The 224033-nt window shown below is 37.9% G+C and overlaps 1 protein-coding gene and 1 long non-coding RNA gene across 3 annotated transcripts; both read right to left on the minus strand.

Moving 5' to 3' along the window:
* Positions 1–558: 558 nt before the first annotated feature.
* On the minus strand, positions 559–137704 carry VCAN (versican). 2 transcript variants are annotated; one of them, XM_021007938.2, is made up of 15 exons: positions 137247–137704; positions 124625–124700; positions 117007–117384; positions 112237–112411; positions 110008–110135; positions 88350–88643; positions 78692–81685; positions 50129–55435; positions 46595–46708; positions 44170–44283; positions 34116–34274; positions 32500–32582; positions 5865–6009; positions 2745–2927; positions 559–2602 (listed from the first exon to the last, which is right to left on the minus strand). In XM_021007938.2, the coding sequence occupies exons 2-15, from the start codon at positions 124692–124694 to the stop codon at positions 2475–2477; spliced, it is 10272 nt and encodes a 3423-aa protein (XP_020863597.1). In that variant the 5' UTR covers positions 124695–124700; positions 137247–137704; the 3' UTR covers positions 559–2474. The 2 variants fall into 2 exon arrangements, with proteins under 2 accessions (XP_020863597.1, XP_020863605.1); XM_021007946.2 differs by lacking the exon at positions 78692–81685 and having other exon boundaries at positions 137247–137682.
* Positions 137705–181727: 44023 nt separating this feature from the next.
* Positions 181728–187149, minus strand: LOC144456670 (uncharacterized). The gene is made up of 4 exons (XR_013485685.1): positions 186790–187149; positions 185700–186008; positions 184216–184328; positions 181728–184079 (listed from the first exon to the last, which is right to left on the minus strand). It is a non-coding gene; the product is annotated as an uncharacterized LOC144456670 (long non-coding RNA).
* Positions 187150–224033: the final 36884 nt, after the last annotated feature.

Raw genomic sequence — 224033 nt, forward strand, 5'->3', positions numbered from 1 at the left:
GATTTTTTTTAAATCACCTGTAAAGTATATTCTTGATTATATTTCCCTGTTGATAAATAATGATACTGAGTCAAAAGAAACCCAGAAACAAACCCTCTAGATGATAATTTGTTTCTTCCTCTCAAGTTGACCTATATCATAGACTACTGAATACCTTCACACTAATTGGTCAGCCAGGATATTCAGTACTGTATTGTCTCAGCTTGACAGTGAAAATGTCATGTACTGTAAAATCCAAACATAGCGAACATTAAGATTGTCATACTGTGTGTATCTATTGCTGGCCCTTTGTGAAACTGAGACAAATGTGTGCTGAGGGAGAAGAGGAAGGATGTCAGAGAAAGTTCTAAAAATATCTGCATAAGAATTTCAGCTCTTCACTGTGCTTTGTATTATCAAAGATATAGCTGCAATCACCCCCTTTCCCAACTCCCTGCATAAGGGAATTTAATTAATCTCTTTCAATTAATCAGTACCTTCTAGAAATGATTTAATGGCGATGCATTGTGAAGGTATTGGCACCCAACTGGATTCAGAGTCATGAAAGAACAAGACAAATCACAGTATAGCAAAACAAGATTTTTAGGTTTCTTTGGTGAAACAAAAGTAGATATAAAAGTTACAAAGATTTTAGATTTTCATTCACAAAAAAAAACCAGACATTCACATTATACACTATACAAGTTATAATATAAATATAGGAAAGTATTATGTGCATTGTAATGGAAGAGAAAAGAAAACATACAGGTCAACACTGGTCGTATTGCCTTCTAGAACACCCAAAGGTGTGATTACATTGACTGCAGCAGCCAGTGGGAGTTCCTTAAAGACGATGTATCATTGTAGCCACTGTACCTTCTTGTAAGCCATGGCAGGTGTACATGAATGAGAGGTCATCTGTTTGAATTACTGTCCTACTTCAACTTTGCATTTGTTCTCTATTCTTCTCACAGTCTTTGTACCCTAAAGGAGCGGAAGATCCCATTGCCTTCTTTACATTACAGGGTGATTTTTTTTAAAGGTTACATTTAGTGGGTGATGTTTCTAAGTCACCTTCAGCAGTTAACTACCCAGATTAAAGGGAGTGGACTGAAAGGGGAAGGATAAGGTAGGGAGTCCTATGCTGACTCCATCTAACATGAAGAATTGCCTATGCTATTTCCGAGTATACTCTTCTTGCCTAGACTGGGACAATACCATCTTCTGTAAGCTATACACATTTTTCACTCTTTTCATAATAAACAAATGATGCACTTTATTTGTCACATTATTTTGTCAGGGACAAAGCACGTACATTACACGGAACCAAACAGGATGAGGGAAAATGTGGGGACTAACACTGAAAAGTAACCACTAAACTAGGTCAATTTTCTGATCATGGGGGAAAATAACATCCAATAAATTAAATCCGTATGGCTTACTTCATTTATTTATGTATGTGTCACAGCTGCAGCATTCATACATAAACATTCATAACTTTATAAAAGATTAAAAATGGTTATATATACAAAATTATTTTCTCTGTGTGTGTATCATTGTTGCTGTTGTTGTTGCTATCGTTTTTAACCTTAAAAAAAAAAAGCCTCAGGTCTATATCCATTTGAAATGCAGAAATCGGTAACTGAAAACTAGTTAGCGTTGTGAAAACCATTAGAAAGTGAACCTGGTTGAGTTAATAATTAGCACTTTGACCCCTAAAGATGCTCTTGGCCATAGGAAAGTCCTTTCTGTAATCCTTTCTTGTTGAGTAATGAAGATAGAATGCAGTCCAAAAATGTTCCATGTTGCAGTCCAAAAATGTTCCATGTTGCAGTCCCTAGTTGAGCCTTGATTCCTCTTCACGTGCTACTGTCCCTAGCTTCATAGGGAAGCAGGCTGCACCCATGGCAGAGAGTGGTGCAGCGTCCTACAGGCTTGCTTAGCTGTGTCCAGTAAGAGCCATTCTCAGGCTTGTTGACATATACAGAGTAATTGAAACCATTTCCAGCCTAAACAAACTACATAAAAGCAGCTGAGTCAATGATTAAAGACCTCTGAGGCCATATAATCATCATTAAATATGCCTGAACTTAGTGTGACTTTTCATTTTATATACAAGATTAAAAACAACATTAAATCATCTTATTTACATTGTCATTGGTGCTGAAATTGAGCTGTTTAAATAGTACAGTAGGCTGGTATACATTATAAAATGGTCCCCACTGGAGGCATATAGAAAACTAAAGAAATTGAATAGGCTGGAAATAGCTTTTTTTTTCCTTACCTCATTTTTCTTTTTTCCCTTTTTTCAAACTTTCCTGTTAAATTCCAATACTTTCATTTGAAATGTTTTGTGAGCACCATGGCCCAAAGTTACTGGATGCTGATCCAAAATTTCAGAACAATCTGATAATACTTCTAAAAGTGATAGGAAAGGCACAGTAAGTTAGGACTTTGGCTGAAATGATGAAAATCCATGTTCACCATTTGAGGGATCAGCGCCTTGAGTCCTGCCACCTCCTGCTCCAGCGATGATAGTGTTTCGGTGAATTTATCGAATTGTCCTTGGTTGATGAGGAATTTTTTAAATGTTTCTTAGAATAAGTCCTTTGGTATGTGGATGCTATATGAAAGGAAAAAAAGAAAGAGAACATAACAATATTACTTGCTCCGTACCTGAAACTACCGATACCGTAGGTGGAATATTGTGGGTGGTTAATAGTTGTTAAAGCAGGGCTGTCCGTTCTTTCTAAATGACCACTTACGGTTCTGGCAGGTAATTTTAGGCAAAGCCCATCTTCCATTTCCTAGACACCGGATAGTTGGAAGGTGGCGTTGAATGAAACCATCTTTGCAGTGGTATCTAATCAGAGAGTTGATTTCATAACGAGGTTTCATCTTTCCAAAGGTCTTGGCATTTTCTACAACAGGGGGTTGGCCGCAAGCAACTAAAGAAAAATAAGAGTCATTTTCAAATAAATCCTAAATACTATACTTCATATGATTTAATCTCAGGATTTAAGGCATCAAATCGAATCATCTGTAACTAAAGGAACCATTTAGAATTCAGAAATCTATGCCACAAGACTAGTTTGAATCGAATTATAAAATTTTTCATTCTGTTTTTGTTATGAGACCATAGGGCTCCATGTTAATATAAGTTCATTTCATCCTCTAGGTAGGAATACTCTGAAAACATTTCCAGTAAACAAGTATTGGTCCTGTACTTATATTGTAGACTGTTCCTAATGGAAGAGGAGGGAAAAAAATGGCAGAGGTCAACATACTGCTGCCCTACAGAACAACCAAAGGTGGGATTCCACAAACTCATATTTGTGCAGTGCTGGAGGATTTCCAGAGCACTTTTCTCACAACTACCTTGTGACCTAGGTAGGGCCAGTATTTTCACTTCCATATTTTAAATGAGGAAATGGAGATTCAGGTATGCTCACATGGATAGGATTTGAACCCTGCTCTCTTGATTCCAGGCCCAGTAGTTTTTCCACTACACTACGATACCACATTTCTGAGCAGAGCTACTGTTTTTCTTGACAGACCACAGAAGTTTTCCTTTAAAGAGTAATCAGTTCCAGGCTAATCACTGTCTCTCATCATCGTCAAAGACAGAAAGTTCCTTATTTAATACCCACTTCCATATGATACTAGACAAAGAAGTTTCCACTGTAACAGCCCTCACCCTCAAGGAACTTAGAATATAAAACAAGCCCACAGCTTCACAATCTGGAAGCCCTCTTTCATTTCTGATCAATATCCTTTCTGCTCCAACTTAATTCCCCATTTCCTCTTGTTCTGTCCTTAGTGGAGAGAGTGAACACGGGTCATCATAATAAATAGCAATCCCCAAACGAAGAGTTTTCAACTTCTGAGCCAACCAAAAGGAAAAAAAGTGGACAGGGAAGCCTATAAACATTGGTTATGATTTCTCTTTTTTCCTAGGAAATTCTACCCACCACCATCCTATATTAGCCAATACTAGCACACAACAAAGAACCCTTATTAATTTGAAACTCAAGGGACTGGAAAAGAAAAACAAAATAAAACAATTATTAAACTAACAGGATTTGTATTATCCAGTGAAAACTAATTGAACACTTAGCTTGAAAATAAGTTTAAGTACTTTTGAATTAACTTTTGTTAAATTAATCAGGTTTTCCTGTTGTTGTTCAGTCATTCAGTTACGTCCAATTCTTTGTGCCCCTGTATGGGGTTTTCTTGGCAAAGATACTCGAGTGGTTTGTCATTTCCTTCTCCAGTGGATTAAGGCAAACAAGGGTAAACAACTTGCCCAGGGTCACACAGTTAGTGAGTGTCTGAGGCTGGACTCTGAACTCAGGTCTTCCTGACTCCAAGCCCAAAAGTTAATTTACTACTCTCTACTATCTCTACACACATACATATACACATATATACACATACACAAATGGACGTAGCCCTGCATAGCTGCTGATGAGGAGTATAATTTTTCCCAGTTGGAAGGAGGTACTGAAGGATCATAGGATATGAGAATTAAGGGTAGCTTTGACAAGAACTTTGGAATACCAGAGGGAAGGGATGGAAGCTAGCTACGGCTTGTAAGGGAAGAGTGCTACTACCCTGAACTGAGTGATAAACATGAGAAGGTGGAGCTTTGTCTGGCTTGTTGTTGCACTTAAGGAGTGATTTGCCTCACCACTGCCTGGAGAACTGGCATCTCTTGCCATTTTGCTGTTGTTTAGTCATTTTCACTCGTGTCTGACTCTTTGTGACCCCATTTGGGGTTTTCTTGGCAAAGATACTGGAGTGATTTGCCATTTCCTTCTCCAGCTCATTTCAAAGATGAGGAAACTGAGGCAGACAGGGTTAAGTGACTTGCCCAGGGTCACACAGTTGGTAAGCTTCTGAGGCCAGATTCAAACCCAGGAAGATGAGTCGTCCTGATTCCAGGCCCAGCATTCTATCCACTATGTCACAGAGCTGCCCCTTGCCATTAAATCTTATTTGTTACCTGTACTTTCATAATGTGTCTATCTCCAGACAAAAATAGCTTATTTTCATTGCACTTTGATTGAACGTTTGCTAGAAATGAGTCTATCAAACAAAGAAGAGAGAACAAGTGAAAAGGAGTAAATTTCCTCAGTCCCAGTGTGGCAGTGGTTCCCTTGTATTCACTTCTGGCTTCTACAACAGCCCCTAACACCTCCCTTCCCTAAAGGGACACACATATACATACACACCTATACATATACATGGTATAAATTGCTTAGCAAAAAAGTGAGTAGAAGAACAATTTATCAGAAAGGAAAGCCTTGTAACACTTTCTTATCTGCTGCATGAAACTTCTAATGGAAGCTTGAACAACAGAAGTCCAAGCATCAAAGTAGCTGTATCCTTGCCCTCCTCAATTGCATAATCACTGCACTACAATATTCGGAAGGAATATCTAGCTGCCATATTTGTATGACAGACTAAAACTGTACTTAACTAAAAAGTTTAGTTGGTCTAATTTTTTCCATCCTTCATAGAAGGGCTAAGACTAATTCTAGTCCCACCATGATAAAAACCACAATGATAGCAAGTTTAATGAATGCTTTACAATATGCTCCCAAAGGTTTTTACGAAAAATAAATATGGTTGGGCAGCATTTGTATTATGGATTCAGAATAAACTTGAGAATTAAAGAAGCCAGAGTGACAAATGAGTTTAGAAGTAAGCTCTGCCCAAGTATCAGAAGAGTGAAGTAAAGGATATGAGGATGGAGTAGTTTCCCAGCTATTATGCAATTTTTGTGGGGCCCTGAAAAAGTGGTTAATTTTCTCTCCAGATGCATGACAATTCAAATACACATTAATTCAAAATATATATTTTTTTCATGTTGAGAGAATTACCTGTTCCTTTCTTGCATGTATAAGTGAGATGGTAATTGCACGGGACATCATTCCACTGACCATTCTCATGCCAAATTATTACTACACAGTCTTCTCCAGAAGAAAAAAAGCTGTCTGGCTGATTTGGCCTCCAATTCTCATATTGCTGTAAAAGTAGAGAAAAAAAGTGACTTAACAGCCTAAGGATACTTAACTCTTTTAAGAAACTTGAACACATCTGAAATAGAATGTATTTATACATTCAATAGAACATGTAAGAGTAATTGCTTATATTTCTGTAGCACTTTGTGACTACAATATGTTTTCATGTACATTTGTTCATCAGATCCTTACAATAACCCTACAGGAAAAATGGTACAAGAATTATTAAACCCACTTCACAGATGTTAAAGTTGAGGCTCAGAGGAGTTAAAAGATTTGCCCTAGATCACATAGCTGGTAGGTAGCAGAGTCAGGGCTGGAACCCACTTCTTCTGATGTCAAGTCCAGCACTGTTTCCACTACGTCATGCTGCCTCTAACGGCCTATTCATCATAAATTGATGTAGGAGTGTTGAAGAAAAAGAGCTTTGGATATTTAATGGAAAATATACATAATATCCCCCAAATTGCCTGTTCACCAAGTTTATGTGCTCCTGTAATAAAATTCCTTGTCTTTAGGGATATTTGTTATTATATGTGGAATTTCTTTAGAATCTATAATTATTGCTGCTCATGCACATGTTATGTCTCGTTTCCTGGAGACCTGGTTGAAGTTGATTCCCAGTTGCCTGAAAGTGCCATGTTCAATCTTTTCTCACCTTTTGATTTTAACTCAGAATATTTTTGATTCTTGTTCTTCTAGAAGCATTATAGAGCCATACGCCATTTGTTTTTATGGGAAGCATTGCTGATAGACATATGAATTCAGTTTAATTTTCTGTATGCCTTCATCAAAGGAAGGTTGTTGCATTGATGTTACAAAAGGAAGTTTCACTAACAAGTAACCACTATAAATGATGCAGTAATCATCAATTTTAAGAAAAATTGGCAATGATCAGTGCATCCAAGTGAAAATCTTGATTCTGGCTGTTGACATGATGCCACACATCTTGATGACAACTGAAAAATTCAATAATTCATCCAGCTTTTTATCTATATAATACCAAACATTTGGCCACTAATAAATATCCTAAAGTCAATTTTTTTTACCTTTCAATTTGATGGTCAGCATTGTATACCACAGCTTCCATACAACTTAAAAGCATGATTCCTTTATATTTAAATTGTATTTATTTGTATTACATTTTTAGTTCTGAACTGTTTCTCTCCCTCCCTCCCTACCCTGCACTATAGAAAGTCACCATTTGACACAGATAGATATAGATATAGAGAGAGAAGTATAAAAGATAATATAAGTAAATATTTATATATAAATGGAAGTATGCATAGTATAGTATAGTATGGCTTGACATATATATGTATACATATGTAAAATCATACCAAATAGTTCTATTTATCAGTACTCCTTTATAATGCAAGAGGTGTGGTCACTTAGGTGACCTGGTTTCTTGTTGCTGCTCTGCAAGTAACTAATTGTATGACCTTAGACAAAGACCGTTTCTCTCTCCTTCAAGTTTCTTGCTTTAAACAGAAGGATGCTTGATTTGATTGAAATGTCCTCAGAGATCTATTCCCAGCTCTAAAATTCTGATTCAGTGCAAGTTTATACACACATTTATTTTTGGTCTGAAAATGTGATATCATTAGTGTAGAGAATTGCCAGGAAGGAAACTCCCTCTTGAGAGTCTGAGAGGTGCCAAGGGACACTGAGAGTTAAGTGACTTGCTCAGTATCACAATCATTATTTGTCAAAAATAGAATTCAAACCCAGGTCTTCCTGACTTTGAGGCCGGTTCTATATCCATACCACCATGCTGCCTTTCTCACATATACATAAGTTATAAGAAAATATGAATTTTGGTTTAATTTTCTTTGTGCCTTCATCAAAGGAAGGTTGTTGCATTGGACACTCAACTCACCCAAATTATTTATAAAATGGGATACAGAGAAAGGCTTACTTTTTTGATAACCATCCTTGCCTACCACCTCATACCATGTTAGTAATGCTTTTGCTTTCTTATATAAACACTATCCATGTGTGTCAATGTGTGGTTTAGACTAAATACTGAATCAAAGGCAACTGTCAGCTTAAAAATGTCACTCTTTGAAAATGATGAATGCATAAATACTATTTGGATTTTTTAAAAAGTTATGTAATTGGTTGTGTTAGTGAGAGCAGACTGACTCTTTAAGGGAAAAGATTGGATCAGAATTCAAAAAATATTGGCTCCTGTGACTTCTTTTGCTAATATGCCCAATTTGCATCACAAAACAAGTCGGCCATTTGAAATTGCTTATTACTCCTCTTAGAGGAATAAGGAACTCAAGGTATTCAGGAACTCATCCCCTACCACTGCCTCCCAAAAGACTGTGCATCTTTCTTTCTGTCTTTCTGTCTCTCTCCTCTTCTCTCTTCTTCTCTCCTCTCTCCTTTGTTTTTAATGCAGCAAAAGAACTTCACTCAAATCATACAGTCAAGCCAGAGACAAGTGATTCCCAATATTGTGAAGACAGCCTTCAAAGGATTATATAAATGTACAGAAGCAAGAAGGAATATCTTTAGAAGCCCAGGTTTGGGCAATTATGCCAGGAACAAAGAGGGTTTTGTTCTCCTCTGTAGGCAGTCCTTCCACTCCATCCTCCCCACTTCCCCAAGGCCTGGGAATATTTAAGCCTAGCATCACACTACCACTACAGAACTCTGTTGTCCCCTCCCTCTCACTCCTTGTAATGGCAGATGTTAGGGAACCCCTGTCTTACCTCCCAGACTGCCACAAAGAAAGGACCAAGAGAAGTAATCTCTGATCAGCATCTTTTCATTCAGCAGAAACCAATGTTCACATTAACCTTAGTTACCTTTTAATTCTATTTTCTTTTGCTGTGCTTACCCTTCTTCCCTCAATCCCAACCACAACCCTCAGCCTTTGCTTTTAGTTTTTCTCCTTTAAAAAAAGTTGAGAAAAATAATGACAAATATTTTAAAGGTAGGGAAAACTATATATAACTATTTCCTGGTATGTTACCATCTTATCATTAGCAAAAGAAGTTAGAGCAATATAAAAGTAAAGACCAAATCAGAACGAGTTTATATAAAGACTGAGTATAAAACCCATTATTAATCCATTCTCTGGTCAAAGACTTATCATTCCCACAATATTTATATTTTATTTGAAAACTCAAAGCCTATTGCAGACTAGTGAATTACTTTTTAAGTTGAGCACTTCTCTATCAGCATAAAACTACCTCCTAGTGGACTTTGTATACACACTCTAGAAGAAATGAACCACAAAATCTTGGGTTTTTCCTCCCTGATCATCGATGAAACTATTAGGAAGACTACAGCTATATATATACATATACATACACACATACATATACATATACATATATATGTATATATATGTACATATATATGTATATATATATATACACACACACAGATACACACACACACACACACACACATTTCCCTTATGACCTTTTCTTAGAACATGCACTCAGTGGATGTGGCATCTAGTTATCAAACTCAATTAACTGTCATGTTTTGGGCAGAATAAATTTCCTATCAATCTTGAACCACAAAGATCTCATTTTCATGGTAAAATGAACTGAGTCACATCACTCCTCCATTGCTTGATTTTCAAGAATAAAGCAGGTCCAGTTTAAGCCTCTGGCTAAAGATTTAATAGCCTTTGGTGGGAATTGTTCTTGGCACTGAGAGCTGATTTAAAACTTGTGTTCTGGGTTGTTATTTAACAGAACTGTGGACTAGTGGTGCAAGACCAAATCTCAGCTTTGTGGTTTTTACAAGAATGCCTGATATCCACAGGCATGTCACACTGTTGTTGCTTCCTATCACATAGCAACATCACTGCACGGATTTATCTTGGCTAGGTTGCTCTGACTTTTCTCAGCAGTACTGCCAAACTTGGAGCCTTGGAAGTCCTGGGTTTCTAAGCAAATGAGTGCCTTTGTCTCCACCCAATTAATGCTTCATTAATGCTACTTATGAAGAGAATATATATCTACATATAATATATACATGTATATATATATATATATATGTAATATTACAGTGTGTCTTAGAATCATAGAACCTATTTTTATGATTAAAATGAGTCTACTGCTAAAATTCTGCCCTGATGGTATGCTAGTAGTCTTGAGCTCTAAAAGACTGTACTAGCATTATGGAATCTCTGAAAGAATCTACCAAATTAAGAGGTCTAGGATAGAATGGATGACATGCCTATTGTATGAAGATGAGAGAAGCTTATCACAGGGAAGGGTATAGGCAATCTTTGGCCATGGCATTAAACCATCTGCCTCAGCATGGAAGGATTATGATCTATCTCAGTGAAGGAAGAACCCACACAAATTGAAACATGACCATTTATGTATACAAGTACCAAAATAAAATTAATTCACATCAGAAACTAGACTAAAATAGGGATCATAAAATCTGTACCACCTACAACACAGAGTTTGTTTGAGGAAAGAACCAATGATCATTGTCTGAGCCAGCACACTAACTCATTATCTACAAATTACATTATTTTTGCCCTTTGTTTCAAGGAACATGTGTTTCTTGGACTGAGTAGACCAGAACTCCTCCACCACCTTGTTGTATTTGTCTCTTCCCTTGGTAGAGAAATGATTGACTGGAGACAATCAGCAGTTCTCCAAGAAGAATCTCTACTCCCATGGGAACAAAGCCAAAAGTTTTCTCCAGAGGGTATTATATGGATCCACTCCCTCTTCTCAAGCTTCATGTACGTGTTCATAATAATTCCAAAGCATTTATACATGCTGTATGTTGTGGGGTGTAGAGTCCTGATAAAAGTAGCAATGGTCATTCCTTCTGTTTAACCAGGTGCTTGCTGGCCCTGCCTGGTGTATATAAGGCAACTCAAGCTTCTCCTCCCAAAGGGAAAGTGAAGACTAGATTTATAATAATATGTACAAAATGAAACCTAAAATATACAGTTAATTCTGTTATCTGTTTTGGTCAGAGATGGAGGAAAGAATGTTCCCTTTAATCCCAAATCAACAAAAAATACAACATAAATACAAATAATTTCAGTTCCATCCATTCTTTGGATGGGGGAGTAATCCCCAAAATGTTTAATAGGAGACAAATTTAGATTAAAAATTTGGTAAAAACAATCAGACTAAATGCATGCATGCAAATTATCAAGAATTGACTTGTGTGTATATGTTTGTGTGTGTGTAAATGTAAAATGTGTTTGTAACTGCTGATTTTTATCTAACAAAGTATATTTTATTTTATCATCATTAAGCCTATATATCACTGGATTAATCATCCTTATTCATTGCTCAGGTCTCATCTCTTTCTGCTTTAAAACTTCAGGTATTCATTATACTCTACTAAGTGATCAAATTCCTTTTCCTGATTTCCCAAGACTTCCACGATCTGACATAACACTCCCTTTCCTGCCTTGTCTCACTGCCACTTGCTTTAGCTTTTAGCCAAACTAAACTCTATACTACCCTCCCAAACACTCTGTGCTTTCTCACTTCCACGCCTGAAAAAAAAGGCATACATCTGGCCATGTCTTTTCTCTGCTGTAAAGAACTTCATTGCCTCCCTATTGCCTCTAGGATAATATAAAACCTAGGCTACACAACACAAAACCTTGGATTCCTCCAAGGCTTAGGTCAGGCACCAACATTCTCCATGAAATCCTTCATAGTACCCATTAGCACCATCTCTCCCCTCTAATATTCTGCTTAACAAATTCTTCTTGATTGAGACATCTTCCCATTCTCTTTTCCCCATTGAACTCTTATCCATCTTTCTTATGTCCAACCCAAGTTTTATCTCCTTCACAGAGCCTTACCTGATCCCTCCATCTACCCTAGTGTGTCATAATCTTCCCCTCAGACCTCACGTGTCACTTTTTTTCTATATCTCTCTAATATGTATGTCATGTATAATTATGTACTAAAGCTATGGATCTATGTCTCGTTCCCCTACCCATCCACTCCATTAGACTGTAAATTCCATGAAGAAAAGAACTGTCTTATCTAAACTTTGCGTCTCCTCTAGTGTCTAGCACAGTGCCCTGTACATGGTAAGTTATAAATGTTGGTTAAACTGAATTCAATTTAAGTAAAAATATTTTATTTATTTATCTAGGAGTATAATTTTATCAGTATAGGGAAATTTTCTCTATTCTGACTCATCTGTAGTTTGTAGCCTTAGAGAATTGTCTGGGGCACCAATAGGCAAATGACTTGCCTATAATCCTACAGCTAGTGTATGTAAGATGTAGAATGTGAACCCAGGTCTTTGAAATTCAAACATAGCCCTCTATCAACTACATCTTGTATCTCTGCAAAAAATATACTAATCCCACTAAGATGATTATTTCAGCTAAATTGGTTTCAGGCACTATTCATTTCCACCACTCTGCTCCCTTACCCACGTCCATCCAAAAAGATCAGTTGCCAAATCCATAAAGGCATCCAAGAAACAGTGGCCCAAATCCAATAGCTCTGCTCCATAGTTATATCTTCATTTGAATGCTCCCTGTCTCTGTAAACCAGGGAAATTATTACCGATTCTCATTCTGAAAAACTCAAACCAGACTCAAGTTAGCTATCACCAACTTGACAAATGTTTCCACTCTCTTCTTCCACTGGACCTGTTGTTTGCTTCAAAGAAAACAAAAATAATACACTTGAGTTTCCTATTAACATAAAAGACAACAATAATCAAGAAGGTCCATCCACTACAGAAAGCATCTTTATACCAAATAATACTGTTCAAGGGATACTTTGAAGAGAACTCTTCTCTGAGAAAGATCGGATGCCAAGAAAAATATATAACCCTCATAAGAGAAATGACAGCTAATTCTCCTCACACAGAAGTTCCATCTCTGATAAAGGATATTTCTACTTCTCCTTTGGAGTATCTACATGCAATCAATATGTGAGCTCTACTCCTAAAGGTAATGAATAACCTGCGAAAGCCAGACTGTGTTTGTATTCTATCAAGGTGAATTTGTGCTTGCCCAGCTTCCCGGATATCTGTTGTCATTCAGTTACTAGTCATCCTTTTATCTCTGAAATACACACCAAGTGGACTGGTGAGATAAATGGCTGGGATTTTAAAATTCCAACATTGTCAAAAGACAACCTGTAGGATGAACTTCAACAAAACAAACTGAAGTCGAAAGAGAATTTAACCAGGTGACCTTTTCATTGTGCAAAGGCCCATGACTCTACTATTAAGACAAAGAAATGGTCCACCACAAATAAGATTAGCAGCTAGCCTTAACTTTTTTATTTAAAAACTTACTGAAAGAAGATCATTTAACACAGGGAGCAAGCATTTTTTGCTAATGCAAGACTAAGGGAAACCGTGTTCTTTTTTTTTGCCTTTCTAAATGCAAGTCAGTATGAAAACCCATTTGGCTCAGATAATACCTTATGTAAAAGTAATTATGGGAGAAATGGGGCAGTTAGGTGGTGTCAGGACTGGAGTCAGGAAGATTCATCTTCCTGAGTTCAAATCCAGCCTTGGATACTCACTAGCTATTTGATCCTGGTGAAGTCACTTAACTCTGTTTGCTTTAATTCACATCTGTAAAATGAGCTGCAGAAAATGGTAAACCATTCCAAGTATCTTTGCCAAGAAACCCCTAAAGATACACAAAAGAGGTAGACACAATGGGAAAAAAAAACCCAAACAACAAAAATGTGGTAAATAGCTTTTTATGGGATGCAGTGTCTGCGATAGGTAGAGGACAAATGAAAAAGGCTACTACTGAGAGACATCGTCTTTTAGGAGCTTGTCAGAAAACTTGAAAACTTTGTGTTAAAAAGCACTTGCCACATTTTTCATTACTTTGATGGATCTGTCATCTCACCAATGTAGCTCCTTTCACCAGGGATATAGGCCCTAACCCATCCCTAGTCTCTCATCTGTCACAGCTTTTGATCATATCTTCCTAAACATCCTCTATGGGGGACCGACCCAACATGTTCTCAGGCTTTCTAGACATCTCCTGACATTTCATGGATACTAACACATGCTCCATTGCATACCTTGCACATAGCAGGCATTTAATAAATGTTTGCTGAAGTGAATTAAGTGGAATATATGTATATGTCTCTCTCTACACATAGACATATGTGTGTACGAAGGTATGTGCATATATATACACATACACAAGTACATATATTGATAGATACAAATATATAGAGACAGATTTATGTATACTTATACACAGATAAATACATGCATGTATATATGTGGGTATGTATTGAGGGTATGTATGTATGCACGGTTCTATATCTATCCAGGGCATCTAGGCGTTACAGTGGATAGAGATATAGGCCTGAAATTAGGAAGACTCATCTTCTTGAGTTTAAATCTGGCCTCAGGTACTTCCTAGCTGTGTGACCTTGGGCAAGTCACTTAACCCTGTTTGCCTCAGTTTCCTCATCTATAAAATAGCTGGAGAAGGAAACATCAAACCACTCCAGTTTCTTTGCCAAGAAGACCCCAAATGGGGTCACGAAGAGTCAGACATGACTGAACAATAACAAATATCTATATCCATTCAATTCTAAGTCTCCTTGATAACAGGAAGAGTTTTTTCCCTTATTTTATGTCCTTATCATTTAGCACAGTTGGAGAAGGAAATGGCACACTGCTCCAATATCTTTGCCAAGAAAACCCCAAATGGGGTCATGAAGAGTGAGACACAAGTGAAAATGACTTAACAACAACAATTGGCACATAGTAGGTGCTTAATAAATGTTTGTTGACTCCATCTAGATAGAAATAAGGATAAGAGATAGGGGTAGGGATGTTAGATTTGGAGATATATAAAATCAGTGATATTCACCCTAACCCAGAGAGGAGAAATACTTTAAGAGGAAATCTAACACACTCTTACGAACTTATATACTTTCTCCAAAGTACGGTGAAGGGATGGAATTGCTACCACATCAATTAAATAAACATATTTAGAGTTCCAAAGAGAAGGGTTTACCATTCTCCAGTGGTATAAAATATGTCTGAGGGCCAGCTGGCTAAATGAACTTCCACAAACAACAAATGCCTTCAAAAATAAATAAATAAATAAATGAAGCACTGAATATGAGAAATAATGATAGAGTGCTTGGCAATAGAAGACCACCAGTGTTGATACATGGCAGATCTGTGCTCTTGATGGAAAGTAACCCAAAAGGATTGAAATGAGATGCAGATTTGAATTCCAGCAAAATAATCTTTGGGAGATTTTTTTGGTTTGTTTTTTAAAGAAAGCTATAGGTGCCCATCATATGTACGCATTAACATGGCATTTTCCTTGAATGGCTAGCTAAGCACCGTATATTTTAGAATTAAGAAAAGATTTCATTAAATAGTTAATCATGACAAATGGTAGGATATTAATATAGCAGCAAATAGGATCAGCATAAGTGCATAAGCCTAGAACTGGAAGGGGCTTCAGAAGAAATCTAGAACAAGACACAAGTTTTACAGATGAGGAAACTGAGACCCTGATGTGACTTCTCTGATATCATATAGGTAGTTAGTACATGTATCTGGTAAAATAAGCATATTGTATATATTATTAATAATATTTATATAATCAGCTAGGGGATGAAGTGGACAGAGCCTCAGACTTGGAGTCAGGAAGAACTGACACTAAAATTCTATGTGACTCTAGGCAAGTCGCTTGACCTCTCCTAAGTAGGGTCAGTTTCCACATCTCTAAAATCGGGATAATACAAACATCTACCTCCTAGGGTTGTTAGAGGATCAAATGAGATAATATGTGCAAAGCTCCTGGAAATTCTAGCCATTATTAGCTGATTTTGAGCCATAGTTTAAATTCTATCTGTTGTTTTCCTTTGAACAGAATGGCCCAGTTATTGACGTTTTCCCTTGTTTCTCCCATCGTTTCATAGCTCTGTTCATTTATAACACTCTGAACAACCTTCACGATAAAACCACCAAGCCCTCCAGGTTCACCTAGCCTGTCAAGGAATCTAGCCAAGGAAAACTTTTCACTGTATCCTATTACAGTGTCTGTGTTCAAGGGATAAGAAAGTTATAGCTTAAATTTTCCTCACTTGCTGAGGTTTTGTCAAACAATTGACAACACTCGTTGGTTTCAACACATATTCGATAAATCTTCTGATTCATACCAAATATTTAGATTTATAATGATGTACAGAATCCACATGGAGATTTCATAACCTGATTCAAAAGCAGCTTAACTCATGAGAATTTTCTCCAAAACAATATGAAACAGACAGATCAGGCAGCAAAAAGGCAATATATATAACAAGCAGTTAAAATTTGCAGGCACAGTGAATTGTGGTATGGCCACTAGGTGGTGATGTCTATCCGTCATTAGGATCAAGCTGCCACCCAGCCTCTGAATCACCTTGTTAGTTACGAAGAAATTAGGACAAAGAGAAAATATTAAGATATTGATCAGTGCCCACAGCCAAAGTGGATGAACAAAAGAGTTCCATATTACCTATAGCATGGAGCCTTCAACTGGTGACTGGTAAAGTGTGAGGAAGTACACAGATGGATTATACGCAAAACAATTTAGCAAAAATTGTGGTCACATGAAATTTAGTATATGGAGTCATGGTATAATTCTCCTTTATTTCTGATTAAAATGTTAATGAATTTCCTCAACAACTTACTTCTTTATTTCTATCTTGTTAAAAAGTCAAACTTTTTTTTTCAATTGAAATAGCCTTAGAAGCAAAGCTGAAGTCTAACTTGCGGCTAGTTTTCCTTCTATGTAAATCTCGATCAATTTGTCCAAGAAACTATTCAAAATGATACATAAGTAAAAGATAGGAACCCTCGATTTCAAAATGACAGCTTTGAGTGCTATTATATAATATCAATTTTGCCATTTTTATATGATGAGTGTTTGAGTCTAAATCCAAACAGAATAGAACCCCAAAGTAATGAGACAACCTCTACAACAGAAAAGTAAAATGTAAGCAGAATGGTTTTTTTTCCTAACACTTTTTTCTATCTTGAAACATCCTGTGATAAGACCATACCTCTACCATTAAACAAGGTAGTTTGAATAATAACTCTGGGCTACCTCCAGGATTCTGAATGTAACACAGGTCAAATGGTTATCTTCAAGGGGGTTATAATGACTACTTATTGCTGAAATCAAAATATTTAGTGAGTTTTAATTCCCTTTCTCCCAAGAGGGCTGTAACCATTGCACAATAGGCATGTTGTTTGCAGTCGGCCTATGGTACTTTTTGGTTTGTTTTATTTAGCTTGCACAGACAACTGGCCTCCCCATGAGGCAGCTCTAGTCTCTTCTGATCCCTGTGTTCATTGAAAAAGATTATTTTTTTTTCTTTAAGGGAGGTTATAGTTTTTCTGTTGTCTTTTAGTCGAACACTCTGATTCACTAACAGCCAAAGGGAAAAAGAGAGCACTTTCTTGGAAAGGAGAAAGAAACTTTTGTTTGGAGGTCACCACCTAACACTAGCAACCCAAAGTCCAGTATTACAAACATGAAGCAAAACAGCTCCAAGCTGAAAGGAAGAAAAACTATCTTGGGGTCTCCTGACGGTTGTTAAAGTGGCAATATGCCATTATTTTCCTAGCTGGCAGCCCCCTGTGCAGGACAGACAATCTGGCCACAGACACTAGCCAGCTCTTTAGTACAGCACTAATCTTGTGTAATAGAGTGAGCTCACTGCCATACAAAGCACTAATTATCAACAGCATTTTCCAAAGGATATGAATAACTCCCACGGTGAGATGGAGGCCTCAGGCACAGCCCGAAGTAGCTCTATGCACTTAATCTATAACATGAAGGATTCTAGCGGACCCCTCTTTACTGCTGTGCTTGTTTGCACAAGTTGGAATGGTGAAATGCTAGTGGGCCAAATACAATGAAAACTTGCCAAGGGCAACACCACATTTTCTGGCCTTTCCCAAGGTTATGCTTTATACCAAACTAATTGCAGTATTTCAATCCTGTGATAATTGAAAGTCCATAGATCAGTCTTGGAAAGCCACTGTGGTACCCACAGCTGGTTCAAGATGATTTTTGAAGAGTATCTCAATTATAAAATTCCCCTTTTCTAGATTAGTTCTTAGCAGCTACCTTACTTATCACCGGCCAAACTGTAATAAAAAGCTCTTACAGATATATGCTCTCATAAACTCATACTTGGAACATTTAGAGATATAGGATCATTTGTTGTGCCTTTTTTTTTCTTTTGCAATTTTTTAGATAACTCCTGCAACATCTTTGCATATATGTATAGAGAGAGCAGGGAGAGAGGAAGAAAGGAGAAGGGAGGGGGAGAGACAGAGAAAGGAAGGGGGAAAGAGTGAGAAAGAGAAAAAAGGAGAAAGGGAGAGGGAGAAGGAAGGAGGGGTAAAGAGAGAGGGAGAGAGAAAAAGCAAGAGGTATACATACATACATGCATACACACATACATATACAAGACAGATGTTGGATAACTCCTATAACACCTATATAAGTATATCTATGTATGTGTGTGTGTATATATATATATATATATATGTGTGTGTGTGTGTGTGTGTGTGTGTGTGTGTGTATGTATATATGTATACATGCATAAATATATATATATGTATATTTAGGTTTATATATATGTATGCATGAACTCATCCTTCACAGCTCAGACAGTGTGGTTGACATCAGTACAGAATGGAAGACCTAGATTCAAGTCCTGACCCTAGTGCTTCTTGTGACTCAGGCCAGGCTAGTTTACCTTTCTGAGCCTCAGTTTCCTCTTTTATAAAAATGAAGGAATCAGACTAGATTACACATATGATCTCCTCCAACTCAAAAATGCTTTTCATTTCATTGGACTTGATCAGAAAGGAATCAGCAAAAACTCTATTATTATGTTTTGTCAAATTCTTGTTAAAGGCTTATTGCCTCTTAGTATGACTATTATTGGACATAATGTCCAATAATTGAATTAGCTTTCATTTACAGTGAAATTAATTTACAGAGATTAGGACAGAACTTGAGAAGGACTGGAACCACATGGTGCAGCATGTAACAGAGTCTGCATCATCTGACTGCAAATATACTGAAAAAAATCGGGAATTTTTAGGTAAGGCATAGTAAGGAAAATGCCAAACTCTGAATCTTTGGCCAGATAATATGAAATTATATCATTTTTTCAAAATAATAGAAGCTGATGGGTGTGGTGACCCAGGCCTGCAATCCCTGCTACTGAGTAGGCTGAGGTTGGCCCATCTCTTGAGTTCTATGCTGTTGTTGGTTAAGCTGGGTGTCTACATTAAGTTTGATATTAATATTGTGAGCCCCCCAGAGTGAGAGGTCATCAGGTCTCCTAAGGAGGGTCAATCTGGCCCAGATGGGAAACAGAGTAGATCAAAGCTCCCAGGCTAGGAATGGTCATATGACTGAATCCTGCACTGTTAGCCTAGGTGAGATGGTGAGACCCAATCTTAAAAAAATAATAATAACAATAGCCTACCTAAAGAGAAACATAACTCCAAAAACTTGACTCAAATTTAAAATATTCCACAACCTAATATCAAGAACCAGAATGAATACTGCTTCCATTTCTCTTATTAGATATATTTAAACAATGATTATCTTAAAAAGAGATTGTGGAGGGAAGGGGTGAGGACTAGAAGGTAAAGTCAGAACCTTCGTGTTGTTTTTTTTTTTAATAGAAAGAGAATGATAATACACTCTTGAATGAAGAGTAAAGGCTTATGTTTAGGGTGTTTCCTTCCCTCCCTTTCTACTATCTTCATCCTGTACTAGATTATTTCTTCACTGCCTCTAATCAAGCTATTTTTCTTACTAAACTTTCTTTGGCAAACAAATCAGTTTATCTCAGGAGCAGTAAAGGGAATCTCTGGGTGACAGCAGATAGTCCAACTACTCTGTTTCCCCACATGCCTACCAGACTCTGAGCAAAGAAAGCGATTCTCTGACTTTGATTTATGTAAGCTTGCCAATGCCAAATAATTTTTACTGAAGAATGAAACTCCTGTCATCCTCCAAGAATATTACTTTAACTATAGGGCTGTGTTACTTACTTGGTCATTCTTCATCTACATGATTGCTGGGAAGTAACAGAAACAGGACTCCGTTAGTATCACAAAGGAAGATATGCATTGATGCTGATTTCTAGCACTTTGAGTCTACTACTAACAGCAAAAATAGCAGCAGTAGGGTAGTAGGAGTAAGAGCAGAGGAGGAATAGAGTAGTAGGAATAGAGTAGAAGTAGAGTAGAGTAGTAGTAAAGGAAGAAGAGGAAGAAGAAGAGAAGGAGGAGTAATAGCTCACTTTTATATAAAGCTTTAAGTTTCCAGAAGTGTTTTGGTCACAAAAAACCTGAGCAGCCAGTAGTGCAAATGAAATTATCTGTATTTTACCAATGAGAATATTGAGGTTCAGAGAGGTAAAGAAATTTGTTGTCCAGAGTCACATAACTAGTTAGCACCAATGCTGGCATTTGAATACAGGCCTGTGAATTATATTCCAGTGTCTTTCCCAGTGCTGACTTTATAACGACATACTAAGAGAAAAGCCTTTTTTTTTTTTGCGTTTTTGATTATAAGAAACTAGAAGCATCATGTGGTCCATCAGAAAAGAAGCATAGGCTTGTCTGTCTACTGCCAAGTTTCCTGTAGTACTGAACTGCCAAAGTCAATGTGGGCTGGCTCTGACCACTTTCTGATAGAGCACACATGTAACTGCCTAGCAGAGGGGCTGCATCAAGTTCTTAGACAGTTAAGGAGGCTCTTATGAACAGTTGCTGTTGAAGGAGAAAAAAAATCAGTTAAGGATAGAATTCTTTATTTGGCCAATACACCAACCCTTCCAATGGCCTCTATAAATCTTAAAAGTAAACTTAGGTTTTCAATTAAATTATTGAGTCCTAGTCTTCTATAGCAAGAGTTCCTGATCTACTTTGATTTCCCTAAAGTCTTAAGATCAATCCATAAGGAATATGTACAAAGATTTTAGGGAAACATGGAAAGACAGTATGAACAAATATAGAACGAAGAAAGCCAAACAAAGAGAACAATACAATAATAAAAACAATTATGATTATAGTCATGACTAGCATTTATATAGTGCTTTAAGGTTTGCAAAACTCTTTATAAGGGGCAGCTAGGTGGCACCGTGGATAGAGTGCTATGCCTGGAATCAAGAAGACCAAGTTCAAATCTGGCTTCTGACACTTACTAACCATGTGACCCTGGGCAAGTCATTTAACCCTGTTTGCCTCAGTTCCTCATCTGTAAAATGAGCTAGAGAAGGAAATGGCAAACCACTGCAGTATCTTGGCCAAGAAAACCCCAAATGAGTTCACAGAGTCAGACACAACTGAAAAAGGAGTAAACAACAAACACTTCACATGTATTTTGTATCCTCTTTATCTTCACACTTATGCATTTTATCCTCACAGAAACTTTGGGAGGCAGGTGCTATTATTACTCCCATTTTATAAGTGAGAAAACAGAGGTTAAATGACTTTCTGAGGTAGTCCTTTGGACTCTAGCTCCAGCACTCTATCCACCACCCTACCTAATAAAACAACATCAGACATTATAATTTAGATTAATTGAAATGACCAGTCATTTTTCCAAAAGACCAAAGATGAAATGGGTTTCTCTCTTGTTGGCAGAGAGGCAGTGGGCTATGAGTACAAAATGTTGCACTGCATGTGTTCTCCAGACAATTGATAGATTTTGTTAACTATTTTTCTTTGTTATAAGAAAGAATTATTTTGTTAGGATGTTGGGAAATTAACTGGGAACTTAGGATGTTGGGAAATTAGGTTGAGGAATTTTTTTAAATGGTTTTAATGAAACTTTTCTTTAAAAAAAGAAAGCTTTATGATTATTTTAGAGTTGGGCTGTGGTTTGTTCTTCGTTCTCAAAGAGGACCAATGACATCAGGAGAGTGATATCTTGACTTGTGAGTGAATTATGGGAGACGGAGTTGTGCAAAGTGATCAGACTCACTCTGTCCTCCAGAGTCATCAGAATGCAGTGGCAAGACATAAATGAAGATGACTGGCAATGGCCCAAGATGTGGTGGGAGACCGTGGCTTTTTAAGCTAAGGCTTTTCCCAGGTCTCAGTCTGTCTGAGGCAAAGCGTATTTATTGATTATGGGCTAGGTAAGAATTAAGACAAAAAGTGTTCTAGTTTGCCATCACAAAAGAGTGAGGGGGAAATACTGACAGCAAACCTTCTGAGTCCTGCTGAAATCACCAGTTACCAAGAAGAAAAATGACAGCAACATCTGGCTGAGAGTTGAAAACTACTGGTGGATTGTGACTGAGCTTGTTGGGAGGTCTGACTCATGCAAAAACATGATGAAGGCCCCTGGTACTTGCAGGTCCCTGCTTATCATGGCATTATGTAGGATGGGCTTTCCTTCTAACAAAGAAAAATAGTTAAGCAAAACCAGCAAACAGTATGAGAATCTATCCGATTAAAATTTGTTAGCATGATTCTGGCATCAGACTCACCCACATGGGCTTAAAAATGGCCCTGTTGTAAAAACCTGGAAAGACTTACGTGAACTGATGCTGAGGGAAGTGAGCAGAGCCAGGAGAACATTGTACACAGTAAGAGCAACATTGTGCGATGATAAACTATAATAGTCTTAGCTCTTCTCAGGAATACAATGATCCAGGACAATTCCAAAAGACTCATGATGGAAAATACTATCCACATCCAGAGAAAGAACTACGGAGTCTGAATGCAGAGCAAAGTATGCTATTTGTTTTCTTTTTTGTGTGTTTTTTTTTGTTGTTGTTGTTTTCTTTCTCATGGTTTTTCTGGTTCTTCTTTCACAACATGATTAATGTGGAAGTATGTTTAATATGATCATACATGTATAACATACATCAGATTGTTTGCTGTCTTGGGGAGAAGGGAGGAAGAAAGATTTGTAATTCAAAATCTTATAAAAGTGAATGCTGAAAACCATATGTAATTGGAAAAAATAAAATACTATTAAATGGAGTGGGGGGAGAGGAGGAGGGCCTTATTGATACCTTTGCTGCCTGGTACTGTCCATGGAAGAAGAACCATGGGAACAAATGTTATGATACTCTGAGACTGTCAAGTAGGCAGCAGCCCACAGCTCTATCTTAACTGGCATTCAAAAAGGAAACTATCTATGGGCTGAACAATCTAGAAAGAAAACAAAGAACTGGAAACATTTAGAAATGACTATTTTCTTTATTTCACTCTATTTGGCACACAAATGGAAAAAAAAAAAGTCTGATTGCTAACAGAATATGTGCCTGCTCTTGGTAAAATTGCCAAAGAGGGAAAAATCTTCCTTCAGCATACTGAGTAGTTAAGTTAAATGTTTCCTACACTCCCCCCAAAAATTGTACCCAAGTAACCCAAACACGGAAACAGCTAAGATTTAACATTTTCTATCTTCTATTTTTCCTACTGGAAATAAAAGTACAATTGAGGATAGTCTCATGATAATGTAGTCCACATGGTTTCTAACAGTGGTGCTCCTGGGACAGCTATTGATAAAACTGTGGCATCATTTCCATGATGACTACTTTTTTCTGGTGGAGGAGTGGGAGAGGGTGTTAAAAGCTTCAGAGGTAAACAGTTATGCTGAGCAAAAGCATTCTGTTTCAAGAAGTACATTTTCATTCTTTCCAGTAAATTTGAAAATACACTGTATTTTTACATTTAAGGCTGGTTTGCAATGGTATACACCTTTGGAAATTTTGGAATCTCAATATTTTCTCTACAATTAAAAGCAAAAAGAAATCCTTCATTGTGATGAACTAAAGATGTCAGGAAGAAAATTGACCGAAGGATGACTGTTGTAACTGAAAAAATATCAGTAAGCTAAACAATTCTATGAAAATTGAATGGTCAAAAATATATTTAGCTATCAAAGATATGCTATCAAAGTTCCAAACTCTCAAAAAAGTGGTTCCTTCCTTAGAATGCCAGTGGTAGGCAAAAGCAAAATATAGATATGTTTTTAAAAACTATCAGGATTGCTAAGTATCAAACAGGAATGATAGAAGAAGTAGCCCTCATCTGGCACCCTGTCTCAACTTGCCATGACCCCCTTAAGCTGGAAACAAATCTACAAAACGTACTTAGTTCTGTGCTGCTAAGCAATACAAAAGAATCCATGGAAGAGATAAAGCAATATTAATATGAGATAATAAGAGTTTGCTACTTTTTATTGCAAAGCATTTACATATATTTTGTGCTATTGTTTTAATCTGAATGACACTGTAATGTCTTACAGATAAAAGAAACGAGAAGCAAGGGAAGTTGAGACCTTATTAATAAGTCAGAGGCAAAAAGAGAGTATGCATTAGAAGGGAAGGACTTGAGATAAGGTTGAAAAAACTCAATAGCTGACTGAGTTGTTTTGTTATTTGTTGTTATCTGTTGGAAACAGGTTGCTATCATAACGGGTGAAATCAGGGGTGGGGAACCTGCGGCCTTGAGGCCCCATGTGGCCTGCTAGGCCCTCTGGTGAAGCCTTTTGACAGAGTCCAAGTTTTATAAAACAAATCCTTTTGTTAAGGGGATTTGTTCTATGAAGTTTGGATTCAGTCAAACAGCTGCTCTTGAGGACCTAGAAGGCCACAGGTTTCCCACCCCTGGCTAAAATGATCACTGACAATAATTGCATTCATGTTTGTGAAGTAAAATTGTACAAATGGCTACAGAAAGCAGCTTTCCATTTCTGCTTGTGACAGGGTAGAGAAGATGAAAAACTGTTGTATGAAGCACTAGACAGAGTCAAGGTGAGTGGTTCAACACTGAGTTCTTCTACCGACATCGGAAATGTCCCTTAAACTCTCTGTATTTCAGATTATTTATATGTAAAATGAGGATAATAATAATTGGCCTCCTCAGCAGAAAGTGGTGGCTCTGCTCCCTACATCAGCCATTTAATACAGAAACCCCTAGTGTTCCTTCTGGGGCTTCCTTAGCTGTCCTTCTTCCAAGTCAGTGTCAGGGAAACATTGGTAGATACCCCCTCATCTCAACAGCAGGAGAGGCTGGGATCGATGTCATTCTGTACTGCCTCCAATCCCTGAGAATGCCAACCAAGCCAAATGATGGATAGCTCCCTCTCAGCTACCTGTGGCTCACCAAGGTTTCTCCTTTTTCCAGGATCACATGGCTTCAATGTTCTGCACTACTGGCCTTCAAACGATCCCTTCCTCTCCTCCAGTCCCTACAGAACTCCATACCCACAGTTGTGCATGGGGAATGAGTTCTGTTTCCAACAGATGCATCTCTGCTCTGTAGAAGATACAGCCAGGTCCTTGGTTGATGTCGCCCTGGTTAACCCTGCTCTTTCCTTGCTTCGCCCCCTTCTTTCCCCTCCCATGTCCTTTCAGAATAGGTGTAGTTCATTCTTATGTCCAATTTCTAGATTGTCTTCTTGCTAGTATGATACTGTGTATGTATTTCAAATCTGCTCTGGAAAAGTATATTGTGTTGAAAGGAAAAAAAATAAAAGTTTGTATTGCTTTTCTCTGGTAATGATAATAAAATAAGAATAATTGGCTGGCATCTTCCTACCTCAAAGTAATATTGTAAGAAAAAAATGAAATGAAATATATATTTGAGCTCTTATGAAGAAAGATACAATATAAATCCAATACAGGAGGCAACATGGGAGCATTGATGCTTACTACATGTGTGATAAGCTAGATAAGCTTGCTTCCAGGCCTCTTCTAGAGGAGAGAGTTGTTGTTGTTGAGTTGTGTCAGTTCTGTCTGACTCTTCATGACTCCATTTGTAGTTTTCTTGGCAAGATCACTGGAATGGCTTGCTATTTCCTTCTCCAGCTAATTTTACAGTTGAGGAACTGAGGCAAACAGGGTTAAGTGACTTGCCCAGGGTCACACAGCTAGTAAGTTTCTGAGGCCAGATTTGAATTCAGGAAAGTGAGCCTTCCTGATTCCAAACCCAGTGCTTTATCCACTGTGCACCTAGCTGCCCAGAGCAGAGAGTCAACTACTGTATCACTCCAAAAATAGGTTTACCTAGAGTCCACATGTAAGATTGCATCAGGCAAAATGCTGTGCATGCTTACGTGATGGGGTTGCCATTAGACAACTCCCTCCCCCCACTTAGTATTACTAGGAAACATTTCTTGCTCAAAAAAGTCATAAAGTTTTATGTCATGATATCAAATAGGTGAGAAGAACTTCCTATTAAGCTATTTAAAAAAAGTAGTAATTAACTTTTTAGGATCATTTTAGTTTAAGTCCTGCTCTCAGGAGGATGCAAAGTACCAGGTAATAACCAGAGCTAGGATTTTACAAATCCTTATCTCTTATTTCTCAAATTCTTTAATCTACTTATGCTTTCTATTTTGTAAATAATGCTGGATTTTAAGACATAACATTTTGGTTGGAGATACCAGCTAGATGGTATAGAGCGCTGGTCCTGGAGTTGAGAAAACTGAGTTCAAATCTGTCCTCAGACTTCCTAGCTGTGACCTTGCCAATTCCCTTAAGCTATATCTGCCTCAATTTTCCTGTCTGTAAATCATGGATTATTAATAGCAACTACTGTCTGTGGTTGTTATGAAGATGAAAATGAGATAATACTTACTAAGCACTTTGTATAACTTAAAGTGCTATATAAATGCTAGCTATGCCAAAATAATCTCTACAGTCAATTATGCCAATATATATTTCGTTAAGAGGGGTCAGGGAATGAGTATTTATATAATGCCTACTATGTGCCAGGCACTGTGCTGAGCTAAGCTCTTTTTACAAATATTATCTCATTAAATAAGGCTTTTCTTATGTCTGTTATAAAATAAATATGATTGACATTTTTCAAATTCAGTGACTTTAGAAAAGGCAAAGTCTTCTTTAGATAAGGATCACAAAAGAGTTCAAACTGAAGAATTTTAACTAAAAAAAATAGAACAAGAGGCAAACTTTAGAGTAGTCATTCATTTAGCAATAAAAAGAGAGAGTAAAAGCCACCTGATAGAACAAAAGCCAGATAAGTCAAGTGTGGTTAGGTTAGTCAATAAGAATCCAAATTTGACTTGGCTAATTTAGCTTGGAAGAATTCTTTGAAGACATTATTATCTTGATAACAAGTTAAGGCAACTCATTGTGGACATTGTAGAAGTTATTTGTTAGAGTTTACAATAAAGTATTAGCTAAGTTTCCCTGTTGGAGATTAATGGCCTAGTTAAAGGATAACAAGTTAAAAGAAAAAGTGACAGAAAATGAAAATGCTGTAAGAAAGAATAACCCAGGGTTGGCATGTTCTCATTTTAATATTAATTACAAGGGTAAGCCTGGAACTAATTTTATTCATGAGTGCTCTTTTGTGAAACGCCTGATGTGATCTCCACCCCTCCAAGGAAAATAATTGGAAAGTTCCTTAAAAGTATAACAATAACAGGTATATGGTCTCTAAGTAATTTGAATGACACTGCCAGTGATCAGACTTTAGAATTTGTCGATGATAATTTAAGGGCCAAAATAACCAAAAATGAGGAATAAGGCAATAAAAAACAGAAGACTATGACCCATTTAGACAACTTAGCCAGATGCTAGCAGATAGCTTAACACATACAAATATGATTTAATTAATATGGAAATGAAGCACAGTTATTTATAGCAAACAAGATATCATCACTCAGTATGCTTATCAGAAATGCAATTCGAAGATTTCTTTGGTTACTGAAATTATGAATCCCTAACACAGCTGCATATAGAGATAAACAAGGTTGTAACAAGAGTGAATACCACAAATATGCCATGGTTAATATGAACGATACTCATTATACTTTCCTCAGAAAAACAGTGATGCCTTACCTCCCAGAGAGGATGTCAGAGTAATTATCCTACATTAATAAATAGGGGGGGGAAATCCAAAACACATTAGGAATGCTGCGAAGAACACAATGAAGTTAACTCATTCTAATAAAAAGCATATACTATTTTTTCGAGCAAAAGATTAACTTAAAGAGAGAAAGAGACTGAGACAGAGATAGAGACAGAGACAAAGAGAAGGAAGGAAGGAAGGAAGGAAGGAAGGAAGGAAGGAAGGAAGGAAGGAAGGAAGGAAGGAAGGAAGGAAGGGAGGAAGGAAGGGAGGGAGGGAGGGAGGAAGGGAGGGAGGGAGGGAGGAAGAGAGGAAGGAAGGAAGGAAGGAAGGAAGGAAGGAAGGAAGGAAGGAAGGAAGGAAGGAAGGAAGGAAGGAAGGGAGGGAAAGATAACGAAAGGAGTACTATTTGATACAAAGACAGACACACATATGGAATAAGTTACAAGGAATAGTAGCTGTAGAAACAGCTACAAATAAGTTCAAGAGACACCTAGAGTACCTCCAAAGGAAGGAGACTGGGGGAGGGGACAATAGTGATGAAAAAACAGGAAAGTGGGACTGAGATCAGTCAAAAAGGTTTGGGGAGGCGAGAACAGTCTGTTGGGCAGATGGTCTTTTCCTGCTCCAAAATGTTCAAAGTTAAGGGAAATTTCTTAATGCACTTTTTTTTTTCACAAAGGAAGAATTAAGAGGAAAGTAAATGTCTGTCAACTTTAACTTTTCTGGATAAACTTGTAGGGTTTATTTGGGGGACTTTGTTTTTGTACTCATTCCATTTGATGTTTCAGGGATAGATTGGCATAAATGGCTTGGAGAAGTTGACAGAGATTCCATCTTTCACCAGAGTTCACTTTTTTGCTTTTCTACCAGTTCTAGAGCCATCCCTATTTAAAGAAATATTCATAAGTTGTTTACTTCACAGTAATTTTTTCTCTTTAATTAATAAAGAGAAATAAGAACAAAACATTATTGAGCTTATGCCTGCATAAGTTAATTAGATTGTAGCAAAACCAAACGTTTCAAGTTAATCCAGTTATCCTGTCTCACCTGCACCCTATCTCATATTCTTATCTGACATGAAGAGAATTTCCAATTACCCATGAAACCGAAAATTGTGCTTTGATCCAGTCATCTTGAGTAGAAAGTGCATGTATGTGTGTATGTGTATATTTATATTAAAGTATCTATATACACATATATACTATATGTTTTATGTATGCACATGCTTATGAATATTACTGAATACACACTTGAATGAATTATGAGTGTATAAAAATGTAGATATCTATATGTACATACATAGAGATAAAGATTCTCTCTCTATTCCTTATAGATAATGAAGTACTGCTGATGCTCCTAGAGATCATGGATCACAGCCCTCTCAGAAAAATTACAAGTAAAAGTGATGGTAGGCCACAGGAAGGTGTGTGGTGGGAGAAAGCAAACTGCAATAAATGAGCAATAATGACTTGCCTGTGAGAGAAGGCAGAGACAACATAAAAGACATGTATGACTGGAACATGAGGTGTCCAATCATGGTGCAAGAGTTAGGTATGACAAACGAATAGCTCCAATGTTGAAATAAACCATGATATGACTAAAAGAACTAAAAGAAAGTCTCCATTGCACTGGGTAGATCTTCTACTTAAGGTAGCTTTGTGGCACAATAGATAGAACCCTAGACTTAGAACAAGGAAGACCTGAGTTCAAATTCTGACTAAGACACTTATTAGCTGTGTGACCTTGGGCAAGTCTGCTTCAGTTTCCTTATCTTCAAAAATGGGAATGATGATAATAATACTTACTTCTCAGAGTTGTTGTGAGGGTCAAATGTGATAACATTTGTAATGTACTTTGCAAACATTAATGCAAATTATCATTATTAATGAAAATGAGTTGCCCAAAATAAGAGGCCAGGACTGGGTTGTGACCTATAACACTACAGGTACAGTTTTGAGATTGTAAGTTCATTGAAATAGTAGTCCTGCCTGCTTAGAAACCTCCAAAATATATATACTTATTCAAGTATACAGTCACTTAAAATAGTCTTTTCCTCCATTCAGCTATTTCTTATGAATCCCAAAAATTTGTCTACCTGACAGTAAAAGTTTTTGTTCACCCCTCCCTTCATCAAAATATATTTCTGTTGTTTTATTGTCTCATAATTCCATCTTTGTCCTGGCATTGGTGCCCCAGATTCTAGAGAAGCAAACTCAGGGAATTCAGGTGAGTGGAGACATTACTTTGGCCCAAAAATTTAAGCAAAAGATTGGTATTCTAAATAGTATGTACAGAATGAATGGGGACTGCCATAGGGATTGCCAGACTGCCACTCTCCTTAGCTGAGTATTTCTCTCCCCCATCAGTCATAGCAAGAGACCTAAGAAAGCCACCTCTCCCTCTCTTAGCTCAAGACCAGTCCTGCTTAGAGTATAATCATAGGCTACCAACTACTTTTTTAGAGTTTATAGCAATAGTAAATAACAATCTAACCACTGCTGTTTACAAGCTAGGTGACTAGGTGGCGCAGTCATAGAACATTGGACCTGAAGCCAGGGAGATCTGAGTTCAAATACTTAGTGTAACCTGAGTGAGTCACTTAATCTTTGTTTGCCTCAATTTCCTCAATTTGCTGTGAAGATCAAATGAATTAATATTTGAAAGCATTAAGCACAATGCCTGGCACACAGCAGGTACTTAATAAATGTTTGTTTCCTTCCTTACTTGACCCTATTCACCAGAAGGCCTGAAGTTCAGATACTTAGATACATCCCCTTCTTCAAGCAAATATCATCTCCTCCCCAAAATGATATAATTCAATACATTATTTTCCAACACTTGAAAATTTTCTAGTAACAGTCAGTCCATGTGATTAACATAGTACATACTGTTTGACAAGGTCCTATTTTCTGCAAAGAAAGAAAAAGAATAGTCCCTACCTTTGAGAGACTTTCAAACTACTAACAAAACCAGAATAAATATAATAATATATCATGACTATAACTGACAAACCATACATATTAACTACACATATAACTGAGCAGAGAGGAGTAGATATACATATAGGTACCAGTTGCTGAAGAAGTGCCATTTAGTGTTAAAAAGTGGTGGCCTTAGAGTCAGAAGAAACTAGATTCAGTCTCACCTGCAAGTTTTACTAGTTTTATGACCTTGGGCAAGTCCTTTAAATTCTCTGAGGATCAGTTTCCACATCTGTAAAATATGGTGACTACCTCTAATGTCCCTTCCAGTTTGAAATCAGTTGGAATCTATGAGTTAATCAAAACTTCTTCATTTTATAAATCTGTATTGCATATTTCACAGTGTTTTAAGGATTAAAAGTGGTTTGTAAACTTGTTGTTTTCCTAAGTATATTGGTTGAAGTGCCTTTGATAGGTAGACATCACTTCAGCATCAGGAAATGACCACATTTCCCCAAACTCATGGAATTCACATAGGTGGCACCGTTGTATTGGGTCAATCATTTAAACATAGGAAACTTGGAATAGAAAATGTAAAGAATCCAAGTAATTCACAAGAATGACCTCAAAATCAAGTTGATATTTGGCCTTTATTTCTTTTTTCTAAACAAAGAATTTTACTTGTACCATTCTGACTACCTTATCATACCATAAATTTCTAAAAGCATTTACTGGCAGTAAGTCATCGAGTTTGCCCCTGATTTATTTAGAGAAACTAAATTCAGTTAGTGTAGCCAGGGCATGCTAAGGGCAAGACATTCACTTTTTTAAGACAAAATGCAACATAGATGGTAAACAAGAAAAATAAATTTAAAAGTAGTATTACACAGCCAACATATTTTGATTGATGGAAATTCACACTACCATATACCAGACAATTTTTGAATGGTAGAAAGAATATTTCTTGCCTAGACAAAACTGAGCCATGCCTAAAAGTAGGTGTCTCTTTAAAATGTTTCAGGTGGAAAGGAGAAAATATTCCCCTCTCATGCACTTTTTCTTTCTTTTCACTTTTACTTTTATGCTTAAAAAGAAAAGGTGACCCATCTGAAAGTCAGACTCATGGCAAGTCTTGCAATTACCTGTGAAAGTACATAATTAACTACTATATAATTCCTGAGTTTTGGTCTTATTTTCCATTTTTCTGGGAACCTGATTTGATACACTGTGCTCTTAAACAGAACAGAATGTAGTAATGATTAGAAAACCAGAGTGATAATAGCAGTGGTGGTGCTGCTGCTGGGATGTGTGTGTGTGTGTGTGTGTGTGTGAGAGTGTGTGTGTATGCATGTGTATGTGTTTGTGTGTGTGTATATATATATGTATGTATAGGTTGCAGTGAGTCAGTTCTAGGGTCTGATTCTTATTGTTCTACAACAACTTGGACAAGTCTGTGTGACCCTGCCCAAGTAATCTGATTTCTCTCCAGTCTGGTTTCTTCATATTTAATAGTAGAAAAACTTTCAGCACCAATTTTACAGCTGGGGTGCTTGAAGAGTTATCCAGCAGAATGTAAGCCTCTTGAGGGCAGGGAGTCTCTGGTTTTTGTCTTTGTATGTCCCCCCAGAGGCTAGTACAGCACCTAGACTATAGTGGTTGCTTAATGGATGCTTATTTAATTGAAATAAATTGAATTAGCCTTTCTATTAGTGTCTTACCAGTGTGCTGCCATCTGTCCAACGGAAGTCATGCTCAAACATCTTATCGTTGAGGCCTATCCACTGATAATCATGGCCCACACCTAAGGGACAGGAAACACCACAGATATATATATATATTTTTTTTAACTGACTTTCCCATATATGGAAGAAAATTTATCAAAAGAAAATTATTTTTGGAATGAATCACATTTCCTCTTCTCTGGCTGGAACTATTTTAAGGGCTCATAAAAAGCACTCATGGGCTACCATCCAATACTCCTGGTTATCTTTTTTTCCTCAGCAATAGTACTGGTTATCTTTTTTCTTCAGCCCCATATGCTTTAAACTGGCAGGCTAGCTTACAAACTCATTGTAGAACTCTAAAATGTCAGGTGGTAGCAATTAGTTGGGAGAAATCATTTCAACAGCTGACTGAAAATAAATAAGTATGTTCTCTCTGTTACATTAGACATTTTTCCAGTATTTTTAGTTAACATAAACAGACCAGACAAAACAGCAAAAATTTCAGCGACCCAAAGTTGTATTCCAGATTCCATAGCAACATAGTCTGAGGAAGTGATACATTTGTTCTCACTCCAAATCAGAAAATGAACACTTAGACATTTTTCTGCCAATCAAAAACGCAATGATCAAACTTTTAACAAAGACCTCCTGGTCATCTGGAAGAAGAGTAGATGGATTTTGTGTCAACATGCAAGATCTGTCTGAACAGCTTGTAAAATATAATTAGAGTATCTCCGACTAAGAGCTTGAAGGGGCCTTGCAGGCCATTGACTCCAGCTTCCTCATTTTACACAGGAGGAAACTAAGGACCAGAGAGACCAATTAATTTGTCCAAAGTCACACAGGTCAAAAACAGCAAAGCCTGGTTTCAAATCCAGATTCTTTGACTCCAAATCCAGGACTTTTGCCACTGTTATCATGCCATAAGGTTTCTGAGTGATGTTAGATATCTCTGGGAAATTGGTAAATAGAGCACGGAATCACGTTGCAACCAAAAGCTTCACCCATGATCTACCTAAAAATTGTTCTTTTTTCTCTCTCTTTTAATGAATTGACCTGATGTTCATTTGATTTTCATGACTTTAAATTTGAGGGACATGAAACATGTCTAGAACATAATTTCATGCCCTTTGAGCTCCAAGTATTTGTTTGATTTATGCAGAGAGCACTCTCTCTAGTTTAAAGATGTTAATAATTAATTCAGGAAGGTGTAGAGTAGAGGTTCTTAACCTTCTTTCATGGTCCGGACTCCCTTGGCAGGCTGGAAAAATCCAGGGATCCCTTATCAGATTTTTGGTTTTAAATAAATAAAATGCATATTACAAAGGACCACCAAAGTGGTGTCAAAATAAAGCTATCCAATTTTTTAAGTTAAAAAAAGTTAATAAAAAAATAAGGTTAAGAAACCCTGAAATAGAGAATAAAAGCAAGATGTTTGCTTTTCTTCCTTTCAATTGGGTCTTAATCAGTGGAATAAGTGAGATAATAAACACATACTAAATGGAAAAATTAAAGACATTTAAAAGGAATGTCATCAATGAGCATATAGCACCATATTTTGATATATATTGAATCAAGGTGCTCCCTTTAAGGATCTAGCTGGTACGTACGATTCACAAATAGCTGTTCTTCATGGGACAGGATACTGGTCAGATGGGCACCCTGCAGTCGACACTCCCTTTCGGCAGCATCCCATGTTCGACGATGGGCAAAATATTTGTAGCACTGACCTTGGAATTTGTGCCAGCCATAATCACACGTCTCTGTGTCTGGGGTAAAAAAAAACAACAACAACAAAGCAAGGGTTTATAAATCTCATCTCAGACATTCTCAACTGTGTTCACATACTGCAACTCTCACAGTAAAACTGTCTCTTGAAGATTCAAGCTGTGTCTATAAAGTGTCACTGACTCAAAGAGATTGAAAAGGTTCAGTCAGCATCCTCATGTACAGTGGTGAATATCCAGATGATTTGGGGCAAAGTTGCTACTGAATTGAGAGCACTGCTGATTGACGGAGGCTTTCAATACCTTCATGCACATCCCCAAACACACACACGCACACGCACACGCACACACATACACACAAGCAGGGCATTTCTCCAAGTTGGACAAGTGTCAGGTTGGAGCTACTTTTCCCAAAATAAATTATGATTTCGGATTCATTTATATGACAGAACAACAGTCAATGTTTGTAGTGGATAGAGAGCCAATTTCAGTGCCTACAACCTGCATTTGAGCCCCAGCTCTGACGCATGCTGACTGAGTGACCCTAGGCAAATCCCTTAACTTTTCAGCATCCCAGACAGGTAACCTTCTAGGCCTTCAAGTTGGAGAGCAGGTGCCAACTTGCCTTGATGGAGAGAATTTCCTCACAGAGAGTGCTAGACACCAATGAAATCAAAAGGCCAGCACCCAGCTCCCCACCACAAAGGAGAACTCTAATATAACGTGGGAGCACTAGCCAATGGGGATCCTATCCTTCAAGAATGATCATTGTTTTGTCTTCTGTAATCCTCCGTGCAGAGGCTTGTTATACCTGATGATAGCCATGAACTTCAGAGAATGCACAGGTATACTGTAACTGTTTCCTGTCTGCTTAGTCTATGGTGAAGAAAGGCTTTTTGATTAGATTCTTTTTCTCCCTGGCTGCATTCAAGTGAGAAAGGTGAGATTCTGTGAGCCTGTGAGTGGGGAGAGAGGCCTCAGGCTGTTAGGCCTCGGTCAGGAGGACACCTTGACCTTCATATAGTATGAGTTCATGGCCCTGCCATTGCTTCAGTTTCTACCCCATCTGAGACTAAGCTGAGTACACCAGTGCACCTCTGATGAATGCTTGACTCACACCTGTAATAGGTCAACCTGTTGGCTGAAATACCATGCTCTTCAACAAAGAGATGACTCCTCCAGGAGGTATGCTGAATGTGGAAGTGAGCTCTATAGCAAATGCGTGAAGTTTAAACGCTTTCTCCCCAGGGATCTAGGAGACAATGAGTGGGTCCCCAATTTAGGAGATGTTTGTGTACTTTGGGTCTTGCAATCTTTCCAGTAAATATCTTTTTGTAAAACTAATTGATGTTGAGGCGATCTCATTAGAAAGACAACAGCAACCCCTCAGGGGAATTTGAACACTGCAGGGGAGATGTTGCTAGCAAGCCTTCAGTACAAGTAGGAGTTAGGATAAGCATCTTAACATAAATCATTCAAAGAAAAAAACTACGTAGTTATGTCAGTATTAGTTACTCACAAAAATACCTCAAGGGTCTAATTAAACCCTCTTTTTTTAAACTAACCTAGTATGAGATCACTGTTCCAAAGAGAAAAACTCTTCTCTTGAGTGAGAGGAATCTGGAACATTGCTACAGTATTTTGTCCTTCTTTCTAAACCAGAGGATGTGAAAAAGATGGATCTTCCCAAGATACTTCCAAGTTTTCATTCACTGAGACCAATAAGAAGAAAGTAACTGATTTGCCCCAGATGAAATTGCCAGTTTTTATGCTAATCAATTAAGAAACTTTGTATAATGCATTAAAGTTTATGAAAATGTAGCCTCCAAGGAAAGGGGGAGAGTCATGAACAGAATGAAAAGACAAATAGAGCTGAATGCCTGCCCTTCAGACATTTCTGAAAACCTGGTGAAGAAATTAATTCAATGAAATCAGATCAACATGTTTAATCGCCCAGAAATTGTTCAGAATGAATAAAAACTACTCTTAATTTGTTTAGTTAGGTCAAGGCTGAACTTAAATTTGACCACAGTGGTAAAATCATGGTCAATATTAAGACAACACACTCTTGTACCAATTCAGCTGAATATTTCAATGTTATCCTAATTTTTGGCTTTTAATACAGTCTAAGAAAGATATTTTCAAAGTAGAATTACTAAATAAGTACTAAAAAAATTACCTGAATAAATGAATGAAAATTAGTAAAGATAAAGGAACTCTGAAAGAATATTTTTATGGTTATTTTATATATTGTATCTATATTTATATTTTATTTATTTTACATTTATCATATTTATATTATATGTGTTATATATAATATATTTATATATAAATATATTTATATACTTTCATATAAATACATTTTATATTTATAAAATATATGTATGCATGTTACATTTATCATATTTATATTTAACATATTTTTAATTTATATTTTAGTTATACTTAAAAAAACAGGCATTAAGAAAATGATCAGATGACTACTATAAAAACTTGATTTTTATAATCCTCCTTATGGGATAACATGGGCCAATAGGGACAAGAATCCTCAATGTGGGGATGAGAAGACATGGATGGCTGTAAATTTTTAATACAAAATGAAAAAAGAATGAAATATCACTTATTGATAAGCTCTAGTGCAATTTTACTACTTTATTGAGTGAAAAATCCAATTCACATGTGAGTCAAGACATCATCCTATCATGTCATTGGTCCTCCTCAAAAATGGAGTCTGAAGAACCACAAAAATAGCCACATACTAATTAAGTTTCAAAAGTAATCAAATAGGATAATCATAGAATGAGAAGGAACCTTAAGGATTATATTTCCCAATCTTTTAACTATATAGATGAGAGAACCAAGGCCCATCGAGGTTATTCATGCCTGACATCATATCAACTTTTTAGTGGCAAAAATGCATGTGAATCTCAGACTCTGGACTCCCAGTTCAATGTTCTTTCCATGACTGTGTGAAAACATGGATCCTGAGGGATTTTGCTTTCCATGTTAGTGATTCACACTCTAATCATGGAGCAGATGTAGCTTGTCTTTGTAGGATGACCTTTTTTTTTTTCAGTTTAGTCCATCGTGTTATTGTTTGGTTACAGGGACTAACTGTTCTGAGGACTGTGTGGTAGACATTTTGGCTTTCATTATAACTCTTGCTTGGAGACCACCAAGTCTCACAGAAAAGGAGTCAAAAAATGACAAGCAGATTTAGTATGGAAACAATAGGCAGTGTGTAAGAATGCAGCAGGAATTTAGCGGCTCTAATCCTTTAACTGCCCACTAGGGAAGTATATGTGGAAGCTCTCAGAAGAAAAAAAAGTCTTATGTATGTGGGGGGTAGGTTGTATGGGAGGAGAACAAGTTTTAGAAATTTGGATTCAATCACATAAAGCACAGAGCCAAGCCAATAGCATACAAATTAATATTCTACTTTAACCTTAGAATTATGATTAATTTTGTAGAAAACAGGGACTTATTTTTTAAAACAGAAGATCAATATGTATTGTCATACATTCCTACTTCTTTGCTCCACAAATAGCCCCAAATGCTTTTTTTTTTCTAATTTGATTCTCTTTTACCTATTGTTCAGTTGTTTCAATTGTGTCTGACTCTTCATGACCCCATTTGGAGTTTTCTTGGCAAAGATACTGGAGTAGTTCACTATTTCCTTTTCCAGCTCATTTTACAGATGAAGTAACTGAGGCAAACAGAGTTAAGTGACTTGCCCAGGGTCACACAGCTAGTAAGTGTCTAAGGCTAGATTTTTTTTTTTATTTTGCTTTTAGGCAATTGGGGTCAAGTGACTTGCCCAGGCTCACACAGCTAGGAAATGTCAAGTGTTCGTTCTGAGGCCGAATTTGAACTCAGGTTCTCCTGACTTCAGGCCTGGTGCTCTATCCACTGCGCCACCTAACTGCCCCCTAGGGCTAGATTTGAACTCAGGAAGAGTGGTCTTCCCGACTCCAAGCCTGGCACTTTATACATTGTGCCACCTAGCTTCTCTTGTTCTTCTGCCAATCACCATGTTATTTTGTATCACCAGGAGACTCTTTCACAAAGAAAACAAGTAATCTTAAATTTAATATCTTATGGCAGTGGTATTAAATTAAACTCAAAAGGAAGGCCACTTAGCTATACATAAGCTTCCCTAATGGCTGCATACTAACATAGGAAAGCTCATATTAACATTAGCTATATTCTATTGTGCTTTCATTTATTTTATTACCTATTTCCCAGTTACATTTTAATCTGGTTCCAGAATGTTGCAGGAATGTTTGGCACCTCTGGCTTCCAGGATTTGATTAACAACCTCCACCCCCACCCCCATGGTCAATGAAAATTATATCTCTAAATCCAACTAAAAATAGATTTAAAAGAAGAAAAAGGTCCTATTAAAACAAGATGTGATATCCAGTTTTTCTTGGCACACTGTCTACTTGCATTTGTCTATATTTGGTAATTTAAAATAAATAGTTAAAGCCCAGTATGACTGGAATGCTTGCAGTAGGTACCATGGCTATAATCATTTTGAAAAATTGGTACTGATTCTGCAACCTTCATCCTAAACCCAGAGTTCCAGTTTGACATGAGTTAAAGCGAAAAATGATGTTCATTCTTTTTGCTAACCAGGGGAGAACTGAAATCTGTATCATTTGACTGAAAGGCAGCTGCTTTGGTTATGAATTTCTTATAGCCTATTGGAAATATGGAAAAGTTTTCTGCTCTTTAAACCCAATCTGTGAGGCTTTAATGGTGTCTCGATTGATTGCTATACTGGGCCTCACATTTAGGTATATGTATGGATTTGACAGAGCCAGCTCCTGCTCATGATAAGAGCTACAGACACAGCTCTCTAAAAATGTTTCCCCTAGGTCCAGGAGAATGGCAGACTTAGCTTCTTCAGTACCTTTACATCATGCATACTTTATTCCCATTAGAATCTATAAGGAGCAGAATCAAAGAAAGGAGAGAATTGCATTGTCTCTAGAATGTAAAGGAAGCACTCACTACTCAGGGGTCAAACATATCTTGCACTTTGGCTCCAAATAACTCCCAATTTCCAAAGTCCCAAGAGAATACATTTGAATATGAAATTGTCTCTTCTCTAAGTATTCTGAGAAATTATTCAAGTCCATGAGGTTCTTTCTACCTTGCCATTATTATTGCACTCATGTGTGCTTCCATTCCTGAGCTTCTCAGAGTTGAGTATATACCGATGCCAACAATTGCCATCAAAAAAATAGAGACACATTCATCATAAAGAGAGGAGAGGAAGGGAGGAGAGAAGAGAGATCACCTAAGAACACCTTTAAAATCTCTGTTTATATGTCCTGAAGTTTTGTGTGCATATGCATAAATAAAAAATTGCCTGTGCTCCTTTCATTTCTTATTCCTCATATTTCATATTCTTTGGTCAACCACGCACATAAATTCTTCTCCCCTTTAAAACCTTCCATATATTCTTCCCTGGTAGACTACTTACTATTCTCCTTATTATATGCCTCGTACTTTCCAACCTCACACATGATGGTCCTTATGACCAGAAATAGATGTTCTTTCTGCACCTGTTGAATACCTAACCATTGCTCAAGGCCTTATTCCAAAGTCACCACCACTGAAAATTCCTTGTTAATTCCCTCCATTAAGTAATAGTCTTTTACCCTTTGGGCCTCTTAAAATATTTTGCTTGCTCTGCTAACACATTTCTTATGCATGTTGTTTTTCAGTGTCATTTTTCAACCATATCTGACTCTTCATGAACTCATTTGGAGTTTTCTTGGCAAAGATACTGGAGCGGTTTGCCATTTCCTTCTCCAACTCCTTTTACAGATGAGGAAACTGAGGCAAACAGGGTTAAGTGACTTGCCCAGGGTCACACAGCTGAGGCTGGATTTAAGTTCAGGAAGATGAATTTTCCTGATTCCAAGCCCACTGCTCTACACACTGCATCACCGAGCTGCCCTTGTCGTGCATAGCCTTAATGGAGTGGAAGACTTGGAGTCATGATGACCTGGGTTCAATCTCTGCATCTAATACTTCCAAACTATATGAACTTGGGTAAGTCATGTAATCTCCTAAAGCCTCTGACAGCTTCCTAGGACTTTTCTCCTAAGCCATAGATCAGTTACAATACACTTTACTACATAGATGAAATCATAAATCTTTCTAATATTCATACTTTGTAACTAACTACAGTTATCTGCATTATGTGCTATTTCTCCTTATTAGACTATAAGCTCCATGAGGACAAGGGCTAGTCTCTCATCTAGTTTTTGTATTCCATACAATACCTGAGCCCAGTGCTCTATCCACTTTAAGTCAGCTGTGGAATTGAACTGAATATGATATGCTGAATCATCATCATCACTTGGGGTAAATAAAAGCCAGAATCCTGAGGGTGATATGATTTCAATGCCTCACCCCTTGGTAATCCTCAACTAATGGCATCTTTCCCTAATTCTTTCTCCCAAGAGGAAGATCCTATATCAGCCATAATTATACTTATGGTTTATTTTTCTAGAATGAATAGTACATGCCATGCATTGAAACAAAACAAGACACATACTCATCCCAGAAGTACATGCCTTACTGTTGGGCTGCCCCTTAACTGTGCTGAAGTCAGGACTGATGCTGGGAAAGAAAAAATCTTGCCAGATAGCTTTGTCTGAATCTCTAATACATTTTCATTTTGTCTGGAATGGAAATTTGGCAGGTGATACTTTTCTCAGGTCCCAAAGCACTCTGTGACTTTACGTGGCTGAAATTTAATTCTAAAGCTGAGTGTGCAGAGAATGTAATCTGTTTCTGATTGATGAATGAAAACATGTTACCATTAACCACCTAACATTCACTCTCAAGTTGGCCATAAAATGCAAATAATAGTGCATCAGGTGCTAAAGCCATTTGAACTTAGATTTTCTGAAAGGAAACACAGACGTTTCTTCTACATGTAAAATATCATTGTGAGGGCATTCCGGGTGTTTTTTATGCTGCACCCCAAGCCCACACTAATGAAATGATGAATTATGATAATATTGTGGCAGGTTGTTCTTCAGAAATTGTAACTAAAAAACAATCTATCTTTTAGCCTTCCTCCCTTGTGAAAACAAAACAAAAATATAACAATAAGCCCAGTTCTCTCAAGTGCCCAAACCATACTCTGATATTAAGGTAGCTTTTACTTAAAATAATATAAATTGTAGCTATAATACTATCTTATTAGCTGGTTGTCTTTCAATACGCCTCAGTGTAAGTGTCTTAGTTCTTGTCTATCAGGTAAGAAGTGATGAACAGGGCAAATGTCTTCATGAGGTTCTGAAAATGAATCACTCTATCTCCTCAACATGTTAGCTGTTTCATTTCCAAGTACAGTGCTCTTATTTGGGTGGGGGGGGAATGGCATTTTGTAAACCGCTATTAGGGAGCCAGGTGGTACACTGGGTAAGGTTGCTAGATCCTGAGTCAGGAAGAATTGAGTTCATATCCTGCCCCAGACATTTATTAGCTGTGTGACTCTGCACAAGTTACTTAACCTTTCTCATCCTCAGTTTCTTCATTTGTAAAATGAAGATAATACTAGCAACTCATAGGGCTGTTGTATCAAATGAGATGATAATATGTATAGCACTTCACAAATCTTTAAGTGCCGTGTAAATGCTAGCTATTTAGTATTATTTTGGTTAGTATGTCATCTTCATTTATCATCAATCAATAAGTGACCATTTATCATGCATGTACTATGTGACAGGCACTATGAAATTTAGGGGCTTGTTTTGTTTTATTTTGTTTTCAGTAGTGAACCTAGATTCTAGTAAGTCATTGTTCTAGGCAGCTGAAGATTATCCATAACTTGGCAATGTTAGAGCAGCAAAATGGTTGGAGCTAACAGCTGGGCCAGGAACAGGTGTCCACAGTTTATGGGCCCCAAGGGGAATGTCAATCATTTCATTTCTACCAGCTAGATGAAAGCAAAGAGAGATCCACATAAGGTCTCTGGAAAAGAAGAAAGGAAATTCAGTCTAAGAAGAACGTAGGGAAACCAAGTTGACAGAATGAGATCAAACACAATAAGGAAATGAGGCCTAGTGTGTTCCTGAAGCACACAGCCTCCAGAGAGAAGGAAGACTTCATATTAGGACAACTTCACCACAAAGGGCAGGACAAGCCATTATCATCTAGATTTGCCTCAGGTGACTCACTGAAAGAGAGAGAGACAGAGATACAGAAACGGAGACAGAGATAGAAAGAGACAGAGAGGCATAGAGACCGAGAGAGAGAGAGGGTCCGAGGGTAGAGAAAGAGAATTTCCAGGGCTAGAACATCAAGATCTATAGGAGATGGTATGACTACAAGATTAAGGACTGGCTAAAAAGCTCAAGCGGAGAAATCATGAGAAAATAATTGTAGCCAAAGGGAGAAATCTTGAGAAAACAATTAAAGTCAAGTCTTTCTCACCTAGGTAAAAACAACAACAAAACAAAAACTGAATGTTCTTAGCCAGAGAGTTGTACATGAAGGACTTTGCTGTAAACCAAGTGTTATGCAGAAGTGTGGCATGATCCCTTATTAGGCAGGGGGTTAAGGGAAGAAAAGGATGTACCCATCACAGACAATGGCCTTTACATCCAGAACAAGGGTTAAGGAAGACTTGGCTAGAAAAGCTTAGACATGTAACAGTCCTATCAAACTAAATCTGCCAAGACAAAAAAAAAAAATTAAAATAAAACACTTGGCACTATTTTCCCAGCAAGGAAAGGAAACTTCAGCCCAGAGAGGAGTAGGCTGGACGTCAGGAGGAGGGTATTTGTCAGAAAGGAAGAGGGAACTAAGGAATCAAACAATCAAACATTTATTAAGGGCCTACTATGTGCCAGGTACTGTGCAAAAGATTGTCCCTGCCCTCAAGGAACCCTCAATCTAATAAGGAGAGACATGCCAACAAATACACATAAAGCAAGCTATATACACAATCAATAGGAACTAATTAACAAAGGGAAGGCACTACAATTAAGAAAGATTAGGGATGGCTTCTAGTGAGTAAGGGGATTTTAGCTGAGAATTAAAGTAAGCCAGAAAGGTCAGTAGATGGAACAGAGGAAAGAGAGTATCTTGGGCATTGGGGAGATCCAGAGCAAATGTTTGGAGCCAAGAGATGAAGTGTCTTGTTCATGGAACAGCCAGGAGGCCAGTGTCACTGAATTAAAAAATACATGTCAAGGAGTAAGGTGTAAGAAGACTGGAAAGGTAGAAGAGGATTAGGTAGTGTAGGGCTTTGAGCTCCAAACAGAGCATTATATATTTGGTCCTGGAAGCAATAGGGAGCTATTAAAGTTTATTGAGTATAGGGGGTGACATGAGGGGCTTGCCTTCTATAGTTTACATAGAGATTCAAAATTAATAAGATCTTTGGAACTTATAAATTCCTCCCTCCACATTTGAAAAATTATCATAATCTCCTTGTATGTTTTTGTGTGGTGCATACTTTACTGAAAATCTTTAAGATACCTGAAAGGAGATTATATGTTACTCACAGTGAGTAAGGTAAGGGAGAAAGAGAAATGTCAATATCCTCTCTCATAGGCACACAGGGGTATTGGTGGGGAATATAGTTGATAAAGAAGAGGTGAGAGCAGCAAAAAACCATGCTAACATCTGGGGATTGCTGATGGAAGAAAAGAATACACAGCGCCTGACACATAATAGGTGCTTAATAAATATTGATTGATTATTGATTAACATAGGTCATGTGGTACCACAGCAAACGAGGAAACTGAGGTACTCTGATGACCTGTGATTTTATTATTGAAAAGAGTATGTGAAATAAGGGTAATATTGCCGAAAATACTCACTTTCTTCTAATATAACATAACAAAACTTTAAAATGTAATAATGAAAATGATCATTATTAAAACACTGTAGTAGGACTTACCTTGTTCACAAAGAGCACCAACATAGCTTGGAAGGCAGAGACATGTGAATGTATTGAAACCATCAACACAGGTGGCTCCGTTCCGGCAGGGATTGGACTGGCACTCATCAAAATCTACAGGAAAATCACATAAGCCCTCAAGAGCACATTTACAAAATGGGGTACTGAGCAGGGGAGCTGGCAAAAATCATTTCTATTTAGTTAGAAAGGAGATCATTAAATACCGGAGAGTAGAATCCACTTCTTCCTTGGTGAGTCGTCTGAGCACTAATTGACTTGCAGTCTGATTCTTAACTGAGAATCAGTTACCATAAAGAACCTGCATTGTAGGGAGCCCATGAATATATGAAGGCCCTTTTCTGGTGAGGAATCTCTTTATCTAGCAAGTAACAAAGGCTTCAGGTATCTTCTATGAAATAGTTACTTAAGGATCCAGAGTTAAATATGCCATCTATTCAAAGTATAATTTGAATATGTATTTTATGTATAATTTATATCCTTGGCCCTAACCTCCATGGGACATGTAAGGATGTGTGTGTGTGTGTGTGTGTGTGTGTGTGTGTGTACGCGCGCGAATCTCCAAGGAAGCGCATTACTATCCTTCAATGAATAGCAAAAATAAGATGTCAAAAATTTCATCACAATTCTATACTGACTTTCTAATCATTAGGCTGCTCTTTTCAAAACTAAATTTTAGGTCTATGCCTTTCTCTTTGTTTTCAAACTTCTCCTCTCAACATATACAACCACTTACTAGCATCCATTCTTATTTTTAATAGACAATCATTATTGACTTCATGAATATTACCATGGCTGTTTCTTAATGAATATATGTTGAGTATTCTAAATTTGAAGTGGAGGCTATATCTAGATGGATTGATAGAACCAACACATGTCAAGTCAGTTTATCTTTAGGTTAGATTTGTTTGTTTTGCTAATTACTGCATCTGGATATTTTAGGGTCAAATTAATGTCTTTTAAGATGGCTGAAATAACTACAAAAACTTTCATACATTTTTTAAAAAATCACCCCAAAGTAATAGTTTCAGTAATGAATATAAATACGACAGCCTAAAGTTAAAAAAAATCTGTTAAAACTTTAAATTTCTCTTATTTAACATAACTTCAAACTAAACCTGTCAATATGCTTTTTTCCATATATGTCTGTATGTCTCTATATAGGCATTGATTTATTTCTTTTACAAAATGCAATGCATCTTTGTATAAAAATGAATTAGAATGAGAATATCCCTTTCTTAAGAGACATCATATTTTATAGACACAATTCAAAATACAAAAAAAGAATCACTTTTTTAACTATATACCACATGATAGTAGAAGACAATCTCAGCACGCTTTTAATCTTCAGCCATGAGATTCTTTCTAACCATTCTTCAGAATTTTATGAGTTAGAAATTGGATTTCTTTTTAACTCTATAAATATGATTAACCCCATTAAAAATGTCATTAAAAAAGAAAGAAAACAATTCTCTGCCCTCAGAATAATACCTTTTCAATCCCCACCACAATCTTGTTCTCAATGGTCCCCAAACAAAGTTGGGGGCTGTATAGGGTATCAGTGAGATCAATTAAGAATGAAACAGCCAACAAGATGAAAACTACTTTGCAGTGATACAAGCTGAATAATATACTGTGGGCTAATTCTTAGAGGGGCTAATGGAGGAATATAGTATTGCCAAACTCCATGGGTCTCTGAACTCTTTAAAGAGAAAGTAAGGTAGGGGCAGCTAGGTAGCACAGTGGATAGAGCACTGGCCCTGGAGTTAGAAGGACCTGAGTTCAAATCCAACCTTAGATACGTAACATTTACTAGCTGTGTGACCCTGGGCAAGTCACTTAACCCCATTGCCTAGCCAAAAAAAAGAGAGAAAGTGAGGTGGAGGAGGGTAGGGAATACCTCCTGGGATTTTTACACCTAAGACAAAAGTTCCAAAGGAAAACAAATGGTTTTTCTCTTTGTATATACCTGGACAGGACCTCAGGAAAGAGCAAGAGTCTCCTCACTCCTTCTTTACAAGTTTGAAACATATGATCCTGATCAAAGTATCATTTTAATATGGTATTTTGAGGGGGGAAAAGTATAACTCATGATTTGCTGGCACATAAATGAATCTGAAAAATACCTATGTGTAAAATACACGTAAAAATATTTTATTTAATCAACACCATGGTTTAATCTTCACTAGCAAAGTGAAATATTTGAACAATTCTACCATAATTCAAGTAAATACACACAAAAGTGATGTTGTACCAGTTATGAAATTATGGCCCAACTTCTGTACTTTACTTTGCTAGTATAAATATGACCTCTATATATTATGATCTCTGGTTCTCAGAAATCCTAATATTAAATGCCGACTTGTGTCTGGTTTTAGGAAAATACTTGTAGCCAATGGCATCTTACCAAATTCACACTGGTCACCACTGTATCCTGGTACACAGGTGCATACATAAGTAGTATCTCTGGTATAACAAGTGCCTCCATTAAGGCATGGGTTAGTTTTGCAGAGATCACGCCCTATGGTGTTCAGGGGAGGAAGACAAATAAATAATTAGTCTTATCCTTGATATATTTACATTTTTTAGCATTCAAATATCACAATATTCCTAAAATAATATAAATTTTGTGATAGCAATTAGGAGATACTGCACAAGTAATGTTACTTTCTGGAGTGGTTTTTTTTTTTACAATTTTGTATTTGTTACAAATTATAATAAATTTTCTAAATAATTTTTTCACTATTATTTTAAATTAAATTTTGCACTATCTCTGGAAACTGAAGTAGTCTATGGCAGATTTAGTCGGCATGATATGGCAATTGATTTTAGTCAAAAACGATTAAACATGTGCACAGTGAATGGAAATGTATTCTTTTAAACAGGGTTAGTTCATGTGGAATGGCTGGGTACACAGAACATGCATTCTTTTTAGCAGATTGGCTTGTTACCATCATTTGAATTATTATTGCCTTTTACCACTTAATGCCCAGAAACTGTATTTCTTCAAAAGTGTGCACTTCGAAAGTCTCTTCTGCTACATTAATATGCTTTTCCCAAAACACGTTCCAAATGTATTCCTTTAAACTATACTTGAAGAAAAGCAACATATGGATTAAACTCTAATGCAGGTGATTAAACCAAAATACAAAAACCTCACCTAAAAATGAAACCTCAACTTTTCAAATTATAAATACAATATCTTCCTCACTTAAAAGCAAAACAAAACATGATTGACATACGTTGCCCAGAATTCAACTTTTAGCAGATAGATAAAACACAGAACCAAATGGGTACTTATGAAGAGACATCTTTTCTAAAGACCATCAGCTTTTACTACACTTTAACCATACATTTTGTTCGGTTAAAATAATTGGGCAAACAGTTTATTTTAGTAACTTAGATTTATTTTTAGTGTGGACTTGTATGTACTTCACCACAGCTATTTAAGTTCAAAATGTTCACGTGTCTAGATAGGAGATGCAATAGTTGCTGAAAATATTTAAATAATAAGCCAATACATATGAAATAAAAATATAATCCAAGTATTTATCAATTTGAAAATGCTGGAGTAATTGTACCTGAAATGAAAAGGTTAAAATATTTGTAAAGCTGTAAAGAAAGGAATACATTAGGATTGAAAAAACACCACTATAGATGACACTAAGCCATATCCACAAAGGAAAATTGGTCAAAACTAAACTCAAACTTTCTGAGTGTTAATTACATTCAGAAACCCGGGGGGAAATTAAGAGACATTGCATTATTTGGGGGTCATAAGATTTATTGAGAGGCATACTTGAACTTTTCCTAAATTACTCTAGTTTTACTGAGATTCTTTGTTTTACATTCCCTAGAACTTTTTAAAATCCCATTTAGACCTTGTCTGTTCCATTTATCTCTGCATTTCTGCAGACTCAAGGGGGAAAACAGGGCCATAAAGGCCAGGCTCACAGTTTGAGGCTGGGTGATGGAATGTGCGGTCTAAGATTCAGCAGGGATGAGTGCCTTTCTTCGAAGGTGAAGCAGGTGAAGCTCAGGTCAAGGACAAAAGTTTATCTTAAGAAATATTAGCCTACAAAGTCTATTTTGCATGAGCTCAGCTAGCCAATTCAGTCTAAGAATCAATTAAACCTATTTTTAAAAAACTCAATAGATCAAGATGATAAGCTATTTTGGTGCCATATAGACTTAGCCTCTAATCCTTGGTAAATGTTGTGGAATGAATAACTTAACCTATTTGTAAAGCAAAAATACTTTCTCATCATATCAAGCATAATCATTTATAAAGCTCTGCTCCTATTGTTTATATCTTGATCTTTTTCTCTAACTTAAATTCTAATTCTAGTCAAATAGAAGGAAATCAGTACTAGTCAACTGAATTATTTGATGGCGAATTATTAGTCATAACCAAAAGAAAATAAAATGCAACATTCAACTATCTTTGATCTAATTTATTCACAGAATATTATAAGAAATTTTTAGGCTTCTGTTTTTGCTCTTGGACCTGTGATTTCATTGGTGTAAGGAATTTCCAGTGAGTAAATTCCCTCTACCAATGCAAATAGCAACTGTTTTAAAATGAACAGTCTTGGCAAGCTCCCTGGGGCATTGAGGAGTGGGATTTGTCCAAGGTCACACAGCCAGCATGTCTTAGAGGCTGAACTTGAAAGTAGCTCTTCCTGACTCCAAAGACAGCTCTCTATTCATTATGCCACACTGCCTATAAAACTATTTAATAAAAAAAAAAAAGTTTCCCTCTGAATGAAGCAAATAATAAGTCTGATTTTCAAGGTCATACTTAAAAGGCAATATCATTTATTAGAACAATCAGAATGTACAAAAGACAATATAACACTACTGAAAAATCATCAGATAAGTAAACTTGACTAGAGCAATCAGTGTTAATATTTATTTCAAAGGAACACTGTGTTTACAGGTGTTACTCTGGAAGAATATTAGATTGTTCTTCTAATATGCCAATTACAACTGGAGATAATACTCTGTTCTGCCATCATTATTTAAATAACTACCTTTACTGATAAGTATTAGAAATATATATATATATTATATATATATTATATATGTATATATATATACACACACACACACCACACATATATATATATATACATATATATATATATAATCCTCAAAATGCAAATCACCTGATCATGTGAATAGTTGTTTCGTTCATTTGTTTGTTAGTGAACTAATTAGTGAACTAATGTTCGGTTTGTCCATTACTCACGAGAACCTAAATTTGACATTGTGGACACCATGATTATCTATGGTTTAATAAGTATTAAGCCTTCTTTTAATACAGTAATGGGCGGTACTTATTGTTTTGGTGATTTTTTTTCACATATGTATCTCTAAGGAAAAACATGACCTAGAAACTTTTAACAAACAACTTCAATACACACAACAGCTATAAAGCAGAGCCCATTAAAGCTGGAGTCTGCAATGTAGAAACTGAGTGATTTCCCATGGTATCTAGGTAGCCATCGTGAAAAACATAATTTTATTCAAGATAAGATGGTTCCACAGTAGAATCTACAATAGGAAATAAAATGACAGGAAATATTTCTCCACCTTTAAAATGAATGTGTAATTACAACATATAAAATAAAGGGGTTTTTAGTTGAGAATGAAAACCAGTTGAATTCTGTGAATTACTGTTATTATGGAATTCTCATCTATGTTTTATAAAGCCTTTTATTTTTATTGCCCAAATTTAGGTGATAGCATTACTTTCACTACATTTCATTATGAATCATGACCTGAACTAGCATAAGAAACACACATCCTTCATCTTTAAAACTACAGTATTTCAATATTATGAGGAAAATATACACATAGACATATATATGTATGTTATTGGATCAAAATGAATGTTCCTAGGTTTTTTGGAACAAATCTACAAGTGTTGTGATCTTACCTGATAAATATACGGCTGTGCCTTCCACTGAATCTTCATTAGTGCCAATCAGGAAATCCGTTCCATTAGAAGTTTCCGGAAGGAGAAATGATGAAGTTATATGCTCAGTATTTAATTCCTCAGTGCTTATCATTGCCTGATCATCAGAATCAGGAGTTCTCACAGGTATTTGGTTGTTTGCTACTCCATTGTCAACTGATTGGGTTTCAGTGTTTATTTCTATGGAAGCGAAGGGTGTAGTTGGGTTTTCAGTGGCCTGTGGGCCAGATTGAACTAGTACACCTCCCACAAAACCATTGCTGGCAGGAGTGGGAACAGAAAGCACTCCCTGCAAAGCATCTTCTAAATTACTTTCACCTGTAGCTTCTAAAGATGTCCCACCTTTGGGTAAGTTAATACCTGGAGGTGTGTTAGTTGTTTCTCCAGAAAATATCGGATCAGTAAAGATTTGGGAATATTCAGGAGCCTTAGTTTCTTCCTCAGCAATTAAAACCTCTGTGGCAGATGTTTCTGTCTCCTCTACTGTTAACCCAGTAGCAGGGGAAGTCAAAAACGGAAAATCAATTCTGTGAGATGATACTTCAACTGGTGGCTTGAAAGTTGCTTCAGCAATTGAATTAACTTCTTTAAATGTCTGCTCAGGTGAAATTCGGTATGCATCTGAATCTGTAGTTGAGGCAGAACTTGGGACAATTACTTTAGGGTATTCAGATGCACTATTAACTAAGTGGACAGTTGCTCCAGATGCTGAATCTGATGTTGTTTCAAGGTACTCTGGGGGATTTGATCCTTCAATCACCTTGGGAGTTTCAGTCAAACTCTGAGAAATAAATTTGATGGTAGCAATATTTCCATCTACTGTGTCATTGAACAATTCCTCTTCTGCCCCAGAAGATAACTCTGGCTTGAAAGAAGGATTCATGAATTTCTTCCCATAATCCTCAGACTGTGTCCCTTCCAAATAACTCAAAGTGGAGATTTCTTCACTTTGATCAGCAATTGGTTGTCCATCTGACAATGTGCTTGATTCAAAGAGATCATCCAGGGTACTTTCAGTAGCAACATATTTTGCTTCAAATTGCGGTCCTTTTATGTCTTGACTGGTTGTAGGAGACGTACTAGGAATGGCCAAAGATGATGCTGTGGGGAGTAAAACACCTAATTCAGCTGTCATGCTAGAAATGGGGATTCCAGTTGTGAGGTGTATGCCGTTCTTTGAGACATAGTTCTGACTTAATCTGATTCCATCTTCAGAAGCTGCTGATTCATTGCTTATTGCCTGAGTGGGGCCAGCCCAAAGATTATCACCTGATCCCTCTGTTTTTTCTTCAGTAAAAGAAAGATTAAAAGCCACATCTTCTTTCTCTTCAACTTGCACATTTTCTTCATTACTGCTATGTGGGACTGATTGTAGCTCCGGATCGGTTTCTGTTTGTATTCTTAATATGTCTTCATACATTGTTTTAGTGTGATCTATATCTATGATAGTGTTTTTATCAGATGTAATTTCAGGTAATACTTCAAAAGTTGTGCTCTTGGTAGTGGGTAATATTAAATCACTGTCTTCTTTGTCAAGATCTAAAATAATGTTTTCTGTAAATTTTCTTGTTTCAGGTGTCAATGTGATGTCTTCAAACTCCTTGGAACCATCTGGGGAGTGGATTGTGGAACTCTCAAATGTCATTAGATTAGGCTGGGTGACAGGTAAGTTTTGGGAACTTTTATTTTGCTCTGTATTAGCTGGTAATGCCCTTGTTGGCAATTCATTTGTAGCCAAAGCTTCTATACTTGGAAATTCAGAATATGCTCCCTCATGGCTATTTGGAAGCACTGTGGGGACTGCTACTGTTGTCTGAGTGATCTTGCTAGCATGAACTGAGTCTTCCCCATATAACCACCCAGATCCTTCCCCAGAATTTTCATAAGACTGATCAGGAATCTGGGGTGCTGAAGTTCCAAATACTTTAGCAGTTTCAAGACTAGAAGGTTTAGTGAAAAGTATAGTAGAAGAAGTTACTCCTCTAGTTTCTGACTGGGAAGAATTCTCTTGAGATAATTTTTCAGTGATGGTTTGTTGCTTAGGGGTCTGAGTTTCTTCTACCCCACCAAAAGACTGGTTTTCAGAATCTTCCATTTGTAAGGAGTGAGTGACTGGTGACAAGATAGGTTCTTCATCACCATTTTCCCTAGAACTTTCAAATAATAATGTATTGGGTACTGTATGACTTATTTCTGAGGCATTATCTATTTGAGAACCATGATATCTAACTTCTTCATGTGTTCCACTGAGCTCTTTTTCATGCTCTTCAGTTTTTTCAGGTTCTAAACTTGGTTCTGAACTTTCACGCTGATGTGTGTCAGGAGTTAAAATACTGGTGTTTTCTTCTGTTCCACTGAAACTGAATGGAAGTGTAGACTGACTAGGAAAAACTTCATCCCCTGACCCCTCTCCAGAAAATACTGCCTCAGTATGGAACTCTTGAACAGTTGGCCTTGGACCTTCGTCACTGTTGTTTTTTATATGATCATTTTCAGCGAGGAAAATACTTTGTTCTGTATTTTCTTCCTCTTTGATTACTTGCTCTGTACTTGCATCTTCAGATATTTGGGATTCAGTCACTGGGATACCATCAAAGGAAGAGGGTGATTCTTTGGTAGCCTCTGGAAGAGGAACAAAGATACCCGAAGCCTTCTCTTCTAAATCTGGAATAATTGTGCTAACAAAAGAAATGTCTCGTTCTGTGGGCCTTGGTTCCTTGCTTCCAATAAAAGTCTCCTTGGTTTTTATAATGGAGTAGTCTGTGGTTTTTGGTTCACTTTCAGCAAATAGTTCTGTATCAGAAATTACTCTTGTTGCAATGGTGCTTTTTTCTGATTCAAAAGGTTTTTGTCCTGCCATCTTTTCTTCTATGGATACTTTACTTTCAATTCCTAATCCACCTGTGTTGACTTCATGCCCGGCACTTACTGCTAAATTGACAGGTGGCACAGTGAGAGAATAAGTCATAGAGACTGTACTGTTAACCTCTTCTTCAGCTTTCCTTACTGGTGCTTCAGTACCTTCAGGAACTAACTGTGGGAAGGGACTATGTCCTACTTCAGATTGGGTGATAAAGTCCACATCTCCAGAACCTGAGTAAGCAAATGGGAAATCAGTACTGAAAGCTTTTTCTGTGGTACTTGAAGGTATGTGGTCAATAGAACTGTTCGTTTTAGTTGGTTCTTCTCCTGAGCCCTCATTCATAAATGGGAATTTTCCTGGAAGGTGGGCTGGAAAGCTAAACATTGTGCTCCCAGGCCCTTCAGAATCAGTTCCTGACTGTAAGCTAGCTAAAGTAGTTGTCGCAAAAGGTATTATTATTTCAGACTCCATGAACGTTTTTTCCCCAGAACCCTCTACTACAGTTGTTTCCTCTTCAGTTATAAGATGAGTTGCCATTGAATAGTTTCTAGATTCAGGAGTCACAACTTCTTTTAAAGGAAAGTCTGTGGGGATGTCACTTACTTCTGTGCCAAAATTTGGTTCTTGTGACTTCTCTGTGCTTAAATTTCCCCTGGCCACTTGACTTACAGTTCCAACATCTGATACATCTGTGACAGAATTTGGAAATGAATCCGTTGGCTCAAAAGTCACAGCATGTGCTACATGGGATGGTAGAGTGCCAGGCATTGCCTTTGCTTCATATTCAGTTTGTACTTCATTACCTTTTGTCACCTTCAAAATTAATGAAAATAAAGGTTCAGTTGTAGGTTCCATGGCAGAACCAATTTCTCCAGAACCTTCCTCAAGAAAGAAGGCACCAGAGCTAACTCCCACGGGAGTAGAACTTTCTGGAACTTTGTTTTGAATGGTGCTACTCTTATCTTTATATTCTTCCTCAGACTTCTTTGAGAACAGGGATTCTGTGGGCATAGGGTCAGATTTAACTACATCCCTCTCGAACTCTGTGGATCTGTTTTCAATGGTAGTAGAATCAGGATTTGTAGACTTAGATTCATCAGGATTGCTTGATTCAGAAGTGAAAATTAACTGCTCCCCTGTGGGCTGTGTGGATGATTCTTCCGCAGATGTAGCCAGAACAATTGTGCTCTCCCTTTCACCATCTAGATTCTTGTCATCAGCAGATGTGCTAATGCTGTTTGTTGACGATGCTGATGTTGATTTGGGAACCTGAGTTTGACTTTCAAATTTGGTAGTCAGTATTTCTACAGAACTTTCTTCCCAAACTGGATAATTGGCACTTGTAGAAACACCAAAAATACTTTCTGTGGGAATGGCCTTACTGGCATCTAAGGGAACACTTTTTAATGGCATCTCAGCTGTGGGTGTATGCTGTAATAGGCTGACCACTGTGGAAGTTTTATTACTATCTTCTTCTACAAATCCAGAACCTTCTGGAATGGAACCAAAAGGACGATTTCCTAAAAACTCAACAGTGTACCCAGAGCTTGTGTCTTCCCAGCTTTCTGCTGTGGAGATTGGGTCAGCCTGCTGATGTCCTGTAAGAACAGATGATCTCTCTTCTGGTAAGATGTCTACTGGTACTGAATCAGGAACAGTCATTGGAGCAGATGTGACCATAGAATCATGTTCAACCACTTCTTTTAAAGCCACTTCTGTAGTCCCTGCAAAGTCTGCTCCCTGAATCTCCTGGTGAACAAGAGCATCCCCTGAAGACTCTTCAGGAAATGAAGGTGTTGTTTCATTGTTTTCATGTGAATGGTTGAGAAGTTCAAGACCATTCTGCAACACTGACTCAGTCACTTCCAATGACCCTCTCCTACGTAAAGCAGTTGCCCCACTCTGTGGGTCAGTAGGAAAAACATCTGACTCACCACCTGAAAAAGGTTCTGGGGTTTCAGGATATGTGTCTGGCTTCCATGTAATTTCAAAAGACTCAAGAGTTTCTTTGGATTCACTTGGTTGCAATACAGTAGAAGACTCCATTTCAGACAATTCAAAATGGTTAGTTTCACTGCCATGAGAAAAATTTGGAGAGGGTGCAACGCTTTCAAACTGTCCCCTCCTGGCTTCTGCAGTTTCTGGGTCTTTGGGAACAGTAGTGACAAGATGTTTTCCATTTATATACTTCACAGATGGGGTCGTGGTCACCTCAGTTGTTGTCACCTCAGTAGAATTGTCACAGTCATCATCTTCTTCGTCTACAAAATAGGGTTCTAGTTCAATGATTTCAGGTAAAAGTGTAAGAAAGTCAGACTGATCATCAGTTTCTTCACTGCAAGGTTCATCTTCTTTTGAGTTTGAATCTATTGGATGACCAATTATACTCAAATCACTCATTCGACCTGAAAAAAACAAAGAGTTTTTCACAATACTTACATAGAAGAGATGGCAGTGCACTACAGTGAACATGGCTAGCATTGATCACAAAAAAAAGAAAAGAAAGAATTCAAAACCAAATAATTTCAGATCAAGTCTAGTTACCATTGAACATATGTTGGTCTTGGTCTTCAATAGTTTTCCTTTTGTGTCAGCCAGAAGAAAAACAAGTTCAGTTCTAGTTTGATAATAACAGCTTCTAGATCATGGCAACTATGAATAAATAACATTTTCAATGGACCAATCTATGTTTCACTAGCATGATTAATTCTTTTAAAAATAAAATTTGAAGTCAGACATTACATAACCTAAACTAAAAATACACAACAATCAACTCTACCTTCTCTTGTTAGAAAACAATCACAAGTAAGACTATTTTCTAGAGCTAAATTAAATGGCTATCTTATTCTCTTTTAAAATAGGGCAACACCAGGAAAACACACATGGAAAGAAAATATTATCCATACACAGATGACTTACTCTAAGAAAGTTAAACGCCCAACAACCAGAAGCTATCAAAGAGAAAATTTGGACATCAACAAGTTCTACCAGTGAATTCAGAAGCAATGGGTTCACATCTGGCAGAACCACTTATCCATGAACCATTCCTTATGGACTAAAAGCATACCACCTGTGTAGGAGCATTCCAGTGCTGAGAGAAGGGACAGGTGTGGGAATCTCTCCATGTATTTACAACTTTAACACCTACTCTGCCTTTTGAGGGATGGAGTGAGACTGAGTCAAGATCATAATTGTAGTTCTTAATGTAATGGAATACTATTGCGCTATAAGAAATGATGAACAGGCTGACTTCAGAAAAAACTGGAAAGACTTATATGGTCTGATGCTGAGTGAAGTGAGCAGAACCAAGTGGACTTTGTACACAATAATAGCCACATTATGCAATGACTAATATTGTTAAACTGAACCCTTCTCAGCATTACAAGGATCTAAGACACCTCCAGAGGCCTCGGGATGGAAAATGCTGTCCACATCTAAAGAAAGAACTATGGAAGTCAGATTGCTATCACTTATTTTTACCTTCTGTTGAGTTTTGTTTTGTCTTTCTGATGGTTCCTCCTATTGGTTTTAATTTTTGCTTACAGCTTCACTAATGTGAAAATATGTTTGATAGGAATGTAAGTATGGAGCCTATGTCAGACTGTGCGCCATCTTGGGGAGGGTGGTGGGAGGAAGGGGGAGAAAAATTTTCAACTCGAAAGCATATGGAGGTGATTGTTGATAAATCAAAATAAATTAATAAATTTTAAAAAATTAAAAAATAGATTTTGGGCAGGGGGAAAAAATAATTGTAGTTCTTATCATGATGTTTACTGACTTCCAGTTATTTATCTAACCCATTTCACAAAGTTCAGGAATTACAACCGAATGATTTTGCAAGCATATTTCAAATAGTAAATGTTACCCAGAGATTTCTGAGATTATCAAAGTATTATGGGACATTGAACATGGGGTGAAACGGCCTTTCTTGTAGCCAGAATGGTTCTGGCAGTACACCTCCTCACTGCCTAGAGCCCTTCCTGCTTCCCTCTCTGCTGACCCAGAGAACAATCTCCCCTCTCCTCTCAGGTTGAAGCTGCCCTTCCAGCTACACACTAGTAGAGGGTTGAGGGGGTGGGGAGTCTATTTCAGGCTATATGTGGGAAGCGAAATACTCAAACTGGGAAACAAGACGGCAGCTCTTGTGGTGTAGTAGCTGCAACTCTGTCTAACTGAGAAGCCACAACTACCATGAGACATTGAGGGCCTTGCCCCAAGTGTTTAGTGGGTTTGTACCAAATCCTCCCTTTCCTTGAGAGCATAGAGGATCATAGGATTATAGATTTAGAGCTAAAATGACCCCTGCAAGCTATCATATCCAACTCCTTAATTTTACATCTAAGGAAAGTAAAGGACAGAGAGGTTAACAGATTTGACCAAATATTTAGTAAATGTATGATTTCAACCGGGTCTTCCTAACTTCAAATCCAGTGCCTCTTCCTCTGTCCCATGCTTCCTTTATTGGGAGTATCAGTAAAGGGTCCAGAAGTGATGGCAGAAGAAAAAGCCTGCCAACACTGATTGTTCATCTTCCACAAATCTGACCCTGCCACAAGACATTACCACCTCTCCGCTAGGGCCTAGTGAAGTCGTCTCCTCTTCTTCTAGGCTACCTTGGCCCTAATACCCTGGTAGACATCCATCAGTTTCATGGCTTGAAGATGAGATTTGGAGATGTGAATAGCAGATGATCCCTAGTCTTTAAACCCCATATGAGACATACTAGGTACCTGAGTGGGAAGAAAGGGTGGGATTTACTCATTCCCAAGCGCTAAGCTTGAGCAGATTGATCCTAGGTCCCCTGTTATCCTTCCCATCCTGGCCTCAGGGGATGGCCCCATGAGAAAGATGAAAAAGAGGTCTGGACTACACTGGTGGGGAGCAAAACCAGAAGATTCAGGAAAAGAAGCCTCAGCTCATAGATGGTTTGCCTGGCTAAGTTCCTCAATCACTACACATCCCTAACTTTTCTTCCCCTTCTTTGAACCAGTGTCTCGGGTCCTCTCTGCCCCCCCCCCAACTGAAGGATTTCACTGCTTCATGCTCCAGAAATAACTGATTAGAGTGACAAACAGAGCACTGGACTTGGTGTCAGGAAGAACTGAGTTCAAATCCTGCCTCAGATAGTTACTTCCTATGTGAAAGTTATTTAATCACCAAGGAAAGTTACTTAATACTCCCAGCCTCATTTTTCTTATCTGTAAAAAAGTAATAAACATAGTAGCTGCCATAGTTGCTAACTCTAAACTACAGTATCTAATTCTTTTGCCTGAGATGGCCTCACCCAATTAAAACATCTAAAAATTAGAACCTAGTTGAATCTATCAAATTCTATTACAAGGAATCCACAATTTAAAACAGGGTTGATCTTCTAAAAGTCTAAAGACCTCTGAATAAATTTATCTTTTAAAAAAATAATTAAAAATTGGGGGTTCAATTAGAGTTCAACAACATCTAATTTATTGAAGGGAGAAGCAAAGTCATTTTTGTAGATAATAAACACAAGACTTTGAGGAAGGATTATGAAGAGGAAAACCGGCGTACTGCAATGGCAGTCAAGTTTGTTCAACACCTGGTTGCCTGAGGAAAAAAAATAAACTAACAGTGGTTGGTTTCTGCTCAATCGATGTGGCAAGTCAAACACAAGGCACCGATTAAAAACCATAATTTTTATATGTGTGGACTAATGCTTACATTAGAAAAGAAACTTTATGATTCACATTTTGGGTCAGTAGATATACGCCTATGAACTAATAAATTGTTCTTACATTTTTCACAACTGGTTGTAGTTAAATGGTAGTTGAAAATATTTTTATTTCTATATTTAACTCTACCAAAATAATTGGATGTTCACATCATTTTCCCTTTTATACTCATGTGTGATAAATAGTCTAAAAAGTGTTTTCCATTAAATACTATAAAAATAAGTACCTTTTATACCATATAAAATTATATTTAGCATGGATGAATTTTAAAATCATCACATTCTGGTTTTGGCTCACAAATAAGGGAAATAAGAATAATCATAGCTGAAATATGCATAGAGTTTTAAAGTATGAAAAGCTATTTACACAAACTGCCACAGTCGATCTTCATACCAACCCTATATACTTGGCATCATAGCTATTTTTACTGACATTTTACAGATAAGGAAACTAAGGCATAGAGATTAAATGGTTTGACTATGGTCCATAGGCAGAAGTGTGATTCCAGCCAGCTCTCTCCTGACTTCAGGTTCAGTACTCTTTCTACTAAATCATTTTAAATCTGTGGTAGCACATTTTCTTGGGCTTACATAATAAATAGGTATATCATCTTTTCCCTGAACTCTAATAGGCAATAGGCGAATCTAAGTCAAAACATACAGCTCAGAAGATGACCATGGCTGGGTTGAGACCAAGAAAGAAGTCATGAAAGCGAATTCTCAATCACAGAAAGGAATCATTCTTTTTTTTTTTCCTTTTACTTAATGTTCTATGTAAAGCAATATGGATAGGCAGCAAAAGAAAAACTGACCTTATGAATCACGCCAAAATTTCCTTTCATTAAAAAAAAAAGTTATGACTTCCCAGGTTTGGAGTTCAGAATTGATAGTCCCTCAGAGCCTGTCCAATCCAATCCAAACTTGCAAAAGGATCTCCACTATGATATCACCTTTCAAGGAGTCAATTTAGTCTTTGCTTGATGCCCCCAAGTGGTGGTGGTATGGGGGCCAGCTACTATATTCCTGAGCAATTCCTTACATCAAGCCCAAATTTTGTCACTTGGCAACTTCCACCCTTTGCTTTTCTAGCTCTGTCCTCTAGGACTGAGCAAAACAAGCATGATCCCTCTTCCATGAGGTAACCCTTCAAATATTTGAAGACAGTTATCATGTCTCCCTAAAGTCTTCTCCAGAAGAGCTTTGAGCACACAAATACTTGCCAGTCCTTTTTGTCAATCACTTCCCTGTCTATATGAAGATATTTATACTGATGAGAAAAAAACCCTAACTATATAATTGTGCCTGAAATCAACCATCATGCCAAAAAATAGATTTCATTCAATTAACATTATAGTATAAAAACAAATAAACAAAATGCTAATGACTATGAAGCTGCACACGATTATACCAGACTGTTTCATGTTTTCTACACAAGTATGTTGAAGAACAAGTTGGAGCAAAATCTTTTAAATTATTCTACCCCTCATTGAGCTTTGTGACCTATGGTAACCTTTGTTATTTCTGCATCTTCCACTCTAAATATAGGATTTTTGCAATGTTACCATCAGTAGATAGATAAATGATAAAGTAGATTTGCTTTCAATTCTCCTAAAAACATATGAAAGGCATTATATTCATGATTTGTCAAGACTATGACCAAAAATATGTCTTTGATTACTCACTCCAAATATCATCAATTAACTTCAGCACGGAAATTCATAATAAGAGAAAATTTGGTATATATTTACTCATTTCTATTGCAGTTCTAATTCCACGTTTGCAAGAGATATATCATGATCTGTACATCTGAAGTTCATTGAGGACACTTTCAACCAGAATAAGGAATGACTTAACCACAGACCCCATTGAGAAAACCAACAAAAATATGCATAATCTTTCTAATTCTCCCGTTCTAGCTTAGAAGGATATTAGTATACTTTTTAAAGCCAAATATTGAAGACAATTCTCATTTTTCTATTCCTCAGAGGAAAAAATTAAGCCCACCCATAACAATCACGGAATTCAGACTGAAAGGGACCTTCAAAGTCTTCTAATCAAGCCTCTTTATTTTAGAGACAAAGAAACTAATTCTTCAAAGCGTCCGAAGAAAAGTGTGCAAGGCCACACAACAAAGAATTCATCAAATTGGAATTAGAACCCAGATCTTTGCAGGATGGTGCTTTTAGTACTACACCATTTTGCATCAAACAGATGGATAAAGACCTCTTCTCTACAGTTTTATGCTATCTGGGGGAACTACTTCACCAAAAACTAAATTGTCAAATGCTAGTTGTTGAACATGCTTTCTAATTTGAATACATATTAAGGTGCTGCAATCACAATAATGTCACACCTGAAGAAAAAGACCTTTTTTTAGAATCCTTTTTCAATGCATTTATTAGTTGTTCACCTGTCTGTATTTTTTTTTTTTGCTTTTTGGTGAGGCAATCTGGATTAAGTGACTTGCCCAGAGTCACACAGTTAGTAAGTAAGGGTTATGTTTCTGAGGCCGGAACTCAGATCTTCCTGACTCCAAGGCCAGAGCTCTATACACTGCGCCACCTAGCTGACCCACACCCATCTGGATTTTTTTAACACAAGGTAGAAAAAACAGTTATGGGTGCTATCCTATCATCATATCCCCTTCCTCCACACTCCACAGAATTAGATTAGCAGCTCTAATTTTAATTTAGGACAATTGATATTCATCAGCCCTTAAGTATATATTGATCCCTATACCTGACAAACAGATTTAAGAATTGGACTCAGAAACTTCATTCTGCCATTATTTTAGAAAATCTATAAATTCAGCTTTGCTAATCTGTACAACAAAAAGTCTGAATAACAGAGGATTTTCAGACCAGTTTACTTTCATAGAATACTGGGAAAGGCCTCTAATACTCAGTCAGCCAATTATTAGGAGGCGTCCTCCAGTCTATGAAACCTGGTCATTACTGGTGACTGTCTCCCCTCTATGAGATGTGCCCTCTTATATGTTCCTAGATAAAGAGTTAGCTGTAAGTTTGATTGGAATATTCATCAAATCCACCAGAGACTCAGGTGATCACTTGCCCACCGTAGTAAGTCGCAGCTCCCTACTCCACCTATCCTCTTTTCCACTCCCACTCCCACATACAATTCTGGTTTATAACTCCATACCATTACACCTAACTGACTATACTAATCATCAGACTGTGAACTCTTTGAGGGCAAGGACCCTTCTTTTGCCTTTCTTTATATTCCCAGCCCTCAACACAGTACCTGGCACATAGTAGGTGCTTAAAAAATTCTTATTGCCTTGACTTGACTTGTCTTCCGAACAATATGAGAATTATCAGTCAGTCAACAAGGTTTTATGAAGCCCTTACTATGGGCCAGACACTCAGCTGAATACTGGAATTTCTTTCTTCACGCATAGTTTTAGCTCAGACTCCATTCATTTATTAGCATTTACAATTTCAAAATTCACAACCCAAAAAACTGTGACAATGCTACCTAACAAATAGTGAGTAAAGCTGTTTACGCACCAGTAATGCCTAGGAAGGAAATATAGGGCAAAGGAACAGGTTAATTAGGCAAAAGCATATTTCTTGAGGTTGCTGCTAGAATCGGGTACTCTGTCCCCACCAAATGGTACTCCACTCCTGTCTTCGTGCCTTTGCTCACATCAACCTCCAGAACTTCCATGAATGCCACACCCCATCCACCCAGCTCTGGCTATTGAAGTCCCTCCTGCCCTTCAGAGTTCAAGTCAGCTGCTCTTTTTTATCATCTCACCCTAAAAATAAAAGTATCATCTCTCTCCTTGTTATTCTTATAGCATTTTGCTTGAACTGACGCACATTTCTCTCACTCTCCCTCATATAAGTTGTTTTTGTTCTTGTCTTACTACATTCCCACCCATTAGACTGTATGCTTCCTGAGAACAGGTCGTGTATCATATTTTCTTCACCCACCTTGCCTAGTAAGTAGTTTAATCAATGTGTTGAATTGTACAACCGAGATAATCAAATGGAAGAAAAGATGCAAAACACAAGGGGAAAAAAAAGAACTTTGCCTTTTCTGGGGCAGCTAGGTGACAAAATGGATACAGTGCCAGGCCTGAAGTCAGGAAGACTCTTCCAGAGTTCAAATACTAGCTGTGTGACCCTGGACAAGTCACTTCACCCTGTTTGCCTCAGTTTCTTCATCTGTAAAATGAGCTGGAGAAGGAAATGACAAACCGCTCCAATATCTTTGCTGAGAAAACCCCAAGTGGGGTCATAAAGTGTCAGACATAACTGAAACAACTGAACAGCAACACCCTTTTCTATTTCCAGAATCTTCTTGGAACACAGTAAATGACACTATATTTAAATAAATGGTCTGGTCCTTGATGTGTTTAATTTAACTTCTTAATGTTTTGACAAAAGGAAAAAGAATCATGCATTGACTTTGAAGAAAATTTACCTATCAAAAGAGGATGGTGGGTCTGTTTCTATACTGAGCAAATTCTATGTGTGAAATATACTTTCTATAGATAAAAGAACCCTATGTAGTCAAATAGTAGCATGCACAGTCATCTCACAGAAGAAACATTAAATCCCCTAAGATAAATTGCCGCTTTTTTTTTTCATTACATGGTTAATGCCAGTCACTTAGTCACTCCAACTCCTTCACCTGTGCATATTATTTATGTAACAACAATAGACAACTGTTGCAATCATGGATGCTACAAATCAGGTTGAGGCACTTAGGTGGTCCAGTGGATAGAGTGCTGGGCCTGGAATCAGGAAGATCTGAGTTCAAATCCAGCCTCAGATACTTCCTAGGTGTGTGACCCTGAGCAAGTCACTAAAAAATCTGTCTGCCTCAGATTCCTCATCTATAAAATGGGGATAATAATACCTACTTTCTAGGTTTGTTGTGAGGATCAAATGAGATAATAATTGTAAAGTATTTTGTACAGTGCCTGGCACATAGTAAGCACTATACAAATGTTAACTACTACTACTATTATTCTTGTTATATCAGTAGGGGATGAGGAGGATACCACTGTACTGGTATGGAAACCTGTATTTTACTATTTGTCTCAAAACAAAAGAGTCAATTCTATAGATGTTTGCTGGAGGCAGCATGGTTTAATGGAAAGAGTACTGGTCTTGGACTTAAGAGATCAAGTCTCAGTTCTGATACTTCAACTAATTTTGTGGCTGGATAATTTACTAAATTTCTATTATTCCCACTAAGTGATGGTTAAGTCTAGTTGCTAACTATAGCCTATGGCTTTCAAATGAAAAGACCACAATTGTGAATACATATGCACATCCTACATTTTTAGCCCAGGTTTAGGATCTGTATATGTGGTGGGGAAGGGGGGTAGGTTATTGCATCCATTATTACGGTGATTAAAAATCATGTGAAAATTTACTCGAACACTTGAAGTCTTCAAGAGCTAAGAGAGAAATCAGATTAAAGATTCTGAAATTATCAGGTTCACTGGTCCATGTATCTCCATTAGCACTATTAGCTGTGCTTCACTTACTGGCATGCCTCTGGCTCTTTATCTTCCATTGACAGCCTACTCATGTTGAGCCAAAAGCCTGACACTTCTCAAGTCATGAATTTTACATCTAGAGAGGACATAATGTGTGCGTATGTGTGTGTAAAAAATGTGCGCATCAATGATAACCTCGCTGTTAGAGACAGGCATGCACTGCACACAATAAGTGGAAAATCATCTTTTTTTTTCCCAATTTCAGTTTAATCTCCACTTGATGCTATTTGTTAGAGAAGGGGAAAAGTAGTTTAGATAAAATCCTCTGGTCTAAATATGCTTAGATCCTTATCATTAAGTGTGGGCTCTTTTCACTAGTAGAAATGATGCAAGACTCATAGCCTCCATTAGGGATAGATTAAATACTTTACTGCAGATTGTAATCAAGAAGTTTTAGATTCAGGGATTTGGCAAGTGTCTGAACAACAGATAAAAAAAGCTGCCTGAACTAGGAAGTGATCCAGGCTACTTCCATTTCTCCATGCTTTGTTTATAGAGCAAGAGCAGAAGGAATCAACCAAAACTGAGCAAAAATCTATGTTTACATTTCCCTATTTATCTATGCTTTAAAAATTGTCTTAAGACAATTTTATGCTCAATTAAACATCTTAAAAAGCAGGGCCTGCTTCTTAATGCCCCGGGCAGTCAAAGATAAGAATGTTAACAATAAAGAACAGGTCTAAAAGAAAAAAATGCTCAGGGAAGCATTTTCGGTAAATGAAATAAGAAATGTTGGGATGGCCTGACTGCTAAATAGATTCAGTCATAAGTGTATGGAAGTACACTACTTGGCAGGGGAGAGTAACTTGTTAAATGTAAACTTATTATAATTATGGTAAAACACTTCTAAGCACTTATAAACACAACTAACAGGATAATCTTTCTCAAATATTATTTTCATCGTGATCCTTCCTTGCCTAGAAATCCACAGGGGTTCCAAATGACCTTTCTGACCAAAATGCCTCAGGCCCTTTCATGTGAACTGGACTTGATGACCTCTTGTATCCTTTCATCTCAGAGATTCAGTGATTAATCTGCCCAACATTCAACCTGATTACTCAGTAAGAAAAAAAAAATTAAAGCACTAAACTGGGAGCCATTAAACTCACTGTGTTAGTTTGGAAAGCCACTTCTCTCTAAGACTCAGTTTCTCCATTTGTAAAATAAGGAGATTGGACTAGGGGACATTTAAATTTGCTCTCAGCACTGGAATTACTTCACTTTCATCCTCATGACCCCTTTTCCCCTGACCTACCCCCAACTTGCTCTTTCTATTTCCATGCCTTTATTGACAGTGGCTAGAAGGTCTATACTGTGCCTGAATCGATCATTTCTTTTAAAGGATTCATCTCCTTCGAGCACTGACCAGGTGTTCGATTTTATTCCCTAAAACTGTTGAACAACTTGTGTTTCCCAATCTATAAATTCCTAGTCACCTACATTTTTGCCTTCCTGCCTCAAATAGATTATAATTTCCTTGAGGGCAGAGATTCATGTCTCTTTTATGTCCCTCATAGTACCTACTGACCACTTCCTGGTCTTCTCCTTACCGTGGACCTATTTTCCTACTATCTCTTCTCCCCACCTCCGCCAGAAACTTGGACTCCACCCTTGGCTAGCTTAGTCGTCTTATCTTGTGGAGCCTAGGCCTCCACTGGAGGATGCTTCAGGACCCCAGAAGTCTGCTCATCATACTCCAAACACAGGTAACCTCCTCTCCTTCCTCATCTTCCCTTTGCCAGTATTCCTTTACAAGTTGTCTTCCTTCATTAGAATGTAAAACCTTTCAGGGCAAGAGCTATCTTGCTTGCTGGTATTTCTATCCCCAGAGCACAGCACAATGCCCGACACATAGCAAGCACTTCACAAATGCATTATCTGCTAAGTATGTATGCATGTGTGTGTATATAAACATGTGTGTATGCCTGATCTTCACTATACAGCTAAAATATTATACATATAACATTATAACAATGTATGGTTTTTATTGCTGCAGACCTATAATTTCGTTGCGGAAGTCAACTCCAGATGAGAAAATTACCTTAATCAGAGTAGATCAGCAGCTCTGCCTCAGTTTAGAATGTTAGAGTTTTCTGGGGTACTAAGAAGTAAGTGACTTGCCTAGGGTCACAAAACTTTTGGCAGAGGTAGGATTTGAACCCAGGTCTTCATGATGCTGAGGCCAGCCCTCTATCTCCTCTGCCACCTTGCCTCTCTAGCTTTTTATACAACATTCAGTTACATAATCAGTGTTACAATCAGTATAATCAGTGGGCTTCTTTTATTTAGATTCAGCTGAATGGTGTACACATTATATTTAGTGAGTCTGAATAAGTTCAAGCCAATAAGTTCACATACATGATTAGACTAGATTCTCCTAGAATTCCCTGCATCTTACAGGAAACTCAAGAGTTCATGAAATATAGAAATCATTTACTTTGACTGGGTCTACACTTACTAGAGCACCGGGCCTGCAGTCAGAAAGATCTGAGTTCAAATATGGCCTTAGACACTTACTAGTTGTATAACCCCAGGCAAGTCACTTAACCTTATTTGCCTTAGTTTCCCCATCTGCAAAATGAGTTGGAGAAGAAAATGGCAAACCACTCCAATATCTTTGCCCAGAAAATGCCAAATGGGGTAAGGAAGAGTCACACACAACTGAAAACTACTGAACAACAACACTTACCAAGAGAAATGAACACATGTTACAGTTATTCAGACAATTCAGGCAAAAAAGTTTTCTGGTCTGAAGAAGCTAGGCAAATAATTCCATTCTCCATTTCAACTTTCATGCCATTTTACTGTGGTTCATAATTGGTTGTTTTCATTCATCAAATCTCATAAAGTTTAAGCCTTAAAGAGTTTTTCTCCCATTCCCTTTCTCTTGAATGCAGCTCTCATCAACTCCTCCCCCTTCCCTGAAATCGTAAAAATGACCCAGGACCTATGAATACCTTGTTTATTCATAAGATAAATGAATGATCTAAATGCTATTAAGAAAGAGGAATATAACCCTTGTGTCAAGAGCTAGGAAGTTTCCTTGACAACAAGGAAAAGACAATAGAGAATGTACATGCATTCTATGAATATGTAACATGAGTTTATTTTTTTCTTAAGACCTGTGGAAATGTATAAAGAAATGAGAAAAAGAATCATTTTCCAAAAGAAATTAAATGGGTAGCTATCAAAGGCAAAAAGAATTTTACATACATGAGGTACACAGAGCAAAACTAATGAATTTTACTTTTGAAATGCCTTAAATCAAAGCTGTATTTAAATTTTTTAAATTGTAGCTGATTGTACAGCTGATTTCTGTGCAAAATTTCCCATCAAACTGGTTAAACATGACATGATGAGATGAACCTTTAACAATTTGTTAGTATTAAATGACTTTTTGTAGTATTACTATTAAATGAATTTTTAATATAATTTGATTTTATTTTTGGTGGCAGAAAAATCCTATTTTTTTTAAAAAAGATTACAGTTAGCTATACAACTAGTGCAAAGCAGGACCTAAATTTTCCTACTCTGAAGAGCTCAGCTTGAAATGACTGCTCAAAAATACAGAAAAAAAAAGGTGTCCAAACAATTATTCAGTTCAAGTCAATGAACATTCATTAAGGGACTAATATGAGTTATCCATTTTCACAGGAGCCAGAAAAAGAGAAAATAGGCCTAGATTATAGGAACACAGACTCAGGTTAAATGGAATTAAAAGATTCCTGTTAATAGGGCACGACACTTTCTGTGGTTTGAGTTTGTTAGCTAAAGCAACAAACTAGCTTACAGTAGTTAAGAAATCTCTTTAAGACTTTTGCTTCAACATATGGAAATTTATTTTGCTTGACTGTATAATTGTTAAGGGGGGTTGATGTTTTGTTTATTTAGTTGGTTGGTTTTTTCCCCAGTAGGGAAGGAACAAGAGGAAGGGAGGAAAAAGAAATGTTTGATAATTGTGGGGTGGGGAGGAAATGAGCCAAAATGACAATTGTCTTTGATGTTTTTTGTTTGTTTTTTTGGACCTGACCAGTGATTTCATCTGTAGAGTGAGAGCTCTCCGTAGCATAGCAGATTAGGGCTTCTCTATAATTTGTCAGCATAGAGAATTGTTTGAAGCATTGAGGTTAAGTGACTTGCTCAGGGTCACATAGTATGTGTCAGAGGCAGGACCTAAATGGCTTAATGGATAGAGTGCTAAACCTGAGGCCAGGAAGATTAGAATTAAAATCCCACACCTGATGCCTACATAGCTTTATGACCAAATAACCATTTAACTTCACTGAGTCTCAGTTCCCTCATCTATAAAATGGGGATAAAAATAGCAGCTATCTCTCAGGATTGTTGTGAGGCTCAAATGAGCTAATATATGTAAAGCCCTATATAAATATTAGCTATATTGTGATTATTTTTATTGTTATTACTAATCCTGATTCCCAGTTAACCTATCTCTCTACAGTACTATGCTACTTTTATTCCCTGATATTTCTATTTCCATGCACAATGAAATCACAATGAAAACTCCATGCCCTGGGAGGCCATGCAGAATTGTGGAAAGAATACTTGCTTTGGAGAGGATCTGAGTTCAAATACGGACTCTCCCATTTACTACCTGTGCGATGTGAGAAAGGGCAAATCACTTAACCTCTCTAAGGATCAGTTTCTTCCTCTGCAAAATGAGGGGGTTGGAAAAATTGCACTCATGATTCCTTCCATCTCCAAATCTATGATCCTATTGTACTTTCCCTAACCCCAAAGATTCATGCCCCTGCAATGGACAAAGGCCTTAGGAAGACATGGATGAGAGAAAGAGGTTGCTCTGTCAGCTGGTGTGGGAAAAACCAGGAGGCTCCTCCTATACAATCCTTACCCTCACACACTCATATACTTCAAATAGTCAAGACAAATGGGGACTGTGTTCCTCCCTCCTACTTTCACCCTTTTATAACTTCTTTTTTCTTTTAAGGCAGATCTCACCTGGAGTGGGGTTGGGATGAACACACAATGTACTTTTGCCCCAAGCCTTCCAACGCAAAGAGACAGCCTTGGTCTGAGTTCCCTATAAGAGGTGGAGGGGCAGCCATCCTACTGAGAGTTGTTTAGGAACCCATATAATTATAGTCATTACGTCCATTTTAGAAGCAACATTTCTGACAGAGAAATTAAGAACTTGCTGAGACCACCCTGCAAATAAATGCAGAGACAAAACTCCAGATTGGCCTGTTTGTACAAAGCCATGGGGGTTTTGTTTTTGTTTGCCTTAAGATATAATTAAGCTTTGAGAGGATTATTAAGTATAAGCACCCTATGAAGAAGTTCTAGGTCAGTTACTTCATTAGTGCAAAATTATGAACTGCCATAACAGATGCGAAAGTACTTTGAAAAGTTAAAAGCTCTTAACAAGAAAAAATGGCAATATTCGTAGAATATGAGAAAATTAAGCTCAAGTCATTTGCAGACCGATGGGAGAAAGAATTACGGCTTCAGTAGAAACAACGTTAAGGCTGGCTGGCTAGACTCGTTTAATTCCTTTGTAATGGCTAATTAGGTTAAAAGATAAAGGAAAGTTCCTCCTTTGGTGTATATTCTGTAAGACTTGCTGGTTCCTGAGGGTCTAGGAGTATCTCTCTCTGGCTTACTCAATTCGCATTTATTAAGAGCTTTCAAAGTGCCAGGCAAAAAAACATAGCCCTTGCACTCAATACTCTAATGAGGATAATAATGTTCTCTCATATTCTCATGAAGAAACAACATTAAATAGCTATGTGCACATGTGTGTATGTATATATACTATGAATGGAAGATGATCTCAGAGGAAAGGCGTGAAGAGGGTTAAAGGGAAACAAGAATGGCCTCTTTATGATTTGAGCTAAGTTTTGAAGGGAGTCAGAGAAGCTAAGGGTCAGAGATGATGGTGCAGGGCACCTCAGTCAGAGGGAATAGTAAATATAAGTGCATAAGGTTGGGAGGTGGACTGTCATGTACAAAGAAGAGCAAGAAGGCTGGAGACACTGGATTTTAGAGGACATAGCAGGGGAGTAAAATGTAAGAAGATTGGAAAAGTAGAGCGAGGCCAAGTTGTGAGGGGATTTAAAAGTCAAAAAGAAGGACTTGCGATTTGAACCTAGAGGTAGTAGAGAGACACTGTACCTGAGAAAGAAATGCAGGAAAGCTCAAGAAATAATGAGTTTAAGGACATATGCTCTCCCTTTTCCCATCACCATTCAGGACAGCAGTTGGTAAGAGATAAGGCTCCTATTGCCCCATCTGACAGCTAAGCTTGAGAAGAACCAGAGATGTATTTGTGGATCTAGACTTAGGGAGCAAACTACCAATGATTTCCTCCTTTTTATTTCAATGTCTGTGCATTTTTCAAAGACCAATCTCAAGTCATTGGACTTGATCCTACCCATATTGATATATCCTACCTCTGAATTCCTATAGATTTCCCAGCCCCACAATTTGCATTGAAGTCTACAGCCTTGTATTTCTCTCTTTGTTCTCTGTATTGTTCTCTGTCCTCTCCCTTTAATTCTAAGGTTTTTGCAGAGAGGTATGTTATGCTTCTTTTCTCCCCTACCCTCAGCCTAGAACAGTCCTGCATTTGCAGTTCATGCTCAAATACGTTCAGATCAATTGATTATACTTTTACAAAAGAAGATTTTGAATCATTGTTTCGGAAGCTGGCAAGAGAACCTCTTCTTGCTAACATTTCAGTTTTATTCTCCTTCTCCAGGAATTCACTCACCACTGATGATTAAAAGGATGGTGAATTTTATTACACTTTCAAGACATGGCTTAGCAGATGTAAAGAATCAAGCAAAGTCAGTTTCAGGGAGAAGAGAGAGATTTCCCTTTGATGCAAGAAGAGAGAACAGATGTATCTATCTCATTACTAGGGGAGAGAGCATCATTTCACTTTTCACTTGTCTCCTCAAACTCCAATCGCATGGTGTCAAAACTTGATCTCTCTTCTAATTATAAAGTCATTTCCTAACAATTCTCTCTTTAACCTTCCTCATAGGTTCTATTTAATCACTAAAGTCACTCTCCCTTGTATGTTGTGAAGATTAATAAAGATTAACTGGAGATTTTTTTTCAAAAGAATGGTACAATAAAAATGATGGATAATCATTTAGAAGTGTTTCACAAAAGAGCTGGTAGACTTTCTGTCTGATAGAGTGACAAATTCAGGAAGTATGTATACTGGAAGAAGCAATAGATAGGAAATCTAGGGACCTGAGTTCTAGTGCCAGCTTACCTACTAAGGAGCTGTTCAACCTTGGGTAAGTCACTTTGAATTTTCCAGACTCAGTTTCTTTATATGCCAAATGAAGTGGTTGGGCAATTTAAACCACAAGTTTAATTCATTTACTTATTCTAGAGCAGGGATTCTTAACCAGTGATGCATATACTCCCTAAGGTTGAATTTCAGGGGACTGGCAATTTTGGGTAAGAAAAAAAATCACATCTTTATTTTCACTAATCTATGAATGAAATTTAGAATTTCTTTCAATTATAAATTTCTTAAAGTATTATTCTGAGAAGGGGTCCATAGTCTTTACCAGAATGCCAAAGGTTCTCTGATACACACACAAAAAAAGGTTAAGAACCTCTGCTCTGGATAACCTGCTCCCACATATGGAACTTCTCATTCCGAGACTGACATTATTCTCCTATCAGATTTATGACTAACAGAAGTGAAATCTCTCCACAGTTGTAAGTTACTATAAGTAAGAAAAGAGACACAGAGAGACAGGGCAGAGGGAGGGACAGAGGCAGAGAGAGAGAGAGAGAGAGAGAGAGAGAGAGAGAGAGAGAGAGAGAGAGAGAGAGAGAGAGAGAGAGAGAGAGGAAGGAAGGAAGGAAGGAAGGAAGGAAGGAAGGAAGGAAGGAAGGAAGGAAGGAAGGAAGGAAGGAAGGAAGGGAAGAAGGAAGGAAGGAAGAGAGAGAGAGAAAGAGAGAAAGAAAGAGAGAGAGAGAGAGAGAGAGAGAGAGAAAGAAGGAAGGAAGGAAGGAAGGAAGGAAGGAAGGAAGGAAGGAAGGGAGAGAAAGAAAGAGAGAGAGAGAAAGAGAGAGAGAAAGAAAGAAAGAAAGAGAGAGAAAGAGAGAGAGAGAGAAAGAGAGAGAGAAAGAGAGAAAGAAAGAAAGAAAGAAAGAAAGAAAGAAAGAAAGAAAGAAAGAAAGAAGGAAGGAAGGAAGGAAGGAAGGAAGGAAGGAAGGAAGGAAGGAAGGAAGGAAGGAAGGGAGGGAGGAAAAAGAAAGAAAGGAGAAAAAAGAAAGAAAAAAGAAGGAAGGAAGAAAAGAAAGGGAGAGAGGGAGAGAGGAGGAAGGGAAAAAGAATGGAAGTAAACCACCCCAAAACAAATCTCTAATGACATCACTGGGTCTCTCTTCCCACAGGGTAAAGAAAAACCTTTCTCAGAGAATGAAGCTACACTAGCTCCTACTGCTGTTGCTGTTGATGATGATGTTATCAGAGGCAAGACTGGAACCCAAATCTTCCTGATTCCAAGTCTAGGATTCTGTCTAGTATGTCACACTTCATTTTTAGATGTAAATATGTTCTTCATGATTACAAAATATTATGCTATAGCAATTCAAAGGACACGGTCATCTTTTGAGTCCTCTAAGGTTGGCTCATGTAAATATTCCTATTTTTTAAAAAATTAAACTACACAACAAAATGTTTAAATATTGGTACAAACCCAAACATTTCCTGTTCTTTTCTCTGAAAATGAAACCTTCAATTAATGTTACTTTCTATTCCTGAACCACCTCCCAAAAGCCACAATGTCAGAAAAAAACTTAACTGTTATGCATTGCTTAGGTACAGGAACCAGAATGCAGAAGAAATTAGTCAGAGCAAAATTATTCCTGACTCTTGCAAGTAATTATACCAATAAGCAATGTGGGAAAGTTTTAACACATGCAATTATCTGTCCAAAATGTACGCCAGTGAGACAGGTAAGACTACCTTGAAATATCGCCACTATTTAACATGTGGCTAATTTTACTTAAAAATCTGAATTTCTCCAGTCTCTCAGTTCTTTGTTCATAGTTTCACACCTACAGTGAGCTCAATAAAGCCACCACTTCATATCTAGCCCTCATTGGGCATGAAATTGCTTGCCAAACCATTGTTCTTCAATAAAGACAAGAAGTGACTAAGTCATACTCCTTTAAGTAACCATTAGACCACAGAACAACATTGCGCCTGTCATCTTTCAAGGAGACAATTAGCAGGCAATACAATTTCAAAGATGTTAACCAAACGAAACAAGGAAAACCACTTTCAAAAAGATTACTCTCACAAGAAAAAACCCCAAGGTTTTTCAAGCCATTTCTTATTCCTTCTGAGTAACATGGTGTCTACAGTAGAAGAAATAAATAGTCCTGTGAGGTTTAATCATCTATTTTTGCCTATTTTGCTCTCTATCATAGTATGCTTCATTCTATAGCTTTTTGTTTCTTTCAGGAGAATAGGCATTTTAAAAGTATACATTTAGTAATAAAAAAAAGGCAGTTGTTTTTCATGAATTAATGGCATTCAAGGCTGAGGATGAATTATTGTAATATATGTGTGTACATATATATGTTGATGGTGACCACTACTTAAACAAAAATATTTACAAGGAAAAAAGAAAGAAAGAAAAAAACCCAAGGAAGATAGGCCTCATAAGAAAGACCACAATCTGTAATGGAAACATTTACTTCAGGAAATCACTGGGTGATTTCTCGGTAGAGTCAGATTGTATTTGTAAAATTCATTTGACAATTTTGACTATATTTACAAATTATTAATCAATCACTGACAAATTGCTGAGGAGTAACATCTATATACCTATGCACTCTATTATAAAATATATATTTTATGCCAATAAACTCACATATACATATATATTAGAGGTGAGATTATTGGTGAATTACATATATCCTCAAGTGCTACTAACAACTCATTGGTTCAAATTTCAACTATTATCCTGCTATTTTTACATTTGCAATTAACATTTATCTAATATGATACTCTGATATATTTAATATCAGGTACTAATATAATATACTCTGATATATTTGATATCAGTAACATATAGTGACAACAACAATACATGCTAGCTGTGTGCGTGCATGTGTGTGTGTATATGTGTGTGTGTGTGTGTGTGTGTGTGTGTGTGTATGTGGTGTGGGTGTGTGTGAATTTCTGTGCTGACTTGCAATTCAAAGATGCCTGATTACAAAAACCCTTCCCCAAAGAATGGGCTGACCCTAGAAACAGGCTCCAGTTACCTTCATATGTTCACAAAGAAAACCTTTCAATACTTTCTCAGAACGCAGGTGTGCAAATTACTCTTGCAATAGACAGAAGTCATGTTTTCAGTAACCCCTGGACCTCTGTTAAACACCCCCTGTAGCATTTTTCAGCTCATAAAAGTTTTATGAGCTGAAAAGTTCCCTCAGTCTTGTGAGCTGCTAACCACAGTTGCCCTCCAGCCCCAGCACCAGCACCCAACTTGTTATTATGATCCGTTTGAGTAAGGGTAACATAAAAGTGTCACAAGTAGCATGTTTTCTTTCATGGCAGTGAGAAAACAAGATTGGTAGAACTAAGAACAGTGAGAAATGACAAATTCTATAGCGCAGTATCATTCACATCTAGGTCATATATCACTGCCTGTTTAGATTGCATAGAATATTTAGAGGTTGATTATATTAAGATGTTCTGGATTTCTACAAAGATCAATGAAACTCATAGTCCTATCATGTGATTTTACAGCCTGAAAATGATCTTTTTTTTATTTTTTTCTATTAAATAGGTTTTCCTAAAATGGTATACATCCCCCTTATAAATGTCACATCTACCTTAGATTTTTTTCTGTACAAAAAAAAAATTAATGCTTTGTAATATCATCAATTTTATTTCTGCTTTAGAGTTATTTCTATGTCAAAGATTGGTATAGCTGAACAATTATCTTAGAATAGAAAGCTGAATTTCGTACCAACAGCAGAACATATCTAAATAAACTTTTTCTTCTCAACAAAGGATCCCTGCTCTGTATTAAGGAGAAGAGCAGATTTGGGGAAAGAAATTAGTCAATATGCAGTACTTCTCTTTGTCGGGGTGACCAGGTGATGTTTTTCCTAGTGTTTTTCCTGATTTTTTGTCTCAATGATATTTTCAGAACAATTTTCTGCCTTTTTTTTCTAAAGGTGGGCATGAGAGGAAATGACTGTTCCTCTTTCCCTGGATTGAATCCTTCAGGATGTTCAGCTCATTCACTGTTCACTTATAAATCCTCACCTTTTGCTGTGAGCTGCCTCAGGGCTAGCTGAGATGCTCAAACATGCTATTCTGCCTCCTCTTTTATCTCAAGCCTTAAAATCCTTCTACTGTAGGAAATCACTTTTTTTCCTCCTCATTTTATAATCTGGTCTTCCATCACAAATTTAAGAATTGCCAAATGGTACCTTCCTTTTTTTTTTTTCCAGTCACCTTACCTTAAAGGAACTTTTGTTTGTTTTGGTCTGATCTTGTAATTTCAACATGGTAGGGAAATCCACTTTCCAATGCAGGTTAGCATCTGTTTTGAAATTTATAGTCTTGGGGGCAGCTAGGTGGCGCAGTGGATAGAGCACCGGCCCTGAAGTCAGGAGTACCTGAGTTCAAATCTGGCCTCAGACCAAACACTTGACACACTTACTAGCTGTGTGACACTGGGCAAGTCACTTAACCCCATTTGCCTTAAAAAAAAAAAAGAAATTTATAGTCTTGGAGAGTGGCCTGGGGACACTGAGATGTTAAGTGCCTTGCCTAGAATCATATGGTAATTATGTGTTCAAGGTGAAACTTGGGTCTAGGTCTTCCTGATTCTGATTCCATCTCTCTATCCACACCTTGCAAGCAAACTTAAAGTATACACTTACAAATTAGTTATACAAATTAAGTAGGGGGATCTACATATGCTTCTAGGCCACAAATTAGATGATAAGAGTTAGCTTCCCATCCCCCTCCCCATCTCAATTCCACAAACAGATTCTTTCTTACTTATGTGGCAACCCTTTCTCCATCCTGAATAATGAAGAAGCAGGCAAAAGGTAGGAAGTGTAAACTTGTTCTCAAGAGAATTTAGTCAAGGGGAACAGGAATTAATATGATCCCTAGCAAAATCGTATTTCCTACTCTTGTTCTCTTTAAATTGTCATTCATCAAAGAAAAATCAAAGCACCAATGGTAATGGCAGAGCCTACTCTAAAAAAAGTCTATTATGAAATTATTGCCATATGATTCCTCTCTAGACCACTGTCCTGACTCTCTGACCTTTCTCTTCCATGCTATGAAAACGTCTTCACCCTGGAAAGTTCACTTCACTCCTGAGATTATCACACTGAACTATATACTCTGCCCTGTGGCCTCTCCCGATTCACCAGTTCCTCTCACAACCTTTCAGGCAGAAGGCAAGCAGTCATATGTCTTCTTTCCTCTCCAGTCTGAACTCTACATTTTTTGAACTTTTTCTACCATGACTCCAGTTCAGGTACCTTCTTTGCCCTCATTCTCACTCACCAACAAACTTTTTAGCTTGCTTTTACATGTTGTCTTTCTCCATTAGAATGTAAATTCCTCAAGATCAGGTACTTGTCTTTCTTTCTATTTGTATTTGTATTTCTCACACACTTAGTCCAGTGCCTGGCACGTAGTAAATTCTTAACAAATGCTTATTGACTTAACTGGACTTAAGAGTACAAAGACACATAACAAATGAAAGACAAGAAAATTTAGATTAATGCTGTTCTAAAAATAATTATTAATTCCAATGTATTCTCTCTCTGTGTCTCTGTCTCTCTTTCTCCAGATAAAGTTATAGATGCAGCACGCGCACACACACACACACACAGGAGGGCAGCAATGGGGGGAAAGAAAAAGAGTGAGAGAGAGAGAGAGAGAGAGAGAGAGAGAGAGAGAGAGAAAAGTAAATTCCACAAGTTTCATTTCAGATGAGGAGTATTTATATTTACATATTCTTTTCTCATATAGAAGTATAGAAACAACTGGACAAATGTGCAAGGATTTTGAAAATTTCTGCTTGAAGTTTCCATTATGACCTATGTAAACATACAGCTGGCCCATTGCTTCAGTTACCATCCACTTCTCACAGTAGGGAATCCTGGCCACTTTGTGAGAAAGGCATTATTACTAAGAAATCAACCACTGTGATCAGCATCTCCAAGCAGCAAGCAGTTAAACAATGCACTTCCTAAGCATGATATTCCTCCAATCCGCCAATAATCTTCCAGATCAACATAGAACTGTTAATAATTATCTTAGTTCCTTGTCAAGATTTTTATCTGTAACCTGATAACTTCCCTGATCTAAGGAAATCTGGGCAAATACATTAAACCATATATGTAGTACACTCACAACTCCGTTATTGGGTGTAAATGGCATCGCACACTTATTTTGATGAGAATGTCACTTTCAGTAATTGGACTTATAGATACTATTCAATAGAAGGACCTTTAAAGAATTATTTCTGAGAGGAAAAGAATATATATATATATATATATATTCAAGCAGACTTAAAGGTGTTACAAACACACAAAGAAAGAAGACAAAGTTTAAAATGTTCTGTGTTACCATTTAAATACCAGGTTATTTAGGAATCCAATGAAGCACTAAAATCACCACCAGACCATCTAGTTTAGGTTATTTGTTACTAGTCATAAATAAAAATTATAATATTGTAAAATGTCAGTACTGTATCCATTTCTGTTCTGTATACCCACTGAATACAAAGCTACATACATACATACACAAGGACATCAGCTAAAAAAACGTGTTGAACTAGCATTAAAAAATCACTTTTAAACCACAATTTCCATGTAGTACTTAATGATATGACCCAAAACTGATTACAGTGAACCTGCAAAATTCCCCACAAAGAACACTCCAAAATGAGCTCCAGATTCTATCTTTGTATGTGTGGACTCCATGAAGATCCAACACTTTTTTAGCTGTCCAAACTGTAAGTGCTGATGTTAATAATTACAGACTAATGGAATGTTAACACAGTCTAAATGCTACACTTAAGTAGTAATGATGGAAGGACACTGAAATTAAAACACTGGGTTCCACATGTTTTGAAATGATGTATAATAGATGATTTGGTTATATTAGATGACAAAGCGAGTTTCTTATGGCCTTCAAAATCAAATTTTATCAAATATTCTTCCAATGTACTATCACCATCTTCCAACATACCACTTAGTGCAACTATATGTAACTAAAATATCATTTTCATGACATATTTCACACTCCAGTTATCTTCTAATGGCAGCATCTGATATGTTCGTGTTTCAAAAAATAACTGTCATGGTAAAAATGTGGATTGCCTTGAATGGCATGTGTAGAAAGAATAGACTTACCTGTCTCGTTGCCTGTGACTGTAATAATATATACATTTATATCAGGGCGGATTGTTTCCCTTGCCTGAGGCTCTGAAGTAGAAACTTCCTGAGATCCTAATGCATCTTTGCCTTCCTCAGCTGTGGGCTGTCTTGTTGTCTGTGCAATGGAAGAGGCACTTGAGGTTGTAAAATATTCTCTATCAATATCTGTTTCTAATTCTTTAGTTACCACATCATCAGGAGGAGTGGGTGTAACATGATATGTCGATTCACCAATTATTACCATGTCACTGGTTGTTTCCTCACCAGGTTCCCTATCAATTATCAGTGGTTTCTCTTTAGTGACAAAGGACTTAGAAGTTGAAGTGGAATGAATTCTGTCTAATGAACTAAAGAGAGTAGTTACATCACTTGGCATGGTGGTTTTCACTGTTGCAACTGCAGTGAGCACAACTGTTTCAGTGCCTTTGGGCTCTTCTAATAATCCTGAGCCAACCTCTGTATAATCTTGGGAGGTTTCCTCTTTTTTCCCAGAAGTTGTTTCTTCTGTTCTCCGAGGTACACCTTCTGTAGTGAATGGGCTAGAAGGTGATCTGGATTCCCAAGTGGAAGGACTGCTAGCCCTTCTTTCAGATTCTTGTTCAGGTCCGGGACTTAAGTGCCCTTCCAGCGTAGTGCCGAGGGTCACTGTTTCCACTTCAGTCTTCACTTGGTGCTCAGTCACAGAAACATAACGTGGGTGAGATGTACTATGCTCTGTTGTTCCAACGGTAATTTTAAAGACTGGAACTTGCTCAGAATCTGTCACCAACCCATCTTCAGAGGTTGGATATGCTGATCCATCAAAGTCATGCTCATCAGTGTCCTTTGCTTGTGGAGTTACCAGTACCTCCAAGGAAGGGGTGGCCACAGAGCCAGTGGCAAACACTGGATGTTCAGTAGGTTGTTCTTTCTCAGAAACAGGGAGCTCAATGGGAGTTACTTGTGTACTTTTGCTTATTGTTTGAGTGGTCTCTAGAGAGTGAGTTGCTTCAAAAGGGGTCTGGTCAATCAAGTGCACATCGTGGGTGGCTTTACCTTCTGATGAAACAGAAGGAATTAAAGACACTGTTTGTGCAGCTTCTACATGAGCAGGAGGCTCCTGGGTGCTGCTACTATAATTAACAAACTCTAGTCCTTCCCCATATACAGTTTGTGCAAATTGATGGACAGTAGTTACTGATTTTGGTGTGTCCAAATCTAGCCCTTCATCAATAGCACTCCCTTCCATGGTTGTATCGACAACTCCCTCCGTGGGAGAATATTTAACAATTGATTCTTCTTTAATGCCTGTTTTAGGAGTTGAATGAGAACTCACTGTGAATTCCTCTTTGTCTTTCCAAGATTCTTCTGTGAACTCTGCCATTGGTCTTTGGGTAATATCTGTTGTAAGAGGAAAAGTTCTTCCAGTTTCAAAATGCTTTTCAGTTGTTCCTGAAGTTGTAAGTAAGGCAGTGGGCAATGCTGTAGTGCCTATGTGTTCCGTTGATGCCAAAGGCTTGGATGTCATGCTATCTTCATCCAGTGGCCATTTGGATACTGTGATAACCTCCAGACTTAAAGTGCTGCTTGTGGAATGAACTTTGGTTGTACTTTCTTCCGTCTTTGTTATATCGGGAGGGCCATCTGTTTCTAAGCTGACTGGTGTACTTAGAAACTTGTCTTCAATGTCTTTTTCTTTTATTGGCTCTAAACTTATCTTTGCTGAGATTGTTGTTGCTACAGAAGCATCAAAATACTTGATCATTTCGTCAGTGTAGTCGGGGACATCGGTTTTCTCAAGAGAAGGCTTCATTCCAGAGAATTCTTCTTCCTCGATTCTCCCATAAAAAGGATCTTTTGTCATGTCTTTCTCTGTTTCTTCAGTAGTTGCTTCTGGCTTAGGTGTTTGTTCCCTTTCTCTGCTTTCTGTTTGCTGATCAGGATAAAGAAGTGTGGGTGTTCCCTCAACTAAACCCTGTAGTGCAGTAACATCTTGGGAGGAAGCAAAAAATTTGACTTCCGTGTGATTTTCTGATGGCGAAGGCGTGGACCCATATTGACCAGAAAAGTCTTCAGTCACCTTGCCATTGGTTTGTGTCTCTTCCCAGTTGTCTATGGAGGAACCTTCCTTGGTAGGCATGGTTACAGGTAAGGCTACTGTGACTGTTGTTATAGAATCAGTGTGCTCCCTCAGAGTGAGGTTACTCTCTTCTGAGATTTTTGACACTGCAACAACTTCTGGAACTTGGCTAAAAGCAAAGATGTTCTGATCAGGTTGAATAGTATATGTTTCTTCTTCATCTTCTCTTGGAGTGAATTCATAGTGATCTGTAGGCCCTAATCCAGAAATAACAACATTTGTTGGCCCTTTTTCCGTTTTATTTCCCATTTCTGTGGATACAACCAGAGTCCCGAGTGTAAAGGACTCCTTTACTGGAGGATGCTCTGAAGCTTCTACATATGTTACCAAGGGCCCCACCTCAATTTCTTCCTTTTGGGTAAGCACTTCTTGTGTTTGAGCATCTTCTGTGTTCCTTTCCCACAAGTCAGTGGCATGATAAGAGGTGACAGTTTCCTGTTGGAGCACTCCATTTCCTGAGGAAGTTGGTAACAGTAAAGAAACTCCTTCTTCAATTTCAGATATATCTGGTTTCTCCAGTGGTCCTGATGCAGATGGTGTATATTCCATATCCCACAGCCTTTCTGTACTCCCAGCTGTGGAGTTGCCTATGGCAGCCTCAGGTTGAGTCGTGACCTTTTCAAACTTCTCCTCAATCACTCCAGGTGGAAGAAATGCGATTTTCTGTTCAATATTCACTATTTCCCCTATTGGAGGAATATTTGATTGAGTGACAGGTAATTCGGTGATTAAAGGGATGCTGGGTGTAGCTTGGATTGGTATTATTTGTGGTTCCTTGGACAAATTGGGTGGTGCAGTTTCCACAGGGATATTCAATTGGATGGTTGTAGCCTCTGATATGTTCTGTTTAGCTAGAAAGATAATTTCAAAGAGTAAATTAGATAAGCCACTGATTTCTTAAACAGGATTCATGTTTGCCCGTCTGGTGTTTGGGATAGGGGGAACTAAAATCTACGCCCCAGGTGATCCAAAGACAAATAATCATGCAGATGAATATTCAGTGTTCATAAATCAATCCATTATTTTATTTGGCAAAGGATGATTTTTTATTATCCCTGAAGTATGGCTAAGTTAAGAAAAATTAATAATTTTATGACTTTAAGTAATTGGGATATCACAAAAAACATTGCAGGTATAAATATTTGGCTACGTAGAGTAAAACAAAACACATACACTGGGAGTCACAACAGCAACTGAAAATCTAGTTAGAGGATTTTGTACTATCTTGCCAGAGTTGGGTTAAATTTTTGGGCCCAGGCTTTGTACAATCCCCCACCCTGTGGCCCAAGCTGAGAGAACTGTGCAGGCAGCATGGAGCCTCCTGGGAGAGGGAGTGTCTAATATTACTGAAAAACAAAAAGCCACATCAAATGTAATTGAGTTACTAATAAATAGCTAGATTGTCCATAATCTGGAGATTTTGATAAAAACAGGATATGAAGTTGTTATTTTTTTTAAATAAAGACTCTTTACTGTATTCCAGGTGTTTAAACATTTATCTTCATCTTCCTGTGAACCGAAGCATAGCTTTGTAAATGGTCTTCTTGCATGTTAGCAAAATGTTTCTGGAACATTTTGTCTGACATTTGTTACATCTCTGCCTTTGTTCTGCACTCGGTCTTAGTCTCACTCATGGGGGCTATTTCCAGGCTAACTTTAGCATAAAACACAAATGTAGAACAGGAAGTAAAATACCTACATGGTATATTTTCAGCTTATAATTACAAATCACCAAAAGAAATCTTGAGCAACAGTAGGAGTGTGTTTAAGCAATAGAAAATAACACATCATCATAAAATGCTATATTGCAATGCCTCAAGTTTTACCAGCAATTGACTGAACTTTCCAAAGGAATGTAGTGTATGAATGTGGATGTAATATTTTACACAGGACTTCGCAGCATTATGGTGAACAAGGAGGTTAGAATTTGGAAAAATTGGAATTTTAACAATCAATGACTCATCACACCAGGGGAAGGCTATTGTCAGGAAGTCAATGGTACTCTATAAGATTCCTGTAGAATTAAGGTCTAATTAAGGTTTCAGAGAACACCTCTCTCAGTGATAATAGCCAAATTATTATTGGATTTGCTTTGTAATAGGCCCAAGATCATTTTACAGAAATAAATATGTGTTGCTATTGTCTATCAAAGCTTAATGATGAACATAGCCTATCTTCTACGCTATGGACTAAAATTGTAATGGGTTCTTCATTATTGATGGGCTATATGGTATCAGGGACTATTTTTCTCCTGTGCATTCTAAAACTATAGATTCATCATTTTTGTAATTAAAAAACATCTTCAAAGTCTATTTATACAAATCTCTGTTTAAACATTATTGGATCCTTGCTATTTGTGTTTGTTAATATTAAGACATGAAAAAGATTAGGGTTTTTTTAAAAACAATAAGTTAAAAGTGAATCGCTGTTTTCTTTTGTCTTCTTTGATTTGGGGGTTTTTTTAAATTATCATCATATATTAATTTATATAATATATAGTATATAATATAATCATTTATTCATTTCTGACTTTCATACAACTTCTGGGTTATATCTATGTACCTTACAATTTCTCATTTAGCTCTATCTGGATTCATCTTGTGAGTTTTCATATGTCAAAACACATTTCCATTTCAAATCTCAAATTTATCTTTTTACTCTTTTTGGAGGGAAAGGCAAAAAAATAGATATGATAGGTTCCTATGATAACATCATGAAAACATTTAGCAACTTGGCTCAGGGCATATTTTTAAATGCTTAATGGTATTTTAAATTAATGAATTATTAATAAATCATGGTACTCTTTTCCTCCCTAGTGTCTTTTTTCCCCCTTTGCTACTGAAATTAATTTAAGGGGCAGTAAATGTGGGTTTAGAGTCAATTCAGAGGTCAGGGAGTCACATACTTCTGAATTCTAACTTTGCCTGCTACCAGTTCTCTCTGGCAACATGGAAATGTCTTTATGTTGCCTTGAAAACCAACAGCTCTGTCAGAAATAAGTATTGTTCTAAGCTTTGAATGTGGCCTTTTCTACTTCTATTAAATTTTGAAGTAAAATCATCCCTTCCAAGGGCCTCATTGCCACATCCAGCCTTAAGTGAGTTCTTTTCTTTTTCAAAATAAGAGGCATCCATTTTTTTCAAGACTGTTCCAGAGGAAAAACCTTTCATCTAAGTGTGTGTGAATGTGTGTGTGTGGGGGGGGGGAGGTTGTCAACAGCTGAGTCAGATCACAGCACAGTTTATCTGATCCATTGTACAACCTAAGACAACTGAGAAACTAAATTAATTGTATTTTAAAAGTCAGCATAAATAACCACATAAAGACATGGCATAAGAAGAGATACTTCATGCCTAAGCAGATGCAGAATGTGCAAAGGTAGAAAAACAGTGACATATAATTATACACATTTCCTTTCCAAGGGGGAGTTATAATGGAAATGTGTTCTTTTAGCAGATAGCCACTCATATTCTCTCAATTTCTTTACTAATGAAGCTTATAAAAAGGCAACTTGTCTTTTCTTAAAGGTTCCCTTCCACAGCCTTCCACACAGATGTTTCCTATTACTGAACTTGTTGCTCTGTGTCCACCAGCCTATCTTGTTTTGTGCTTCTGATGGGAGACATGAAACAGTGTTTCCTAATAAAATCTAAAACTCTATCAGCAGTATGAGAGTAAATTAGCTCACCAGCAGCTGCCTCACATCAAAGGCAAATCTGCATTTTAAAAAATGAATTGTTTGTGTTACAGACAAATAAAAGGGATTGTTATCTGCTTGTTTCTAATGAGGTTTCTCAATTTTTAGAGATATCTTCTTATCCTCAGTGATTATATTGGGCTACAGATCAGGCTCTTATTGCACAATGTTATTTAAATACTATTATCAGGAGTAGTTGTAAAACAGGGGAGATATGTACAAGGAGTTCTCTAGAAATGCATTTAGACCTATTACAGGTGAAGGCAGGAGCCAGAATTATCCTTGGATGTACAAATTATATAAGCCTTTTAAAGTTATTTGACAATAGATAGAAATTGTCAGAAAGAAACAATTTCAGTAAGTTCCATAAGGATAAATATAAAGGAGTCCACTTGGGATGGAAAAAGAAACTCCCCATAACAAATGAGGAAAGACTGCTCATGCAGACAAACAGCAGAAAAAGATCTGGGGGGCATAGTGGCAAATCAATTCACCATGGGTAAAAATTTAACACCATTGTTAAAAAAAAAAAAGGCAGCAGGCAGATTACCAGGATGCCTACATAGGTAATCTTTCTATTATGCACAGCACAGGTTACACTTTTACTAGAGTACCATGTTCACATCCTAAGGATGTTGTGAAAAATTTGGAGACAGTTCAAAGAAAGATCATAAAGATGATTAAAGACTTACAAAATAAGACCTCAAAATAAAAGAACTTTTTCAGCCAAAGGCTGGAGGACAATTTAAGGCGAAACTTCAAATGTATGTAAGTTGGTCACCAATTATTCTCTATCCTCACTGAGGATAAACAACAAGAAAAATAGGCTTAAACTACAGCATGAGAGTTCTAGGTTAGATCAATGAAAACCTTTTCTGTTCATGGCAGGACTTACAGAACACTAGAATGGATTACCAGAGAAAGAGGGTTATCTGCTTCTCTGGAGGTCTTTAAAGACTTTTAATGATGTGACTCCCATGTGTCAGCAGTAGGCTAAGGGTCAATCTGAAATTAGAGATATGTGCTGGAGGACTTTTAAAGATCATTTGCAACACCTGAGTTTTATGACTCTTTTTAAAGACCTAATCACCTTATTGTCAAGAACTAGATTGTCTGAGTCAGAAACAGCTTGCTAGACCAGTGAGGTTAATTTTATTTTATTTTACTTTTAATGGATATCTAAGTTTACTCATGGAGGGAAAACATTTAGGGCACTCTATTTTATAAAGATACTTATTAATATGTTTCCAAAATCCATTCCCTTTTTAGAAAGCAATAAAAGTTATAAAGTCCATTTCTCATTAGTCATTCTGGGTGGGTTTTTTCCATTTTTTTCACAGGGAGAAAGAAGGTCAGTAAGTCATACCTATCTTTTTACAATCATTAGAGATGTAGCTTACCACATATTCTCAACGAAGTGTATAATGCCAAGGGAGACAAGGACACAATGATTGTTTTGCTTGACAATTAGCTGTAAAAATCTTGATCACTCTAGCTAAAGTCACTCTTGGCTGAAACAGATGTTAACTGTGGCTGATGATCACAACACAGACAATACTGCCTAACTTTTTACCCCTCACGTTTGAGGTTACAATCTTTCACATTTCACACAAAGGACTCTGGTGGCAGCATGACTATCCGGGGAAAGTAGACAACAATCACTAAGGATTTGAGACAAATTCCCTGAATCTTTGAAATATGTCAAAAATCACTTCAAAAGTTTATATGAAATGGGGGGGGGAAATAATTGACATTATATAACATCTAAGGACAGGTTTTTCACTCCTATCTATATACTTAGTCCATTCTTCATGGAAAAAATGTTTGAGGATCATGGGAGTCTATTTATGAAACCAGTAGAAAATTACAACAAAGCTAGCCTCTAGGTTAGCTGAGCAGATCATAGAATGAACTCAGTGTTCCAGCTGCAAATCATGAATATATTCCATTTACCATGTTACATGAACTTGAGAGATGCCTCAAATGAAAACTGAGCTTAATATGTCAAAGTTCATTGGATTTTAGATTTGATAGGAGTAGTTCTGTCTGAAGGGAAGGCCTTCTCTATGGATTGCTGCATGCTTTTAAACTGTATTTATTCACAAATATGGGCAGGGAACTGCTTTGATTTTAATTCACGTTGCGGGACGGGGAAAGTTTGCCCTGAAGAACAAGTCCTAGTCATTTTTTTTTAATCTAATGTCAGGTCTAAATATTAAAAAGTATATTCAAGCATTAAAGCCAGGCTGTCTGGGTAATTCTGCCCCTTCACCACTCTTCTTCACCCCACCCCCATTCCCTCTGCCTTCCAACAACCCCAATCTGTTTTCTCCTTAACCATACGAGTAATTCAATCTAAAGCAGGCTTTAGAGCCCGAAGTACTTTGATAATCATTGTTGTGTGAACCTAGTCTGAAGAAAGGAATGTCTCTCTCCTTTTGTAAATACAGGGTTTGTTTTGAAAATGATTAAGAGCGACACCTTCCCTGACAGAGCTCAGTTGCTTGAGTGCCTGTGAAAAACTAGTCTTCCCATTGGCTCCTTGCTGATTGGCTGTCTTGCTTCAAGCTAAATATACAACATGTGGCTTTAACACTCAGAAAGTTTAGTCAGTGGGAACTGAACCAGCCTTTTGGCAAGAGGAGGAGGCAACCTAGCTGGGATACAGCAGCATGTGACATCACTCCTTTCCACTACATGAACATCTGTTCTGCAGACCTTAGGAGCTGGGACTACCTAGTTATCTCAACTTGGTTTCTTCCTAGTCACTGAGTAATGCCAATGTGTTTCCAATTTAAGAAATTGCTGGTGTCTTCAATTAATGCGTTCCATACTTCTTTGTTTTTATTTTATTTCACTGCAGCAAGATACACTGGAGCCTCATTATGATAAAGCTAATGATGGTATGAAATAAAAGCAGAATGGGGTTCTGCCTTTTTTATTCTCTACAAAACAGGCATAAGCTCTGAGGTCAGCATTATAGTGAGGTGCCAATGTAGTAATTTGTTCAATTAAGTCTTCATCTGCTTACTATAGGATTTATTTTCGTAAGAATAGACCTATAACACATGAACTGAGAGTCAATGAGAAGTTTTCAAAGATCTAAGAAATTTGAATAATTATCTAGTTAAGGTTGAAAATGTGTATTTGCAACTACTTTTAACAGAGTAGGAAAAAATGTAAGTATTGGATTTAGCCTGTTTACCTAAGACTTCACAAAAAAAAATGTTCCAATGACATGTGTAACTATAGAATTGTTTATTGGGAGTCATTCTATTTTTTATTAGTCATATTCTATTTTTAAGGTAGATAATTAGGGATTTATCTACTCAATTTTTTGTGAATTATAATGTCATTTTATTTTAGGAAGTTCTAGTTACTCACCTAAAAATTACTTCCATTAAAATTCCATACCATTTGAGATAAATGATCAGTCCAGGAAACTCCATAAACAAATAAAATGGAAAGGCATTAACTTGGCCACATGTTGCCTCAGCATCACAGCACCAACAATTTCCCAACCTGGAGAGTTATCCAGAAACATGGGCTGGGAATCTAAGGCATGACAGGCCACAGTTAGGACCTTAAGTTGGCATTTTCTCCTCCTAGCCATAACTTTTTTGTCCACCTAATGTTTTTATGTTTTACTCAGTTACTGCTATTTAACTATTTCCTTTCCAAAACTACTATAATGAACCATTTTCCCGAGTAGGACACACGAAATGGAATCTACTACCATGGAGAAAAAGCTGTCTTCAATTTATAACTTTGACTCACTCTTCGAATTCATAATTAAAAAAAAATAAGAAGAGACTTACGTTTAAAGCAGTAGGCATCAAATTTGCTATCAGGTAAAGGGAAGCCTGTCTGGTTCTCAAAACGATACAGGGTTCTCACCCCAAGTAAGCCACCTCCACACTGGGCCCTGGCCACAGTCACGGGGTGGCGCACACTGGCATCTGACAGCCAGCCATAATCACATTTGTCATATCCACTTCTCCAGGCAGCATGTAACTCCCCCACAGTAGCAAGTCGGGCATCCTGGTTGGCACACTCTTCTTCAGCCTCTTCAAAGGTGAGTTTGTTGGGACCCGTGACATGGAACACATCACCTAGGAGAAGGTTCAAAGAAGAAAATTAAAAGCTAGGTTTTTACTTCTCTCATTCCTATGTTGAGAATATAGTAGGAAAAGATTAATTCTAAGGCAGGGGTTACATTGTAAAAAAAAAAAAAAAGAAATTATATGACCAAGCATGAATATTGCAGCACTTTCAAATATAACAGTGAGTTGACATCACATCGCTAGGGATAGGGACAGAGTTGGGGTAAGGAAAGAGATAGAGATGGGGATGAGGATATGAATAGGGGTACAAGTAGGAGTAGGGATATAGGGGTAACAGTGGGGATAAGGATAGTAACTGGTCCAATAGTTTCACTTGTATAAGGAACTCCACAGTGCTTCCTCTATCAATTCAGATCAGCACCTTTGCTGTAATTTATATTAGACAGTTTCCTAGGATGGATTATACATCCAGCATGTGTCCAGATCTTCCTGGCTTTGAAACTAGCTCTCTAGTCATAATGCCACACTACCTCTCATTATTATAGAAATGTGTTATTATCATTATTATTATTAAATCTCCACCAAAGTCCTACTTCTGGACCGCAACATGACCTCCACAGGTCCTTTCCAACTTAACACAAACTCTAATAGGTTCTAGTAAGCTAGGAGGGCTTAGGGCACAACCCTATATCAGATGACACATCTATCTCCTGAGCATCAAATTAGCTATTTTCTGCAAGGTTCCTCCCCAGAGACTAGCCATCCAAGGACGAATATTTTTGGTCACAGTAACTCATGAGACTGTCTACTAAAGCATGGAGAATTGCAGTCTGTGTGAGTGAAGAAAGTACTCACATATCTGATAACATGGATATTTGAAGTATTATTAAAAACATGTATAGGTCATTTAGAATAATTGAATAATAACGCTTTTGTCCATACAAAACTTCATTATGAAAACTTTATTTGCATGTAAAGCTATTTCCATAGTCATAGAAAAAGCAAATTATTCCATTGATTATAACAAATTTTATCCAATGAAAAATACTTTACATGTGCTCTCTCTGACTCCTGTTCATGTAAGTTATGCCCTTAATGAAAGGACTTAATTATATACTGTCAGCATTATAGGAAGGCAAAGGAGTGCTGACTTCCACTGTAGCTTATATTTTTACACTTTTTTTTCTGTTCTGCCATCCAATAGTAATTATCTGTCAGTTACTTATTTCAGGACTCCCTACTGCACTTGAGACATGTCAAACAACCCAACCCCTCAAGCCAAATGGACCTAAACTCCCAAACAAAACAGTGCAGGAAATGATCCCAGAATTTGGAGAAGGAAAAGGATGAAGGTAGGAGTTAATGACAGCTTCCTTCTTTCCCTATGAAGTGAGAGCAATGGTTTTTATTTGTTGATTCATTGAAGAGAAACTGGAAGTTAGCTCCATTTCATCTTCAGTTCTTATAGAATATGTTTTCTGGCAACAACAACAGTAAATGACTTTATATAGAACTTTCAAGCTCACAAAGTGCCTGGCAGGCATCATGTCATGTGTTCAAGGTATACATAATTACCAAATCCTGTTACTATAGAATAATTTGGAAATTTTCTCGAGTTTATGATGGAAGTTAATCTACAATAGGTAAAATAGATACTTAATCATAATTCATATGAAAAGTATACATTTCATGAAAGAATTTGTGTAGCTGAAATGTTGAATCAGACAGAATTAGAGACAACCATAGAAAAATTAAAATAGAAGGGACAGAAAGGCAACATAAAAATAGTGAATAATAAGCAAGAGAAAAGATGAGCCTCCCTGCCTGGAGCTCCCTTCTGATGACTATTTCCAATTTATCCTCTGTATAGCTTATTTATGCATAGTTGTTTGCATGTTTTCTCCCCAACTAGACTGTGAGCTCCTTGAGAGGAAGGACTGTCGTTTACCTTTCATTGTATCCCCAGCTCTTAACACAGCGCTTGGTATATAGTAGGTGCTTAACAAATGTTGATTGACTGACTGACTTATTGAAAAGCTATCCAAATTGTCCTTCTAATGCTGATAACACTATGGTCATTGATGATCTCCAAATATGTAGCCTAATAGACAATTTGGGCCTGATGAGCTCTGGTGTAATCGAGCTCAAAATATACCTATCTCAACTCACATGAAGGAAGATTTCTATTTCAAAAGTAACTATTTAAATTGTCAATGAATAGTCTTTCCCTTCATCCACTCAGTATTTGTTTTAGAAAGATAATGACAAGCAATATAGGAGAGAGGGGATGGTCCCAAATCTGCATGTCAGCTTTAGTGTAATTATCTCAGTACAAATCTCAAACTGTCCCCGATCAGACAGAAAACCTTGATTGTTGCCTGACATGTGAATAAACCGGGTGTTTGATAAGATTTTTGTCTGGAAATTATTCAGTTTGGCCCTAAATTATGAGCTATGTTGTAAAAGCAGACTATCTGTTGTTCACACTGCTACGTGAAGCTGGAATGTAGTTGTGTATAGAATTTGTGTAGTAATGTGGCTCCTGAAGTAGTTATGGTAGACCTAAAAGGTTTTTAATGGGTACAGCACAGGCAGGGAGAATAGTCACATGGGACCTGGAGAGTGGCAGCAGCAGCAGTGGCATTGTTAGCAACAGCACCCACTGTGTGCCACACACTGTGCTAAGTGCTACTATTTCATCTGATCCTCACAACAGCCCTGAGCCCATTCTACAGATGAGGAAACTGAAGCCAAAAAAAGGTTAAGTGATCTGCCTAGGGTCACACAGTAAGTGTCAGAGGCCAAAATTCAACTCAATTCTTCCTGATTCCAGGTCTAGTGCTCTACCTACTGTACCATCTAGCTAGACATCCTCAAATGTTTTCATTTCACACAAATATTTCAGCATGATGTGGTTATTAGAAGAGAGAGTAGATGTGTGGTTTCGTTGCTATAGGAAGCTTCCTGTGTTAATGCAGATTCACACTTTTCCTGCACCTTCTAGTCTTCAAAATTTGTCTAGGAAACTCAGACTAAAGGACTTCTCTTATGTCACAAAGCAAATATGTGTCAGAGATGGGGCTTGAACCCAATTGGGTCTTCTTAACCCCAAAACCAACTTTATTTCCACCATACCACTTGGTCTATCCTATCACCAATGTGTCCATATTCAACCAATCACCCAGTCACCAAGGGTTTATTAAGTGCCTTCTATATGCCAAGTATCATACTAGGTACCACCAGGTCTACAGAGACAAAAGTGAAGCAGTTTTTGGCCTCAAGGAGTTTACTTTCTAACAAAGAGACAATGTATACATATATAGGTATATGTGTATGCACATACATAGCTGTGTGTATATATAGAATATGCCAAATATGTACAGACAAGGTGTTTTAGGAGAGAGGAAGATATTGGCATTGGGAGAATTTAATAAAAAAAAAATCTTCATGTGGAATGTGGCTCTTGGCCTTAGTTTTGATAGACGCTAAGAGGTAGTTAGCAGGGAGTATATGTTGGGCATGGAAGAAAGACAGTACAAAGACTTGGAGTTGGGAAATAGAGTATCATGTATGAGAAACTGCAAGCAGGCCAGTTTCAATTAGAGACATTGAAATTTCTAGTCTTTGTAGCTGGAAAGGATGGTATTAACCTTGATAGAATTAGGGGAATTTGGAAGGGAGGCAGGTTCAAAGGGGGAAAATAATGAGTTCTGATTTGGTTATGTTGAGTTTGAGATGCCTACTAGATGCCTACTAGAGGGTGTCAAGGAGAGTACTAAAGGAAGCTGGAAAGGAAGGTTGCATAGCATTGTAAAGGGCTTTATATGCCAAACAGAGGAGTTTGTGTTTGATCCCAAAGATAATAAGGAACAGTTAGAGTTTATGGAGTAGGGATGTGACTTAGTCAGGTATGCACTTTAAGAATATTATTTTGGTAACTGTGTGGAAGATCACTGGAATAAGGAGAGACTTGGGGCAGAGCTACCAACGAGGAGTTTCTTTCAATAGCCTAGGTGAGAGGTAAGAAAGGCCTGAACTAGGGTGGTGACATTTTTAGAAAAGGGGACAGATGTGGGAGATGTTGGGGAGGTAAAAATGATAAGTGACTGGTTGGCTCTGTGAGATGAGCAAGAATGAGTCAAGCTATAATACCAGGGGTGGGGAACCTGTGGCCTCGAGACCACTTCACAGAACAAATCTTTTTATTAAGGAAGTTTGGATTCAGTCAAAGGCCCACACTTGAGGACCTAGAGGGCCATATGTGGCCTCCAGGCTACAGGTTCCCCACCCCTGTATAATACTGTCAGGAACACCAAAGGTTACAATGATCCAAGGCTGGTGAGTTAAGCTAAAGACAACAAAAAGGGGGTGGGGAAAGAAACAACTTGGAGAGAGGGAGAGGAGCCAGAAGACTAGTGAATGGCAAATGTAATAATTATAATAATAAACAGAAGAGAACTATTAAACTATCAGTCAATGAATTTGATTTTGATACCTGGGAAAATCATCTAATTTTTTTTTACTAGATAACTAAATTTGTCAATGAGGAATATGTTGTTGATATAATTTACTTATATTTTTAACAAAATGTCTAATAAAATATCTGACACTATTCTTGTGGAGAAGATGAAAAGATAAGGATTAGATAAGAATACAATCAAATGGATCCAGTAATGGTTAAATGTCTGGACTCTGAGTTACTAATGATTGAATGTCAACATGGCCGGTGGTCTCCAGGGTAGTACATCAGGGATCTTTGCTGGGCTCTGTGCTATATGGCATTTTAATTAGTGTCTTGAATAAAGGCATAGGTGGTGCGCTCATCAAATCTGAAGATGACACAAAGCTAGGAGGGGTAGCTAACACTGGATGACAGAGCCAGGATCCAAAAGAAACTTATCTGGCTAGAGTAATGGGCTAAATCAAACAAGATGAAATCCAATCAAGATAAATGTACAATCTTGCAATTAGGTACAAAAATAAATCAATTTAAAGTTGATGGTACAGGATGGGAGAAGCATGGCTTATTCCATAAATTAAAAATAAATTTTAAAAAATATATCTAGATGTTTTCTATAAGCTTAATCTGAGTCCAAAATGTCAGAGAGGCAGAAAAGTTAATGCAATCTTCTGTTTCATTAAAAGGAGCATTTCTTTCAAAGAACAAGATGGTGATGGTTCCACTGTACCCTACTCTCATCACACCTCATCTGGGTTACTGAGTGTTCAAATCTGGGGACCAGGATCTAAGAAGAACAATCTGTAGAGCTTCAGGAATAGGGCAACTAGAATAGGGGAAGGGTCTTGAGTCTATGACATCAAAATTAGTTTAGAGGAACTGGCAATGTTTATCCTGAAAGAAGAATCAAGTGGAACATGATAGCTGCCTTCAAGTGTTTGACTGGCTGTCATGTGGAAGAGGGCATTGTTCTTTTCGGCCCCAAAGATTAGATCCAAGAACAATAGGTAGAAGTTATAAAGAAACAAATTTAAGTTTAATGTTAGGAAAAACAATTAAAGCCTTCCAAAAGAGGAATGAGTGGTGGGTGGGCTGCCCCTCCTGAGAACTCTTAAAGCAGAGGCTGGAAGACCACCTGTATATGTCAGAGTGGAGATTCCTTTTGTCCACAGATTAGAAGTCCCTTCCAACTGTCAGATTCGGTGATTCTGCCAATTAGAGACATTGAAATTTCTAGTCTTTGTAGCTGGAAAGGATGGTATTAACCTTGATAGAATTAGGGGAATTTGGAAGGGAGGCAGGTTCAAAGGGGGAATATAATGAGTTCTGATTTGGTTATGTTGAGTTTGAGATGCCTACTAGATGCCAAATTCAAAATGCCTTGAGCTGGGCTAAGCCTAAACATAAATCAAAGAATGCCATTACAAAGACCAAGGTCTTTTATTAAGAAGTGAACAACTCTTTTTTCTCTCTTTCCTCAACAGAAAACCAAAGTTAGTGTTGCCACAAGGCTCTGTTTAGCTTTCTGGGACACGTGATCCATCTCACCGATGGACCTTGTCTCAAGACTACATGGCAGACGGAGAGACGGCATCACCTTGAACAGTTCCATTCATATCAATATTACACTTGTTTTAGGTCTGAAAGGAATGCAAGTGTGAAAACAGGCAGCGTGCCAGTATTTTTCCCTCCTAGGTAGAACATTTGGGTTTGTTATTACAGCTGGATATCAATTTCATTGCCTTCATTTCCTTCATTGTAGGGAGTTTCTACTTTGTGGAAAAACTACTCGACTTCCTAAATGCTAAGAGTATTCAACACATTCAGGTACAGGAAAAAAATACAATTAGGGAGCAAGTCCTGTTTCACCAAACAACACTGTTATTCTATATGCTGGAGAATAAATAGCATGTGCCTCTGAGTAGTTTGCTTAAAGAACCAGCCTCCACGCTGAGCCAGACTGAAGAATTTACTCAGTCAAATAACCTTGTGGGATTTACTATGTAACCAGCCTCAAAGTTTTATACAACAAACATTTTGTATGAGACTCTGGCAGGTGCTTTTAAGGTACGAAAAGGAATAGGAATTAGGTTGCTAAATGAATACAAAACCATTTATATTATGTTGAAAGACTTCCTATACTTTTTCTTCGTTTGAACATATCAATCATTTCATTCATTTGTATCATGGGTCATGTTCCCATTTATCCATTCAGTCTGCCTAATAAAAAAAGCTCACGTAAGAGTTATTTGCTTTAAGTCTTCCTCTATCATATAAAAGCCATCTATGCCTAATTCCAAATTTATGAGCAGAGAACATTTCAAACACCACAAACCAAAATAGAAAATATAAGAAAGGGAAAACACTAAGAGGTTAAAGGTGGTGCAAATGGAGAGAAGTGGGCCACTATCCTGCTGCCACCTCTCTGGTACTGAATGAGCTTTCTCTTCAGGGAAAAGATTAAGAGAATGCAAAATGATGACCCCAAATCCCATAAAGGTATTTTGTTGTCATTCCATCATATATTGTATGATGCCTTGTGGGACATCTATAGCGAGTAGAAGACAGAAGGGTAACGCGGAAGAAGATCCAGCAAAAGAGACTGAGGAATGGCTAAACAGCAGAACCAAGAGTCGCAAAAATCCTGAGAGCAGAGAACAGTAAAATATTACATATGGATTATGATAGAAAAGAAGCCATTAGTCTGAGGTATCACCTCATATTCATCAAATTGGCTAACATGACAGAAATGGAAAATAGCAAATGCAGAAGAGCATGAGGGAAGATAGGTCCCTTAATGCCCTGTTGGTGGAGCTGTGAACTGGTCCAACAATTCCTAAGGATAATTTGGAACTACATAGAAAGGCCGATAAAATTGTGCATACCCTTTGACCCAACAATAGCACCACTAGGTCTATATCCCAAAGAGATCAAAGAAAAAAGAAAAGAACCCATATATACAAAAATATTCATAGCAGCAATTTTTTGTGGTGGCAAAGAATTGGATATTGAAGGGATGTCCACCAACTGGAGAATGGATGAACAATTGTAGTACATGATTATGATGGGATATTATAATATTGTAAGAAATGATGAACAGGATGGTTTCAGAAAAATCTGAGAAGACTTATTTGAGCTGATGCAAAGCGAAGCGAGCAGAACTAGGAGAACACTGGCCACAGTACCAGCAACATTGTATCACAATCAACTGTAAAAGACTTAGCTACTCTTATCAATACATTGGATCAACAGTTCCAAAGGACTTATTATAAAAAAATGCTCATCCACAACTAAAGACAGAACTGAGGAATCCTGAATGCAAATTGAAGAATGTCTTCTTTTACTTTCTTTATTTTCCTTGCTTTCTATTTCTTTCACAAGATGGCTAATGTGGAAATATTTTGTATGATTTCATATACAGAATGGGTATTGAATTCTTTTCCTTCTTAATGAGTTAGGGAGGGGTAGGTGGGAGGTAGTGATTCAAAGCTGAATTTTTCAGAGCCATTATATTTGGCAATTGAAAGATCATTGGTCACTTTAGAGAAAGAGTAGTTTCAGTGGAATGATGAAGTTAGAAACCAGATTGCAGAGGATTTATAACTGAGTGAAAGAGAAGCTATGTAGGAACTGAGTGAAGATGAATTTTTTAAGCTTAGCTAGGAGTGGGAGAGGAAATACTGTATTTTGCCTAGCAAGGTTGTTAGAGCCTAGTGAGAATTCCTTTTGGTTTTGTTCTGTTTTATTTTATTTTTAAGGCTGGGGGGAGCCTTGAGTGTATTGGTAGGCTGCAGGGAAGAAATCACAAAATAATAAAGACTTGGAGTGGGGGAGGAGGAGGAAGTAATGACAATAAGTGAGGGACTGAATGACTGAATATAGGAAAAATCATTTATTTTGTAGTTACTAATATGCCAAGCACTGTGATAATTCCTGGGGACACAAAGAAAAAATAGAAAGTCTCTGCTTTCAAGAAGCTCACATTCTAACTGGAGGAGACAACATATACAAGCAGGTTGGATGGAGAATACCTATCTGTCCCAAGTGTGTATCAGTGGTATATGTGGCAAAGCCTAGGGGTCTTTTAAGGGACATCAGCACTGGAGATGTGCACAAAATACCAGTGTCCAGGAATCTGGAAGGCATACTGGTAAGGAACGCTGTTATGGCCTAGAGGACCTGAGGATACCAGAGGCAGGGCAGATGGTGAGGCCAAGAGGTCTTCCATATTACTGAAAGGACTGTGTAGTTGGTGTCAGACTGATGGAGAAGATGGGAGGGAATCAAGCACCCTTCACGGAGGTGGTCTTGGCCTCTTTATCAAAGACAAAAGTAGAGTTACTGAATGAGAATGTCAAAGAAATGCAAGCTGAGAAGGAAGAAGGGAAGTTTGTGACAAGCGGCTTAAGTTTTTTACTGAAACTGAGGTGATGTCCTCATTTTGGAATGGGGGCAATGAGTATAGTGAGAGACTTGAGGACAGAAGGAGCTTGAAACAGCAGCTCTGGTTAGTAGGATAAAGAATCAATAAGGGGGGCAGTTAGGTGGATTAGTGGATAGAGTACTAGCCCTAGAGTCAGGAAGACCCATGTTCAGATCTGACCTCAGACACATACTAGCTGTGAGACCCTGGGCAAGTCATTTAACTTCATTGCCTCCAAAATCAGGGGAAAAAAAGAATCAATTAGGGAGGAGTAGGATTGCCTCACTGCAGAGAGGAGGGTTCAGTTGAGATTAGAAAGCACAAATTTGTAATGGATCCAGTCAGCAGTTTCATGACTTCCTCTAGTTCCATTCAGCAGCACATGAGTAGGAAAAAAAGGAAGCAGACAGTAGGAGTAATCCAGGGTTTCGGTTTGATAAAGCATAAGTAGCAATAGGACAAGAGAGTAATAAATTCAAGTATACTATAGAGTTGACCTAGTTACCAAAGGGTCAATATTGGGGAGCAAGGAGACTATTTCCAGACCAGGAATCCTCATATCAAGCCAGTGATGTAAGCAGGACAGGTGGTAACTTTCCCATTTAACACATTAGGAAACTGAGGCTCAGAGAATTTGATTTGCCTAATCATACAGCAAGTAAGTTGCAGAGATGAGATTCAAACTCTAATCTAGTTCTCTTCCCATACTACAGCTTCTCCACAGGGTAATGAAGAAAGCAAATAAAAAAAAAATTCCAAAGAGATTGGACTTTTAGAATGGGGTTTTCTATTTCAATCTTGTCCTTTCACATCTGAGTAAATTTAGGCCCCTTCTGGTCAAGTCAACTAGTTAGTAGCAGATTCTGAATTTGAATGCAGGTCTTCTGACTTCTATATAAATCCTCTATTTTTTAATCATCCCCAAACAGCCTCATTGGGCTTGGTCATGTCTTGAAACCAGTCATATTCATCCAGGAATAATTCACCGAAATGATTTAGGAAAACAAGAGGTGGAAAGAGAATCTAAGGCTCCTAACTTGCCAATCGAGTGCTTTTTTTTTTCTATTTTTCTTTAATTGATCTTTACTTTATTTTCACTTTTTGGAACTCAGTTATTTTACCTAGAAAGAATTGCACATTTTTGTCATAATTATATTTAAATGTATGCATATATTCATAGATTTGTGCAAAAGATGTGAATTGAGTGTTGTTCATAGTTTAGATGAAATGGTATAGATACATCATCATGCCATGAAATCACCTGGTATATATTTATTATGAATTGTTTATATGCTGTTTTACATGGATATATACAAATGGATTGCTTTATATTCTATGTTATGCTACATATCTTTATGTTGTATATAGATATGCTCTGTATTTTCTATCAGTCGGTTTTATACTTATATGTACATACAAACACAAATATGTCTCCAAATAATATGATAGATAGATAAGATGATAGACAAACATATAAAGAAGTTTATACACATGCACATATTTATACATGTGTGTCCATATATGTTAGGTAACTGCACGGTACTATGATCTATAATAGGATATCATATATATATATATATATATATATATATATATATATATATATATATACATATATATATATATATATATATATATACACACACACACACACACACACACACACACACACACACACACACATATGTAGTATTTGTGACATCTCTAAACAATAGAAAGACAGGATAAATATTAAATAGCTTTCAAATTTCCTTAAAGAACTTAAGTTTTCTCTTCTTATTTTTAAGTTGGTTTTATTTAGAAGAGAAAACCAATAATAGCAATCATTTATATTGTCTTTTAAAGTTTGCAAAGTGTTTTAGGTGGGTTTTTTCATTATAGACTCAAAGCAACCCTATTACAGGCATCATTATCCTCCCTTTACAGATGAGGCCAGGGAAGCCCAGGGAGGGTAAGTAACTTGCCCAGGATCATAGAGGCAAGCATCAGAGGCAGGATTTCAGCCTTAGGTCTTCTTGACTCCAGGTCCACCACTGTAGCCAATCAGCAACACCGGCCTCTCATTTATGAAAACAAATGCACATTCATCTCGAGGGACAATGAATTCCTCACTGGCATGTGCTGGCTAACAGTTAACAGAGTGCTATATAAGCTCTTGAGGGGGAGCACTTCAGTTTTTCAAAAGCATGCATGTTACTCTAGTAATTTGAGCCTTTAATCCTTAGGAAAACAAACATTTTATTAACTTTATCAAGAGAAACTCTGGTGCTGCCAAGGAAGTTTCATTTCATTTCAGGACAGAATTTGGCTTGATATATTCTGAATTTGCAGGTAAAATAAATAAAAAGTCAGGTTAGGACTTCCTAAATTTCTTGTTTTTTATGTTAAAGTAAGAAGCATGATGTAGCTTCCCTTAAAAAAAAAAACAGGCTTAGCATTTAAACTACAATTAACACTCATGTAGTGAAACAGCCTGCTGGTTCATTACATAATTTACATATATTAAATCACATTTATGTGGAAATACATCAACATGCTTGTTAATAGTTATTTGGGCTACCTATACAAGTGAGGCCTTGAAAAAGCTATTTAGCATATGAAAGAAGGTGTTCAGAACAAAATGATGTTCAAGAAGTGTTACAAAGGGTCTCTTATTCAGAGCTGTGATGTTTTAATTCAAGTGAAAAATGCTTCTAAAAACAATGTCTGGGCTGCTGATTCTTGAAAAGACACAGGGTGGTTCAATGGATAGAACTGGACCTGGAGACATAGACCTCAAGCCTAGCTGTGTGATCCTGGGCAAATCACTTGATTTCTGCTTACCTCAGTTTCCTCAACCTTAAAATAGGGATAAGAATAGCACCTTCCTTCCAGGGTTGTGGTGAGGATAAAATGAGATTTTATTTGTAACATGCTTTGCAAACCTTAAAGCTCCATATAAATACTAGCGATTGTTACGATTGTTGTTCAGTTGTTTCAGTCATGTCCGACTCTTGGTGACCCCATTTGGGGTTTTCTTGGCAAAGATACTAGAGTGGTTTGCCGTTTGCTTCTCCAGCTCATTTCACAAATGAGAAACTGAGGAAAAGAAGGTGAAGTGACTTGCCTAGGGTCACATAGTTAATTAGGGTCTGAGGCTAGATTTGAACTCAGAAAGATGAGTTTTCCTGACTCCAGGCCTGGTGCTCTAGCCACTGCACCTAGCTGCCCTTACTATTATGTGATACAAGTGACAATAGGTCAGCCACGAAATCTTCCCTTCCTTTTTGCATCTTGATCATACTACAGTTCCACATATATTTTTTCCTTTAAGGACTCTTTCAAGTTCTATGATCCCTTCCATTATGGAGGAAACTATAACATTGTTTGAAACCAATGGAAAAACTGAGGAAAAGAGTCTAATGATTACTCTCACTCTAGTATTTCTGAATAGATAGCTCCTCTAGTCTGGGAGCACTCACACTTTTTGTCTCAAAACTGCCTTTACTCTGCCTCCCTCCCCAAGAATTTCTGTTTATGTGGTTCATGTCTACCAAGATTTACCATAGAAATGGAAACATTTTAGTATTATTAAAATAGTTTTGATCTTATGGACTGCCTGGAAGGGTCCCTTGACACTCTGAGAACTACTACTCTGGTTCCTCCCACGACAAAAATGAAAACAAGCTTACATAGAAAGAAAGTCCTGAAGTGTTCACTGCTGATAACATTGGAAAGAAAGGCTCACAGATCTAGATGACTCCCAAAATAAAATGGAATTTTATTTTGGAATATCTGATATGACAGTGGATCTTCACTGGACAGAACCTTATACACAGTACAAACAGGAAATATTTGTTAATTAATGCTTTTAAGGCAAGTTTCTAAAGTTTCTTTTTCTCAGAAGTTAAACACCAAGACATAGATGGAGCAGTGGATGAAGAGCTGGCCTTAGAGTCAGCAAAACCTGGGTTCAAGACCCACTTCTGACACATACTATCTCTATAACCCTGGACAAATCACTTTTCCTCTCAGTGCCTTAAGAAACAACCTAAAACCTTAAGGTGAGGAACAATTGATAGGGAGGATTTCCTCTCAGAGTATTGAAATGAATATACTTATACCAATGAAATCACTGATCTAACCAAAAAAAAAATTTTTTTTTGTTTAACACCTCAATTCCCAAACTGTTCACTGCAGCTCCCTAAGCGCCTCAGGCAACACATAGGGACAATGTGACATGGGATATTCAAATTTTCTATTTAACCATTCAATAAGCTAGGTATTTCTAACTTATTACCTTGTTAGGTTTTTTTTTTTGAGTTTGGGGTTTGTTGGGGGGGGGGCTTTTTTGCCTCTCAGGCACAACGGAAACACTGCTGAGACACTAAGAGCTCCTTAACTGAGAAAATTTGGAAACCACTGGTCTAATCAGATGAACAGGAAGGTTGGTTCCATCTAGCTCTAAGATTTTATAATTGATAGACTTTATAGAATTACTGGTAAACAGAGGAGCTAATTATTTGGATTGTGTGGAAAACCTGGAATTATTCTTATATGATATATACTGGAGAGGCAGAGATGTACAATAGATAGAGAGTCCATCTCAGAAGCAGTCCAGGGTTCAAAGCCTACCTTAGTACATATTTACAAGTCAATTAACTTCAGAGTTTCTCAGAAAACTCTAAAACTCCAAGCCAGGGCGGGAACCAACAGCCTCAAGGCCACATATGGCCCTCTAGTCCTTAAGTGCAGCCCTTTGACTGAATCCAAACTTCATAGAACAAATCCCCTTAATAAAAGGATTTCTTCTATAAAACTTGGACTCAGTCAAAAGTCCTCACCCAGGGACCTAGAAGGCCATACAAGCCTCAAGACCGCAGGTTCCAACCCCTGCTCTAAACTATCCAGTGATTGCTACACCCCTGCTCTAAACTATCCAGTGATTGCTAATCTGCATTGGTAGAAGTTTCTCTTCAAGAGTTTCCTAAACCAATAAAATCACAGGTCCAGTCCAGATAAAAAAAAGTATAGATACTTAACTCTGCATAGATAAATGTAAAAATAAACATAAAAAGAATGGGAATTGTGATATTAAATTTTGGAAATCAGAAGTTTAGATATCAACACTATAGAAATTTATAGAGCCCTTCACATATTACTTTTCCATTAGACTGTAATGTATATAGAGGCTGCTCTTTATGAATCTTTAGAGGCCAGTGATAAATTCCTGCAGTTATGCATTATTGACTTAACAGAACCAAAGGGGCTGTCTAGAAGGGCCTACTGGGATTACTATGAATTGTGTCTCTTGGAGGGACTGCTTGGGTGGTAAGCTCAGAACCCTCCCCCAACAAGCTCTTTAACAGACCTATAAGATTCCAAAGAGTGCTGCATTCACATACAACAGCCACTTTGGTTCTAAACTTGAAATACCACTCAATCCTTATAGGGTTATAGGCATCATGAACTGTGGTTTTCTGCTAGCTCAGTGAAAAATAAATAACAACATTGAGTTATCAGAAATCACCCTCAATAACTATAACTATATCACTATACACATGCACACACACACATATACACATATACATACATACACACACACATATTTATGTGTGTGTGTGTGTGTGTGTGTGTGTGTGTGTATTGCCCCAGTCAGCAAATGAACATTTATTAAGGGCCTACTATGTGCCAGGCATTGTGCCAAATGCTAGGGATACGAAAAGTCTTAGTGCAATTCCAAGTTATTAAAGCTATTTAAGCTATTCTATTAGAACTTAAAACTCAGCTAAGACTCTTGGGACATTTTACATTTAACCCACTTCATTTATACTGAACTAGGTTCTGAGGTTTAAAATCAATATTTGAATCAGAGGTGGATATGTGAGAAATTCTTCTAAATGATTTATATAGGCATTTTGTATTACATAAGTTAATTAATATTATAGTATATTCTACTATGCTATATATTAAATATAATATAATTATAATAATTAATAAGTCAATTATGGGGATCAAATCAGCATTGTCATAGTAGTCACACTAGAGAGGAATCCACTATAGCCTAGAATTCAGTTAAGTCAAAAGTCAGTCTATTCAAGGGGTTGGATAATTCCAGACTTTGATTTCTGCTTTTGGCCCAACCTTAAGCCTTCCAAATGCTAGAGAAGTTTAAAATGAGTCCAATTGTTAGACCTGGGAGATTTATGGAAACAATGAGCTATAGTCAAGGAGGATGCTAGAGTAAAAGATGAGAAAGACCTCCAATAAATCAGGGAAAGGGGTCAAATGAGAAAGATTCTGACCCCATTCTACATGTAATAAACTTAACAAGCTTCCATCAATTGCCCCATTCATTTGGCAGTATCTATCAAAGGCTAAATTCATTGTAAGGTTAGAAGTAGACTATGCAGAGTGATATGATTGGTATATGTTGATTACAGTAAGATGAAAGCTATTCTGTTCTAAGCTCTTTGGGACATTAATGTATGAAAGCCAGGGTTTTTCATTTAGACTGAGAGATAGTAATGTTTATTACTGCAGGGAGAAATAACTCAATCAAGATGCTAAATTCCCAAAGGCTAAAGAAATGAGTAAGGTGTGTGAATTATGAAATTTTTGTGCATTCATTAGTCAAAAACAAAATGAACCAAAAACGAAAAGGAAAAAAAATCCCAAAATCCAGGCTCAGAGATTTTTTCCTCCTTGACCAAAAAAGGCAAGCCATCTATCAGCTGGTAATGTCACAATCCAGGTATTTTTAGTCTTAAGTATGATAGTGGGGCTTGGGAGATGCATTAGACAAGTGTTATAGGTAGTCACCTATCCTGTGTGTCAAAGAAAGTTCTAGAAGCAAACTACATTTGGCGTCAATACTTAGCATTTCACTAGGTTGCTAATGAAAAAGGAAATGCTATGGAAGAAAAAAACCTCATCTATCAACAAACATTTATGGTGTCCACTATGACCCTGGCACTTGGCAAAACAAGGTAGGGGAGAGAGAGAGATACAAAAGCCACAGTGAAACAGGTCCTGATCCCAAGCAACTTATGCCTTCTGGAGGAGAAAGCATATGCATAAGTAAGTAAACACTGACCATAGGCAAAATGATTACAAGACTTTGGGGATGAAGTGTACTAGCACCTAAACTGGAAAGATCAAGACAAGCTAAAAGTGAAAGTTAAAAACTATCTTTACGTGTAACTGGAAAAAAATAAAACATGGAAGGAGGGAAGGAAGGAAGGAAGGAAGGAAGGAAGGAAGGAAGGAAGGAAGGAAGGAAGGAAGGAAGGAAGGAAGGAAGGAAGGAAGGAAGGAAGGAAGGAAGGAGGGAAGGAGGGAAGGAGGGAAGGAGGGAAGGAGGGAAGGGAGGGAGGGAGGAAGGAAGGAAGGAGGGAAGGAGGGAAGGAGGGAAGGAGGGAAGGAGGGAAGGAAGGAAGGAGGGAAGGGAGGGAGGAGGGAGGGAGGGAGGAGGGAGGGAGGGGAGGGAGGGAGGGAGGGAGGAAGGAGGGAGGGAGGGAGGGGGGAGGGAGGAAGGAGGGAGGAGGGAGGGAGGGAGGGAGGGAGGAAGGAGGGAGGGAGGAAGGGAAGGAAGGAAGGAAGGGAGGAAGGGGGGAAGGGGGGAGGGAGGGAGGGAGGGAGGGAAGGAGGGAAGGAAGGAGGGAAGGAGGGAAGGAAGGAAGGAAGGAAGGAAGGAAGGAAGGAAGGAAGGAAGGAAGGAAGGAAGGAAGGAAGGAAGGAAGGAAGGAAGGAAGGAAGGAAGAAAGGAAGGAAAGCTAAAGGTAGAAGGCAGAAGGTATGAGCTAAGTTTTGAAAGAAATCAAAGATTGAAAGAGATAGAGGTGAGAGGGCAGAGCAATACAAGGAAGAGAAAACCAGTGCAAAGACAGGGTTAGAAGATGAAATGTATGTGAGGAACAGTAAGTTAGCCAAACTACAAAGTATGTGGAGGGGAGTAATATGTAAGAAGACTGGAAAGGTAGTTAGGGGCTAGGTCAAGAAGAATAATATTAAGTACCAGAGAGAGGATTTTATATTTGTTTCTAAAAGTTATTTAGTAGGAGGTGACATAGTCAGACCTGCCCTTTGAGAAAATCACTTTTGTAACTGTAAGGAGAAAGGTTTGAGTAGGGGGGAATGTTAGGTAACGAGATTAAATGAGAAGCTATTGCAGTAATCCAGGTGAGAAGTGATGAGGGGCTGAATACCCAACTGTTAGTATCCCTCATTATAAATCTAAGCTCCCTGAAATTAAGGATTGCTTTATTCTTTGTATTTCTATATACAAGGCCTAGAACAGTTCCTGGCACATAAGAAAGCATTAATTAATAAAGTATATAATAATAATAATAAATTAATTGATAAATACTTATTGATTGATTGAACTAGGGTGATGACTGTGTGGGTGGAAAGAAAGTCATATATCCAAAAAATGACTGAGATAGAAATGACAAGATTGGGCAGTTGGTTAGATATATGGTATGAGTGACAGCAGAAGACACTGAGGCTGCAAACTTGGGCACTTTCTTTAACAATATAGGGAAGGTCAGAAGAGGGGTAGGTTTTGGGGGAAAGGTAGCAAGTTCTTTTTGGGACATGTTGAATTTGAGAGATGTTACAGGACATCTAAAATGTCCAATAGGCAGTTCATGATACAGGACTAAGGTTAAGTAGAGAAACTAAAGCTAGAAATAGAGAGTTGAGTGCCATCAGCATACAGATAACTTAACTCACAGAAGCTTGTGAAGTTAACCAGAGAGAGAATGTAGGGTGAGAATCTATGGGAAACACAGACAGAGTCTTGGGGGGACACATACAATTTGTGTGTGTGACATGGGTAAGGATCCAGCAAAGGAAACTGAAAAGGAGTGGGCAAACAGGTAGGAATTTATCCAAGAGAACAGAATGAGAATGAGTGTAATGAACCAGACCAGAGGGAAGAATATCTTTGGGGTGGGGTGGGTTGGAGGAGGGTCAGAGAAGGAGGGCAGAGAAGAACAGTAAGAAGACTGAGAGAAATTGACTAGAAAGTAAAGAAGGGTGAAACAAGGGTGGAAAGGTAGAGAGAATGGTGATGATTTATGTAGGAACTTAAAACCAGATAGAGGAATTTGTACTTTCTCTGATAAGTGACAGAAAGTTATTATATATTCTTATGTAGGTATTTGACATAACACAAATGGTGTTTAAAAGACTAGTCTAACAGTCATACAAAGTAGATCTTTTATTAAATACCTCATTAGTAATCAAGGATCAATCAATCTACAAGCACCTACTATTTATTAAGAACCTACCATGTGCTATGTGCACTGTGTTAGGTAATGGGGAAACAAAGTCAAAGATGAAGCAATCCTACCCCCAAAGATTAGCATAGCTCTGCCATGCTAGAGTCCCATTTATAAATCCCTCTTCACAGACTTCTTAACAATAGTGCTTCATTGTTGAATCATGGCTAATGATCTACCATAATGGCAGATTTTTTTTCCTCAACTATATCTGCCTGCTCTTAGGGAGCTAATTATAATTGTTCTCCTATTCTATTGTTTTTTTAACTGCTACTAAGTATTTGATTCATAATTATAGCCGTAGTTTAATATCTGTGACTCTCCTAAGATTGTTTTTTTTAAAGCACGCATATGTTTTTTATCCTATCTGGCTGAATTTAATTTAGTCCAATTGTTTGGACTTCATGGAGGAAACTATGTGCCAGGAGGAATACTTAACTATGACTTTATTATAAAAGAAAGGAAGAAAAAGGAAAGTTGAAATGTTAACTAAATAAGCATCTTTCTCAATAAATAACAAAATTAAAACTATAAATTAATTACGTCTTTGAACTACAATCCCCTTCATTCTTAGCTTTCTTGGCTTTGTAAAACCATCTGGTAAAATGTGACTTCTGATCCAAGGTCAAGGTACTTTGGCTCCCAACTACTGTCCAAATCATTCAATGATATACATTCTAAGAATATCAATTTCTGTAAAGATTACACCCTCCCACACACTCTTGGCTCCAAAGAATGATTTAGGATAAAAGCAAGGCGTATGATACAATTGAATATAATAACAAACTTAGAAAAATTATGACCCATTTTCATGGGAATCTTCTGTTATGCAGCAAATAGAAGCCCTGAGTATAACTTCATTGTCTTGGTTTTCCACATTAATTATAATTTAGTAATTGGCCTTTTCTCTCCAGGTTAAGAGTTCTATTTCAGTGATGATATTATAAAATTTACATCATAAATTATCTTGTATTCCTTTCTCTCTTTGCCTTAACTTAACATTTGTATAAGGACTCTGCAACCTTCCATTCCAAGCCAAGAAGGAAAAGAATACTGAGTAATTTGCCAAGGTTTCCAAAGGCCAACCAACCAAGGAAGGAAGAATGATCAGAACAACGTAACTGGGAACATTCTGATTTTCTCTGCTATTTCTCAAGGCCTCTCCTTAGAAACAAGCAACAGTCTCAGACTGATTTAAGTAGCTGGTTAGTGGGAACTGCAACATGAAGTCCTATTCAGACAAACTCCAGCCTGTGTTTAATGTCCTGTGCTGTTCATAATGCCTTTGAGACATAGAATCTTTCTTGCCTCTCCATATTTTAGATATTAAATCAGAAATGAAAGTGTTGGAAACAGGTAATATTCTTCTGATTTGGTATAAATGTCCCATCTCAAATTTAATCTAAGTTCTGTACTCCAAGGTTTTCCTCATCACTTTCTGGAAGCATAATAGTGCTTAATCAAACACTAACAGCATGTTTTCCAAGTAATCTCATCAAGAATAATAAAATGATAAACGGCTGAACAAATTGTGGTGCATGATTGTAATGGCATACACTGAAGAAGAGAGGATAAAATGCACCATTGTAACCTCTTTGTAAAAGTGAGGAATTGTGAGTATGGAACATTGCATACATACATACAGACTCGAGGAGTTGGTTAGCTTTTGTTTTAGGGGATGACTCTCTTGATGTTCCTAGAGCAATAGGGAACTGAGGAAAGGGAAGGGGCTCCAACCCTCAGGGAATTATTCTAGAGATTAATAATCTATTTCGTAGGAAAAACCGAAGATCTTTTATAGCGCAGCAGGAATTTAAGACTGCAAACTTCGTAAAGCAGAAACTATGTCTTATCTAAACTTTGTGTCTCTCTCAGTGGCTAGCACATTGATATATAGAAAGTATTTAATAAATGTCTATTGAATAAATGAATGAGCAAATGAATGAATGAATGAGTAAATGAATGAGGCTACGGGGATGATCCTTCTACTTCTATAGTCACCTCAGAATAGTAAATCTGGACTAGTCTAAGAATACAGTCCTACTAAGGTAGAACTATTTATAATTTGATCTCTTGACAAATTTGTTGATGTAATTAATACTTCATTATAACAAATATTAAAACTCATCCCCTTTTATTGAACATGCTGCTTCAGGCCTTGAAGATGTAGACATCATTTAAGCCATGTTTTTTTTTAAGTAACCATTAAAAATGGGAAAACGTGATAAAATTGCAATTCTATTCTGAATTAGAAATAACAACTCATCTTAAGGAGACAGCACTGTCTGGTGGTTAGAGAATCGGCTTTGGAGTCAGCTAGCCCTGAGTCCTGCCTCAGACACATCTTGGCTGTGACCCTGAGCAAGTCATTTAACTCCTCAATGCCTCAGGCAACCCTCTAATACTGGAAGTCACAGAGCAGATGTGGCCTGCATTGGTGGAGGGAGTTTCCTAACCAAAAGTTCCCTAAACCAATGAAATCATAAGTATGGTCCAAAACCAGTAATGATGACAAAAATAACAAATAGTATATGCTATTTATTCTCAATTATTATATTATTTGTAATTTTACTTATAATATGCTATTATTATACCCAAGCATGATGAAGGAGATATCAAGGAAAAGTTCTCCAGTGCTACACTGGAGTTTCTTGGTTTGCTTTGTGATGAACAAAACCCTGATCTGAGAGTCACAGCATCTGAGTTCAAATGCTAACTTTGCCACTTACTAGCTACATGACTTTCTGTAAGTCACTGGACCTTGCCAAGCCTCAATTTTCTCTGTAAAATTGGAGGGTCTTTCATCTGTAAAATGAGATGACCTATAAGGTTTCTTCTAACCTCTATGATTCTATTCTCCCACTGAAAATCTCAGTATTGGGTCTGAAAGGTAACTTGACATCACCTAATTTATTACCTGAAGTTGTGGGTGTAGTGAATGCCAACTTTCCTCTCTATGGCTATTATAGCCTTCTGTTCAGGACATTCTAAATGCACATTGGAAATTATCCAAGAAAAGCTTTGCAGAAAGAACTGCCCCTAAGTATAGAAATCCCAAACCTGATGGGCCATTTTTAGGTTTCTTTCCTCCAGCTTCAATGTTAATTTAAGCCAGTTACACCACATAACCATAGGGTTGTTTTCAGCTAGATGCTTTTTCTGGTTCTGCATAGCAAAAGGGGAGATCTGTTGGGATTCCATCCTCATGTCAAGTTTTCATCTATATTGTTAGCTTTCAGAGACCTGTGGAAACTTGAGGTTGCTTACCTTCTAAATGATCCACATAACAGTATACGTCATAGGTTTCATGAGGAGCACGGAAGCCATATGTTCTGACTCCTTCTTTTCCCATCATATCTCCGTAACAGCCAGCTCGGGGTGCTCTGATGGGATATCTGAAAGAAGGTAATCATGGTAAAGGTAGCAAGTTAGAGTGCACAGAGGTTCACACGTGGAGCCAAAGAACTTGTGGGTCCACCATTTATTACTTGTGGTGTTGCCAAGTCACTGACCTCTCCAGTTCTTAGTTTCCTTATATATAAAAATGAGGGGGTTGGACCAGAAGAGTTTGAGGTTTTCTTCCAGCTCTAAATCCACTAGCTAATTTCTTCTTAAATGAATTCATGGATTCTTTCAGACATAGAATTTTAGGGTCCGGAAAGACTCAGTGGCCATCTACTCCAATCTATTAACATATATGTGTATGTATGTATGTATGTATGTATGTATGTATGTATGTATACTGCCTCACAAATGACCATGAAACCCTTGCTTAAAGATGCTTGATGAGGGGTAAAATTCCTACCTTCTGAGGCAACCATTTCACTTTGGGAAAGCTTAATTATTAGGAAATTTTTCTTACATCAAACTGAAATTTGCCTCTTTGCATCTTCTACCTTTTGCTCTGAGTTCTGCTTTTTGGGGCCAAAAAAAAATAAGCCTAATCCCTTGTCCATAGGATAATGCTTCATTACTAGCATATTTTCACTATTGAAATACTTCAGGTTTACTGTCATGTCCCACCCACCCCCGAGTCTTCTCTCTTCCACGCTGAATGACCCCAATTCCTTCCAATGATCATTGCATGGCATGGACTTGAAACCTTTCCCCATCTTGATTGCCCTCCAGCTTCTCTGGGTCTTTCCTAAATTATGGCATCCAGAAATGAAAAATACATTCTAATTGTTTTCTAACTAGGGCAAAGTTTAGTGGGATGATCACCCCCTTATTCCTGGATGTTATGCTTTGCTAAGTTTGCACTAGGTTTCTTGGCTGCTACGTCACACTGTTAAGTGATTAAGCTTGCAGTCCATCAAAAAATCCCTGATCTTTTTCCAGCAAACTGCTGTCCAGCTACGTGTCCTCCATCTTGTATTATGAAGTTGATTTTTTTAAGCCAAGTGTAAGACTTTACATTAAACACTACTAAATTTCGTCTTGCTCAATTCAGCCTAATACCCTAGCCTACCTTTTTAAACTCTTGTCTCTCTTTTGTGAGCTGATACAAAGTGACTAGGAGAACAAAGAACTAGGAGAACAGTCTCATAACAATAATCAACTGTGAAAGACTCAGCTACTCTGATCAATATAATGATCCATGACAATTCCAAAGGACTCATGATGAAAAATGCTGTCCACCTCCAGAAAGAACTGATGAACTCTGAGTGCAGACTGAAGCATATTGTTTTTCACTTTATTTTTCGTGTTTTTTTTTTTTTACAACATGGCTAATGTGTAAGTGTTTTGCATGACTTCAACTGTATAATGGGCATTGTATTTCTTGTCTTCTCAAGGGTGGAGGAGGGATTGGAGGGAGAAAATTTAGAACTGAAAATAAAAAAATTTAATTTTTTAAAAAATAAAATAAAATATTGTCTCCATCTTCTGGCTATTAGCTACTCCTCTCAGTTTTGTGCTAGCAGTATGTTTTATAAGCATACCATCCCAGCCTTTATACAACTCAATCATTTAAAACAAAACAAAATAAAACATCAGAGCAAGACTAAGCACACACCCCTAAGGCAATTAGAAAAGATCTCTTTTAGTGTTGACTCTTAATAACTACTATCACTGTCCCAGATCTATCATTTAGTTCATGTCACCCATCTTTTCCACTAAAATAATGGGAAATACTGTATCTAATACTGTTAAAACCAAAATAAACTACATCAGCAAGATTCCCTAAATCTGCCATTTTTATAATCTGGTAGAAAAAGGAAATGAGTTTCATCTAGAACAATGTGTTCTTGATGAAACTATACTGATACTTCACAAACACTGTTTCCCATTCTAAATACTCATCTGTCATCCCTTTAAAAATATACTCTAAAATTTCACCAAGAACTAAAGTCAAGTTGAGAGAGAGAGAGAGAGAGAGAGGGGGGGGGGGAGGGAGGAAGAGAGGGAGGAAGGGAGGGAGAAAGGAGAAGAGAGAGAGAGAGAACCAACAGATTTCTGGATAATTGAAGTCTAGACTGTCTACATTGGATTTCTCACCTCACAGTTTGGTCAGACAACCAGCCTGCATCACATTGCTCAAATCCATCTTCATATGCAGCTTTTAGCTGGTCGGGGTTTGCTATTACAGCACCATTTTCCAAGCAAGCTTGCTGAGCCCTCTCAAAATTCAGAGTATACCTGCTGGTTGCAGCTCGATAATGAAAAACAACCCCTGCAAAAGAGAGCAGAACACCATCAAGGGATTAAGGCTGTACTAAAGTTTCTCACAATAATATGTGAAATTTCTCACTGGGGGTAATATGCTTATATCTAATTAGATAGTGATCATAATGTGATGGCCTCAACACTTTAATTTCTTGTACTTAGGTAAACCAAATTAAAAAACAAAGCAAGGTCACAGATGGGCTGAGCCAGCCTCATACATTAGAAATTACCTACTAATGGTATAATTTAACATTTCCAAATGGCAACCATCACTGGAAGTCGCCATTAGAGATTTATTCTTTTGGTTTAAGCTCTGTTGTCTCCAGGTATCAACTTTAGAAGTGTACATATGAGGCAAGTAGGTGGTACAATGAATAAAGTATGGGCCTGGAGTCAGGAAGACCTGAGTTCAAATCCAGCCTCAGATACTTTCTAGCTGTGTGACCCTGGGCAAGTCATTTAACCTCCATCTGCCTCACTTCCTGTTTGTCTTTTAAAGCCCTTCACAACTTATCCCTCCCAACCTTTCCAGTCTTCTTATACCCCACCCCTACACAATGTGATCCAGTAACTTCTTCCTCCTTGTTGTTTCTCAAACAATGCAGTCCATTCCCCCATCCTAGGCATCTTCTCTAACTATTCCATCATGCCTGGAATGTTCCCCTTGTTCATCTCTGCCTCCCAGCTTCCCTGGCTTCAAGTCCCAGTTAACCTCCTACTTTCTGTAGGAAGCCTTTCCCAATATCTCTTAATTTTAGTGGCTTCCCTTTCCCTATATCCAGTTTATGCCACATATAACTTCTTTGTACACAGTTATTTAAATATTGTCTCCCAATTAGGCTCCCCCATTGAGAGTAGGGATTGTTTTTTGCCTGCAATAAACCTTTGCCTACTTCATAATTTTTTTAAAAGCTGACTCGGCAAATGGGTGCAAAATGCCCATATCGAACAGACTCCTGAACAATATGTATTCCTTCCCCTCCATGGGAATAGAGATATGATAGACAAAACTAAGATGCATACTATATGCCTGGCACAGATAACCTGTATGGAATAGCAAGTTGTCATCTATAAGACTTTAACTTCACAACATTCTTCAAAGAAATACAGGTTAAAAGTATGACTACTATCCCACAGGACGACTATAACAGAGTCCACACCTTATTACCCTTAACTAAAGCAAACCATTTTTATTGCCCACATAGACTGGGATTTAATAAATGCCAGTTGTTGGCTTGACTTAGACTTGGTTTTCCCTAACTTATCATTTAGACCCTGTGGAGCCATTTTTCAGTGAGGTGATGTGTGGATATCTAATTAGACAGTAATTATGATATGATACTTCATCTCTTTAATTTCTGTTAAGCACAAGACATAAGAGAGAGGATTAGGGATTAGAACCTGAGGAAAACTCCCTTAATGACTGCAGATTGCCACTTTCCCTGCAATTTATAATCTCAGAGGTTTGCCTGCAGCATTGAGAGGTTGAGTAATTTGCCTAGGGTCACACAGCCTATGTCTGTGTGTATGAAAGACACACAGAGAGAGACACACACACACACACACACACACACACACAGAAATTTGAACCTAGGTCCTCGTGGCCAGCTCTATGTCCATTGTGCCTGCTAACTGTCAAGCACAAAACAACCCTTAAAAAGAAGAGACCAAAAAGCCAAGGTTGTAAAACAGCCTCCCAATAAGATGGGTCAACATCATGTATTAACAGATCATTTATTAATGGTGTGGAAGGGGCCCCAGGAAGGCCCTTGGGAAAGCCATTAAGCATATTGCCCCCCAGTTCAGTTCTAGATCTGTGATCTAGAACCATCCTAAGAACCCCTACCCAGAATCTAGCAGTAAAGAATTAAAGGAGGCAGATAGGTATAGAAACATTGATTTCTTTTACATTTTCTTATTCTTTTTCCTACATGACTGCTCCTGAGACTGAGCAATCCAAAGGGATTAGGATCTGGGGACAACTAGAATTTAAAGAAGGCAAGATTCCATCAGTAGTCATTTTGTCTGATTCTTAATGACTCCATGGACCATACTGTCCATGGAGTTTTCTTGGCAAAGATACTGGAGTGGTTTTCCATTCCCTTCTCCAGTGGATTAAGGCAAATAAATGTTAAGTGACTTGCCCAAGGTCACACAGCTAGCCAATGTCTGAGATGCTGTTTGCCCTCTTAATACCATCACTTATGCCCTACTCTAAATCTATGGCACGTGATAGTGTTATTCCAATAAGCAGCTAACTTGATGTAACATTGCATTTCCATTGATAAAGCTCCAGTGACCAGTACAACAGAAAAAGTTTTGCATGGGCAAAATTAACTTTCCAGTTAAACCATCTCCAATCCATGAATATATTTGTCCTTATGAACTTTTCTCCCTGCTGATGTTTCCTATCTCATGACCTTGTATAAATTGACACAAAAAGATAAGCATCTCCACACAATCTGTCCAAAAAAAGTTCACATCACTGTTATTTTTTGAGAAGTTTTTGGTTTTAGGGTTTCAATACATGGTCTATAGTCATCTGAAGGCCTCAGAACGAATTTAGGCAACTCTGTATTCTTCTTACTCTGACCTAAAAATTAGGCTTTGACGTCTTTGCATTTAGAATTCATGTGCCACTGATGATTAGGTGGACAAAAAAGGGGTCTATGTGATGAATGGAGAATACATTAGTATGTTTCAGGCTCTGCCATGGCTGGAATAATTATGAGACCCCATGGGGCTAAAGAGATTAAGCACAAGATTTTCATGGTTTCAGAAGGGAAAAAGACAAATCCATTGTTTGCTTTTTAATGCTCAAAAACCTCTGTTGAGATTGTTCTTTGTGCAAAACAAAATAAATCAGAAAAAACAACCAACTTGGGACTAATTCGGGAGTAAACACTAACTGGAAAACAGATTAGAAAAGGCCTCGGTTTTTCGGTGAGTTTTTGGCAAGCACAAAAACAGAATTATAAAAGGAAGTATCTGAATCTGTAGACAAAAGGATGTGCAGGAAGATATTTTTCTGCATCTGAAATGCAAAGTATTTCCTTTCTGGCAACACAAGAAAGAGTTTTAATAAATACCCCCTATATATCTCTGAAAGTTAAATATTTTATAGGAAAACCGATAGTTGGAAGAAAATTAATCTGCTACAACATGCCCCAACATTACAATTCTGGGGAAAATTCAACAAAATCTTCTGTTTCTAAGAGCTATGTCATTCAGCACAAGCCCAATAAATACAATTATTTCTATTTGGTTTGTTAATTTAAATATTTAAATCATAATCAAACCATGGCTGGTAAGGGAGAAATTTCCCTTTGAGAAGCATAAGAAGGAACAATTAATGAATTAACCTTTTGAGATATTTTCTTCCTTCTGCTCTGCAGCTATTTTTATATAATTCAAGTTCAATATTTATTGAGCTTCTGATATGTGTGAGGCACAGTGCTAGACACTGCAGCATTTAGTAAGGATTACAGTAAAAATCAAATGGGATAATACATGAAAGCACTGCATAAAAAGGTCTAATGTGTTGAAGTTTGCAAAGCAATTTACAACATTTTATCCTCACAATAATCCTGCAAGGTCATTTCTATTATTGTTATCATTTTGCAGTAATGTATAAATGTGTGTCAAGGACCTATAATTGTTTTGTCATGGGAGAGTGAACTCCCCATCCCCAGAGATCACAACCCAGGAAGAATATACTCTTTAAGAGTTTTATGAAGTTGCATTTAGTTGATTTTGTACAGCATCACAAATATAGTAAGTGGCAAAGGTAGGATTCAAACTCAGATCTTCCTGGTTGTAAGAATAGTGCTCTATCCTTTATACCCAAACTGCTTTCCTATATAACATAAGATCTTAGGATCACTGATTCAGAGCTTCAATGAATCATCTGGAGTTAGTCTAGAGTTCATCTAACTCAATTTCCTCATTTCATAGATGAGAACTGAAGGGTCTGGCCCAAGGTCATACAGGTAGTAAGTGACAGAGCCAGGGTTCAAATTCAGGTCTGGTGATTCCAAGTTCAGCATCCTGAACCACACTGCCCCGACCCTCAGTAAATGGAAGCTATTATCATTATGGCATTGTAAAGTAAGACATTGTTTTATTAATGAGCAATAATAGATGTTCATACTTTATTAGTATAATCAATATTGACACTTTTGTCTAGGTAAATATGGCTGAAATTGCTTAAGTCCGAACCAAAGGCATAAAGTGATTTTGGAAGATAAGTGAAGGAGAAGAAAGAAAGAAAAAGAAAGGAAGAAAGGAAGGAGGCAGGGAGGAATGGAAGGAAGGAAAGAAGTTAAGGAGGAAAAACAATTTTAAAAAAAGAAGTTAGGGAGGGAGGAAAAAAGAGAGAAGGAAAGGAAGGAAGAAAGGAAGAAGGGTTCCTTGTCCCATTACCCAGAATAAGCAGCAATTTATAACTAGAGAAGAATGTTGGGTTTATTTCTTTTCTGGTACCACCGGAATGACCCTAGAATAAGATAGTTAAAGACGGTTAATTTAAATTACTAATTTTCAATGTTGTTAACATGTATATTCCATCAAAAAAGATGCTTAGACATTGCAAGAAAACCTTACCATCTACTGCCAATGACACAGTGTCCTGTGTGTCTTCAATTCCATACATAACATCACAGCGGTAAAGACCTGCATCACTTGCAAGCAATTTGACCATGGTAAGCGAAGCATCTCCCACATCCTCTGGATGGGTAGGCACTGACACCCTCCCTTTGTAGCCCTGACCAATCTTGATATTCCCATTTTGGGCCACAAGAACAGTAGTTTCTTTCAAATCTTTTCCACTTTTATCCTGTTCAATCTTTGACCATTTGATACGAAGAAATTCACTTGTGGTATTGTAACTGGGTGGCAAGGTGGGCATAGTTGAAAAGTGGCAAGGTAGGATGACTTTTCCAGAAAGGAATCCCTTTACAGGAGGACTTTTCTCCACTTTAACTAGAGGAAAGAAAGAGAACTGTGTTATGGATGCTAGAAATGACAATCAAATTGAATTCTACACATATGTAGTTAAAAGCACAAAAGACCTACCCACTAGCATAAAAGAAAAAACAAACAACACATCATTATAGGTAAAGGTACACATTAACAGTTTTAAATATAGTGAATAATAATGACAGAAGTACTATTCATGCAGAACAGGCTAGGACTTGATACATTGTTAAGAATAGTGACTACATTTATTTTGTTAGGTGTAGAAATAAGATTTGTTTTTAAAGGTTTTTTTAAGGACTCTTGTTTGCTGTGAAAATAAATTTTAAAGAAATAAAAAGTAAATACAGCAAAAATAAGGTGTTCAGTTCTTGAGGCCACAAAGGACATTGCAACTAGAAAATACAAGAGGGTTATGGCAAGCCCAAGGTCAAGATGGGAAGGGTCAGATAAAGAGCTTAGGACAAGAGTAGTTGAGAGAGAAAAGATGTCAAGAAATTAAAATAAATTAAAATATTTTCATCATAGCAACTTTGACATGATAAAGGCACTGGGAGAAAGAGGATGAAGTGAAATGAACCATGTCAGTAAGCTAAAACAAGGAGAAATGCAATGTTTGGATATCCTTTTTTGGCTTGTTTTTTTGGCATCACTGCAACTCCAGCTGTAATCACTTTGCAGTAAGATGCTGCCACTCAGTTATCTCCTTAGGGGAAATTGGCTTCTGGTTATCTGACTTTTCTAAGATAGGCATGTAGAGAATGAATTTCTGTTCAAAATTTTTTGTCTCCAAAACTTTAATTTGCAATATACCAAATGAGTTCTGTTACATACAAAATCTAAAATCCCTCTTATTTCACTATTCTTGTAGCCTGTTTTGACATAATATCTGAGAATAGTAGTTTTTGTCAATGGGAAAAAAATCTTACTAGTAATCTTGTCTCTGCTATCCATTGTAGTAATTTGAGGGATGAATTCAGTCAATACATCAGGGGGAGCCTAGCAAATGTTAGTTGTCAAAAGTGTTTTCTAATAACATTGTTGACTCAAGGCTGGGCCAGATTCTACACATCAAAGTAAATTTGGTCTTTGGGTTTTCTAGTGATAGGAAACCTTAGAGGTCATCTTATCCAACCTCTTATTTTACAGACGAGGGCAATGAGGATCACAAAATCAATGAAAATGGATGTATTGAGACCTTACTACATGCTAGACACTCTCATAATCAGGACTTAATCATTTGTTTAAGGTCCCATGAGTATTAAGTTTCAGGATCAGCATATGAACTGAAGTCTTCTGACTCCAAATCAAGGCTCTTCCTCTCTGTACCACACTCCCTATGAGTTCATTGCTTTATCACTTATCAACTTGATAAAGATACCACCTTCACAATGTTTCATTCTGTATAGAACAACAACAACAACAACTACTGGTTGAATGTAAAACCCATATAATATAAAGTCCTTTAAGTAAGGGGCTTTCTTTGTATCCCCAGCACCTAGGGCAGCCTCTTTAATATAGTAGGCATTTAATATATATTTATTGAATTGAATTGAAATTATTGCTTCCTACCCCCCAAATTAAAATTCATCTGTAAGGAACATGTTCATAAAAAATAAGCTGAATTTAGGGGCTCACCAATACAAGATTCATCTGAGGAAAATCACTGATCTAAAACAAACTTTAAAATATGCGCTGTTTACTGTTGGCTTGAGAAATACAGGTTAAAATACTTGGGATTGTTGAAGTATAATCCTTTGGAAATATTTTCATTCAATTTATAAAAAGTACTTTTTTGATTTGAGGACTATTCAGTTTAATCATAGTTCACCTTAAATTCATTTCAAGAGGGACTAATACATTCAACTATTTTTTTTTGTTGTTATTAATGAGGACAACTTTGTGAATGGGACATTGGAGCAAATGGTCCTCTAACTATGCTTCAATGACATCATTCTATGTGGTGATTGCATCACTCATACTTTCTACCCAAAATCAGACATGCTTTTCCAAATGACTTTCGTGCTCCAAAGTTAAAACTTTGGTATTTTCCTACTGACTGCTTTTTAAAAAAGCTATGATGATTAGAAATTATGCTCTTCAGATTAGAATCAGGTATTTCTTTTCAAGCTTTCTTTAATCAGAGAGTGAGGTCAATCCTTTTTTTTCCCTATGAAATCAAACTGATGTCCCTAAATTTATTATGAAGTGTTAACACAGATATAGTTTCTCTTCTAAAAGAGGAGCTGTAGGCCAACAAATCTTTAAGAAATGTCTGAGTAATAGTCATATCCATTAATTGTTGGCATTCTGTCTTCATTCTGTGTGTGTGTGTGTGTGTGTGTGAACTTGGATATATAGAAAAACCATTTACAAGGGTTTATAGAATGCTGGATGGTTGGTAGGAAAAGCTAGATTCAAGTTCTATTTCTGACACTTACTACCTATTTGACCATGGGTAAGTCACCTAACTCCATTAAGGCTCATTTTCCTCATGTTAAAAATGGCTATAACTATCTGTAGCACCTATCTCACAGGGTTATTGTGGGATGCAAATAAGATAATGTATATAAGGCCTTATGCAAAGGTCAAATATTATAAGCTTTAATATTTAGTAAAATGACAGACCAACTATTTTTTTTTTCATTTCAAAACCAAAATTCTCTTTTGCTAAAAATAACAATTGATGACTTGTCTTTTTGTTTCTACAGATGTGAGTTCTGGAATTCTTTCTCCTATAAAGTTTGTCATAGAAAGAAAACCCACTAGTAGGAACTTCTCAATGTGTATAATTTTTATTAGAATATTTTCTTGGGGCAGCTAGGTGGCACAGTGAATAGAGCACTGGCCCTGGATTCAGGAGGACCTGAGTTCAAATCTGGCCTCCGACACGTAACACTTACTAGCTTAACCCCATGGCCTAGTCCAAAAAAAAAAAAAAAGAATATTTTCCAGTGATATTTCATGTACCCAATGAAATTCTTTCTTTTCTAACAAAACACACACATTCAAGATCAGAGTTCTGTTCATTTTAAATAATAAGAAAATAAAAATTGTAAAAACCAGTTTGGAAAAGTGATCATATTAGTATAAATCCTTTCATTTACAGATGAGATTAAACATAAACATACAGATTAAACATAAGTTTAAATGATAAAGATAGTTTAAATGACTTACCCAGGGTCACAAAGTGCCTTTTTTTTTTCAGTAAATTCAGTCTTGTAAAGTATGTGTAACTTCAAGTATTTCACAATAGAGCTATTTCACAATAAATGAACTTAATCTGTCTCTTATTTCCTTAGAGGAGATGTTGATCATTAGGTAGATAGGTAGGGATCTTCAATTTTTTAACACAAGGATGTTTTTGGGCTTTTAAAGTGATTTAAAATTATTGGTTTGTATTTTGATTGGTGTAAGTCTGATTACAAGAAGAATAATTTTAATTGATTTTTTCAAAGAATTAAATATTTGCTTCTCATAAGATATAGTTTCATCATGACTTTATTAGTGTGTAGATCACAGAACCTTTCACTCCCCTCTTCAAAAAAGTTAATCCCTTCTCCACAAAGAGGGTTGAGATAAAGAGCCTCCATCCTTTAAATGTGCATCCATACTAACCCATATCTACCAGACTGTAAGTTCATTGATGGCAGGGACCATATGTTATTTAAACTTTTTATCATTCATAGAACCTAGCATGGCACTGTGCAAACAGCAGGCATCTAATAAATGTTTTATCATACCTGTATTGTATCCATAAACCATGAGGCATAGCTATCCATTGTCTGGAGATAGTGTCGATTAATGGATAGAAAGCTGACCTCAGAGTCAGCAAGACCTGGGTTCAAATTCAACCTCTGAAACACTGCTCATATGACCCTGGACAAGTCATTTGTACTCTCAGTGTTCCAAGTAACTTCATTTTTTCTTTTTTGTGGTGAGGCAATTGGGGTCAAGTGACTTGCCCAGGATCACAAAGCTAGTAAGTGTCAAGTATCTGAAGCCAGATTTGAACTCAGGTCCTCCTGACTCCAAGGCCAGAGCTCTATCCACTGAACCACATAGCTGCACCTCCCCCGCCCCCGGTAAATTTCTAAGGCTATAAGATGCAACGCTGGTACCAATCTGCATTAGTGGAGGGAGTTTTTAACTAGGAGCCCCCTGCATTGATAAAATCACAGGTCCAGCTTTTTTAAGCTAGTCTTTGATTATGGGCCAGAAAAGGGTTAGGTCTCAAATGACCAATGGATGTTTCTGACACTGTGGCCATTGGTATGGTAGAAAACATGCTGGAACTGAATACTGGATGAAAGCATATTTGCCAAGAAATATTTATTTTAATACAAGTTTATAGGCATAGGGCAATTAAAAGATTTTGTTGGATGTGAATGTATAGTCTTCCAGAGTCCAAGTTTAACAGAAGTATTAACAAATATCTGTGTGGCCAAGTCTCTTGTGTATTAAATCTGGTGTAATATACTGAGGCCAAAGAACTAGGTTCTCTAAATCTAAATATTTTAAGAAGGAAATTTAGTTCTTTAGAATATAATGTTTATAGACAGTTTAAAAAAGCTACCTGTAGGAGCTTATATTAAACTTTGACAATGAAAATAATAAAATAAGTCCTAACAAAAAACTCACTGTTCTCACCAGATGGTTGTGGTGGAAGTGAGTGCAGTAAAGGAAAGGGATGTAAACCTGGTTTTAAATGCTGCAGGATCAGTTACTTCTTCTATTCTGTCAGTAAATCTAGCAGATGTAATGATGTAAATTCCATCTGCACAATGTGACCAAAGGATCCCTCCCCCCCAAAAAAATTGGTGACATATAAGTGTCCAACAATATGAAAAATCTACTGCCCCGTCCAAATATATAGCGTTTTCTCCATGGCACATTCCCCCATGTCCTCTACCAGCTTACATGAACTCTTGTTTTTATCAGTCACTAGGTCAGTTCACAACCTCATATGGACAAACAGCTCTCCATGAGTAAACATAAAGTTAATGATCAGTAGACAATGTGTTCATTAATTTTAGTCATTAATCTCTTGAGTGCCTTGGGATAAATAGAGTAAAACTTACTATGGAACTATTGGACCTGACAACACAGATTAATGTTGCATATCTTGTTAGTGTTATACAAATACTTTTCATATGTCTTACATTCTCTTTCACCTGAAGAAACAAAATTTTCTTGAAATTAATCCAAAGGAAGAGTTGATAACTATCTATTACAACCTATCTATTACAACCCAAAGGGTATGTCCATGTTGACTATAAAATAATCCCTGGGAGCTGTTGCTCATGTGATTTGGGGTTATTGCTTTCTTTTGTTTTTAGATGAAGGCATCATGGTATAGTGTCCAGTGAGTCATCCTTGAAGCCAGAAAGACCTGGGTTCAAGTTTTACCTCTGAAACATACTGGCTCTGTGACCCTAGGTGACTCACTTAACCTCCATGCTCTAGGCAACTCTCTGATATTTTAAATTGCAGAGCAAGTGCCAACCTCCACTGGCAAAGGAAGTTCCTTCATCCAGAAATTCTCAATACCAGTGAAATCACAGGTATAAATCCCATTCCAAATATCATTACTGGATCATAATACCACCTCTACTACTTTTATACCATACCCTTACATAATCTAATCTCATGACCATGTCACAAATCTCCACGTCTTCCCTCCATAGTCTCACCTATTCCCTCTCTATGAGCTTCATTTTCACTTGACACTTTGCAACTTATTAAACAGCTCCCAGACTGTTTGTTAACTATTAAGTGCCTACAGGCTGAGCCCAGAACAACCTAAGCTAACCTCCCAAACTTTCCCATTTCACCTTTGGCTTCACAAGTTAGCTGAATGCATAGGAGTGAGCTGGACCTGTTATCACTGATACAACCCTGATGTCTAAGTTTCAGCTAAGTGTAGGTCCTTCAGAAGGGAAGGTCAGGCATATTCCCATGACACTAGGCAGCAGGCAGAGGGTCAAGCCACAGCTACTTTTTCTCCTAGCTAACAAAGCTCACCAGACAGATCATTTGGCTTTGCAAAAAATTCCAAATCCTGTATCCCTCTTCAGTTTTTGCTGTCACTTAGAAGTGGAGGTCAGTGTAATAAATTACGCTACCACTAGAAGTGAACAGAGTAGAACTTTTGCTCATGCTTTCTTTGGGGTCTAATCTCTTGACTATTGACTTAAGCATCACAATGAAAGAAGACTAGACAATGGGTTTACCATAGTTCTTACTGTCATGATAATCAGTAATGCTACTGGTATTACTAATACTTAATAATCAACCAGTAACAATGAAAATGGGTCATATGTTCACACTGAAGGGACAATCTGGTCAGGGTTAATAGCTTTACAAATAGATTCTAATCAGACCTTTTTTTTAAAAGGCCCAGCTCTGTCACTTAATTTAGTGACATTGATGAATCACTTTATTTGTCTGAGTCTTAGTTCCCCATCTATAAAATGAGGATGATAACATTTGTACTATCATATTTTACAGGGTTGTTAGGTTCAAAAGAGATAATGTGTATAATGTGTTTTGTAAATCTTAAAGTGCTACATAAATGTTTTTGGAATTAAAACCATAATTCCTTTACTTGGGTTAAAATTAAATCTAGGATATATAGCTTATATAAAGCTAGGATACATATTTTTAAATTATAAAGCCCTTAAATTAAAGTGAAAATTTATTTGCCTGTCTTTTCTTTATCTATTTTTATTTAATGCACCTATACAATTTCTGGTCTGATGAGTGTTTAATGAAGGATGGGGAAAATGACATGTTAAGTAGGAAATAATAGTTTTCTTAAGTCAGACTTGAAAACTCTATAAAATGTTTCACCCTTTCCCCTTTTCTCTTTGACATGAGAACTTGTTTGGTTACATGACAATCTCCATTTTTGAAAAGAAACCTTTGCAAAGTTTGCTATTTTTATCTTTAAAAATGATGGAGAAAACCATTTCCAGTTCTACACATGACTACTTGTCATGAGATTGAAATTAGTTTATGAATATGCTGAAAATGAACATGTTTTCCCTGGGAAGTTTCTTATCTTAAAAGTACAACTATGATGCCCAGTGTTATCCAGAGACTAACCGTATTAACTAAAAGTTCCTAGCCCAGAGGTATAAAAAACTAGTCTTTATTTTCAGAAAATCCATATTCCCATTTCACTCTTAAGCACTCAAATTCCATATTCAGAAATCACCTCTGGAAATTTACCACCTTTACTCACCTTCACGTACTGCATGTATTACACCCAACGTAGAGTACATCCATAAAATATTTTTTATGCTTAATAACATCTTGACCTAGAAACAAAGTAAAATATAAAGTAAATTAAAAGTATTCAAGTTTGTGAAGAGCTGCAAGTCATTAGGAAGTCACAAGTAATTTTCCAGAAGCCCAATTCATAATGGGAGCTGAGTTTGTCCACATTTGGAGGAATTACCATTTGGCTCACTGCCTTGACATTTTAATGATCAGTTTGAATCTCACCCAAATCAGTAGTTACCAAATAGCCTTTCCTAAACTAGTTCTGAGGATATATGACAATGTGGTTCTGTGGAACAACCACAGTTGGTCAGAAAAGCTACATAGACCATAGCCTAAACAATGAACAGCTGGGTAGCAGGATCAGAGTGGTGACCACAAAGCTCTTTAGAGCAGGAAGTTGATCATGGATGAAGAAAGAGGAAGAGGGGGAGGCAACAGGATGGAGATGTTGAAAAAGGATAATTTATATCAAATGAGAGAGAAGTAGGAGAGAAACTTTTCTTGGGAAAAGAAAAATTGACTCCACCCTATGTGACTCATATCTCATGTATATGGTATGAAATCAGAGAGTAAGACTGTGGTCTAGTTTCTTATTAAAACAAAAAAGTCTAATTTCTAGATGGCCAGATGGCCAAAACCACAAGTTGTGCCTTAACAAAAGGGATTGGTATTTGCAATAAATGTACCAGAACTATTTCAGTAGTTCTGAAGTCCAGGGGTAGACAAAGAAAGAAATAGGTAATGGATGGAAAGTATCAATGTCATTACCTACATGGGTATCTAGAGGCCAAAGAGTAACCTGCAAAACAATATCTGAACTCCATATTTTTAATGTCATATTCTGGATGCCAACCTCCTTTGCTCCTTCCTGATTAACATTGCTGAAGCATTCAAGATAGAAAGTAAGCTCCTTGCTTTGTTTTTTTTTTGTACCCCCACATCTAGCACAGTGCCTTATACATAGTAGGAGCCTAAGAAATGCTTGTTGAATTGAACTGATTTAATACTGCCCAGTGTTCTTGAAAATAAATTTAAACCCAGTTTCATAATGGATTTTACCCTTCTTCGTCTGTGTGTGTGTGTGTGTGTGTGTGTGTGTGTGTGTGTGTGTGTGTGTGTGTTTGTCTGGACCTATGATTCTATTGATGTGAGGGGGGAGGGGTAAACAGTTGGTGAGGAAACTCCTTTTAGTAATGCTTAATAATGTAGCTATTCTACAACTTAAAGTCTCAGTAGCTAGGGGCACTAAAAATATAAGTGACTTACCAGGGTCATGCAGCCAATATGAATCATAGGCAGGACCTGAAGGTCATTTTTATACATAATGGATAATTTGCTAATTTCTCAGATTTTACTTTAAAATGTAAGATTAAATAGCACATAGTTCCTATTTATATGGTTTTGTTATTGAGTTGTTTCATCTGCGTCTGATTTTCTTGACAAAGATACTGGAGTGGTTTGCCATGTCCTTCTCTAGCTCATTTTACAAATGAGGAAACTGAGGCAAACAGGGTTAAGTCACTGCCCAGGATCACAAAGCTAGGAAGTATCTGAGACTAGATTTGAACTCAAGTTTTCCTGACTCCAGGTCCACTGCTCTATCTACTGTACCACATGGTTGTCCCTTTCTGCAGTACCAGTTATGAATAGTTCTCAACTGATTGGGATTGTTAGTGAATTCTGTTGAAATACTACTAAAGGGGCAGTGGAATGGCTATAGATCAGAGATCCAGTCTGGTTTTCTAATTCTGGTTTTGCCACTAATTTGACCCCTTTGGGCCTCAGTTTCCTCATCTACAAAATAACAGAGTTGGACTCAATATTCTCTAAAGTCTCTCTTAGGTCATATGTCTCTATCATGTGTCTGGTTATTAGTGCAAAATATTCAAAATTTCCTGGATTTATTATGAGAATATTCTGGTCCATATTTGGCCCATAAATTAATCTTGTACATTAGGCAAAAAAATGTTAGTTAAAGGAATGAATGAATGTAATTTAAATACTTCTGGGAAATGGGACATCCAGTCTAATTTTCTGTAATCTTTAACTATGAGATTTCTTTAAAGAAGCAACAAAAAAACCTAGAAACTGTATCTCCCTACGTTAGATTAAGAGAGAACTCTGAGCTATGATCTCCCCCAGGCTTATTTAGGAGAACTGTGGTCTTGCTTTTTTAGGAACCTATTGTGTAACTGGTGACTAGCATTGGCCTGTCTTCAGCCATGAGGAACTTGGAAAATTCCAACCAAATGCTTAAGGACATGGGGAATGGTGAGGGTGTCCTTTAGGAGGCCAGTGGTAACAGAAAAACAGCTAGAGTACTGAGCTGGATCTCACATAATGTTAAACTACTTGGAAGAGGACTTCTAAGATGTGAACCCTTTACTGATGATCCATGGGTAGAAAGGGACAATGGTCTTCCCATAGGGGAAAGTATAAATTAATTGGCTGTGATCCCCTTGGAAGGAGAATTCATGGCTCTACTGGAGTAATATCAGAAAAATCCTTGGAGCAGCAGGGAATATTCCCTTGGGAAGAGATAGTGAACTTTAATTTTGAAAGCAGGAAGTGCATTAGGAGTGGGGTGAATTTATAGTTACCCTATCTGTAAATAATATCAGTGTCATGCTCTTCTCTGTAGGGGACACAAACTCTACTTCCTGGGTGAGTGGTCTGTAAGCATGCAAAAGTCATTGGTTTGAAGACAAAGGGGAGATGCCAATTCTGACACCTAGCATTGCCAGAGCTGAGCATTCAGAAGGATGTAGCTATTGCTACTGACCAGCAAAGGAACTAGGAAAGGAAATCTTGAGCTTCTGCTAGAAAGTAGAGAACCTCAGGAGATTCATAGATATTGCCAGAGCTGTACCTTCTGAAGGACGAGAGCTATAGCGTCTGACCATACTAGGGTAGGGATTCTTGGACTTCCTCTACTAGAATCTAGAGGACGTTAGAGGGGAGAACTATGGATATCCAGAACAGCTGGATTATAGGATCGTAGACTTAGGGTGAGAAGGGACCTTGGAGGTCAGCTAGAGACAGAAGAAGATGCCTGTTTGGGGCAGCAGATGGGACAGTGTAGTGATGATGCCAGAGGAGAGAAGGCATAGCTCAGAAAACTGGGAGAAGACTCTTAATATTGCAATTGTAAGTAACAATGGGAAATATTCATTTGGGGATCTTGGGGTCCTGGGGCACATACTCAGAAATTTAACTTTTCTTGTCGGGTCTTATAGCAATAGTAATAATAATAGTAGTAACAGTGGTAGTAATAATAATAAAGATTTACAAAGTACTTTACAAATATTATCTCATTTATACCTCTTAAGTAGTGCTAGGAGGTGGGTGCTATTACTATCTCCATTTTACAAATGAAGAAAGTGAGGCAGAGAGCAGTTAAGTAATCCCCCCCAAAGTCACACAGCTAGCAAGTGTCTAAGGCTAGATTTGGACTTGTTTCTTCCTGACTCTAGGTCCCAGACCTGTAATATCAATACCCGACTTTTTTTTGAGGGAATAGAATAGTGGTGGTATGAAAATGCTGCATCTACCATAGCTACTTGAGTTTTTTTCCTAAAAAGGGAAAGTAATAGAAAGAGTTTTACATATGAGAAACAGCCTCATTTTAGAACTCTTCCCACCTCCTAAAGGGTTTTTCTTCTCTTCTCAGTCCTGGGTCCATGCCCTGAATCTACATAAAATACCACAACTCAGCTGCCCAGAGTCTGGCCTTGCAATATGTATAGTAGGAATACTGCCCAAAGAGAAGGAAGATCAACAGCCTTTACAATTTAGTTGTGGGAATTGGAGCATTCATAAGATTACTGTATTTAGAGTCAAAGGACCTAAGTTCAAATCCTTACTCTGTCACTTATTTCATGTGCAAAATTCAGTAAGTCATATAATCTCTCCAGGCTTCAGTTTCCTCATCTGAAAAATGAGGGTATTGGACTAAATAACCTCTAAGGTCTCCTTCAGTTCTAAAATCTATGATCTCTCTATCTCTCTCCATCTGTCTCTGTCTCTCTCAGTCTCTGCCCCTCTCTCTTCTTTGGTCTCTTGTCTGATCTGCTTCTGAATCTTCTTAATCCCTTATCATTGCATCTATTTTATGTTCTAGAGATCATAATAAGCTTTTAAAGAAACAACTCTTTCTTGGCTGTAGAAGTACTCCTCTCATATTCCTTTACTTTTCATTTTGAAATATAAAGTTCAACCCAAGGAAAAATGCAAGGAGGTGCTCTCCAGGGGTCTTACATCAGTTTTGGGAGTCAATCCTTGGTAAGTGTAAGTATGCTAGGGGAAACACTGTTTTAGACAGGGTTTTCTTAGGCTTGCTGAGAAGCAGCCAAAGTTTGTGTTCTTCCTTAGTCAATCTTCAAAATTAAAGCATTTTAAAAGGCATTGGCCTAAGATAAGATAAAACTCCTATGATTTCAGTTCTTTGGGGTTTTTCTTTTGTATTTCTATTTTAGCTTCATGGCACCTGGATGGTTCGTTAATTTTTTTAAAAAGTTGCAACTATTCAACAATAGAATAAACCATAAAGTAAAACTTTAATAGTAAAATAACAGAAAAGTAATTGAAATAAATGAAGATTTGGAGATGAAAATCTGAAGATAAAGGTTGGCAGGGATGGGGGAGGGGCAGTACAGAGGAAGGAATAGAGGAAGAACTTGCCTTCCAAAACCAAGAAATGCATCAGAAACCCTTTTTCTCAAACTGAAGATAGATTATATTTAAGATTGGTCCTCAGAGAGTTTTTTTTAAAGTATCTGTGATATAAGAATCATTCATTGGCACTTGCCCTATTAGATGCTCCCAAACTGGCCAAATCATTCAATTTCATCAAGCCAAACTACTTCAAAAAATTGGGCAACAAAAAAAAAATTCAGTTGCTCAGGGGAAACAACTAGTATTATTTAGGACCTTTTTGGAGGAGGAGGAAAGACTGAGAGGGCAACTAAATGACCTATCAATTCAGTCAAAATGATTAATTCAGTACAGGACATCAACTGATCTCCACAATTCATACCACAATTACTGACCCAGTGCTCCTTGGGACTATGTGTGCCCAGCTTTGGAGACAATTTTTCCTTTCTACTGCCTCTTCAGTGAGTTTCAGGGTCAAGAACCTCCTAAAATCTCTTTTTCTTATTGTCTCCCTTCCCTCAATTCTTCTGTTCTTGCTCATCATCTGGAATTTAATATAACTTTAGGTGGTGACAAGAAGGGCTCCATGGAAAGGACTTGGTAGATAGGAATTGAGTCTTGTTTTGAGCTAACTGCTAAATGGAAGATAAAGGGAAGAGAAGCCACCAAAAGTCAACCGTTGGCTGGTCTTCTGTAATGCCTGGAATTATACTGAGTGAGATCAACAGAATCTCCAATTTATATTCATGGGAGAATGGAAGAAAGATTCATACCTCTAAGGATTACACCAGATTCCTATGACTAGAGCCAGGTCTAGGTAGATAGCTGCCTAGGGTGTTATTTTGGAGGCACAGGGGAGAAAGGGGAGACACAAAGGACATTTTTATTATAACTTTTTAATAAATATTCCAGGGGATCTGGTATCTGCTCAATGCAGTTATTCCCTCCAATGTGTATGCATATATGCATACTATAAATATACCTATTTTGATGCCAGAAAATTCTGCTCTCCATGACCTGTAGGTTTCATTTTGTAATAAGTAAAATTGTGTATGTTTGCATGAAGGCTTCAAAGGGTATGGTAAACAGCAATACAGGGAGTACAATCTTCAGACCTTGCCTTGGATGAATAAATGCCTTTTCATAGCAGTGTAGACAGGGACGGGCAACCTGTGGCCTCAAGGCCATATGTGGCTCTCTAGGTCCTCAGATGCAGCCCTTTGACTGAATCCAAACTTCATAGAACAAAACCTACTTGCCAGACTATGGGCAAGTCACCTGGCTTGTTAAAACCTCAGTTTCCCCATTAATAAAACAGGGAGAGTAACACTGGCAATATTTACCTCCCAAGGTTATTGGGCACTTTATAAATGTGAGGAATGATTAATGACTTTAGAATACAAGTTGTCACCTGACATTCTTTAGCTATAAAATGGAAATGATAAATCTCAGAGTACAATGGAAGCATCTTCTCACCGAAGGAGACACTATGACAAGGAGAGGAGCTTTATGACCTGACCATGAAACCACTTCCCAAGAAGAATCACTCACAGTGGGGTATCTCCAACCCACTAGTGTATTCAAGGGGTCAAGAGGAGATTTGTCATTTTTTGGTGAGATTGTTTAGTGTTGACTTGTACTTCACCTTGAAAGGAATATGGAAATGCCAGGTGCATGTAAAAGATTATTACTGTCCTTAGATACCAAGAGATGATCAAGAATGGGGCATCATCTGGGCTCTGTTTATTCTGAGAACACTCCTGATATGGAACATCAATCAATCAATCAGCATTTATTAAGCACCTGCTAATCTTGTCCTAGGGGGTAAGGATACAAGTAAAAGAGAGAGAGAGAGAGAGAGAGAGAGAGAGACAGGCAGATTGTGTCAGACCGTATCTTCAAGGGTCTTACTTTCCACTAGAATATAAGCTTAGGTGGTAACAACAGAATTCTGGGGTAGGGAAAAATGATTTTAAAATCTCATCTTGCCATCTTTCAAGCACATATATCTTTTAAGACCAATCTGTCCAATTTTTATAGAGTTTTTAGGAAAGGTATATTTTCATCAGTATTCTCTCAAAATTTACTAAGGCAATGAATTTTTACAATTAAATAATAATAATAAAATATTCAAAAATACTCATTAGATATTTAGTTTGTATATTGTTTATGAGTACCATTTATTATATTTCATACTGCCCACACTCTTATAATTGTAAATAAAATAAACTTTTTATATTCATTTATTTATGCACACACCAGAAGGTATTTTAAAAAAATAATTGACCAACACATTAAACAGAAATCACTTGCATCTACCAGTGAAATGCAGCCTCTTCTGGCACATTTGGTGATAACAGCTTAGCAGCGTCTAGAAAACACTGGACTTAAAAATGAAAAAATAATTTATCCAGTCCAGACTCTAAGAGGAAGCTGGCAGAATGTGCTACCCAGAGTGGAATCTAGCCAAGACATTTATCTCTACTTCCCCTTGTTCTGTTTCCAAACCAGGGAAAGAGTGCCAGCCTTGTATTTCCTGGTGTGGTACAATCCGATGCAACAATCAGCATGTTTTCTCCAACCAGAGCTGGTAAGCCCTAACAATACATATTTGTCAGTCTTAACCATTTCCTCTAGGTGGGTGGTGAAGTAATGGCCTCCTACAGGCCTTCATTCATTATTTTTTTCAAAAGAAGCACGTCTGTGAAACTATGCTCTGAAACAGGAAAATATTCCACTTTAAATATAATTTCTAGAGATGTGCTCTATGCACAATAGAAAACATTAGCTTTAAATCTAACTCTGACAGTTTCCTTGAGTTAAATGACTATGAGAGAGGGAGTATGTTGACCTAGTGTTCTCTGTATATCACTGGTGATCAATTAGTGTCCAATCATTAACCATGAAGGGCTAAGTAAGAGGGAAAGGAACAATAGATACAACTTTAATAATTAGATAGTAGTCTGAGAGAGGTACACTTTCATATCATTTGGTATTTATTTCTGTTTATGAGTAAAACTCTTAAGAGTCTATCATTTGAGAACTAGCTTAAACCTGTAAATGCCTGTAGAATCAGTAGCAATCTTTTAAACTTTAACAAACCAGAAATGCCAGTTATCAACTATTTTTGCAGATTTTTTTTAGATACTTAGAAAAACAAACCTTAGCCCAGATAAAAACTCCTCTAGGTCAGAGAACCTCCATTCTTAGTTTCCTCATCTGTTAAATGGGTGAGATAGTATTGTGCTACCTATCTCACAAAATTTGTTTGGGGAAAGTGCTTTGCAAACTGTTATTGCATTATATAAATAAGTAATCATTGTCATGGTGCTATACTGTACCTACTTGAGACTTAGATTTGTGGACACCCTGCTAGGGGAAGTAATTTAGCCCTATGGAGCCCACCAGTATCCTTTTGTTGGGCCAGAGGAAATTTTCACAGGGAAATGTAAAATATTGTAAAATATTTCTTTTTTCTTTTCCAAAGAAACTGAATCCAAAGCAGAGGAATGAAAGTTGGATCTTTTATTCATCATTGTTGCTACACTCCCAAGTCTAGGAACACTATTTAGCTTGGAAAAGCGCTTGCATGATTATGTTTTAACTAAGGTCGTAGATTCATGTTTTAGAACAAATTTAAATCAATATTTTCATGATAGACTTTGCTAACAGTTTGCCAAAGGGTAGCTTGGGAGGTTGGACTCAAAATCTTTGAAGAGACTGCATTAGAATCATGGGAATTACAGTTGGAAGGGCCCTTAAAGATCATCTAATCCAACCTTGTTTTAAAGGTAAGCTAGCTGAAGTCCAGAGAGGTCATGCCATTTATTCAAAGTCACACAGCTTAGCCAATGTCAGAGCCCAGGCAGAGCTGGGCTGCTAAACTCTTTGTCTGGTTTCAGGTTCTATACTCTTTCCACTACCCTTCGCTGCTTCAAGATGAGTAACTCAAATTTACATCACACTTTTAGATTTTTCAAAAGGGCTTTCCTCACCTTTTGTTGTTGTTTAGTTGTGTCTGATTCTTTGTGATCCCCTGTGGGGTTTCTTTGGCAAAGATACTGGAGTGTTTTGCCATTCCCTTCTCCAGCTCATTTTACAGATGAAGAAACTGAGGTAAACAGGGTAAAGTGACTTGCCCAGATCACACAGCTAGTCTTCCTGACTCCAGGCCAGGAACTCTTTGTACTGAATCACCTATCTCTCCTCAGAGCAACCCTTTAAAATACAGATTGCCAGTATTCACTGTACATATTTTACAGTTCAAGGGTAACAGAGATTAACTAGTTTACCCACAACTAGTAAGTGTATGAGCAAGGATTATAACTCAAGGCTCCTGACTCCAAAGAAAATTCTGTCAATTGATGAAGTATGTCCTTAGACTCTCTGAATAGTAGCCAGAATAAACTTCATTTAGCTGCACTTTCTTCAAGGCCAGAAATCTTCCTTTCCTATAAAACCGGTATATGAATTTCTACATTAATTTATGGTAGAGCACTTACCATTACTCATCTCCTCCTCTAAAACATTGTATTTTAATATGTCTCCCTACTTTTCTCAGATGACCCCCTCCTCAAAAAAGAAAAAAATAAATAAATGAATCAACAAATACTCCTTTAGTGAAGTCTCTTTTAACGGCATCTGGATGCAAGGCAGTGAGTGTCTGAACGTGCCACACCTGTCTGACTGCTGTTTGATTCACACCCACTCTAGGGGTCTCTTTGCCTCCCTCCACCCCTCAACCCTCCTTCCAAATATGTTCATTGGCCTGCAGCATACTGGAGCTCCATAGAAAACATATGTCTGTGGAGGAGGAGGAGGAGGAGTTATGAGCTGGGTTGGCAGTTTGGTGGGGCTGGCTGCGACTGACAGCCCCAACATGACTCCAAAACCCCAGACAAACCCAAATGGCCTAGCAACTTTCTCCCAGTCCAGCTTTACAACACATGTTCAGAAAGCAACATGAAACTTAAAAAGAGAAGCTCGAAGATGTCTCTGGCACATCTCTGGATGTGATAGGCTCAGTCCACGTGGCGGCGGGTAAAGCCCAGAGATGGGAAGGAGACCAGGCCGGCTCCCTCTCCTGGGCTTGGGTAAGAGCGTGCCCGGCCGGCTGGGCGGCTGGATGGGGAGCGAGCCAGCCAGCACTGTCAGTAATAGCTGCCTGCCTTTGTCCTTGGAGCCGGGCCACCTCCTAATGAAGATCAGTTACCTCCTCCCCCACCCATTGTGGAGCTCTCTGCCATAGACCCGTTTGTGAAAGCAGATGGAATTAGAGAAACTCTTAAAATAAGACATGGCCCCCAAACCAAACTGTTTAGTGTGCCAGCATTCATGAAACACCCCAGTCGTTGTCCTGCAAGGTACTGCTAGCTTCCTCACGTCCTCCTCCTTGTCCGTTCTCTTTCACTTGTTTCCCTCCTCCTCCTCCTCCTTCCTCTCCATCTCTCTCCCTCTCTGTCTCTCTGTCTCTCTCTCTGCCTCTGTCTCTGTCTTTCTCAGTCTCTCTCTCTGTCTCTCTCTGTCTCTGTCTCTGTCTCTGTCTCTCTCTCTCTCTCTCCATTTCTTCTCCTCCCCTTTCCCCATCCTCTAGTGGTTTTAGTGTTGTCAAATGTGTGTCGGGAAAAGGTCTATAGGCGTTTTTAAAAAGTTGCAGCCTCAGCTCAGTCGCTCGTGCTTGTGACAGATACCCCAATCTTAGGGATGTTCTGGGGAGAAAGATGCAACTCAAAAAAAGAAAAAAAATCTTGAAGCAAAATTAGACAACATCCCTCTTTTTCCCCTAGACTGTAAAATAGTTCCCCAAGTCCCTACCTAATTCCTTCTTCCATCCTCTTGCCTAGCTAGAAGAGTAAAAAACGGGAGACCAAACTCTTCCTCTATTAATGAATGGTTTGGAGGGCGGCTCCCTCCCTGAGGTTTAATCAATGGAAGATGTGGCTCAGCATAGCCCGGCTTCTCCATCAGGGGGCGCCACGGCTCGCTACAAAGTGGGAGATGATTCCTAGACATCTAGGTTTGCTAAAGGCGATAGCGGAGAGGAGGGGCAGATTTGCCGCTGCGCCCCGCCTCCTCCCTCCAGCCCAAGGAGGAAGGCAGGATTTCACACAGCCCATTCATTTGTCAGCGGTGGGGGAGGGAGGAGAGGCAATGGCCAAAGAGCCCTAAGGCAGAGACAGATAGAGGGGGAAGAGAAAGAGAGTGGCAGAGGGAAGAAAAAGAAAGACAAAGAGGAGAGGGAGGAGAGTCCGTGTGTGTATTTAGGTGTGGGGGGTGGGGAGGGGAGTGCATTGTGAGCTAGAAGGTTCAGGCATCCTGGGCTCAGTCTTAGTTTTCCCTCTTTAGCAGCTTCTAGGGTCCCAGGGACATCTCCCTCTTCCCGGTCTCCAGAGTCGGGGTGTGCGCTGAACAGCTGAATCCGAAAGCAAATAGTTTCAGCTATGACACATATTTTTCTCTTGCTCTCGCCTTTGCCTATCAGAGTGACCACTCCACACACCCTTTAACAGAGAGCGAGTCCAAATTCCCCTACGTAAAAGCACCCGCGCTGAGCTTTTGATTTCCTTATTACGAAGTTTTTCTGAGCAGGACAAGGAGAAACTCCTACTTAGAGCCTCCCCCCACCCCCACCCCCACCCCCACCCCGAGCTCCCGACTCAATCTCTCTGCGGACTCTTTGACCCAGTAAGAAAAGTTGCTCAACTTCAGTGCAAAGAAGTGGGAGGGACCAAAGAAAGAAAAGAAGGCAGAAAGAGGGATGCTTCGCAGGGGATGAGGACCGATCCCAAAGTTCTAGTTAAGATGCAGACTTTGAATTTCCGGCCCACCTTTGTCTAGGGAGCTCACACTGAGTTAGACTTTCAGTGGTTGCAGAGGGGATGCAGAGGGGCAGCGCGCCCCTCACTTCTTTCAGGAAATGCTAGGGAAATTCAACTGTAACTCCTGCGACCGCCACCACCCCACCTCGCGAATCAGCTTCCTCTGGGGAGAAATGATCGTTCACAACCTTTCTTGTTCGGTTCAAGCTAGACCTTTTTCCCGCCGTCTTCCCGATCTCTATAGCACTTCAAACGCACCCCCACCCCCCATCCCCAAGTCTTTTCACGCTGCTCCCCTTGTGTGCCCGTAGGACAAAAGAACATAGGGGAGCAGAGGGAAGCTTTCCCCCCTACTCCTCCCAAGGCGATGGGGGTGGAAGGAAAGGAGTTTTGCTCCAGTGACCCCTTGATCTCTCTCTACCCTCACCTCCTCCTAAACACCCCAGGTGGGCTGAAAGGAGATCGCCTGCTCCTAGCGTCCTGCCACTGCTGCAGCAAGAAAGGAAGGATGCAAGCTCCATCCAGGTCACTTCCCAGTCCCTCTTCCAGGGGCTGCCCAGAGAGTGGCTTTCCAGGAACGCAAGAAACTAACCACAAACCAGGGGCAAAAACACCCGGTAGCCAACACTCACTCTGGAAGATTTCATCCACTTTTCATAGGTAACAGCTGGATATCTTACTCCCCAAATAGCCTATGTATTGAAACAATTTTTTTTTCAAATCACGGTGTAGTCACACCTCCCTAGAGTTTCAAAATCCAATTCCTTTGAGAGTTGTCTTTCACACTCCCTTTCCCCCAATTTTTTCAATCTTCCTCTCCCTTCCCACCCTGTTTTCTTTGTCCGCTCTTTTCAGCACCACAATTCCATCTGTATTCCTAACCATTGTATTTCTCTTGCAAAATGCACTTTTAAAAGTTACCTGCAATCTGTTTAAGGAAAATTGTGCTTTCCCCTAACTTAACCTAAAAGCCGCTACTTTTATTTGTCTTGGGGAAAAGACTGCCACAAATAGCTATGTCCTCCTTTTTGTTTTAAAGCCCGCAAGTGATTCCTAGCAGCCAATTTTCTTAAAAGAAGGGGGGGGGGAGAACAAAAGAGACATAATTACCTTAAAGGTGGCTGACTGCAGAGTTTAGGGGGCAAAAAAAAGGTAAAAAGGAAAGAAAAAAAAATCCCAGTGCAGTGCTGAGGTTATTCCAGAGTTGCTCGTGGTCACACGAAGCAGTAAATCCCTTGATTAATGCTCAAAGAAGCCTTGCAGGAGATGCTGAGTCCTGGAGGGTTCCTTGCTCCCAGAGCCTGCTGGAGAGCACCTGATTCTGAGCGTCTGCGCCCGAGAGGAGTTCCTCCTCGAAGAGGCTCCCAGGCAGCTTCGCCTCCAAGTTCAAATGCGGGCTGTGACACCCATCATTATTATATCATTGTACCGTCAGCGCTGAGGAGGAGACTCAACTCGAGTAGAAGGAGGAGGAGGAAGGAGAGGAGGAGGGTTCATTCACAGGCTCCAGAAGAGCTTTGCAGACACAGTCACAAGAGCCCAGGTTTTCTGGAAAGCAGGCTGAAGGGGCAGTACAGGCAGCTCCAGGCTCTTGCAGCAGGGGCCGCCTGCCTCCCCAGGCACTCCCACCTCTCCCAGTTTCTTCTTGACAAGAAGTACCAATAGGCTTGGGGAAAGAGCAGCGCTCCCCATTCAACAACTCAGTGAAACATCTTGCTTTGCACAGGAGGGGGGAAAAACTGTTAGCCTCTCTCATCACAGCCTTCCCCCACTGCTTAAGAGCCTTTCTGTTTCGGAGCTAGATTCCTGTAAAAGCTATTGTAGGATATGTAACAAAAAAGTGAACTGGTCACTTTTGCTTTGGAGAAGTTAAGACTGTTGAGTAGAAAAGAACTTGGTTACAGGGTGTTTACACTACAACAAAATCTGACTGCATGTCCCAACTGTGGAAAGTGTCAGGCTGCTGGCTCCCGCCAACCCTAAAGGAACGCTGAGAAACTGATTATGTGAAAAGGAAAAGGGGGGAGAGAGAGAGAGAGAGAGAGAGAGAGAGAGAGAGAGAGAGAGAGAGAGAGAGAGAGAGAGAGCGATGAATTGTTAATATTGCAATCTCAGAAAGTAATGTAAATGTAAACCTATATTGGGATTACTTGAAGCAAATCTCACATAGGATTCAGCTTAAATACAAGTTTCCTTTTTCTCAGAAACACACAACCCTGTTTGTATGTACTGCCTGTTTTGTTTATATTTTAGAAAGTTAACTCATCATGATGTAGTCAATGATTTTCCTTATTTTGAACGAATGTGCTGAAATTTAAGCAATTCCTTTATATACAGCCAATTCTGCAAAAGAAAAGATTAATATTAAGAGGCAACACCATCATTCCCATCTAAAAGAAAATCCAAATAGACCTAATACCATTTAACAAATGATCAAATATTTTACATATTGATTTAGAGAACTTGGGAAATGTGGAGTTTGGATTTTTACCCCTTTTCTTTGAACCCAGTTCTGAATTAATGTAACCCTGCAACCATAACCTTGAGCCAAGGTAAAACCAGGAGTATTAGAATCAATGGTGAAAGTCCCTTCTGCATTTGTCTCTTTGTGCTGTGTGCTGCTGCATTTACTGTGGTATTGGAGTGATTCATCCTCCATTCTGAGGCCCTAGTTAGAAAACCGTATCAATAGCAATACCTTAGCCAGTGGTGATTAAAGGAGAAAGTTTCAGTTTTCACTCTGAATTTCCTTGCTTCTGTTGGTTTAAGCCAACACTTTAACCTTTCGGTAACATAGATTTTCTGCATGTGCACATTTAAAAGCATGCCTTTTGGTTGTTTTCTGGATGCCTAACTATAGATTTAAAAAACCCAAAAAACTTAATGACAAACCCATACAAGATTTGCCAAGAAAATCCCAAGTCTCAAGATGTACTTGTTTCATTTGTTTCTAATATATCAGCTCATAAGACACGAGTATCTATCAATTGTGTGTGTGTGTGTGTTTTTCCACCAAGCTGACTTTCCTGGTACAGCTGATCCATGAATGAAAGCATTATGCTAGAGTTCTTAATGTTTAGTTTTTATAGTACTATACCATACTTTCATTACTACAGAATTCAATTGGCCTTACAGCAAAATAAGTATCTCCAACTATACAAAAGAAAACTAGATGAAGTAAATAGCTGGATAGAATTTGCTATTTCTAAAAGGCAATTAGAAGTCATCTTCAAGAGGTCATTAAGAATATCACAGATGGTGATTCTGGCTGCAAATGATTGAATATTATCAGCCAGACATCCTTTAGACCCTAGTCTACTTTTATTTTTTTGTATAATCATTTCTTTAGCTCTTTTACCTATAATCTAGCTCAAATCCCACCTTCTGCAAGAGCACTCATCCCACCCTTGAAGGCATTCCTAGTTGCCTTTCCTCTAAGATCACTTCCTGTTTATATTATATGTAATATATCATATATAATATATACCTTATACGTACATAACTGTTTGCATGTTGTCTCCACCATTAGAATGCAAGCTTCTTAAGAACAAGGAGCAGGTTTTCTGCCTTTCTTTGATTACCAATGCCTGGCAAAATGCCTGGCACATAGTAGGCACACAATAAATCCTTCTTGACTGACACGATAATTGCTTAATGAATGCTTGTTGATAATTACCTTTATACAGATGACAAACTACGGACCACTACTGCAGAACAAAGTCATTCTCCTTAATAACTGTTAACAGGGAGATCAGGGATCACACTTCATTTTGTTGTATGGTGAAAAAAACCATGTTTAGCTGGCTCTTTCCTTTTATTTAATATTAGTTCTTTAAGAGACTAAGCAGTTAGTCAAGGCTGCCAAATAATTGAAACAAAATGACATAATTTTCTTCAGTGGTTTCTTTAAACATGAAGACAGATTTTCTATATATAGTAGAGAAAGGAAAGAAAATTATTTTCTAAATAATAGATTTCTACAATGCAGACACATTGAGTTAGAAGTCAGTGTGGAGGCTGTGTAATCCAATACTCTCATTTTACAGATGAAGAAACTGAGTTTCAAGACCTTAAGTGCCTAAGGTAACATGGGGAATAAGTAGAAAAACCAGAATTCAAACTCTTATCTCTGACTCCACATCCTTTCTATTTCCATGACCCCGTTAGTCCTATTAGTTTCTAAACTCTATATGCAATGTCATCATTTCTACATGTGACTTTTCATAAGGATTTTTTAAAAATTAAGAGCAATGCTTACTGTCTATCTCTGGTGAAGACGTTTTCTTAATTGGAAAATGGCTTTTTGCAGTTTTTTGTAACAAAAGTCCCTTTTGCCTTATCTAATTACATGAGTGCATTTTTAACTCATGTCCTTACATTGGAGCAATCTTTTACATAAACCACAAGGTCTCAGATGTGGATAGCTAGAGCAAGATCTTCATTCATAGAGCTAGTGTCTACATGAAACCACAAACCAGAATGCCACCTCTTTTCCTCCTTGCTTCAATCTTACTCAGAAAATAGGGTCAGTAAAGCAGGCAGTCAATGATTTGGAGAAGCATGGTGTGGGCTGCAGGTGGAGCTCAATGGAACTGCATCTGATAGCTCTTTATGCTTCCCTCTTTCTGTGGTTCTTGATGATAACACTTCAGTCTCACCCTTTTTTTCTTGATTAAATGATCCTAAAGAACTATTCTAAGACATAATATTGTTTCTTCTGCAGTGCGGTTGTTGGAAGAACCAGGATTCTAAGCCCATATGCATTAGGAGAAGAAAGACACTTCATTTCAAGTGTTTAACATCCTGGTGATAGCTATACTAGTAGGTGTTTAATAAGTTCTTCCTGATTGATTGATAGCTCCAGCGGACAAGATGCTTGGAATGAAAACCTTTTGCTCTAGATGGTCATAGAATCATGCATCTAGAGTTGAATATCACTTCAGAGGAAGTCTTGTCCACACCTTCATTTTACAGATGAGGAAAATGAGGTGGGGGCTGGGAGGGGAGGGTTAAAATGACTTTTCCAATGTCACATAGGTAATCAAGTCCTCTGACTCCAGAGCCAGTCTTCTTTTCTACTTTATCAACAGGCTCCACATAAGTACCTTGCTATCTGGAAAAAAATAAAGTCCTTAGAAAAAAGGAAGTCAGCATTCTAAGAGCACACCATTAAATTGGTAAACTGATTACAGCTATTTTGTCCTACTCTCCAAATCCTCCTGGTTCCCTAGGATCGATCACTCAAGTATATATTGGTAATGTACATTTACCCACTCGTATCCATATAAACAGAAATAAGGTAATATAGATTCTTTGTTGATTTGCTTGTCATGAAATAAAGGAACACTAAAAAGAGTAGAGAGTGATAATAAGTATCTCATGGTCTCAGGAATGAAATCTGTAACTTGGAAAAATGAACACAGGCAAGTTACTTTGGAAAACAATGAGGATTGTTGTGCCATAAAAATAAAAGAATTGGTAGCTGGCAAGACCTGCATGAAACGATGCAGAGTAAAGTGAGCAGAACCAGGAGAACAATTTATACAATAACAGTAACACTGCACAAACAACTCTGAAAGACTTAGGAACTCTGATCCATGCAATGACCAATCATAACTCCAGAGGACCAATGATGAAGCTTGTTACCCAACTCCTGACAGAGAAGTGAAGGATATATTTTTGAATGTGACAAATACAAGAGTCTGTTTTGCTTGACTAAGCATATTTGTTACAAGGGCTCTCCCCCCCCCCCTTTTCTTATTGGGGGCATAGGGGCTTGGTATACTGGAGGGAGAAGAAAATAAAATTTTGCCCATGAAAAAATCAAACAATACGACTTATTTTTCTCAAAAATGGGGTGCAGATTATTAGAGCATTCAAAAAAATTGAAATGTCACACTAAAATATTTCATCCAACAAAATCTTTTCCTGCGTCATCCAGTTTCCTTCTCCTATCTGTTCAGGGCTTTCCAGAATTTAACGGGAAGTCTGTCCACATCACAGCAGATTTGTGCTAGCAAGAGCCAAGTTAAAACATGAAGTAATGTGAAAGACTGGGCATTGAAAAGTGGATGACTTCATCTGGGCTAAGGGAGGCAATGTGAGTCTCTCCACACAGCAGCCAGGCTCCTAAAGTCATCCATACCCGCCTCATTTTGCTGCATGGTGAGTAACATCAGAAACCTTATTTTTGACTGTGCCAAAAAAAAGTGGGGGGGGGAGGAAGATAAATAAGACCAAATTGGAAGAAAAAAGAATCAACTTTTATGCACTCCACCCCATTCTTCTTCCAAACTCTTGACATTTTTCCCCCTTTAAATGTAAGTGATGATCTCCAAGCTTCTGGGATTGTCACTGCGGTGCCTCCTTTCTGAACACAAGGAAGCAGCAGAGATCTTAAAACAGAGGAGCAGGAGATTTACAGGGAATGAGGAAGAGGAAGAGGTTCTAAGGAGCTTAGTGTTTGTTGTAGCTGCTTATTCAAATCACCGCTATTAAAACACAATGAGATTTATGTATGTCTTAATGAAAGTAACTGCTGCACTGATTGAAAAGCAGAGATTTGGTGATCTTGAGTTAAAGAGTGTGATATGCAAAAAGAGAAGGTAAAGTAAGAAACAAAAAACAAAACATCTACATAGTGAAAGTTGTCTGTTATTCAACAGTAAAGCTATTTGAGGAAGTTCAGGAAAGCTGCTGGATGCCAGAAAGAAATTCACCTTCTAATTCATCAACACATGAATTTTAGCTCAATTTAGACACAGAAGATTCAGGGCACAGTGTCAAAATCTCAAGACTAGATAAAACTTTAGTCTGGCAATTCATAACAGAAGGTCTATCTCTCTGGTAGAACTAGCCAAGTAAAAGGGGCTAAATAGGAGGTGTGGTTGTCTGCAAAAAGTAGCAGGCGCTTCATCCAGTCCCATATCCATTTTAGCTTATAATCTTTGTGACTTTGTAGCATCTGTGATGGCATGATCTTGGTGTAATATAGACAAAGGAACATATGTTTCTTAGTTGTGCTTCCTTCTTATAATGTGATAATCTATGACTTCCATCAGTGTGGATAACTTTCCCCACGGGAACAGATAAACTCTTCTGTTTAGCTTTTAATGCCCTATACAACCTGGCCCCAACCTATCTTTCTAGCCTCATTGGATATTACTCTCCCTCCAGCACTCTGTGATCAAGTCAAAATGACATTCCTTCCATCCCTCATGACAATCCATCACCCATCTCCTGTTCCTTTTCACTAGCCATTCCACATTCCTCAAAAATACTCACTATTTACCTCCACCTCGTATCTCCCCCTTTTTACCTTTAAGACTCAGCTTAAATGCTAACTTCTGCATGAAGCCTTTTTTTATTCCCTTCCCCTTCCCCAAAAAGAGAAGGCTAGTGCCCTCCCTTCCCTACTATCTCCTATTTAACTGCTTTGTTAATAAACTGTGTTTATTAACTTTTTATTTATTCCGTATATATTGTATATGTAATTGTGCCCACACATACACTCACTCTCAATCCTGCACTCAATCCCATCTGTCTCAAGCCTCCCCCCCCCCCCCCCCCCCCCCCCCCCCCCCCGCCAAACCCATGTAAATTCCTTTCAAGTAGAAATTATTTTGTTCTTTGTATCACCAGTGCCTAGGATAGAGTCTGGTAATAGAAGGTTCTAAACAAATACTTGATAATTAATAGTCGTTTGTTTCAAGATCTCTTATCCCATGCAATTCTTGTCCATGTCTGGCTATGGAGGATTTATCCAATGCATTGGAGTTCTTCTCTTCAAACTTATATAGTTTATGGATAACCAATATCTCATTTAGGTTGTCACAGAATCCCAGACTCAGAATCACAGGATTTCAGAGTTGAAAGTGAACTCAGAGACCATCTAGTTCTATACCTGGCAAAGAATGACCCCCTACAGGGGTGATCATCCACCCTTTCCTACGGGAAGAGTATAGAGGGGAAAGAAGAAGGTCTAGAACAGAATCTTGGGGAACAACCACAGATAGGGGTTGTAATATGGATAGATACCAAGTATTCTGACAGGGAGAGGTCTTACAGGTGCAAGATTGATCAGGAAAGAGTAGTGTCACAAAAGCACAGGGAGGTTTTTCCCAATTAAACTGCATCTTGTTAGATTTAGTCCAATATTGCAGCTTGTCAAGATCTTTTAAAATCTTGGTTGTCACTTAAGATGCTAGTTGCCCCTTCTAGTTTCATGTTATCCTCAACTTTTATAAACATGCCTTCTATAGCTTTATACAAGTAATCAGTATAAACGTTGAAAAGAATGGGGCCATGGCCAAATCCTTGACTGGGGCATTTCTAGAGATGTCCTTTCACAGTGACATTAATCCACTAAGTACTTTGGGGTTCTGCTCTTTCAACCATTTGGGAATTCACCTCCTTGCGTTACCATCTCTTGCTCCGTCTTATCCACAAGGATAATACAAAAGACTCTGTCAAATGCTTTGATGAAGTTTAAGTATGTCTACAGAATTTTCCTGACCCATCAGGTTACTAGTCATTGAGGTTGCTAAGCAGCACAATGGATAGAGCACTAGGCCTGGAGTCAGTAAGATCTGAATTCAAATCCATCTTTGGACACTCCATGGTTGTGGGACCCAGGGCAAGTCACTTAATCTCTCTCTGCCTCAGTTTCCTCAACTGTAAAATGGTGAACGTAATCACACCTACCTCCTAGGGCTTGTTGTGAGGATCAACTGAGATAATATTTAACAAGTGCTTAGCACAGTACCTGGCACATGGTAGCACTTAATAAATGCTTGTTGCCTTCCTTCTCTTCCCCACCTTGGGCATTTCCTGCCAAAGAATAAAGTGAGATAAGTCTGGCATGGCTCATTCTTAGTAAAGCTATATGACTCTTTTTTTGGTATGACTTTTCTCAACATTTACCAACCATATATTTAAAAATATAGAATTTTACCAGGAATCAGAGTTAAACTAATCAACTTATATAGTTTGCATTCTACTACCTTCTCATTTTTGAAAGTCAGAATTTTTTTGGCCTTCTCAGAATCTAAAATACCTCTCCCATTCTCCACAATTTTTAGAGGTGATCAAAAGTGGCTCAGAAATTATATCCATCATTTCTTTGAGTATCCTGAAAATATAGCTAATCTGGACCTGGTGACAGGAACATTTTTGTTGTTCAGTCATGTCTAACTCTTCATGACCCCATTTGAGGTTTTCTTGGCAAAGATACTGGAGTGGTTTGCAATTTCCTTCTCCAGCTAATTTTACAGATGAGGAGCTGAGGCAAACATGGTTAAGTGACTTAACCAGGGTCACACAGTTAGGAAGTATCTGAGGGCAGATTCAAACTCATGAAGATGAGTCTTCCTGATTCCAAGCCCAGTGCTCTATCCACTGCACCACCTAGCTGCCCCATGTCAAGGGAAAATAGCTACTTTCTTATTGTTTCCTTACTTATTTTAGTTTTCAATTTCTTAATAGTCATTTTTGTTCTATCCTTCTATCCTATTCTTTTGTTCTATCCTTAGACCTATTCTTCTTGGCAGAGAAGATTGAAGCAAAGAACTCAAGTATTGCTCGCTCTCTCTCTCGCTCTCTCTCTCTTCTCTCTCTCTCTCTCTCTCTCTCTCTCTCTCTCTCTTTTTCTCTATCTGCGTGTGTGTGTCTGTCTGTCTGTCTGTCTCTTTGTCTCTGTCTCTCTCTCTTTGTCTCTGTCCCTACCTCCAACACTGGATTGCATTTGTAAAGTGCTTAACATATTTCAAATAAGTATTTCTTACCTTCTCTTTCTTTCTCCTTCCTTTTCCATTCCATCCACTCTGAATAGCAGACCCAATCCTTTGTCCGTCCATTTTCCCTCATTCCATCTATATAACCAGTCTCCAAACAAATAAGTATACAATTTTCAGACTATCTATGAACATAAATTTTATTGTGACTATTTTAAATGTGAGGCCTTAGCTCAATAGCCGAGATGATAAACTATTAGAAGAGCAAAATCACTCCCATACATGTATTCTTGCAAAAGCACTTAATAATGAAACTGGGAGGAACATAAGAAAAAGTGAATAGGAAGAGATATGATAATGAATCCATGACTTTAGACTCTAGCACTTCAATACCTAAAGCAGAAATGAGGATGTAGAAATGATAGTCAAGAAAAACAAAGTTGGGAAAACCCTGAAAAAATAAGTTCATTGTGAAGTAAAATAATGAAGACCATAATTTTAAAGGTATTAGAAGATTAATTTTTAAGATGCCTCAAAAAAAAGAGAATTTCAAAAGAATAGAAAAAAATATGAATTATGAATATCAAAAGGACAATTAAAAATCAGTAACTAAAAACACATATGTCTTTTTTCCTTCATTGTAAATTTGCATAAGAATGTTCTATGTATGCATCAAGGATATCCTTAATTAAAATATAGGAAAAGAACAGACTAGTTTTCACAGACGATTAAATATAGGGGACCAGATTGAATCAACACTTTTTGAGTATAAGATCTCATTGTATTTAATGTTGGTTGTTTTACATGTTATATATGTGCGTGCGTGCGTGTGTGTGTGTGTGTGTGTATAATAAGCTTCCTTTAACAAGGTGTTTCCCACATATATGATAAAGTCATACAAGTCAGACATATAAGGTGATGGCTATGAATCCTAGAACACTAGGCAATGTGAAACCGGAACACTGAATTTGTATCACAGGACCTGAGTTCAAATCCTGGCTCTATCAATCAATCAACAAGTATTTATTAAATGCCTACTACATGCCAGGCACCATGCTAGGCACTATGGATACAAAATAAAGACTGAAACAATCTCTTTGCAAAAAGCCCACATTTAAATAGGAATATATTGGAAAAAATATATACAACAAAATGTAAAATAAATATAGTCTAAATAGTTAAATACAAGGTAGTTTGAAAGAGAGGGCATTAGCTATGAGGAAATCAGGGAAGACTTCATGTAGAAAAAGAGGAGTAGAAGGGGTCAAAGTCCACCATTGTAAGGTGTCTAACAGGAGAGTGTGAGGTGGAGCCAAGGAGAGAACATTGAAATTATCAGGAAGTCTTGAGTTTTAATCTTGTTTCAGATATTTACTAATTGTGTGACCCTGACCAAGGAACTTAACTACCAAGGTCAATTTCCTCATCTTTAAAAGAAAAGGGGGGGGAGGGGATGGAAGAAGATGATTTGACAGTTCCTAAGATCCCTTCCAACTCTAAATCTATAATCCTATACTAGGAGGAAGAGTGTACCTTTCTTAAATTTCAACCGCAGAAGGGGGAGATTAAGAACTACTTGTAGTTTTCAGTGCTGTCTTTGTGAATATAATCATTTGCATTCATTAATATGGAGATTGTACATCCATATTTATATTTGCAGGAGCAAATGTAGTAATTGCACTTCTAACTACCCCCTCTGTGAACTCATAATTACCTGATTTGTGAACCAAATCTGTGGTCTGAAGATGGAAATAGGTACACTGAGATTGTGAGTCTCCAGTCTCCAGTTGGAGGTCCACATTACCCAAAAAATCTAGAGAAGTTTTCTTAAGGATAGAGGAAAGATTACAGGAGGCTGCAGGTCTTTTTTGTTAACATTTTTTTGTCCTCTTTGATTGAGATGTGACTTAAAGGTACAACTTAATAATAATAATAATAATAATAATGATAACAATCACAACTAAAATTTATACAATAAGGTTTGAAAAGTGCTTTACAAATATTAAAACAAGCCTGGGAGGTAGGTACTTTTATTATCCCCATTTTATAGATGAGGATATTGAGGTAGATCAAAGGTAAGTGACTTGCCCAAGGTTTCATAGTTAGCAAGTTTCTGAGACAGAATTTGGACTCAGGTCTTCCTGACCCCTGACCAGAGTCTGGATATTTTTTTTTCATTGCTACCTTACCCACCGGAGGAATTCAGTTTCGTTATTTTTTTTTCTTTTCTTTTCTTTTTTAGGCAATTAGGGTTAAGTGAGTTGCCCAGGGTCACACAGCTAGTAAGTATCAAGTGTTTGGTCTGAGGGCGGATTTGAACTCAGGTCCTCCTGACTTCAGGGCCAGTGCTCTACCACTGTGCCACCTATCTTCTCCTCTCCCCGTTATTTTTTCTTAAAAGACTAACAAGACATGTTCTTTAAAGCAAATCTGCATTCAGATTGCAATGCATAGAAGGCCCACCATTCAATGTTTCAATTCTCACTTGTAGAATAAAATACCACAGAAAATTGAACATCTCTAATATAAACATTATAGTAAAAGGTTTTCTTTTCTTCTCCTGAGACAAGATGGTATCGTTAGAAATTTGCAAGTAATATAATGAAGGTTATAGATTAAAACTGGAAAAGATCTCAGAGATCATAGAATCTAGCCCCACCATTTTGCACATATGGGAACTGAGGCCCAGGATAGTGACCTAGTTAATGGCATGACAGGAATTGGAACCTAATTCTCCTTCTTCCCAATTCAATGCTCTATTACAGAACACAGCCTCTCCATCACTGAAAATATTTTCAATGGCACTAAGAGCTCTTAAAAATCAATCATTCCTCCATTAGAACCAGTTATTAAAGCTAAACTATTCCAATAAAAATAGGAGTGAGCTGTGTGATAAGTAAGTAAGGGAAGCAGCAGGACTCATAACACCTATGGAATCCCTGGTCGAACTGGCAACAGTTTTCCTGATTCTCCCTGTTGATTCATTTTACTGCAGTAAATCTGTAATTGAGCACACACACACACACACACACACACACACACAACACACACACACACACAAATAACGCCTACTGTGTGTTAGAAACTGGGCTGAATGCTGAGGATACCAAGACAAAAAATGAAAAAGAGCTCCATCCCTCAAGCGGCTTGCATTCTACAGAAAAAGGGGATGACTATCTGCCATCTCAGGCATTGCTTCTATCTAAAACGCTTAGTAGATGTGTTAAACTAATGAGAGTTGTAAAATATCTTTTGAACTTGAAACACCTATGCAAATAGTAATTAAAAAGAATTTTACACTGAACAATTTAAAAGATAAAATTTCTGTGGTGGAAAAAAGAGCACGAAATGATGGCAAGAATTCCTTTGGTAAAAGTTAATGAACAAACTTGATCCTGACTATTTTTTGGGGCAATCATTGTTGATAATATGTAGCAACAGGACACTGACCCACCATACATCTCTCCACTGCCTTTTGAGTTACTTGAAATCATATATGCACATGCACATACAAGGTTTGCATAGGATGTGAGCTAAATACATTGGCACACACGCGGGAGGCAAACATTACCATTTTATGACCTATATTATGTTTATACTTTTGCAGAGATACTTGGCTACATGTGTATTATTATATATCTAATATAGGGCATGTTATAAACATACCATGTTATAATGTTTGTATGTTTAATAGATATACGTAATACATGCATAGGTACTAATGCTGTTTTTTTCTACATTGTGTAATTTTACCGGTTGTAGGTACCTTCTCCACTAATATCTACTATAACCACTCTGTAATTAAATAGTTGATCTCAGAGAGCTGCTGTGGCCAAAGAATTAATTCATGACTTTCTAGAGCAGCAATTCTCAAAGCATGGTCAGGGGAACTTAGGAGTTCCTGAAACCCTTTCAGGTGGTCCTTGAGGTCAAAACCGTTTTCATAATAATATCAAGGTGTTTAAATTTCTAATCTGGTGAATATTGCTAGATATAATTCACATAAACAAAAACTCATGGAGGGGAGGAATTTGCAATAATTTTTTAAGAATATAAAGGGGCCGCAAGACCAAAATGTTTAAGAACCACTGCTCTAACCAATCTGGTTATTAACCTCTCTGAACTGAGACTGGCTAGTCCTCAGACAACAGATATAAAATCTATTACAGCACTTGTGAATCTGTCAGTCAATCAGAAGCCATTTATCAAGTGACAAGGCTAATGATTCATTGCCACTGACTTATAACGTGGCACAGAGAATAGAATACTGGCTCTGGAGTCAGAAAGACGAGTTCAAATACAGCTTCAAACATTTATTACCTGTGTGACTCTTGGCAGATCATTTAAACTCTGTCTCACTTCCCACATCTGTAAAATGGGATAATAATAGCATCTACCTTACAAGGTTGTTGTGAGGATCTAACAAGATAATATTTATAAATTCGCAAATATTTGCAAATCTTAAAGCAGTGTATAAACTATTACTATTGACTAAGTATTATTTTTTTTATTCAGTCATTTTTCAGTCATGTCCAACTCTTTGTGATCCCATTTGGGATTTTCTTGGCAAAGATACTGGAGTGGTTTGCCATTTCCTTCTCCAGTTCATTTTACAGATTATTATTAAATATTATTATTAAGCCATGATGATGCATGAAGGACAAACATATGTGCACATATATGCACATTTACCTAACAAAGTATATCTCATTTAAATGCAGGCATAAGCCTCTTGCCATAAAACAAAGTTGGAAATAAAGGAGAAAATATGACTAACTTCACCACTTTTATAAACAAGGTGAACAACAGGGCTATGGAAGCACACGCATAAATACACATGTACATATAGTTCTCTGCTCTAATTCTATAGCCTAAAATTGGGTCCATTTAGCAGGACAGGGATACTCTATTGAGTAGCTGGAACAGAATGTTAAAAGAATGAGGGCATTGTAACTTTCCAGGGGAGCTGCTTGTGTTTGGATAGGACGCCACTTTTTTTCCTCCACTGAGTTAAAACAGAACAGGGCCCAGGCTGCCCCTGCCCCCATTCCAGTCCCAAACAATGAAGAGTGGGAGGCAGAGAGACTTATCACATTCAAGTGGCCTCAGACTTCCCTAAGTGCCCTGTAAATCCTCACTATCCTGGACATCCTGATAAACTCTGGTCTGGAAACATATTATTTTGGTTTTGATAGTGTGGCTTCTACATCATTCAATTTTTGTGCAATGGCACAATAATCAATTGGGGTTTTGTTCATTTGCTCTGACTCAATAAAAGTTCTTCTTCCTGGTTCTTTGCCCACCCACCTTCAGTTATAGTCAGATCAGACTCGGATATGGGTCTCCACTGACAGAAGATTCCTTAAAGCAGTTCAGTCAGATTTTTCTTAATACCTTTTCCCGGTTCCCAGACCCCTATCAGTCTCTGAGGCAGTCATAATAAACATGCATTAGGGCTTCAAGAACTTAAGGAAATCCCGATCTCTTTTTCCTCTAAAAAAAAAAATTATTGTCCATGGAAGTTTCTCCTAACTTAACGTTTACAAGTTGACCCAGCAAGCTATAGAAATAAAATTGAGAGACAACCAACACAATCTAGCCTCTGTTCCTATGACACTACGAGTAATAGCCTTTTTGCTTTCCTAGCAAACATTTCTGAAGGTTTTCTTTAAGGAAGGTGGGACCTTAAGAACTCTGAATCCTCATGCTTTTACCAAAATTGGTTTATCTTCTTAACTGAAAGTAAAATTAAATTCAGGAGCTACATTTAACTTTGAGGTTATGAGAAAAGCAAGGTGTTCCAAAATTTATCCCAATCAAAATCATTTTATTCTGTCTTCATAAGTAACTGAACAATTCAATTAAACATGAATTTATTGATTCCTGATATTGTGCAAGACACTCTACTTGGTGCTAGGAATGAAAAATAAAACTCCCACAATGCCTGTCTTCAAGGAGCTTACTGTCTATTAGAATGTCATATACTAGAAATAAAATAATACACGAGAGAACATGGGCTTTGTCAGTTAATACTACTTCCTTTAGATTGTTTACCCTGAAACACAACTTTTTCTCATTTAGACAATAATACGCCACAACATTAAGGCAACAGCCTATATTGGCTCCCAGCTATTCCAATCCACTTTACAAAACTCTCCAAGATACTGACTCGATCTTTTATACCACAAGTGACAGCAATATTGTTTCACCAATCCTAGGAGAACATTTCCATATTAATTAGGCTTTGGAAATATTTTTCCTTCTTTTCAGATGTAAGGTTATGTCTAGTTTCTGTACCAGAAATATTTTAATTCTTTATCCCAAATCATTGTTAAAGAATTAAGGATAAGTTCAGGTACTCTTTCTTTTTTTTTTAACCTTTTTTTTTTAGGCAGTTGAGGTTAAGTGACTTGCCTAGGATCACACAGCTAGTAAGTGTCAAATGTTTGGTCTGAGGCCGGATTTGAACTCAGGTCCTCCTGACTTCAGGGCCGGTGCTCTATCCACTGTGCCACCTAGGTGCCCCTAAGGTACTGTTTCTTAATTAGAAATTTGTTTATGTATAGGAACAGCTAAAGTTTAACAACAGGCTTACTTCTAGTATTAGCCTGGATGGCTAAAACATAAAATAAATGAGAAACACCCACAAGGAAATTCCCCATCCCTCACTTCTGTGCCCTTGAGGTTTGAGCAGTTTAATTTACCGGGTCTATCTGAAAAGGCACAACAAGAAAACAAGGTATGGTGTTGACATGCCTTTAGGAAATAGGACCACAAGATTTAAAGCTGGAAGAGACTTGACAACATATCAAGGCCTTATTTTATAGATGAGAAAAATAGAGCTGAGAGAAAGGATCCAATCTAAAGTTAGAAGGGACCTTAGAAGTCATCTGCTCCAACCCCTTCACTTTACAGATGAGGAAACTGACATGCCAAGAGGTGAAAAGGCAGCATGGTGTTGTGGAGTACCAGACTTGGAGGCAGAAAGACCTGGGTTCAAGTCCTGCCTCTGACTCGGAGTAGCTGTGTGACCATGAGGAGTCACCCCATCTCTATGATCCTGGGTTTCCTCATTTTTAAAGTGAAAGAGTTAGACTAGATGACCCCAAAAGTCCCTTCCAGCTTTAAATCTGGGATACTATGATTGTCCTAAGGTCACACAAGTCATAAGTGGCAGAGGAAGGATTCGAACCCATCTCCCAAGACTCCAAATCCAGTGTGCTCTCTACCCTACCACATTGCCTCCCAAGTGGAGCGACTTGCCTAAGGCCACCCAGGTAGTAAATAGGAATCAAGCCAGATCTTCTGACTAAAAATCCATTATTCGTTCTCCTACACCACAATGGCTGCCTGTTTTTCAGTAGTTTGTTTTTTGAAACTTACAATCTATGTTCAATTGAACACACATTTTAATTGCTTACTAATTCATTTATATTTTCCAGTAAAGAACTAATTCTGAAAATTACTGACTAAATATTCTGATCAAATTCTGTTTTCTCAGAATGAATACTTTTACTAGGAATTAGTACCATAAAATACATAGGTAAATTCTGGTATTCAGTGCGAACAGACCTTAATGAATGAAATAAATGAATGCATAACACAAATTAGGGCTTCAAAAACTGATGGAAATCCTCTTCTTCACAAATCACTGCTTGTGGATGTTTCTCCAACATTAAGTTAATGCTGACAAAGGGTCTCCGCCATCTAGAGAAATAAAAGCAGAAACTAGCCCAGGTGATTCTATAGTAGCTCTGCTTCCAGACTACCAGACAGACCAGCCTTTTTACTGCTAACAGGAAAAACAAAAATCAGGAGAGTGGGGATAGGGATGCAGTCAAAAGAGGGAGGAATTTCTTCTCTTTCTAATCAAATGGTTCCTCCTCACTTGGACTTTGCCCCTGAAGCAACTCAGGGCTCCAATTTTAGTGGACTTTTGCACTAGCTTACCCAAATCCAGGTTTTCTTATCTTTTCCCTGCTATCTCTAGACCACACTGATACATGCGGATCCCCTTCCCCCACCCCCACCCCCACAAACTGGTGACCTCCCTTCCCCCATGCTTTCTAGCTTCCTTATATTGTTTTATCCCATTAGCACATAAACGCCTTGAGGGTAAAGATTACTGGCACAGTATGCACAGAGTGCCAGGTCTAAAGTCAGGAAGACTCATCTTGAGTTCTAATCTGGCCTCAGACACTTACCAGCTATGTGTGATCTGGAGCAAGTCACTTCACTCTGTTTGCCTCAGTTTCCTCATCTATCAAATGAGCTGGAGAAGGAAATGGAAAACCAAAACACCAAATGGGGTCAGGAAGAGTCCAACATGACTGAATCAACTTGACAACTGCCACAAATAAGTGCTTAATAAATGCTCCATCTACTTATGCATCCATCCATCCATGCATCTATCCATCCATCCATCCATCCGTCTATCTCCTTCATGCTATCAGGTGCCCAAATAAAGGAGTTTCCAAATTAGTATTAAACTGGAAGACCAAGAACACATTATTTAACGTAGAGTATTTCACTGCATGATATAGGAAAGTCTGACCCTTAGCCCCACCAACATGCTGAGATTATAAAGCATCCATCCATATATGGCCATATGTTTAATGGTAAACATTAACTCCTTTTCCAATTTCACCGACACACTTCTATCTCTATTTTTTTTTAAGAGCATTTCTGTCCTTTCATAGAGTCCTACTCTAATGTCTCATCTTGGTGCAGAGTTGACCCTGGATTTTGAAGCTGTGTCCATAGAGGACAGATTCTTGAAGTTCCTCCCAACTGAAAAAAGACTTTGCAAAGGGGCCTGGTGATATACTGTGTGCCTGCCACATCCAAAGACCAGCCTTGTTAATTTCTGGAGGGCTAATATCTAGAATTCTGACCAACTGGGTGGTGATCTTATATACCAAGGTGTTCAATGCATTCAGATATATCTAGATGGATGGAGGGAGCACCCAGAGATGAAATCATACACCTTTCACTTAACTTATCTCTGCTCCAGTTTTCTCATCAGTGAAATGGGGAGATTAATAACACCTAACTCCCAGGGTTATTGTAAAGATCAAATGAAATAATATATTATGTAAAGCACTTTATACACCTTAATGCACTATATACATTCTATTATTTAGGTATGTCTTTACAGGCGACAAGTCATTATGGACTAGGTTGTTTCTCTCAATAGCCCACAGAAGTAGGTTAGAATCAAGGAGAGGGCATAGACAGGTTAGCTGATTAGCTCAAAACCTTTGACCAAATTCATCTACTCATCCACAATAAAGTCAGAGGAAGAATTAATGAGCTTTTGGATGTAAAGTCCTATAATGTAATCCATTATGATGCTCCATTTCCATCACTGCTTCTCTTCCCAAGAGGGTTCTTCCTTCCTAAGACTGTTTCAAAATAAAGTCAATTCAGGTAAGAAAATTATTCTAGCCTTTAGGTGAAGCAATTGACATGCATACATTTGAGAAGCTGGGGAGTGGAAAGTGGCAAATGTGTTAATAAGGAGTACCCAGAGAGTTGAGAAATCCCAATGTGTCTTGGTCACAGGTGGTACATATTCCCAGGCAAAGAGGAAGCCTTTGCTTCATGGCTCTTTTTTGTGATAAACCCTGAAAGCAGGTTCAGATGGAGGTTGCAAAGTGCAGCAATCCAAAAAACCTCATTATGTATAACTGAACTGCAAAGGAATGCCCCAGTATTTTACAAGGTTCAAAGGTACTTTCCTTTGTGCCCAAGGCCCCAAAGTGAGACACAACAAAAACCCAAAGTGAAGAGAAAGGAAGACAATGGACAAAGAAATAAAAAAAGGCTTTAAAGGACAAAAGATACATGTTTTGTTATAAATTATTTAAAGCCTCTTTTTAAGCTCCATATTAAAACAATATGAATGAAAACTAAGTTTCCATGCACTGTATTAATGGAAGTCTTAGAAAACGGCTTTTTCTGAAGTAAAGGACAGCATGACATAAAGTGAATGCATACAAAATTTGCAATATTCATTTAACCCTTACTTTAATTCTCAAAGCTAGGCATCCCTTGCTGTGCCAGTTAATACATATGAATTTTCTATGTGTCAGGGACTGTCATTACAAGGCTTTTGAGGGCAAAGAAAATGTAGACAGAGATGTAGGATGTTAAAGATTAGAAGTGATTTTCCAGATGATCCCATCCAGCCCCCAATTGTATAAAGGAGGAAACTGGGCCCAAAGAAATGATTTTACCAAAGTCATACATCTCCTTTCAGACCTCAGCTGGAATTTTGGTCTCCCAATTACTGTATGGATCAGTACCTCTCCAAGTCATAGCTAACAAGCCTTCATAGATGTGTTTCAATTAGCAGCTACCTAGCAGAGATGTTAGTTCAAAGAAAAATACATTTATTTAAAGACTATAGGAAGATGAAAGATTTCTCTCATATAAATAGGGAGATATGCAAGGGTGTTGTGAAATTCAAATGGAATAATGGATGCAAAACACTTTGTAAACCTTAAAGTGTTACATAAATGCAGTTATTGTTATTATTAATAGTCTCCAGTCATCAGGCCTCCAATCTGGGAATGACTTCATTCTCTGAGCCTTCTACTGCATTACTGCTGAGCTCAAACAACATTTATAGAGTTAATACAGGGGTGTGCTAAGAAATGTCTCTCTGGAACAGAAAGAAAGAAAAAGAAAGAAAGAAAGAAAGAAAGAAAGAAAGAAAGAAAGAAAGAAAGAAAGAAAGAAAGAAGAAAAAAGAAAGAAAGAAAGGAAGAAGAAGGAAGGAAGGAAGAAGAAGGAAGGAAGGAAGGAAGGAAGGAAGGAAGGAAGGAAGGAAGGAAGGAAGGAAGGAAGGAAGAAAGGAAGGAAGGAAGGAAGGAAGGAAGGAAGGAAGGAAGGAAGGAAGGGAGAAAGAGAGAAAGAAAAGAGAAGTATAAACATACTCTTTTAAGTTTTATCTGCATTATTAACATTTGTAAAAGTCCAGACAATCAACAAAACAGTATATAAGCACTCATTTGTAGACGCTTATTTAAGAACTGGCTCTTACAAGCCCGTAGGAGCTGCCTCCAGGATACCACCAGGTATATCCTACTACATGTGGTCACATTGCTGGTAGAAGCACATAAAATGAACTTATGTGGTGTTGGAAGGGTATATAAACTGTGCAGCCTAACCCCAAAGTGAGCTCAGTTCTAACTGCAGCTCTGCATGTATGCCGCCAGCTTGAGAGAAATAAAACATGCATATAACCTAATTCTGTTCATCTTTCTTAGATCGAATTGTGGGGTTGACATTGGTCATAAAACATGTACAGTGAAGCACATTGAAAGGGGACACATGTGGCCAGGGCCGACAGATGAAGGTACATGTATATGGAACATGTGAAGCCAGGACACATGTTCAGAGAGGCTCACATATGGGGAACACTCACAGCTAGGGCACTTGTGCCTGGCGTGATTCTCACCTGCAACGTTCTAGAGCTGCCGATGTCATCTGTTGATGTCATTGGGTGGGCTACTGTCTTTGCCAAACTGTAGTCCTCTGTTTTTATGGTGAACCCCTATAACACCTCCATTGCCATGCAAATCAACTTTGGCCAAGACCAGAAGAACCTGGTGAAGTTGGTGGAACTGAGAAACTTCTACTTCCTAGCTCCTTTGTCCTACATTTCCCCCTTTGTTTTGTATTTTTGACATACAATATAAGTCTTTTCTCAAAAGCCTTTTCTTCACTAATAATAGTCTGTGGTTTCTTCTAAGTCAGTATTTGCTATCCTTTTGTTGTTGCTGCTGTTCAGTTATGTCTAACTCTATGACGTCATGATGCCATTTGGGGTTTTCTTGGCAAAGATACTGGACTGGTTTGCATTTCCTAAAATTCTCATAGGGTTAAGTGACTTGCCCAGGGTCACACAGCTAGTACACGCCTGAGGCCAGATTTGAACTCAGGAAGATAAGTCTCACTGAGTTCAGACCCAAGACTGTACCACCTACCGGCCCCTATAATAGACCACAGCTTTTCTAAGCATTTGGTGTCCTACTCACTTTCAGATACCTTGTGATACTATCCCTCAACTTCCTTAAACTCATATTTCCTCTTGCATAGCCATCCTCTGTTTATATTTCTGCTAGTCCAGCTATCTTCCAACTTTTGACTTCTTTGGTGCCATTTCTATTTCCCTAGTTAGGGACCGTGACAGTAAGAATCCAAGTGTAGTCGTCCCAATGTCACTAATGGATAAAATAGTTTCTAAAAACAATCTTTGCAAATTTTTCCATTTTTTTATCTGCTTATTATCCTATTTCCAATATATGTTTTAGTATAATGACAAATCGATCTCTCATCAGGCTTTCTGCAAACTTGCTTTTTCTATTGCTTTTTCCCATTTTGTGAAGCAATGTTGCTCATAATTTTCCACCATTCTCTTCTGTGAAATTTTAGAAGTGAATTTGTATTCTACATTTGTGTTATTCTTAGCGGCTATCTCTCTCCTCTTATCAAAGGGGTCAAGTGTTTGCTAGCTGAAGTAGTTTCTAGGATCTGAATCTCCTAATTTTGGTGATTGTTTTGCGTCACATGCAGAAATGATGGTCTGTATTGATAATTGTTATGTCAAGTATTTCCCATTTTGTTTATCAAAAATATGTATGAATAAATAGGTCTGGGGGTAGCTGTTTTAACAGCACATCTTCTCTTCATTCTTTTTAAGTTAGCATTGATTTTCATCTTCGTATTAACAAATCAATGGTCTGATTTTGCACAGCAACAGATTAGCAACAAATCGCCTATCTGTAACTATTTTCTCTACATCAAGATATAGCAAATTTTTCTCTTTTTTTGGTAATATTATTTGGTGCTACAGGCACATGGTTGTCCAGTACTACTTGATTCTCTTCTTGAAGAAAAAATTCTACAACAGAAGTTGGTACATAAGCTTAGAGACAGGCATGGAGAGAAGGGGTACAGTGTGGCGTGGTAGATAGGATAATCTGGATTCAAATTCTCCATCTGACATATGCTAGCTGCCTAGGCAAGTCATTTACCCTGTCATGCCCCAGGTAACTCTCTAAGTATACAGTTTGCAGAGAGAAGTTGTGGATCTTTATTGGCAGAAAGAATTTCCTCACCTTGTATTCCTCAGACCAGAGGTTTCAAACATGTGGCCCACAACACTCCCAAGTATAGCCTGAACCATATTTAAATGTTCTTATTTGATTTTAGTGTGTTGATAAATTCATATACATATATATGTGCATGTACATATATGTTTGTCTGTGTATATATGTGTATAGGTGTATATGTATATATTTGTGTATATATATGCATATATATATAAATGTGATTTTCTAAGTCAATATGTGGTCCACAGGGATCCCTCTGTATGGACAAGTGGCCTGCATTTGTATCTGAGCATGACAACATTGACTTAGACCAATGAAATTATAAGTCTAAACAGAAAAAAAAAATTCAAGTGATCTTTTTGCAAATCCTCAGTATTAGCACAGTAATATAAAATTATTATGTCTCATGCAATATTCCCTATGAATAAATGGTAACACTAACTCCACCAACTCCTTTATTTACCTCTTTATAGAAAATCTGTGGGCCATCCTTTCATTTCACTGAAGCTTCCTTTTGTCTTCTGGCTTCATTTATACTGAGAATGTCAAGATTGATATATCAATTCTCTGGTCGTTAGACTAGGATCTTACATTTAGAGTACCAAAAGTTAACATTTATAGGTAATCTCAAAGCTGTGAGACTCTGCAACCTCTGCCCTCTTTTTCATCATTCTGCTGCTGTCATGAAAGAAGTAGAAAGGGTCTGAAAGGGCCAAGAACAGTTTTGTGGGTTTTTTTGTTTCATGAGTTGCCAAAACCCAATAATTCATCACCAGTCTACTTACTGGTGATGATTGTCTCTGAGTTTAGCTAGGCTAGTCCTCAGAAAACAGATGTAGTTTGACACTAGCTCCATGTTCTAAGCTTTTCTAACGTGTAAGGATCTGCAAGATGTTGATTCTGTTAGCAAAGCCTTGGTGAACTTATATTTTATCTATATCCCATTGAGGTATAAAAGTAGGTCTTGCATGAATTTTTCACATCTAACTTCAGTGTGACTCTGCAACTTACATCTAATGTCTCTGGCTTTGTCCTTTGAGCCAAGAAGAGTAAGTTTGATTCTTTTTCAATTTGACAGATCTTCAAATATTTGAAGACAATTATTTTGTTATGTTCTTCCCAAGTCTTCCATCTCCAAGCTACGCATCATAATTTTTTCAACCAATACTATGTGGCAGGATCTCTAGTCTCCTCACCTTCTCAGACACCTTCTTAATGAACTTAATGTGGCACCCTCAATTGGTCACAATGCCCCAGATATAGTCTGATCAAGGCAAAGGCCAATGAGTCTTTCACATCTTTCTTTCTTGACATAAAACCTCTCTTAATTCAGATCAAGTTTTCGATAGCTTTTTTTGGTTGCCATTTTGACTCATATTATGATTTCAGTTCACTAACAACCCCTAAAATGTGTTCACTAACTATGCATCCCCATATATAGTATTTGTGAAAATAATTTTTGAACTCTAATGTAGGACTTTACAGTAATTTATTAAATTTCATCCCTTTAGATTAGAAGTTAGTCCTTTGTTCTAACTTACTGATATCTTTTTGGATCCAAAATGTTGACTATCCCTCCTAGCTTTATGTCATCTGCAAATTTGATAAAAAATATCCTCAACTCCTCAATTCATGTCATTGATAAAACACTGAACAACAAAGGGCCAAGGGCAGATCCTTGGGCGCTTTCATGGAGAAATTCTTCCAAGATGATATTTTTTGTGTATGAGGAGAGGCAATCAGAGTCAAATGACTTGCCCAGGGACACATAGCTAGTAAGTGTCTGAGGTGAGATTTGAACTCAGGTCCTCTTGACTCCAGGGCCAGTGCTCTGTTGACTGCGCCATCTAACTACTAAATTCTAAGATTATTTTGGCCAATTAACGATCACTCTTTAGGACTAGTCATTGAATCATTTCCAACTCCACATATTTTATTATCATCTTACCCAGTTCTTACCATCTTTCCCAAAAGGATATCTTTGCAATATCACTAATGCTCTACTAAGATCTAGGAATACCATGTGTATGCTATTATCCTGATCTGCCAGTGTAATAATTCTGTTTTTTTTTTTTGCTTTTTTTTTTTTTAAAAAAAGGACACTGGGGGCAGCTAGGTGACGCAGTGGATAGAGCACCGGCCCTGGATTCAGGAGGACCTGAGTTCAAATCCAGCCTCATAACACTTACTAGCTGTGTGATCCTGGGCAAGTCACTTAACCCTATTGCCTAGCCAAAAAAATAAAATAAAATAAAAATAAAAATAAAAATAAAAAATGATGTTAAGTTAGTCTGGCATGACCAAGCAGGACAGGACAACTGACTTAGAAATGTGGCTCATTTGTAAATTTATTACTAGGCATCCAACTTAACAACTGTCCCAAAGGGCTAGAGAGTGGTACTCACCACCAAATTCCCTTAATATTGTCTCAGTTTGCACGTTTCCTCACACACTCTGCCATCTGACCCATATTTTCTACCTTTCTTTATTCTCTCACTTCCTCATCTGTTCAGAATTGACCCTGAGTGGGAGATGTCTGGCCTTGCTGTTCCCACTGTTATCACTGACAGTTTATGTGGGGGACAGGAAACCCAGGGTCATGTCTGAATCAGTTAGGACATCACCGGGAATATGGTGTATATATGTTCAAGGAGTAACACTTTCAGATGAAGAAAGGATTTCAATAAACACCTATCCTAAGATTTGATCCTTGGTACCAATGGATTATGCTTGCATGAGTTTTTCTCTTTTCAAAGATTTCTAAGGAATCAATTTTTTTCTCTCTAAAACAATCTATATCTTTGGCTCATGGCAATGTTCTGAGTCAGACCTCTTCCCTCTAATTCAGATTCTCCTTTTTCTTCTTTGCTCCTCTGTTGACTAATTTAAGGAATTTTAATGAATATCTGTGATGACCAATGAGATTTCAAATACAAGAAAATACTTTATTTTGCCTTAAACATTAGAGTGAATAATTTTTATTGAAGGCTTGATGTCTTTTGGAAAACTGTTTAGGTAATTGTGTTGGGAAACAGTTCTGCTCTGTCTTTGTCTTATGGTCTGTTGGCTTCTTTTTCTGTACATTTTTTTTCTATCAACAGAGCAGGATCCCAGGCTCACTCAACTCTAACCTTCTGTTTTATTTTCAAAAGCCAGTCATTGGATTGAATCTACACTCTTTTATCCTTTAAAAAAAACAAAGTATAAAAACTTATTCTGTCACATCATAGGGGGGAAAAGGATCATTTGAGATTTATTGCAGTGACAGAACAATAGTGACATAGTTTAATCTATTTCAGGTTGAGTACATTTATGGTATAAGAAACAGTAGAAAGAGCCCTGGATTTGAAGTCGAAAGACCTGAGTTCAAATTCTAACCCTGCTGCTTTCCACTCTGGTGATCTTGGGCAAGGCACTTCTCTGAACATAAACTTCCAACCTGTGGAAAAAAGGATTTTGATAGCACCTATCTCTCAAGATTGTTTTGAGAATCAAATGAGATCATGTACCATATGTAAACCTAAGAGTACTGTGTAAATGTCAGCTTTTATTATTTCAATTCTCTGAATCTCAGTTCCTTAGTCTATAAAATTAGAAGTCTCTGCCATATGATCTCTAAGATCCCCTTAAACTTTAAATCTATGACTTTATGATCCAACAGCATATTTATTGACTGTACTTTCCCCTCCATCTCTAAGCTCAAGGATCTCATATATTTTTGTAAACAGAACACCATCTAAGGAAGATTCATTCTAGCCCAATCATTCATACTTGAAGTTTTTTATTCAGCTCAGCTGCCCAGTTAATCTCCTTTAGGATGAAATAATTTCAGAGTCAATTTTAGGGCAGATAGTATAAAACAATGGAAAGGTCACTGAACCTGAAGTCAGAAGTATTAACACTGGGCAAGTCATTTGGCTCCCCTGAGCCTCAGTTGATTCATCTGTGAAACAGAGGAGTTGAATTAGATGGGCTTTAACATCTCTTTTAACTCTAAGAGTGTATGATTTAGAATTTCAGCAACACAGATTGGCCATAAGGTGTTGGGAAGATAAACATCACAGACATGACAGCAACGTCATATGTTTAACATACAAGCTGTTCAATATCAATGTGAGCAAAAGCTTGAGCAAAAGCATGTTTAAGGCCAACTTTCAAAGGGAACTGTATGTTAATGATATTTGAGAGACTTTCAATATCCTGTGCTTCCTTCAAGACCCAGGCTCAAGTCCTATCTGAACCTGGATGTTAGGGGCAGGTCATTCTTGTAATACATATTGATGCTGGGCTGAAATGAGGCAATCTTAAGTCACCAAACAGTTAACAAAAGAATATTTACTTTTCCCTAAGTTAGCAGATATATGCACTTAGGATATGGTGGCATTACCTTCTCTGGACAAGGCATCTTCATAGGCAACCATGTATGATTGGTAGACATGGAATGGTGACTACAGTGGTCTACAGACATCCACCAAGTCAAAGGGCTTTGACTACACATGAGTGAGACCTTTCATGTTTTTAAGTGACCAGGAAGCTGAATCAAGCGAGTCAGAAGCCAATCAAGTTCCAGGAATAACTTTGTTGCCTTTTAGGGAAAACAAATACTTATTGTGAAAAAAAATAGGGAATTATGGTCCTATCACACTAAAGTTAGTTGGTCTCCCTCTCCTCTGAACTCCTACATCACTTAGAATCTGTACTATGCAGGTTAACACTTAATTCTATATCCTGCCTTGAATTGTTCAACATGGGCAGTCCTCAATTTGTGTTGATTCAGCTTCTAGCAACTCATATTTCCAGTGTTTAGCCAGTGTTATCAACTTACAGGGTTTAGAGAAGACAGACAGAACCCAGACTTAGTCTACTTCCTGGGGAGGGATAGAGTAATACCACATATGGCTCCCCCAGGCTTCCAACTGTGAGCCCGGCCCTCTGGCTCCCCCTTCAACACTCCAAAGCCCTCTTCTATATGATTTTTCACCTCCCAGCCAGCACTAGCTATAGGTTCAAGGGACAGAGGAAAGAAAAAGGATAAGAATGAAAGTGGGAAGGTAGGAGAAGTCACACCTAGGGCAAGGGAAGTGGAAAGAAAAAGAAAAGAAAGGAAGAAGAGAAATGTATGGGACTAAGAGAAACAGAGAAACTGCCTCTACACTTTAAAGTGATGAGATAGGTTTTCTTCCAGGACTCATTACTGTTGGAGATCTTGTCTTTTGGTGTTCCTTTATATTTTCATTCATTCATTCGTCAAATATTGATAAAAGGACAAAGGAACATTAAAGGACTATCTAGCATGGGGTCTTCCTTCAAGGCCTGCTCCAGGTGTCAGATGCTCCAGGAAACCTGCCCTCATACCTCTAGGTTTAAGTAATCTTTCCCATCTTGAATCTCCCATATCATGCTATTTGGATCTCTCTTATGCACTCAGTCAAGTAGTACAACTTGTAATGTTGTTGTTTGTGGGTTGGTTTGTATATCTTCTGTAAGACTATAAGCTTCTTGAGGTCAGGAACTGTGCTTTGTTTCATCTTTTTATACCCAGTGCCCAGCACAGTTCAGTGCTTAGTATATATTTATTGATTGACCTGAATTACCAATTATGTACAGAACACTGTGCCAGGCATTGTGAAAGATAAAAAAAAAAGAAAGATCATTTTATCCTTTATGCAGTTTATAATCTAGAAAATAAAAAATAAGAAAAGTTCATAAATATCTATCCTATAAGATATTAAATGATGATCATGACATGAGTGGTCCAAACAAAGAGACAGAAGATTTTGAGGGAGTCATTTCTTTTGGATAGAGGGTGATCAGTTTGTGAGTCAGTCAACAAAAATTTATTAAGCTCTTAGTATACACCAGAAGAAGGGCTACAAAGGCAAAAACATTGTCCCTGACCTCAGGGAGCTTACATCCTAATGGAGTAGAAAATATTCAAGCAACCAACTACTTCAAAGATATCTACAATGTAAATGGGATAGATATAATGTAAATGAAAGATAACTTCGAAAGGAAGGTCATGTCTGTGACTGGATTTGAACTCAAGTCTTGATGACTTCAGACCTAGAGCTATATCCACTGCACCACCTAACTGCCTTTAAGGTAAAAGAGAGTAAATAATAAAAAATGAAGCAATTATGTTAATAGAGGAGGTTGGAAGATTGACTAATCTTAACATTTTCACTAGAATGTACTAGAGATGAAGTTATTAATCTATCTCCTGGCTGTACTGTGCAGGGATATGTAGACGGCAGGGTTTGGGGTCTGAGTCATTGAATTATACATCCCTGCTGTAATGCTTAATAAGACTTACAAGTAAAATAGATGAAAGTGCTCAAGGCATAAGTATGACTGGCTATCATGGAAGAGCCTCACGATTTTAGTGGATTTCTATCTGTGAATCTCCCTAATGTCATATTGCAGGTCTCAGAATCGGGATGGAGGTCAAGAAGCATTTAAGTAACCTACTATATGCTGTGCACTGTGCCAGGTGCTGGGTAAAAGAATCTCTGCTCTCAAGGAGCTTACAGTCTAACAGGGGAGACAAAATGCAAACAACTTTCTACCAACTTGCTCTACATAGGATAAGTTGGAGATAATCAACAGAGGGCAGGAACTAGCATCAAGGGGGATTGGATAAGGCTTCCTATAGAAGGTGGAATAGCTGGGACTTGAAGGAAGCCAGGCAAGGCCAGAAGCAGAGGTGAGGAGGGAAAGAAAAAAAGTGCTGTTGAGTTATTGAGCCAATCTAAATCTTGCTGCCAAGCAGCCAGAGAAAGGCATCTTTATCACCTTCGTGGACAGAACTAACTAGATATGTGCCCCAGTTGGGAGAAAAACAACTTTTTTTTTCTTTCACTCGTTTTAAGTGAATATTGTTTAGTTCCAACTGGCACTGAAATGACTCAGTCTTTGAACCCCTACAAGGTGAACAAGATAAATTGGAAAAACTTGCGGCCTTCAGTTAAGAACTAGCCTAGAGGTTCAGAGATATAGACTTATTCTGCCCAAATGAAATGTGAACTCATACTCGCTGTCTGTCTAGTCAAGGAGGTACCAAAGGCCCAAGGACTGTTTTCAAAACCAAACTGATAAGTAACTAAAAAGGTCCTATTTGTGGTTTCTGAAAACCTTGCCTTTGTGGCAGTGTTCTTCAAAGTGTCTACAAGAGTCCAGTCACTTTGCAAATATGTGGAGCATTAATAAGTACCACAGATCATTACAGAGGCTATGTATACATCAAAATTAATTACTCTTGGACATAGTAATGAGAATTGTTACACTTACTTGCCCACCTCCTCATTACCACTACCTAATTCCCAGGAAAGTATCATTCTGTAATTCCAGAAAATAACATGTAAAGAAAACTGTGATACTGTCAGAATTGGAATGGGGTTGGAGTTTTCTGCTGTCAGAAATGACCTGCTTGAGAAGAATAAAATTTAGGAGTTGGGGGGAGGGGAGGAATTTAGGAAGAAGGGGGCAGGAAATGGTCAGGAAGTCTGTCCACAAGATGAAGCTCTTACAAAAGCATCCTAATGGACCTTCCCACCCATTCTTTCTAGTCTAGTCCATCCTTCTCGTAACCACCAGAACTTATCTCCCTCATGCATAGAACAAAGGTTTGACAGGGCACAAATATGGAGGGTGGCAAAGAAAAGAATAACTATTCAAATAACTTTTTCATTCTAATTTTTTGAAAAAGTATGTACTTAAGCTCAAAAAAATAGCATTTTCACATACACAACAAAACACAAAAAGGGTTTCCCTGGAAATCTAATTTTCTATTTCACACTGCTTGCTTTTAATATATATTTGTAAAAATGCATATATGTGTATATATAATATGTGTGTGTATATCCACACATTACATATATACATGTAGGTATATATATATATATATATATATATATAAATAAAATGAATTGTACACATTACTTTCGAAACTGTGCTGCTTATCTGTACTTCCTTCTGAACTTCCTCTATTCTCTTCTGTGCATCTAAAAAAAAATACTTCAAATGATTCTCTTATTTTTGGCATCATAAATTCCAACTCTTCCTTCTCCTCTCCCCATCCCCTTATTGAAAACTAAGAGAAACATAAATGTATAATGGAAAAGCAGAAGCAAAGCAAAACATGTCTGCAAGGTAGTTATGTTAAAAAATGTATAATCTTTTTCTGTACATTGTGTCCATCACATCTCTGTCACTCAATAGGTAGCATGCTTTACCGTGGGTCTTCTGAAAACAAGGTTGGCCATTAGTTTGATTAGACTTCTTAAGTCTTTCAAAGTTTTTGTTTGTTTGTTTGTTTTGGTTTTTGGCTTTTTTACAATGTAGCTGTCCTTGCATAAATTGTTCTCCTGGTTCTGTTCGTTTCACTTTGCATCAGTTCATACTACCCAGGATTCTATGAAATTGTCTCCTTCATAATTTTTATGGCATAATAATATTCTATTATATTCATATACCATAATTTGTTAAGTCACTATTCAATTACCTAAGAGGCAATATAAGGCATTAGATTTCATTCTCTTCTTTTTTCTTTTTTCTTCTTAAATCTTTCCTTCAAGATCAGGAAGTTTATTTTGCTTGAAGCTGTTTCCTCTCTAGTATTATTCTCCTTACTCTCCCAACCTTGCTTGTCGTTTTGTTGAGTTTAATGTATTTCTACACCAAATTCCTTGTGTGTGTATGTATACACATTCAACTCTTTTTTGTCAATTTCAGATGAGTGATTCTAATGATTAACTCCACTTATGAGAAAAAGCAAGTTCTACTCCATTCTTCATCCCTTCTATGCTAATGCATTCCTCCTGCATAATCCTCTCTCTTCTCTTTTTCCTCAACACCTTCAGAACAGAACCAGTCCACCCTGAGGACTCTATTTTTTTAAACTTAAGTCCCTGAAAACTTTTTGAAGGCATCCAGATTCTGAAAGGACATTTATTTCTTCTTACTTTATTAAAAATGTTTGCATTATATTATCATATAAGCCTTTCCAAATTGTATATATGTATGTAAATATATATATATATATGTACATATATACGTACACACACACACACACACACACACACACACTCGCACACACGTTTTTCTAGGTTTCTCCGTATTCCTCTGTTTGCATTTCAAAATTCCTATTCAGCTCTGATCTTTTCATCTGAAATGCTTGAAAGTTCTCTATTCCATCAAAGGTCTATTTCTTCTCTCCCATCTTACCTGCCATTTGTAGGATTATATTACGCTTTGCCGAGTACCTTATACTTGGTTGTACATATATATATATATATATATATATATATATATATATATATGTAAATATATGTATATGTAAATATATATATACATATATATATATGTAAATATATGTATATGTAAATATATATATATACACACACACATAGAGAGAGAGAGAGGGAGAGGGAGAGGGGGAGAGGGGAAGAGAGACAGAGAGACAGAGACAGAGAGAGACAGAGAGACAGAGAGAGAGAGCTTTTTGAAATATTATATTCCAAGATCTCCTCTCATTTTTAGTAGTAGTTACTGGGTCCTGTGTCATTCTGGCCATGGTCCCTTAGTACTTGGAACTATTTATTTCTGGATGCTTACAGCAATAGTGTCAAATTCAAATAGAAATGGGAACCACTACAAGACCCCTACAGCCACATATTAACTTAGTTTTATAATTTATCTATGGTTTATTGTATTTTTATTTATTTTGTTAAACATTTCCCAATTATATTTTAATTTGGTTCAAGCCACATTAGGTAGTGTTGTGGGTTTCATGTGGCCTGTGGGCTGCATGTTTGACACCTCTGGCTTAAAATATAATTTTTTTTTTCATGGAACTCTAGCTTTTTTACTGTAATATGTCTGGGGCATTTCCTTTAGGGGTTTCCTTCATAAGGTAATTGGTGGATTCTAGCTTCACTTTTCCCTCTTATTCTGCTATATCGGGAGAGTTTTCATTTATGATTTCTTCAAATATATATATTTTTTAATTTTAATGATGTTTGTTATAAATTTTAAAATTTTCAATTTAATTTTTAATCATGGTTTTCAGGGACTCTGATGACTCTTAAATTATTTTCTCTAAACTTGTTTTCTAGGTAAATTGTTTTTGATATTAGACATTTCATATTTTCTATTTTTTTAAGCTCTTGATTTTCGTTCTAATAGTTCTTAATAAATCAAGGATCATTGATTTCTCTTTGGTCAATTCTAGTTTTCAGGGAGTCTATTTTGGGAGTAAGGTTTACCACTTTCTTTTCTAAGCTCTCTGGGTCCAATAATTTATCTTTATTCAGAGTTCATTTTTCAGCCAACCAATTGACAAGCATTAAATAAACATCTATTATGTGCCATGTCCTGTGGGGAAAACTGGGAATACAGAAGCAAATAAAAAACCATCATTGCCTTCAAACAGCTCACAGTCTAAAGGATAACATAATATAGTAAGCATACTAGTTTCTAATAGTTTCCTTTACTTTCTCTAACTGCTGTAAATTCCCCTTTCTCACTTTTTAAAAAATGTTGGTAATCTGGTTTTCTTTTATTTTCTTTCTATTTCTTTTTTCCCCTTCTGTCTTCTCTTCCTCCCTTCCCTTTATCTTCTTTCTCCTCCTCCTCCTCCTCCTCTTCTTCTTCTTCTTTTATACTTCATCTTCTTTCCTCTCTCTGTCTCTCTCTGTCTCTGTCTGTCTTTGTCTCTCTGTTTCTCTCTCTCTGCAGCAAGCACTCAAAAGCCCAGTCACCAAACTGATGAGCATCAAAGCTTCGGCTAGCTTGGTATTTGTGACCTGGTCCAATTCACCTCTCCATAGAGAGCTTGGTGACCCTCCTTAGACAGGTTATTATTTAACTCACCATATTTGTGTAGGGCATAGTTTGAACACCATTTGACTTTAATTCTACTGCAGCTCAGATCTCCCAAACCAACTCAAGCCAGCAGCCTCAATGTTCCCTGGTAGCAGAGATTATAGGCAAGTACCAGCACAATTGAATGTTTTTCTTTCAAAAATCAAATTAATGGTCTGTCTGTTTTATTAGTCTTTCCAAAAGAAACTTATCTTTATTTATCAATTCAACATTGTTTTCAATTTTTTCTGATCTCTTCTTTGATTTTCAGACTTTTATGTTAACTTGTGAATTTCAATTTATTGTTTTGCTAAGTTTTCTTTTTAAATTGCACACTCAGTGTACCAATTTCTCCTTTTTTTCTTATTCATGAAGTGTTTAGATATGTACATTTTCCTCAAAAAGATTTTTCTACTTTTCAATCTCTTCTTATCCACTGACTTCTTTTCTACTGCTTACAAACATAACCTAAACCTAGCTGTGCTTTTACTAAACCATTTGAAATCTGCTCCCCTAAATTTGATACTTTGATCTTTTTTTTCCTTCTCTATCATGAATATAGTGTGCTCACATCCTTCCAAGGCTACCATAATTTTTACTTCAACAACCAGCTCTTCCTTATTGTTCAGAATCAGCTCCTAGACTCAATAGAGAGCAGTGATTTAAAAAAAAAAAAAGAACTATTCATACCCCTGTCATCTGAAGTTTTTCCCATGGACTTCATAATACCATATATACAAAATACTTGCCTTATTGCTGAATTTCACCAGTTAAGTTACTGACAGAAAGAAAAAAAATCAGTTTTTCTAAATCTATTGTTTACTCAACTTGTTTTTATTTTTCCCTGACTTTTTTCTAGTGAAAATGAGGTTTTCTGTATCATTATACTTCAAGGATTTTCTGTGTACAAATTTTCATACTCAACTTTGGCAATATTACCTAAAATTTGCCACACAGTCTGTTGTTGCCTTAACAAAGTTCTCATTATTGTTCAGATTAACTTGGACTACTTCATCTTCCTAGGCTATTAACTTCTAAAGATACAATTTCCAGTCTCATTTCATCTTCAGAAAAACATGAGCCTTTAATATTTTTTCCAAATAAAACTACAAATACCTTTAATGGCCAAATCAAGGAAGTATTACCATTCACATTTTACAATCTATATGACACTTCAAGGCCTATTAAGAGCCACTTGTTAAATCAGTCATGTTTCCCAATGAATTTGGACTGCATCAGTTAGCCTTGCATAGCATTTTTTTCTAAGCTTTGAAAACACTCACAGATACCATCTTCTTGGCTCTAAAACAATTTCCATGAGTAGGAAACTACTCATCTTATATCACAGTATGTTGGACATTTGAGAATGTTTATTATACTGATACAATTATCCCACTATATACAAGAAGAAATTGAGTAATATTTTTCTTGAGTCATGCCAAGACTCCTTTTTCTTTAGTTTTTAAGTTCTCACTTGAAAGAGGTATACATGACACTAGAATACTCAATTTAGCCACTTCAGGAAAAGTGAATTAACTTGCCCTCTAATACCTGACCCAATGTTGACTTGCCTCAGGTATGTTAGTGTCAGGAAGTAAGAAAATTCAGGTGTTTGAAATCCATTGTTCAGTCTACCAGACTTAAGTTGTTTATTTTGACCCTGATTTCTTACCAGTTGAAACAGGATTCCTTATATTGTTTAGCTTTAGGGCTTCCTATGTATGTTTAATGGTTGTGTAACGTACAAGAAATGGTTCATTCAGTTTTGACACTGCCAATTTTAGGACCAATCAAAGTTTGTGGTTGCTGCTGCAAACTGACCTTGAACCTTTTGGCATTTGGACTTGTTTAATCTTGGCAGAGCTTTGCTTCCTGTTTCCAAGAACAGAGGCTGTTATTAGCCTCTGAATGCTTCTGCAATGCTTATTGCCCATCTAATAGTTCTTAGAAAGCAAGAATCTGATTATACAAGTGAATTCAGCAGATTAAGTATGCATCATAAGGAATAAAAGCTTTGCAAAGTCTGATTGTAGAGGAAATAGAGGATGTTTCACTAAATGTAGTTTGCATCCTGAAGAAGCTAAAATGTTTGCATAGTGCTTTGATAAATTTCACATCATAATGACAAAAAAATAAAAAAGCAAATCTGAATTCCTGAAAGATTTCTGATCTAATGAAATGAACCTAGGGCAGGAAGTCAGAAAAACCGACTTCAATTTTTACCTCTACGTCTAACAAACTATGTTAGCTTAGCTGTTGGTGCCTCTCTTTCCTTATGTGTCAGAATGCTTGCCTTTGTTAGATTGTGAGGTTCTTAATAAGTTCAATGAACAGAGGAAAAATTTCTTTGAAAAATTTGAATGTGTGATACAACTATGAGGCATTAATATTATTATATTATTAATATTATTATGATATAATAATATTATATAATATTATATATATAGGAGGTTCTTGTTATCCAAGGATAATTAGTACTTGAAAGAAATGTCTCGAAGGGAATCAATTTAAAATGAGGAGCAATATTTCAAAGTATGCAAATAGTTTTTTAAATGTTTGATTATGATTTTATCTTGAGAAATATAACTAAAATTATAAAAATAATTTGGCTTTATGCTACGTTTAACAAAATTTAGCTTACATTTGCAAATATAGGCTAGTTCTTAGAAAAATGGCTTAACTTTTTAAACTATAGCAATAATAACAATAATAAAAATAACAAGCATTTATATAGCGCCTACTGTGTGCCAAGCATTGCTCTAAGAACCTCATAAATATTATCTCAAGTTACAGTATCCTTTACTTCTTGTTTGACTTTTGAAGCACAATAATAAAGAGAATCAACAAAACAATAAAGAAAATTGTAAAGATATATATATATATATATATATATATATATATATAGAGAGAGAGAGAGAGAGAGAGAGAGAGAGAGAGAGAGAGAGAGAGAGAGAGAGAGAGAGAGAGAGAGAGAGAGAGAGATGCCCTGTGGAGAGAATTTGTGGGAGTTTATATCATCAGGCTGCTCTAGTAATGCAGAGAAAGGTCTAGCAGCCTCTAAATGATAAGTGACACCTTTGACCCAACTGAGACAAATTAGGGGATATAGAAAAGTCATCCTTTCTTCTTCCACCATTACTAATGATGTAAAAATTGGGTCTTTGAGTTTGCCTCAAGACAAAGACCAAAGAAGCTTTCCCTGAGGAATTTAAATCAATACTTGGAGGTTCAGAAAGTTACAGAAGTTAACTCACAAGCTAGATTTGGAAATGGCCAATTCTCATGATTAATAGACAGCTTTTGCAGATGAGTCATTGGGTGTCACAAGAGATATTTTTGGCCTGGGTCGTCAAACAAATGAAGGTGACTAGTTGAATTTGTATGGTGACAGCCCATATCTTCTCGAGTTGGAAGTTGGGGGACAGGGAGAGGGCAGTCAATAAGGTAAGAAAGAGGCCTGCTCAAAATTGGGCATTTAAAAAACATTGTTCCTACAATAATAAAGGAAAATTTTATGCCCCAAGAATTCTTCTAAAACCTTGCAGGACACTGGCTATTCTTTAATAGGTTTGAATTTTAAAACTTAATCAAAAATAATTTCTCAATAATAAATAGGTTTCTCATATTTCTTTCCCCTTGGTAGAGAAATGGGGGATTATAGGGGCAGAATGTTGTAAACATTGGTAAATGTACTCACCATCTATTTTTGCCAAATTCTTTTTTTTTTTACAAGGTTGGGGGGAGGGTTCAATTCATGGGTAGAATGGGTACATCTAGAATAATTGTGATGTAAAAACAAAAGATATCAATAAGTTTTTTTTAAAAAAAAGAAGTTACAAAACAAATGTTAGTTTATTAATGATTTGGCCTTTTTATATGCTAAGTATCTGGAAAGGAAACTTAGTATAGTGGATAGGGAGGCAGTCTTGGAGTCAGAAAAACACGAGTTCAAATCCTCACTCTGATATATACTAGTGATAGCAACAACCTTTCAGAGCTCCCACACAACTTTCTAAGACTCTATAAATTGCCAATCTGAATTAGAAAAAATAATTTCCACACTGGGAGTGATGAAATCATACATCTGGGCCCCCTTCATTCCTCCCCTTCCAAAAAAGATCCTATCTACCATACCTAGAGATCAGGGGTTACTCTGTGTGTGTGTGTGTGTGTGTGTGTGTGTGTGTATAAACAAATTGAATATCCTTCATAAACATTAAACAGTTATCTGGTGAGAGTCTAAATTGGGTAATGGCAGCTCAGATGATGGATCGTATCTGCCCTAATGCTAAGATGAACCTTAGCCAAAGACGTTGGCAGCCCTTGGCAGTCATTCAAGGACCTTAGAAACTTGGTGACCATCAGCCCAAGGGGAAACAATAGCTTACATTCGTGGTGTGATGGAAAGTCAGAGCTAGAAGAAACCCAAACACCCCTTAGTCTATCTGCCTGACTTTACAGTTGAGAAAATTGAGGCCTACAGAGGTCAGCCCATTATAATTGGGCATTTGGCACAACTAGTACTAGAATCCCAAGTCCCCTGACTCAATGACCAGGGCCATTTATAATTTATTGTTATGTACCCTTGAATACTCACATAGCCCATGAGATTCCCCCAAAGTAGACAGAAATCTACTGGTGGTTCTCAAAGTATTGGTCTAAGAAAACTACAAGTCAGTTGCCATTGTGATGCTCCCCTCCCTTTAACTCTTGGGAACTCTCAGAAGGAAGGGGAATTTTACTCAGAACTACCCTCCCTGAGTCAGTAGTTTTCACTGTTCCAAACATGACACACCAACCTCAGCCTTGTTAGTGATGTAAAACTAAAGCCAGAGCTATAACTCAGAATTCTGGCCTTCAAGGCAGGGTGAGTAAAGGGACAAGGGGTGAGGGGCAGGTGAGAAGACAGGAGAATAATATCCATTGAGGTTCTACTGTGTTTCCAAGGTTTTGGGGGAGGGCCAAGGCAATGAAGACAGTTCACCCTGGTTGGTTACATTACTGTATATGTGTTTTCTCTCCCATTAAAATGTAAGCTCCTTGAGGCTAGGGACTGTCTTTCTTCTGTTTTTGCAAATCCAGAGCTTAGAACATAGTATGTGCTTAATAAATACTTTTTATTTGTTCAGTCTTTCTCCTGAATTCCAATTCAATACCAATTGTTTATTGAACATTTTGAACTGTATGTCCCATTGGCATCTTAAATTTCCCTAGCAGAAGGGCAAGAGGGGAGTAGGAGGTAGTTGGAGGGTTAGATAGTGGGGCAGGAGAGGAATGGGATCTTCATGGCACAGTCACATTGGGCCCTGGGAAAAATTGCAAGGGGCAGGAGCAGCAGAGGCCCATAGAAAAGACTTCACCTGTTGGGTGCAGTCCCATGAGGCAACTTCCAGAGGAAGCAAAAAGGTGAGAAGTAACAGAAATAAGCAGCCACTGGGAGAATATGGGGTAAGGGGTCAGGGGTAGGGTGGAAGATCACACTGTGGTAATAGGGTATGAGAGGAGAAGGCCACTCATGAAAGCTACCAGTGCAGAATTTACAGAAGACTTTGAGCCACTGTAACTCCAGCTAAGGAGAAAACTTAAACTACCTCTCCCCAACTTCCTCACTCCCTCATAGTCCTGGAATCAAAGCCTCAATCACCACATCCTAGTTATGGTTCTGACTTTTAGACAGTCAAAAGTAGCTTCACTTTAGGCAAAAGTTGAGTCTGATCTGCCCATGCTTATGTCAATACCCTCTGTAGCCTCTGTCTCATGGTAAGCTACTTTCTTTGTCATTCAAACACTTTTTTCCAATGCTTGTGACATTCACCCCCTTTTTTAGACCTATTTGGGGCTTTTGTGTGTCTTGGCTCCAAATAAGCCAGCCCATGGCAGGCTAATACCTAGCCTATGACAGTGTTGGGCTACAAGATGTCTTTATAGCCTGTTTTAAAGATCTGTGTTTTGCAAGAAAGATTTTTTGAAAAATTAACCGAAAGAACTAATTAAGGAGGCAGAGCCAATATGGCAGAGTGAAAGCAGTGACTTGCTTGAGCTCTCCCCCAAACCCCTCCAAATACTCATAAAAAATGGCTCTAAACAAATTCTGAAGCAGCAGAACCCACAAAAAGACAGAGTGAAACAAACTTCCAGCCCAGGACAACCTGGATGATTGATCAGAAAGGTCTATCGCACCAGGCTGGAAGCGCAGCACAGCGTGGGCGCGCACAGGCCACAGAAAACCTGGAGCAGGCCTCAGAGGACTGAATCTCGGGCAGCTGTGGAGGTTTCCAGACTCCTCAATCCATGAATGCCAAAGACAATTTACAAGGTCAGTGGGAAAAGTCTGTTTCTGCAGTGCTGAGACAGGAAGGCAAGGTCTCAGCTCCATTCCCCAAGAGCTTGGCCCTGGGCGGGGCAGCTGCTTCCCAAACTTCCAGCCCATAGACTGAGGGGCAATCCAGTGGCTGATCAGAGAGGGATTGCAGGGATCTCTTTGCCAATGCTAAGGCAGGAATCTCTTGCCTTACCTGTGTTTGGATCTGGGTCACAGTTCTGGGCTGTGGTGCTGGGGTGAGGAGGAGCGCTGGCTTGGTGGAGCTTGCAGTGATTGTGGAGAGAAGCCCCTCCTCACAGTTACAGGACAGAAAGGAGTACTTGTAGTCGCAGGCCAGGAAAGGAGTAAACACCTCGCCCCTTATCATACCACCTTGGAAGAACTGAAAATTTACAGGGCCCTACAAGTATCTCTGAAAACAGCTGTACAAACCCCCTAAAGCTTGGGACAGTACACTCTCCACATTGGAAGTAGATTCGTACCTTAATAGAGAGTTTAAAAGTCAAGTAATTGGCCGGGATCATGAGCAAGCAGTGCAAAAAGAGTCAGACTATATTATCTTACTTTGGTGACAAAGAAGATCAAAATATACAACCAGAAGAAGACAACAAAGTCAAAGCTCCTACATCCAAAGCCTCCAAGAAAAATATGAATCAGTCCCAGGCCTTGGAAGAGCTCAAAAGGGATTTTGAGAAGCAAGTAAGGGAAGTAGAGGAAAAACTGGGAAGAGAAATGAGAGTGATGCAAGAAAATCATGAAAAACAAGTCAACAGCTTGCTAAAGGAGACCAAAAAAATACTGAAGAAAATAATACCTTAAAAAATAGCCTAACCCAAATGGCAAAAGAGGTCCAAAAAGCCAATGAGGAGAAAAATGCCCTAAAAAGAAAAATTGGCCAAATGGAAAAGGAAGTCCAAAAGATTACTGAATACTTCCTTAAAAATTAGAACAGAGCAATTGGAAGATAGTGACTTTATGAGAAATCACAACACAGTAGAAAAATCCAAAAGAATGAAAAATTAGAAAACAATGTGAAATATCTCATTGGAAAAACAACTGACCTGGAAAATAGATCCAGGAGAGAGAATTTAAAAATTATTGGACTATCTGAAAGCCATGATCAAAAAAAGAGCCTAGACATCATCTTTCAAGAAATTATCAAGGAAAACTGCCCTGATATTTGAACCAGAGGGCAAAATAGAAATTGAAAGAATCCACAGATCTCCTCCTGAAAGAGATCCCCAAAGGAAAACTCCTAGGAATATTATAGCCAAATTCCAGAGTTCCCAGGTCAAGGAGAAAATATTACAAGCTGCCAGAAGGAAACGTTCAAGTGTGGAAACACAATCAGGATAACACAAGATTTAGCAGCTTCTACATTAAAGGACCGCAGGGCATGGAATATAATATTCCAGAGGGCAAAGGAGATAGGATTACAACCAAGAATCACCTACCCAGCAAAACTGAGTATAATCCTTCAGGGGAAAAAATGGTCATTCAGTGAAATAGAGGACTTTCAAGCATTCTGATGAAAAGACCAGAGCTGAATAGAAAATTTGACTTTCAAATACAGGACTCCAGTGGAACATGAAGAGGTAAACAGGAAAGAGAAATCATAAGAGACTTATTAAGATTGAACTGTTTACATTCCTGCATGGAAAGATGATATTTATAACTCATGAGACCTTTGTCAGTATTAGGGTAGTTGGAGGAAAAAAATTATATGTATGTATATGTAGATAGATAGATAGAGGGCACAGGGTGAGTTGAAGATTAAGGGGTCATATCTGGAGAATAAAATTAAGGGATGAGAGAGGATGATACTCAGAGAAGAAAGGGAGAGGTAGAATGGGGTAAATTATCTCACAAAAAAAAACAGAAAAGAAAAGTCTCTTCAGTGGAAGGGGAAACAGGGGAAGGTGAGAGGGAATGAGTGAATCTTATTCTCATAGGATTTGGCTTAAGGAGGGAATAACATACACATTCAATTGGGTATGGAAATCTGTCTTACCCTACAGGAAAATAGGGGGAGAAGGGCACAAGAGAACAGGGGGATGATAGAGAGGAGGGCAGATTGGGAAAGGGGGTAATCAGAAGTAAATACTTCTGAGGAGGGACAGGGTCAAAAGAAAGAATAGAATAAATGGGAGGGCAGGATAGGATTAAGGGAAATAGAGTTAGTTTTTCACAACATGTCTACTATGGATGTGTTTTGCATAACTGCACATGTACAACCTATATTGAGTTGCTTGCCTTTTCAATGAGGGTGGGTGGGGAGGGAGGAAGAGAGAAAATTTGAAACCTAAAGCTTTAAAAACATGTTTTTAAAAAAATGTTTTCACATGCTACTGGGAAATAAGAAATATAGGAAATGGGGTACAGAAGTCTATCCTGCCCTACAGGAAAATAGAAGGGGAAGGGGATAAGAGAAGGGGAGAGAGATAGAAGAGAGGACAGACTAGGGGAAGGGATATTCAGAATGCATGACATCTTGGGGTGGGGGGAGGGGGAGATGCGGTGAAAATTTGGAATTCCAAAACTTGTGGAGGTGAATGTTGAAAACTAAAAATAAACAAATTTATATTTAAAAAATTTAACTAGAAGGGCTGATCTTACATGAAGCGAAGGAGAACCCTTTTGTGGGCTGATCAATGGAAGTCTTTTCCTCTTCACATTGGATCAACTGTAAGGAGGCCTTTGTCTCCAGTTGAATGTAAACTTATGCGTCATTAAGTAACTCACTTGTTCTTGCACTTCAGGTACTTCTATGAGGTGGCTGTCCTATGTTGAATTGGCTGTTCAAGTGTGACAAGAAACCAGGAAACATTTGGAGAAGCAATATGAATTTAAAGAGTCTTTTACATCAAGAAGGTGCCGCCTCTCATTTCTTAGCATCTTTAGTTGAACCCTACTGTGAATGTATACTTTTAATGTCTGACTGAATTTATTCCGCTATTAATGCTCTATCTCCTCTCCGTAGCAACTGTGACAAATGTCTTTATCTCTCAAGCCACCCAAAGTAAACGTCCCCTTTCTTCAAAAAGACTAAACTCCCTCTTCTCCCCTTCCAAAGCTCTTGACATCATTCCCTACTCTCTGATTCTTTACTGCACAAGTGACCCTTCTCCTTACCAAGACCAGCCCCTCTGATTGTGCCCTTGATCCCACCCCCTCAGGGCTTCTTTTGGAGTTTACTCCAATTATCATTCAGTTTTCTCTTTAATATTCAATCTTTCTACTCTCTTCTAGCTCATTTCCTGCTGCATAAAAACACATCCATGTCTCTTCAATATTAAAGAATCAAAAACTCTTTGACACTACTATCTCCTTGAGCTATCAAATATTTCTTTCCTATCATAGCCAACTCATAGAAAAAGCTGTCTATCTTGGCTATTTCTACTTCCTTTCCTTTTACTTCTACATATTTTGCAATCTGGCTTCTGACCTCAACAGTTGACTGAAATGGTTCCCTCCAAAGTTACAAAATACCTTTAATTGCCCAATCCAATGGCCCATTCATGACCTCTTTGTAGCATTTGCTACTGCTCACTATTGTCTTCCTTTACTCTCTCCTCTCAGTTTTTATGACACCACTATCCACTGTTCTTTTACCAATCTCACCATTCTTTCTCAATCTCCTCTGATGGCTCATCAACACATATATCCACCCCCGCCAAACTATATGTGTACACCAAAGATCTGTCCTGGACCCTCTTCTCATCTCTATACCTTCTCTCTTAATCATTAATCACATCAACTCCCGAGAATTCAATGATCACCTCCAAATAGATTATTTCTAAATCTATGTGTCTAGCCCTAGCCTAGATACTAGCTAGTATTCTAGTATCTTACTCTATGTAATTTCCCTCTCTTCCAGGTCTTGCTCTAAAAAGTATAATCAAATCAGCTTGACCACTCTGGAAAGGATATTTTAATTGACTGCCCTATTGTTCTATTCACCATCTTTTATGACTTTCAGACCATAACTCTTTTTCTTGGCTCCCACTCCTTGATATGTGTTTCCTCCCCTATTAGAATGTAAGCCCCTTGAGGCTAAGGACTATCTTGCTTCCATATTGTGTCACCACAGCTTAGCATACAGTACACATTTATTAAACACTTATTATTCTTTTGGTTTTTCTCCTGAGTTCCAGTCCTTCTTTACCAACTGCTTACTGAACATTTTGAATGATTATGTTCCATTGGCATATGAAATATAGTGTCTAAACAAAACTCATTATTTTTTCCCCTAAAACACATCCTTTTTATGAATTTCTCTTTTTCTGTTGAGGGCACTCCCATCTTTCCAGTTACCCAAGTTTAAAAATTAATAGTTATTGCCAACTCACCCCACATATTCAATCTCCACAATGTTTTTCACATCCATCCCCTTCTATGGCTGTCATCTGAACTATTATCTTCTGCTCCAAATTGGTTTCCCTACTTCAAGTCTCTTCCTTTTCTACTCCATGCTTCACATAACTACAGAAGTGATATTCCTAGAGCACTGGCCTGGTCACATCCTTCCTCTGCTCAGTAAACTCCCCTAGCTCCTTACTACCTGAAAAACCAAATGCAAATGTCTTGATTTGGCATTTAGAGCCCTCTCTGACCTGGTTCCCACCTATATCTCCAGGATAATTACATATTCTTCCCTCTACACACTCTCCAGGACAGCCAAACTGGCTTCCCTGATGTCCCTGACACATGACATTACAGCTCCTACCTTCATGCTCTTGTACGGCCTGGCCTGCCATGACTAGAATGTACCTTTGCTTCATGTTTGCCTAATTGCCTTCCAAGATGAGCTCAAATATTATCACACACACACACACACACACACACACACACACACACACACACACACATACAAGGCCTTTCTTGATCACTCCAGCTGTTAGTGCTGTCCCCACCTCACCCTCACCAAAAATAAAAAATAAAATAAAAAATTACCTTGCATTTATGTGTAAACGAAGGACTAGACCAACCTTTATGAACAAACATAGCATTCTCAGCCTGATAGAGGGTTAAAAAAATAGACATTTTTGGAGTATAGGCAAGTATTTAACCTGTAGAGGTAGCTGGGTGACTCAGAGCACTGAAGCTGGAGTTAGGAAGAACTGAGTTCAAATCCTGCCTCAGACATTTCCTAGCTGTATAATTGGGCAAGTCACTTAACCTCTGTCTGCTTCAGTTTCCTCAAGTGTAAAAACAGAATAATAATGATAACCCTTACCTCGCAATATGATTGTATTAAATGATGGATAAGATTTGTACGGTATTTAGCTCAGAGCGTGGTATATAGTAGGAGCTTAATAAATGCTTATTTCCTTCCCACCCTCTTTCTTCCTTTTCCTTCTCTTCCTTCCTTCCTTTTTTTCCCCCTTCCTTCCTTATTTCCTTCCTTCCTTCTGTGACTGTTTTCTATTCACTTGTGATGAAGAAAGGCTTAATTAGTTTTGGATCATAACTGAGCACGCACACAAAAGACCTCCAGAACTCTACCTTGTTTTCTGGATTGCTACATTGGAGTAAGGAAGCAATAACTGTGGCAAGCTTTTGGGTGGGAAAGCATCAGTGGCTATACCCCACCCTTGGTGATATGAAGTCATGACTTGTGGTCCTACTGTTTCTTCTGTACCTGTTCTGTCTGTTCTTTCCCGACTTAGATGAAAATGTATTGCAGATCTTGTGAACTTTGAAAAGTCTGGAGAGAGGTCAGGACAGCACCAAGGGCCCAGGAACTGAAGTCCATGACAGAGTTTGTGGACAATTAAGCCCAATGAAGAGTAAAGGTCCAAGTAGTTTCCTCCATACAACTCAACATTGGATTGACATTCACATGCTGCTTGCTACAAATGGAGGGGTAACTTATCCATGCCTGTACAGAATTTGGAAGTGACTTGGTGGGGCAAATGTTTTATATAAATCACTTTAATTTTGAACCTAATCTCTCTAAGGGAAGCAAGAGCTTTGAGCAGAGTAGGTTGATGGATGTTGGGAGAAAATGCTTATGAGGACCCAATTGGCCAGTGAGAATAGGAGCTGAGATGTCTACCAGCAGAGTTTGAAAGGCCACACAAGGGTGCCTGTCACTACTCCTAACAGAATGGAAGCTACTCGAGGGCAGGGACTGTTTGCTCTTTGTCTTTGTGTCCCCAGAGCCCAGCACAGGACCTGGCACACTGTAGTGAATGCATAATAAGTACTTATAGGTTTTGTTCATGCTCTTTTCTTTTTTAATATCACTGCAACTTCCCAAAGACTCCCCTTCTGTCCCACAGAGAACTCTCCCTCGTAACAAATAAATATAGATATGCAAAACAAATCAACACATTGGCCATGTCTGAAAACATCTCATTGCGCACCATGTCTCATTACTCTTCTTCCACAATGTGGAAATTGTACTGTGGTTACTATTCACAAGCCTAATGCATTGGCTTTGATATAGAAGCAAATGGTGGTAAACTTGGAGGTTCAATCAGTGTTTTTGAATGGGAAAAGACAAATTTATTTTCACAAAAAGTAAATGTTTGTTATGTATGCTTGAGAACACTTGGGCTTTTTTCTAAAATCATTCTTTTTAAAATAAAAATATTCAAAAGAATCCTAGGCCTTTGGTGATTTAAAACTACAATCCACTATCTGTAGAAAGCTAAACTTTCATTTGTTTTTACTGAAAGTGTGAAAGTACACTATATTTTGACATTAATGGCCTCTCTGAAATAATTCAAATGTCACTTCAGTCTGTAGCCTGGATTTTTCCCATGTGTTGACCTGAAAATACACAAAGAAGGGTTTAATCACATATAGGGTATAGGTTGAGGGAAAGTTTCTAAAGGTTCTATTATAAATCACTGAAGAACTAGCCAATCTAGCACAGGGGTGGGGAACCTGCACCTCAAGGCCACATATGTCCCTCCAGGTCCTCAAGTGCAGCCCTTTGACTGAATCCAAACTTCACAGAACAAATCCCCTTACTAAAAAAATGTATTCTGTAAAATGTGGACTCAGTCAAAAGGCTGTGTCCAAGGACCTAGACGAGCACACATGGCCACCCCTGATCTAGTAGATTGTTCTGGAAAAGTGGAGCAAACTAAACTTCTCTATCTTTTCATATGGCAGCTAGGCTGTCCAGTGGCTAGAGTACTGGGCCTAGAATCAGGAAGACCAAAGTTCAAGTTCAGCTTCGGATATGCCCTGGCTGTGTGACCTTGGGCAAGTCACTCAATTTCCATCCGCTTCAGTTTCCTCAACTGTAAAATGGGGATAACATTATCTACCTCACAGAGTTGATGTGAAGATCAAAGGAGATAATATTTGTAGCACAGTGAATGGAATATAGTTGGTGCTACATAAATTTTAAAACATATTGGCAACAAGCAAAATTAATGGCTCCTCTGTGAACTACCTACTCACTAATCCTTTACTTAATCACATATGTTGTTACACTTAGAGGTGTAGAAAAGTTTTTCTTTGCCTTTCCACAGGTTGTCCTTCATGTCTATAATACTCCTTCCTCACCTTTTTTTAGAATTCTTAGGTAACCCAAGACTGCTCAGGAGTCACTCAGGACTTGGGGTATTCAGGAGGACCCATGTCTTTGATATGAGGGCTTGACAAGCATTTTTCAAGAAGCTATAGTATGTGCAGTGGCCACATCCCCATAAACCATCTCAGCAGGCAGGTTAAACCAGGTTGAGGGTAAGTGACAGGCCTCAGACCCATCAGTGAGTTGGAGGAGAGAGGTATCTACCCCAAACATATGAAGATGTCCCCAGTGGAATGGGCAGATGAGAAGAATTTGTTCCAACAACGCTTAGAGCTTGATCAGACACTGAAGATGCCAACATTGTCCACCGCATCCCAGGCCATTGCCAGTCATCTTGACCACTGGACTTCAATGATTCTGGAAGAGAGAGTGAGACTGATGACATTGTACAACTCTACCTCACTTAAATCTAATTCATGCATGAGATAAGACATCACTCTGTGATGTGCCATTGGTACTCTTCAAAATGAAGGACAAATAACAATAAAGTTACCTGAGGCTCTGCTCAGGAGTCACTTGGAATTGCAACCCTTTCCTGGTCCTCTTATTTGCCATTTTTCTCTCCTTCTTCCTCCATTAGTATAGCCCCAATGGAATGCAAATTTCCTGAAGACAGAAATTGGTTTTATCTTTATATACCCAGTGATTAGCTCATTGCCTTGTACATAATAAACATTTAAAATGCTTTTTGGAATAATTAAAAATGAAGTGGGTGCCCATCAACTGGGAAATAACTTAAATCACTTACATGAATATATTACAGCCCTATAAAAATAACAAGATGAAAAATTCAGAGAAGCCTGGGAAGATATGTGAACTGATACAGAAATAAGTAAATAGAACCAGGAATACAAAAAACAAGACTATAAAAATATAGATGGAAAGAACATAAAAAAGAAACTGAATGCTACATAATTATTATGGCCAAACCTGGCTACAGAGCATGGTTGAGAAAATGTACTCCCTTCTTTGCAGAAATACTAGACTGTGTGTATGGAATATAGCCTAAACTGACAGATAGAGTTGATGAGTTGATCTTGTTAAATTTCTTTTTCTCTATGTTATTCATTGTCAGGAATGTAAAACCCTCCACATGTGCAGCCAGTGCCAAAGACCTTATGGGGCAAATATTTTGAATGATACCTGGACATCATGGGAAATATAGTCTTTCCCCTTCTTAGCCAGGAGAAAGGTATTCTCACTTCTTTATGGGGCATGAAGGTAACTAGGGAAGATGGTGGAGAACTGGCACAGAGAGAGTTGTGCAGATGAGTGATATGATTGGTGTTCAGCACACAACAGGGCTAAAAGCCTCATTCACCGGAGTCATTGACCAGCCTAGGAGGTAGCCTAAATCTTGGTAATTATTCCTAGTCCACAGAATCCAGCATTAGATGCACCATTCTTGCTCCATCTCAAATCTCTTAATTGGAGCTAAAAAATCAATCAAATGTCAATTCCTATCTCCCTCCCCAAACTCCTCCATTGCTAATGGTAGTTAGTAACCTGATTCAACTTTTATAAATGAGTTTGCTCCCATTTTCTTTGGGTATGTCTTTGTTTGAGATCAGAGCATTGATGGGTTTCTGGCTTAGAGGGCAAATGACCCCTGGGTCACTCAACTATAGTTTTGTCTTGTGAATGATTCTATAAATCTCCCAATAAACTGAACCTTATAACTTGGAATTGATGGTTCCTTCAGATTTCTTCTAAAAGAAAGAGCTCATTTGCTAGGTTTACCTCTTCTGGAAGGCTTAATCCCCTTCTTCCCTTTCTTTGGAGAAAAGGTAGGATCTAGAAGAGGTGAGGAAGGGAAGTCTTAGCCAGCCCAGTTGACAGAGGTAGACAGAATGTGAGGGTCTCAACCCAACCCCCTTTCTGGCTAGGAAGGAGAAGTGAAGAGACCACAGACCTTGCCCCTCCTCACCACCTTATACTCTACATTGACAACTATAGATTACACAAGGAAAAGCTCACCAGGTACGGGAAGGGTACGTTGTTGTTGTTGTTGTTGTTGTTCAGTTGTCTCAGTTGTGTTTGACTCTTCATGGCCCCAGTTGGGGTTTTCTTGGCAAAGATACTAGAGTGGCTTGCCATTTCCTCCTCCAGTTCATTCCAGCCCATTTTACAGATGAAGAAACTGAGGCAGATATTTGCCCAGGGTCACACAGCTAGTAAGTGTCTGAGACCAAATTTGAACTCAGGTCTTCCTGATTCCAGATCTAGCATTATATCCACTATGTCACTTACCTGCCCAGGGGTAGGGTATATTCAGAAATAATTGTGCTGTGAAAACAAAAAGGTATCAACAGAAATTGTATTAAAAAATGCTTGTTGGATTGGATTGGATTGAATTAGAATGGATCCAATCCTAAGCAAATTTGGACCATATAAGACCAGATGGTCAATACTAGTGATTACATGCTACCTCCATATTGCCTTGGGTTTCTTAGACATTTGTTCTGTAAAAATGCATTTCTTATTCTTAGATCAGCAGCCTTGAAAATTAATCTAGGAAACTGAGTCGTCTTTGTGCTTTTCCATAAGTTCCTACTTCAGTCTGGAAGTAGGATGCTTATTTAGGCAGCTTGTCCTTATTGCTTCCAGGGATAGGTTATTAATGGAAAGAAGGAATTTCAAGAGAGTGGGAAACAAGGAGGAAGCTCCCCCTGCCCCAGAACAAATAAGCCCAATGACTCATCAGTAATAAAGGAAAATTAAGTCCTTTCTGAGCCAATAATTCATCAACAGGCAGCATTTCCCCCTCTCTCCACTCCTCCTGAGGAAATATTTTATATGGAAATCTCCTTTTCAGTTGATTTAGTGATATTGGACATCCACAAGCATCCTTTGAACTTCTGGTATGTGCTTCTCTGCCCCCCTCCAGCCAGAGCAACCCCACTCCAGCTTTCCTCTTCACTGTCCTTCACGACAAACACAGGCTTCCTCTGAACAAACACTTTTTTGTTGTTGCAAAGCAAAAGAAAATCTCAGCTCTTCTCTTGCATTTGTGTTCCCATACATCCCCACTTCCAGTTTCTAGCAAAGATCAATAATGGGAACTTACTTTGTTATTGCTGCTTGTCTCACCAGATTCTCCCATTCAAAAATTCAGCTTTTGTTCAGCCAGAAATTGATTTTGTCTCATGCAATTTCTGCACCAAAAGTTCCTTCTTGGTGATTGTGGGATCCTCATCACTTTTGCATTGACAATATCTTGGACACAAAACTTGATTGAATGGTAGGGAGCCTGAAGAACTTGACAAAAAAAAAAAGCCTAATTTTGTCTGGCACCTCAACAGCAGGTAGAAAAACTAAAAGTAGATTTTTTTTTTTAAAGATGAGCTGGATGAGTTGCTCAAGGTCACAGAGCAGAGACACATTTGACACACGTGTATCTAGATATACACCGATATAACTAACAGATATATGCATGTATCTGTGTTAGTTATATATATTTTGTATATACATATATGACTGTATATATGTATACATGAATATATATGTATAAACACACGCACATAGCAGTGGCCATTCAATGGAACATGCAAGAGCATTGACCTTACCCTTTGAATAAAGGCATTTCTGAACAAAGCCTCCTGACTGGTTGCCCTATTTATCCCCCAGCTCTGTATTGAGGGGCTGGGTCAAAGAGGACTGGCCCCTGAGAAGGAGGATTCTCTCACTCAATGGACTGTCAGTGGTCATATCATCTGAGTTGTTTCAGAGGGTATCTCCTCTGGGCAACTAGCATGTGGACCCAGGCACTCCTAACCTCTCCAAATCAAAAGATGGCCACTGAGGCTGAAAACATTCATTTCAGGATTGCTACTTGGTCACCTGTGCTAAAGTAAAGAAATACAAAGCAGAAGAGGCAGTTTGAGCCCTAAGATCCATTCTTAGGCTCCCCTAGATAAGCATATTCTCTTATTGTCAAGTGGGAGCAGTTGCCACAGCCACTGAGGAAGAGGAGATTTCTCTCCCTTCCCCTCATGACAGGAATCCCCCCCAAAATTGTTGGACTCCCAAGCTACAAGTTCGCATATATGTGCATATACATGTATTATGGATATACATTCATGCACACAACTACATAGGTTCATAGGTAGGTATTATACATTAGACTGTGTAGCATGTGTGTAAACACATATTATGTAATTTAATTAAAAATATGTATACCCAAGTTTGTATACTTTCATCTCATTTTTGGTCATTGAAGTCTTTAAGCCTTGGTTAATTTGTGTTGTTTTGTTTTGTTTTGATTATACAGTGCATTGGGAACATATTTGTTCAGTCAGCTATTAAAATTTAGTTGGTAGTTATATATATATGTGATGACCAAAGATCTTATTTTTGCAAAATTATCTTATTTTTTTCTGGCATCGTAAAAAAAAATTTATCGAGACGCAATACGCCTTTTTCTACTTTGTAATTGAAATCTGTTATCTGTGAATTGAATGAAAGAATTTTAAATAAAAAGCCACTGCATGTGATTTGTCATATGAAAATAGCAGATGACAAGAAATAAGAGAAAATATTAAGTGGCTAACCCTCTATCTACTCTGCCATGCTGCCTCTCAGAATTTCAAAATTGTACTTCCTTCCTTCCTTTCTTCCTTCCTTCCTTCCTTCCTTCTCCCTCCCTACCTCCTTCTTTCCTTTTTTCTTTCCCTCCTTCCTTCCTCCTTCCTTCCTTTCTTCCTCCTCCCTCCCTCCTTTTCCCCTTCATTCCTTTCTTTCTACCTTCCTTCCCCATTGCCAAATAACCCAGGACTATGACATTAATAAAGGAGAAAAGAGTTTACCAAAATTTTTATGCCTGATATCAACTGGCCAAATACTTTCAGTTTTTATGCTCCTGAACCCCTGATGTAGTGGATCCAGGGTTAGACAGGGAGAATGGAGATTTTCTATTCAAATTTTTCATCTGACATTAGCTGAATAGTGGGCGTTACTTAATCTGTTAGCTTCAGTTTCCTTATCTGTAAAGTAGAGATAATAATAATAATGTCTGTTGGCTTCATCTCACAAGGATGAAATGAGATAACGTATGTAAAGTATTTACAAATATTAAAATGCTATCTAAATGAGTGTTGATATTCTTATTCTTATAAAATACATAGGGAACTTGTCAGTGCTGTCATGGGGCCACTGGTACCCTGGCCTAGGGAGGGTCAATAGTGATCTCTCAGAGTAGTCTTGCCTTTGCTGGCTGCACCCTTTCCTGTCATCTTGTCAATAGCCAGTCCTTTAGCACTGTGTCCTGGGGTTGACTCTTCCTTTAAGAAGTCACACCCCAAAGTGGAGGAGAGGAGGAGACTCAATTCTGACCGGCTTGCCCTAAGTGAAAAATGAAAAAAGTGAAAAAAAAATGTGTAACTGCAATCTGTGAATCAAGAAAGCTGTAGTTTGTAAAAGATAAGGGAAAAACTACAGAGCCTACTAAATGTTCCATAATACTATTAAACTTTTCCATACATATCTTCTCCATATTTAATAGCTACAATGCCCAGAGCAATGAAGGTATAATCATATTTTTAATTCAAATTCAAATTTGTACAGAAATTTGTTAATATTAATAATTAATTTTTTGTTATGACAAAATTGAACTCTCTAAAACCATTTCCCTTATTACCTCTAAGAAGAAACCCTAATTACATACCTTAAAATTTTATAATTCATTATTCTTTTCTAATTGGTGATTAACTGGTGAATTCTAATTCTGGGAAATTATATTCAAATAGTTGTGTAAGGTTGTAAAATCTGCTTTTGTTGTTGATTGCTAGCATATATGCAAAGTTTTATTGGAGAGGTATCTCCAAAGGCAAGCTAATTAAGTTGAGGACCTAACACTATTCATAATTAGGCCACTAGTCTGGGTCAATTAACACAGTTGGCTAGAACATGGTGCTAATGAGGCAGTGCTAATGAGGCCAAAGTTATGGGCTCAATTTCCTCGTGCATCAGTTAACTTCACAAAGAGAAAAATTCTGTCCAGCAGCCAGATACTATAAGCCTACTCTCAGCTATCCATCTCCCAAATGCATGACCTTGAACACAAAGAAGGCCTAGGAAGAGTGTGTGAATGGCTCAGCACGAATCTGTCACCACCGCTGGGAAAGCATGCCACACTTGGATAGGGAGCAAGCTTCATTTCTGTATGCAAAGGATGGTACCTTCACAGAGATATGGTCAAAATGATCAGTAACTGGTTGTAACATTGATTTGGTGGCTCAGCTGCCAAAGCAACTACCCCATTGCTTTTTAGCATCTCCAGATTTTCCCTCCTAAATGCCAACCTTATGAGACTCGCCAGTGTTTCTTTGGCATTAGACTTTGATACAAAAGTCACATGTCACAAGTAAAATATTTCTGAGGTAAGGATGATGGGAGGCAGAGCAATAATAAAGCACAATTATTTTCAGACACATGAATCAGGATATTTGTGGGTCCCACCTTTTAAAAAATTCCCTTAATCACTGAAATTTCATCATTTCATTTATCCTTTCCTACTAATATGATACACAGGATCTCTATAAAATGTCTGCATTTTACACAGTGGGTGCATATTCAGCCATAAAAGTAAAATGGAAAACAATTAAAATGAAATTGCATCATTTGCTCAACTCTGCCTCTTTGGTCACACCTTCCTAATGACTAGTAGCAGACAACCCACCCCGCTAAGAAGTTATTTTAATGGAGCAACGTAATGGTGTGTGAACTATTACCTCCTGGGAAAAGTGAGTGGCAGATCCCAGTTCTTATTACTGTGGAGATTAGTCTGAGAGACTTCATTAGCACCCAATGTGGCAGCTCCACACACTGCCTTTAATTTGAAGACAGAGACAGGAGCCCTCCCATTCACTGAAAAGCTCTGAAGAAAGACGAGCTGGATCTGAAGGTTTATAGGGCTGGGAACTCTCTTGATAAGAAGGCAATTATTTGGGTGTTCACAGTCTCCATGACAGCCTTCTGCCTTAAATATACACCAGATGCACACATATATATTCCACAAAAAATACAAAAGAATGCTATATTGAAACTAATTTTCAATATGAAATTTTAAAACCAAGTGTTTCCAAGTTAGGGCAAGGAACTGCATGCTTTTCTTCATTATTTCTAGCTGTCTTGATTTTTCATGGGAACGGGCCCAAAGAGGCCTAGATGAATGACACTCAATGATAATCCCAATGTCTCTTTCAAAATAAACTATCAGTCAAACACAGTAAAGCCTTTATTTTACTTTTTCTACATTGAATACTGATGAAGTTATTACCCTATAGCACCTTCATACTATACACACACACATGCTCCAATCTGCTACGCACTGAGCGCTGCTTTCTAATGTTATCCTGGTGACGGTGTCAGAATCAATGTTGGAAGGCCACCTGCTTGCGGTTGGCTTGTGGTTGGATTAATCAGTGGTCTTGCCTCCCAGTATTTCTTCACTGTTTGCATATAGCAAAGTGAGTGTTTCAAGCACCCCAAAACAAAATTTTGGAAGCCAAAATCCATTTCTTCCTAGATTTCTTTGCACAGGAATGATTGAGCAGTGGGAGCTTAGAATGATGATCAATTATGATTGATTACACCATCATTTTTCTAACACTAATAAAGAGGTAAATGCTTTCCAGGCAGGCATTATTAAATGCTATTTTTTTTTTTGCTATTAAGCAAAAAAATTCTAGAATGACTTGGTAGTAATTCATGGGTCCTTAAGAGGATAAATAGCTTGCTTGGGAGAACTGTAATTGATGTGGCCTTAATTTATTTTTTATTACTACTACAAATAGCATTGTCTACTTTGATCTTCACAATAACCCCATTGACCCCATTTTAGGGTTTTCTTGGCAAAGATAATGGAGTGGTTTCCAAGTTCCTTCTCCACATAATTTTATACATAAGGAAACCAAGGCAAACAGAGTTAACTGACTTGCCCAGGGTCACACAGCTAGTAAGTGTCTAAGGCCAGAATTGAACTCAGGAAGATAAGTCTTCCTGACTCCAGGCCTGGTGTTCTATCCACTGTGCCACTTAGCTGTCCAGCAACAAAAACATCCCTCCCTCCCAAATTACAGGGGCAAGGGTAAATGATTTGCCTGAGCAGAACAGATATGAACACAGGTTACTTGTAATCTTTCCATTACGAGGTGAGTGTAAGGAACCTTCATCCAAGCCTGGGGGACTTGTCCAATTGTGCTCCAAGGAGATATAAAACCTAATCAGTGGATTGGAAGTTCAATTACAGTAAGTAAAAATAACCCAATTTGTAAGATATGAGCTGTAAAAATACTTGAAAACTTGAAAAAAAAACTTACTTGAAAATCTTTGTCTTCTTATCTGTACTTTTATGAGACGCTGACAAAGATTTTCAGAAAATGACAGTTTTATGGAATCTAGTGCTTCCTTCTGAAACTTTCATTTATCCACATAAAAATTCTGAATAAAATGAACAAACATTTATTGAACACCTATTATGTGCTAGCGCTTCTTGGTCATGTTAAATACTTTGCAGAATCACAGAATTTGAGAGGTGGAGGAGACCCCAGCAGCCTGCCAGTCCAACACTACAAAAGAAATCCCAACCATCTGACAGTTGCCTAAAGATCTCCAAGGAGGGAGAACCCACCACTCTCGAGAGATTCCATTCCACTTTTGGACAGCTCTACTTACAACATGCAAAGTACTAACTTAGGTGTCACGGATGATACAAAAAATCATATTCCAAATTATAAATGCGTGCTCTAGAATGAGGAAGGTAGAATTTAAATGAAATCCCTGGGTCTAATCATTACTTATCTCTAGTATAAATGGGGCCTACTAAGCAGTGAGCAATACTTATTGAAAGAAATAAATGATTTCCTTAAAATCTGCCCCATCTTGAGTCTGTGGGGAATGGTTTATATAGGATTCAACTCTGGAGACTATCAGTTACTGCTCTTATCTCCACTTTATGTCTGCTCAATAAACTCAACTGACTACCTAGTACCTCCAGGAACAAATATAAAATTCTCTGTTTGGCCTTCACAAGATGACCCATTGTTACCTTCTTTCCAGTCTTCTTACACATTACTTCCTTCTATACATGTAATGATCCAGATACCCTGGGATCCTTGCTATTCCTCACACACAACACTCCATCTCCTGGGTCCTTGCTTCTTCAACAGCTGTCCCTTTGCTATACTGGAAAATGCACTTTCTGCTCACCTCTACCTCCTGGCTTCCTTCAAGATTCAGTTCAGTTCACCTGCAAAATGTGTTTCCTGGTCTCCCACACATATACCTGCACTTCTAGTGCATTCCTTCTGAGATCACCTTCTACTGATGCTGGCTTTATCTTATACGTACATAGTTGTTTGTAGGTTGCCATCCCTATTAGAGTGTGAGCTCCTGAAGGGCAGGGACCTTGTTTTTGCCTTTCTTTGTATCTCTAGTTCTTGGCACAAAGCCTGGCAAATAATCCTGCTTAGTAAATGCTTGATGTTGTGCACAATGAAGATAATCATCCTAGGATATTGCTCCCATATACACAAGCCAGAGGAACGCAGCCTTCAGGAGGAAGGTCAGGATTGTTGGAACAGAGACATCTACCCATCTGTCCTTGGTACAAACAGAAAGCCATAACTCCATCCCTGTGTCAGAGTTTAATTAATCAAAGTGGATAATTTCATAATGAATTTTCCCATGAAGACATTCAGAACGACTCATTTCCACAAATCCAGGGGGCCAATGTTGTTAATTGTTCTAGGTTCCTCCCTTTTTCCTCAAGCCCTTTATATTGGTGGTAGCCAGCCTCTGCGATGCTGTGAATGTACTTATAGGCCCATGCTTATCAGCTCTATTTTGTTCCCATTTCAAAAATTGTCTGACTGTCCATATGCTTTGATGAGAATAAATGGAGGTGGGGGATGGGGGAGGAAGAAACAATATTCATTCATGTGCCTGGAGGGAAGACAGCAACAACAAAGACTGGTTTATCAATACCAGACAATGATAGCTGGGACAACTTCTGCCCTTAATCTCTCCATTACTCGTAGGAAAAGGAGAAGCTTTTACCTTCATTTCAAAGCTTGAATACAAATCAATAAGTCTATCAGATTTCTTTCATGAGCTGAGTCACTGAAGCATTCTGTCAGCAATTAATAAGCGAAGTATTTCCAAACTTAAAACAACATATGCTTCAGAGCTTGTATTTAATGAGAGAAATAGAAATATTTTTGTTGAACAGAGCAAAACCACTCACTTTCCAGGAAGAGGAAGACCAGGCTGAGCAATAAGTGGAGAAAAAAGCTATAGGCCGAGAGCATGCAGTTAGGCTGTGAATTCATAAACCCAGACACTGGCTTAAGGAAACCTTCTCATTCAGTACTACTTTTGATTTAGCTTTCCATTTTAGGCAACTAGGCTCAAATAGGACTTGGTTTACTTTTAATTCTAAGGCCTTTACTATACATTATTATTCCCTTAATCTTACTTTGGGACCTAACTAGATTTTCACATGTTTAAAAAAAAATCTCAGTTACAAGTTTTTGTTGCTTTTTATATATTTACTGAAAAGACCATAGTCAATCATCTTTCAATTTTTGGAAAAATAAGACATAAATATATTAACAAAGGCTGTTTCAATGAAATCTTCAGTGTGTTGGGCTAAGAGATAGATTCTTTTATTTAAAGGCTTTTCTTCTAGGATGAATATAGAAGCCTAACAAGTAGGAGAGCCTTTCCATACAAAAAGAGAGAAAAGACAGTCCCTGCCTTTATGGAGCTTATAAAATAATGGGGGAGACAACATGCAAACAAATATATACAAACAAGATACATACAGGAAAAATAGGAAATAATTAACAGAGTGAAAGCACTAGAATTAAGAGAGGTTGGGAAAGTATCCTTGTGGAATACCTGTAGAACAGCCAGAAGGCAAATGTCACTAGATCAGAAAAGACATGGCAGGAATAAGGTGTAAGAAGACTGGAAGGGGGTTGAGGGTAGATTATAAAGGGCTTTGAATGTCAAACAAAGGATTTTAGCAATAGGAAGCCATTGGAGTTTATTGAAGGGGGCGGGGAGGAGTATGACATGGTTGGACCTGAACTTTAGGAAAAATACTTTGATAACTAAATACTTGGATTGAAGTGAGGAGACATTTGAGGCAGGCAGACCCTCCAGCAGCCACTCCAATAGTCCAAATGTGAGATGATGATGGCCTGTGCTAGGGTGGTGGCAGTGTCAGAAGAGAGTAGGGAGTGAATTCGAGAGATGTCTCAAAGGTGAAAGCAATAGGCCTTGGCAACAGCTTCTATATGGGGGGTAAGAGATAATGAAGAATCCATGATGATTTTCTAGGTTGTGAGCCTGAAGGACTGGGAGAATGATTTTGCTCTCTACACTATTAAGGAAAATGGGGGTAGGGGAGGGTTTATGGTGAAAAATAATGAGTACTATTTTGGCCTCTTTAATTTCTCTATTGCATATCCAGTTCAAGATATCTCGTGCTACACTTTCAGCCACATTTTTTTTTTTTGGTAAATAGTATTTTATTTTTTTCCAATTAAACGTAAAGGTAGTTTTCAAAAATAAGATTTTGACTTGCAATTTTTTCTCTCTCCCTTTTCCCCTCCCCAAGATGGCAAGCAATATGATATAGATTATACATGTGCAATCATGTTAAACATACTTCCACATTAGTCATGTTGTGAAAAAAGAAACAGAATAAAAGGGAAAAGCCATGAATAAAATACAAAAAAACAAAAAAAAGTAAAATGGTATGCTTTAATTTGCATTCAGACTCCATAGTTCTTTCTCTGGATATGGATAGCATTTTCCATCATGAGTTTTTTGAAATTGTGTTGGATCGTTGTATTGCTGAAAAGAGCTAAGTCTATCATAGTTAATCATTGCACAATGTGGCTGTTACTGTGTACAATGTTCTCTTGGTTCTGCTCACTTCACTCAGCATCAGTTCATGTAAGTCTTTCCAGGTTTTTCTGAAATCTGCCTTCAGCCACAATTGCAACTTAGTAACATGCTATAGAAATGATCCCTAGAAGTACAGTCTCATTTGTTTCTTTTATTTTATTTAGTTGTCACATCAATACTTCAAAACTATGAATTTGCAAGGTAGATACCATCTTCATTAGTGTGGGTCACAACTCACTTGCTCCCTTAACATATATTTTTCATGGCTAAAAAATAATCATCACCTAACCTTTGGGTGACAAGTCTCTCCTCATTTAACCAGGCTCGATCTTGGACCACAGACGTGCAGTTTCTCACCAGCACATATTAGAAGCTCTTATAATTTGTAGGTTCTGCCAAAGTTTATCCTCCATTGGTATGATCTTCAAGAACACAAGGTCATCCCCCAGTCACACACACACACACACCAAAATGACAGATTGGAAAACTTTAGAGATTATGTATTATGGGAAATGACTCCAAAGCTTATATTGCTCAGTGATTATTGAGAATTCTTTTTTACAGCTGTCTCATACTATTTATCTTTATCAGTCAGTAATATAAACTATCATTGGGTTGTTTAGCATTGTCTTTTTCATATTCCTTCTCTCAGATAACCAAAGGAGAGTTTATAATTTATTTTCAGCTATCTATATAGAAAAAGATGTAATGTTTTCTCAGATTTCTCAAATTTAATAATTTAAGACATTTGAAAAAGAAGTCTTTCATATATTACTGAAAAGACTCAAAATGGATTAATAATAATTAGAGATGGAGCTTAAAATGAAAACCAGACATGCAAAATAATGCTGAAAATTTGTCTTGTGGCATAAAAAACTGGATACACCCATTTTCCCTCATGTGTATTCTCTCCTCTGTGATTTGTGAATTATTACTCAGATATAGATAATAAGCCTACTGGGTTCTGCTCACTATCAGTGTGGCTGTCAGTAGGAAGATAGGTAATAGTATTCTTACAGCTACAAAGGATGATGAGTATAAATGCATAATTAGCTAGATAATGTCACATTTGTGCAGATGGGTGAGAAATAAAGATCTCCTATTAAAAGCATCATGGTTAATTACTTCAGGTAGTATAACATGAAAAGCTGTATAATTGTATGAAAAGGTTGGAAACCCGATGGCAACACAGGCAAAAGAAAGAAACAATAGCAAACCTCCCTACACAGCTCTTCAGCATCTATCATGGACAACAGATAAGAAATCAAGAGACCTGTTATTTGCAAATTCTGATCTATCACACACTATCTGACTAACCTGAGCAAATCACTGGACATGCAATGGACACATAGTGAATATTTGGGTATATTTGGGAACTTTCTTTCTGTCTCTGATCTCCTCGGGGCATACGCTCAGTGGAACCATTCTCTTTATTTCAATGCAGAACTAAAGTAAAATCAAGGTTAACTATTTCTGTAAATACTTTTATTTCATTCTTCCTGGATTTGCAATCCAATCATTCTATTTTCTAAGCAACAGATAAAATGAGGCCCGCATTTTTTTAAATTGAAATTCAACTCCTCTAAAAGTACAAAAATGGGATGGTGATAATACACATTAATTCCTCACACTACCCTATAGGGAGCAGAACTTATCTGAAATGCAATATGAAGGATCACTTCTTTTTCTTCCTTTTTCTTGCCTCCGCATTATTGCTACCATCATAGATCCTTCAGTCAAGAGGTGGAAGGGAACCTTAGGTCCTCTAGTCCAACTCCCTCATTTCACATGTAAGGAAACTGAGACCCAAAGAGACAAAGTGGCTTGCCCAAGGTCACACTGATAGTGAGTGATAAAGGTTGGATTTTTTAAAGTTACATTTTATTTATTTTTTATCAAGTATTTATATTATCTCTCAAACTCTCCACCCATCCAAAAAAAAATCACAGTATAAAACAAAACCTTTAAAACAAATTAATACAGTCAAGCAAAAGCACAAAAAAAAGGGCCATATCCAGAAATGGGAATCTTATACTACAAATTAGTCCATTTCCTCTGTCAAGAGGGTAGATTGCGTGGAATCTCAGAGTTGCTTTCATTTCCATTTCATAGAGGATAGATTTGAATCTCGTTCCTGACTCTAAAGTCAGTGATCTTTCCATCTTTCTATGATGCTTATAAAGAAAGATTCTAGACTCAGAAGCTAGCAAAGTACGTTGCACATAGTAGGCTCTCTTTCTCTCTATGTGTGTGTGTATATATATATGTAGACATAGATATATACACACACACATATACATATATGTGTGTGTGAGTGTGTACATGAGTGGGTTCTACCCCATCAACTGACTGGACAGAGAGTGGGGTCAATGGTACAAGAAGAAGTATCAACAAGATAAGTTCAAGCTTTTCTAAAAAGCAGAAAGTTCACCAAAACGAACAGGCAGCATGATGGAGAGACAGCCAAAAGACCTATATTCAAGTTCTAGCTCTGCCTCTTAGAAAATGTAGGGTCTGCAGTAAATCATTTCATCTTTCTGCATCTCAGCTTCCTCTTCTATTAAAAGGACTCAGATATAGAAATATGACCATCAAATTTATACTGATTTGTAACATGCTTTGTTATCACAAAGTACAATGGAAATGTAAGTGGCTATTATTATTGATAATAATGATAAATAATTTAGTCCCATTAAAATTTATATTATAGGAGTGAGAAGAGTTACGCTATTGAAATGGGGTAGAATACGGTAGAAAAATTGGGGGAAGTTTTCTTTTTTTAAAATATATTTTTATTTATTTCACTAAATATTTCCCAATTACATTTAAAATTTTTAACATACATTTTTTGGGGGGGCTAGGCAGTGGGGTTAAGTGATTTGCCCAAGGTCACACAGCTGGTGAGTATTATGTGTCTGAGGTCACATTTGAACTCGGGTCCTCCTGACTCCAAGGTTGGTGCTCTATCCACTGCACTACCTCGCTGCTCCAAAATACATTTTTTAAAAAAACTTAAGTCCCAAATTATCTCCCTCTCTCCCATCGTTTCCTCACCCCTTGAGAATGCAAACAATACTATACCAATTATACATGTGAAGTCATGAAAAACATTTTTCCATAGTAGCCATGTTGCAAAAGAAAACACACACACACACACACACACACACAACCAAGAAAAATTTAGTGAAAAAAGTATGCTTCAAACCGTTCATTAGTTCTCTCTCTGGAGATGGATAGCATTTTTCATCATGGACCCTTTGAAATTGTTTTGGATCATTGTCTTGATAATAGTAGCTAAGTCTTTCATAGTTAATCATCCTTACAATATTGTTGTTTACTGTGTAAAATGTTCTGGTTTTGCTCACTTCACTTTGCATCGGTTCATATGAGACTTCCCAGGTTTTTCTGAACTCATCCTGCTCATCATTTTTTATAGTACAATAGTATTCCATCACAATCACATACCACAACTTGTTCAGCCAGTCCCCTATTGAGGGGCATCCCCTCAATTTCCAATTCTTTGCCACTACAAAAAGAGCTGCTATAAACATTTTTTGTACAAATATGTCTTAGATCTCTTTGGGATACAGACACAGTAGTGGTAATAATGTTGGGTCAAAGAACATGCAGTTTTATAGCCCTTTGGGTGTAGTTCCAAAATGTCCTCTAGAACAGTTGATCTGGTTCACAACTCCACCAACAGTGCATTAGTGTACCTATTTTTCCACATCCCCTCCAGTATTTATCATTTTCCTTTTCTGTTATGTTAGCCAAACTTAAAGGTGTGAGTTGTTTTAATTTGCTTTTCTCTAATCAATAACTATTTAGAACATTTTTCATGTGACTATTGATAGCTTTGATGTTTTTTCTTCTGAAAACTTTCATTTCAAATACGTTGACCATTTATCAATTGGAGTTTGAGAAATTTTCAGTGGCAGATTTAAACTTAGTTTACTTTTTTTGCTAGAGATTGGACTTCAGGCTACTGTTAGGGTTTTTTTTTTTTAGCTTGACAAAGTGACACATTTTATGATGCTCTTTTGGTCTCAAGACGATAGTGGTAAAAAAATATGTATACATATATACAGACATATACATATCTGCATATGCATACATATATGTAGCATGTATATAGCTATGCTATTCTAAGATCCCCTAATAAGAATAGTTGCATAACAGGCTATTAGGTAGAGAAAAGAATTACCAACATTGACACACTCTATAAATTGGCTTATCATTGATGGACGTTAGCCAGTTGATAGAACTTTAACTAAAACACAACAGTAGAGTGAAATATACTTGGCTGAACCTCACAGCTTTACATGGCAACAGAATGATTCTGACATATATGGTAAAATTCTTTTGCAAAACATTTGGTTACAATAATCTTAAAAGTCTTATACTTTAACTCCTTAGTGCCAGGTTTAAGGATACATCATTAGGCTGAAGTTATTTAAAACAAAAGAGAAATGGTTAATCAGCTTCTTTCTCCACCAAATAGTGGGATCCTGAATCTTAGGAAAGAGGGCCCAAAGGACCTAATGGAGACAAACACAAACATAACATAAAATAGTCGTGACTCAGGGCACCCAAGCAGGGTCAAGATAAAGCTGTTGCAGCACAAGCTAAGATGTCAACATACCCCAGACTTTGCAATTCTGTCTGAGGCAATCTTTCTTTCTTCCCCTTTTTCCTCTCATTTTCCCAGCCTCTACTTCTGGGTCACAATTCTTCAAGGCTTAGGAAATTCAAAAGAAAGCACCAGTTTGCTAAGACTGAGGGAAACCAGGAAATAAGTCTCTGCCTTGGCTGCGAATTGGCGAATGATGTTTGGTTCAACTCATCCAAGATGTAGCGAGAGGATAAGAATCTTCAAGCATCTGCAACACACCATGTGGGGTCTGTACTCAAAGCATTGAGACCTTGCTGCAAAATCTAGACACGGCTAACATAGATAGTTTGGAGTTTATGAGTGGCTCAAGGACAGGAAGTCCTAATGGAAGTTTTGAATCTGACCTGCAGATCTTGTGTTTGAGCCGTGTGAGGGAAATGTTCCATGAGGAGATGCACCCTGTGACAACAGCTTACCAGTTTCTTCCAAATGGCTATCCATGTGTGTAAATAGCCCAAGCAGAATTGTAGAGTGAAAGTTCTTTTGCGGGTGTCTGTTTTTGGCATTTGAAAGGGAAAGATTCTTCTGGCTCTCTACAGAAACAAAAATCCCCCAAATAAATCAAATCCACTCTGAGGCCACGATTATTATACCATGAGTCAGAGAAAAGCTTTGTCTTACAAAAGGACATGTGATTTAAAGTCAAATCCCAGTTTCCCGGCTTAGTAATTTGATGTAAAATGTTGCCACCTGGCTTTACAGGGAAATCAGACTTACTCTGTATATGTGCTCCCAATTGTAGGGTGGAAAGCAGAATACAAATCTGTGAAATACCAAAGTCCCAAGAGAAAAAAATTCTCTTTTCTCCAGTCTGGGGAGTAGTGGAGAATTGCAGACCTCACAGGAAACATGTGGAAACAGGAAAGTCTTGTCACAGATGTGAGCAGATGCTCACACCATAGACACCATTTGGCCATGACTCGGTCTATTTTATCAATCAATCATTCAACAATCATTTCTTAAAAGCCTAGGAAATTTCTAAGACATACAAGAGACAAAAAACAAGAGCCAACCAGTCTCTGTCCTCAAGGAGCTTACATTCTAAGGCAGGGGAAGGGAAAGGGGAGACAACATGCACTTCCACAGGTAGCAAAATGAATTCAAGCAGATAGAAGTAATCTGAGGAAGAAAGGCCCTGGTAGTTAAGAAGACCAAGAAAGTTCTACAGAGGTGGAAGCAATACAGGCATAAGAGATAGCTACTGCAAAGGTGCAGAGATGAGAGTGTCTTCTGTGAGGAGAAGCAAAAAATTAATCATGGGGCGTGAAGACTCATCTTCCTGACTTATACAGCTCATTTTGCAGATGAGGAAAGCGAGGCAGACTGGGTTAAGTGACTTGCTCAAGGTCACACAGTAAGTGTCTGAGGCTGGATTTGAACTCAAGTCTTCCTGAGTCCAGGCCCAGTGTTTTATCTACCTCATCATGTATATTGTTCTTTTTCTGGTTTTTTTCCCCCCATTCTGGATAGTTCATACACATCTTCCTATGTTTCCTTGAATTCCTTACTCATCATTTCTTACTGCAAAATAAACTCCTAATATATTCATGTAGAACAGTTTCTTCAACCAATTCTGTCACCTCTGATGCCTATCGTTACCTATATGGTCTTAGGCAAGTATCTACACCTCAGTTTCCTCATCTGTAAAGGAAGGGAGTTGGATTAGATGGCATCTGAATTCTCTTCCAGTACACTCTGTTTCTAGGTCTACAAAAAGTCCTGTTGGGAACATTTTGGAACTAATCATTCTTTATCAACAATGAACAGTATCTTTTTATCAAGACCCTGTACCATTCCTGCATTATGCTCTGTGGATAGTTATACACAGGGAAGCCACATGGTTGCTCCAGTAAACTGGAAATCTAGTTTGGGCCCTGATGCTATGTGATTTTGGGCAAATCACTTCATAGCTCCAGGCCTTGGTTTACTCATTGGTCAAATTATGGACTTCAACTAAGGTCTCTTTGAGTGCTAAAGTCCTATGATTTGCTATAGATCCTTCTCCACACACACACAATATACAAACCAGCTATTATGAGATGCCAAGTAGATTTGACTTTGTAAAAAGGATAAATCAGTGCTTGGACTGAACTCGAATGTCTAGTGAGAGCTAGGGTGGAGTAGAAGCTTCTGCCAAACCTAAAAATAGGGCCAAGTAAGGATTAATACTAGTGTCATTTCATTTCAATTTAGATCCAGCCTTACAGTGAAATGAAAGAAACAAGAAGGATCCAGACTTGCAAACATTTCTCATGATGATGCTGACCCACACAAGTTTTTAGGCAGCCCTGAGGGCTGGTTCCAAAGAACTGTATGGAATCCTTCTGAACTCCTCCTGCAGTTGACCTTATGTTCTCCTTAATCCACCAAGTTTAGCTAACTCTGATTAGATAAAAGAAGGTAGAACTGAGGGGTGAACCGTTTGGCCAGAAGTGTTCCTGGGCAAAAACTCCCACTGATGTATTTCATTTTTGTTGTTTTATCATATTGGTTCTCCATTGGTAGAAGACAAGCTCTTTGAGGGTAGGGATTTTTTGTCTTTTAATTCCTAGCACTAAATACCATGTTTGCACATTTTTTGTTCTGTTGTTTTGTCATTTCAGTCATGTCTGATTCTTCTTGATCCCATTTGGGCTTTTCTTGGCAAAGATGATGGAGTGGTTTGCCATTTCCTTCTCTAGCTCATTTGATGAGGAAATTGAGGCAAACAGGGTAAAATGACTTGCCCAGGGTCACACAGCTAATAAAAGTCTGAGGCTAGATTTGAACTCAGGAAGAGGAGTCTTCCTGACTCCAGGCCCAGCTTTCTATCCACTGAAACCACCTAGCTGCCCTATGTTTGCACCAAGTAGGATCTTAATAAATATTTGTTGGAATACATTTCCCCTACACCCATTCAGAATCTGATGTGACATCATTTATCTTTTTTTTTTTGGTAGTGATGGTAGGGATCAAAAAAGAAAATAAATTTTTTTAAGGATCTCTAACTCAACTTAATTTTTGTATCTCTTCTAAGAGATGGAATAAAAGTGTCATATATGATAGCTGGAATACCTCATCTAAATTTTATTTGATCCCTAGAAAGTGTTCCTCTTTGAATGTGCTTTTATACTTTCTTAGTCCCCTAGAGTACTATTTAATAAATGGCTTCTGCAACTAAATGAAATGGTAGCCAACTGCTCTGAAGAATTGGGTGCAATGTGTTCCCTGCTAACTATTAAGATTAGGCTTGATAATGAGTTAATCTCTATAGCCTGTCATCTCTATCTCCTTACCTGCCTATACAGTAAGACTTCTCCCTGCCTTTCCCTTATTTACCTGATATTTTCTTCACTACAGAACCCATTATTGTGCCAGGGGATGAGGGAAAAGAGTATTAAATCTCATCTTTCCCCACTCAAAAAAATCTGGGTCAGATATTCCTCCCAAATACACTGTTGAGAGTCAAGTCTAGAAGCTGGCAAAGTAGGGAGGTACAACATAATAATAGCTAGTATTTATATAGTATTTTAACATTTATGAAATGCTTTACATGTATTATCTCATTTGATCCCCATAATAAGCTTGTAAAAGAGATGCTGTTATTATCCCCATTTTGCTGGTGAGAAAACTGAATCTGAAAGAGGTTAAATGACTTGCCTGGGGTTACATAGCCAGTCAATGCCTGAGGCCAGATTTTCACTCAGGTCTTCCTGACTCCAAGTCTATTGCCCCATCCATTTTGGCCACTTGGCTACAACATGTAGGGAGGAGAACAACTGAGGATAAATATATATATATATATTTTTTTCCTTACAAATGCACACAGCTTAATGATAGAAATTTTCTTTCTCCATGCCATGTAGGTATTTATTTTTGACAACCCAAGTTGCATATATTACAGAGAAGGCTGGAAGCTTTGGTTAAACAATGATACACAGGGAATAAGGTTTTCAGCCCTTGCCTCAGACTCACAAATGTCTCTTCAATTGTGTATCTATTTCATCTTCATAGTTTATTATGGCACAAAAATATACCTCTGTGTAATTTTAGCAGCAGGCTGGTATGGTGCTCGTTAATGTAGTCTGAGAAAGCAAGCACAGCCTCTCTGGAAAGTGAGCGGTATTGCCATGTTTTAATAAGCATAGTTAGAAATGTAGTCTTCAAAGCAAAAGTTTCAGAAAGGGTCCCTTTCCTCATTATCACTTTCTATTTAAGTGGTGTTTATAATATGGGGCCAATGACAGATGACACAGCCTTTGTTCCCAGCCTAGTTTAGTTAACTTCAAAAGGTGTATAATAAAACAATGTATGGGCAATGATTTTTTTTTCTGCCACAGAAACTTTTGAAGCCTGTCTGCTAAGTTATAGAGGACTTGCCATGTACATTGATAGAGGAAATCCCCACCCTGATGATATTCCTTATCCTCATAATATTATAATGAGGAAAAAGAAGGAAAGGAAGCACCATGCAAAGAGTGCTAAACTTGGAGTCAGGAAAATGTGGGTTTAACTCCTCAAACCCCCTAACATTTACTAGCTTTATGACCTTGGACAAGTTATTTAATTAACTTTGTTATGCTTTAGTTTTCTCATCTGTAGAACGGGGATGGCAATAATAGTCATAGCTAACATGTATGCTGTGCTTTAAAGTTTGCAAAGCAGTTCATATATTTGATCCTCACAAAAACTGAGACAGGTGCTATTATAATTCCTTTTTTACAAATGAGGAACTGAAGCAGAGAAAGATTAAGTGACTTGCTCAGTTGCTTAAATTCTGAGGTAGGATTCAAACTCAGGGCTTTCTGACTCCATGTCCAACACTCCATTCACTGTGACCCACTTAGTAACACCTGTGACATTTACCTGCCAAGGTTATTGTAAAGCTCAAAATATAAAGCACTTCACAAAAAGCACTACATCAAAGCCAGGAATTATTATTATTTTCCAGGGGTGAACAGTCATTGGAGTAACTGATCCATCAGTAACTGCTGATCTCTTAGCCAGTGGATTCGAGGGTTTAGCTACAGAGTATGTTACATGTAAATACAATATTACAAGTATCTAATACCCTTATGTAAATGTTCCTTCTTGAATTAGAAAAACCTTGAAAGAGTAGTGCATTATAGCAACTCCTAACCTGAGTCCCTCTAAAGGGACTCTGGACAGATTTCAGTGGGTCCATGAATTTAGATAGAAAAAAAAATCATCTTTACTTCAATATAATTGGTTTCCTTTGTTGTTGTTGTTGTTCAGTTGCTTCAGTCATGTCCAACTCTTCATGACCCCATTTGGGGTTTTCTTGGTAAAGATACTGGAGTGGTTTGCCATTTCCTTGGGCATCTCATTTTACAGATGAGGAAACTGTGGCAAACAGGGTGAAGTGACTCACCCAGGGTCACAAAGCTAGTAAGTATCTGAGGCCAGAACTCACAAGGGTGAGTCTTTCTGACTCCAAGCCTGGCACTCTATCCGCTGTATCACCTAGCTACTCCTGTGTAGTTAATTTGTTCCCCTATGTAGTTAATTTTATGTGAAAGGGGTCCATAAGCTCAGAAAGGTTAAGAACCCCTGCTTTAGGAGCTGATTGGACAGCATCTATTGCCTAAGCACATCATTTCTGATGTCAGATTACCACAGATCACTAGGGATCTTATTGATCATCAAATCCAGCCCCACTCATTTGAAAGACAAGGAAACTCTGCCTATGAAGAAAGCTACAGCTTGACTAGTTGGCTCACCTGAGAACCAGACAATGAAACAATGGGGAACCAGCAGAACCATGCAGAAGTCAGTGACTCAAAGGTTGCCTCCAACTTCTCAGACAGAGAGAAGGTGCAGACAGGAATGTCACTTATTTCCCTGGCAGTTTCTTTGGAAAATATTTTCAGTGAATAATAAGAGGTATTTTTTTTCCCTTTCCCCTTCTTTCTCACTTCAGATGTCATCTAGTCATCATAAAGTGGTTGATGTAGAGTCAATCTTTTGGGCAGCCACACCCTAGGGCAAGAGGGAGGGTCAGAATTATCTCACAGACAAATACAACTGCATAACAAGTCTTACACCCAGTGGCTTTAGAAGGATAGCCAGCTCCCTGGGCCTGGTATCAACCTTGTGACGATTGACTTTAGCTGAATAAAGTGCTTGGGAGATTGCTTCACCAGCTTCTCAGAATTTAATTGTTGGCTTTTTTTTCCTCAATGAATCTCATAAAGCCAAAGCAAGAGAAGAATAAATTACCAACTTTATGAATATGGAACTAGGCTGTGGAAGCTGTCACCTTCCACCATGCTAGCTGTGCAGACAAACTCTTTAAGAGATTAACAGGAGAACTAAGGGGACCTAGATACTAGGAACCATCACACCAACCTTCAAAACAAAACCTTAGTTTTAAACAAACATTTTACAAAAGTCTCCTGTTGGATACTCCTTTCCCCTGTGGCTATAAAGCCTCTCCCATTAGTCTCCCAGCACTTTACTCTCCAATCACCATAATCCAGAGGTAACATTGTAAGGATAAATCCCATCCTCCTGTTGCCCCTACCAATCATCCCTATTCACTCCAGTCTTCCTTCTCCAAGTCTCTATGCTGCCCTGTCCACCCCTTTCATAATCAGTCCTCAATCAATTGTTAATAAATTGTTCATTCTTGCTCTTTTCCCCTTACTGTCCATCCACTTCCTCAAATTAACCCAAACTGCAGACATCTATGGTAGCCCACCCCAATCCTGGTTCTATTCGCCACTCCCTGGACTCACAGGGCCCTGATGTGGAGTCGGCATATTCCTTGTGTACCTGTTCAATAATGTCTTCTGCTTTGAAGTTCACTCAGTGTGACTCTCTAAGTCATCTACTAAGCCCCAGATACCCCTCTGAACCTTTTCCAATGACTTTAGCACTTGACTCAGTCTTGTTCTCCTTCTCTTGTCCTTTCATCCATTCAATCCAATCCAATAAATATCTATTTAGCACCTACAACTTGCCAGGCTCTGTGTAAGCTCTGGGGATATAATTAACAAAAAGAAAGATAGTCCCTGCCCTCCAGGAGCTTACAATCTAAAGGGTGAGGGAGACAGCACACAAAAGGAGGTGAACTGCAGAGGTTGGTGGGGACAGGAAGCATTTCCTCTGTGGAATTGAAACTTAGCAGAGTAACTGATATATGCAAAGCACAGTGGAGAGGGAGCCAGGCCTGGAGTCAGGAAGACTTATCTCCCCGAGTTCAAATCCGGCCTCAGACACTAACTGTGTGACCATGGGCAAGTTACTTCACTCTGTTTGCCTCAGTTTCCTCATCTGTAAAATGAGCTAGAGAAGGAAATGGCCAACCACTCCAGTATCTGCTATGAAAACCCCAAAAGTGGTCACAAAGAGCTGGACGTGATCGAAAAATCACTAAAGTACAAGAAGCAGTGATCTACTTTGTAGGTCATTATTCTCAGAGTCTTCAATGGGCACAATCCCCTGTGCCTGAGGTGGCCTCTCCCCTGCCATACCACATAGAACATAGCAGCTTCTTTCAAGGTGTCCCTCCCCTTAGATGTCACCTCTTTCTGTAAAGGCTTCCATTGAAGGCCCAGTGACAGACTGTGTCTGGTTTCAGAGGACCAGCTCCACCGAGTGTTCAGAGTATCCTACATTACCAAGTGATGACGTTTTAGATAACAGTAAACCATGAAACCATCCAGTATGGCCCAATGGGGATTTTAGTCTATGTTGCTGGAAAGAACACCTAAAGTGACAAAATCATATAGCTTCCAAGTGTCTAAGTATTTATATAGCGTCTTTTTTTTTCCACCCTAAACATAATTTAATTGATTCAAACATTCATCATGATGTAGGACAAGCATTTTGATGTAGGCCATTCATTCGTTCAATAAATTGAGTTTTGACTCTTTTGTTTCTTCACTGGTTTTGTGTCATAGACCTTTTTGGCAGTCTTGAGAAGCCTACAGGCCTTTTCTCAGAATGTTTTTAAATGAATAAGACAAGGAAACAAATCATACTGAAATACAATTATCAAAGTAATTTAAGAAGAAAACAAGTTCACAGACCTCAGGTTAAGAACCTTTGATATGCCAGACATTGTATTAAGTAAATTAAACTGCAGGATCCTTGGTGCACATTTGCCAGGCTTTCATTTTTCATGGCATGCTCTTGTGCTCTTGGCTTCCTTCCTTAAACTATGCATACCTTCTGTTGAACTTGGGCATTTTAAAACATTCTCTCTATGAATTTCAACAAGTTATCAATGAATATCAGTGTCAGGAACATTGTACTTAAAAAAACAAAACAAAACTGGATCTCAGCATGAATTTTGGCCTGGGGACCATACTTCTCAGAGAACATTCATTTTATTTTTTCATTATTTCTGGATAATTTAACCATTTTATTAATAAGGCCAGCATGTTATTAATAAAAGGATGGCCACAGACCAAAGACCATCAAGTCAGCAGGCTCACGGTTTACATTCACTTCAAAGAGTAGGTGTTCCTAAGGAGTGGGAATCAACTCTAATTGGATAACACAATGGGAGGTGAGTTATATTAAAATATAGGGCTGAGAGTGACATCATGTCACCCTTAGACAGAGAAACTATCTCTATACCAGACCACCCACAGCTTTGGACTATCTATTAAAAAAAAAAGTATACCCCACCCAAGCCTGAGCAGAATACAATAGCTTCCACCACAGAATATTTATTTTAAATGAAAGTTTGGTTATCAACTCAGAAACAGCACAAACTGGGCCATTTCACAGTATCAGCATACAGGCCTACCAACATATTGAATGGCCAACAAAATAATTGTACTGAGAGTGATGTGTCATGAATAAGCCATGTAAGTTTCTTTTTTAAACAATGCACACATCTGTTAGGGTTCTCGCCTTATCATTCAGTAAATCTGGTCAGAATTTACTACTAAAAAGAGAGACATTTGTGACTGTTTGCTCAATCCTGCTTTCCTAATGCATTTTGTGTCAAAGCTACTTCCTATCTGACTCTGACGTACAAACTGAAATTTAGAAGTAGCCTTTTCATTCTGTCCAGTGGAGAAACTGAAATGGTATCAGAATGAATGTGGGAGAGAGATTCCAGCCTTATTCGGTTTTTCTCATGGGAAAGGAAGTCATTAGACTTAAAGCCTGGGGATAAAACAGATAAAAATAAGACCATGCTGGAAAAAAAATAGGAAATGCAAGGAAAGATATTTGGGGACTCAATAGCAAAGCTTTTGTATAGATAAGTCCTAAATTTTTCCTCTTCTTAAATGTCTAAGTCATCAGACTTGCTTGGCTGACTGTCCTGGGTGGAGATCATATATGTGTGACTCACCATGAGGGAGTGAAGCACCCTGCATCTCAACCCATGGTGTAAGACGACAGTCGGGAAATGATGGAGATTAGTAGTAGAGAGGATGGGACAGAATTCCCAAATATAGGGTTGCTTTTCCCTTCGATCTTCAACCCAGAAATGTCATTCTTAGGTTGGAAGTAGATCCTTATAAACTGAAAAATCTCTGATTAGTTCCTAGCTAAACCTAATGCTTTTTAAAACAGCTCCAAATTCTCAGTTCTAATGAATTTCCCATGAGTATATGAAATGGATGAGTGTTCTGGAATTTCTATCAAACACAACTGCAGTCAGTTCTTTATTACCAGACAATATAAGAGGTCTTCCTTGGGTTTTCAGGCTATAGCTGGTTATAGCATAAAACTCTAAGGATTAAGTAAATCCAGTAAAAACAAGGACCAATCTAAAGATTATTTGGCAATGTAAAGATACTCTGTTAAAATAACATTTTGCCATTTATCTCAATTCCATTTTTGTACCAAAGATACCGAGTTGATTTCCAGTTCTTCAGCTACTTCTCTGTTTCTCATCCAGGGAGGTGCATTCAATTAAATTCAATTAACAATCACTGCATGCCAGAGACCAAGACCAGAAAGTATCAGACCTACTGCGTCAGGAATACATGATGAAGGCTGCTGAGACTTAGGGACAAACACCTAGGAACTACATTGTCAACTGTTCATCCTCCTGACAATGGTAGTGTAATATTGTAGGTAGATAGCCATCCTCAGAGCCCCAAGAAGACCTGGAGTCAAGTCCTGTCTCAGACACATGCTGGTTGTGTGACCCCGAGCAAAGCATTTAAACTTTCAATGTCCCAAGTGGCTCTATATGACTCTAAATTGTAGTACAGCAGCAGATCTGTATTTATAGAATGAGTTTTACACCAATGAAATCATGGGACTGAACCAAAACCAAAACCAAACAAATCCCTAAAGAAAAACAAACAAACAATAACAACAAAAATCATAGGCTCTTAGGAACTGGAGACAGGAGGGAATGCCTCAATCAGGCAGTCTTCAGGAATGGTCCAAAGTCCTGAGAGTTTATTAGTGATGAGTTCTGAGGGCTTGTATCAGCCAGGTAGGATAAAATGGACACAGGTGTACAAAGGATAAGGAAGAAATGTTGATTTTTCTCATCTCCCACCTATAGGTCCATCTGTCCTATTTGAGAATTTTTCAGTGAAGGACAATTCATAGCTTGGGATCTTGTTGCTTCTGGTGGTTTTCAAAGACATCAGTAAAAATGAGATATGATAGAAAGTGGGAATGGATTTCAAGCATGTCTCAGAAGCTGTGCCAGTTGCTTTTTTAAACATTTTAATAAAAGATGTCAGGTGAGCTCTTCACTACCACTGCCACTGATGCTGAGTTATGCTTCCAGTTTGATAATAAAGAAAGTCTGAGCATTGCAATAAAGTCTATAATTTACCTCCTTTTCTGTAACAATAGTAGCTAGGTCCCTCAGTGGATAGAGCACGGGGTCTGGCATCAGGAAGACCAGAGTTCAAATCCTGTCTATTAAAAAAATTTTTTTTTAAATAAGCAGTCTTCAAAAGTTGCTATAGCAGGAAAAATCATTGTCCTTCCACTGCTCCAATTATAGCGCCTTTATGAAGTTAGTGAAACTGGGCCAAGGATCAAATAAGATAATATCTACAAGCCTTTAGCACAGTGCTGACACATAGTAGGCACATAATATATGCTTGCTGCCTTCCCCTGCTGCCTGCCTTTCTATTTTTTCCTCTTTATACTTTATCTAATTATATGACTTGGCTCCACAAAAGGCTGTTAATCCAAGAGCAAAGTAGATTTTAGGCTATTATGATTGGTATGAATTCCCAGCACACAATATCTAATAATCTCTAAACTGAGGTGGTTGATTTTCTATAAATGAATTCCTTTCTCCTAAGTAGGAAACCTTACTGCAAAGATCTGTTCATCAGCGATTTGCATTTCAACAGCATATTTTTCCACTGATACCACAACCTCTGGAAAATGGAAATTATTTGAGACACTTCCTCTGTTAGCTTCCATTTATATCAGGGGGAATGAACACATAGAGCTTTGTCCAAATCCACAAAGTGCTTATCTTTCTGACGCTCCTGGGATGGGGGATGTGAGAGATGAATATTAATAACCAATGATTTGGGGAGATCCAGAGTTCCCCCTTTTTCTATTGTCCTCATTTCACAAACTCAGTCTCTGAAGGTTGAACTAACTTTCTCTTCTATTAGACCCCACCCAACCTTACAAGGAATCTCCAGTCTAAGGTAAATTCCACTCAATGGAGCTTGGGTGGAGGTAGATCCTTTGTCTAGATTGCCCAACTTCAGGAGTGGTCTAGGTATGGGAATAGTCTCTCTGTCTAAGAATGCCATGAAACTCCTCATTGGAATAAGCTCACTTTTCTTTATAAAGTCCTCCTCTCATTAATTGTTATCTGCTAGAACACCTCTCGTCCAAGGGCATATAAACTTCAAGAAGTGGCCATGCTTCCTCTTTGATCACTGAGGGTTCAATGAGCCCTTTTTGTCAATCATTTGCTGACCATGATTGATAAAATTGATCATAATTTACCCAAAAATTTTGTTTTTCAAAATTATTTTAAAATGACATAGAGGTTAAGAGATAGAGAGTTGCTAGTACAAATTCTAATAAGCTTCAACTAAGGGGAAGTGGTGGCAGGAGTAATTTAGGGACCAGATTAAACAACCACTCGGGCAGTATGATGGAGAGGTACCTAGCTGGTACCCAGGAGTATTTCCTAAACAGGTTGGTTGTATAGTCTGAAATTCTCACATCAATTACTTTGTCAAGATATGGAAAGCTTCTCTTTCTAAAAAATGCAAACATTAACTGCAAGGGTAATATATGAAGCCATGATGATTTAGATCACTGAGGGAATTAGTATATCAGGTTAGCTAGCCAGTCAGTTAGCAGGGTCCAGGACTCCTAGCAGGTAAGCTTTGATGATGAGAAGAAGTCAAGACAATTCTGCTCCATGAAGACCACAGAACAGAGTAAAGTACTATTATCAGTAACCTAGCATTGTTAGAGGCCAGCATGAGGGCCCTGGATCCTGAGAGACTGGGGCAAGAACAAATCTCACCTCCTTTACAATTTTGCTCTGGATTAGCCTTGAACAGGAGCTTCAGGAGTTGATATGGAATTTTAGGCAACATATTCTTACTTTTTACAGGGAACTGTTCTCCATGCTGAGCAAATGCTCTATGGTAAACATCTTTGGTGAACATATTTCTTCTAGTTTTATGTTTAAGTTGAGAGTAACGAATAGAAGGTCAAGAAAAAAAGTTGTGTTGTTTCATCATATTAAGAATTTTACACGGTTTTGACATAGACATGGGAGAGACCTTAAATCCACATTTTATTCGCCAAATCAAACTTTTTTATAGGGATCAAACAAAAAGCCTAATGGAATAGTGTATTCGCTATATTGCTCCATCAATTGTACAATAAAAGATGGGGTTTATAGTAGAATATCATTTGTAAAAGCTTTGCTGTTTCCTTTTTATACTTTCATGAAAATACCTTCATTATGTATATTAAATTGTTCTTATAAAGATTTTGTAGGGATAGGGGAGCAGACATATGAAATAGAAGCTATTGAGATCCTGATCCCCTCTTTTGTTCATAATAATGGCATTAATTTTTCCTGGCATTTGGTATTCAAGATTATATGAGCTCCAGCCCAGATACTCTTTGTGTATATTTAGTCTGATTCAACTGTTCTTCCTATGTCTGTTTTCTTTATGTTACTTTTATTTCTTCAAGCAGCACATCAGAGTTTGGGGTGTTACAATCCAAATGTAGTAGCTCCACTGTCCTTGATAGGCAAAACCCTTTGTTACTGCAATATTTTCCATTTTTCACTTCTTTGTTATCCTCCTTCTGGTTTCATCTCTAAATACTCTCAGGGTTATTTCAGGATAAACTGGCTTAAGTGGATCTCTCATCAAGCTTTTTAAAAACTTGTTTTCCCCTATACCATTTCTTGCTGTTTTATGAACTGAAATTGCACAAAATTTCCCACCATCCTCTTCTGCAAGATGTTACATATAAGTTTATTTCTTTGGCTGCCTTACCATTCTACTCAACAAGAAGATTAAATATTTTCTGGATAAAGAAGTTTCTTGGTTCCTTCAACCTCCTCATTGCAGCGACTGCTTTATGTTAGACTTCTATAGGAAATGGATTGTGAGAGTAGCTGCTAATATCTGTACTTTTATGTATTTTCTCTTTACATACATAAATATTGGGGGTGGGGTGTGGAACTGAAGTATAATAGAGAGCTCTTGATGAAAATATTCCCTCTACTTATACTTAAGTGAAGATCAACAACACTGAGAAATTAAATGATTGTCCTGGGATCACATAGCCAATATGTCAGAGACTGGATTTGAATCCAGGTTGACCTTACTGAGGCCAGTCCTCCATAAAACAATGTCAGAATGTTACTCTTCCATATTGATAGCTTACATAAATAGTTCAGGTTGGAGATGCCTCAGTTACATGTAATATATCCTTTGCTCATTTATATCTTTTTGCCTGATTGGATGCTGATATTGCTCTTAGCTACAAGTTCATGGTCTAGTTGAAAACAGACAACTGATTGAGAAATAACTCCCACATCAGTAACTAATCACTCTATGGTGATATATACTCTGCATCACTAGTAGGCTGGCCACCAGCTGATGATTTTCTTTTTTTTGTTCATGGTAACCTACAAACATCGAAAAAACATTTTTTAATGGCCCTCAATCTTGTGTGGTCTCCTTGTGCTTCTGCAGTGATAGTGGCAGAAAAAAGGAGGTAGTAGTAGAAAAAAGGGGAAGGAGGGGCAGAGGGTACTAAGAATAATACAGCCATTAGCACATCTATAAATTTTAACTTGGCTGTTGGCACTCTAAATAAGAGGTCTTTGATCAATGACCCAGAGGACCTAAATCACATCCACCTTGACAGTCTCACCATAAACGAAACCAGAAGAAAGAAGAAAGCTCCACCTAAATGGAAAGATGGCTCATGGGCACTTATTGGAGGGGTAAAGAAGCCAATTGGAGGAATAGGTTTTATTATTGCCCAGGGGAAACAAGAAGCATTATTTCATGTGATATTTGGGCATCTCATATCACAGCACTGGTGAAAAGTATTTGTAAAAAAGAACACCATGAAATTTGTAAACCAACTAAGGATGAAGTGATAGAGTTCTATGAAGAATTTGACGAGACACTTCAAAATAGAATCTACATTCACTCAAGTACTTGATGACTTCAGTACAAAAGTGGGAAGATGAAGAGCCATATATAAGAAGATGTGGTACAGGAAGACACATTGAGAGAGACCAAAGATTTAGGGATCACACAGAAGTCACACATCTCTACATCATTCTGGAAACAATAGTTCTGTGGTGGGAACTAAATAACATCACAAAGAATGAAATCGATTACATTTTAACAGACAAGAAAAACTTGTACTGATGTGGAAGTTATTCTGAGTCAGCTTTCTATGATAAACTAATTCCCTTCATAATGTAAATGAATGATAATGGTTTAATTTGTTACCCTTACAGTCAGATCATCTTATCAGAATTAAAGTCAGAATTAGTGAAAAACATGAAGAAAGAAAAATGAGAAAAATATATAGTATACAATTGAAACTCTTAACCTGAACTATTTAAACAAATGATTGAAAATCAGAAATGAACCAAAGAAATTATATTGACACTGATTCTAATAATTTCATCCAGAAATTTAACCAATGCAAATTAATTGCTATAATAAGGAGACCAAAGGAGCCGGAAGGCATCTTAGTCAGCAAATATCTGACTTACCTGAGAAATAAGAGAGAGAGAAAGATGTCTGCCAAAGGCAACACTGCACTGGCATATAAATCTTCTGAAGAAGGATGAGGGGAATATTATGGGCAGTATTGTCTCATAAAGTAAAGACAAACAGACAAAGAGAGGGTAGAGAGTTTTTAAAACCTTAGTAAGATGGACAACTAAGTTAAGTCACCCCAAGGGCATTCAAGGACAAAATAAAAGGACTACAAACAAAAGAAAAATGGAAAAGATTTGCAAAAAAAAAATCATTTCAATATACTGTTTTCTCTGTCTAGGACAGCAGAACCATATCATACCTGAAAGCTAACATCATGGTTCTGGAAGTGCTTATGTTGAAGGGGTAGAAATGACTCTAAGGAGAATAAAGACAGGAAAAGCAATTGGATTAAAAAAAATTATAAAGAGATGACATCTGTGCTAGAGGAACAATGACTGTGAGTACATTGAGTACACTGATATACAAAGTTTCTGAAAGACAGAAAGATGGAAAAGTTATAAAAAAAAATCTCAGACTTTCTCAATACTCAGAAAAGGTGACTGAGAGAGCATCAATTATTATTGAACCCCATGCCTACTCTACCATCTATGAAAAATCTTTATAATAGTCATATATGCTCCCAAAAGGAAGGTGAATAAGCAAGTTTTAGCAAGTGATATTCATTACTTTTTTTTTTTGAGGCAATGAGGGTTAAATGACTTGCCCAGGATCACAAAGCTAGTAAGTGTCAGGCTGGATTTGAAACTCAGGTCCTCCTGACCCCAGGGCCAGTGCTCTACCCATTGTGCCACCTAACTGCCCCTGCAAGTGATATTCAGCAATGCCCCTTGTCTTTACTGTTTCAGGACTGATTGAAAGATACTGGGGGCAGCTAAATGGCATAGTAGATAGAGCAACAGCCCTGGATTCAGGAGGACCTGAGTTCAAATCTGGCCTCAGACACACAACACTTACTAGCTGTGTGACCCTGGGCAAGTCACTTAATTCCATTGCCTAACCAAAAAAAAGGAAAAGATACTTAAGATCCCATTGTGCTTATTGGTTGTTGATTATGAAAAAAAATGATTTAGCATAACCAGACACTGATTCACAGGCTCTTTTACAATAAGGTTTCTCCCAGCAGAGTTATTTAAGATTCCTTGAAGATACAACAACAGAAATAATAAGGTCATCCTGGCTCCAAGGCCAGTTCTTGCTTCACTAGGCAACACTACCTGTATGTGTATGTGTATATATAATTAATATGTATGCGAAAACACATGCATTCACAATCATTGATACCTGACAACCACAGAGGGGGTGGCACACTCAGTGGTGAACTAGCCATGGAACTAGGATGACCTAGGATGAGAGGTTCCAGTGCTACATGTGATGCATACTGGCTGTGTGACCCTAGACAAGTCACTTAAGTTCTCAATTCCCCAGGAAATTCTCTTAGACTACAGACTGAAGAACAATTACTGATATGCATCAGTAGAAGACATAGACAACTACTGGCAGTAGTTTTTTTAATTGATAATTCCCTAGACCAATGAGATTCTAGGACTTGGCTGACTAAATCCCACAATGATATTTTGAAATGTCATTCAGTTGATCATCAGAGTCATAGATAGCTCATTTATATATTATCCAGACTAATATTTGTATATAGTATATGCATATTCAGTTGTTTTTCAGTTGTGTCCAACTCTTCATGACCCCATTTGGGGTTTTCTTGGCAAAGATACTGAGGTAGCTTGCCATTTCCTTTTCCAGTTCATTTTACAGATGAGGAAATTGAGGCAAACAGAGTGAAGTGGCTCACCTAGGGTCCTATAGCTAGTAAGTGTCTGAAGTCAGATTTGAACTCAACAAGATGAGTCTTCCTGACTCCAGGCCCAGCATTCAATTCACTGCAACATCAACATTTGTAACCCAGTGGTATTACTTCTCAGAGTACTGGTTTTGGTTTCTCCTAATTACTTACTGAGTATGTTTAAGTGATGTTCTGTGGAATTAAGGGCCCTCTGTGATGTTATTTCACCCAATGTGATCTTTTTTTGTGGAACCAAGTAGTAACTCACATTTATATAGTGCTTTAAGGGCAGTACCTTGTCCTACAACAACCCTGTAAGGTAGGCAATATATATATTATTATTATTATTATTATTATTATTATTATTATTATTTTACAAAGAAGGTAACTGAGGCTCAGAAAAGTAAATGACTTATTTAAAGTAACATAGCTAACAAGTGCAAGTAAGTCTTGATGAGTACAAATAAAGAGTCCTGCAAAGTGGATGCATATATTCAAATTCACCCTATTAGAAGTTATATTTATATAAAATATGGTCATTGGTTCCAGCCAATGGAAAAACACAGGATGAATGAAAATAATGTAAGCACTTCACAGGATTCATTCTTCACACTAATCAGGGACATGTATAGCAATCAGTATTTAGACCCAGGTCTCTAGACTCCAATCTCATGCTCTTTCTATGCTTTCTATGAAATAAAGTAAGAGCCAAATGGATTTAATCCAAGAGTTCTAATTGAATGTGTGGAGATGACCAGGGCATTTTTCATGAAGAAGACTGGGTCAATTTTAAATATGTCGGGTCACTGGACAGAGCTTCTAGAGTCTATTCTAGACCATTCTTGTTGCTTCTCTCCTCTAGAAAATTATAGAAATTGCAGTATATCTCACAGGCCAACAGCCATGCCCTAAGTCCTCAAGGCTTTGAACACAATTAGAAAGGCTCTAATATGAACATATTTACAAATGAATAAATAAATAAATATTTAAGTTTAGGGAATCTCTCTTTTGATATATGCTATTATTAAATGTCCCTTCAGGGTTATACTGGTAAATGTTTAACAATAAGCTCCCTGAAAAAGGAAATGTACTCATGATACACTTTTAAATTGAATCTACACTATTAACATTTTTTCCTATCACTTTTTTTAAGTCTAGACAATCAACAAGACAATAAATCAAGCCTTGATTAGTAAGGTTTGCCAATTTCTGAGGTGTGAATGCTCACACTGAAAATTTAATAATTGGCTCCCTCTGAAATGGCTTCAACACATCATCCTTGGCTGTAAAATAATACTGAGCATGTTCCTAGTGACTTGGGTGGATGTCAACATTTTATTCATAGTTATGTACTAATGGTCTTAATCTGTGCATTCTTTATTTTGTGGATTATGGGACAAAATGAAAAGTGTTGCTTTTGTAATATTCTTCCTATCACCAAATCACACTGTGTATACAATAATACTTAAGAAAAATTACTCATTTTAATTCACTCGTTATCATCATACCATATGCCTATTATTTTCCTAATTACTGCATTAAATACTATATAGATAAAGCTATAAGTTTAACTGTAAGCAGACTCCTTAATCTCTAAGGATTTAAGGATCCACTTGAGAGTGAATGAACCAGTACTGTATTGACATGAGGCAAAGACTGAAGAAGCAGCTGTCTCATATGTCATATGAGACCATCATATGGTTTGACAGACCCTGAAAGTTCATCTTTCCTGTCCAGGCACTTCCCTGAAATCCCCTCCATGAGCTGTTGTCTTGGGACAGAGCAGTGAGATCTGAGAGAGGCTTCAGGAAAATGTCCTGGAAGAGTGGAGAGAACACTAAGTCTGCAGGCAGAGGACCTGAGTCCAGACCCTGGTTCTGCCGTATACTAAATGTGTGTCTTTGACCAAGTAATAAGAACTGATTAAACACCTCTGTTCCAGGCACTGTGGTAGGAGATGGGGATACAAAACCAAATGAGAACCAGTCCCTGCCCTCAAGGAGTTTACATCCTAAAAACTCCTCTGGCCTTTATTTTCCTGCTCTATAAAAAGAGAAGGTTGGACTAGCTGACCTAAGAGGTCCCTAATAGCTCTAAATCTCTGTCATCTTTTGTTCCCTGTGCTCCGATGAAAATGAAAAGAAAAGCTTCACACACCAAATTTTGCTTCAAGCAATCATGCCCTTGACCTACAAAAGCAGAGAGCGACTGTAGAGTTCAGGGACTAAAGAAACCAGTCTTTCCTATGAAGCTGAAATGGATAACAGTGTCATTGCTCACAGGCACATCTGAGAACACACACGATGTGGAACAGTCATAAAAGATTCAAGTTCTTTTATCTTATCCCCCTGCTCCCACCTCCTTGCTCCTTCTCCTTTCCTCGGCCAAGGGAGGCAGTGACCTACATTCATCTGCTCTGTCTCTAATTCTTATGATTCTATGAAATAAGCTATTCCTTCTTGCTTCAGAAAGCCCAGCAGCCAGAAATGACCTAGACAATTTTCTGCTGAAAGCAGTATCCCCATCTGGGGTGACCATTGGAAAGGGGCCTGAAATTAATTTCCCTGCTGAGGGTTTCCTTGGCCTGCATGAGTGACCATATTCAGTAAATACACAGGCCAGTAAATCCGATTGCCTCAGGTTGTGGATTTCTCACGGAAGGGCCCATGCGGGCACAGGATTCACCCAGGATGATGGTGTTTTTACTACAGAAGGACTTCCTGCCATTTCCAGAGAATGATCTCTCTCCATCTCATGTCATCTACAGAGACCAATTCAAATAACAATTTGCTCTTCTCTTCTGCCTTTTTTTAAGCTCCTACTCTTGGGTTTTTGTTAACATTAAGGAGAAAAAACCCACTGATATTTAAAACTACATTTCACTCACCTTGTAAAATGAAAGAGTACATTGTACAGGCACTGAAGAAAAACAACACCTCAAGGCTGCAGGGGAAAATGAGAGTCAACGCTTTTATCAAACTCCAGGGTCTTGCTCCCTAGCTGTAATTGGAACCACGTGCTGAAAATGCAGGACAGGATTTTCAGCTGTTCTTTAATTAAATGGGATAAAATAAAGGACTCGACTTCCCCTTTCTGGCCCAGAGAGGCCACTGGAGGTGCAATGCGAAGTCTATTAGCTGCAATGATTGATGACATGGGCAGGGGAAGTTGGCACTAGTGTCAGGACTCTAGAGGCATCTGCGGTGGCAGTAGGAATATTAAAAAAAAAATTCTGCAGAACTTCTCTAATGTTATTCAGGCTCTTTCACTAAAAAACAACTGGTTCTCTGAATGGGAAAGGAAGGGAGGTGGCTAAGGAGCAAAACCCTGGCAGGGCCAGGGCTGCTGTTAATGATTTTTGAGTCTTTTGGAAGATTGACATGGGCTGCATTTTCATATCCCATAAAAAACAGAGCTACTGCAAAAATCATCAGTAAGGTGGGGGAAAAAAAGCACCTTCTAATGTACATGCCCACTGAAAAGGGTATGAGAAATAGGACCTTGAGTTTTTAGCAGATACTGGCATACATTTCTGAAAACGTAATAAACTTCTAATGTGAGGGAAAAAAAACCAAACCGGTAGTCAGCTTTTCCCTTCACACTTGAAAATGTAAATATTCTGCTGTCCTGATTTATTCTAAACTCACAATCCCAGAGATTAAATCATTTGTTCACATCTTTTTTAGTCAGTCAAAAAGCATTTTTTAGATGCTTACCATTTGCCAGACACTGCCCTAAGGCCTGGGAACACAGAATAAGGCAAAAACAGTCTCTGTCCTCAAAAAGCTCACATTCTAATAGGCAAGGCAACATGCAAACAACATACATATGGTATGAAAAGGGTGAATTGGAGGTAGTCTAAGAAGGAAGGCACAAAGGTCAAGAGGGCATTATTGAAGGTCACCTGCCTGGTCAACCTGGAGAATGCTCTTTAAAAAAAGTCCCCATTTCTTTATTTTTTAAATATCAACTTCATAATATAAGATGAAGGAGGCATAATTAAAAAGCAGGTTAAAATCAATCTGCAAGTTCAATGTAAGTTGGCAATGTGATATGGCAGCCAAAAGACCTGCAGTGATTTTAGGCTGCACTGAGAGGCCTAATGTCCAAGATTAGGGCCTCTGTTCTGCCCTAGGTGGACCACACCTAGAGTGTTAAATTCAGTTCTCGGTACCACACTTTACTTTGGGCTTTCTTAGGGGTTAGGACCTCTGTAATATGTAAACAAGAATGTACCCCAAATTCCCTTTGAGAGCTGGTCTTGGGGCAGCTAAGTGGCGCAGTGGATAGAGCACCAGCCCTGAAGTCAGGAGGACCTGAGTTCAAATCTGGCCTCAGACCAAACACTTGACACTTACTAGCTGTGTGACCCTGGGCAAGTCACTTAACCCCAATTGCCTAAAAAAATTAAAAAAAAAAGAGAGAGAGAGAGCTGGTCTCGAAAACCCATAGGAGTTTGACAGTTGGCAACAACAGTGTTCTCTGCATAGCAGGGAGAGCAGTGGACTCAGAAATAGGAAGACATGGGTTCAAATCATGCCTCAGACACACACTAGCTGTGTGGCCATAGGCAAGTTAAGCAATTGGTACTAAGACTTAGTACTAAGTTAAAGTTACAAACTGTACTGTGGGTAGAATTCCCATGCCCTTGAATTTAAAGATCCTTGGAGGGGAAAGAAGACTTTCTTATTCTTGGCATTCCCCAATGAATCTCACACACACACACACACACACACACACACACACACACACACACACTCAATCTTGAAAAACTTGGGAATGTTTATAGATCACCCAAGGACTGCTCTCTCTTGTAGGCTTCCAAGAGAGTAAGGAGCCTGCTGATGCCTCTCCAACTTTTACTTCTATCTCCCTTGCTTAGAGGAGATGAGAGGAGCTGTAGGTCTCTATTCAGGACTGGCCCTGCTTTATTCTAGTACCGTTTGTCCTCCAGATCTGTTGGGAGGGAGAGAGAGCCTGGCTCTCTTTCCTTTTCTTCTGGTGGTCCAGAAGCACCTCTGGGCCTCTGTCACTTTAGGGCCTGCTTGATACCCTACATCTGCTCTGACCTAGAGATGAGGGACTTAGAAGAGACCTGGATTGGCAGTCAGCATCTCACCCTTTTTCCCTCTTCCTCTCTCTCTTTACTGGGAAAGCCCACAGGGAAATAGCTGAAAGATCCTGGTGTAGGTCCACCAAAAGAGAACAGGACTAATATCTTACTCATCATAAATGGATGCTATGCTCCCTCAATGCTACCTGATAGATTTCCAAATTGGAGGAGATAGTAGAGAAAGAAGTAACATAAGAGAGTTTTCTTGAGATAATCTAATGTCAAACATAACTCTAAAGGTACCTCTGCTACCTAGATTTTACCTGTTACACACGCCCAATTCTTTTTTAATCTCTCTAACTTTTACAACTGTCTGAAAATCAGTGTCTTTACAGCAAGAATGCATAAATCAGCCTATTCAATCAATGCTAAAATCTGGTTTTTAATACACATCACAAAACTAGCAGCAACATTTCCTCTCTTTCTTATCCAAACCCTCTAATATAGTGTCATTATCAGTCCACCACTGACACAGTTTGGAATCCAGGTTAATAACAATTTAATAACTAACATTTATATAGTGCTTACTATGTGCCAGGCACAGTGCTAAGTGCTTTATAATTATTATCTCATTTGATCCTCACAACAATCCTGGGAGGTAGGTGCTATTATCATCCCCATTTTACATTTGAGGAAAGTGAGGCAGAGGTTGTGACTTGCCCTGGGTCACACAGCTAGTAAGTGTCTGAGGCTGGATTTGAACTCACGTGCTCTATCCACTATGTCATTCAAGACAAACAGAAAAAATTCAATCAATCACCTGGACATTTTCCATGATCCTTGAAACCCAACTCCTGGATACTTGACAGAATTTTTCAGTTTCTACCCTGGTGCTTGGCATCATGCAGATTGGATCACCAGATGGAATTCCTAGCTACCTGAGCCCCATCTTGGTCAGTAAAAAGGCTCGATCCTCAGCAAGTCCCAAGCTAACTGTGTCAGTTATTCACATCCACTCTGCTCCTCTCTAGGAGGGTGGCACCAACTTGCTGTACAGGGGGTATGGATTACTGTGCACTACCCAATCAGAATGGACCATCAGTCCTACCTCTGGCAAACCCTGCTTCTTCCTCAAACCTTGCAATCTTCCTTAGTCCCAGTTACCTGACATGGTGCAGTGGATTCCTCCACAGGAATCTGAGAAAATGTGCTTGGCTCTATGCTGTATTTTTTACTCTTGGAATAGCATAAACAAAACAATGATCAATACATAATAAAACATTTTACCCAGCTGTGCATCCCTTCTGTCATCTTTCCCTCCCTTTCCTAAACCTTTCCCAGATCCAGGAAATCCCCCTCCTCCAGATAGTTTAGTCCAGGGTGGGGACCCTGAGGCCTCTTCTAGATCCTCGGGTGCAGCCTTTTGACTGAGTTCAAGTTTTACAGAACAAATCCCTTTATTAAGAGGATTTGTTCTGTGAAGTTTGGATTCAAAGGGCCCCACCTGAAGACCTAGAGGGCCACCTGTGTTCTCAAGGCCGCAGGTTTCCCACTCCCAGTTTGGTCCATAAGTCAATCCAAACCCAGGAAGTCTAGGAAACACATAGTTTGTATTTGTTTTGTATCTCCAAGACGTGTCTCTCTCAGCAGCAGGCAAAGAAGTGTAGGCAACACAACA

The sequence above is a fragment of the Phascolarctos cinereus genome, unplaced genomic scaffold (assembly GCF_003287225.1).
Source record: "Phascolarctos cinereus isolate Bilbo 61053 unplaced genomic scaffold, phaCin_HiC Scaffold_4;HRSCAF=312, whole genome shotgun sequence".
Lineage (NCBI taxonomy): Eukaryota > Metazoa > Chordata > Mammalia > Diprotodontia > Phascolarctidae > Phascolarctos > Phascolarctos cinereus.

What these genes read in the sequence shown, in the direction of transcription:
- VCAN (XM_021007938.2), bottom strand. Translation starts at nt 124,694, where the DNA reads ATGTTATTAAGCATAAAAAATATTTTATGGATGTACTCTACGTTGGGT. An exon ending in TTGTCTGACCAAACTGTGAG is followed by an intron (nt 110,136 to 112,236) that starts GTGAGAAATCCA and finishes ACCTTCTTTCAG; the next exon opens with ATATCCCATCAGAGCACCCC. An exon ending in TTATGTGGATCATTTAGAAG is followed by an intron (nt 88,644 to 110,007) that starts GTAAGCAACCTC and finishes ACCTTCTCCTAG; the next exon opens with GTGATGTGTTCCATGTCACG.